Here is a 275,704-nt window from a genome sequence, read left to right as displayed (position 1 = left end):
GGTGGTTAGATAAGGTCTAATGTAGAATGAAAGCTGATGCCTAACAGATTACTTTACATCCATGCATTTCTTTAAAAATAGTTTTTGATTACCTTCATGATCCTTGGCCAGGCACTGGGGTCAAACAGGGAACAAAACTCATCTCAGTCCCTTAGCCTCATGAAGCTTACCATCTAGCGGGAACAACAGAAATCAGCCAGAGAATCACAGACATGTGAAGGCATGCGACTAAAATGAGTGATAAGAGGGAGAGGAACATGTGGCATGAGAGCCTAGCAAAGGTGGGGGTGGTCTAGTCGGGGAACACTGCCCTGAGAAAGTCACCCCCGGGCTGAGATCAGAGGAATAAGCCTGAGTTAACTCCTAGCATAATTGGAGGGAAAGACATCTGCTCCTCATTAAAGTAAAACTGACAGTGTTTTTGGTTTTTGTTTTTTTTTTTTTAACATAATTCATTGATTTAATAGTTTTTAAGACCAGAATTAAAAGATACTAGAAGAAGCAGTGTGAATGGGTGGTAACTCTTTTCTTCCCCTGAGCTATATTGAGGTATAATTGACCAATAAAAATGGTATCTATTTAAGGCATACAATGTGATGCCTTCATATACATACACATTGTGAAATGTTTACTAATTAACATGTCCATCATCTCACATGGTTGCTTCTTTATTTTTTTGGTGAGAACAGTTAAGATTTATTCTTCACAAATTTCAAGAGTACAATATAGTATTTTTAACTATAGTCATCCGGCTGTATATTAGATTTCCAGAATGTATTCATCCCACGTATCTGGAACTTTGAAATTTTACACGTTTACTTTCCAACAAATCAAAGGAGCCTGCTCAGGCCCCTTGCCAGATCCTACCTCCAGGCTCTCTATCCCACTGTTAGGATGTGGCTTTGATCTTGGAGCTAGTCAAGCAAAGAAAGGAGGGAATAGCACTCCAAGAAAAGGGAACAGCTTATGCAAAGATCTTCTGGCTTAGGCAAGAAGCAGTCTGTGCAGGGCTTGATCAACTGTGTCAAGAAATTCTGTCAAATCTGAAAACACAAAAAGCCATTCAGTCCATCTTAAGAAGAAGGGAGGAAGGTGGAAACGGGACTAACATTTCCAGGTTTGCATTTTGGAAAGATTATTCTATCTACAATATGGAAAACAGATGGAAGGGGTAAAATGATGGAAAGTTTGATTGTGTCCATAACCTTTGCCTCAGAAATTATTGCTAAAATGAATGGCCTCTGTCACATTATATGGAAGAAGGATACAATCATCACTCCTCAGTTTATACATTCAGGTGACATTTACTGTGCACCAACGCTGTACTGATTTGGTACTGGGGCCATATCAGTGACACAACAGATAAAGTCTTCTGCCCTCCTGGAGTCTACAAAATAGACAAAATATAAAAGTAAATAACACAGCTTGTTAAAAGCTGTGAAGTGCCACGAGAAAAGAAAAAATCGAGCAGGATAAGGATGATGTGGAGTGAAAAGAGAGGAAGACGGCATGGAGTTTTAAACAAGATAATCAGGATCGTTTTCTTTGACAAGGTGTGTTTCAGCAAAGACTTGAGAGACGTGAAAGCATCCGCTTTGCAGATGTCTGGGTGAAGAGCCTTCCTGGCCAGGACGAACGGGGTATCATACCCAGTGTGTTGGTGGAGTACCTGGGAGGCCGGTGTGCCCGGAGCAGTGTAAAGGTGGGGTAGGAAAGGAGAGAGGAGAGCAGAGAAGTAACAGGGTCCAAAGCCTTGAAGGGCCTTCAAGGACACTGCCAGTATGCTGAGCGGAGCAGGGAGTCACCGTAAAGTTTTGAGTAGAGGCGTCTCGTGATATGACTTCTTTGAGGATCACCCTGCTGCTGGGTTAAGGATGGATGATGGCAAGGCAAGAGTGGAAGCAGGGAGACCAGCTAGGAGGTTTCTGCAGTAAACCACATGAGAGATGATGGTGGTTCAGACCATCATCATCGGATTTCTGAATGGCAGCAATGGCAGCCAGGAGACAATAGCAGACGAAGATTTTCAAAATCCTAGGAAAAATTATTATTTCAATACTAAAATACGAATACTCAACCAAACTATCAATTGTGACATATAGGAAGAATAATGACATTTTTTGACATGGAAGAAGGCACCAAAAATGACCTCCCAGGCACCACTTCACTAAAGAAAGATACTAAAGAATGTGCTACACCAAAATGAGAATGTAAACCAAGAGGAAGACATGGGACTGTTAATTCTAAATGAGACAGAACTCTTACAATTTGACTGAACAAAGAACACAACAGTGTCATGGACTTTTTTTTTTTTTATTTATAATCTTTTTCTAGCTCAACAGATAAACTTCAGAAGTATTTATAATTTTTCACAAAAAAGACATGTCCATTTGTATATTATTTGAATAATATTACTGAACATTATTACTTGAAAATTATCTCCAGGGCAACAAATTAGTAAATAAGACAACAAGTCAAATCTGCAGATTTTAGAAGGAATATGATATATTTCATAGGACATAGCAGTAAATTCTGCCTGAGTGTCTATAAGATTCTTTGTACATTAATACTTCCAAAAATAGTTTTAAACAAATAACATGATAAGCAAATACATTTTTACACAAATCTTAAGACTGGATAGGAGATTTTGTTTTTTATTTATAAATATTTAAATTATTTTTTATTGAAGTATATATAGTCAGTTACAATGTGTCAATCTCTGGTGTACAGCATAATGTCAAAAAACTGATATTTTTGTAGACTTTTTCCAATTATCATTTTATCAGGGTGAGTTTTATGATGCAGAGTATCTGTTTTAGGCAACTGTAAAGAATGAAGGAACATTTTTCCCTTTTGATTTTTCTCAGATTTTTTTTTCACCAACTGTCAGGAAGGCCTGAAATTTTTAAGGCTAAGAATTGGAATTAGCACTGAGAGAAAAAAATTAGCAGACCTGTGAAGCTCAAAGCTTACATTATGAAATTAAAGGGCAGAAAGTGATTACTGAAAATGGAACTACAAGGTATGTAATATTTTGAATCTACAGGATCCAGGAAAACAGGAAATCCATGATAAAACAAGAAAAAAAATCCCCAGGATTTGGGTGAAAAGAAACCTCCATAAGGGCAGGTATGTTGCAGTTTTAGAAAATCACCAGCCAGCTGAGAACAAGAGGATGGAGGTCCCTGGGAAGAAATAAATATATTACCTGATATGTTGGATATAGTAGGAGGGGATTTACAGGGTGTAAGAAGAAATTTGTGGTAGGTATATAGAACTCTAAGAACTAGAAAAGGGAGTTTTTATTGATTCCAGAGAAAACTAAAAGTTACAAAAGATAAATGTAAATTATTTGAACTACATAGCGCAGCTATGAATATTATGCATAGTGAATACAAATTTAACAAAAAATTATGATCTAATGTTTTGAAAAATATAGGAGTGAAGTGGGGATAGGAGGCAGGGGCATAAGAAATCTAAATGTCCATGTTCCACTACAAGGATGTCAACACATAATATCTAAAACTGAAAAATATCAAGAAATATCAGTAGAGTGTGTTATTTAAAAATAAGTTGGCAAACAAAGAAGAGACAGCTAAAAGAGTTACTTTCAGAGAGCAAGAATCAAAAATGGGTGGTCGGGCTTGGGCAGGGGACCAACGGAACTTTAATGAGCACCATTATCTCTGTCATTGCAATCCATCAGCTCTCAGGGTCCAAGTTGGTGCAAGAAACTTAAAGGGTATACAGGGCAGGTCTGTGGTTCACCAGCGCAACAAAGATGGTTAAGACTGGGGAGAAGATTAGAGAAGTTAGTGGAGCCAGTGGGCAGGTACTTGATGGCTTTACTTCTCTTCCTTCTCCAGGAAACTTCAGGGAAATAGGCAAGTTCAAAACAAGGCAGGATAAGGGACAGACAATACTACTTTAGAGTGTAACCAAGTATTCAGGGCTCTGGGCTAATCTTGGTTTTGCTAGTGACCTACCTCCTTGACTTTACACAGTTCTTGGCTGGAAACCCGAATCAATAGATTTTTTTTTTCATCCTCCCCGATATTGACCTAGAGTTTCTGACTTTGGCTTAGCAATTCATCTTGTTTCTCCAATTTTTCTGTGTTTCTCTTCTTGCTTAACAACCTCACTCTTAACATTAATGTTCCTAAGTTTGGCCTGGAAATCTGATCTGATTCTCTGCATTCTTGATTTTCTTCCCGTTCACTGCATCTGTTACTTCCTTCATGCTAATCTATTTCTCAGGCCAACCTAGTAACCTAACCTTGCTCTCTCTCTGGTTGCCCCATTTGATTGAGAATTTGGTCTAGTACTCACGACGCTATTCCTGATTAATGCTGCCATATGCTCCAAACTTTTCTCCTGACAGTGGTGTTACTGGGCCAATGTCAGTCATCTACTTCTTACAAGTAGTGGCGGCCAACCCATGTTTATGCTGCTAAACCAGAGGACTGGCCAAGTTAAAGCAGATCCTGACAACACAGAAATTAAAATGTGCTCCTAGAATGAACAAATCACAAGAGAGACCCTTAGACCCAGACAGATCCAGACTCTTTGGGTCCCTCCACTCCAACCCCACAGTCAAGAGAAAGACTTTCAGAGAAGGAAAGAAGTCCAAAAAAAGAGCTGGGCAGGTCATATGGGGACATCAGCTGTCAGAGGAATTCCCTGGGTTTACTTTAGGGTTACAAGGCTTAACTCTCAGGGCTCCCACAGTATCTATAAACCTGACTTCATGTTGGAATTTTAAAAAAACAAAGGGTACTTAGGCTTCTGGAGAGTTCACAGTCTCTCTAATTATCAGCACCACCTCACAGTGGATGAAACAGTTCTTGCCTGATTGATTTTAGCAGATTAATATTGGCACACTCATATTTGACTTTAGGGATTTTTTCTTGACTTTCTTTTGCTCTGTTTTGTTCAAAAGCTTCCAAGCAAATTAATTAAGCTAAGACCAGGAAAAGAAGAGACGAGAAGGAAGAACAGAAGCAATTTAATGATATACTGGTTCTGGGGGAAGGAAGTACACATAATTACTTGTTCCTTCTTAGAGGGTCCTTTTAATGGATGGTAACGCTCATACCTTCTTGGAAAAAACAATAAGGAAGGGACAACAAAGTAGTGAAGACAATACTTGAAACTTACTGAGTGCATACCAACTGCTAGGTCTTTCAATACATTCATTCAATTCATTCTTATAGCAACCCCATGAGATGGGTAACATTTAATGAACGAAGAAAGTGAGATGCTAAGCCATTAAGTAACTTGTCCAAGGTCATTTAGCCACCAGATGAAGAGATGGGATGCAAAACAAAGACCGTATGATGCCAGAGACCATGGTCCTAACTTCAAAGACATATGCCCTTCCCAGCAACATTGGAAATAAAAGGAAGTGATCATTCAAACTGTTGGGGGAACCATTAGGATTTAGATCATGTTCAGATCCAATGAGAAATGATCTCCCTTCCTTTATCATTCAGTCAGGAACTCAGAATATCTCCCAGGAAATCAGGTAAGAATTTCAATTCAATTCAACTAGTATTTTCTTGAGTGCCTACTAATACCAGACTCAACACTAGGGTTTGAGATAAATAACAGTGAGTTGAGAAAGGCATAATGTCTGTCTTCAAGAAAGCTACAGACATTTTAGAAGTAAAGAGTTTAATAACTATTATAAATAAGGAAGGGGAGGAAAAGCCTGTGGGAGGGGAAAGCAAGGGCATTTTATGGTACAGAACATAGAAGTTCTTGCTTAGGAAATGAAGGTTGAGTTAAAATGTAAATGATAGTATGAGTTAGCTAAGTAATGGCTTCAATCTGATGTCACAAGTTCACCTGATGAACTAGAATCAGAAGAGTGACAAGCTCTTGTCAGCAGAGATGGTACACACTACTGTGTCTCCTCTGACAGTAGCAGAAAGGGAAGGAAGTTACCACAGTTATGGGTGAGAAGAAAACAGTTGAATTTTAACAAATGTCAAACATGTACATACGGGTTGGCATGACAGCGTCCTGAGAGCCCCAGACACCAGGAGAGTCTGTAGCCTTCATCCACTATGAAAAGAGGTCATAGTTCAACTCTTTTCATAGTCCTTGATTGAGAACTCATGAAAAAGACTAAGAGCAGGGCAGGAGGAGTGAGACTGATCTGCTAAATCACAGGTATGCAGGGCATGCCTAAGACTTAGAACAGAGCAGAAAGTCTGAGAGAAACCATCTGTGCTCTGGACCCTGCATTGGGTATAAGATAGCAGCTGTCTGCCACTGGGGAGGAAGAGGAGACCTGGGAGAGGTTCCCTCTGAGGCTTATGCAAGCAGGAGCTGCTTAAGTCAAGGGCAGAGATGGAAAGCCAAGTGAAATCTTTTCCACCTCCCCACCTCCCCACCTCCCCATCTCCCACCACCCCACCTCCCCTACACACACACACGCTTCAAGCCTTGTACGAAGCACTAGGCAACAGCAGTCTGATGCTACGAGAAATGAAGGAGCATTGAGCAAGACTCCATTCTGAAGACACAAGCATACAAGTCTCCCTAAATCTAAGGAAGGAGCAACAGAACTGAGAAAAACCCCCTGCATTCTGGGCATTGCCAAATATGAAGCAATAGGAGTCTAATTCTGAAGAAAAAGGAAAGAGCTTTGAGAGAGGACTATCTTTTAGCGAAGATGCCCAGATCTGCTAAATTCTGAGGCCAGAGAAGGAGAACTGAGATATATATTTAGCATTCCAGGCCTTACAGTCAGTATCAGACAGCAACAGTCCACAACCGGAAAAATGTGAAGCCTGAGATGCTTGAACACAATTAAAGCAACCACAAAACCCAGACCCAATTCAATTACAGACTAGTTTAATTTAACCCTGTAACTAATGATATTACAGAAGAAGAGGAAAGCCTTTTTCAGAGAGTAAATGTCATTTACCTTACAATCTAAAATAATTTTACTCAGAATGTCTTGAATTCAATGAAAAATTAGGAGTCCTACTCAAAGTATAAGAAAAGATGACTCATTGTGAGATTATAAAATGGAACAAATCCAGAGATGGCCCAGATTGGGACTTTAAAGTAATTATGATAAAAAGTTTTTTTTAAATCTAATGAAAAAGTGAACAACTTACATTAGCAGATGGGGAATTTTAATAAAGAGATTAATATTATGCAAAAGAGTCAAATGGAAAATCTAGACATGAAAAGACATGATATTGGAGATAGAGAATACTTTCAATAAGTTCATCAACAAAATGGACACATCAGAGAAAAGAATCATTGAACAAATCAGGAAGGATGTATTGGTGAATTTTATGAAAGATTTAAAAAAGAAATGAAGATTGTACAAAAATTTCAAAAATAGAGGAGGGAACACTTAGAATTTAATTTTATGAGCCTAGTATTAGCCTGATGCTAAAACCGGACAGAAAAAAAAAAAGCAAAAAAGAAATAAATGAAAAATGCAGACCAGTATACGTTATGAACATAGATGTAAAATTCCTTAACAAAACATTAGTAAATTGAATCCAGCAATACATGAAGAGGATAAAACACCATGACAAATTGGATTTGGCACCAGAATGAAAAGTTTATTTAACATTTGAAAATTACTCAATATAACTTACCATATCAACAAATTAAAGAAGAAAAATCTTATTATTTCAGTAGAGGCAGAAAAGGCATTTCACATTATCTACGTTAAAAAAAAAGAACTTTCAGCGAGCTAATAACAGAAGAAAACATTTGAAACCTTATAAAATTCATCTACAAAAAATTACAGTTAATATTATATGTAACAGTGAAATAGTGAATGCTTTTGCTTTAAGATTGGAAACAAAACAAAATGCTCACTGTGATCACTTCTATTGAACTTTATACTGGAGATTCTTGCTTGTATAATAAGACAAAAGAAAAAATCATAGAAATTGGAAAAATAAAAATTGTCCTTATTTTCAGATGACATGATTGTGTATGTAAAAACTCCTAATGTATCCATTCTATAAACTCCTAATATATCTTCTAATACAATAAAAACTACTGCAATTAATAAGTGATTTTAATAATGTTGCATGATATAAAGTCAATTGCATTTCTATATAGTAGCAATGAACAATTAGAAAAAAATTGAAGTAGTACTATTTATAATAGCGTCAAGAAACGTAAAATCCTAGGGGTAAATTTAACAAAAGGTGGGTAAGACTTTCTCTTCAAGAAGTATAAAACAGGAGAGGTTTCAAGATTGTGGCATAGGAAGATCCTGAACTCACCTCCTCCACAGACGCAACAAATCTACAGCTACATGAGAAATAAGTCCCTCAGAAAGGGGCCTGAAAACTGGATGAACAGCTTCCACAACAAATGGTAAAAGGACAGCATCAAAATGAATAGGAGGGGAAGAGATACAGTCTCACCAAGGATAAACCACACTCTAGCCACAGTGCTACACACCCAGAAGGGACCACGAGAGATTTCATCTTTTCCCTAAGGAGCTAGGGATTTGAGCTCCACATCAAGCAGCCCAACCCTTAGATCCTGCATAGGAGAGACAAGCCCCCAAAACACCTGGCTTTGAAAAGCAATGAACAATTATGTGCAGGAAAATTATACAACTGCAGGGAACAAAAAACCCACTCTTAAAGGGCAGGCATAGAGTCGCTGGGCCTTAAGATTAGCACCAAAAACACCACATTGAAAAGTGCAAAGGAACTCACTTACTTATCTTGAAGTAACTTTCAGAGGCAGGAAACATTCGGGATGCTCCCCAAGGACTGAGACACGCGCAGGAACCAGTTTTGCCATCTCAGGCTACTTTGCTAAACCTGGCATTGGCTGGGCACCATTTTGGAATTCTCCCTCAATCTGTTAGTGCCAGAGGGCACACACCACAGAGAGCCCTGTCCACTCCTGCACCTTGGCTGGACTACATAGATGGCCCCATCTACCAGTGTTCTGCAGCAGCCACAGCCAGACTGGGAGCCAACCCACCCAAGAGCACACTGCATCAGCACACATGGCCCCACCGCTACAGGAGGACACACACAGCTCATATAGGGGACATCCTCTGAGCACCTCATTCTGGTGGCCAAGTAAGATTGCACTTCTGAGACCTACAGGACATCTTCTAAAATAATGCCACTCCTCAGTACTAGGAGAAGTAGATAATTTACCAATAGCATATAAACAAATGCAGAGAATTTGGCAAAAGGAGGAGACAAAGGAATATACTCCAATAGAAAAAACAAGATAAAACATCAGAAAAATAGTTAAATAAAACAGAGATAAATCTATCCATAAAGATGCTCAATGAACTCAAGAGTTGAAAGGATGAACACAGTGAAAATGTCAACAAACAGAAAATATAAGAAAGCATCAAACAGAAGATATAACTGAACTAAAAAATACACCAGAGGGGGTCACAGCAGACCGGATTGGGTAGAAGAATGAATCAATGACCTGGAAGACAAAACAGTGGAACTCACCCCAACAGAGCAGCAAAATTAAAAAAAGAATTTTTCACATTATAAGAGTTGCAGAAGAAGAAGACAAGAAAGAAAGGGCCAGAAAAATTATTTGAAGAAATAGCAGCTAAAAAACTTTCCAAAACTGGGTAAGCAGACATTTAGGTCCAGGAAGCCCAGAGAGTTCCAAATAAGGTGAATTCAAAAAGACACATTATAATTAAAAAGAGTCCAAGTTAAAGATAGACTATCCTAAAAGCAACAAGTTAAAAACAACTTGTTACCTACAAGGGAAACCCCATAAGGCTAGTTTTTCACTTTCAGTATAGTATTCAGTAAGCTATAAGAGATATTCAACGGTTTGTTATAAAATAGGCTTTGTGTTAGATGATTTTGCCTAACTGTAAGCTAAGTGTTCTGAGTATGTTTAAGGTAGGTGAGGCTCAGCTGTCATGTTCAATAGGTTAGGTGTATCAGCTGAATTTTTTACTTACAATGTTTTTAACTTATGATGGGTTTATTGGGACATAACCCCATCATTAGTTGAGGAAGATCTGTACTCAACTTTAAAACTCTTTTTAAGAAAAAAAAAAAAAAAGCTACACTAACCAAGGCAGTGTGTTATTTGCAAAAGGATAGAGAATGGAACAGAATAGATTCCTAAAATAGACCCCCACATGAACAATCTAGTGATTTTAGTAAGTCTATAAAAACAGTTTCACTGGGAATGGAAAATCTCTTCAACAAATGGTTCTGGAATAACTGGATATCCATATGGTAAAAAAATAAACTTGGACCCTCCTTGTCATACCATGCACAAAAATTAAAGTGAGAACGGTCACAGAACAAATGTAAACGCTACAACCATATAGCTCCTAGAAGAAAATATAGGAGAATATCTTCATGACCTTCATAGGAAAAGAGTGCTTAAAGAGGACACAACAAGAACGAATTACCAAGGGAAATTTTAATAAACTGGGTATCATCAAATTTAAAACCTTCTGCTCATCGAACAATGCATCAACAAAATGCAAAGGCAAGCCATGGACTGAGAAAAAAAATTCACATACATCTAAAATGGAATTATATCTAGGATATATAAAAAACACAACTTAATAATACAAAAAACCAACCCAACAAAAAATGGGAAAGACAAATACTTCAACAAAAAAAGACATACAAGCAGAATATAAGCACATGAAAAAGTCCTCAACATCATTAGTCATTAGGGAAATGCAAAATAAAACCACAATGAGATTATGGTCCTCATGTAAGAATGGCTAAAATAAAAATAATTTATATCAAATGTTGGAGAGGGTGAGGAGAAACTGGGACTCTGCTACGTTGCGGTTGGAAATACAGAATGATGCAACCTCTTCAGACAACTCTTTGGCAGTTTCTCAAAAGGTTAAACATGAATCTACTATTTACATAGCAATTCTACTCCCGGATATTTGACCAAGAAAAAGTGAAAACATATGCCCACAAACACCCTTGCTTATAGTAGTTCTATCCCGAAAGGTCATACAATGCATGTGGTGTAGTCAAAGGAAAGTGGGGAAAGGACAACTGTGAAAAAGAAGGTGTGAAAATAATACCTGTTCCTTCAAAACAAGTGCTTTGTCAGGAAGATCAATTTTGGGAACAAGCATATATCTAAGTCAAAGATCTGGACATTTATTCCTTTAATCTACTTCAGGCATTTTATTTCTGAGAAAGTCTTCACAATCCTTTCAGGGTTTGTGTACCCTAGTTTGAAGAGTAGGATAAAAGGTGAAAAGGCTTAGAATCAAGTTTAAATTTGAAATAGTAATAAAATCTTGCATTTGCATAGGAGGTTTTAATTTATAAAATGTGTTTATTTTCATTCTCTCAATTCACTTCTTCAACAATCATGTGAGATAAGTAAGACAGAAGTACAGAAAAAAAAAACCTTACAATGTGGAAATATATTGTCTTTAAAAACGTTTTAGCAATGATATTTGAAAGATTCATTCTTTTATTTCTTCTCCTCTGTTTTCAGACACTATTATCCAGTGAACTTTGCCTAAATAGGCTTTGAAAAGAATATGCATAGTGACATTTCACTACTTCCACACTGAGGCTTCATTTAAGCCTGAACTAAATACACACATAAAAATAACCATCCACAAGTAAAGCTAACAGAAGGAAAAAAATATTGTACACCCAACCTACCACAAGATTAATGTCATCAAATTCGCTTAATTCATAACGTTCCTAACTTCTTATTGTAAACATTAAAACTATGTCTAGACATGGCTCACAGCAAAAGAGAATGTGACAATGAGTGTATGTATGTTTATGTATAACTGAAAAAATGTGCTCTACACTGGAATTTGACACAACATTGTAAAATGACTATAACTCAATAAAAAAAAAAGTTTTAAAAATAAAATAAAATAAAATAAAAGCTAAAAAAAACCTATGTCTAGAAACAAAAATTTATCCAATAAGTAAATTTGAGGATGAATATCTACACAGTAAATCTGATTTTATTCAATGAAGGTCCCTTTCTGACATGCATTCTTATTGATACTTGTATCTTGATTTGGTTGATAACACCTTAATTTTATGAAGTCATCCATAATACTTCCACAAGGAGTTTTTTAAGAGTATGATAGATATCTACACTCACATTTTAAGTCCCTAAAAGAAATTAAATGATTCAGGAATGATGTACTTCAATCTACTCTGGTGTTGAGAAATACTAGTTAGAACTGGTAAGTGTTGTGGACATTGATATCATTATATGTAGTCACACATTAAAACATACTCTATAAAATAAACCAAACTTGTGCTAGACTGGCATTGATTTTATTCTTATGATATTGTGTAAAACAATATGACTAAGAGATAATCACGTGCAATCTTCAGCACCACGGCCAGCATCTGCTTTGCCTAAGAGCTTCTGCATAGGCTAGTAATGAATATCACAGGTAACATTTAATTCCAGAGGTTAAGGAATCCTTAAGTTAACCAATCAACCATCCATTTAATCTCTGCATTTCCTCTACTGCCATCCAGCCTCTGGATTGGATGACCAGCATCACCCTATGTTATAGTAATATATACAGTTCACTTAGCTAATGCCACTAACACAAATGAAAAACCAAGGGTAAAGTGGTCCTATTATAGGTCAGGGAAAAAAGTTTACCCTAAATATATAACTTTATTTTAGTGTTCAGCATATGTCAGTTCAGCTGATTTACTAACTTTACTTATTGCAGCAACCCTCCGTGGAGTGTAAGGCCAATCGCTCTACGTTTCTAGGAACGGAAATGGGCCAAGAAGGGAGGGGAAAAAAGTGAGGAAGACACAGTCCTTTTTCTCGAAGAATTCATATTCCAGTGGGTGATATACACAAAGATACAGCAGGCTATAACACTGTAATAAATTCTATAATGTAGACAAAAGTGTTGGAGGAGATAGAAGAAGAAACAGTTCATTCTATTTTGGGAACACATCACTAATTCCCAGGAGAGTTGGCACTTAAAAATGAGTCAAAATTTTAAAGAGAGATAAGCAAAAGAAGAGAAATCCAGAGAAAGCAAACTACATGAGCTAAGTTATAGAACAGTGAAAATACACAGTGGCTTGATGTTTTAGAAGCAGTCTTACATGATTTAAAAAGAGAACATGTACGTGGTGGGTGGGCTGAGAAGATAACGAAGAGCCAGATTGGAAAAGTAAGTCCCCATGTATGCTAACGTATCGAAATCCAGTTCTGGTAGTTTAGTTTGCAGAGCTGGGGTAGAAATCTCTGTGGTAATTAACCAGTATCCTAAAGAGTAAACATTAAATGCATCATGAAAACAACATGTCAAATTTCTGCTGAACACATCAGAGATACTTCAGTTAGCTCAGTTAAAAGAAACTTTTTATTATTTTTAGGCAGCACTAATCCAACTTACATTTAGTCAAATGAGAAGTTTGGCCATATGGGGAGAACTCACAGTGAACAGATCCATGGAGTTCTAAGATTACTTAATGGGAACAGCAAAGAGCTATATTAGGTAGGGTGTACTTATTGTAATTTAACTAGAATGGGACAGTCTCATGCCCACCAAAATAGATGCCCCTACTCAGGTGTCTTGGTGCCTAAAATTACATAATTAATCCCTTTGGTTTACCCCTCATTGATGTCTTAGAGTTATAAGACTATAAGAGACATATTCTTAATCATGACAGAAGACTCCTGGAAAAGCATGAAGACAATGGAGTATGCACTGAAAGTTAAGAAGAAAGGAGATTATAGTAGAAGAATACAAGAGACAAACTTCACAAGTAGGCCGAGTGTCAGCCCTGAAAATACATTTGGTGTAAAAAAATACATTAAGCATCAAACTTCAATAATGTCAATAAACATTTACTAAGAAGCTACTGTGTGTCAGAACACTGGAATAAAATACATTAATAAAGCATGCATCTTTTCTTTGAAGAGTTTACTCTCAAATTGGGAAAAAGTGATGATAAAAAGATAATTTCGATATGGTGTGGGATGCGCTCTGATTAAGATAAAAACCGGATTCTGTGGATATTTACTCTAACCTTAACAGGAAACTTGAGGAACGCCTCATGGAGGGGGCAATAATAAAGCTGGTTCTTAAAGAGTGGTTCTTAGAAAGAATACAAGTGGGAAGGATAGTCTAGGAGTAGAAAACAGCACAAAAAAATGTACACCTGTGTAATAGCATCCTTCATATAGAAGACAATATATAGGGTGGCTTTTTTTCTACATTATAAATTCCTAGATAGGTATACATAAAATGCATGGGATCCTGAAACATGGAGAAATCCAGGGTGCTGCTTGTTTGCCAATAATAAATGCTTTGTTATGGAGATCCTTACATTTTGGTCTTCAAACTTTTGCTGGACATCACTGCTACTAAGTCAAACTGAACATCACACTTATTTACTTATTTATTTAAATATGTATTAAGCTAGTTAGTATGGCAAAAGCCAGAAAAAGCAGTAATTGGAGAACTCAAATTACTCTATTTATTTTAGATATCAAGAATCAATACCAGAATGTCAGTATCTATATAGGGAAGTGTATGCTATTATAAGTCCAACTTTACAAAAGATTGATAATTCTATTAACTCAGTGGTTCACTCCTCAAGTAGTTGTATCTTTATTAGAGAGGTTTCTTGGTTAAATGCAAGGCCTGAGTTTAAGGCACAAATGATTTCTAAAAGTGGGAATCAGACATAAAGAGTCAAGTGCATTGATCCCAGTGAAGAGAGAAAAGAGTATTTGTGAAACAGTGAATTCAGCATAATTTAGTACGCATTTACTGAACACCTCTGATATGTTAGGCACCGTGAAAAGAGCTAGAAAAGCAGTAAAAATAAAATAGTCAGAGGCCTTGAAAAACATATAGTCTGGCTATGGAGGCAGTCACAGAAATGGTATGACCTGTAACAAGCTACAAAGTCCACAAAAAAAAAAAAAAGCAATTAATTTTATTTGAGAAGTTGGAGGATCAGGGAGTTTTCATAGTGATGACATTAAAACTGAGTCTAAAATGAGTTCATCAGGTGAACAGATGTAGAAGGAAGAAGTAAGTTCACGAAAGTTTAAAGTACATTTTTATTTGAAAATGGCAAGTCATGTGGGATGGCTAAAAGTATCCCATACAAGGTTGTGCATGATATGCTGAGTTTGGACTTTATTCTGTAAGTAAAGGAAATTCATGAATAGCTCTTAAACGAGGGTGTAATAATCAAGTCTGTGTTGTAGAAAGATTTGCCAGCAAACAGAAGATTAGTTAGAAGTGAAACAAACTGTAACTTAGAAGTCAGTTGTAATTGTTGAAACTGGTTCTGTTTCACTAATAGACATTTCTTCTTTTGCCCCCAGGACGTTGCACCTGCAACGTTACTCCAGTTGTTCTGGCAGCCCTTTGATGAGTTCAGAGTAATCAGCATTTTCCCAAACAGAGAAAACTCATTTTCCACTAGATCATTAAACCAGTAACGGTGGGGACCAGGCTGATCTCATTCACCATTGAATTCCTAGTACCCGGCACATAAAAAATTCTCAGTAAATGCTTGTTGATTAAATGAACGAATTCAGAGATGTTCAACAGAGGGAACAGTCATGATTCAGTGATCAATTACACATGAGGGATATAAAAGTGGAAGGAATCAAAAGTGATCCCAAAGTTTCTAATTTGGTCAACAAGGTGAAAAATGATTCCATGAACTGAGACTAGGAATTCAGATGGGAGAGAAGGTTTAGTGAAAAAAATAATGTGTTTTTCTTGGGGAATGATGAGAACTTAACTAGGAATGGAGCAGAAAGAAAGTGAGAACAAAGAGAAATTTGGAGATAAATCAAAGGAAGAGCTGGTAATAACTAGTGGCTGCACATTAAAAAATATTATTTCAAAAGATCCATGATTTAGGAATCAGGAAGGACTGAAGTAACTTGAAGTTCTAAGGAGTAGCCTGGGTAGGCAATTGTAACTTGAAGTTTTCACCTAATACTCACCAAGAAGAGTTTGTGCTTCTTCAGGAAAGGAGTCTAAGAGACAATGTCTAATAGACCTGGAAGGGACAGGCAGAACTTACAGAAAAAAAAGAATCAAATTCCAAACGGAACAAAACTGGCCTCTGTAACTAGGACATCTAATTGTAAAGGGCCTCTCCATATTTCAGCTAGAACTGTGAGATTTTTCACCCTGGAGTGTGAAGCTACGTTGACAATAAGATGGTTTCCTCTGAAATGTTCTCTAAAATTTCTTTTTAGAGAGAAAGACAATTTGACATCAGAGACTATTTCATCCCATGTATGGTGGCAACGGAAAGAACCAGCTGCAAAAAAAATGTAAAAGACTTCCTGGCACCAAACATCAGCACTTAAAGCCAGAGGAGTTAACTCCAGAGTCTCATATGACATAATTTTACCTATTGCCCTGCTGTATCGGTCAGATAAATACACAGAACAAAATTCTTTACTTGAAATTCTACATAATAACTGTCTTTCGGTGCTGAACACGGTTCAGCCCTTTGGAAGGCTTTGGGAAGAAATTCTAAGTAGTACTATTTTCATTTTCAGATATTGTTATAGTCACTTGGAATGTTCGTGTCTCCTAAAAATTCATATGTTGAAGCCCCAACCCCCAGTATGTCTGTGCTGGAGAGGGAGCCTCTAGGAAAATGATTAAGGTTAAGAGAGGGCGTAGGGTGGGGCCCTGTTCTGATGAGATTGGAGTCCTTAGAAGAACAGAAACCAGAAAGCTCTTTCTTTCTCTGTTCCAGTTGCATGTACCTGGGAAAGGCCACATGAGGATGGAGTGAGAAGGTGGCTATTTACAAGCCAGGTAGAGAGTCCTTACTAGGAACCAAACTTGCATGACCTTGATCTGGGACTTTTAGCCTGCAGAACTGTGAGAAAATGAATTTCTGTTGCTTGAGTCACCCAGCCTGTGGTATTGTAGCATGGAAATCCAGGCAAATGAATACAGCTTGTAAGTAATAAAATTAGCAAATGTGCTCAAAGTCCTCTAACTCCAAATTCCAAGTTTTCCTACAGTGCCAAGTATTTTAAAATCTAGTAATCTGGTTACATAAGAAAAAATGCACATGAAATAAAGAAGAAAAGACAACAAAGACAAAATGTTCATTGAAATATAATCAAATGTAAGGAAGGGGTATTACTGGAGAGTTCATAAAGGATTTAAGGATTGGTACAACTTCGGCTAGATAGTATGGAGACAGTTGAGTGGAAATGGTGGAGAAAATACATAAGAAGGAGCAGAAATGAGCCTGGAAGACAGGCAGAAGGGTCTTAGACTCCATGGGAGAACTGGGCTCTGGAGCATGAGTGAGGTTAAGGCTAGTTGTGGGCTTGGGAGAATAGCAGAGCCTGGGGCAGGCCCAGCAGAAGTGAGACAGGCAGGGGGCAGGGTAAAGCCATTCAAGGAACAACACAGCAATTAACATCAGGATGGCTGAGGATTCAACCCCCAGAAGGCCTTAAGGCTCAAGGTTTGACTTCTAGTAGACCTTGAGCTTCATTATATGCTTATTGTAATGTATTAGCATGGCAAATAACATGCCCACAGGCACCATGACAGTCCCAAGGCTATCCACAAAAGGTCAAAGAGTGGAAATGGCCAACTTCCTGGGAATTCCAGCCCCTTCCCCAGGCTAGTTAGACTGGTCCTTCCACTTATTAGCATATGAAGCTACAAAACCCATAAAAACTGACAACACTGCCCCTCACAGCTGCCCCCTCTCACCCTCTTAGGAGACACCCGCACTCTGTCTATGGAGTGTGTACCTAATTTTACTCTAATCTGAGCACCCAACCCCCACACCTTGTGGCCTTTCTCTTGTCTTTTGATGTACCTCTAAATAAATCTGCCTTTACTCAACTGTGGCTTGCTCTTGAATTCTTTCCTGCACAAAGCCAAGGACCTACACCTGGTGGGGCACATCCCAGGGGCTCAACCGAAGCCTGGGACACGGCCCTCCTATGCCTCACATCTGTTTTTCCTGCATCAGAAGTACATTACAATTGAAACCATCTCCACCCCTGAGGCAATAATGGAGACTGGGTTATGCTTGCCAAGATAGAGTACCTTGTACCACCGAAGCTGGGAGCTAGGCTGCCATCTAACCACCCCTATCAAGGTATTCCTTTGTGACAGGAGTTTTGCAAGAGGACACCTCACTAAAAAGAAGTGTCTAATAATGTTAGGTATGGTCCAGGGTCAGAAAGCTCTTTAGAAGCAAAAAGATCTACACAGAGGCCAGGAGTTTATGATAGAGACAGGTGCCAAAATGTATTAGAATGTGTCCAGGATTTGTTTTAATCAGGTATGGTGAGGCCAACAGATCAGGAATGACTGCCATGGAAAAGATAGTTTATTACCACAGTTCCCAAGAGGACAGGCACTCCACAGCTTGCAGGGCACATGAGGAAGTACTTGGATAGGTCAGGAGGCAGAGGAGAGAAGAGGAAATTATGGGGCAGAGACTTTATTAGGGTTTTTGAGAGGAGAAGTGAGTGAGGCAAGGTAAGTTACAGGATCAGATAGTTTGAATAATTCCGATGGCCTCTAGGCTATAGAGGTGGACCCCGGTTGTCTGGTACCTAGCCCTGGGGGCAGGGAGACTATTGGCTTGGTACATGAGGATTTGTAAGGGAGGTGATTGGAGGTATGGGCTGTGATTTGTTGGTTTGCTTATCAAATGTGTTCTCAAAGGCAAGTTGTTTGCCATCTCTAGGAACTAGTCAACTCTGGAAGGGGCAGTCCTCCCCTGGGTCTCCAAGGCTCCCAAGATGTCAAATATAGGAAATAAAAAATAGGTTAATATTCAAAACATTATCCAAAATGTGTAGAATAAAAGAATGAATGAAAGAATAGATCAGGAGGTGATGTGAACCTGATATCTGGTTATTGGAACACTTGATTTAGCCACTTGGATTAAGATATGTAGAGAGATTATAGAAGATAGGTAGATAGACAGACAGATAGGTTTTTTTTCTTTTGTTTTAGAGGGGCCACAACATAATCAAGCTGAATTTGAGGACAGCCCATTTGTTGCTAGATAAAATAGAAATAGATCCAAATAACTGCTTTTTGAAGTCATTAAGGCCTAAGAATACCATGTCTTTGTGGGTTGAAACAATTAATGTACCTCCAAATTTACAGTTATTATATATTCAGGTATCAGCTTACTTAACTTTCAGTCCCTGGCCCAGTAACTTTTAATCCTGAACATATATTTAAGACAGACATGATTCTAAACCACATTTGATTAACAGGCTCTGTTTTAAATGAGCTTCTTTGTATAAGTAATGCCACTTTGTGCTTGATTTGTTCAAAAGCTATTTAAAGTCCCTTGAGCCCCAAATGTATTATTATGTCTTAATGCCAATCTCATTTATAGAAATACACATAAATGAGCAGAAATATTTCAGCTTATTTTTCTCTTTCCTGTTTGCTCCCACAAAGGGAGCTAATTGTGCTTCTTTAAAGCAAAGTGACAATTTTTGATACAGGTTTATTTAATCTTTTTAAAATTACTGAGAACAATCAAACAAGAGCATTAACGAGAAACATATGTGAGGTTCCAAATATTCTGAAAATGAATGCAACGTAACGTTCCAATCAACATGGGGTCAGGTTTCCTGGCCTGTTACTGCACATGTGAAATCAGAGAGCGTGAGAGAGTGAGCGTAGGTGTGTGACGATTCATGACTCTGTTTTCTGTGTGTGTTGTGAAAGCCCTGCTTCTGCTGCAGCTCCGGGAGCCTAGAGAAGCAATCTTTTACATGGAGCAAGACACACTCCAGGATATTAACACTCTACCATTTCCAAGAGCCTCTGTTCACACCAGCTCCAGAGTAAACACCATGAAAGAAGGAGCCTCAAGCTGCTAAAAAGCACACAAAGCAACAAGGAGAAACAGTTCCAAATCCCATAAAAATGGAAAATGTTTCAAGAACAACTGCTCATTTGTTCAGAGAGTGCCCACAGAGCAGGAGGGTAAATAAAACTCAGTACCTGTTAGATTTATAGGCAAATAACCATTATCTACTACATGCAGATGAGTGAAGGATAATTTTATGCAAACCACAATAAGTAAATTCAAACAGTATGAACCATGCTCGCACAGCAAGAGCAGGAAGTTCGAGGAGGAAAAAAATAAGGAAATGGCATTTTCTGTGTGGTGTATCACCAACCTGGGAAATCCATTATAGAGTCAAAAACTGGAACAGGGTTTTATAAAGGCATTGGCTTGAAATAGACCTATGCATCCCTTGGGACTTGTGTGGTGACTTCATACGTTAAGCAAAACATTGCTCCTCAAGATCTAATTACTAATTGGCCCTACGTAGAGGTTTATGGAGAATTAGTATATTGGGAGTTTTTACATAAGAGAATATACTATAGAAATTCCGTGGGAGCTTTCATGGTGCATTCAATTTTTGAATGAATCAGTTTCAATCAAGTATCACCTGGAGCCAAATACCCTAACCAAAGGAGCTTGGGATTTTACCTGTGCCTCAGAATGTACAGTTTTCTAAACAAAGTGGTGCTTTTATAAGATTTTTACAAAAGTAGGACTTTGGCCAAGTTTAAAAATCTCTCTGAATTTTGTGGATTTTAAATTTGAAAATGAAATCAAGGTTTTTCAGGTGCAGATTTTATTTATTTTTTTAATCAAATGTAGTTTCATAGGTGAAGGTGGAAAATAAAAAGGCGGCTTTTAAAGAATTACATAAAATGCCAGTAAATATACTCATTAAAAGAAGAGCATCAATTTACTTTTAAACAAACCATATTTCAATGAGGCATGGGTCAAAGAATCTGACATTTATAGATTTGAAAAGTATGTGAGCAGAAAAACAGAGGAATGTTCTTAGAGCAAGATGAGTGTAGGTTTTTGTGAAACTAATTTTGTTTAAATGGTTTTGCTGAATTAAAAGCTCCACTGACTTCCTAGGGAGGACAGTATGGAGGTTCCTTAAAAAACTAAAAATAGACTTACCATGTGATCCAGCAATCCCACTCGGGGGCATATACCTGGAGGAAAAAATTTCAAAAAGACACATGCACCCCAGTGTTCATAACAACGCTATTTACAATAGCCAAGACATGGTAAGAACTCAAATGTCCAACAACAGATGACTGGATAAAGAAGATGTGGTACATATATACAATGGAACACTACTCAGCCATAAAAAAGAATAAAGTAATGCCATTTGCAGTAACATGGGCAGACCTGAAGATCATCATTCTAAGTGAAATAAACCAGAAAGAGAAAGAAAAATGCCACATGATACCATTGTATGTGGAATCTGAAAAATAATAAAAATTTAAAAATAAGGACAGAAATGAACTACTTATTACTTATAACTTAAATAATTGATTTCTTGAATATGTATAAGCACATTTGACTGTCCTTTATGATTGAATTACCATATTCTGCTGATTCTTTTTTTGTGGTTGGCTTTATTCCTTTGATAATTATGTAAGTTTAAAAAGCTAAAGCTCTAATCTATTCTTAGAAACAATGATCAGTACACATACATAAATTTTAAAATGTGCAGTATATTGTATACATGTATTTACATGCAACATAATGTATATGTGCATTCAAACTGTAATAATTATACCTAATAAAACTGAAAAAGGGGGAAAAAACCTCCAGTGACTTCACATTATGGGGTAGAAGCATAGCACATTAAATGAGCTTGCAGAAGCTTTGAAGTCAGAAATTTAAGTTGGTTTAAATCCAGGCTCTGGATTGGAGGCAATGAAGGAAGAGGGAGGATAGGAAGAAGAGAAGGAGAGGATAGGAGGAAGGAAAGAGCATGCATTAAGCAGTTTCTCTGTAACAGGTACTAATCAAGGTGCTTTCATGTACCTTTATCTTCTGCTGCTAGCTAGTTGTGTCATCTTGGCAAATAGCCAACATCCTTGGACCTTATCTATATAAAAGAACAACTGTTGTGAGATTCTAGGAAGAGGGCAGTGGCAGCATAGTCTTTTGGAGTTCTCTCAAATCACTGCATTAAAAAGACTGCACCTAGATAGCAAAAACAAAAATTCAACAAAACTGGGTAACAAGACACTCCACAACCTCAAAATACAAGCAGGTAGAGACAAACTACCAAAAGCCACACAGCTTGTGTGTTGTTGAGGCATCTGATGATCCTAAGAACAGAAGAACCAAAAAAACACCCAAAAGATACTGCCTGAAGAGTACAACATGCCAATATGAGGAGAGTGGCTGAAACTGACAAAGATATTGTTCACTCCAGCAGCGTGTGAGCATAAGGCACCTGCTGTAAGCTCTGGAAAGGTTAAGCAGTCTACTATCTAGGAACCCTCACACTTGACACATCAGGGCACAGGTCTCCATACGGAGGAGAATCTACTGGCACTGGAGGCGTAATTTAGCAAGAAAGACACACACACACACACACAAAGATACAGATGAAAATGGGGAAGGTGAAGAGAGCCAGAAAATTTCAGAAAGCAAGGTACTATATTATTTAACACTGTATGCAACCAGAAAAGGGAGGTCTGTGACATTAGAGAAGCTACTACTTTCTAAACATCCAGGAAAAGTAATTTTATAAAAAATGAACAACTGAAAATGTACTAAGGTCAAATCCCATATAATTACAATGAAATCAGACTAGAAAGACATGAAAGATAGGGGGGAAAAAAGATCAAAACTGTAAATTATTATTTCAAAAGAGTACAATCTACATTAATTACATAAAACATGGAATAATAACACAAATCAAAAGCAGAAAAGTCAGACATAACCAGATACAATTCAAAACAGAATTAGAAATTTAACATCTTTAAAAAATGTAACCTATACTAGAATACATGAGTAAATAACTGCAACAAGTGAAGAATTAAAAATAGAAAATCAAAAGAGAAAAAATTAAATTATAATGAGATGAAGAGAGATAAAAAGAATTTAAGAGAAAATGACAAACATCCAAAATAAGTAAAGAAGATGCAATATGTGTATTAGGACTCCCTGCAGATGGACACCCAAGGAAGAGAACAAAACAAATTTTAAAAATTGTAATTCAATAAATGTTTCTGATATTTTTTAAAAGGATGTGAAACTACATATTGAAAGAGCATATCATATAACTGACTCTATTCATGCAGAAAAACTAACATCAAAACAGAAAAAAATATTTGTCCTTTTAGGCAAAAACCATGTGTGACTTACAAAGGACAGAAAATTACATTAACAAACTTTAAATCAGCAACACTTTATGCCAGAAAGTAACATATTTAAAGATACTTAAGGAAAGGAAATATGAGCCAAGGATTTTATATTCAGTAATACTGAGCTTCAAGTATACAAAGCACAGACAACTGTTATCAATAAGCAAGATCTCAAGGAATATTGTCCCATAAGCACTTCTTAAAGAATATAGTAGAGAATGAGCTTCAGACAACCAAAATGACTACAAGACATTGAATAAAGACTGGTGGACAACCTAGTAGAAATGGACAAGTTCCTAGAAATGTACAATCTCCCAAGATTGAATAAGGAAGAAATAGAAAATCTAAATAGACCAACTACCAGTAATGAAATTGAATCAGTAATTTAAAAATAAAAACTCCCAGCAAACAAAAGTACAGGAGCAGATGTCTTCACAGGTGAATTCTTTCGACATTAAAAGAAGAGTTAACACCTATCCTTCTCAAACTATTCCAAAAAAATTGCAGAGGAAGGAATGCTTCTCAACTCATTCTACGAAGCCAGTATCACTGTGATATCAAAATCAGACAAAGACACCCCCCAAAAGAAAATTACAGACCAAAATCCCTGATGAATATAGATGAAAAATCCTCAGTAAATATTAGTAAGCCAAATTCAACAATACATTAAAAAGATCATACACCATGATAAAGTGGGATTTATCCCAGGGATGTAAGGATGGTTTAATATCCACAAATTATTCAAAGTGATTCACGTCATTAACAAACTGAAGAAGAAAAATTACATGATCATCTCAATAGAAGCAGAAAAAGTTTTGACAAAATTCAACATTCATTAATGATAAAAACCCTCTACAAAGTGGATATAGAGGGAACATATCTCAACAATTAATGAAGGCCATATACCACAAGCCCACAGTTAACATTATATTCAAGAGTGAAAGCTGAAAATATTTCCTCTAAGATCAGGAGCAGGATAAAAATGCCCACTCTTGCCATTTTTATCCAATGTAATATTGGAAGTCCTAGCCATAGCAATCACAAAAATAAATAAATAAATAAAATTCAAATTGGAAAGGAATCTGTTACTATTTGCAGATGACAAGATGCTATATATAGAAAACCCTGAGATACCACCGGAAAACAATTAGAACTAACAGATGAATTCATTAAAGTTGCAGGAAACAAAATTACTATGCAGAAATGTGTTGCAGCTCTATACACTAACAACAAACTATCAGAGAAAAACAATCCCATTTACAATTGCATAAAAAAAGAATAAAATACTTAGGAATAAATCCAACTAAGGAGGCAAAAGACCTGTACTCAGAAAAACCATAAGATATTGATGAAAGAAATTGAAAACAAAACAAAGAAAAAGGAAGGATATACTGTGCTCATGGATTGGAAGAATTAATATTGTTGAAATGACCACACTTCCCAAAGCAATCTACACTCTTGGACATCAATCTTAGCAATATATTTTTAGCTATGTCTCCTCAGGCATGGGAAACAAAAGCAACAATTTTTAAATGGGACTATGTGAAACTAAAAAGCTTTTGCACAGAAAAAAAAAACTATTAACAAAATGAAAAGGCCAAAAGGAGAAGATATTTGCAAATGATATATCTGATAAGGGGTTAATATTCAGAATATACAAAGTACTCACACAACTCAACATCAAAAAACCCAAACAACTTGATTGAAAAATGGGCAAAGGACCTGAATAGACGTTTTCCAAAGAAGAAATACAAATGGCCAAGAGGTACATGAAAAGATGCTCAACACCATTAATCAACAGTGAAATGCAAATTAAAACCACAATGAGATATCACCTCACACTCAACAGAATGGCTATTAACAAAAAAGACTACAAATAACAAGTGTTTGCAAGGATGTGGAGGAAAGGGAGCCCTAAAACACTATTGATGGGAATGTAAATTGGTGCAGCCACTATGGGAAACAGCATGGAGGTTCCTCAAAAAATTATAAGTGGAACTAGCACAAGATCTAGAAATTGCACCTCTGGGTATTTTTCCAGAGAAAACAAAAATAACAATTCAAAAAGACATATGCACACCTGTGCTCACTGAAACATTATTCATAATAGCCAAGGTATGGAAGCCACCTAAGTGTCCATTGATAGATGAATGGATAAAGAAGATCTCATATATACACATATATATGAGTGTTTACATATGTATTTGTGTATATATTTAATAGAATATTATTCAGCCATTAAAAAGAATGAAATCTTGCCATTTGTAACAACATGGATGGACCTAAAGTGTATTATGCTTAGTAAAAAAGAGAAAGACAAATAGCATATGATTTCACTTATATATGAAGTCTAAAAACAAAGGCAAATGAACAAACATAATAGAATAGGCTCATAGATACAGAGAATAAACAGGTGGTTACCAGAGGGGAGGGAAGTTGGGGGATGAGTGAAATAGGGGAGGGAGACTAAGAGGTACAAGCTTCCAGTAATAAAAACGAGTCACAACAAAGAAATGTACAGCATGGGGAATGCAGTCAATTATATTGTAACATCTTTGAATGGTGACACTTGGGTTTCTAGATATATCTTGGTGATCATTTTGTAATGTACAGAAATGATGAATCGCTATGTTATACATCTGAAACTAACATAGTAATGTAGGTCAATTATACCTTAATTAAAAAAAATATGTAGTCACTGGGAGGAGATGCTTTAAAATGCTAAAGATGGTTAAATCTAGGGGGTGGGGATTATGGGTGATTGTTAATTTTTACTTTATGCTCTATGTATTTCTAGTTGCCTGCAATGAACATTTATTGCCTGTAAAATACTTAAAATAAAAAAAAAACACCTCAATGAAAAAAAAAGACAGACAGCATTGAACATCAGTGGTTACTAACATCAAAAAGAAGTCAACACCAGCTTCTGTGTTCCCTGAGTAAATAATACAACCCTATTTATTTTTTTGCCAAAGGAATAAAAATGAGTCTGATCAAGCTTCTGGATTCAGCTGCCACAGTAGCACAAAATACATATTTCCTTGAGAAAGATAATAAACTCCATTGTAAGTATGCAATCAGCAAATCTAGAATGTGGAAAATCTACTGGTAAAATACTGCTGGATCTTCAATATATATAATGTAAGAAAAAAAGAAAGAGGAGAAATGTATAAATTAAAAGAAACTTAAAAGACATTAAGTTTTTTTAAATGGGCAAAATTAGACATAGAGTCTAGGGACCACATATGGGTTTGAACATGAAAACAAGGATGTGATTAGTATTGAAGTCAGGATAGTAATTACTTTTGGAGGCAAGCAAGGACCTGACATTGGGACAAACACGCAGAGGAACTCCTGGGGTAGATGGAAAAGTTCTGTCCTCATCCAGTTACAAGGATGTTTGCCTTTTAATAATTCATTAAGCTTTGGATCTGACTTGTGTGATTTTCTTCTATATTTGTTTTACTTTATAATGAAAAGGTAAAAATAAGAGGAAAATTTTACAAAAATAATCTGGGCTCTGCTAACTTGTACAAACTATTTCTATTTCCTCATCTGTAAAACACAAATAATTTTTCCTGTTATAATTTTGCTTTTCTTAGTGCCTAGCCCACAGTATTACCTCAATAAATATTTCTCCCACTCCCTTCTAAACCACTATACACAGTTTTTTAATACAATAAAACAGATTTATCCTTGGGCCAACAGAAACCACTAAAATAGAAACAAAGTAAATATATACTGAGGTAGAAGTAAATAAAGGATTATCACCCAATCTCCCTTTTGTCCATTACTCTCTCGGTGAAGAAGGATATTGTTTAAGAGAATAAAAAATGCAAAAGCCCCAGTTTCTGTATCGTCTTTACCCTAATGGCCAACATGTAAAAAGTTAAATCCAGAACCTACTACTTTATGACATTTTCATTTTATCTGGTGATTTCCCTTCTTGTCTACAGATATTCTTTCAAAACTTATTTACTGAACACTGCCTGTAGCCTGTTTTGTTTTTCCTTCGCTCTGAGTAAATTGACCAGCAAAATGAAAGAGTAGAGTATGTGTTCCTGTAGTTTACATTTGACTTTCCAGTGCAGGCTTTTCATATTTGTTCAATTTTAATGATATTGTAAACTCAAACGTACTGGCAACAGAATGACCTTGGACTTAATCCTAGCCCAACATTCTCAAGGTCAAAAAACAAAAGGTATTCTGGGAGCCATGAAAACATTTTAATAAGGTAAAAATAAAACCAATCTTGTTAAAAATGTTTAGGCCGTTAATGCTCCCTTAGTTCGGATGGAGGAATTTTCACCAGCGTGCCCACATGGTTATGGTAGAGATTATTTGGTAGAATTCAGTCAAGAGACCATTTAAAGAGAAGTACACAACACCATGTCTGGCGGAGGACAAGGGCTGGCAAGTGGACAACCAGCATTCTGTTTACTTTTTTTTTTTTTACTTCCCTTTGTTTTCTTTTCATGATGGCATACTAGCATCTTTTATTTACAGCAACGTTGACATCCTCTCAACTGACTCATTTGGAAAGAAAAAGAAGCTCATATGCCAGTGAGTGGGAAAGGCAGGAAGAGGACTGATTTGAGATAAATACTTTACAATTTGTCAAGCTTGTAGTAGCAGCATCTTATTTTTTAATCTCTCCTTCTTAAAAAAAGAAAAAAGCAGCAATGTAGACAGGTATTGAAGTGTGAGCTGAAGGAAAATGAATTTCAAGTTCTTTTTGTCACTAACACTCACAGGAAAGATTCTGACCTTATTTCAACCATTTCTCAGGGTCTTTGATATATCTTTACTTCCCCTCCTGATATGTTAATGATTACATTGAAGAGACATGGGTTTGGCAGAAATTTTCCCAAATCATAAAAAATTATTTTTCCAATATGCTGTTATTTCCATGACACATGTGCTGTCTACACACAAGAAGAAAGAAGAAGGAAGGAGGAGAAGGAAAAGGAAAGGAAAGAAAAGAAAAAACAATTTAAGGTTTTAAAGTCAAATAACACATGATTTAATTACAGCCCCATACTTCAAAGGCTGGTATTATGTCATTCACTGGAACATCATATGTTTCAACTCTGGAAGCACAAATTCATTCCTCATCCAACAACAACGTTATTATTGCTAACTGGCAGTTGCTAGGAACTGATCTGGAATGAATTGGCAGTTCTGGTTCTGTTCTGAGTGACCCAGAGGGTATGTCACAAACACTTACGTTATGGCAATACATTTGTTAAGAGGTGAAGAGGAGAGAGTGCTCCCTGGTGACCAATGAGCTTTCAACTCATTCCAGCAGAGGTGCGCAGCAGAGTTTGTCATGCTCTGAACATTTTTTAATTCTGCTACTAAGGCTTCAGAGGAGACATCTGATTGTTAGTATAGTTATTGCCTGAATTTATCCACCCGGACTACCAGTTTAGCTCTGAATTGTGCCTGGAACACGTAACATGCACTAAACAAATGTGTATTGAACGAGAGATTAGATTCACTTACTATCTCTAACAGAAATGAAACTTCTACCACAGTGAGGGATTATGGAACTGAGCAATAAATGGAAAAGAGATGATGTGGCATCTTCTTGATAAGAACAAAATCAGTAGGTAAGAGCAGTTTAAAATAATCCAGGAAAACCAAACGAAACAAAACTTGGATGTAGATGTGTGGGCAATGTGACTGAGACATCAGTTACTTGTTCTCTGATCGCCTATTCATAGACTTGAACTCCTTCGAGGTAAGCTCTGTATCTTCATCTTAGAGCCTCAGCTCTTGGATGAGTACACTGTGCAGAAGAGGATTAGGTGTCTGAATCCACAGTCATCTCAATTTCTACAGAGATACATCATAGCTCTATCACAGAATATGTTACTTTGAATTTTATTTAATCACTTGGTGTGTATTTAGATACAATTCTTCAAGTCAGGAACAATGTTTATTCATCTTTGCATACTCAAATCTAAGGCAATGCCTGCTTATAAATTGTGGTTAAGTTAACAAATACATCTGATCTGGCTGGATATACTCAGATCCTCTTCCTCCCTCACCAAGTCGTGTGCATCTCTCTAAAAGCACACACACAAAAGCAGAAAACTTTCCATTGAACATGTATGCATATAACCACATGCAAACTCACAAACATGGGCGTTTTTTGTGTGCATGAATGTGTGTGTAAGTGTGTGACTAAATATGTCTTCTATTTATACTGGATAATATTCATTTTTTATGTCTTTAAGGATCATCAGGTTGACATGTATTAAGTAGCTGACACAACTATTTTCTCAACTATGGTTCAGGGTGTAAGAGAACCTGGGGAAGAAAAAAGCACAGAGGTTCATTGTTTTCTTAGCAGGCCATATGCCTTCCTGTTACGATCCTTGGAGCAACCCAGTGATGTCATAGTTGTTGTCTTATGTCATACTAGCTGAAAACAGATGCTACCACCATCAAGAAGAGGATGTATTTTAAAGGATCCTCTTAACTGAAATCTCTTTTGCATTAAGATGTGCAACGTGGTCTCAAATTAATTTGAAAAGTGAGAAGATGACTGCATTAATAGCCAGTGGATATGGATTCTTTAGACCACAGTGGCCATTTGATGATATCCCAAAGGCAGTCACAAGGTAAGAAAGGATTTTTCTATGAACTCTCGAAGCAGATCAGCATTGAAATTTAAAAGCAGCATATTTGGAGATCAAAAAATGTTAATTCTTACATCTCTATTCTATGATGCTATAAAATATAGAACATTAATATTGCTAAAATAATAAATTTCAACATTTAATTTTCCCATATGAAAATTCTTTCATGGCTCCTGATGTGTGCAGAAAATATCCAAATACCATACACTTATACCAAGCTTACAATTTTGCCCATCTTGAATTTTCCAAATTTGTTTTTCACTGCTCTCCCACTCAAACCTAATTCCCTAACCATCTCAAATACTTGCAGTTACCTAAATATCCAAATATCTAAATACCATAATGTTTCATACGTTTCTGTTTTTGTATATACTATTGTCTTTCCCTAGGATGTTTCTGTTATGTTTTCTGCTAAGCAATGTTTTATTCATCTTTTGTGAGTCCTACTCTGAGCCTGTATCCACCATGAGTAGATTTCTCCCTCCTTTGTGCCAACATTCTACTTTGTTTCATGCTATCATTATGACATGCATTCATATGTTCAAGTTATTTGTTTACATACCTGGTGACTACTTTACATGATCCTTGAAGGTTGTAATTGTATCTGATATAGCAGGAGTTATCATTTATTAGTTATCACTATGTGTCAAGAACTGTGAGTTGGAAATGTAATGGAAATTCCATGATTTTACATCTTTTGAATCACTCTTTTAAATAAATCACGTCCATAAAGTACAGTGAATGCAGTAGGAGAACAGAGAAAGCACTTTACTAAGTCTGAAGCTTAGGAATAGCTTCCAGGAGGAACAGTTTTGCAAAAGGAGCAAATTGTGGTATCAACAGGAAGGCTTCCCCAAGCAATGCAGCCTGACTCCTGATGAACATAGGTGTAAAAATTCTTAACAAAATACTAGCCAACCTAATTCAAAAACACACTAAAAGGACCATATAACCATGATCAAGTGAGATTTATCCCTAAGATGCAAGGATGATTCAACACATGCAAATCAATAAATATCATATGTCACACTGATAGAAATATGACAATTATATGATCATTTGAATAGATGCAGAAAAAGCATTTGACAAAATTCAACATCCTTTCATGACAAAAACTCTCAGCAAACTAGGAACAGAAGGAAATTATCTTACCATACTCAAGACCATCTATGAAAAGCCTACTACCAACATAATACTCAACAGTGAAAAACTGGAAGTTTTTACTCTAAGATTAGGAACAAGGCAAGGATGTCCACTCTTGCCATTTTATTTAACACAGTATTGGAAGTACTAATCAAATTATTTATAGGCAAGAAAAAAGACATCCGGTGGGAAAGGAAGAAGTAAAATTATTTCTGTTTGCAGATGACATGATTGTATATGTAAAAAACCCCTGAAGATCCCACAAAAATCTGTTAGAATAAGTAACTCAATAAAGTTTCAAGATATAAAATCAACATACAAAACATTGATAAATGAGAATGAAGAAAACAAAACAAATGGGAAAATATCTCATGTTCATAGATTAGAAGACTAAATATTGCCAGTATTTCCATACTATCTAAAGTTATTAGAGATTCAATACAATCCTATCAAAATTCCAGTTCTATTTATTTTGCAGAAATAGAAAAAAAATCCTATAATTTATATGAAACAAAATAGGCCTCAAATAGCCAAAACAATCTTGAGAAAGAACGACATACCTGGAAACATTTTACTTCCTGATACAGAGACCAATGGGACAGAATAGACCCCAGAAATAAATCTACACAGATTTTTTTTAGTAGAGTGAGAAAGTCACTTTCTATTCTCAGTTTTCTGATAGCGTTTTTAATCATGAATTTTGTCAAATTAATTTTCTCAATTTTCTGTTGAGATGATTGTATGGTTATTCATCTTTATACTGTTAGTATGGTAAATTATACTATTGGATTTTCATGTATTAAACTAATCTTGCATTTCTGAGGTAAACCTTCTTTTGTCACAATATAGTATATATTTTTATACATTGCTGATTTAATTTGCTAGTATTTTGTTAAAGATTGTTGCATATATGCTCACTAAGGATATTTGTCTGTGCCTTCTATTTTGTAATGTCTCTGTCTGACTTTGATACCAGGATAATGTTGACCCTTTTTAACGAGTTGGTAAATATTTCTTCATTCTCTATTTTCTGCATGAGTATGTAATTTGACCTTATTTTTTAGGTAAAATTTGTCAGCGAAGCTGTGCCTGGAATGTTTTTTCTGTGAAACATTGTAATTAGGTTTTTGATTTCTTTCAAAGATACAGAGGTTTAAGATGTTGTATTTCTTCTTGTCTCAGTTGTAGTGATGTGTATCTTCCCAGGTATTTGTCCATTTTAAGTAATTATATGTATCTGTATAAAGTTGTTCACAATATTTCCCTGTTATTTTTACATATACCTATAAAATCTGAGTGATGTCCTCTTTAATTTTAGATAGAAATAATTTCTCTGTATCTTTACTTATCTAACTGTTGCTATCTCTCTAATCAGTGGTCAGTCTAGTGATTACAAAAAATGAACAAAATATTTGAACAAAGACGTTGCCCAAAATGGTATACAAATGGTAAATAAGCACATGAAAAGATACTTATACCATTAATCATCATAGAAATACAATTTAAATCAAATGAGATATCCTTGCACACCTGTTAGAAAGACTAGAGTAAACAAACAGATTAAAAACTTGATAACACCAAGTGCTGGTGAGGATGTGGCTCCATCTGAAGTCACACATGTTGGTGGGAACGCAAAATAGCACAGCCACTTTGGAAAACAGTTTTGCAGCTTCATAGAGTTATTCATATATTTGCCATGTAACTGAGCAATTCTATTCTTAAGTGTTGCTCTGAGGAGAAAAGAAAACTTTAGTTGACGCAAAACCTACGTGTAAATGTTTATAGGGGCTCCATTCACAGTTCCCAAATGCTAGAAACAACGCAAATGTGGTGAGTGAATAAACTGTGGCATATTCATACAGTGGAATATTACCTAACAGAAAAATAGGAATAAACCAATGAAACACAATATGGATGGCCCCCAAATACATTATGCTGAAAGAATTAAACCAGACTTGAAAGGCTATATCATGTATGCTTACATGTAGATGATGTTCTGGAAAAAGCAAAATTATAGGAACAGAAAACAGATCAGTATTTACCAGAGCCTGATGTTGGGGAAATAGATTGACTTCAAAGGAACAGAAGGGAATTTCAGGGGATGATGGAATTGCTCTTTATTTTGATTGTCTAGTGGTTACATAACTCATGTGCTTGTCAAAACTCACAGAACTGCACACCAAGAAGAATGAATTTTATTGTATGTAAATTATACCACAATTTTAAAAATTATGTAATCTTCTGCAAATCACTTTCACTCAATATAATGTTTCAAATACTCATCCATGTTGTCTGTATAGTTCTAGTTCATTAACACTCTCTGCTGCATAATATTGTATTGTGTGAATATTTCAAACATATTTACCCATTCTCCTGCAAAAATATTCTGGAATTGTTTTCCATTTTTCTTTTTCTATTATGCACATTACTGCTCCGATACTTCTGGAACAAACCTCATTGTGCACACATGGTAGAATTTTGTGAGCTATATAACTAGGAGTAGGACTGCAAACATTTAGGGGATATCCTTGTTCAATTTACAAAATAATGCAAGACATTTTATTCCCAAGTGGTAGTCCCAATGTACACTCACATCCAAAATGTTTACTAAATCATTTCCAAGGTTTCACATTTTCATCAGCACTTGGTATTGTCAGACTTCTTAAATTTTCCGCTCTGGTCGATGTAAAACTGAATCTTTATATGGTCTTAATTGGCAGCCCCCTGGTTACTACCGAGGTGGATCATCTTTTCATATTTTGTTTTGTTTCTGCCTATTCCTAATTCCTCTTTTTCTTCTTTGTCCATTTTCCCATTGGGTTGTTTGCCTTCTCTTTTTTGATTCCTAATGGATCTTGAAGTAATCGATTTAATCCTTTGTTAGTTCTCACGTGACTTACCTTTTTCACTTTCTTTGTCTTGTCTTGGTTGATAATCAGAAGTTATAAATTTTAACAACGAATTTATCAATATCTTATTTTTTGTGGTTTCTGTATCCTGTTTAAAATTGAAGGACATAAAATTTAAAAACTGAAGGTCATAAAGATAATTTATATTTGTTTCTCAATGTTTATAAAGTTTGTTTTTTCACACTTGTTTATTCAATGTGGAATTAGCATTTGCTTATAGCAATCCGATTTCATTTGTTACATATGCATAACCAATTGCCTCAAAAACATTTACTGAAAATACATCTTTCCCATTATGATCTGAAAATTCACTTATGTCATATTTCAAGTTTATGTATGTGCATGAGTTGGCTCTCTTTTTGTTCCATTTGGGTTCTCTCCTTTTGTCAATACTATTACCTTGTAATTATTATTGTTATGATATATCTTGATATCCAATTGGGTGTTCTCCATTTTTTGAGGCCATCTTTTTATCTAGTACTGCATGTGAGATCTGTTGACCTGAAGCAAATAGACTGCCACATATTTCTCCAGCAAAGATGGGTTTATTCAGCAGAGCATTGCATTTGGGGGTCTGCAATCATGGAGAACCATGTGCAAATGCCCTGCAGGACAATGCTTTTATACAGAGGAAAAGGAAGTTGGGAAGTCTACAGTAAACAAAGAGTTCATGACTATTGATTGGATGAGCCCTTTCCAGGAAAGGCTTCCTGTTGAGATCTGTTATCATCACAGGGCAGAAGAGCTCCCCATTCTGGTCTCTCAACTTTATTTAATTGAGATTTCTAATTATTAATTTTTTTTTTACAGATTAACAGTTTAGATTCACATTCATTTCTGGTAAGAATACTTAACAAATGATCTTATGTGCTTCCTATCCCATAAACTATCAGGTACTACCACTACTAATGATGCTAAATTTACTTGTTTGTTTAAAATACTGATATGTTTATATCCCCATGGTAAAGTAACATTTTTTCATTTTAGAATTATCAAGAAATCTGTGGGATTAAACTTTGCCACATTTTATTTTATAATAAATCGATGAGGTGTCCCTGAATCCATTATTTCTTGGGGCTTGCAAAATAGTAACTGTCTATAATTATTTTTCTCCATTACTAGCAGTCATTTTCTGTAAAGAAGAGCTTTCCCTCATTAAGAGGAGGTAAATTATAGTTTAGTCTCAAAAGACCTGGATTAAATGCTTAATTATTTCCTTTAATTACCAATTTTCAGAGTAAAAATTTGATGTGGTCATTGGCATCAATGAAAGTGAGGTTTTGTTTTTCTGTTTTTCTATCGGTTATTGAGTATCATTGTGGACTCCTGGATTTTTACTAATGTGTTAAATCAATCACAGTAATTATTCTTTTTGTTGTAAATTGTCTCAAAATTGACCAGTGTCTTTTGGACACAATCCCATTCATCTTTGAGTATTTCAATACTTCAGGAAGAAAATGCCCAGGCTTATCTCGTACTTTTCCTGCTACAGATTGACAGCTTCTCTAGTTCAGCCCGTTTCACTTTACCTCCTTACTGATCTAAGTTACAGCTTTTCCTTTCTGGCCTCTATACATTTCCTCCAGATTTTCATTGTTATTGTTTCAAGCTCAGGTATGCATTTTTTTTTCAACTCCAAATATTTACTCAGTGCCATTTCTGAGCCAGATGCTGTTCTAAGGATACAGAGGTAAATAAAGCAAAATCTCTGATCTCAAGGAGTTTACATTGCAAGAATGCTTATTATATTAGCTGTGCATTTTAATAGATATTGTGATTGGCAATTTTAGGTGTTGTGAGGGTTTTAAGGTAATCTAGCTATGAATAATAATTTGTAAAATTTTGTATCAGTTTTGAGAATTTGGGAAAAACAGAAAATAGGGAGTCCAGTTAGGAAAGAATTGCAGTATCCCAAGTATGAAGTGGTTAGACTAGTAGGTAGAAATGAGAATGGAGAAAAAAGCTGGATTGCAGGAATATCTTGAAGGAAGAAATGATAGACTTTTGTAATAATTTAATAATAGGGAATGATACAAAGGAAGACGTCAAAGTTAGTTCCATATATTCTTCTCCAGAAGACTAGAAGAATGACTACAACACTGACAGAAATAGTGTAGCTGGTGTGAATGGGTGGGCAGATAAAAATAATATGTCTTAGTGGATGTGGACTGTGTCTATATTTAATATTCCATGCAGTGCACTGCTTTAATTTATTGCATTTGAAAAAGGCAGTGGAACAACTATGTAGACATGGCCCAAAGTGACTGAAAACATAGAACAAGAAGAGAGTAAGTGATAAGATTACAGATGAGAAGAGGGAGTGGAGATGCCTTCTTTGTGTCCCTAGAATCTGGTTTGATGTTTGTACAAAGCTGGCCCTCAATTAATATTTATTGAATTAATCAATAAGTCATTTGTGTAGGTGTGATAGCTGAGTCCATGGGAACAGATCTCAAAGCAGAGGCCATTACTTGCTAAGGTTCAAAATGAATATCACTTATATGTGGAATCTAAAAAAATAATACAAATGAATGTATATACGAAACAGAAACAGACTCACAGATACAGAAAACAAACTGGTTACCAAAAGGAAAGAGGGAAGGGGGGAGGGACAAATTAGGGGTATGAAATTGACAGTTACAAACTACTACATATAAAATACATAAGCAATAAGGATATATTGTATAGCACAGGAAATTATACCCATTACCTTGTAATAACCTATAATGGAATACAATCCACAAGAATACTGAATCACTGTACACCTGAAACTAACACAATATTGCAAATCAACTATAATTAAAACAAACTACCCGTCTTCCCTATGGCCTGTATTGCCACACTTGCCTGCCTTGGAAGAAACAATTCCAAACATACCCTTATTTAGGAATAATTAGTGGAGGAGCTGTATTCAGGAGCTCTTTTTGTGTGGAAAAATAAATAAATAAAGGTGCATTCTAGATTTAGGATACCAAAGTGGAAGTGACAGATTTACCACCAGGTCAAAGTCCGTATTAATAGTATTCTTTTTGTACAAGGGTCAGACTATCTGTACAAGTTCGAGCTTCTGAGAGCAGTCAGTGCAGCTCCTCTTCCACAATGACCCCAAATACAAACCTCACTTTACAGGTTATTAGCTAAGGGCTGGAATGCAATGCTCTAGAGCCTTCATTCTCTAATTAAAAGGTTAACTGATTTCCCTTGCCTCTCTTCAAGCTGAAGACCTAACATTTCAATCCGGGATGACGCTTTCAATTCCCATCCTCAAGGGGGCGGTGACACGGAGCCACTCTTTAACCACGCCCGCTTAAATCTGCGGCAAAAGCCTTCACGTTCTGCCTGCTGCAGGGTGCGTCAGATTAGTCCCGAGGGCCAGCACCGCATACTGAGCCTGCGCGTGCTGGCGCGGCGCGGCAGACGCATGCGCCTTGAGGCGGAGCTGATAGAGGCAGCTCTGGGCGGGTCTGGGCAAGCTCCAGTTTGAGGCCTCGGAGCTGTGGGAGGAGCCGGTGGCCTCACCGTGGTAACCGCAGCGCCGCAGCTGCCCCGCCTTGCAGGCCTCAGGACTGTCATCGCCTTTGGGTGTGGGGTACTTTGGCCACCGTCGCCGGAAATAGCCCCGCCGGCCTCAGACACCCTCATCCTCCCCACGCCGCCGCCGCCGCCGCCATGCAGGGGGAGGACGCCAGATACCTCAAAAGGTGACGACTCCCCAAGGCTCGGTCCCACCCTCCTTTACCTGGACCCTGAAGATATTCTTAAGAGGTTCTTGGGTTGGCCGTGAGGTGTCACTGGGCAAAGCGAGAAGCTTAGAAGGGGGGTGGGAGACAGGGGCGAAGTCACGGAAAGGGAGGGGAAAGCTAAATTGAAAAGAGGAAGGGGCCCTTAGGGGGTGCGAATTTCTGCAGCCTCTTACCTGACTCGACGGGTCCTGACAGCTTTGAAGATGGTTTCCTTGCTATGTTGCATTGTTCAGGGGCGAGGGGCGAAGGGCGGGGTAAACCGCGTCTTCCTCCCCCTTCCCCGCCCCCATACCCCGACTCTCCATTTTCCCCCAAATGATAAATTCCGTGGGAGCCTGGAAATGAATTCTTCTAGCGCCTCTCTTGTCTGTCTCCAGTTTGGGGTTCACTGCTGTGGGGTTTTGAAATGATGAATGGGAAAGAAGCGGTGGCTTTTAATTCATGGGAGGCTGGATTGAGATGTTGCTTTCCAGGCTATTTCTGCTTTCCTCATCCACTTCACCCATTTGAATGCCATGTATACGGTATAATTTTTGTGGGAGGTTCATAATTATCAAGAGATTTGTTCAAGAGCTTAACATGGAGCAGGCTATCATTTCTTTAGTTTGAACATATTTACAGTATCAATTACTCCTTAAAAAAATGTAATCTGTTGGGTTTATTTATTTGACTCTGGTCAAAGATAAGATCACCCCGATAAAAAGGATACCTTTCACTGGACCAAGAGTTAGCAGTGACCCAATAGAAAAAAAAAAAAAAGGACTCTCCATTTTTAGCTAAGCCCCTGTTACTGATTGGGTAAATACCCTAGAATGTCACCTGTATTCTTTTGGACACAGTTTCCTTATATGGGGCAAATACTAGTTTATGAGAGGTATGAGGACCAAATATGAAAATACTTCTAAAAGATAAAACATCCATGTAAAGTGGTGGCATTATTTCAAGTCATAATATACTTTTACTGAATATGTTTATCCTGGCCTCACAGGGCCCTGATCATCGCAGAAAGATCTTCTGACCTTTAATAGACTCTTAAAAGGGATTGAAACAATTGTAAAATCAATCACGCAGCCAACCAGCTGTACGCACTGTCTTTGCAGGACTGAGGCGTATATTTCTTTCCTTCCCATTTTTGTATAAATGTATCTGAAATTATTAAATAACCAGGCTTTATCAGTAAAGTTTTAGAAAAAAATCTAATCATGACAAGTATGTAGTCAGTATTTATTTCCTCTCTGAATTTTGCTTACATCAACCTTTTAAAATATCTCGATTCAAAATTCTGTGGAAGAAAACAAATTCTTTCTCCTTCAACTTTAAATTCAAGATTGTTCTAGAGCAAAGAACCACTATTACACCAATGGCTTATATTCATGTCATATGGTTGTGACAGAAGATAGTTTTCCTTAGATTCTTGTACCCAGTGGTCCCTTAGGTATACTATGACTTGTAATTCTCAACCTACTGCTTACTTTCAAAGCTATACTATGCAGAGTTCAAAAAAACAAAATCAAATGAGTCACTGTAATGTTTGAAGTAAAATAAGGTCAGAATCCGGAAAGGTTGAAATATACACTTCTCAATTCTAATTTTGACAATGTAGCTAATAGGAAGTTTGCATTGCCTGCTTTCAGATTAGAAATATGCATCTGACACATAATCATGCAGGCCAGATGGCCTATGGTGTCTGACAGAACCTTCTGTTTTCATGGTTAGTTCTTTGATAATGATTACATATATTCTTTTTGTAATATTTCTACTTTTATTATTTTGTTTTTAACAGAGCGGTATGTTTTCAATCTGATTGATTCACTCTAATTTTAATTAGTTAATTTCAGTCATTTAATTGGAGTTATCACTGAGGAATCTCTAATCTCTATGTTTACATAGGTTAATAGATTATAGAACAAAAAAAATCGGTTTCATTTTTTGTTCTGCTACCAGTTAATGTTTTGATTCAGTAGGGCTTAATACATCCTTACCAAATACCTAGTGCATGCCTAGCATTGTTCTGGTCACTGGGGAAATGATTAAATAGACAGTTCATATCCTTAATCAGATAACGCACACAAATACATAGACAGTTAATAGCCAGAGATTTTTTTCTTTTTTGGCCTCTTGAAACTCTCTGATGGCTTTCCATTGCTCTTAGAGCACCTACCATTTTAGCTTCATCTCTCCCTGTTCCCCTCCTGCCCCCAACAATTCCATACTTCAGCCTTACAGAAGTAACTTTTTTTTTCTGTTTGTTTATTTATTTTTTTAAATTGAAGCATAGTCAGTTACAATGTGTCCATTTCTGGTGTACAGCACAGTGTCCCAGTCATACATATACATACATTTATTTGTTTTCATATTCTTTTTCATTAAAGGTTATTACAAGATATTGAGTATAGTTCCCTGTGCTATACAGAAAAAAAAATTTTAATCTATTTTTATATACAGTGGCCAACATTTGTGAGCCTCAGACTCCCAAATTTATCCCTTCCTACCACCTTTTCCCCTGGTAACCATAATATTGCAGAAATAACTTCTTTTAGACCCCTGTGTGTTTCAGTGTTAGATTCCAAATGCCCTTCCCATTGTCTGGAACTTGCCTTGTTCTTTACTTAGCTAACTCTTCATCTTTCCTATTTTAGCATTAATGTCACTGTTTCTAGGTCTTTCCTGAGCTGCCCTTTCCCACCCCCCAGTCCATCATCCAGGTCGGATATATCTGCTAGCTTCCCATGATACGTAATACCTTGTCTTTCCCAACTCTTACTACTTTATTATTATTTGTCTTTCCTGCTACCCTATAAGCTTCGAAAGGGTAAAGTATAGTGTACTTACTTCCCGTTGTATCTTCAGCACCCAGAGCAGTACCTGGAACATACGAATTCACTGAATAGTGATTAAACGAATTGAGAATAAGGCTAGAAAGAAAAATGGGCCAAATCATATAGGACTTGATGAGCTGTAATATAGAGCTGAGACTTATAAGAGCAATGAGGAGCCACTGAAGGATTTTAAGAGTGAATGACATTCATTCATTCAATGGTTATTTGAAATGCTACCCTGTAAAAGTCACTCAGCCAAATGATTAAAAGTATTAGATGAAAACTTTCCCCAGCCTCTGTGGTGATTATGATGTAGCAAGGAATACAGACTTTAAATAGTATATTACCAAAAGTACTTACTGTATTTATGATACATGCTGTAAGTTGATGATAAGTGAAATAAGTATATGGCCTTTGTGTAAAGCTTTGTTCACACAGTAAAATATTTTTAATCTTCATGTTATAGCGTTCATCAGTACTTCATTCCTTTTATAAGCTGAGTAATTCATTCCATGGATATAGCATATCTTGTTTGCCCATTCACCTTTGATGGACACTTAGGTTGTTTCCATCTATTGGCTATTGTGAATAAAGCTGCTGTGAACATTCCTGTACTAGTTTTTGTTCGAACACCTGTTTTCTCTTGTTTAGTATATACCTAGTTGTTGCTGGGTCAAATGCTAATTCTGCGTTTTACTCATTGAGGAACCACCAAACTATTTTCTACACTAGATGCACCATTTTACATTTCTACTAGCAGTGTATGAAAATTCCAATTTTTCTACATCCTCACCAACTCTTACTGTTTTCTGTTTTTTTTTTTAAGTGTAGACATTTTAATGGATGTGAAGTGGTATCTTATTATAGTTTTTATTTACATTACCCTAGTTACTAGTGACATTTCATATGCCACTTGGCCTTTGTCTGTCTTCTTTAGATGTTCCAGATACTAGATGCTTAGCAAATAAATAATTTGCAAATATTTTGTCCCATTCTGTGTGTGTTTTTGCTCTCTTCAAGGTATCCTTTCATATGTAAAAGTTTTAAATTTATGTTTTTCTTTTGTTGTATTTGCTTTTGATGGCATTATTTAAGAAACCATTGCCAAATTCAAGGTCATGAAGACTCCCCCCCTGTTTTCTAAGAGTTTTACATGTTTAGCTATAAAATTTGTCTTTGATCCATTTTGAGTTAATTGTGTGGAATGAAGAAAGGATTCAATTTCATTCTTTTGCATGTGGATATCCAGTTGTTTTAGCACCATTTGTTAAAGAGATGTTCTTTCCCCCAATGAGAGGTCTTGCCACCCTTGTTGAAAATCAGTTGACTGTAGTAGATGTAGGGGTTTGTTCCTGGACTCAATTCTATTCTATTGACATATATGTCTATCTTTATGCTAATATCTCACTGTTTTGATTACTGTAGCTTTGTAGTACATTTCAAAATTGGGAAGCGTGAGTCTTCAAATTTTGTTCTTCTTTTTCAAGATTGTTTTGGCTATTCATGATCCCTTGTGTTTCTATGTGAATTTTAGGATTGCTTTTCCATTTCTGCAAAAAAGGCTTTGGGATTTTGATAGGGATTGTATTGAATCTGTAGATCACTTTAGGGAATATTGCTATCTTAACAATATTAATTGTCCAATGTGTGAAAATGTGATGTCTTTCCATTTATTTAGTCTTTATTAATTTCTTTCAATAATATTTCATAGATTTCAGTGTGTAAGTGTTGTACCTCCTTGCTTAAATTTATTCCTTACTGTTCTTTTTGATTGTAAATGGAATGGTTTTCTTAATTTTCTTTTTGGAATTTTCATTGTTAGTATATTAGAAATACAACTGATTTTCTGTGTGTTACTTACATATTCTGCAACTTTGCTGAATTTGATGGCTCCAGTAGTTTTCAACATATGATATCATGTCATCTGCAGATTTAGTTTTGCTTCTTCCTTTCCAGTCTGGATGCCTTCTGTTTCTTTTCCATACCTCATTGCTCTGGCTTGAACTTCCAGTACTGTATTGAATAGCAGTGGTGAAAGCTGGCATCCTCTTCTTGTTCCTAATCTTAAGGGGAGATCTTTCCTTCTTTTACTAGTGAGTGTATTAGCAGTAGATTTTAATATATGTCCTTTATCATATTGAGGAAATTTTCTTCTGTTCCTAATTTGTTGAATGCTTTTATCATGAAAGGGTGTTGGGTTTTATCAAATGCTTTTGCTGCATCATTGAAGTAATCATGTACATTTTTTTCTTCATGGTATTAATGTGTTGTATTACATTAATTGTGTTTCATATGTTTAATCTCCCTTGTATTCCCAGGATATACCCTACTTGGTCATGGTATATTATCTTCTTTAATATGCTGCTGGATACTTTTGCTAGTATTTTAAGAATTTTTACATCTCTTCACAAAGGATATTCATAAAAGATATTCTATTTTTATGAGGTTTTTGTCTCGCTTTGGTATCTGGATAATGCTGGCCTCGTAGAATGAATTAGAAGGTGTTCCCTCCTTTTTTAATTTTTGGAAGAGTTTGAGAAGGATTGTTGCTAATTTTTCTTTAAATATTTGGTAGAATTCACCACTGAAACTGTGTGGCCCCTGGACTTTTCTTTGTTGGGAAATTTTTGATCACTGATTCAATCTCTCTACTCAGTATAGGTGCACTTGTAATTTCTTTTTCTTTTGAGTCAGTTTTGATAATTTGTGTATTTCTAGGAGTTTGTCCATTTCATATAGGTTATCCTTCATTGGCTTATAGTAGTTCATAGTATTCTTTTTATCTCTATAATGTCAGATATAATAGTAGTAATGTCCCACTTTAATTTCCTATTCTAGTAATTTGAGTTTTCTCTCTGGGTATCTATTTCCTTCTTCAGGTTAGTGGAGTTTTCAGCCATTATTTCTTCAGATAAGTTTTCTGCCTCTTTTTCCTTCTCTTCTCCTTCTAGGACCCCTATATTGCAAATGTTTGTTGGCTTAATGTTGGCTCATAAGCCCTTTAAGCTATCTTCACTCTGTTTTTATTATTTTTGCTTCTCTGATTGTGTGAGTGCCATTGCCCTGTCTTTGAGTTCATTGATCCTTTCCTCTGCTTCATCGAGTCTACTGTTAAACCCCTCTGTTGTGTTTTTAAGTTCAATTATTGTATTCTTCAGCTCTGTGATTTCTTTTAGATACTTTTATATTTTCTATCACTGTTGAAGTTCTAGCTTTTTTCATCCTTTCTTCCCCTGAGCTTGGCAAGCATCTTTATGACCATTATTTTTAACTCTTTATCAGGTAAATCATTTATCTCCATTTCATTGAGGTTTTATCTTGTTCTTTCTTGGAACACATTCCTCTGTTTCATTTTCCTTGAATTGATTTCTACCTGTTAAATAAACTAGCCACCTCTCCCAGCCTGGAAGGAGTGGCCTTGTTTAGGAGATGAACTTTTTCATTCAGCCATGCTCTGGCTCTATCTTGGTTGTCTTCAAACCTCTGTGATTGTTCAAGAAGCCTACTTTATTTTTAGTAGTTACTAGTAGCTGAGGATGTGCCCAGACCTGTTAGTGTCCTAAAGGGGAAGCTCTCAGTCAGCACTTGGATTCAGGCTGATTGGAAGCCATACACTGCTTTTAAAGTTTGCAAAAATACTTCTTTCAGGTGAAGACTGGGAGGTGGGTGTTTCTGTCTCCTCCTTCTGCCCTGAGTCCTAGCATGATAGCCAATTAAGGACTGTTTATTTTTTTTTCTTCCACTAATGTCCCTTTGAACTCATGAACACAAGCCCCAGTGGCCACCAGACCCAGGCGATCAAGGGGTGTCCCCTGGGTGGCAGCCACAAAAATTGAGACACCATATAAATGTACAAGTTCCCCTCTAGAAGATACTGGTGCCCTGAAATGTGACAGTGGGAGAGCGCAAAGATAGCATCTGCCCTTTCAGGTGTCTGGAGAGGATTATAGACAGCCTTCAGATGTGTATTTTTTTAGAAGCCTGCCTCAAGTTCACAGATATGAAGATAAGCTAACAGATCTTTTCACAGAAAGATTGATTGCCGCAGTCTGTTGCCTCTAATGTGTCCTGAGGATAGTAGCCATTTAAGAACTCTTCCTCTGTTTAACCCCAATGGCTGCCAGAATCAGGTGATCTGTCCCCTGGGCAGCAGCTGCAATAAGCAGGACACCAGATGAGGGTACAAACTGTTTTCTGGGAGACACAGGGGAGCTGGAGAGCACGAAGATGGTCCCTGCCGGCCTCCATCTTGAGTATTTCAGTAGGCTCATGTGTTAAATTAGATGCCTGCCTCTCAGGCCAGTCCTTTAAGCACAGTTGGTCTGGGCGCTTTCCTGTCAGCTGCTCCTGCAGCAGGCTCCACAGCGGGCGAGTCTGCATACACAAGACCTCTAAGAACTGGTTCTGTGTTTTGCTTACAGGTCTCATGGATGCAGGCCCTGTTGGCTTTGAGAGCTGAATGTTTTGGGGGCTCTTCTCTCAGGTGCAGGTCTTAAAAGTTGGGATGCTAGATGTTGGGTTCAGATCTTTTACTTTTCAGGTAGAAACTCGGGTTTGTGAGTTTTCTCCTGATTGTGGGTCACCACACCGGAAGTGGGGTTTATGGCAAGACTATCTCTCAGCCTTTCTTATTTGCTTCCACGTAGGTTTTCCTGTTCGCTCATTGTGTAGGCATTGCTCAATTTCAGAGGAAACTGTTCCCTAGGTAGCTGTAGATGGTACTAATTTTTTCAAACAATACCTGTTTAATGAAACATTAAGGGCTAAATTTTGTTTCTCTAGAAAATCAGTGATAAATATGTAGTATAATGCTAGTCAGCAGTTGTTACCTATTTTAGGGTTCATAATGTATCATCAACCACAAGAATTCTGAAAACATCAGGATGTACTTTACAGGTTAGTAATTAAGAACACTCTGCCTGAAGGTGAAAATTAACATGTGGGTAAAGAAGGTGTATCTTATAAATGAGTCTGTGAAGCATGACTTCATACTGAGATTAAAAGAAAAACTCTTTCTAATTCAATTTAGCACATTTTTGGTTCCAGTTTTCTTATGCGTGTTAAAAAGAAAAAAAAAAAGAGGTGAAACAGTCCTGTTATTGAGAAGGCTCCATTAGCAGAAGAAATTTCCAAACAGTTGAAAGATATCAGTTTAATATCAGTGTCATAAGATGCTACAAATAGTAAATCAGTTAATCCCAATAATGGGTTAAGTTTTTTCTCATCTAATTCATGGATTCCAAGTAGAGCATTTGGAAGTTCATTCTCTCGATTGTTAAATGTCTGATATCACTATGAATGCCATGTTAAATTCAGTTTGGAAGGTCAGTACTTAAGATAAAATTACTCATTTTGTGATGATAATACAAGTACAGATTTTGATGAGGCACATTGCTATTGTAAAAGCAATTTTCTCTACATATCTGTCAACAGCAGATATGTACTTGTCACAGGTTGCACGTAGACACAATTCATAATTGCTTCCAAATAAGCTGGAATATTTTACCAACCAAAATAGAATTTGAAAGCATAGTTGTCAATTTTTAAATATCTGTATCATACATAAATATGGAGTAACTGAATTGCAAAATGTTTTGAGCCTTTAAAGAACTACTTTGTAAATCAACCAAGTATCCTACAGTGGTTTTGAATGTTTTGTAAATGAATCCTGTAAGTCTTGTTCAACATAAGTTAGAAATAAAGAATCAAGGTGTTCAACAAATGGAGTATCTAGAATGTGAATGTATGAAGTTTTAACGGCAAAATATTCTTAGTCATTATATAGTAATTTTTGAAAGTATGTTACACATCATATATATAATATGAACTTAGTTTGTAATGTATATATTTTATATATTCAGTTGCAGTGCCAAGGGGAACAGGGAAGGGGATTACCCATCCCAGAATCTCCATCAGCCCCCACGTTGATGTAAACAATTAATACTTGTGCCAATCTTATGTAAATTGCTATTCAAATGTAATTTTAACTCTATCAGATTGCTACCCTCAAGCCTCTACTTTAAAGAAATTCTAGAGTTGACACTCTCTGGTTGTGTATTATTTATATACAAGTAGAAAAATATCTGGATGTGTATGTGCTAAAATGGTGACAGTTGGTTTCTTCTAGGTATTTTTTTTTCAGTTTTTCTCTGTGCTAATTTCTGTATTCTGTTTTTCCTACAATAAATTGCTTTAGTGGTAGAGAAATTTTTAAAAAATAATTAACTTACTCCTTTAAAACACACATACACAAAATAAGCAAACAAAAACTAAAAAGGAATGGTGAGGTTCTTTGCACTATCTGATTTCTTTGGAGAAAGGCAAGATACCAGACCAGAAGATAGCAGTTATGCTTTTCCCTCATTCTTTAATATGTGGAAGACCCACGTTGAAAGTGTTGGTATGAGGCTACTCTCGGGATCTGCACTTTTATTTCATCCTTATGATTCTCTTCAATTGGATACAGTTACCTCCTTCTTCATAAAAAGTTCAGTACTGGGATTGCTCTCCATCTCATCAGGAAGCAAGTAACTAGTTTTCTTTTTAATTAAGATAGTTTCTTTAGTGCTGTATTACATTTTTTTTTCTTTAACTCTTCTTACTTTTGATTCCTGTGGTTTCTCTAGCTTTTGACTGCTAGCCTGAATTTATATCCATTTATCTTAACTTTTAAAAGCTGTACCATTCTCTTTAAAATGTGTGTATGTATCTAATTTCCTAACTGCCTGTTTTTTACTGGCCTACCTGGTTTCTGCTTTTATTCTTTGTGAGTTTTGTTCTGTGTGTCTGTCAGTGTAGTTGCTGACCTTCCTGGACTCTAGCAGAGTAGGTATACTTGATTTCCTACTCTATCTCTACACTTGACTTTTAATCACCGTCCTAATACATATTGCAGATCCTTACTCTTCTTTTCAGTAGGAAATCTTGCTTATTTCCATTGCTTAATCTCTTTTAATACAAACACATCTAACAGCTTCTAAATCGGCCAAGAACAAGTAGTGATTAATTCATCATTGCGACAGCATGGATGAACCCGGAAGCTATTATGCTTAGTGAAATAAGTCAGACAAAGAAAGACAAATACTGTATGTTTTCACTTCTATTTAAACTACTAATAAATTTTCTATTTAAACTACTAATGAGACTGTAATTTGAGATATGTTACTATAGAACATAACTTGTAAATGCATTTTGTTATGCAATTTGAGTGTGATTTAAAGAATGATTTAGGTCCTAGTGCTTCAGTTTATACAATTAGGTAAGATGGTGCATAATCGATATAATATTGCAGTTTAGATAATTTCTTCATGTCATTCTGTGATTTAGTTAATGGGCTAATTATTGGGCAGGTTGATTTTTGTTTTAAATGTAAATGTGGGGGCAACTGCCTTTGGTTTTGGATTGCTGACTTTTGATTGAGGTTGTTTTCTCTAAAACCATCTTAATTGTGGTTTTATTCACTTGCTCTTATGTTTGATTCTTTGGGTAATTGTATTTTTTCTCAGAGCTATTCATAAAGGTGCTTTTTGCAAGACCAAGAATATATGTATAGTACAGAGTTTACAGAGTTGGAGAAAAATTGGTATTTCTCAGCCCAAGTCAAGAGAAAATCTGATTTAAATGCATTTGTTAATCGAGCTCACATGTTTTTGGAACTAGAAACTAGATAAACTAGATAAAAACCATGAATGTTTTATGAGTTTCTAATGTAGCTATGCCTGTTTTCATTTTGTATTAATAGGAAAGTTAAAGGAGGAAATATTGATGTACATCCATCAGAGAAAGCACTCATTGTTCATTATGAAGTGGAAGCTACCATTCTTGGAGAAATGGGGGATCCCATGTTGGGAGAACGAAAGGAATGCCAAAAAATGTGAGTTTACTTCATTTGTGCACACTTGAAAGTATTGAACCTGATACAAACTTTATAGAAATCTGATATTACTTAGATCTGCGTAGGTGATAAATGATTATACCACTCTTCTAGGGGTACTTTATCTTAGTGAAGCAGAGATTGTATTAAACTATAAATAGGGAGTATATTCCAGAGAAAATCATGTTTATGTGAGCAAATTGGGACCTAATGAAAAATGCCTATTTTTATTTATCCCATTTAGTAAATGGATTTAATAGAATAGAAATTTGTGAAATCAATTATAAAAGATACGTTTATGTGGAACTTTTCAGCTTGATTTAAGAAATTTGTATTTTAGGGAATCCTATGTTATTTATTCCCTGAAATTGCAGAAAATACAACTTCTAAAATTTACAAGTGGGTCATGTACCATTAATTCATCCCTTAAAAATCTAGCCCTCTGGAAGATGTTAGTAATAGGACGAGCATTTTCTGACTTAATGAATTGAGCTTAGATCTCCCAATATTCTACAAACTCTCCTTCCTGCCTCTGAAATACCTTCGGGAGCCCCTTAGGAACTGGCCTTTTTCATTCGTCTGCATTTGTGCTTGTGATGATCTTACCTTCCTTCCATCATTTTCTGGAAGTAGGGAAGGTCTGAGATCACCTAGTATTCTTCCCTACATATAAAGTTTTGATTTGGGAACTGAAAAGAAACTAATTTTAGTGTGTTTTGGTGGTATTAAGTATATTCAGGATGCTAAGAGTGCATGTGATATATTTAGCACACTGAAAAGCACTGTGTTTTAAATATATAGTAAGGATTCTCAACTGGTTATGATTCCCCTCCACCCCAGGCGACATTTGGCAATGCCTGGAGACATTTTTGGTTGTCATAAGTGGAGGGTGCTATTGGTATCTGGTGGATAGAGGTTGGGGTGCTGCTAAACAGCCTACAATGCACAAGATAGCTACTTACAAACAAAAAAAATTATTTGGCCCAAAATTTTAATAGTGCTGCAATTAAGAAACTTCAGGGTATAGCACTCTGAAAAGAGAAACTGCCTACTGTCTTGTTAAAATCTCTAATCTTCTTATTTAGGTTAGAAGGAAACAATTACACAGATAATTCATTAAAAATAAGTGAGTTCTTGGGTAATCCACTAGATTGAAGAAAAATACACATGTATACACACTTACTCATACTGTAGATTTTAATTCACATGCTCACAACTTTCTGTGTTCTCTCATACTTTCTTCCATTTGTGTGTTTGCAATTGCTGCCTAAATTTTGTGCATTTTGAGAATATGTGAAAATCTCTTGAGATTTTGTTAATCTGAATTACAAAGAAAAGTAGCAGATTAGGAAGGAATCTTTGCTTTTAGAACCACCGACATCCACATTTCATGAAAGAAAGTTAGTTTTAGTTCTTAATGTAGTCAGTAGTCTTACTCAGCTAGAATTAAGTGAGAATGTTGTTATTGTTTGAAAATCTTCAGGATTTCTAGACAAGGGATGCATTCACTAGAGAGTCAGCCACCTGGAAAGAGTTACTATCGACTGGCCAGAGTAAGTAGGTTTAAACATCAGTAAGGAAAAAACTTAGGTAACTCAATCTTGTGATATTCAACCCTGGCTATTCAGGATTTGGAGCAGAATCATATTGTGAGGCCAAAAGAGTATGGTTTTTTGATAGCTCTAGAGAATTTGTAAATGGCGGTAGCTGGAGGTGAGAGTTTTGAGGGAGACACTCATATAGATTGAGATAGGTATGAAGTGAAACTTTCCATTAAATTGGGGTAGTCAGTACTATGGCTTAGATCAGAAGACATGTATTTTATTCTCTCTTATTAGGTAAAGGAATGGATAAACCTGCCTTAAACAGAATTCCAGTTTTCTAATGATCTTGTTATGAAAAACTGATGGTTATGGTACAAAATTAATAAAGGCATTTTTGTGTGTGTGAATTTTTGATGTTCTTAAGAGGCATGGGCTCTTAATGAAGAGTCTATTTTTTGATTATGGAAATAATCAGTAAACATACAGCTGGCATTTTCTAAAATTTCTAGCCCTACCTGTTTTTTCTTTGTCTCTTTTAATAAGGGAAGGATTTAGGAAGATGATGAATCATATTGCATATATATATATATATATATATAAAATATATAAAATAAATCTAAAAAAGATTTTAGATCTTAATAAATCCACTTTATTAAATTGAGATACTGCTACACACTAATATGAGAACAGGTAAAATTCAAAACACTGATAACACAAAAAGCTAGTGAGGATATAGAGCAACAGGAACTCATTCATTGCTGGTGGGAATATAAAATAGTACAGCCATTTTGGAAGGCATTTTGGCAGTTTTTTACAAAGCTAAACGTAGGCTTCCTGTATGATCCAACAGTTGTGCTCCTGGATATTAATCCAAATGAGTTGGAAACTTAGGTCCACATGGAAACCTGAATGTTTATAGCGGCTCTATTTGTAACTGTCAACAATTGGAAGCAACCAAGACGTCCTTCAGTAGGCAAGTGGGTAAACAAACTTTGTTGGATCCATATAGTCAAGTATTATTTAGCACTAAAATAATCAGCTATCAAGCTATGAAAAGACGTGGTGGAACCTAAATGCATATTGCTAAATGAAAGAAGCCAGACTGGAAAAGCTACATACTGTATGATTTCAACTGTGTAACATTCTAGAAAAGGCAGAACTAAAGTAAAAAGAGATTAGAGATTGTCTGGGGTTCAAAGGATGAGGGAAGGGAGAATAAGTAGGTGGAGCACAGGGCATTTTTAGGGCAGTAAAACTATTTCGTATGGTACTTTAATGGTGGATACATGAAATTATGCATTTGTCAAAGCCCAGAGAGCTATAGGATACAAAGCATGAACCCTAATGTAAAGGTAGACTTTAGTTCGTAATAGCATATCAATATTGATTCATCAATTATAACAAAAGTTACCACACTACTGCAAGATGGTGATGATAGAAGAAACTCTATTGGAAGGGTAGCTGGGGCATATATGGGAACTCTATACTTTCTGCACAATTTTCCTGTAAACCTAAACTGCTCTAAAAAAGACTAGTAAGAATTTTTTTTTTAATGTATGTCTATAGATTCTACTGTGCCTCTTCTCAGTCAGATTTATGAAAACTCAAGATTTCCCAGTTCGTTGTTAAAATTAAACATGGAGAGGTCTTTTGAGAGTTTTTCTGTGAATGGCCTTTCCTTTATATCTCTGCTTTCTGATGTGGAGCTAAAATTATACTAAAATATTCAACAATTTAAAAAGATGTAAAAGGTAGAAACTTAAGCAAACAAATAGATTAAATAAAAATTAAAATAAAGAGACAGAGTATAGCTAGGGTTCTTATTGCAGATATCAGAAGCCACTGTAGCAAATTCAAGCATGAAAGGAATTTATTAAAGGCAATTAGATAGTTTATAGAATCTCAAGAGAACCAGATTTGGGGATGATATGTAGCTGGGAAGAATACAGAAATCACTCTACTGGACTTCTTTCAGGAGAGATCATCTGTGTCTGAATAGTGATTTCACAGATGCTGAGCACAGGACATTTTTCTGAAGTCTCTGTCCCTGTTACTTTGGCGTCTCTCCAAAAATTGGCCATCTTCACAAAGAAGTAATTCAATATACTGGCTACTTTCTTATGTTTCTCTTTTGAATCTAAGCCTTCCATGAGTGCATCTGCTTGCAACAGATCTTTTGCCCTTGTTTAAGTCTTCGCTCTAATTTTATGTCCTTATAGCTTTTCTTGGCGCCATGAGTCCATATAAATTGGCGATTGTTTCCAGACTTTGAACAACTTTTCCTTACTGATCTTCCAATAAATGTCCTGGACTACATTGGAAAGGAGAGAGAAACTGTCTTTTTTTTTTTTTTTTAATGTACTAACATATGTAACAATATTCATTTGTTCCTCAGAATTTCTCATATAGGTCTTAAAATGCATCCTACTTTTTTTTCTGTCTTCCATATAATTTCCACCAGAACAACTGAGACTGAAAATATTAATGTTGTTCTTGTTCCTAACTGAAAAAATAAAATGACTGTGAGTATGGTCAAAAAAATGATTAATTCTGGTAGTATGAATTTTCACATCTAATAATAAAGACTTTATATATGTGACATCAGAAAGACTTTTAAAATAAGCTCTGTGAATGCGCTGTCCTACATAGAAGAGTCAGATGTAGATATTACATTCCTTTTGTTATCTTGTTTGTCCAGATCAAATAAAGTCATTGCTTTTTAAGCTTTAAGCATTTTCACTTTTAAGCTTGATTATATCTAATATTTTGTTATATTATTTTGTATATTTTATATATAAATACTTTTGTATTTTATAGGCTTTTGGTCAATGTCTGGTACATTTAAATGTTTTCTCAATTATTTATTTAAAATAAGTGTTGTTTCAGTTATCACTTACTTTAATAATACCTGAGTTGGAAAATTCTGATATGCCTGCAGCATTCGTCTTAAGAGTCTCAATGCCAACACAGATATAACTTCCCTGGCACGGAAGGTGGTTGAAGAATGTAAACTTATTCATCCCTCAAAGCTCAGTGAGGTAGAGCAGCTGTTGTACTACCTCCAGAACCGCCGTGACTCGTTGTCAGGAAGAGGTAAGTAAAAGAATTCCTGATTTTTTAATGCAAAACCAAAGTTGTTTGACTGTAGTTGTACTTTTCATATTTGAATAGCGAGTTTTTTTGCCAGTGCTGTGAATAAGTAAGTGAACTAGTTTCCTACATGTCAGGTTTTATGTTAGATGCCTCCAAAATGATCTGTTGATGGTTCTGTTTTATACTGTGTGTATAATGTGTGCATACACATATGCTGAAATAAAGAGTAAAAAAAAGTCTGTCATACTGATTTTAGAATAATAAAAGGAGAATTTGGGGCAGAAAGCTTGATTTTCTCTACTCCAACGGCTAGATTTATATTTTCTAAATTTCTTATTGACATTTAATTTATAATTTGAATGGATAACCTAAGTATTTAAATGTTAAAATATGTCATATGTGTAAGTCTTATGAGTCTTTCTTAGGAAAATTACCTTTTCATTCTTCCATGTTTCTATTATTATCATTTTTTTGTCTTTAATTCCTACATAAAAGAATCAAGCCATTAAAATATAAACAATTGATTATTTATAGAAGATGTTTCGAATAATACAAACCCAAACAGAGCAAAATAAAAGTACAAACATTTAAATGGAAAGTTATCTCAGATTTTTCAATTGTTAGTTATTCCATTCCATAGTATTTATTAAGTTTATGTATCTTTGTCTTATTAGCGGTGAGTTCTAAAATATGGTGCCCTTGAAATAACTTACAAATACTTAAATTTTGATTGTATTTAGGAGAAATAAATGAAAGAGAAAATTTATTGGGCTTTTTTCAAATTAATCAATCTTCTCTCCATCCACAGAAAATAAAATGCCTTGTGCCTAATATATACTTTTATTAATTAGCCCTGAATACAGTATCTAACACACATTATATAATCAATATGTATTTGTTGAATGAATTGAATAGCTGCTGTCAGTTTATTTAAAAGCAAAAATGAGCACTTTGAACTTGTTTCCAACTACATCGCTGAGACTCAGTGTATACCGGTTAATTACTAACAATAAGTCCTGTAAGGAAAACATTATGAAGAATTTTTATTAAATATTTTATGATAGACTATTCCTGTTATGATGTATTTAAATGATGAGTGATAATATCTTGAATAAGTTAAATAAGTTCAAAATGAGAAAGGTAAATCCTTTTTACTCTTTTAAAATGTATGTGTACTTATTGTAGATTGTATAATGTAGTGAAAATTGATCTTTCCTAATGCTAAATTAATAAATTCCAAAGGCATTTATAATAAAATGTCTTTAAACTAATGAAAACTCTTTCACTGAATTTTCAGGGTAAATCAGTCTACTCACCCCTTCCCCAGAAATTAGAGGCATATGAAGAAATTTTCATGTTCATAGTCAATATTCATGAGGACTATTTCATGGCTAAATTAGTTCAAATCATATGTTTCCCTCTATGTATAGACATTAAACATATATGAAATGCTATACTGTAGTGTGTGTGTGTGTGTGTGTGTGTGTATATATATATACACACACACTTAATTTTTAAAAATATTTCATTTTTCATTCTTTATTACATGATACTCACTATTTCAAAGCCAGAAACCTTGCCCTAAGAGTGATTAAGATAAAACAATAATAGTTACTTGGTTATATGATTCTTTACCTTAAGTGATTTTTATCTTGCTTGATTTAAACCACTGTCATAATAAATTTATCTGTTTGAAGCAAAATCTAGCTGTTGTAAAGGTAGATTTATCTAGAATGGCTACTGTCCTCAGAACAATCAGGGCTAATTCCTATTATACGGAGAACATTTGATAATTATTGAATCAAAATTTTGATACTATTTGAACTTATTTTAATGTACTTTAGTTGCTTAGGTTTTTGGCTGAGATCAGATTAGTGAAATATTTTTGATAATTTGTTTTAGAAAATGAAATTTTCCTATGAATCAAATAATTCAGTATAACAAATGACAAAACTGTTCAAAACCTTTGAATACCTCTAATTCATTTGGAAATAAGTGCGGATTAAATTAACACAAATATTAATTTGCCTTTTAATTTATGATTCTAATTTTGTTTAAAAAATCAGTTAGCAGCTATCTTTTATTTTGGCTTTTTAACTCTTTTCCTTTTCCTTTGTTAATTTTTCTTTTAGATTTTATATTACCTGATACATTAGTTTTTCATTGCTGTATTGATTTTCCTATTCTCATCTTAAATGTGAATTAGAAAAATAAAGAAAATTAAAATAGACTATTTTGCTTCTTGTTGGCAAATCTGGCTATTTATATATCCAAAATGTTAACCAAAGAGGAAGTTAAAATTCCTACCAAATATAACTTGGGGATTATTTGTAGATTTTATTCATTTATACTCTCCTTGTTAGCCTAACAAGAACAAAAGCATTATAGATGAGCATTTTTTAAACATTAGAAAAAAAGATTATTTTATAAACTACTCAGTTTTAGGATCCCCAACTTAGCTGGAATTAAACTCAGCTGCTGAAAATAAAAATTATTCAGGAACCCTAAAAACTTGGTTCTTCTCATTAAAAGAAAAAAATCTTTTTACAGAAAAAAAAGAAAAGTCAAGCAAGCCTAAAGATCCACCTCCTTTCGAAGGAATGGAGGTAAGACTATTTTTATCTTATAGAGAACTGACTGTAAGCCATTGCTTTTTACCATCAATAATTCATATAGTCACATTACACGGATGTGGAGTTTTAAAAAATGGCTGAACTTAAATTACCTGAGAAGGTTAGAAAATCAGTATTTAATAAAGGCAAAAATTATTAGGTGTGTTTTTTAGATAGTTTGTTTTGATAAATAAGTTGTGAAATGTTTTAATGTTCTTATTGCAGTATGTTTTAAAATATTATTTATTATAGTAGATACATTTTGCATTATATTTGAGATACTTTATATTGATAGGCCAATTTTAGAGTCTGTATACATCCCATTTTATCATAATGATTTAAAACTGTTTTCATATTGGAGTCCTGTCACCTAAAGGTCTAAGTTCCCCCTCTACAAAAAGATGGATACTGTGGGTCCTTTAAAAATTATTATCAAGGGCAGTATGTTGATCAAAAAATATCATTCCTTTGACATTGACTTTTTTGAGCATTATTGTTCTTTTGGAGTACTTCCTTCTTCTTTTGTTTCAGATTGATGAAGTTGCTAACATTAATGACATGGATGAATACATTGAGTTATTATATGAAGATATTCCTGACAAAGTTCGGGGTTCTGCTTTGATCCTACAGCTTGCTCGAAATCCTGATAACCTGGAAGAACTACTACTGAATGGTGACTTACATCTTTAAATATTTAAAATACAAAAATTTTTGTGAAATATGATTTTTAAATTTATTGTAGTAAAGGAATAAGCTAAAATTATTATTATTATTATTATTATTTTTGAGTAAAGATAGTTTATTTAGAGATACATACTGCGTAGAGTATAAGGCAAGAGAAAGGCAAGAGTTGTGGGAATTGGTTGCTCAGGTTAAAGTAAAAGTGGGTACACACTCCATAGGCAGAGTGCGGGCCATCTCCAAAGAGGAGGGAGCAAAAAAAGGCCTAAAATTATTTATGTTAAACTTAGGAATGCACTTATTTTCCAGATCTTTATTACCTTTCTTCTGACTCAGATTTCTTGACATGAGGATATAATATTTAAATATTCTCTGAAGAAATCACAAATAATTTAAACATGGAAAATAAAGTATTAATAGTACTATATAGTTCTTCCTTATATCCTGGAAGAGTTTTTATTCTTTCCATTAGGAAATCTTTTCAGACTTTTGATGTCTGCACCATGTATGTATATGCTTTTATAAAATTGAAGTTCCAGTATTAGTTTTCTTTTAGTAGCACAACAAAAAATAATAATCTTTTAAATTTCATTTAGATTGAATTTGATGTCAGGTATTTGCTTTTTTTCATTGGAAGTGCTGATAATAAAGAAAAAAGAGATATAATGCTCTTAAAACCTTTTTTCTCAGTAAAACAGAATTATTTTAAAGGTTTATTTTCTGATTGTATCTTTGCCAAAAATAGAATATGGAAGATATCATTATTACCTGATTTCCATTATATGAGAAAGAATACCTTTTTGTCTATGGTGAAACTCCTTTCATGAAGGCTGCATAGTGCACACCAATAGTTTGTAGTTTGGAAAATACATCCAGAGATCTGTCCAGAGAGTCCTAGGATATTACCAATATTCCAGTTAGGATATTTGTACATTTTAAGTATTTTTTAAATTATACAATTCATATATTAATATATTTTTTAAAGAAGTAAAATATTATAGATAAAACCCTCTTTGGCCATTACTCTATAATCTGTTGTGACTTTGAAGTACATTCTTCCAGATGTTTTCCATACTTCTACACATATATGTAGGATTTTTTTCCTGTATTAAAATATAGAGTATTATCTTACGCGTTTTTGTATTAACTATATCGTACTTCTTACTTGGTAATTTTTTCTCTTTGTGATAATGTTTTGAGAGTACATGTATATAGATACATATAATGTAGTTAATTTTAAACTACATTTGATTATTGTATTTTATAAAGTTATATATATTCTTTAGCTGTTCCTCTGTTAATGGTCATTACATTGTTTCCACATTTTTCAGTAGGGAACTTAAGTGAACATCTTTGTTCATATCTTCTATATACAAGCAAGGGGTTTTTTAGGTTATGTGCATAGAAACAAAGGTCATACAGAAATACAGGTCATAATGTCTTAGGGATATTGTTGAATTGCCCTCCAAAATGGTTGTGCCATTGGATCTCCATACCAATGGAATATGAAAATTGTAAAACCTAAACATTTTTGCCATTGTGTTGTTGGTAATGAACAGTATCTCCTTAAGTCACATTTGCCTGATTTCTAAAGAATATGATCTTTTTTCTCATGTCATTAGACTTTTGGAATTCCTACCCTGTGAAGTTTGTATTCATATATGTATGTATATATATATTTATATATGAATATGACTTTTCTTTTATATTTATAAAAGTTGGTACATAAAATTTAAAATATATATATGTATTATATAGAGAGTCATCCCTTGGTATACACAGGGGATTTGTTCTAGGACTTGTCAAGGATACCACAATCTGCAGATGCTCAAGTCCCATAATTGGTCCTCCATACCGTTGGGTTCTACGTGAGCAGTTGCAACCAACCACAGATTGTGTTCAATTGACCCCTGAACAACATGGGTGTGAACTACCCAGGTCCACTTACACACACATAAGTGGATCCAGGCAATTAAAACCTGTGTTCAAGTATAACCAGACCTGTGCAGTTCAAACCCTCATTGTTCAAGAGTCAACTATATATCCTTTTTCTTTTATGTACTTAGAAAGTTTCTCTCAATCTGCCTTCTTTTTTTTTTTTTTTTGCGTGATATCTTTTTCCATTCTTTTACTTTCATCCTGTTTGTGTCTTTGAATCTGAAGTGTTTCTGTTGTAGAAAGCATATAGTTTAATCATGTTTTTTTTTTATACATTCAAACAATCTGCCTTTTGATTGGAGTATTCTATTTACCATGAACATATTTGCTCTTAAAGTAGGATTGTCATTTAACATTTTATATTTGTTTTCTGTATGTCTTTTTTATCTTTTTTGTTCTTCTATTCCTCCAGCACTGCCTTATTTTATGTTAAATATTTTCTGGTGTACCATTTTACTTCTCTGTTGTTCATTTACTGTGTTTCCCTGAATTATTTTCTTAGTGATTACCCTGGGATTACAGATACCATCTTAAATTTTTAAAATCTAATTTAAATTAATACCAACTTAATTTTAATAGTATACAAAAGCTTTGCTTCAGTGTACCTCTATTCCCACCCCACTCTTTGGTACTATTACAGTCACACAAATTACATCTGTATACATTATCAGCCTGTCAGCACAGTAATAAAATTATTGATGTATGCATTTTCTTAATCAGATAGAAGATGATAGTACAATCAAAAATATGTTTATAATGTCTTTTATATTTATACATATAGTTAACTTTATCAGTGCTTTTTACTTCACTGTATGGATTTAAGTTACTCTCTAGTGTTCTTTGATTTCAGCCTAATGGAATCCTTTTAATATTGCTTGCAGGAAAGGTTTACTAGCAACAAATTCTTGAAGTTTTTGTTTACCTAGGAATTACTTGATTTTTTTCTTCTGTTTGAAGGATAGTTTTGCTAGATATAGAATTCTTGGTTGATGCTTTTTCTTTTAGCAGTTTGAATATGTCATCCCGCTGGCTTCATGTCTGGTTTCTGATGTGAAATCATCTGTGAAACCTACTGAGTTTCCTATGTACATGTTGAGGTGCTTTTCTGTTGCTACTTAGAACATTTTCTTTGCCTTTGGCTTTTGCTGGTTTGGCTATGATGTGTTTAGGTGTTGATATCTTTGAGTTTATCTTGCTTGGAGTTTGTGGAGCTTCTTGGGTTTGCAGATTACTGTTTTGCACCTAGTTTAGGAAGTTTTGGCCATAATTTTGTTAAATATTTATTTAGCTCCTTCCACTATCCTTTTAGGACTCCTATGTTAGTAAGCTTATTGGTGTTACTTAGATCTTTGAAGTTCTATTTTTCATTCTTTTTTCTTTCTGTTCCTCGTACTGGATAATCTTAACCTGCCTTTACATTTGTTGATTTTTTTTTTCTAATTGACACCTGCTGTTAAGACCTTCTCATGAATTTTTCATTTCAGATATTGTACTCTGCAACTTCAGAATTTCTGTTTGGTTCTTTTTTTTTTTTTAATAGTAGTTATATTTACCAACTCACATATATCGGGGGATTTCCAAACCTAATTCAGATTGTTTGTCAATGTGGTTTTCCACAAATTCTCTTCTTTCCTTTTTCTTTTTTTAATGGAAGTACTGGGGATTGAACCCAGGACCTTGTGCATGCTAAGCATGTGCTCTACCACTGAGCTATACTCACTCACCCTATTTGATTCATTTTTTATAACCTGTATCTCCTTATTGATACTCTTTGATGAGACATCATTCTCATACCTTTTCATACTTTAATTGTTTAGACATGATTTCCTTTATTTTTAAACATATTTATAATAACTGAGTTAAAATCTTTGTCTCATAAGTCAAACATGTGAGCTTCCTCATGGACAGTTTCTAATGACTGCTGTATTTCCTGAGCATGGAGTATATGGTCCTGTTTCTTTGTGTGTCTTATATTTGTTGTTGTTGTTGAAATGATATTGTGACAACTCTGGAAATCAGATACCCACTACCTCCCAGGCTTGTTATTTTTATTGTTTGTTTAGTGAGTTTCCTCGATTAATTCTGTAAGGTCTGTATTTTTTGTCCATACAGTCACTGAAACCTTTGCTTAGTTAGTTTAATGGTAGCTAATGATTTAATAGAGATTTCTTTAAATACCTTGCACTCAGTGTCCCAGCCTTTGCTGAGGGGCTGTGTGTGTGTGTGTGTGTGTGTGTGTGTGTGTGTGTGTGTGTGTGTATTGGTGAGGGGCATGTCTTCAGTGCTCCAGCATGTAGTTCATAAGCCTTAGCCTCCAATTCCTGCTTGAACATTGCATCAGAGTTGGCCAGAGATGAGAGATTAGGTCCTTCTCAGGTCTTTCCCTAGTATGTACACGTTCTTGCACATGTGCCTGGCCTTCTAGAGTACCAGGAAAATGTTAAAGCTTTTCAAAGAACCTGTAAACATCTCATTTCCCAGTTTTTCCTCTTCAAGTGTTTTGGTTAGCCTCTTGTTAACTCCAGTTGGCAAGGCTGCTGCACGCAGCCACTAGGAGTTTTCAACAAATACCCTGAGTGTAAGGCTGTTTGTAAGAGCAAGCTCTACGTCAGGTCAGATAAAGACAAACCCTGGGAATGGAGCTTTTCGGCAAGCATTTTGTTAGATCAAATAGTGATAGTTCACTTAGAGTGGGTATTTTGGGGAGCACCACACTGTTCTACCTTCTTTAGTTGCTGCTAGGCTAGTATTTTTCACAAAATTTTCTCACAGATGTTATTTTTCACAGATACACAGTTGTAATGCTATTGGTTTTCAAAGCTTCCACAAAGTTGCACAGAAGAGATGGAATTAGGGCAAGTTGAAATGCCACAGAGCTCACTGTTCTTATGAAGATTCAGACATATTTCTTAAATAAACACTTCTTGAGTTGTTGCACAACTAGTTAATTTCCAGAGTTCTGAAAAAGTTGATTTTGAGAATTTTTACCAGTGTTCTCATTTGCTTATGGAGGAGTGAATTTTTGGAGATCCTTACTCTGCTCTCCCAGAAGTGCTTGGCCGTAGAATACATTTTTGTTGAAAGTGGGAGGTAAAGATGTAGTTTTATTTTTTTCCATATAGTATAGCCAGTTACTCCAAACTGGTTAATGAATACTCCTTCTTTTCCCAAAGACTTGAAATGCCTTTTCTACTATATGCTTGACATTCTTCTATTCAATAGGCACTTCTTGAAAGCTAATTCTGTGCCAGGTACTGTTCTGATATATTCATGGATGTTTTGATGCTCTCTTTTCTTTTCCACTGATCTATTTGATAATTTCTATAATAGAATCATAATTTGTTGTTAAGTTTTGTTTGGTACTTTGACTAGAGTTTTAGAATATGTAGGAGAAATGTTCCAGTTTGTTGGTTTTTTAAAAATTGGTGTTGTAGGTCTTGTACATTTTCTTATATATTATTTTGAGATAACTTTATCATATTTGCTAAAAAAATCATAATGGAATTTTAATTATGATTGCATTCAACTTACAAATTAATTTTGGGTTACATTTTGACCTTTTGTAAACTTTGTCATTTATTTTGGTTTATTTCTTCATAACCTGTGTGTATATACTTGCAGCTGTATTCTTATTGAGGCATTTGTCTATTCTTTACTAAAGGAGAAAAATGCTAATAAATTCATGACATTATAGTACATCATTTTCAAAAGTATATTCTAAGAAACACTATTTCATTTAGTCTATAGTGATGAAATGCCTTTGGTAATACTGGATTAAACAAAGAAAAACCAGATCATTTATTAAGTAGGACTTTGTAGAGCCTTTGCATGTTACCTATTTACTTGACTTCAGAATAATTTTGTTCAAGGCATTAAGTTATACCAGTGCTCTGTACTGTGAATATGAACAATATTGGGAAATGCTAGTGTAGGGTGTTTTTCAGTTTGTTTAAAAAAGTCCTCATTACATGGATTAATAATATAGTGAATTCTTCTTGTTTCATAATCTGAATGGCCAGAAAGCGCAAACAACACTTTCATTACCGTAGTAAATATAATAATGTAGTCCACAAAGTGAAATAGATCCTAGATGTCTGTTATAGAAAGTTGAATTGTGATCTCTGTGTATACACAGATAATTTCAATTTTTAAGTATTTTAAGACTTAGTAAGCCATGTAACAACACTAATTTGAAACCAGTCTCATTACTTTATGTTTACTTAATGTATGGTAATTCTTGTTAATCAATTCATTAATTTTTCCTTTTCAGGATAAAGATCTAGCAGAGATGTTTTTTAATCTACCCTGAAGCTAATTTTGTGAATGATTTTTTTGCTGTATTTATGTCTATTGGTATCAATTTAACATGACATTAAAATGTTAGACTGACTTTTCTGTGTAGAATTGTTGTTTGGTTTTTAATTTTCTTTAGTGGAGTTAGTATTAGCCTGCCATAAACTGCTCATTATTGTTTTAGATTTATTCTAATTTTTTTTCCTTATTTACAAACATATTAAATCAGATGTTTAGGAAGAAATTGGTACTATAGTAGCAAGTGGAAATGCAAATTAAGAAATAAATGGTTCTTTTTATTATTTTATTGTCACCCATAGTAGACTTATTATGTTACTTTATTTAAATTATATTTTATTTTTCTGTTTACAGTAGTAGGCTTAAAGATACATGTTGTGAGTTTTAGTATTTCAGTTTTAAAAATAGCTTTCTGTGTTGAAAAGAAGCATCCTACTTTTTTGTCCCAGTTCTAACTTAGCTTTGTTATTTATTAATAAGCAGACATTTAAAACCAATTACCCTTTATATCAGAGGCAAGGTAAGTGATCATTTTTGTATGTCCCCTTTTTCTTTAGAAACGGCCCTTGGTGCATTAGCAAGAGTCCTGCGAGAAGACTGGAAGCAAAGTGTTGAGTTAGCTACAAACATAATTTACATCTTTTTTTGCTTTTCCAGGTAAGTATAAAAATTAGGAAATAAAAGTAGTAATCTATCTCTCTTTCTCTGTCTGTGTCATTGATTTAGATAGTTAATCACTAGTTTTCTCAGCCTTCCGATGTTTCTGTTTTCTGCCTCTAAATTCTATTTCCCATTCTCTGTCCTCTTTGTTGTTCTGTCTTTTATTCAGTCTAAACTCGCCCATGCATGTATACATACAGTAGGATGATATAATGGTTTATAGTTTAAAGAGTTTTGAGCTCTGAAAATAGACTCTCTGACTTTGAATATGAGTCCTGCTATTTATTAACTGCTTGATCTTGGTTAGATTACTTAACTTTTTTGTGCTCAGTTTCCTCATCTATAATCGTAGATGGTAAATAGTTCAGATAGTTATTAGAATAAAGCTTGATCCAGAGTAAGTGCCAGGTAATGTTACTATTTTATGTACAGTTGACCCTTGAACAGTGTAGGTTTGAACTGCACAGGTCCACTTAAATGTGGATTTTTTTCACTAAATATGTACTGTGGTACTACAAGATCCCCTACTAGTTGAATTGGTGGATGTGGAACTGTGGGTATGGAGGCCCCACTATAAGTTATACATAAATTCTTGACTGCATGGAGGGTTGGCACCTCTGTCCCCTGCATTGTTCAAGGGTCAACTGTATAATACATGTTTGCAAATCTATATGTGTATCTATATATTATTTATATACATATTCTTTAGAAAGATGCTTATTGAGACACTGTGAAAAGTTTCTGACTGATTTATAGAGAACTTTTTGTCTTTATTCCAAAAATGTGCCAGCATTAGCGAAGAAATATTTAAAGAATAAATACTTGAATGAATGAATTGTCTAGGAAACGTAATACAAAACCTGATTATTAATAATTCACTAGTTTATTTTCTGGTATCAGTTTTATTCAGTAATAGTACTTTTGTATTATTTTGTTCGATAGTAGTGTGAAAGTTTATTCTGAGTATCTGAATAGTTAAAATGGTAGTTAATTACAAAAATGTGTTTTGTTTAATTTCCAAGTTAAGACTAATGCCATTTTAGGTAAACGTATGTTAAAATATGTTTAAAATAATATCACAATTTCAAATCTTCCTAGTATACTGTAGGCATATGTATTTATTGAAATAGATATATCAAATCTATTTTAGATTGTTTTGTACCACTGTTTATCCAAAACAAATTTCCTGAACCCACAAAATGTATTCCTTTAAATGCATACTAAAAACTCTTCTTTAAAGCTTTTCTCAGTTTCATGGACTTATCACTCACTATAAAATTGGAGCTCTGTGTATGAATATCATTGATCATGAATTAAAAAGACATGAACTTTGGCAAGAAGAACTTTCTAAGAAGAAGAAAGCTGATATCCTTTTACAGTGGCATTTCACCCCACTGTTGTTGCCTGTTGGCCTGAGCTTTGGATGGAGAGGATTTTGTTTTGTTTGCCGTTCACAGTACTTGAAAAATTCAAGAGTGTTTTGAAGGTTAAGATGAAGTTGGAAACGTCAGAATGTATAAGGCTTGACATACACTTTTTATCTTTCTTATAACTTTGATCAGTTAATAGAGTAGAGGGAATAGATACCTGTGGACCTGAATTGGTGAGTCTTCAAGTGGCTGCACTATTATGTCCCTTAAGATCCTTTAGTTAGCTTACATCTGGCTCACCCCTGTTGTTTATCTAGTTCTCTGTGTAAAAAGGCGGCTTTGATTGGAATGAGTGTGAATTTGGTGAAAGACAGAGTTTTCAATTCTATTTTTCTTAATTAAGTGCAAAAATACTTTTCTTAATACATGCAAATTTGAAAAGTCTGCACAATGATAGAACCCATGAAAGGACCATTAAAAATAATCTATTTTATCCTGTCTTTCAATACAAGAATCTTTTTTGCAGCCTCCCTTACAAATGGGTTATTTAGTCTCTTCTTTAACATGTCACTGCTTATTGACTTAGCTCATTCTGTGGTTTCACATTGTATTTATTAAAATAGTTTTATTTTGGCTTAGTATACTGAAGTTCACGTCCCAGTAACTTGTAACACTTGGTTCTAATCTTGCATATTGAGGCAATATACAATTAAGGATACTGTCTTCAATAGCACATTTCTTATATTTGAAGATATGTATCATATTTCCTCTACAAGTTTAATTCTTCTAAATGGAAGGCCCTGACTCATTTATATCTGTCTTTATATAACATGTTTTGCAGATCAACAAGCCATATTGGTAACTTTCTTTTGAACCCAATATTTATTGATCTTTTAAAAAGGTAAAAATATTATTTCTTTTGTGCCCAGTATCATATCTGTCACCTCCCCTTCATGGAATGCTCAAGATCCTGGTTTGAACTTTCTTAATTAGGATCTTTCCAGGTTTAGAAGTTTTCTGTGTGTGTTATAAGCTTCTGACATCTAGATTAGTATTGACTTAAACCACGTGGGCAAGTCAATAGTCCTGGAGGCTTTATGTCTTTTCTGGAGTCCCAAGTTTCCTGAATATACCTAAAATTCATTTAAACTGGAGGGGTACAGAGAAAACCACAAGTGGGACTCTGAACAATCGTGAACTTATACTTTGTGATTGTTAGGTGACAGGAACTGATATGGTAGGATATATCATATTCCTGTAATATCAGACACCATTAAATGTAAGATACACCATTATTTATTAACAACTAAGAAAGGAAACTTAATTCTGATTAAACTGATGCGTCATGAATTATAAGACATCCAAATTCTGGAGATGTTAAGATGTGCGAAAAATGTTTCTTAGAATCAGTGGATTACGGTAATTGAAGGAGTATAAAAATGACCTATCAGAATTTTGGCCATTTTTTCCTGAAATATTACTTTTTATTAAGTTTCCTTGTGTCTTCACATTTTTTTAATATGGTAGTAGTGAGGATTGAACCCAGGACCAAGGACCTCCCGTGTGCAAAGCATGCACTCTACCACTGAGCTATACCCACCCCCCAGGTTTCCTTGTGTTTTGGTGCAAGTAGCATTCAACAAGGAGGATATTCTTAAATGCTTTGGGATCCTAAAATCATACTGAAGTAATTGTTTATTTCTGCTGGTGTCCAGGGGGCTATTTGGGGCCATAAGATACAATTTTTCAACTTTGTTTACCTCTAACTTTGGGATATTTTTCTTTCTGTGTGTAGTCTAAAGATGATGCTAAAAAGCTTTAGATCTAATCCATGTCCTTTGAATGTTCTGGACACATGTCTGAAGCGGAATTCAGTATTCTTATTAAGGAAATCACTCTCTGAGGCCTTGATTTATAAAGGCCTCTTGGTTTATGAACCCATTTTATAATCTGGTGAAAGTTAGAGACTTGCACACATACATAAAATATTTTACATATATTTTCTGAGAATTCAAGTATTGGATGAAGACCATCCAAGGTGTTTATCCAAGGTCTCAAGCACGTCATCCAACCCTTGGTTAAGAAGTCTTGTTATAACATGATTATTATGCAGAGAAGAATATGTTAAACTACTGGTAAGAGAAAATAACTGGGGAACATTGCACATAAAATTTAATAGTACTGTTCTTGATAGTATATTTCCTTAGGTTTTCTTTTATTCAATGACTATGGATCATCCTTAACTTGTTTACTTGATGAAGACCCTGAAAACCAAACTTTGAGAAAAGATTATGAAAAAACCTTTAAAAAATACCAGGGGCTTGTGGTAAAACAGGAACAGCTCTTACGAGGTATGAATTCCTAAACAGAAAAGCAACAAAGTGGTTACTCTACATTTATTTTGTTCTATATTTTTGTCAGATGAATAAAGCTAATACCAGAATAATTGAAAGTTCTATGAATTTTACTGTGCTACAAAATCTTCTGTCTTTACCATTGGTAATGTTTTAAATTTTGCTCCACTATTTTTCCACCAAAAGGCCCCATTCTGCTCTTGATTGTATAAATTACATTCTTGACATTTTTTTACTCAGACAGGATTTTTTAATCCAATGTGTGACCTTTTCAATAATAAGAATCTTGTCTCTCAAACTTTACTATATTTATCTTATAGAGTGATAATTTTGTTCGCTTTCCTGGGAAATTGACGTAAAATTTTCAAAATATTTCTCTTCAATAAAAAATAATCTCTTCTTTCTGAGGTTTGTTGAGAGATTTAACAGTTCAATAGTATGGTTTCTCAGCCACTGATAAGATGCATAGTCTCATGTTATTAGTAAGAATGATATGAGGATTTTAAGTGTGCGCTTAATTCTCGATTTATAGTTGACTATTGATTTTTCCCTAGCTTTACTGAGATATAATTGACATATAACATTGTACAGGTTTAAGCTATACAGTGTGATGGTTTGATACAAGTATGTATTGCAAAATGTTTGCCTCAATAAGATTAGTTAACACATCCTTCACCTCACTTAATTACATTTTGTTGTTTTGGTGAGAACATTTAAGATGTGTCATAGCACCATTCAGGTATACAAGATAGTATTTTTAACTGTAGTCATCATGCTGTACATTAGATCCCCAGAACTTACTCATCTTACAATTGAAAGTTTGTGCTCTTTGACCACAGTCTCCCCATTTCCCCCACAACCCAGCTTTCAGTGACCATTAATCTACTCCCTGTTTCTGTGAGTTCAGTGTTTTTAGATTCTACATTTAAGTGATAACATATAGCATTAGTCTTTCTTTGTCTTACTTATTTCACTTCACGTAATCCCCGCAAGATCCATCTGTGTTGTCACAAATGACAGAATAGCCATCTATTTTTATGAACAAATAGTACTCTATTATATATATGTATGTTTATTTTGAGTTCTCAGTTCTGCTCCATTGGTCTATATGTCTATTTTTATGCTGGTACCATACTGTTTTGATTACTTACAGGTTTGTAATATAATTTAAAACCAGGACGTATGATCCCTTCAGCTTTATACTTTTTCAAGATTGCTTTGGCTATTTGTGGGTTTTTGTAGTTCCATACAAATTTTAAGATTTTTTTTTCTCTTTCTGTGAAAAGTATCATTGCAGTTTTTATAGAGGATGCATTGAATCTATAGATATCTTCAGATAATATGGACATGTAAACAGTTAACTCTTGTGATCCATGAACACAGCATACATTTCCATTTTTTGTGTCCTCTTCGATTTGTTTTATCAACCTCATAATTTTCAGTGTATACATCTTTCTCTTCCTTAGGTAAATTTAATTCCTAAGTATCTTATTGCTTTTGATGTTATTGTAAATAACATTGTTTTCTTTATTTCTTTTCAGATAGTTAGCTGTTAGTTTATAGAAGTGCAACAGGTTTTTGTTAATTCATTTTTTATCTTGAGATTTTAGTGAATTTATTTTAACAATTTTTAGGTGGAGTCTTAAGAATGTTCTATATATAAGATCATATCTTCAGCAAACAGTTTTACATCCTCCTTTCCAATTAGTATACCTTTTATTTATTTTTCTTCCCTAAATGCTCTGACTAGTTTTTCCAGTATTACATTGAATAAAATGACAAGGGTAGGCATCCTTGCCTCGTTGTTGTTCTTAGAGTAAAAGCTTTCTGTTTTTCACTGTGAAGTATGATGTTGACAGTGGGCTTGTCATGTGGCTTTTTATTATGTTAGGATAATTACCTTCTATTCCTAGTTTGTTGAGAGTTTTATCATGTGGAATTTTCTCAAATGTCTTTTCTGTATCTATTGAGATGATCATGTTTTTACCTTTCATTTTGTTAATGTGATGTAACATACTTATTGATTTGTTTATATTGAACCATCCTTGCATCCTAGGGATAAATACCACTTGATCATGGTGTGTGATCCTTTTAATGTAGTGGTGCATTCAGTTTACTAGTATTTTGTTGAGAATATTTGCATTTGTGTTCATCAGGGATATTGGTCTGTAGTTGTCCTTTCTTGTAATGACCTTATCTGGCTTTGTTTCAGGGTAATGATGGCCTTGTAAAATGAGTTTGAAGGTGTCCCTTCCTCTTCAGTTTTTTGGAAGAGGTTGAGAAGGGTTGGTGGTAATTCTTCTTTAAATGTTTGGTAGGATTACCCCAAGATGCCATCTGGTCCTGGGCTTTTCTTTGTTGCGAAGTTTTGATTACTGATTCAATCTTCTTACTCATTGGTCTGTTCAGATTTTCTGTTCTTTCATGATTCAGTCCTGCTAGGTTGTATGTTTCTAGAAATATATCCACTTTTTCTAGGTTATCCCATTTGGTTGGCAAATAATTGTTCATGTTAGTCTCCTAAGAACCTTTGTTTTCTGTCATATTAGGTATAATGTTTCCACTTTCATCTCTAATTTTATTTATTTCAGTCCTCTTTTTTTTCTTGGTAAGTTTAGCTAAAAACTTATCAGTTTTATTTTTGAAAAAAAAAAAACAATTCAGTTTCATTGAGCTTTTCTCTTTTTCTGTTCTCAGTTTCATTTATTTCTGCTCTGATCTTTGTTTCCTTCCTTCTACTATTTTGGGCTTCGTTTATTCTTTTCTGGTTCCTTGGGATGTTAACTTAGGTTGTTTATTTGAGATCTTTTTTTTAATTCAGGTATAACTGACTTGCAATATTATATCAGATTCAGGTATATAAGATAATTATTCAATGTTTTTATACATTACAAAATGATCACCATGATAAGTCTAGTTAACGTCTATCACCACACAAAGTTACTATAATATTATGACTGTATTCCTTATACTGTATATTATATCCTCCCGAATTATTTATTTTATAATTGGAAGATTATAATTCTTAATCTCCCTCATCTATTTTACTCAGCCACCCACCTCCCTTCCCTCTGACAGGCACCACTTTGTCCTCTGTATTTATGAGTGTGTGTCTGTTTTGTTAGGGTTGTTCATTTGTTTTGTTTTTTATGTTCAACTTACAAGTGAAATTATATACTATTTGTCTTTCTCTGACTTATTTCTCTTAAATACCCTCTAGGTCCATCCATGTTATTGCAGATGTTAAAGTTTTATTTTTTATGGCTGAGTAATATTCCATTGTATATAGGTATATTTGTATATATACACCTATACTATGTGTGTGTGTATGCGTGTATGCACACACACACACACACACACATACATATATACACACACCACATTTCTTTATTCATTCATCCATCAATGGACACTCAAGTTGTTTCCATAACTTGGCTATTGTAAATAATGCTGCAGTGGACATAGTGATGCATATGTCTTTTCAAATTAGTGTTTTTCTTTTCTTTGGAAAAATACCCCAAAGTGGAATTACTGAATGGTATGATAGTTCTATTTTTAGTTTTTGAGGAAACCCCATACTATTTTCCATAGTGGCTGCACCAGTTTACATTCTCACCAACAGAGCATGAGGGTTCCTTTTTTCCCTCATCTTTGCCAACACTTGTTTGTTGTCTTTTCTCTAATAGTCATCCTGACATGTGTGAGGTGATCTATCTTTGTGGTTTTGATTTGCATTTGCCTCATAATTAATTATGTTGAGCATTCTTCATGTGTCTTTTGACCATCTGTACATCTTCTTTGTAAAATTTCTATTCAGATTCTCTGCCTATTTTAAAATTAAGTTCTTTAAGTTTATGATGTTGAGTTGTGTGAGTTCTTTGTGTATTTTGTATATTAACCCTTTATCAGATATATCATTTGCAAATATCTTTTTCTGTTCAGTAAGCTGTCTTCATTTGCTGATCATTTTCTTTGCTATACAAAAGCTTTTTAATTTGATGTACCCCCACTTGTTTATTTTTGCTTTTGTATCCCTTGCCTGAGGAGACATATTCAGAAAATTATTGTTAAGGTTGATGTCAAAAGAACACACTGCCTATGTTTTCTTCAGGAGTTTTATGGATTTAGGTCTTATACTTAAGTCTTTGATCGATTATGAGTCTGTTTTTGTATAAGGTGCAAAAAAATAGTCCAGTTTGATTCTTTTGCATGTAGCTGTCTGCTTTTCTCAGCATCATTTACTGAAGAGGCTGCCTTTTAGCCATTTTATATTCTTGCCTCCACTGTCAAAGATTAATTGGCCATACAAATGTAGGTTTATTCTTAGGCTCTCTGTTCTGTTCAGTTGATCCATGTGTCTGTTTTTGTGTCATGCCACACTGTTTTGATCACTGTAGCTTTGTAGTATAGTTTGATGCCAGAAAGTGTGATACCTCCAGCTTTGTTCTTTGTCAGGATTGTTTTGGATATTCAAGGTCTTTTGTGTTTCCATGTGCATATACATTTAAAGTTATATTTTCTTGTTGGAGTGATCCCTTTACCATTATGTAATATCACTTTTTGTCTCTACTTATAGTCTTTGGTTTAAAGTCTGTTTGTCTGATATAAGTATTATTATTTCATTTTTCTTTTTACTTCCATTTGCCTGCAATACCTTTTTCCATCCTCTCATTTTCAGTCAGTTTGTGTCTTTAGATATGAAGTGATTCTCTTGTAGATAGGGTATATAAAGATCTTGTTTTTGTAACCATTCCATCAGTCTCTGTCTTTTGTTTGGAGCTTTTAGTCCTTTTATACTTAAAGTAATTATTGATAAGTGAATACTTTTTGTCGCTTTGTTAATTGTTTTGGGGTTGTTTTTGTAATCCTTTTATGTTCCTTTCTTTTTCTTTTTCTCTCTTCCCTTGTGATTTGATAACTATCTTTAATGTTATGTTTGGATTCCGTGTGTGTGTGTGTATCACAAATTTTTGGTTGGTTCATATATAACATATATATGTTTTCTCCTGTGTGTGTGTGTGTCATTTGATATTTTTGACATAGTTTACATCTTTTTGTTTGCATATCCTTTAATTAGTTATTGTGGAAGTTAGGTCAAATTCTGAGGTTTTCAGTGGACAGAAATTTTGAGGGAACATTATTCAACCCACTACATCTATCTTAGTTGCAAGAAGAAGTCTACTATATGTTTTTCAACACAACTTTAAAGCCTTTTATTAGTGCCTTGCATGTAATGTCAGCATGATGCAGTAGCGTAAATATGCAAGCTGAGGATTCTGGTGGGCTTTCCTGCTGTGTGGCTAGGTCATGTTATTTAACTTCTCTGAATCTGGAGTTCCCCATCTGTAAAATTTTTATACTGTTTCTTTCCTCATAAAATTGTCTTAAAATTAAAATGGGTTACTGCTTATATATCAACTAGTATAGTGCCTGGCATATAGTAGGTACTTAATTAGTGTGAATTGCCTTTTCATTTCAAATATTTATTAAGTAGAAGTTTATATATATACATATATATAAATACATTTATTTTCAAAAAGGTTTAGAGGTGTTTTGTAAGAATACATGAAATGAAATACTAAAATAATTAGTAAAATCAAGGCCATAGGAGAGCAGAAAGACTATTTTGGCCATAATAGCCTATGTAATTCTGACAGAAACCTTTCAGGTTTAACTCTGAAACTTCCTATCAGTCAAGGCAAAATGGAAAACATTATCTGTGACAAAATTCTGTGAAAAGGGAACAATTAAGTGAATTGCCTATGAGAACCTAAGCATTTTTATTACAGGAATCTAAGAGAAATTTTCTTTAGAATTAGTGGATAGTCACCTTAACTTTGGCTAGTGTAACAATTATATTATTGAATTTCATATGGCCATTTTCTATAGTGACTATCAGAAAATTAGTTTGACTATGAAAAATTGGTTTTAGTATCTTTAAACTCAACTCTAGCTATACTAAACATTTTGGATTATAGCTCTTTTTAACACAGCAACCCCTAATTGTTGAAATTTTATTTTATTTTCTACATGTATAAAATCACTTCTCCCTGTTTGTTTTATTACTTGCTAACATATACCTTTAATTGCCATTTGATTACTGTTAAGCTCTAAGCTCCAAGAAGGTAGGAATCATTATCTGATTTTGGTTACTGTGTTTTTCTCAGCATCATAAGAGTATTATTTTATTATGTGTTTTAATTCATAAAATGTACATATCACTCAATAATAATGTTTTCTAATGAATAAATTAACTAGCTAAAATTTTCAAGATAATATGCTATCTTCTTAGAACTTACATCTTACTTTAGTGAGTAAATGTGATTTACTAATTTGTTGATTCAATATGCCAATTATTTAACTCTCATCTATTTTACTTTTCTAGTTGCTCTTTATTTGCTTCTGAATCTTGCTGAGGATACACGTACAGAACTGAAGATGAGGAACAAGAACATAGTTCACATGCTGGTGAAGGCTCTTGATCGGGACAATTTTGAGCTGCTTATTCTAGTTGTATCATTCTTGAAGAAACTCAGCATTTTTATGGAGAATAAAAATGACATGGTAACTTATATTGAAACAGCCCATATTCAACATTTTCAAGTTAGAATATTTTGATAAAAAGTGGGGGGAAAAAAGTAAACCCTACTGAAACAATTCTGAATGAAAATTTTACAATAGAAGTAACTCAACTTGAATGGCTTTATTAAGAAATATATTTCATATTAATTAATAGTATTTTCCTAATGTATAAAATGAATCTTTCCATATTACACATCATAAATAGAAGGTAATTTAAACTTAAGATTGTGCTTCCAAGTCATCTGGCCTTATTATTTTTCCCCTGAGCTATTTTTCTTCTGCATTTCTGATATTAGTTTAGCCCAATCTCTTTCTCACCTGCCATTCCAGTTGGTAGCTGCAACTTGCTTAAGTATCTCTTGAAGCTCCCCCTTCTTTCTGTTCCCAGTGCCAATTTATTATTCGTGCTCTCTTTAGTTATACTCATGTCATTTCTTGTTTGAATTATTACAGTAGGTTCCTATTTGCCGTCTTACATTGTGTTGATGCAGTTATCTTTGAGAAATAGTACAAGTTGATCATATATTTTTTCTCCATCTGAAAAAATGACATAGAAATATGTGAAGGTGGAATAAAAGTTATCTGCTTTCTTCCATGTCATTAAAAAGTATTCATAAGCACAATAGTATATTAAATAGATTATACATTAACTATACCTTATTTTCAAATACATAAGTTGTTTATAGTTTTAGCTATTATAAATAAGACTTCAGTGGACACATTTCTATATGCATCTTTGTCTATATTTCTGTTTATTTTCTTAGGAAAAGTTTCTAGAAATGGAGTTATTAGATCATTGGCCTTAACTGTGTTGAAAATTGTTTTAAAACTATATGCTAATACAAGTCATTATGTGACTATATTATTGATATAGGTGGATTCTTCAGATAGTCTAACTGTATAGTATTTCTATCTGTTTTTATTTTTTTAAATCTAATGAGCTGGGAAATAGCTTATGCTTATTGAATGACATGACATGCTCTTTGAAAACCTGAGACTGATTAATCATATTTAATAAGTGCCTTGAATTCTGATACTTGAAATATATGAAATTTTATTTTACACACATAGTATCTGTCATTTTCATCATTACTATATAATTATTAGTGATCACTGTGTGTCTGATACTGTTTTAAAATTGAATTTATTTAGAGAGATTAATCAAAAACATGTTTTTTTGTTTTCATTGAGCTTGTATTCAAGAAGAATGTGATGTGGTGACATATATTCTTCTGAGTATAGTTACATTGTGGCTAAGTAGTTGCTTCCCCTTGCTGTAAATTGAAATATATTCTTCCATTTATATGTTTAAAATAAGTTCACCTTTAATAGGTTTGTAAAATTCAAATTGATTTGCCATCAGCATGTGTCTACTCTGCATTGATTAGATTCATATTAGATAGCAATCTTATGTGTCTCTGTCAAAAATGATCTCAAGAATATAATTAATAATTTTCTGATAAAATCTTAGATTTGGAAGATACAATATAAATTATCTCATCAAACCTCATTTTTTGTTGAGGAGGAAAACCAGGTTCAGAAAAGGTAATTCATCCAAGGTCATAAGAATGATTTGATTGGCCAGATTTTTAGTGTAGATGGCATGCCTTTCAACTTTCATTGTGAAGAAAATTCATTTAAGGGCATTATATAGAATCAGGATTATTAGAGCTTGACTAGACCTTATATCCATGTCCACATTTTGTAAATTAAGTCCTAATTTTGCAGATGAAGTAGCAGAGGATTAGAGAGGTTGAATAATTTGCTCAAGGAAACATCTCCAGGTATTTGTCTTCTTCCTCTTTCTGCCTCCAAGGAAGTTTTTTTAAATTTTTATTTTATGTTTTTTAGAAAAAACATTTTTAGCAAGATTAAGTATAAGCAATTATTAAATGTTGGCTTTCAGAAACACTGAAAAAGAATTACTTAAAGGCTGAAATAAATTTACTGACAGGTTGTTTGATAAACTGTCACTTTACATAGAACTTTAAATAAAAGTGCTAATTAACTATACATTCGATTTATAGACATAAAATTGAGAGGGTATTACATGTTGAGACAATTACTAAATTTAACTTTTGAGATTGGGCTTTTATCAACTAGAAAGGAACATGATTAAAAGACTGTGTCTAGTGTTTAACCATCTTATTGGGCTACATGGCACATATTTTACATTCCAGGCACTACAATGGAAATACAAAGTAATTTTTTAAAAGCCCTCTCCAAGTTGCTTTATTAAGGTTGTTATAACAACCAGTGTGTACTATGGCTTTTTTGAAAGAAAAATATTACTTAATATAATTAGTAACAGATGAAGCCTGTGGCAATTTTATTTAAAAGGGATGGAGGAGCGGAATGACTGATCTATTTGTGAGGTTGTATTATTTATTTAAATAAAGTGTTCATGTTACTGTTGATATGAACTAATACTGACCTTGCTTTTTAGAGTTATATATTTTAAAGGAAATTTAGGTTGCTTTAAAAAATTTTTTTTAATTAATGATTTAAATTGAGTTTTCAAACTGTATAAATACAATGTAATTAAAATATAAAAAGTCATATTAGAATATGAATTTAAGAACAACAGAGAAGATATATATTCCTTAAGTTGCTTATTTTCTTACTGAGTTTTAAAAGTTGTTTTTATATTTTGAATATTACCTTTTATCAGTTATATGTTTTGTAAGTATTTACTCCTTTTTTGTGGCTTGTGTTTTCATTTTCCTATGAAGAGCAGAGGTTTTAATTGTTACAAATTCCAGTATATAAAAAAAAAAACCTCTTTGATGGATTGTATTTTGGTGGTGTATATAAGAAATCTTTGTTTAACTCAAGATCACAAAGATCTCTCCCTATTTTCTTTGAGAAGTTTTATAGGGTTTGTGTTGTGTTTTTGTTTTAGTCTGGGATCCATCTGTTTTCAGTTAATTTTGCATATGGTACAAGGTATGGGTCAACATTCATGTTTTGAATATGGATGTCCAATTGTTCTAGCACCATTTGTTGAAAATACTGTCCCTTCTCCACTGAATTGGTTTTGCGCCATATTGAAATTGCTTTTGTACCATTGTTGAAAATCATCTGCCTATATATGTGCGATTTTATTTTTGGACTCTCTTCTATTTCGTTGATCTATGTTCCTGTCCTTTGGCTGATATATCTTTGTCTTGATTACTGTAACTTCATAATAAGTCTTGAAATCAGGTAGTGTAAGGCCTCAAATGTTGTTATTTTTTCGGTATTATTCTAGCTATTTCAAATTCTTTATCTTTTCGTATACGTTTAAAATCAACTAGTCTATTTATTTAAAAAAAAATCCTGGAATCTTGATTGGGATTGCATTGACTCTATTGGCAAGATTCAATACATTAGTCATATTGGAGTCTCCAGTCCATCACCATGGTATAACTCCATTTCTTTAGAGCTTTCTTTTTTTTTCTTTAGATCTTTCTTGATTTCTTTCATCATTTTGTAGTTTTTATGCCTAAGTGTTTTACCATTATAATGGTAGTTTTTAAAAAAGAAAGTATGTTTCCTGTTGTTGATTGATAGTGTATAGATAAACAGTTGAATTTGTATATTGACCTAGTGTCCTGTGACCTTGCTAAATTCATTTGTTTACTTGTGGCTTCTTGTAGATTCTTGGGAATTTCTAAGTAAACAATTATGTCATCATTAAGTAGAAAATTTTATTTCTCCATTCTTATCTGAATTTTTTTAATTTCTTTTCTTTTGATTTTTCTTTTTGTCTCATTGTACTGGTTAAGTCCTCTAGTATGATATTAAAAAAGGAATGCTTGACTTGACATCCCTGCCTTATTACTGGTTTTAGGAGGGAAACAATGTCTTACTGTTGATATAATGTTATCTAGGTTTTTTGTAGATACTTTATCAGTTTTAGTAAGTTCTGTTCTTGTTCTAGTTTGCTGAGACTTTCTATCATGAATGGATGTTGGATTTTGTCAGATGCCTTTTCTGCATCGAGATAATCACATGGTGTTTCTTGTTAGACTGTTGATATAGTAAATTGTATTGATTGACTTTCAAATGTTGAGCCATTTTTGCATTCAGTGGATAAACACCACTTAGTCAGGATATGTTGCCTTTTTATATATTGCCAGATTTGATTAGCTAATAGATCATTGAAGATTTTGTGTTTATTTTTATGAGAGACTACTAGTTTATAGTTTTCTTATAACGTCTTGGTCTGGTTTTGCTATTAGGGTAACTCTGACCTCATAGAATGAGTCCCCTTCATTCCCTTTTCATTTTGTTTGTTTGTTTGTTTTTGCAAGGGTTTGTGAAAATTGGTATTATTTGTACTTAAATATTTAATAGCATTTACCAGTGAAGTCATCTGGGCATGAAGGTTTCTTTCTTTGAATTTCTTTAACACATATAAGACTATTCAGGTTATCTGTTTCTGTTTGAGTGGTAGCTTTGTAGTTTGTGTCTTTCAAGGGATTTTTCTGTTTCATCAGTGTTGTCAAAGGTATAGGCATAAATTTTTTTATATTTTTTCCTTCTTATATCTTCAAAGTCTGAAGGTCTGAAGTGATTTTTCCTGTTTCATTATTGATATTGGTAATTTGTTTTTTCTCACTCTTTTTTAAGTAGGATAGTGGTTTATCAGTATTACTGATATTTTCAGAGAACCAGCTTTTGGTTTCATGTTTGATTACTGGAAGATATTTTCACTGACTATAGAATTCTGGGTCGACATGCTTTACAAATATCACTGCATTGTTTTCTGGCTTGCGTAGTTGTTGATAAATAGTGTGATGCCATTCTTTTGTCCTCTATTTGTAATGAGTCTTCTATTTTCTGCTTGCCTCCAAGATTCTATCTTTGCTTTTCAGCAGCTTGACTATGTTTGAGCATGTGTGTTGTATTCCACTTGGGGTTCTCTGAGCTTATATCTGGGGTTTGATGTCCTTCATTGTTCTTGGGAAATCCTTAGCCATTATCTCTTCAAGTGTTGCTTCTGTCTCTTTCTGCCTCTCTTCTGCTGGACTCCATTTACACATGTTAGTTCATTTGATACTGGCTCATGGCTCTTAGAAGCTATATTGCTGTGTTTTGTTCTTTTCATTTTTCTTTTTTTTGGGGGGGGTGGGTTAGTGATGTGGGACAGCTTGGAAAATTTCTGTTGATCTACCACTGGGTTTACTTATTTTGTTATTGGCTATATCGAATCTATTCATGAGCTCATTGAAGGTTTCTGTTATCTCTGTATTATGTATGTTGTTTGTGTATGTGTTTTAATATTTCCATTTAATTCTTTTGGTATCATTTTTCACTGTGAGATTCTCTGTTCATTCATGTTTTTCATCTTTTCCAGTAGAACCTTTAACATATTAATCATAGTTATTTTAAATTCTCTGTCTGATAATTTTACAAGTCATATCTGAGTCTAGTTCTGTTGATTGCCTTATCTAGTCTCATTGGGTTATTTTCTTGCTCTTTCATGTGTCTTAATTTTTTATTGAAAGCCAGATACTATGTGTAAATTAGGAGGGAGTGAAATAGGTACAATTTATATCTGGAAATGGATAGACCTTTTTTTCCTAGGCATTTAATGTGGATGTGGGAGATTGTCATTTTTGTCAGGAGTTTAGCTGTATTTAGTTACCAACCAGGCACCATTAGCTTCAAATTTGTCTAGCATTGCTTTGTGTTTTGTGGAGTATTGATTGTCAGAGGGTTTTTTTCAACTTTCAAATGTGCCACCTTCTACTTCAGGCTTTCCAAGTGTGCCTATGCTCCAAAGAGGATCTCTCTCCTAATTTTAACTCCGCTAGCAATATACTGCTGTTATCTGGCATTTGGCTTTTGCTAATCTGGTGGCAGAGGCAACGAGGGGGAGCTGCTTTTTTCATTGTTCTACTTTAGCCTTAGGCCAGTCTTAGACTAGTCCTGTTTATATGGTTTTCAGCAGTGAGACTTTGTAAGTCATCCTGTCAGCTCCTCTCCTCCGTATTGTTTTGTTTCCTTTCCCTAGCTGCTGTGAGTCTTCACCTGTGCTTCCCAAGTGACAGGATTTGCTGTACTTCCCCAAGAAGCTTAAGTCTTTTGTTTTTTGAAGGAAAAAGGAGAAAAGGGCCTGGACAGGGTTTTATGCCTTCTCTCCAGTAGTAGCTGCGCCCCTCCGCTAGGCCCATGCCACTGAGGCGAAGTTTTCTTTCAACTCGTCCCCTATCCCCAGTTTTTCTTATGACCTTCTGATAAGGTCCTTGGAAAAGAGCTTTCAAGTGGTTGCAAACTCCCTGAGCATCTCTAGCTTCAAAGTTCTGTAGTCTCAGGCTACTTCACATTTGGCTTTTAGCAAATTGTTTAAAGGTTTTTGTGCAATCTTCCCATCTACTATGGCAGCTCTGTTTCTCCCCAGTGCTCATGACCCTTCTCTCCTTTGGGGTGCCAGTTTTCCTTATCTTTCAGGCCAGTTGATTTCCCTGCAACCTCAGCTCTCTGGTGGTTTTTATTTTAAGTTATGATTTTGTATTTTGTATTTTTCTTGCAGTTAGGATTGGAACCATGTCCTTTCCAGCGTTTTACATTCTAAGAGGAAGTTTGAGGTTCTGCTTACTTTTTTTAATCACTAATACCTCTACCTGAGTAATTCCATGACATTTTAATTAATATCACTAGTTCTGTTCTTGCCCCCTTCCAATACATTTGTAGACAGAATGACAATTTTTAAAGAGTATCTGGAATGCTATGTTTTCCATGTCACCTCAGGGCCTTTGTACATGCTATTTTTTTTCCATCTTCCACCTCTTCAGTTAACTTCAGGTTATTTCTGTTTATCCAGATTGTTTTTCCTCAGAGAAGCCTTCCTTGACAACTTCTCATACTGAGATTATATCATGTTTACTCTTTATATTCTTTCATGGTATTCTATTTATTTCTCACATATACTAGTTATACAGTTACAATTAATGTAACTGTACAATTGGTATTTTTGTTTGTTTCTTTCTTATTTCACTCTGTCTAAAATATAAGCTCCATGAAGACAGGAACCATTTCTTTTTTGTTAACTGGAACATACCCAGGGCTTAAGTAAAGAAGTATTTGTTAAATGGATAAATAAATAAAGCTGGAAAAGAAGTTATTCACTGTAATCAAAGAAGCTAGTGATAGAATTATTGTTTGGTATGAATGTGACAAATATTTGTCACTGGCCTCTGTGGAAATTGTTGTGGGAAGTTAATAAGTGATTGCACCAGCCTGCTTGGAAGACTAAATTAGGAGAAAGGGAGAACCAAAGTTAAAGAGAGTCTTTGGACATATTCTTAAATGAAGAGCTCTAGGATATGACTGCAGTTTGGCCATGGAGTATAGGTACAGGTCTAAAGTAATAATTATTGTTGGTTTGTCAGTTTAGCATTTTTAAAAAAATTTATGTTTACTCCTTGACATGGAATAAAAGGAAAAAAATATGAGGCCTCAATTATTACTGTGATTTTTATGAGGTCAGTGAAAAATGGCAATAAAGATATGGGAAGGGTGGCATAAATAAAGGCTTTAGACTTACAATGAAAGAAAAAGTAGAGCAAGGTTATTCATAAATTTTTTGGTAATCAGAAAAATATGTAGTTACATAGAATTTTTCTTCTTCTTTGGCCATTGTTTTGTAACAAAGACATGATACATTTTTATAACCAAGTTTTGCTGATAGTTACCTTAAAAATGTGAATACAGGGCTTACAATACCATATAGGTTCTGTCCTCTGACTTCCTACTCTAAACAAGCTCTCTTGAAGCAATTTTATAATCTAGAATAGGGATCAACAAACTTTTTCTGTAGATGATCAAAACAGTCAATATTTTAGGTTTGGTGGTTCCTATTGGGTTCCTATTCCTTGTGGTCTCTGTTGCTGCTACTCAATCTGCTGTTGTGTAGCATGATTGCTGCCACAGACTGTCTCTAAACAAAGGAACATGGCTGTGTTCCAATTTTTATTTATTAAGACTGAAATTCGAATTTCAGATACTTCTTGTGTCATGAAATATTTTTCACTTTTTTTCAGCTATTTAAAAATGTAAAAGTGAAAAACCAACTTTTAGTTCTTGACTTGTATGGAAACAGATGACAGCCCAGATTAGACCCACTCGCCATAGTTGCTGACACCTTCCTGGAGTTTAAACTATTACTTATAGCCTAGATTTACTCCTGATTATTTTTTAAGATTTCCAAATATCCACTGAGTATCATCTCAAATTAAACATGGCAAAAATTAAAATAACTTTTTGCCCTCCTGGAAAAGGCTACACCTGTTTTTCAATTTAACGATCTCAGTTAATGGCACCTACATCCATCTTATCGACTGTGCGGAAAAGGGTCCTGAGATTGCTCTCCTTAGGTAGGCCTTCTTTCAGGATTGGCCCTTGGCTGGTGTCTGGGAGCTTGGAGATTTCAAGAGTGTTCTCACTGTTCCCTAACTGATAAGTGTGCTTTACTGTTTACACAAGCAGTGTGGTTTATGCCAAACACCTGCTTTCCTTCTCAGAGTTTGGAATTTTAGTTTATGCTAGGCAGAGGTTTCATGTGATCAGTCCCCAGTAAAAACCTTAGGCACTGAGCCTCGGTCTCAGTTCAGTGCTGAAGCCTGTGTGACTCTATGAGGAGAGGGTTCTAGGAAGCTTACTTCTGGTTTCCTTTGGACTTTGCCTTCACGTGCCTTTTCCCTTTTCTGATTTTCCTTTACATCCTCTTGTTATAATAAATCATCTTCATGAATACGAATATATGCTGAGTTCTGTGAGTCCTCCTGGCAAATCACTGGGCCTGGGGTAGTCTTGGGGATCCCTGACACACTGACCAAGCCAAAAGCCTGAAGGTCACCTTCAGAGCTTCCTTTTTACTTCTCATTCGAATGCTTTGACCATATCTTCTAAACACCTCTCAAATTACTCTTTCCTCTTTAATCTCTTTGTCCCTTTTTGATTCAGACCTTAATCATATCTTAACTATCTACTGAAATATATGCTTATGTGCCTGCCTTCAGTGTCTACCTATTCCAGTCTGTTCTGTACAGTGCCCCTTAGTCATGTTTGTGTACGTATGTATGTGTGTGTTTGTATGTGTTGATAAGTTTATCTTTATGCTATTAGTCTGACCACATCACCTTCTGGACTTAAAATCATTCAAGGCACTCTACTGCCTAAGGAATAATGTAAACTTAGCAGATTCTTAAAAACTTTTTGTGATCGGTTCAGTGTTTGTCTGTACAGGTTCCTGCCACTCCCCAACATATACTTTATACTATGGCCGTAGCAAAGTACTTGCAGTGCCTTAAATAAGCTCTTTTATGCCTAAGTGCCTATCCACAGTTTTTTTCTTCTACTTGGATTACCATTGTCTTTACCAGAGAGCAAATTATTACACATTGTTTAAAACTTTGTTCTTAGTTTAGTTTTTCTGACCTTCTAGGTAGCTTAGTAGTTCCTTCCATGTTTTTTTCCAGAGCACTTTGTGTATTCCACTTTTATCACATTCTGTTTTAATTATTTGTTGTATTTGTCTGCTCTGTGTTTAGACTGGAATCCTTGAAGGCCAAGATGAAATCTTGTTTAATCTCACATAGGGCCTGGCACTTAGTAGGTGAAGTCAATAATATGCTTTTAAGAACCCAGTATAATTTGTCTTCCACTTGATGGTATGAAGTGAGAAAAGGAAGGGATAAAGTGGAAATATATATTTTCTCCTCAAAAGTTTGGTTTCAAATAAGTTTACAGATTAAAATGAGAGTAATTAACACATAATTACTTATAAAATCAATACACAGGAGGGGAAAAACAATGGAAAAATAATTCTTTGTGATCTTTTTTGTCTTACTGTGCATCAGAGCCTCACTGCATTTGTATTATTGTTTTACATAGGTGGAAATGGATATTGTTGAAAAGCTAGTAAAAATGATACCTTGTGAGCATGAAGATCTGCTGAATATCACCCTCCGACTCTTACTCAACCTGTCCTTTGACACAGGACTGAGGAATAAGATGGTACAAGTTGGACTGCTTCCCAAACTCACTGCACTCTTAGGTATGCTTTTTAAAAATTAATGATAGCGTTGCTTGGAATTTCCAACATCATGGAAAATTTAGCTGCGTTTGAAAGTCTGCTGGAAAAAAAAAACATTCTGTATATGTTGTTTGATTGTGTGCTTAATAATAAAAATAAGCAGAATGAATGAAAAATGACACGTGCCAGGATTTCCATGGTGCTACAGAATGAAATGGAATACAAATTTTCAGCTGTTTGACTTTGTTGACCCATGTGAAAGTGAATCCAAAGTGAAAATACAAATTTACTACCATGGGAGCAAGAAGGAAAAATTACTTTTTCTTCAGTACTTTCTTAAAAGGCATATATCATTTAAGTTCTTATATTCTTCCATGCCTTTAAAATACTCCTTACCCATATACAAATTTGTGGAGCCTTTTTATCATAAACTAAAAAAATATTTTTATATAGTGTCAGTCAGGAAACGTATTGGAGGATTCAGTTTATACATTATTTTCTATTAGTTATTAGCAAGATATACATATAGCAAGGATAGATCCAAGAGTTAACTCTTCCATGCTCAGACATAATGATTCTCATATATACTGCTTCTTAGCAGAGTATTAAAAAAACCCTTTTTGACCTGTTAAATGGCTGTATAACCATAAGTACCTGCTACTCCCCAATATATATGTTATATACTATGTCCATACTGAACCTCTTACAGTTCCCTAAACAAACTCTTTTATGCCTTAGTGCCTATCCACCTGCTCTTTACCTCCACTTGGAATGCCATTGCTCTTCTTAACCAGGAAGCAAATTTTTACTCATCTTTTAATACCCTATTCCTTTGTTTCAGCACTGCAGTTTCGTTCTTTTTTTGTAGTTTTCTTCATATATTCAAATATTTTTAAGCGGTGGAATAGTTGGAATGATTTAAAATTAAGTTTATTCTTAGTTATCTATATTTATGAATCCAATCTCTCATTGACATGGTCATTATTTTTTTATAATGCTAGTAGTAAATTTTGTTGAATGTTTGCTTTGCCCGTTATTTTGCTGTGTGCTTTATTTACATTATCTTGTGAAATCCCCATCCGAGATCTTTATCCAAGATTACACAGCTGGTTAAAAAGCAAAAGCTCAAATTCAAACTCAGGTATATATGCTGCCTAAGTTGGAGTTATTAACTACTATAATAAACTACCATGTCTAATTATATTAAGTCGACTATGATTAGATAAATAGGCAGCACTATAATTTAAAAATCCAGTTCTCCAAGTCCCCTTAAAAATTTTTTTTAAGGAAATTTATTTCTTAACTCTTCTTCTCAGAATAGAAAAACCTTTCATCTGTTAGTCCAAGAACATTTGGTCCATTGTCCAGTCCACAAATATTGCACAGGACTTATATTATACATTTTAGAAAAAACTCTATTGAGGAGCACTTTCAAAAATTGCTTTTGGGGAACCAAAGCAATACAAATATTTAGTGAGGAAACAGGAAACCCTTAAAATAAAATTGGTGGGCCTTTAATTTATGCGACCCTTTGTTTATCATAAATCTAACAGAATTGGATATCAAATATTAGGTCAGATTCTTCATGTGTGAATATTAATAAATTGAAGTCCTTTTCCTGAAGTAATTCATAGTTTATTTGGTTTGTGCAGTATCAAATCATTTACTTTTATGAAGCAAGTGATTAAAAAAGATTTAGAGGAATTTATTCACAGGATACCCATTTCATACTTGTTAACAAATAGTAAATTTTGGCATATAAGATATAATATGCAATATAAGGTTATTTTTCATCTCTCCTGGAGCTCATTTCTTGAGTCAGACTGTCCTATTAGAGTTGTTACTTTTTTAACTTCTAAACATGTCATGTTGGGCAAGTTACCCAAACTCTGCTTTGGTTTCCTCATCTCTAAAATGAAGTTAATAATTATAACCAACTTAAGTTCTTTTGAGGATTAAATGAGGTATTGCATGCAAATTGTTTAGAACAGTACCTGACACATAGTATTTTTTAATAAACATTAGCTATAATTATTTTTCCTATTAACATCATCATCATTATCATTATTTAATGTAAAGTGGACATTCTGTAAGAACCTTTCTCTGAGCACAAAAATACCCATCTTATAGATATTAAATTATGGCTGCCAAACAAGGTAGCTTACTTATTTTTACTTCCCTGTGATGTGCATGCAGTTTAATTCAATTTAAGTCAGTAAAATGCTGATAATATACTATGGCAGAACATAATGCTAAACACTATGGAGAAATATTTTTCAATCCATAGATATATTGGAATTCAAAAGAGAGAATGTTCCCATATTGGTACTTCATAGACAGAGTACCAGATGAGATGGACATTGACAGATTCGTCATTTTAGCAAGGTGATATTTCAAAGGAAAGAACAGAGGCTGTAGAAACTATTTCAGATCCAGATTACCTAAGGCATAGATGGTGCTTGGCCAGTTTGAGGAACAATAACTAAGAAAATAGTAAGAGATAATTTTGAAAAAATGGGTTCATGCTCTTATGTGGTATTATGAAGTTTAAGGCCATGCTAAGAGTTACACTTAAATAGTTGGTGGTAGGAATCATTGCAGGTTTTTGAGCTGGTTAGGTCATAATAGAGTTCTGCTCTAGGAAAATTAATCTGACATCATCCTATTGGATGCACTAAAACTAGAATCTAAAGATGAAATCCTGTTGTAGCAAGACAAGAAGTAAAGAAAACTTCATTTAGGGAAGGTGGTACGTCAGCATGAGGCAAAAGAAAGGGCAAAAGAGATGATAGATCACATGTAGACTCAACATGACATGGCTACTGTTTGGATAATGGAATATGATACAGAGAAAGAATTCATTAAACTCAGTAACTATTAGAATGTTAATGCCAGGAAGAAAAATAGCGAAGTGTAAAGGAAGTAGTTTGAGGGAGTCAGTGATGGACTTAGTTTGAGATATGTTGGAGACCTCTTAGACAGAGATGTTCAGTAAAAAGACGGAAACTAAGTCTAGAGCTCAGGAGAGGTAGTGGTTAAAAAAAAAAAAAAAGCTTGTCTAATAGGTGAATAAAACTGAAAAAAGATGCCATTAAACAAAATATAACAGAGAAAATTGCTAATTTTTCAACAATACATAAAAAACACATCAAGTTTAGGCTGTTAGAGAAGCAGTGATTCTTGGAATTGTCACACAGTAGAGAAATGAGGAAGCTTTGTGTAGGAAGAGCAACTGAAAATTTTTTACTTTTCACTCATTCTTTCAAAGTGTCACTTTGTTATTTTCTTTGAAATATTACGAAGTCCTAGGGCATCAGATTTTACTACACTAGGGAGAGTAAAAATCTAGTATTACTCTAACTTTACATTACATAAGTAGAAATGGATGATCTTAAAAATTTCCACCTCTGTTCGTGGCTGATCTATAAAAACTGATTCAAAGCAAAATAATTCTGTTGAGATGTTTTAGCTTGCTTTAGTAACTTCTTACCTTATCTATGGTAAGTAAAACATTATGGCTAAATAACATTCCTCATTAAAATATCCACAGAAATTTTCTTTGAGAATAAAATTTTTTAAATATGAAAAGGCATTGTGATTTGAACAATTATTAAAAGCAAAGAGGAAGTTAGTTATAGCTTTTGCCATGTGAGGAATCAACATTCATTTATAAACTCATGAAAACTTTTCATCTATCTGAAGACTACTGAGTAGGCTCTAAAATCATTCCTGTTCAGGTAAAGATTCAGTATGACATACTTTCCCCTACTCCCTTTTGTTACCCACATGTCACTGAATCTGAACTTAAATAGTTCCTGATTTTTCAAATGTTCATGTTTTTTGCCTGATAACTTTCTTTAGTTCCTCCTCTTCATCCCACTTACAAGCCATGGAAACAACAGCAATCATGGATAGTAAATAGAATATCTTCTGGTATTCCAGGATCAAGGAAAGGGAGAAAATGTACATATTGAAGAGAAATGAAATGTACCAGAGAACAGTGCCTTCCAACTTGTATAAAATACTTCAGAATCTCTACAGGTGTTCAGAATACCTACAAGTTACATCTGTTTACTTATTTTACATTCTTTTTATTTAATTATTTTAATGGCACTGTTATTTTCTATTCTTTTTAATTTAAATTATGGAGTAAATAAGCTTCTATGGGCTCTTTTATAAGGTGAGCCTATGAAGAAAGACTTCCAAATTCCAAATAACCAATTCAATATGAACTTTTGGAACATGACCTTTTTGTGAACTTTATAATTGTTTCTATTTTATTGTGTCCCCAAAATGGCATCACTTCCCAGAAAAACCTATCTATTAAATGTATTAGTTGGGAAGACAAGCCTGTGATTATTAATAAACAACCCTAAGATCTCAGAAGCTTAAAATACAACGAAGTTTTATCTTTTGCTCATATTTGTATCTCTAATAGGTGAATAGAAAGTTCTGGTCCATGTTAGCATCAGTCAAGGACCCAGGCTAATAGAACCTCCAGGTGACTGTGGCACCAGGGAAGGGAGAACAGAGAAAATGAAGAATTGCAAGCTTCTCTTAAAGGCTTCCTCTCTGAAATGACAAATATCATTTTTGTTTACATTTCCATTGATAAAGCAAATTACATAGCCATGTACATCTTTAACAGGGTAGGCAAATGCTTACTTGGAGATTAGTAGTGGACCATTGGTGAGCAAGCAGCCTAATGATCCTGAAAGGTATTTTTCAATTTTTCTGAGTTTTAAGTGGGTTTCAAGGATTACCAGAATCTCTTAAAAAGTACATGCTGAGACAGTAAGCAGATATTACCCTATGTAGTATACCCCACAACTGTGGTAGCACAGAGCACATAGATTAAAAGCCAGAATTCTGGAGTCAGACTGTATGAATATTGGCTTCATCAGTTACTATGTGATATTGCACAAATTACTTAACCATGCGTCAGTTTTCTCATCTCCAGTATGTAGATAATAATGGTACAGATTATTAGGGAAGGGTTAAATGAGATAATGCAGTAAATATTTGTAAATACACATTATATGTGAAATTATTATAAAACTACATAGAACACAAACAACTGATACACAGAAATGGGTGTTTTTTGATAAGTTTTCCAGGCTTACACTATTAAGGGTATTTAATCTTTTTGTATTTAAAAATTAATTACATGTTTCTTTTCTTAAATATTTTCTTTAATTTACTTTTTAACACATAAATATGATTTAATTTTTTATTGAGAAGCAGTAGTGGTTAAAACCATAGGCTTTGGAGTCAAGAGTGCCCGTGTTCAAGTGCTATGTAATATTAGCTATGATTGTTTTTGTTACCATTGGTTCAAATTTGTAATTCTAAAGATAACTTATTATACAGGGCTGTAAGTAATACTGTGCTCAAGTATTTCCCCTTGCTAAATGACCCCAGGATGCCATGTATTTTTAATTTTTATGTACAGTTTTTCTGTTTTCCCCTCTTGTTCTTGGTGGTCACTTCTCATTTCTTCTGCACCAGCAGCAATTCTATGGCAGCAGTTTTCCTTTCCTTTAATGATATATTTCTAATCTCTTGTGGTCTTGGAAACCAACACCTGAACTTATTTGAAGTGTATATTTTGTTAAAAATAAATTCCAAATTAATGCTGGAAGGGTTCTCTTCCTAGTAACATTTATTGCATGGACCTTGTAACATTTCTTTTGACTGTAAACCTATTTTGCTCAATTGTGCTCTCTGCTTCGTTCAAAGAAATTGTGTTTAGTGTATATACCAAATGATTTCCTGATAAGCAGTTAATAGAATGACCATTTTTACATTTGCTAATAATGTATATGTTATTTGTGTGAAAAATTAAATCATTAACTCCTAAAACTATAAACTGAACTTCTCAATTGAGTAATTCAATATATATTTAATATCTCTGATCTTTGGCCATTACGATTATATAGAAGTTGGCATTATAAAAAGCATAGACTTGAAAGGGATAGGAAATAATTCATCTAGAGCAGTGCCTTTCAGACATCTTTTACAGCAGTCTATAGTAAGGTAAATTTTACATTGCAACCCAGTACTCACATGTGTGTGTGATGTATTTATATGTGTAAGTGTATATATGTGTGTATATCTATGGGTGTGTATTAACATGCATTATATTTTGTGATATACATTTTGTTTAATATATGTAATTTTTAAAATGTTCATGAAGCAGTATTTACCATTTCTATGTGCAATGCACTATATTTTCTATTTTTTTATTCTTCAATTTTACTTTAACTGACCTAGAGGAAGTGATTAGACTTCTTTCCCTTCAAATCTTCAGAAATATCAGTCTCTGCTAGATTTTTAATGTGTTGAACAGTAGATAATCTAAATTTTTCTAGATTACTCTTTGACTAGTATTTGGAATGATTCTCTGAAATTGAACATTTTTTTGAAAGGGAAAAAAAAACCTGTAAATCGAATATTTAAAGAATTTGCGGTACATTTTCTTCACTGTAGTTACAGAGAAGTAAGTAAAGAGCATACAGTATAGAATATGAGTGGTCACTTTGCTTTTTCCATTAGAAATTAAATTCATTGTTTAGTATATATTCAAGTTAACAAATGACTGTCTGAATTAAAAATTACCGATTTATACATGTAGAAATTACTTAATTTTTGAAAGATGCAAACGATGCAAAAGCATTTTTGTGGAGCTATATATCTGGTAGAACTTTTCAGAAGTGATTTTTTAAGAGATGCTGTTTCAACTGGAAATGCTATCAGATTTTAAGTGGGTTTTCTTTATTATTGTTTAGGGACCCCATAACCGAAAAATCTTTTTATACTTAATAATAGATTATTTTAACTAGAGTATAATGAATCATGAATCTTTCAGGCTCTAATAAAGCTGTCCTATGTGAACATTTAATCCCCTTCTCTTGTATCCTGAAACATTTAACTAGTATATTGCGACCCCTGCTGTTGTGAGAATTGCCAAATAACTGGGAAAAAAAATGCATACTTGAGGAGTCGTGTTATAACTCAGCTCTTTTGCCATGTGAAGCTCTGAATAGAACCAAAAATTATAGTTCAATAGAACCAAAAATTATATTAATATTGTTATATGAATATTTCATTTAGGAATTTTGAATTTAGCTTTTCCTTTGACATCAGGGACATATAAAGGGATTAATAAGGAATTTTAGAAATCATTATTTAAAATTTTTTCTCGACTTATCCTGAAATTGATTTGTTTGAATAGTTTTGATCTTTTCCGAGGCATAGAAAAAGAAGGCATTATCTCCCAAAATATTTCAAAAAATTTTATTTGGGTCCTTGGAAAACGTTATATCTAAAGATTATAAAAACTTATATCTAAATTCCTTTGTTTTTATTTTCTTAAATACCACCAAAATTATTAATTTCTTATTTCATTTTTTGATATATTATTTTCCTAAGATATCATAAGGATCCTAAGTTTATCTCTGCTTGGTCCAGTATCAGTTTATAATCTTTTCAGTTCTATTAATCCCTGTATTTAACACATACTCTATGTTTAGTAACTTTATGTTACCATCTGGGATGCTTGTCACAACCCATGGTTTCAGCAAATTATATGTAAATTGAATTGGACCTACGAAGTTTGGCTTTACTTATGTAATTGTTAGACAGTTCATTCAGGTTTTTTATGATACTGAGTTAACTTCTTTTAAAGCGTTTAAAGATTTTTGGCTCATCTAGGAATCACATCATTAAAAAAATATATATTCCCTTGTCATAACTCCTTAAACCATTTGACATTGATAAGTCTCGAGAGTGCTTCCTTATGTCAGAATATCCCGGGTTGGGAGATGGCAAGGAAATTCCTTTTCTTAGTGTATTCTTCAGTTCCCTAGAAAATGCACTGATAGTGTTTCAAAAGTAATTTGAAAAACTGAATTTTCTTAGCTTTCTGTCAGATGCACCAGGCAAATAATGTTTTTGCACCTCTCAGTTGCCTTGGCTTAGATGTTTCATAAGCTGAGTATTGTTTGTTGTGCTTAGGAATGATGTTAGCACAGAAACAATGATAAATATACAGCCAAAATGTGTTCTTTGGAAGATCCTAGTTCATTGTGACATCAGTTCATACATAAAGCTCAAACATCACAAGACAATGTACTACAGAATGCATAATTTTTAATAATTAAAATTAAAAAATATTTTTTAATTTAAAAACTGCCGTATTTCACCGGTGAACTCTTTGGGACTATTTTGAGTTTATTTAACACTTTTTTTTCCCCTTTGTGAATGACATTGATACGTATTTTAAATTGAGTAAGGTTCTGAGTTTTCATGTCAGCTTTTCAGTTTTTAACTTGATTTTCAAAGGAATTTAAGCTCAAGGGAATGAACCTTAAGAAAATATAAAAGTCATCCTATAAACATGAATTTTTGCATTTGTTAAAATAAAAATAGCATAGGTATAGCCAACCTAATAGTTAGGCAGATTAGGTAGCTACCTGTCAATTACAGGCAGTCACCACCTTCCTCACTTTATCTGCTGCTTTGTGAGTTCCCTGTTTATTAGGAGATTGTAGGAATTTGATGGCTAACGTGTCAGTTTTCAAACTTTTGGTCTCAGGACCTTTTTATATTCTTAATAATCGAGGACCCCGGAGAACTTATGTTTATGGGGGGTTATACTTATGGCTATTTATAATATTCAAGAGTAAAACTGAGAAAATTTTGCATATTTATTTATTTTAAAATAACAAACCTATTACATGGTAACATAAATATTTTTATGAAAAATAACTTTTCCAAAACAAAACAAAAATTAGTGAGAAGAGTGGACATAATTTTACTTTTGCAAATCTCTACAATCAGATAATAATAGACAACAGCTGGCTCTCATACAGCCTTCAGTCTTTTGTGAAATCATATGTCATGTAGCCTCTTATGAAATAATGAGAGAAAAAATGAAAATAATAAATTAGTATGTTGTAAAAATGGTGTGACTTTGCAGATCCCCTTTATGGGACCTCAGACCACACTCTGAAAACCAGTGAATTATAGCATTCTTTTAAAGCTTTTAAGTCCTATTAGGAACAATACATCAGGAGTCTCAGATTAACAGGTTAAATCTAGCTAGGAGACATGTTTGGTTTTACCAAAATATATTTTCTTAATTTTATATTTGGATTTCTAGAAAGACCCAAACACTCCCATTCCTCTAGAGTAATCTTTATTTTCTTTTATGCTTAGACATTTAGTTATATTTCTTGCCTTGCTCTTTTGACATTTGAGTGTTCAACCACTCACATCTTAGTAAGAATTATTATTACTACCAGTTTCTTTGGTGCTTTGTGAAGGGGGAGAGGAGATTTATGACATGGCATGGGAAGACAGAGATGGGAGACCCTGAGCATAAAGGAACAGCAGCATATAGAAAATTCTGGATAATTAATCAATACTAGGCCTTTAATGCTGCCCAGCAATCATACTACACTTTCTTTGTCTGGTCATTTTCCCACTCTTTCAGGTGAGGATTTCATCCCTCTACCTTCTCCTAAATTCAACACCTTACCCTCATCCTCAGCTCATTCCTTGTTTTGCTTTCTATTTCACTGACAAAGTAGAAGCAATCCAAAGAGAACTTTGGTGGGTTTCTGTTGCCACACTTACCCTCCTGCTTGCATCTGTCTATGCGTTGCTTCTCTCCAATTATTATGCACTTGCCCCTACTCTTATCGTAGGTCATGCTCCCACCCCACCCCATTCTCTCTCTCCAGTTCAGGATTCTTGCTCCAGCAGTTCTTCTCTCTGTCTCACATCATTAATTTTCCCCCGCTATTAGATCCTTGCTATCAACATACAAATATGCTGTTTGTTATATCATCCATCTTAATAAAAATTCTTGACTCTTCACTCTTTTACCTTTCAGCTGTCATCTCACTTCTTTTCTTCCCACTATTGCAGAATGCCTCTTAAGAGTTGTCTTCATTTCTTGTCTCTCATTTCTCTTCCTTTTCATATACATTCGTATTCTTTCCTTTCTGCTTTTTGCTCTTGTGCGCTCTCTCCCCCCTCTCCCCCCACCTATCTCTCCCTCTCTTTCTCTCCCTGACTTTCACATGCCCCTACACACACACACACCCCATCACACTACTCTGGTCAAGTTCTAGTGACCTCCATATTGTTAAACCCAGTGGTTAGTTCCCAGCATTTGACATAGTTTTTGTCTCCTTTAACTTTTTTCATTGATTTTTCAGGACACAGTACTCTTTTGGTTTTCCTCCTAGGTACATACTCCTTCTCAGTCTCTTTTTCTGCTTCCACCTCATCTCCCTAATCTCTATGCATTAGAATATCCCCAGGGCTTAGTCCTTAGATTTTTTTTCTCTATACGTAACTTCCTTGGTGACTTCATCCATTCCATTTAAATACTGTACCTATACTGATGACTCCTCAATATAAATAGATAATTTCAGCTTCTTCTCTGGTTTCCTTATTCCAGGCATTATCTCATGGATGTGCTATTAGTATCTGAGATTTAACGTGTTCAGAATTAAGCTCCTAATTCTCCTCCCTCCCTAGACCCATGGTTTTCATTCCTTAAGATCTACATAAATGGCAACTTCCTCTTTCTTAGTTAACTGAGCAAAACCGGGAGAAGTTATCTTTGACACTGATCCTTTCCTCCGACCCTACATCCAATCTGTCAGGTCAGTCATCTTTGTCTTCAAACTATAGCTGCTACCACCCTGATCCCAGCCATCTCTTCCCTGTCACATCCTAACTGGTCTTTGTGCTTTCACGCTTGCCTCACAGTATCTTCTTGATGAAGCACACAGATCCTATTAAAATTTAAGTTAAATTATGTCATTTCTCGGCTCAAAACTTTCTAATGATTTCTCATCTCAGAGGAAAAACCCCCTTATAATGGCCTACAAGGATTTATAGGTTCTCTCCTGGCTTCTTTCTTCTGTAACTACATCTTCTAGTGTTCTCTCTCTTGTTCTTTCTGCTAAAGGCACATTGGCCTCCTTGCTAGTTCTTGAACTCAATAGACACATTCCTGCCTCAGGACTTTTGCACTTCCTATTCCTTCTTGTCTAGAATGTCCTTTCCTACTTTTTTGTATGGTTCATTTCCTCACCTGTTTTGGGCTTTGCTTCCAGGCTATCCTATTTAAAATTTCAGTCCCTGGTTTCTGTTGTTCTCTGTCTATTTTTTCTTTATTTTTCTCCAAGGGCACTTAATCACCATGCAATATATCTTCCAAATTATCTTGTTTATTATCTTCACCACCCACAATCACCACCAGGCCCCAGGCTTCAAAGACTGTAAGTTCCATAAAAATGTAGAGTGGTATCAGTTTCATTCAGATCTATATTCCCAGTGCCTACAGCAATGCCTGGCATATTGTTCTCAATAACTATTTGGTGGATGGTTGGATAGATTAATATATGAAAGGAACATGTGAAAGGAATGAACATCAAAAGAGCTGGGCTTGAGTCTTCTTGCTTCCCTTCACTCTTTATTAGCTGAGTGACATTAGGCAAGTCAGTTGATCTTCACTGAACCTTTTGTCCCTTTTAGAGAATACGAGGATAGAACCCATCTCAGGATTATTGTGCAAATCAGATGAGAATTAATATATACTTATTTCTTAATTAGAAAACTTTATACAAATTTTAGTTATGATAAGGAGGAAGAAAAGGAAGAGGAAGTCTTGAGGAGCTAATAGTGGCTAAATGAAAAAGATCAGGAACACAGAAAAAAGTCTTGCTTCATAGTTTTGACTATTTTTAGGCCTGGTTATAGGAGGTTCATTTTAAACATTGAAACAGTAATGTAATTTCATTTGTATTATATGATATAGATTTCTTTAGTGAATTATATAATTCAGGGCAAGAGTCTTCTAATACAGTGATGCTCAAAGTGTAGTCCACAGACCAGTACACATTCGTAAACAGCTTGTTTTTGGTTTGTAATGAGTAAATCCAGAAATTGAGAATAAGCATTTAGACACTTGCAGCAAGTTAATCAAATAATAAAATCTGCTGAACATAGTAATAAAAATTTTGCACCACTATTTTGTATATCTTTTGTTTAATTTCATTTTTATTATACTTTACGAAAGTATTGGTCTTTGATACGTTGCGAGGAAAAGTAAAAACCTGGCCCTCCATCACATACAGTTTGAGAAGCACTATTCAGATAAACAAGATGACAGATTTGGTCCTAGGTTAGCATACAGTTCTTTTAAAGTATTTAAACGTTCATATGTTAAACTCAACATCACAAATGACCATGCTTTGGGATACTTCCCTAGTTCATTTATGAGCAGAGATGAGAATGTTTCCCCCCCAAATTAAGGAATTAGTGATGTTACATAGAGATATTGCTAAGCTTTTCAATATTTATAGTAATTGTAATAACTAAAGATCAAACTCCTCAAATATACAAGTGCTTAACTTATATTAGTCACTTTATCATATAATTTATGCATCTAAATGTGCAAGTTAACTAAAAAAGTTAACCGACTCAGAAATCTTTCTTAAAGTTGCCCTTTAATCCCCAGAGCCACGCTGGTCAGTGATATATGTATGGCACTGAATATTACTAGTATCAAAGTTTGATCTATAATTTAAACCTTGATTCAAATTCCTATCTCTAAATTTTGATTATTCTAAATTTGAGGGTTGTGAATCTATACTAATTTGCATGACTTGTTTGTGCTGAAACTAATTTTATTGGTTATGGCAGAAAAATTAGGATTCCTAGATTCAATAGCACGTTGTCATGTCTGTTTCACAATTCCGCATGAATCATTTCAAAATGGATCCAAATGTTAGTCCGTATTCTCTTCAGTGGAATATAAATTAGAGTTCCCAAGGTGTTCCAAATGGATATAAATGTTTCTACGTTCTGTGAGTTTTGAGAGTAAAATTGGCACCTGATCCATCTTGACCTAGATTACATTAGGTAATCTGGGTTTCAGGGCATTTTCCAAGGCTGTAGAAAGATTTTATCAGCATGGAGGGAGTCAGACCAGGTCAAGAGTTAAGTGATAAATATTTGATTTCTTCCAGTTGAGACAAGTCTGATTTCCCTTATTTTTGGAGATCACCAGAGCAGATACTGTTGGACTTTAAACTTTGATCATTAAAAACTAAGGATTATTTTCTTTGACCATCTGTCACATGTCCTTAAAAGAAAACTGAAAAAGTTAATTTCTGAACACCTTTGAAATTCCTCTACAATGTTAAATTTATTTTTCTCATTATATAGTAATATGACTTAATTTACAACTTTAAAAGTATCTAAAATGAAAGAAATAAAGCTTGTCTTTATTTTCTAAAGAGAATAATATTTTGTAAATGACCTTTTCTGACTTATTAAAAATTAGAAATGGTCGGACCATTTTCCAATTAGGAGGTATTTTCCATTTAAAAAAACTAAGTTGCCTTTATGATGGTTTCTTTAAGACACTTGAAGTAGATTTTTTTAAAATAACTTCATTTGGCCTATTTATTACAAAACTGTTATGGAATTTCACACGTCTATTTCAGTACGCAGCCCCTCAAAGACTACTGCACTGTTTCTCGATTTTAATAGGCCTCATTTATCCTATAAATAAACCTACATTTTCTTACCTGATCAAGTGAGCAAACAATAGGGGTCAGATGTGGCAAACACTTTAACAGAAAGCACATGTCTAGCCGTCAGGGTGAGGTAGAGTCATATCAAGATTGCTTGAAGTTATTAATGGCAGTAAAATTTATGCTTCCTCCTGTTTTCCCAATTAAATCAAGAAGCCTTTTTTCTTAGGATTCTTCTATCACCAGCTGGTTCCAATACTCTGTGTGTGAATATTGCCTGAGGTATCTCCGTTTCTAGATGGTAAAAGTTGACCAAAGCACATTAAGTCAATGATATGGACCTGTAGGCTAGAAAACAGCCGTTGTTAAGGGTTTTATTTTGGTCCTTATCATTTGTACCACAAGTATGCATATTTTGTAGGGTATATTATAAATAAGTTCTTGTTGGCATGCTCTGGATATAATAAAAGAATACTGTAGTCAAGGTAATAAACTAATTGAAACATTGAAAATATTTGAAAAATAAGCTATGTGGCAAAATGTACAGTTGTACATACCAAAAAATAGTGAAAATGTATCAAAAGTGCTGGATTTTAGATTACTTATTTAATGAATACCTCTTAACGTGACAGAGCTGTTGAGCTTAATGGTAGATTTACAATTTCAGTTTCTTACAGTTTTTAAATAATTGTACACAAAAGTCCAATTATCCACAAACCATTGTATTGCAAAACTATTGTTACACTTGTTTACATACTGATCATTGTAACCTATAAATTCTGTCATTTTCCCCTCTTTCAGTTCCTGGTTACAAAACTCTTGGCTTTTATATATTCATTTCAAATCTCTGTTAGACTTAACTGAACAAATCTGTCCTAAAACAGAAGACTATCTAGTGTAGTTGCAATCTTGAAAATTGGTCTCTCCAAATTCAAGTTTTAACTAAGGCCGTCTGTCTGATCATACTGGGTATGTGTCTGCAGTGGGTGCTCTAGTAAGTTAAACATAAAATGATATGGAAATATGTGCAAAAGCTCATCTAATATACTTGCATTGTATTTTTAACATATGTCAATATAGTCAATATGTGTGTTCAGTGATTGTTGAAATTATCTTTTAATTGGTAGTTTTGCCTTTAGCATTTTCTATATTGATAGAGCTTTAAGGACTCCAACTCTGTAGTAAATTTTAAGACACTGATTTTTGAAGTGTGTTGTATTCACATGGACTTTCTAGGGGTAATTTATCACCCTAATGCTGCTCTATTCTAATACAGGGGTGCTTATATTCCCACTTCTCTTATCTTTTCATGGACCCCTTTGTGACTTCAAAGGGAGTTTTTTACTTTGAACGAAGACATGCAGTGCAGAAGGGAATGAGAATCTGGCTAATAATGTGGCCCATAACTTGTGTTCTCACTCTGTTTTTACAAAGTGTTGGGCTGGGTCTACTGCAGAAGCGGAAATTTGGCTTTGAGTTCTGGTGTTCAGAACTCATATTTCTGCTTGATTGAACTTTGAATGGAAAATCCCAAGTGTCTTACAAAATTAGTAGCTAAATGGTGTTTTTACTAATCACTTCAGAAATGAAAAAAACTGAAGACATTTTAAAATTCAAAACCCATCAGCATGCTTTTGCCCTTTAATTGGCAGAAAATCGATCGTGAGAGCAGCCCAGAGAGCTGACTTTTTTTCTCCTTCAGCTGCTCCAGCTGAACTACAGCTGCAAATTTCTTTAAAAAGGAAAAAAAAATCTTGAATCTACTTTATAAGTGCAGTAATTCCCACAAAATCAGTTGTTGGAGTTAATGACCAGTTTGTTACGGCATTAACTGCCCTCAGCTGGGAATGACCAATTTTGGGGTGAATGGCTGCACAACTGCTAAGATAATTCAGTAACACTTCCAAATAATGATCCAGCTAATTAACGGTGAATTCCTGTGGAAATCCTATCAAAGTACTTATGACCTCTGCATTTAATAGCCAGTGAGTTCATCATGATTCATGTTTATTACCATAAATACCAAAGGAATCATAATGACTAGACCATTTTTTTTCCACCCGGGCCTTATTACTTGAACAGATCTGACTAATCCACCTCTAGTCATTAAGGACCTAGTTCTCAAAATATTCAGTCTTTTCACTGCTCTGCTCAAAATTCATAGAGCCTTTGGTGCTATGCCAGCATACCGACGATTGGCAGCCTGTTTTAACTTGGGTTGCCGTTAGGGAATAATTGATGTCTATAAGTCTTAAAGGAGCCCTTTTGAAATGTCTGCCATTTGTAGGATGTGGAGGAATCAGCTGGCTAGCTGGAGTTTATGGTTCTTAATTATGAATTCTTATGGGAAACTTATACCACCCAGCCCCAACTCTTCTAGGGTATGCAAGATTTTTTTTTGAGATTTAGTTTTTGAGAACTCAGATATCTTTTCTTCCAATGAATGAAGAAGATTATTAGCTTATAATAAAAAATAAGCTCTTAATTTTACTTGAACCATTTAATCTCTCTTAATGGCTGTTTATTGCTGTGTGATCTTTAAATTAGCCTTTAAGTAATAGTAAATGTTGGCTGCCAGGAAGCCTCTACTTTCTGTGCAGCTGTGTTTAAAAAGATGAATTCAGGTTATTTCCAGACATCTTCTCCCTCCAGGTATTCACTTTTCTTCTGCAGTACTTTGTCTTTTTGCTGTGGCTGTCAGGTATCTGCTGAATGCCATGAAGTTAAGGCTGCATTTTTACCAAGCAATTAATTACTTATATAATCCTTTATGATTCATTGAATAAGATACCTGTGGTTTATGTACTATAATCTTCATTTATATATTGCAGCTCTTTAGTGGAGAATGGAAATACATGATTTGTAACAATAAGATGTTAATTAGGATCACCAAGGTACCGTATGGTAACAAGACCACTTATAAAATGTTTATACCTTTTTTTCTTAATAAAAGGAAAAATATCAGTTTAGATCTGTTTTCATTCCATAAATAAATACAAAATGAGAAGAAAATCAATTTTATAGGTATTTTTAAATCAGTTGATTGAATTCTAGGGAACCTTTACCCAGATAAAATCTAGAAGCCATATCAGCAACTGGGTTATATAGAGCTCTGAGTACAGAGTTATAGTCCCTTAGACCTATCATCACCTCCTTTCATGCTTTCCTCAAGGGAAAAAACAATACTTCTGGTGTAGTACTAGTCATATTCCAATTTCTTTTGTTGTGCTTCAGCCCTAGCAAGTGAGGAAATGCCTGTATGTTTTATTTGCCTGGGACATGCTACTTAAAGATACATGACGTGTGTAGCTAACTGTGAGGTTTGTCTTCTATGTTCTCAGGCTTCTCTGAGTCCTTTCATTTTCTTGTAGCTCATCACCTCCATAACCATTCCCCACTCTAAGAGTGAAATTAAGTTCTGTTACAGACAGGGAAGCATGAAGGAAGCAAGAGAGGTTCACAATGTATTTGTGGTAGTGGTGGTGGAGGAACACTTACCAGTGACAATCATCTATGCTTTGATTACTTTCTTTCCTCAAGCTTCATTCTGATTAAGGGATTTATAACCCTATGAGAACAAGAGAATGATGCAGGTTCTTACCAGGTACAGTCACTGAGTGGAGCCTTGAGGTATGTATGAGGTGACTCTCCTAAGCCCATACTTGGGGTATAGCAGGGCTTTATAGGAAAGTAACTAAGCTGGAGGACAAGTGGCTCGGCCACAGGCTCAGAACAGACCTGTGAACCCTGTCTAACTTATCTCGGAGAAGTCTTGGCTGCCTCGTAAACCTGCTTACCTCTAACTACAGTCAAACCTTGAGGATAGAAGAGCACAAAGACAACATGTATGTTAAGGGAACAGTGATAATATTGTTCTGTTGGTAAAACAGAAAAATGTTTTTGTCAACATAATGATAGTAAGAAATGATGTTTATTGAATCCAGTTATTGCGTGTCGGACTCAGTACTAATGGCTTTACCGGGATTCTCTCACCTAGTCCTCACTGTAACAACTCTGAGATAGTCACAGTTGCTATCCCGATTTCATAGGTGAAGAAACCGAAGCATAGAGAGTTTCACTAACACGCAGGTCATTTATGCTCGTAAGTGGCAGGCCACAAACTGAACCCAAGCAGTCTGCCTCCAGAGCCTGAGCTTTTAACCACAATGTTATACTGCCTCTATTTACCACTCTACTCAAACTTTTAAGCTTCTAGCACTTTTTTTTCCTCATAATATTGAACACCACTTGATAGCAGTTCTTGTGCAATTTAGTGAGAGTGAGATCGATTGGGGGCAAACTGCTTGGGGGATAGTGCATTTTGTCCCTCTCAGGATCTTCCTTCATCCCTTGGAACCTACTGCATCTGGGCACAGGTCCTCTGATAAATAACTAATTGTTTTTCTGCATTTCATCTCCTCTCTTCCCTTCTCCTACCATCGTCCCACCTTTTTCTCCAAGATCGTTTAGAGTCCCTTCTAAGTGCATTTCCTTCCTGTACTGTGCCACTAAGGAATGATGGTAACAATTTATGTTTATTTGGCATTATTTCACCATTTCTGCTGCCTCCTGGAAGGCTTAGTAGAGGATACATGCACTTAGGCTTTGTAGTCAGACTTAGATTTGAATCTCAGATTCACAGCTATGTTTCCTTTCAGAGAATTCATAACCTTAATGAATGTCATTGCTTCATCTCCAAATCAAAGATAATACCTACCGCTTCAGTTGTTATAAGAGTTAAATGAGAAAATATATACTTAACATATGACAGGAACAATATCACTTTTTGCTTAATCTTTTCTCTTTTCCGTTCTCTCAGAGAATTGTGGTTACAAAAATATTGGCTATTCACCAATCTTGTAGGAAAGCCCTGTATTCCTAGAGCTTCTGTTTCCTTCAGTCCTTTAGTATTTAGCACATTTTGGGGCACGATAATCATTTTAGGTAAAGATTGTAGGGGACTGGGGACACATTCAGAGATTTTTTTAACAGAAGATCATAGATAAAGAAGAATTAGGAAGGTATGGGAGAACTGCAAGGAGCTCTCACCTTTGGCCATGAGTAGGACTTTTCTTGCATGTTTATTCATCTACTTTTTAGAAATTATTACAATTTTAGGATTCTTCTACAGTCTTTCTGTTTTATCACATACCCCTTATCTGGAGTTACCCTTTGGAAGTGATAGATATATAGATGTATAATTAGCTCTAGAGCACCTTCCTTGTTATTTTTTTATGGAGTACAGATCTCTTACAAGCAAATCTTTCTTTCCTCTCACCTTACATGAATTGCTGTACCACTTTAGAACATTACATTTTAGAATCTTTTCATTGACACCAGCAGTAGACACAGACTCTCCTCAAACATAGAGTAGCATATTAATTAATATTCCTAGTTCCACGTTGAATTTTAACATGTTTGATGATTTATTTTGATATTAAAAATCCTTTGTATTGATTATTGACTTGTTTCTTTTACCATTGACTTAGTAAGTTGTGTGACTTGGAATCCTACTTTTCAGTGAATTTACTACATAGAGGAAAATATCTTCAAATAATATTTTGTAAAAACTAAGTAGGACTAGAACCTACCCACAGCTGAACCACATATAGAAAGAAACTGGAATATCAGGGGAAAAGAGTCTTGTCTCCAGAATATGAGTTTGCTATGGGACTTTACTTGAAGAAATTTTTAAACATCTCAGTACCTGGAAAAACCTAAACACTGTGAAGTATAAACTGATCAAACCCTAAGGGATACTTTCCTTCTGGGGAATAAAATTGGATTTTTCATTTTTAACTTACATGTCATGAAAGCCTATGCGAAGGTCTGTTTTCCTAGCAAGTGTGTTTTATATTAGAATAATATAAATGAATGCCTTCAGTAGTGTAACAATGTGATTTATTAAAATCTACAAGTCTTTTCTATTTAGATTGCTCTGATCCCAAGAACAGAACATTGCGGTTGGGAACACCCAGTTAGTCTCTACTTCTCTTGTTTTTGAAGTAATTTCACAATTTTTACAGTACATTTTCCTCCAAATAAAACCCTCACCTCAAAATACTTAGTATTTCCTACAGAATCCTGTGTTTCCTATAGCTAACTTGTGTGTCTGACTTAACTAGTCTTCATCGTATGACTGTTGAATTTTACTTTCTCCTGTATTATACCTTAACTTTTTATCTAAGTCTGTAGTCATTATCTTTAGAGCTTATCTAATTCCACTTCTCTTTTCTCCATAGATTGTGTAGTGAAGTTTTTGAGATAATAGAAGAGACTGACATTTGCTCAAAATGCTTTGACCTGGACATTTTATTCTGCAAATTGTTTATAAAGTATAATGCTATAGAGAAGAAGGCATAAAATATCAGATAAAATAAGTATTTATTATTTCACATATAAAATACAGTTCCTGCATATGTTATTGTACAAGTGGTTGAGTTAGTGAATTCATAGATATTTTTAGTTAAAATGAAAATGTTTACTAATATGTATTCATCTGACAAACATATGCTAGGTTTTATTGTTTTTTTTTAATCCCAATGATTCTTTTTTACACTGATACTGAAAGCCATAGGAAATAGGCTTTAGCCGATTTTAGAAGATGCAAAAGTCTTTATTTTAAAAAATTCTGTTTTAAAAATGTGTTTTAGTCTATCATATGTCAGTGTATGTCAGTCTTTTATATCTGATCATAATATCTTACTTGAAAGACTGTTTCACCTTAGATAGAAAATTATTTGAGATATATTATAATATACCTCTGGTGTATATAACTTGACCTCTGGTGAAGATGTGGAGATCAGAGAGGCCTGTGTTTAAATACCTGCTCAACTGCTTACAAGGCTGTGTAGCAAGTATTTATTTTTCTCTAAGTGTTGGGTTCCTCATCTGAAACATAGGGATGAAAACATTTATTTGACAGATTGCTTTGAAGATGCACATTGTTCTTCCTTACCACATGAGATATTGTTATCTAACATATCAGCTGCAGGAAAACAAGAGGCTAGAGAAAGCGTCACTATATTTTTTCCGTTTACTTGCAAAAGACCCCTGGAAACTTTCACTTAAAACACTTCTGTGTCAAATATGAAGATCTTGTAGAACCAGTAATTTCTGTCCTTGACTAAATGTGCTTGCTTTTTTAGTTTTAGCCTCTGATTTTTAAAAATATAACATTGGTTTTTTTCCAGCTTTCTTGAGATCTAATTGACATATAGCAGAATATAAGTTTAAGGTATAATGATTTGATATATGTGTATATTATAAAATATATAAGGTTAGTTAACTATAAGGTTACCACTCTAAGGTTAGTTACCACATCTATCACCTCACATAATTACTTTGCTTTTTTTTCTGGTGGTGGGAACTTTTAAGATTACTCTGTTAGCAATTTTCAAATATACAATACAGTATTGTTAACTATTGTCACCATGTTTTTTAAATACTAAAAACTGAATCAATCAGCAGATATTTATTGAGAAACTTCCATGTGCTATACTAAGCCTGTGAGAATACCAAAGTTTGTCCTCTAAGAATTTCTAGCCACCTTTTAAAGATGTGCCTAATATCTGAAAAAAATTAGGTAAGAACATAAAATAGTTTTTTGAAAAAACTCTTAAGTATTTAGAAATTTTTTTACTATGGTAGACACAAGGATAAAGGTGCTGAATTTATCCTCTGTGTTAAAATATATTTAAAATTTTCTTGATATATTATTTATCAGCTACATTTACTTATATGCTAGATTTTTTTTTTTTAAACTTCAGATATCTCCAAGGACTTCTCATAGCCCAAAATTTTCAAAAAGAAATTTTTTGGCTAAACAACTTTTCTCACTCTTTCTAGTCTAGCCACTGACTTTGAGATCATAAATAGGTCCTTGAAATATGGTCTGTCAGAAAGCTTGTAGGAGGAGTACAAGAATCTAAGATATATCTACAGATCTAAGATACATTATTCACTTTTCTTTTTTCTGTTTCAAGGTGTATAAAACTAGAGTAATCTTACCTTAGAAGTTCTGAGACAATCCTTAGACTACGCTTAGTTTATACCCTTTAGCATTTTGTAGTCACATATTTTTTGTAATGTTGCAAATACTATTCTAATTCTTCTATCATTTATGTTATTTTTCTAGTGTCTGATTCATAGGAATTAAAAATACTTCTTTGTTTACAATTTCTAATACATTGTTACTATGTTTACTGCTTCTAAAACATTACTGTCAGTAAAATGTATTAATCATATATTTTGATAAAACAGTAAGGATAGGGAGGCCAATGGTTAAATCTACTTTATGGTGGGCTGGTGGTTAATTTTTTTCCAAAAAAACACCTTGCAAAATACATATATTCCTGGAAATTAGTGATTTTTCACAGATAGTGTGCTCCAAACTTTGGAACTGAAATGAGGAGCTCAAAATAATTTCTAAATTTAGGGTTATATAAGAAATTTTTTGATTTAGGAGTTTAAAAGTTTTAATGCAGTAATTTAGTGTGTTGTACAAAAAAATTAATTTGCTTATGGTCATCCCATGCAAGGCATGCATAATATAAAATCTCACCATATCCATGATTTCTTATTTCTAGGCAATGAAAACTACAAACAAATAGCAATGTGTGTTCTTTACCACATAAGTATGGATGACCGCTTTAAATCAATGTTTGCATATACTGACTGTATACCACAGGTAAGTGGCTTAAGTGTTTTTTTAAAAAGGCATTCAAAAAGTATGTTTTTCATTTTCTTCTCTTGATTTGCCAGATAGCTTTTTCCTTTAAAAAATCCATCTTGAAAAGTAATATAAATTTGTTATACAAAATCTGGAAAGTACAGAACAGTATAAAAATGAAGATAACGTTCTGTTATCCCAAACCCAGAGATAACCATTTAACATTTTGGTACATTTTCTTCTACATAATTAAAAAATAATGTATTGAGATTATATGCCATATGTAGTTATATATTGCTTTATTTACTTAATAGATTATGAACTACTCTCCCATGTCATTGAACATTCTTCAGAAATTATTTCTAATAGTCATATAATATTGTATTGCATAAATGTACCATAATTTAAACATTAAATTATGTTTAGTTTTTTCTAGTTTATCACATAAAAACTGTTACAAGTAAACATATGTAAGCAAATGAAATAATGTGAAGTATATATCACAGTATGTAAAAGCTTATCCACATCTCTGACTTTCTCTTTAGTTTAAATTCCTGAAAGTAGAATTACTAGATCCAAAGGTATGAACGTTTGTGTATTTGACACAATCTGGCCAAATTACCTTCTAAGAAGACATGAGATATTTCCAACTAACATTTCACTGTTAACAACACTGGATACTATAGTGGAGTGTCTCTATTTCTTTTTATTTGCATTTCTATGAATATTGGTGAGGTTGAACATTTTTTTCATATATTTGTTATCCCTATTATGTTATAAATCATTCATATGTCCCTTGCTAATTTTTACATTGGCATGTCAATATTTTAGGATTACTAAATAAGATCTGTATATATAAATAAATATTTTAACTCTTTGTCATATTACAGACATTTCCCAACTCTGTCATTTGCCCTTTAATTTTGTTTGTGGCAGATGGTTCTAAATGCTTTGCATTCTCAGATGGGAAAATACATCATCAAAATTCTTTTATTTTTATAGCACTATTCTCGAGAAAAATTTTTGTTATAACTCAGTTGCTTGATATATTTCATATGTTAGGTCTGTTTGTCTTGAAGGAGTTTAGTGATTTTTTTTTCATGGACTATGTTATCAGGGTAAAGATTCTATACAGATACGATTTAACTTTTAGGGAATTTATATTCATAGAATCACTAATGTGCCATTAATCTTTATTATTTACAGAGCTCTACTCATTTGAATACTATATGATGATTGGAATACTAGTTGGGCTGATTTTTAATATTAGATTATTTTTTATAAAATGGCTTTCTAAATTACAAAAAGCAAAATTGTAGGATGTATAATATACAATAAAAATGACACTTTGAAAGACACTTTAGAAGAATATGAATAGTAAGTCATTAATTAAATCTTTTAAGATGACTAGGCAATTCCTTATTAGCCTAATGTAAGTTATTAAGTATATATTATTTGACAAATAATGAATATGTAGTAAAAAATAGACCATACTTTTTCTTTCTGTTAATTCTTTTGACCGTCCTTCTAGTCATCCCAAATTAACAAGGCAGTTCTAAAAATTGAATTTGCTATTCTAGAATTTTAACACTTTCCATGTAATTAAAAAACTTGCTTGTTTATAGAAAATAGATGTCATTCAAAGAATATACAGTATATTTTATCTTAACAAGACAAGGCTTCTTATAGAGATAACGCATGTCAGACTATAGTCCATGTAAAGTGTAATCAAACTCTTTGTCAAACAAGTTTTCAGTAAAAGAGTAGCCATGTCAAAGGGGGATTACAGGTGATTTACTACAGTCTCACTCCATATGTTCCAAAGATTTTTGCTTTGCGGTTGCAAAGGATGTTCCTTTTCCAATCTCGTTTAGGATTGTAGGAACTTCATTGCCTACAGGATGTGAATTGGTAAGCAGGGATAAAAGAATTGCTGAGATTGACTGTTTTTATCCAGATTAGGTTTAAAGAGAATAACATTAAAGAGAAATAAATGTAAACTAAAAAGGGAAGAAAAACTTATTTTGTTGAATCCTAAATTAGGAGTTACCCTTCTCTTTTGGAATGTATAGTCTCAAATATAAAATATTAAACGTTATTTTAAATAAATAATCAGAAACAAGAGCCTACTTAGGTTACTTTTGAGACATTGTTATTATTGCAGTTGAAGATTTTGTCTGTAGATTTTTCAAGGACAATATTCATGCTTGTTTTCTTGCCAGATAATTTTCTAACTTCAAACATTTCTGCAAGGGGGTTTTCAGAACATTTATGGTCTGTATTTCATGAACAAAATTTTCCAAAACTCAGTGGTCGATGTTTTTGGTTTTTTGTTTATTGTATTTCCTTTTTAAAAGCTCAGCCCTGGTAACAAAAGTGAGGATGTATTAACAAATTATGATGTAAACATCCTGAAAGTTTTTAGTATGAGGCCTTATTTAAGAAACCAAGTGATACTCTAGAATATATTTGTTCCTAAAGTGCTATCCACCTATAACTTCTAGTTTATAAGGCTCGATTTTGACATATTTAAGGAAAAGTTGACATGATTTAATTGACACCCAGTGCCAATTATAAAGTATACTGTAAGAAGTACATTGTAAAATAAAAGAAACATGGGGGGGAAAAAACCCTGGGATTAAATTGAAATTTTCAAGCTTTCTGCAGGAATTAAAAAGATACTTCTTTCAGAAGTAATGGCTACTTGAAGTGATTACTAGCAAAGCTTCAAATTCATTTGTGACGGCAGCTGGTTAACCTACTTATTAAATAAAGCCATATTTGAGGTTTTGAATATATTAGAGTTAATGTAATACTCTGTTCACTTTGAAATTATGCATATTAATTTTTGTTTAATAAGATTGTCAAGTGTTGCAGATGAATTTTTCAAATGAGAAGCCTAAAATAACTTTGAAAGTAGAAAAACAGTGGTTCAGTTGTCATTCATGCTTATTTCAGTGATCAAAAAGAATGTGAGGTATGGTCATATTCTTTGACTGCATGAGATATATGTATATATGTAGAGGAGCTTTATAAACTGTAAAACACTGTACAAAAATAAGGTGCCATTAGTAAAATATCAGATCTTTTTCATTATTTTGGAACCACTCAGAGTCCAATTTAAATACTCCTTTCCTTATATGTGTTTTATATGATAAACCTATGCTTCCAAAAATTTCTTCATCAGAATTTTATTAGTCCAAATAAACAATGTCTTAACATTGTGCTCATGGAATAGCATTTCATAAATTAAATTAACCTAATGAGGTTGTATGTGGTGCATGATTATGATTTCTTGGGGGAAAAACATGATTCTATTGATTTCTCAGTCTTAATGAGCTGGACTTCCGTGGAAACAGATTGTGACATGCTCTAATGTAAACCTATAATTAGATTAGTGTTTGCTTTTGTAAATTATTTAACATTCAGAGTAGGTGATTATAAATTAAACATGCCTCATAATCTCTCCCAATGTTATGTTGCTTTGCTTCTCCTTTACTTTATTGCCTCTAATTATCCAATATATTCTAATTTTTTTCCTCTGTTAAGCCACTATTGTGTAAAATTTGGGGGCCAAAGCAAGTCTTTATATATGATCTTAATGGCCTCAGTGGGTGAATTGTTTTAGGTAAGCATACTTGGGGATAACCAGGAGTTAATGGTTGTATTCTAATAATAGTTAAAAGTACACATTAACAGTTCATTGTTATTTAGACCTCTAAGATGCATGTTTTGTTTAAATAGGTGCAAATGCCATCCAGATGCTTATAAAAGTATTTATTGGTAATAGAATGGCCAATCAAAGTACATGTTTAGGTAATGATGTCATGGTGTTATTTAATATTTTACCCTAGAACAGTGTGCAAGAATCTTCATAGTAATCCACATGTTTTCCACCACAGTTGTCCTATTTGGCCCCTCTTTGATCTACATGCTTCTTTTTAGCTGAATGCTGGTAAACGTCCTTTCTGACAGCCCCCTTTGCTCCTGCCTGCCATTATCTGCTGAAGTTCAGAAACCAGAGCATCACTTCAAACAGCAGAGTTAGGGAGTAGCCAGTCAGAAGAGATTCCTGAGGCATGCAGAGTTCTGCCATAATCATTCAAAGATGTTTGGGTAGGGGGGTGGGGGTGGTAGAGGTGTATGTGAATACAGAGAGCTGTGGGGGTTGGCCTCTGGTCACTGGTAAATAAGTGAAGTCAGGTGCCAGAGAGTCTAGACACAGTGATTTCAGTCCTGGGTCTTTGGTATCTGATACTCAATATGGGACTTGTCTGATTGAACACTATTGCCTCTTCACTGCACAGACTGAAGTCCTTTTAGTGCCTTCCTGTTAAATTAGTAAAAGATGACAATGGACATAGTTAAAACAGAGCAAATCTAGTTTTAATATTTCCTAGTTGTCAGTAATTACACTTACTTTTGAAGTGCTATGAGTAGCAATCAAATTAAAGACATAATGTTGCATGGGGAGTTTTAACTAAAGTATTATTTTAAAATGTAAATGCTTTAATTAAAATTGAATTGTTTCTCTTTCTTATTATGAAAAGCTAATTCTATATCATGATATATTTCATTCTCATTTGGTCCTGATTTCTCATGATTTTCAGTTGTGGGGATTGGATAAGATTTCAAACCATGCACTATTTTTTAAAAAGCTAGCTCCTGATTATTATACCACGGGACTTAACATGGAAATTACAAAAGCAAAGCAAAGCAAAACCTCAGCTTCTAACAAATCACCTGTAATACCATTTTTAAGGGCAAATTTCATAGTACGAGGTTAATTTCAAATAAATAGCAACAGATATTTTGCCTTACTAAGCATTGCTTTGATATAACAAATAGATTTTTGTTATTATAAAAAAGCTTATATCAATATAGCTTTATATTAAAAAGTAGAAGTTTGGAAGAATCTATAGTAGGTGTTTAATTAGAGTATGAAAAACGTACTATTATGTATTTACATTAAAGGATTATCACCTACATTTTTATTAATTTGTAGTTTAATTTTAATTGACAGTTAATATATAGATAGGTAGCACAATCTGTTAAATGTATATCCAATAAATTAAGATTATTTCATCTTTGCCATAGTCTAGCCAGTTATTAAATCCCAGTTTGACTCTCTTTCCTGCATATATCTCTGATGCATCCTTATTATCTATATCCCCACTGCCCTACCTAATCCAGGCAGCCAACATCTTACCTGGACTTTTCCTCTAGCCCTTTGGATGGTTTTGCCACATTTTCTTACCCTATTTCCAACCATACTTGACTTGTTCCAGTTCTTGAAAAGAATGACGTTTCTCCCGCCATGTAACCTCTGCACAAGCTATTTTCTTTGCTCAGAATGTTCTACTTCCATACAGTATTTTAAATTCCTTAAATGCAAAGGTTTTATCTAATATTTATCCTATATTCTCCACTGTCCTTGGATATTTACATTTATTGCTGATCATCTAATAATCCATTAAGCATTTATTTATTCTGTTATTCAATAAAGTCTACCATTTCTATGTTGAAAATGTAATTATATTATTTCCAACATACAAACTAAGATAACACATTGTAATAAAATATTGCTTCTGTTTTTTGTGTGTTTTGGGGGGTTTTTTTGAGTAAAATTTGTCCTGTGCTTCTTGCTAGTTAATGAAGATGCTCTTTGAATGTTCAGATGAACGAATAGACTTGGAACTCATTTCTTTCTGCATTAATCTTGCTGCTAATAAAAGGAATGTACAGCTTATCTGTGAAGGTTAGTGCCTTTGAGCTTAATAGATAACCTAGGAATTAATAATTAAAGTAAATACGTAAATCCTATTTTCAGATAGTTTTTTAAATTATAGGTATAATCCTTAAATATAATCCTTAAAAACACTCAGAAAATTCTTACATCATGAGTAAAACATACTTACCCTTCAGTAATAGTTTACAAACCATTTAATCAGTTACCCCAAATTGAAATTTCATTTTTAAAAACATTTTCTATATAAAACAAAACTTTTTATTTGCAAAGCAATCTGTTACAGTGTAAGATGTTACAATACAAATGTATTAGGTATTCATTTTTCTAATACCTACATAAAATGACTTGTGGATTAGGATATTTTAGAGTCTGCTCAATAGCTTTTTCTTATTTGAAAAGTATGCATGTTCATTATAAAAAGTACAAATGAGCAAATAGGAAAAAAAATTAAAATTTTACCCTCACTATCCAAAGATAATCAGATAAAACTTTGATACATTGCTTTTGCATATAGTTAATTTAAAAATATATGGTGACTTTTTTTTAAGCTTTTTTTAAGTTAATAATATCTGACTATCATTTTCATGTGACTGAATGCTTTTATAAAATACAATTGCTAATCGCTGCAAAATAATCCATTAAGGGATTTCCCATAGTTTAATCTGCTAGTTTGGATAGTGTATTGCCGCTCCTTTTCTGTTACAAGCAATGCTGCAGCAATTTTCCTTTCTCTGAATCCTCACATCTCCATTTTATATTCTTAGAATAAATTCCTAGGTGTACAGTTTTTCTTGGTCAAAAGGTATTTACATTTTTAAAATTTGTGGTACATATTTTCATACACAAAAGAATACATACTGTGTGTTTCCATTTATGTGAAATTCTAGAAGAAGCAAAGCTAATCTGTGTTTAAAAAGCAAAAATAAGGAAAAGAGGAAGAGGAGGAAGAGGAAAAGGAGGAGAAAAGAAGAGTAATTGTATTTGGGGGATAAGTTTGACTGGGAAGGGGCACAAGGGAACTTTCTGGACTAAATGGAAATATTCTGTATCTTACTCTGGATATGAATTCATAGGGACGTACATTTATTAAAATTAACCAATTTTGTACCCAAGATTTATGCATTTTCTGTGTGTAAACTGGGGTTTTCTTTGAGAACTATAAATTAAAAATCATTAAATTTAAATGACCCTTAATTTTATTAGGGGAGTTTTATTTTTGTTACTAGGAAATGGGCTGAAAATGCTCATGAAGAGGGCTCTGAAGTTCAAGGACCCATTGCTGATGAAAATGATTAGAAACATTTCCCAGCATGATGGACCAACTAAAAATTTATTTATTGTAAGTACAGTTTTTGGCTTTCTGTCTATAAAAATAGCCTGAGAATCGAAGCTTTAAAGTGCTACACTTGGAATTAGAACTCTTACTGAGCTCTTATCAAATATTAACTCATGACCCAAATTGGTCCTTCTGTTATCAACTACCTTGTAAGTTTAGCTTCCAGAAATCTCAACCTAAGTTTTAATATTCTTTTTCTGTTATTATTCCTATCTCCAACCTTTCTATCCTCACTCTAGTTTTCTTGCCTTAAACCAGTTCACCATAGTCTCCCTTAACATAGTCTCCTCAAGGTTATTAAAACAAGAGAATCACATTTGATACTTATTTTTCCTATGGGTTAAATTATTTAGATTGATTCTTCTGCAAAAATCATATTTTAAATTTTAAATAAAATTGTTTTATTCAGGATTATGTTGGGGACCTTGCAGCTCAGATCTCTAATGATGAAGAGGAGGAGTTTGTGATCGAATGTCTAGGAACTCTAGCAAATTTGACCATTCCAGACTTAGACTGGGAATTGGTTCTTAAGGAGTACAAGCTGGTTCCGTACCTCAAGGATAAACTAAAGCCAGGTCTGTGCTAAATATTTCACTTATGCGTAATCATTAAGTTATTTCTTTACGTTGTAGGGAAGGCTGCTAGAGCAGTGTTTTGCCATGATTATAGTAGGTAACACATTTTCTTCCCACGCCTCTAGTTCTAGACCTACTTCTCCTTTCTGTCTCTCAGAAAGGCAGTCACTAGTTCTCCTTTTATACGTATATACTCTTTTCTCTAACAATCTGTTTTCTTAATATTAGTTTCCCTTTCCTATTCTGCCTTCTTCTTTTTTTTTTCCTGCCTTCTTTAGATTACCAGACACCATCCCCCTCTACACATGAGTGCGCACGCACACGTAAAGTTCTTTGAAGTATTCAAATGACTCTTCTGTTTTCCTTGTTTACTTTGTCATTCATTTGTATTTCCAGACTTATTTCCACTTTTCTGCCGCCCCTTTCACCATAAACTGTCATCAGGGAACATGGAATTTTGGGAAAAGGACAAATTTATAAGTGTGTTAAGGATTCATAAGAACTGATTTAATAGCTTTCAGTATCTTTTCTGTGGCTTGGTTTTGGCAATATAAAAAGGTTTGTATCAGGGCACTTCAATTAAAGCTTTCTATGATTTGACTTTACTAGGTGCTGCAGAAGATGACCTTGTTTTAGAAGTGGTTATAATGATTGGAACTGTATCTATGGATGACTCTTGTGCTGCATTGCTAGCCAAATCTGGGATAATCCCTGCACTCATTGAGTTGCTAAATGGTAAATTACAGTTTGTTTGTCTTAATTTATTTTTATGCTAATATAGAAACAGCTTATGAGTTTAGATTTTTATATATGGAGTCTACAATCATGAAATATTATTTATCTTATTGTTTTAGTCATAACAACTTAAATTGTATATAGTTAAGAAAAACGAATTAAATATACCTTTCCCTGGGATTAGGTAGAGTAAAATCAAATAGCTTTAGGCTGCAAAGTTAAGAATGTTACTGTAAAGTGATTCAGGGCCAGTTTTACACATACTACCCTCCTCTTATGAGCCTTTAACAACTAATATTCTATCATTTCTTCTTTCTTTTGAACTTTCTGTTGGTTAAGTGTACCTCCTATCTTGTGCAAACTCTTTTTTAAATATCGTGATTTCTAATCAGAAAAGTTTTATTTGGAAGCTAATTCTAAGCATATTCCCACCTGGATCCATACGTAGTATTGTCCTCCAGACTTTCTACAGTGAATAAAGTGTTCTCTTTCTGCTCTTCCAACCCATGTGGCAACTGAATACTTGAAATGTGGCTGTTGGGAACGAGAACCTGAATTTTAAATTAAATTTAACTAGCCACAGTAGTTTGTGGCTACAGCATTGAACAGTGGAGGCATAGATAGTCTTCCCCTTACCTTTGCATTGCTCTTAAGGGGGCAGGGTCCATTGCTGTCCACACTGCATACAAAATTTGTCTGAATCTAAATGCGTTCTATTTGGGCCACGTTCTCTAGGACCTTGTGTTAGTCTGCCCAGGCTGTCATAACAAAATACCACAGACTGGGTGGCTTAAAAACAGAAATATATTTTCTCATAGTTCTGGAAGCTAGGAAGTCTAAGGTCAAGGTGCAGGCAGTTTGATTCTGGTGAGGTCTTTCTTCCTGGCTTGCAGAAGGCCACTTAATGTGTCCTCACATCCTCACATGACAGAGGAGTAGGGTAGGAACTAGCACCCAGAAGTGCTCTAGTGTCCCTTCTTACAAGGTTCATAATCTTATGGGTTCAGAATTCTACCCTTGTTAACTTCATTTAACCCTATCTCCAAATGCAGTGACATTTGGGGTTGGGGCTTCAACATACGAATTTTGGAAGAATGTAATTCAGTTTATAGCAGATATACATTAAAAGTAGCTAGTATAGATGTTAAGTATATTAATATGTGAAACCTAAAAAGACACTAAGTTTTTTCCCATACCAGGTATAATATATATGCATTTTGTATTATTTTTAATAGCCTTTTTTGAAGTATACATAAAGAAAAACACACAAATTGTAAGTATTTATAGTACAGTGAATTTTCAAAGTGAGCACCCTTGTGTCGTTCTCACTCATATAAGGAAATAGAATATTCCTGGTACCTAGAAGTCCTTCTGCTACCTCCCAGTCATCTCCACCTTCTCCAAAGTGGTTTCTGTTCTTTCTTTTATCACCATAGATTAACTTTGCTTGGTTTTCATCTTTTTGTAAATAGATTCTTGTTTCTTTTGCCCTATATTATAAATGTGAGATTCATCTATGTTGTGTACAGAAGTGTGTTTTTTATTGCTGTGTAAATATACCACTGTTTTTCCTTTCTGCTATTGATTGATAGTAGGGTGGTTGTTTTTATTTGTTTTTTAAGGGAGAAGGGCTATTATAAATAATGCTCCTATGAACATTCTTAAACCTTTCATTTACTGAACATATTTACTCATTTCTATTAGACACATACGTAGGAGCAGAATTGCTGGGTCACAGAGTATGCATGTATGTGGCTTTAGAAATAATTCCAATCTGTTTTCCAAAGTAGTTGTGGCAGTTTTTAGTCCTACCAGCAATGTGCAAAAGTTCCAGCTGTTCTGCATCACCAGCATATCTGGACATCCAGTCTGTTCAACTGTAGCCTGGTGGTATCTCATTTGTGGTTTTAACTTGCCTCTCCCTAATAATTAAATTAAATACCTGTTTGTGTGTATTGGCCTTTAGGTATGGCTAATAACATGAAGTGCCTATTTGAAGCCTTTGTCCATTTTTCTCTCCTGAATCTTTAAAAGTTTAATTTGTAAATTCTTTAACATAATGCATTTTAAAGATAATTATCATCTAAAGATAATTCCTCCATGTTTGAAGTATTTCTACAAATAGTATATATGTATTTGCTTTGGTAACTAGGAGTTTGCAAGTTAGAATAATTAAGACTAGGTAGTTAGTAGGTGAACATAAAGACAATGTAGTTGGCAGAATGAGAATGAGGATTATGTGGTGAGCTAGAGAAAGTTGAAACCAAATGACCTGTGTCCTTGAATTGCTGTCCCACATTGTTTATGACTGAGAGAGCTGAAATAAAGCAAGCTGACAGCCAGCCCAGTATTTTACTGTATTCTGTTGTTCTCTGATATGTGGTTATCACAGACAGAGGCTGTATACTACTCTTCTTAAGAAATATATGAATTTTCAAGATTAAAACCCTTGGGGTTAAGTGAGGAACAATATATACTGAGAGAGTAATGAATAAAATTTTAGCCCAGGTAGTATAAGAGAGTGATACTTTGGCAAGTTAGTGAAGGAATTTATTTGGAACAAATGGACTTTGAGGGGCCCACAATTTATTCTACCCAACTAGTTGGATGTTCTGTTAACCCTTAAATCTCTTACCAGATAGCACTGAACTGTTGCCAAGAGTTGATAGCAAACTATTAGTAGATAAAATTTCATAGCCAGTACCTAAAAATTCAATTTCTGTAAGTATTTGCTTTTGCCATTACAAATTTTAATCAGTGGTCATCAGCTATTCTGTTAAAGTATTCTTTGTATGATAATAAACGTTTCTTAATTAGCTCGTATGATTACATAACATTCATTTCTTCTAGTATAATTAATTAGTTTGAAACTAAAATTACCTTATTATTACATGCCAATAAGTAAATTTTAATTTTGTTAACATTATTCAACAAAGGAAAAACCTGTTTATAACAGTCTAATTTCTACCAAAACCTTAGAATTTAGAAGATGTGATTTTCTTTTAAAGAACTGTTTTTCTCATGTGAGGTCAACATTATAGAAACAAAAAAGTACCAGATTTATCTCACAAATTAGAATTATTTGAACAATTTTTATGAGGGACCAAAAAATAAATAAATAAATAAATAAAAAGAACCACAGTGGTGGTAAGTATTGCCATTTTATGTTAGGGACTTAGAAGTTAATCAGTTCTTTATACTTGGTGGCAAAATACAGTGGAAATTACAGAAAAGCACTGTTACTATTCTCTTAAACCAGTTTTGTTTCTCAGTTCTTCAAATAGAACCTTTTGAGATGAACAATCTCAAATATTCTGGTTTAAACTCAGAGGTGATGTAATTTCTCTTTTCAAACTATTATTTTTTATTTTGCATTTCAATGTAATTTAACCTATTAAGTTTCACCATAACCAAATTTACTTAAAACTTCTGAAAATATATTATGAAAGTTATTCACCGATCATCATCATGTAATTTATGAAAAACACCGAAGACATAAGTGATATATGCCACTCAGATGTTATAAAGAATTTAAACTAATTGTTCTTTACCTGTCTCCTCGTCCCTTTTAGGTTCTTCATTCTCTATTATTCTTCTCAGTGTTTTTTGATTTGGTATATAAGAAGAGTATCCTTTTATTTGAAGTTTTCTATTCCCTTTCAGCTCAACAAGAAGATGACGAATTTGTGTGTCAGATAATTTATGTCTTCTACCAAATGGTTTTCCACCAAGCCACAAGAGATGTCATAATCAAGGAAACACGTATCCTTTCAATGTTTACCGTAGATAATGACATTTCACATATTCAGAAAATATGCATCTTTAGGTATTTTTTCTTGCAAATGTTCAAATATTGTAGAAAATACCAAGCTCTGAAATAAATTTAGAGGGCAAGCTATTTTTCACAGAATCTGTTTACCCCAAATCAGTATACAGGTAGAACATTTTGCTTATCAGGCTATGATTCCTAAGAAACTTAACAAATATATCATAACTTCCTTCTCCATTAACATAACTTAAATATCAGAAGTTCCTAAGACTATCTGTAGTCCTTTTTTAATCTTACCTTATCTATCCACTGTACATGGGAAGACATGTCTACTGTTCCCATGACACCAGCTACCAGCTATATGCTAAGTATATGGCATCTTCAAAACCTCCTTCTTGAGCCCCAGGCATTCCTTGCTAACTGCCACATGGATGTCTTCCACCTGCCTAAAGGGACGTAGTATGGCGTAGCCTAAAAAGTCTTATAATTCAGTAGCCTAATTTTAAATTATCTTTTACCACTTACCACCTGCAGGACGTTGGATAAGTTACATAACCTCCTTGAGCATACACTCTTGCATCTATAAAATGGCCATAAATTTATTAAAATAAAAAGACCTTCTACATTATAAGATTGCTATCAGTACTAATGCTGTCAGTCTTAATAGATTTAAGGCATCTATAATCTCTCTCAACATGCAAAGATACTCAGAAAGTGGTATTTTATCATTATTGTATCCAAAAGGATACTTAATGTTGCCAGCATCTACCCTTGAAAAAGTCTACCTTCTGTACTGGTGGTGCATAGTAACAGTATCATTCACCCAGTCCTCTAGCTGGAAATTTTGTGTCTGCTATCTCTTTTACTATATGTAATTAATTACCACTTATTCTGCAAACATTTATCAATTCTGACAGATACTTTTTAAAGTGCTGAATGTATAAAAAAAAATCTGTCCCTGTATTCAGGGAGTTTATAGTCTAATTAGAAAGCTACACAAGTAAATCAATATAAAATTAAAATCCAGTGTGATAAATGTCATGATGGTATGTGCGCAGAAGATATGTATGACCAAGTCTGAAGATGTCATGAAAGGCTGGCAGTGGACGTGGCGTCTAAGCTGAATCTTTGTTTTTTAGTTGTGGTTATCTGCTTATTTGTATATCAAAAAAATTTTTTTGCTTTTGAACACTGCATAAAGTCATTCATTACCCATGTGAAAAATCTAAATTCTTTTCCTTCTCGTATATAGCTCTTCATAACCTGTGACCTTAACCTATCTTTCCAAAGTTCCCCTTTAACCCTACAATACACAGTTTCTCTTAGCAGACCAAGCTTCTCATTTATCAGACACTACCCTCCTTGTCATATTTACTGCCTCTTTGTATGCCTTGCCAACCTCAAATGCATTGTTCTCCCTTTTTTTCCCTTACAGTCTCCAAGCCATCAAAGATAAGTTTATAAGCCTTTGTCTCAGTTAAGCCTTTCTAATCTTGTGCCTACCCTTTACCAGTGGAAGTAATGTCTTTATTTTCACCTCTAATAAAGTACTTAAATTATGTATCCATTTGCCTGTCTTTACCAAAAAACTTTGAGCTCCTCTAGCTCAAGGACTGGCTTTGTTTTCCTCATCTTTATCTATACCCAGAACTTAACACAGTACCTGACATGCGGTTAGATCTAGTTTAGTCAATAAATTCATGTACGTATATGGTTAATGTTCTTTAAAATTAATACCTTGGGAGACTTTTTCTTTTTCACGATAATGGATCATTGCTCAAAACATTTTGAACCTCCTTTGGTGTTACATTCAAAGCCTATAACACATGCTTTAAGTATTATCTTTGGAGGAAGTTTTCCTTGCTTTTGAGGACAAGTTTAATTTCTGGAACCATATAAAGTTTCCAGGAGTCAAGTCTGATAAATAGCAAGTCTAATTGAGAAATGTTCATTTTTATATGGGCTGTCAAATACTCTTTAACTTTAACAGCTATTCTAGAGAACTCTTTTTTATCATAAAGTAATAAATATTTTTAAAATGTGGCTTATAAACGGACTCTGCCAGGAAGATAAATTCCAAATACACTTTTGAGCAGTGTTAACATCATTGGAATAAATTAACTTTTCTCAGCTGTGCTCCATGGAATATATTCCTTTAGTATTAATAGTTGCTTAATGAAAAAAGGTTCTATGATAAATGAGTTTTGGAAACAGTAAGTTAAACAGGTTTTCTTGCTACAGAGTCTTCTTGGAGCCTTTAATATGCTTTTCTAGGTTGAGAATCTCTAAAAGAATATTTTATAGAGAGAAGATTTATATAACTACAGAAGATACTGTAAGAAACATATATTAGAAAACATTAAAGTGACAGTATAGTTTTTCATAGGTAACTTCTTTGAAAGACAACCCCTTGCTTATGTGTCATCTCATTGTGTTTTTTCCTGAAGACTAAGGAAGAATTAAGTGTTTAAAGTACTTACCAAGTGCCTGGCACATAGTCTCTGTTCTGGTCTGTCTGTTTAGAGTACTCTCAGTACTTTATTGTCAGAGCTCACACTGTTAAGACTACTTCTACTTGATTTTTCTTCTTTATGTAACTTCCTTTTCATTTTCTCCCAAGTTCCATTTTTGCTAAGCCATTGAATCTAAAGCCGATACTTTTTAAATAGTTATTTTGAAGAATATAACATGTTGATAATGGTGAGAATGGGAGATAAAAGATATGCTGAATTAAAATTTTTACAAAAGCATCAAAGAATACTATGTAGATCTGATGCTTTCATCCATGTCTTAAGATTGGATAAGATTGCTAAAGTACTTTTGCCCGATGTTTTGGTGTTCAGAAATCAGGGTTTTTTGTTGATATCAGTAACATTTAAATATGCCTTATATTTTGTCACATAATTTAAAATTATTATTAAAATATTTCACCATAATTTTAAGTATTTTATTGTGATTTTCTTTATGAAACCAGTATATTGAAATATTTTAAGTAAGATTTATTAGGTAGGAAATCATTCTTTTTTCCCATTATTTCTTAAGTTAGAAAATTTGGTCGACATTACTTGATACAATTTTTAGAGAATGAAAGAAACTTGACTTTTGAAATGGCTGGTGTAGACTTATTTTAGGTAAATGTGATTTTATAGTAAGATGTTTTAAATATTAAAAATGGCTCTCAGCACAACTCAGGAATTGAGAACCTTAGCTATTATAATAATTAATTTTCGTATAATCTGAACCATTGCAGCATGGGAAATAAAAACAACCCAAATTTGACTAGGTCCTTTTAGATTCCCTCTGAGAATTTCTAAGATTTTCCTAAGAATTTTATTTTCAACTTATCCTTACGAAAACTGTGGGTAGTATGTAGAGCTGGTCTTATTTACTTATTAAATAAAAATTTATTGAGCACTCAGAGCTGGGGATACCATGGAGAACAAAATAGACCAAATCCCAACCCTAATGGAATTTATATTTCAGTGGAGAAAAGAGGCAATGAACACCATATCCCTTACAGACTTTTCTGAAAATGAGTTTAAGAATACACACGGATACATTATTCTGTATATTTTTTCTGCATTTTTAAATACAACCCTTTATTTCTGAAAAAAATATAGTAAGTAGCACTGATAAATAGAAGATCTGGATTAGCTTCTGGTTTGCTACTTGCTATGAAACTTGATAAACTTTTTTTTCAGAATTATAATCAGTGCTACAAATATGTCATTTGCTTTTACTCATGTGCTAGAGTTTCTTGGTAGATACTTGCGGCCTCTGTTTCAAATAGTTTTAACCAAGACCAACTATAAGTATTGGAGATTATAACTTTCTCTTTCTTTACTGCCTCTTTTAAATTCATTGAGAGTTTTTTTTTAATTGATTTGAGTTTCCTTTATTCTTTATTTATTCTTCCCTTCCCCCCACTTGTTATTTATACATTCCATTTCGTTTCTTTTGTGTTAGACTTAAATTTCAACATGCATTCTCACCAAGTTCTGAGTATTTCTCTTCTCCTACTTGTAATTCTGTCTCTTCATCATCCATGTTATTTGTTGCTATCTAGTGTGATAATTTCACCTCATTTTTATAACATAAAATTTTGATAATGTCTTAAAATTACTGTTTTAATTATTTCCTTTTAAAAACTAGTGCTTATTTAGGATTTATAGTATGTTCATACATTTCCTCATTTACTAATTTTTCTTGAATTCCATTCTTGTATTTCTCTGCATTGGTTTTCTTCCATAATTGATTACATTCTTTTATATTGCTTAGTGGACATCTATGAATAATAAAATATATCTGTATCTGAAAATAACTAGTTTGTCCTCTTGAATAATAATTTGCAGAATATGGAATTCTAGATTACCAGTTATTTCCCTCAGCAATTTGAAGGTATTTTTCCATCTTGAATTGCTGCCAGTGGAAGTCCATAGTCTAAAAGTCTGATGACAATTTACTTTTCTTTCCCTTGTAAGTGACTCGATTATTTTGCTAGGAAAAGGATGTTTCTGGGTTTGTTTGTTTTTTTAAGTCAAGCAGTTTTATTAGAATTTGACTAGTATTCATCATCTTTGTTGATTTTTCCAAGTATGCTCTTTTGGTATATAGTTTTATCTTTCTAATTTTAGGGAAGTTTTCTTGAATTATAATTTTTAGTATTTGTTCTATTTGGTTGTTTTGGTTGACTTCTTTAGAATTTCTAGGATTGTATCTTCTTTGCCTATCTTTAATATCTGTCATTTTCTAATCTTTTTATCTCTTTTATTTTTTAATTTTACTGATTTTCCTCTTTTTACCTTCTGTTTAGCCTAGAGTTTTATCTGTAGTTTTTATTTATTCTTACATTACTATAAATTTATTTTTTGTATATCTGAAGTTATTTTTACTTTTATTTGTGGTTATTTCCTGAATTATTTCTCTGAGTTTTCTAATTCTGATTCATATTGTTCTTTCATATATATCTGTTGTTTTCTTACGTTTTTGTCTCTTTTTGAAATATTAGGTTGCATACTTTCATCTTTCATGTGAAAATGTCTTGTTTTCTCTTATAACCATATATGAGATTTGACTGTGATTCTTTTCTGTTGCTGTGTGAAATTTTTTACGTGTGAATCTTTGCGTGATATTAATTTTTCTGAACTTCTAGGAGGGCCAGATCACTCAGGAAAGCTTTCATAGCTACACAACTCTAGAGCTCCCTCTTCAGTTATTTTGATAGTTTTCATGTTTACAAAAATACAGCCTTGTACATTCTGAGATTTACTGGCTCTGTTTTCCTTGCCCATTTTTGTCTAATCTTTTTACTTTCTTATCCCTGTTATCCGTGTTTTTTTTAATGAAATGTTACATGTTCTTTGTCATCTTACATTAATGATTTTATTTTAAAATTTGAAATTGCATTTCAGGGTAACATTTGAATTTAGTGAAATGCGGGATTCCCTTGTATGATTGAATAGCCTCAATCTCAAACAGTTTGTATCTTTAACCACTTTTTATTTAGAGGCTCCAGCATATCTCATAGATCTGATGCATGATAAAAATAATGAAATCCGAAAAGTCTGTGATAATACATTAGACATTATAGCGGTAAGTAATTTTTCTTCCTATACAAAGTATAGTCTTTATTTGGAGGGGAAAAAGACATTGTATACCTGTTTAGAACTTTGCATTCAGTATAAAAAATATTTGTATTTTGGTAAAGCTCAGAAAATACAGTGATGTTAAATTCACTTTTTAAACATTCTTAATACTTTTGGCTTTCAACTTTTAAGTATAGGCTTCTTACTCAGACAGGTTTTATACATAATCATATCGCAGGTGCAAGGGCCAAGTCCAGGCAGAAGACTATGGTGGGCAGCAAGATTTCTGAAGAAAATATTTAATATAAAATATGAATATATTTGTTACAAGATAAAATTATCATTCTCAGTTACTTCTAATTTCTGGGTTCAAGTCTCTCATCTTAAGCAGGAGTTATCCCCACCCCTGTGTCTTCTGTCCTGTTGTCTTTCTTTCTAGGATCAACATTTTGAAAAAAATGTCTACATATTACTTCCTTCATTTCTTCACTTCCCCATCCTTTCTACCTATATCAGTTCTGGCTTCTGCCTCCATTACTACATTGAAATAGTGCTTATTAAAGTCACCCTGATCTTCATTTTTCTAAATCCAGTGAGCATTTTTCGTCTCCATTTTACTTTGTTGATCCTGCACTCTTTCCTGGATCATGCAGGAACTTGTAAATCATGGTCAGAAGTAAAATGTAAAATCACAAAGAAAATTATTGTAAATTATTAAATTCATAAAGAAACTTGTTAACATGAGGGCTTCCAAGAAGAAGAATCAGCAAAATGAAACGTGATATATATGGTTTCCTGAGATGCTGTCTGATCATGTGAGTTAGAAAAAAAAAATTGACCAAGTCATTTGGCGGTTCACCTAATCTCCATATAGCTCTCTACACTGGACTTAACAAAGTAAATATTCGATATGGTGCCAAGTAATTTTGGGTTGTTTCATTCCATGCTTTGAAAAACTTCAGTCTAAAATGATATTTAGAAATATTAGACTTATTAAGCTGAGAATATTTCACGGTATTCACCTGTGAAATATTTGTGTGATCTGGAAGCCTTGTGCTGTGCCACTCAGCTGAGTCACACTCATAGCTCAGTTTCTTAGAAGAGAGGAAGGAGTCCAGCAAAGAGCACCAGGCTCTAGAAACTTCCCATGTTCTGCTGGAAGAATGTTTCTTTACCTTTTGCTATTATACACCTCTGAGATTCAAGGCCCTCGTTCAATTCTAGCTTGATAGTAGGGAGCTGCACCACCAGGAGCAACTTCTTCCCAAAACATTTTTCTCCTCTTCTCAGTGAGTAAGGGTTCTGGTCTTAGACTCAACTTTTGACCTCTATGAAGTGGCAACTTGGTCCGATAAGAGTATTGCATTTAGAATACAGCTGATTCTTATTCTCTCACTTGCTGAGGACTCTCAGGCACTTTATTTACCTTTTTGAGGATTTAGTTTACAATGACACTTCTGAGAATTAAAGAGTTACTGTAAAGGTTAGAGAAAATATATATGAAGCATCTTCCACATGATGGTCACTAAATATATTTTGTTCAAACTAAACCAAAATTCACACCTAGTTAAGAAATGTATATATAGATTAAGTATCTAGACTGATATTTCCTTTCCTCAGTACAGTTAATTATTTATGTTATTTTTTTGTTAGATCTAAAAATTTTTAATTTTTAAAATGATAGGGGAAGATAATCTGTTCACTGTTTGGATTTTAACTATGGAAATTTATTTGGAGCATGTATTTTTGCCAGACATGTATCTATTTTTAGTTTTCTTAAGATTGTCCTGCAAAATGGCAGATTTGGCATTTTAAGGCTTCATGTCAGAGCAGTTAACTAAGTAGGGCAATTTACTGAAAGGTCTCCATTAGGACAGTGAGAATAGGAAGCTACCTTTGCTAGAGCAGAAGTGCCTCATGTGTTAAGTGACCCATATTCTGAATCTGTGGTGACTTACTTGAATTTATCAGCTAACCAAAGTTGTATTCTACCTTGCTGCACCTCCTTACTGGGGAGAAATTTGAGAAGTGGGCCATTTTAATGCACCAGTGAAAAGACAGCTTCTCAGCTTCACTTGCAATATAGCTGCCAGTCTTTGGTTCTTTGAGCTCAGACTAAATTACTGATCATGACTCAGGGTGCTCTCTACTTGTCCCAAATCTTTTTCAAGAGTAAAATGAGGAAATTGACTTAATTTGAAACAGGAGAAACTTTGATTAGACATAGCAAACATGATGAAACACTAGAAATAGGCTGTCAAGGGAGAATTTGAAGTCTGTCCAGTTAGCAGTAGTAATAGCTAAATAACCAACTTTTAAAAATAGTTTGTTAGAAACCTGCCTGGAATGGAAGTTGATGATCTCTTAAAATTCTTTTTACCTCTAGATTTTGATTTCTGAGTATTCTCACCGTGGCTATGTTCTATAATAATAAAAAAAAAACCCCAAAAATTATGGGAAGAGTGGATTATTTGTAGCTTAAGGCAATTTATCTTTAAGACAATAAACATCTTTCTCTCAAGACAAGGAACAGGAAAAAAATACTAAGATAATTAGATGCCTTGCAAGCCTTAGGGAAATATGCCTTCTGCAGTAAAGTATTTGTCTCCCAAATTATGGAAATATTACATCAGCGATAGGATGTTTAATGTATTTGGTCCCAAGCCCTCAGTTGGTGAATTGAAACAGGTGTTCATAGTATGCTTTGTACCACAGAGGGTTACATGTTTGGTGATGCGGTCTCTGTGGCCTCATCAGCAAGTTGTCATCTGTCTGACTGGGCCTTACAGGGAGCTTTGGGATGCAGGGAATTGGGGTAGCTGCAGAGAGGAATGGGGAGGCAAGGAGAAGGAGCTTATTAGCTTCTCAATCTTCCAAGGGAATTATGCAGCAGTTGAACATTGCCTTTTCTCTTCCAAGCCTTGGGCATCATCAAGGGAAGATCAGAACTCTCTACACATAGACAGCTTATAAAAACCCAGTTAGATTCTTATCCTTCAGTCCCTCTTTAACTTTGTATGAAGTATCTGAGAACCTCATAAGTTCTTCCCCAACTAGTAAACAGTTTTATCCCCTGAATGACTGGGTTGTCAGATACTTGATTCATGTTTATTAAGCATATGCTGTGTTCCAGACACTAAGATAGACACTGGGAATAAAAAAACAAAAACACAAAGTTGTTAAAATATAAAAGTTTATAATCTAGACACCAGGATACTGTCATCTAGACATGCAGTGGCCTTCCAGGATCAGTACTATGACATGGTCCTATCAGAAGGTGTCCTGTACTAACATCACTTTATATCTACAGGTGTTTGTGGAACAGGGAGCATACCTAGGTTCTCTGTTAAAAGGTCTGTTATCATTCTAGCAAGCCACAGACCTGCATGTGATTTGGTACTAACACAGGTTTGTGTCACTGGGATTTTAAACGGCAGCCTTTTCTCTTTTAGTAACTCTAATTTTGATCATTCACAAATTGTGTGTATTATAATCTGGAATTATTTTAAACTTGGAAAACAAGGTGCTATCTTTATTCTAGGATAGGCACAATTATATTTAATAAGACTTGTGTATTGAAATGAGATAAACTAATACAGATTTATAGACATCGGTTGTTTTGGTCCCCACAAAAATTACCAGGGAAAGCCTCTGTCAGACAGAAAAGCTGGGTGTATTAAAAACTTGCCAGCAAGGGAGAACACTTAAAAAAAAAGTCTCATAACATCTTAAAAAGGAAGTTATAGAGAAAGTTTCATAAGGTTAGGATGGTTTGGATTAGGGTTAGCATTAGAACTCAGGTTTTTTCAGGGCAGGCTTTGAAAAGCATGGAATGGGTAGGAATTGGTAAAATGGGTAGACAGTAGTCACTTTTAATTGGCTTGCTGGTCAGGTATGGGTACAGAGCAAGGATTTTCAAGTGAGTTGTTGACAGAAACTTCTAAAAAGTTCTTTCCAGAGCCGGTGGGGTTGGTTCTCGCTTGTTTTACAGTCTCAGTAAATTTTCATTTCTCAGATTCATAAGTTAGATGTTTATTTCTCAATTCCATACAGTCCAATTGGATTTAATGAGATAAGTTTGGTTGGCCCTCTTTTGGAGTTCATTTTTATATTGCATAAACCTGAAGGGCAGAAATTTAGGGTATTTTTGTCTCTTGTTAGAATTTATGTATGTGTGTGTGTGTGTGTGTGTGTGTGTGTGTGTGTATTCCCTGTCAGTATTATGTCTGTTACTTTATTGGTTTTTTCAGTGGTCAATAGTTGGATTAAAAAAACCCAAGCATAGCGTGCAAGAAAAATCATGATTTCTTGCTTAAGTAAATGTCATTCAGTTACATCTTTTACATTGTGATCTAACTGGACAGGATATTTGAAATGATACTGCCCAGAGGAGCCTCCTCAGTGCTTTAAACAGAGGTTGAAGAGATACTTGTACTTTGAGGTCTGGTTAGAATATGCCATAGTTAAGATTAAAGGGACAATACTGTTGAGAAATAGGTGGTATGAGCATAAAAGTCAACAACTCTTTGTGTATGTGTGTTTAGTTTGTGTGTATATCTATATATACATGTCATTGGGAGAAGTATTTTCTCAGGTATAAAAGGCATCTTTCTAGCAGCTACTACCTTAACCCTAATGAGCAACTAAATTACTCTAGATCTGCTTTAATTTAGTATGAAGAATTGTATTAAATAAACCACATTATATTCTCAATTAGGGGGCTGCCACATTAAAGGAGAAAGGGAAATCTGTTTTCCATCAGTTATGTTAGAACAAAAAGCAGATCTGTGTAGCTCTATGTTATCCTATAGTGTGTTAATCAGATACAAGGTGTGACGGAAGCCAGTGACAAAGAGTTTTCCTGATAGTGAACAGGTTCTGATAATAGGCTGGTTAAGGCTTCATAATGTTTCAATGGTTAAGTAGTAAACAAAAATGATACAGGACTTCAAAAAGGATGGCACATTCCATATAAAATCAAACCATTAGGTCTTTTATGACACTTTAGAATTTATGAAAACTAGTGCTTAAGATCATAGTGTCAGGAGCTGAGAAGAGAAGAAAATAAAAAACAAAGCATGTATACCTTTACATACAAGACAAACCAAGGATATCAGGATGCACTCCGTGTAAAAAGAAACATTTCAAGAATGAATTTAAAAAACAACCGTATTCCTAGAGTGTTTCCATAAAAGCTTGATAAATTTTGCTGGCATTTCTTGGCTGTGGTTGAACTGTGGCACTCCTGAATTCCCATACTTATTTCCTGAAATAAGGGGCTTGTGATAAAAGAGAGTAGAGATTTGGGGGAGAGGAGTTAGAAGGAATTGGTTTTAACTGATACATGTTGAATTTATTACATTTTTGACTGGATATTTATTTAGAGTTGCTATGTAATTTTTTAAAGATGAACTCCTTTATTGCCATAATTTTTTATTTTGGGGGGATAGTTATTTCAACAGCTTAATGGAGTAATGGTGTCAATCTTAGATTTCTATTTAAAGAATGCTAGAACTTGAGTAAGTCTTAGATTTGTTTCATTTTAGAATTGAAGAACCTGAGACCAAAAGATAGTGAAATACCTTTAGAAATTTGCATACTTCTGCATAACTAGAAGAAGAATCCAGGTCTCTTTAACTCTAATCCAATGTTTCTTTGTATTATAACATGCCACATTATTAGTATGTATGAATTCAGACTCTGAGACACAAAGAAACTATGACTTTTGACAGGACTATTAAACGGTACTCATTGAGGATAGATACAGAAGATAGCTGAAGCTAGGGATTCCAGAAGGCTGGTCCATTGGAGTGCGGTGAAGCTTTTACTGGTTTTCACTAACGTGAAACAGAAATGGAAAAGAAAAGTGTGTGTGTGTGAGTGTGTGAGAGAGAGAGAGACAGAGACAGAGACCAGGACAGAGAGGAGAGAGAAAGAGAAAATATTTTAGTGTTGGGAAGGTATATCTTTATTTTGAGGTTATTTTTCATACATCTTTAGTCTTAAAATGGCCTTTCTTTTCTAAAACAATAGTAGTAGGTGGCAGTTGATTTACATTTAATATCAGTCCCCCAAATTTGCTTTGAACCTTTCCTAAAATCTAAAATTTGGGGGACCACTGTCCTAACCTGTTAATTTGCTACACTTGCTAAGTAGATTCTCAACAGCCATGAGCTAAAATATTTCATTTTTAAGAAGTCTGGTACATAATAATCAATGTTTCAGGAGCACAAAGATCAAAAGTACAGCATCATAGAGCAAAACGATACTATCTCTTTTGATTCTAACGAATTTACTATTAAGGAAAAAGAAAGGAAAGTATTTAAACAAATACTGCCTTCCTCATAACATTCTTTATTCCAAGGTGCTGTTTTGGTAAACGTTCAAATATCTCCATTATCACAAACTAGAGCAAACATTTATGGCACAAGTACAGTATCTTAAGGATTTTCATACTTAGCCTCTGTATTTTAAAAATACATATTTTAAAACATCTTCCAAAGTTAAGTGGTAATATTAGAATTAAGAAAGTCACTGAATACTGGTAGGATTATATACCAGTAATTGTGGTTCTATCTAAGGTAAAGGTATTGTGGGTATTTTTTTTTTATGACTTTCAACTTTCAGTAAGGAAATAGTTTTATAATCATAAAACTCCAGATATTTTCAGAAAGTCATCTTATAACTGCTTGAGACTTTAAAGCCTTGATACTGTTTGGTCAAGGTTTTTTGCCGCTCTCTTTGCTATGGTCTAAAATAAAAAGGCACCCATACTTGTTAAATCTCAAGGCCACCTTTTTGTGAAAATGCTGCTTGTCGTTGTAGTGGATCCCTGTAGTAGGAATCTGTAATCATTTTTGGATCTTTTGTAGAGCATAATTTTCTATATCCTAATTGATTACTCAGCTTGGTATAGAATAACATACTCTGTTTCATATTTCCTGAGGGAGAAACTTTTTTGTTTTTGTTTTTTTCTGAAAAGCTGAGAAGACAACCATAGTGTTTTCACTGTGATCCTGTAAACAATAATGTACGTGTTACTCATTATGTTAAGTCATAGAAAAGAAAGCCTGTGATTTTGTAGTACAAAGATACTTCAAAACCAGAATAAAACTATTTTTAATAAAGAAAACAACAGTACAGTCTGTGTCATTGCCACTGTACTTTTTAGCCTTATTGTTAAGAGATGCCCTGGTTCTATGCATTTTCTCTGTCATAAGCTGATTTAAAAGAAAAGAAGGTGATAACTTAGTGTAAGGCTAGTCTTGTCACAGCTGGTGCTAGGTCTTTGCTAACTGACTACACTGGAAAATCAGCTTTCCCAAGACACTCATAAGTCAAGCTTTAGTGTCAACAGTTAGTCATGGGTGCTGATAAGTACTTTTGGTTTGTGTCTTTGGACTTCTGGCAAATGGAGTGTGGGTAGTCTCTTAAAAAAAAAAAAATCAGGCTTGTACATGTAGGTTCATTAATAAGAACATTTCATTAAGTTTGAAGAGTGATAAAAAGGCTTAAGTTAGAAAGGCTATTTGTGAAGAAATATTGCACATTTCTACATTTATTAGATGTATTTTTATTATTAAATTAGAAGAGTGAGAGCTTATGAGACAGGTAGAGATGATAACTCAAAGAATAAAGTGTGAATTTTTTTCTTTGTGCAGAGCATTACTTACTAGGCCAAATACATTTTTATGGATATGTGGCTTGGGGATTTACTTTTTAAAATTATACCTACCTCTGTAACATTTAACAGATATTAATAAGAGGCAAGTGTTACTCTTAGTGAAATAGCAAACCCCATATTTATATGCTTTGGGCATTTGACAGTTTCAACTTCTGTTCTTACACTAGAAATCCTATGCTTGAGCTTAAATTGTAATGGAACAGTCAAATCATATGTTTTTCTATCTTTCTTGAAACTTCTTCATTCAGATAATCAAATTTAAAATTTTTCTACGAAAATTGAAAGTTAGTTTTATACCTCTTGCCAAGTGGAACAGGCTACTTTTCATGAAAGAAATGATATCATTCAAATTAGTTCCAATTTTTAATGTAGATCTAATAAGATTTCTGGTATTATAAGGCATATTCTAGGAGTCTTGGTGACCTGTAACTGACTTAGCTTTTAGGAAAAAAAGCCAATTAGTATGAAGGATTTTTTGCCCAAAATACCATTTTGCTTTTTGTTTATGCATTAATTTTTTACCTTAACAGATAATTAATGCATCCTTTCCTTATTCTGTAAGAATATGGGATCATTCTTCTTAAATTATCTGGTCACCTCTAATATGACAAATTTTTTTTGCAGGTAACTTTGAGCACATGTATGCCACCAGAAAATATACTTGAGAAGTCATATGAGTTAAAGAAATTCAAAGTTACATTTAGCCTTTGGGCTAAATTATTTTGAAGCTAATCAAAATGCCAATATTGTATAATTAGCACCACTAAGTATTTTATTTAGTTTTGGAAACTCAGAGTGTACCACTTAAATCTGTAGCCAGTGAACTACTTGTAACAACTACTCTGCTATTATTTTTTCAACTTCCTCTTTCCCCATCACCATCCTATGTGCAGCCAGGTCAGAGAGAACATGACTGAGAATACAATATGTGAATATACTTACAAGACGAAGAGCTACCTTCCTCCCATATCATTGCTTGGTCAGCAATTCATCCCATTCATAGAATCTTAGAACTGAAAGTTGATATTAGAGGTCATTTCATATATTCTCATTCACTGAAGAATCCATTCTGAGGTGATCCTGCCAAATGTTCATTTGTGCTGTGTTTAATTGCATTTTCCACATTGCTGGCCTTAGGTCTGCAATGCTGTAATAGCCACAACCAGCTGTGTACACTTAATCGAATTACTTCAGTGTTCTGGGCATCATTTGCTCATTTATAAAATGGCAATAATTACAGTACCTAACTCAGAGAGCTGTTACTTCAGTTAACACTGTTGGCTAACATTGTTTTTAATACAGATTTTCTAAATGCTTTTTGTGTATTATCTCACTTCATCAGAACAATATATTTGATCGGTAATTGGATGTTTGCATAAATTATCATATCTATTAATCACTGTAACCATACCCAGAAGATATAGCATTTGGATTTAAGATTTGTTGTTCATGGCTAAATTGTCAATTTCAAATACTGCAGGTTAATGCTGTAGATGTAATGGAATAAAAAATCTTCAGTGATTTAAAAATTGATATTATAACAGTTGAATTAATAAATGTTTATTGTTTTCAGTAAAATGCAGTTTAATGTTTATGATAGGCCTTTTATACAATTTAATTTTAAGTAATTACATTAGGAGACAAATTGATAACTAATAGGAGTGTTAATAGATAACCATTAGAAAGAATGAAAGCTTAATAATTTGGTGGCAAAATTGCCATTAGCAGTACCATAGCCAAAAAATATCTTCTACCTCCACCAATCTCAGTTGAAAAGGAGCATCTATACAGTTTTAGAGATGTACAGTGTAGAACATAGTCTAACTGCAGATGCTGCTAAAAGATATACTAGTAATGAGAAATTCAAAATTTAACAAGAAAAATTTTTAAATAATAGTAATTATATTTATTATAAAATTTTAGACTTATTCTTACATCCCAGAAATTCTTTCTGTACTGACAGTTTTTGACTTGAGCCTTAGCTTTGGGTGAAAATTGCTTAACATTTAACTAAAATGTATGTTTAGCCCACCTCATAGTCATCATGACCATCTTAACTATTGGTGGACAGTACTATGGTCTGGCACCTTTCCAACTTTTTAAAAAAATAACTCAACAAAAGTGTTAAAGATATGACAGAGGAATTTAAAACTAAGAACCCTGGAATTAGGATGACAAGGAATGGCTGGAGCCTTTTTTTTTCCATCTACACCATCAGTGGCACTATCCATTAGCTGTTAAGTGAATACACTAGTGAGAAGTTAACAACCTGTGGAGAAAGTAGGGCGCTAGACAGGTGCAGCCATAGCTTATAATAACTTGCCTACTTGTCCTTCAGAAACATCTGCCAATGATGTTCTCTGTGAACAGAGGTTGCAGAATACAGTGAAGAAGCCACAGTCTTGCCCCTCAGGAGTTCATGGTCAAAGCAGGAGATATTTAAAGAAATAATTACGACCAAATAAGATATTATTATTTTGTGGTTGAAACAAAATTGAAATAAATTCTGCTGTTTGTTTTTTGTAGTAAACCATTTCATTTGTTAGGTGAAATATTTTAATAGTGCTCTTTTTTTTCTACTGAAAAATGTTATCTAAACCAAAAGGTATAGCGAAAGATGTAATTTTAATGCTTAACCACGGGTCATTAGTGCCACAGTAATTATAGCCACAAAACTCTTTGGAAATTGAAGTCAGCTTGCTTACCTAAATTCTAGTAATACGTAGATAAAGGATTTGTGAAGTTTGAACTTTTCCAGGTTTTGCCATTGCCGTTAGCAATTGGTAATCCAAACAGAGATGTCTTTAATATATGGATTTAATTGATGTTTATTGGTTATTGTGTACAGTAATTCTGAGCAGGTATTTTTAATGTTTCCCCTTATCCAAACAAAGCTTCCCCTGCAAATTCTCTCCTTGTAAGAGAAAAGTATTGCTATCTGAGTGCCAAGGGAATTCTTTCATAAGCTTACGTTAAAATAATTGACTGTTTTCAATAGGAATATGATGAAGAATGGGCTAAGAAAATTCAGAGTGAGAAGTTTCGCTGGCATAACTCTCAGTGGCTGGAGATGGTAGAGAGTCGTCAGATGGATGAGAGTGAGCAGTACTTGTATGGTGATGACCGAATCGAGCCATACATCCATGAAGGAGATATTCTTGAGAGACCTGACCTTTTCTACAGCTCTGGTAAGATGATAATTAAAGCAAAAATAATTTATGTGTGTGCTATAAATAGAGATTTTGGTCTGCCAATCTTGTTTTCCCAAGCTTTGTAAGCACTTCCTTTTGTATATAAATGGTTTTCTGCTAATGATTTCAGACATAACATTAATACACACCAAGCATATCTATTAACTCACCATTAGTTTTTCCAGGTTAGTCTTTGTTATGACCTCCATACAAAAGGCTATAACGAGGAAAATTAATTGCTCTTAGTTTATAACTTTCTAGAATGTATAACTTAAAATGACATCTTCAAGATTTCTGACTTCTGTTTGAAAGTGTTATATTTTTCTCTATTCTGCATTTATTTAAATGTACAATTTATTAATTCATAGATTGTTTTCCAATATATTTCATTTTAACAGTCATATTTTGCCATGGTTTTGCTTTAGTTTTGAACTAGTAACCCCTATTTGGTGACTCTAGTTGGTTGCGAGGATTTAGACACTGTTTAGCAAAATAGTTTTTTCATTCTAAATTCTGCTAGTATTTTCAAGGTAAAATTTAATTTTTACATAAATCTTACATATATTGTAACCTTGTTGATTCTACCACCCTTCCTTTTTCCAGGGATTTTTGGCACTAAGAATGGTAAATTTTTGCATATTCTGCCTTTTAATCTGTTGTACTATTGCTAATATTAATTACTTCATTGAATTTGTTTGGTTGACAAGAAGAAGGAAAGGATTTTTAATTAAGATTTGTAGCAGGTTGGAAATAAAAAAGCATTTAAAGTAATTACAGCTTTAAATTTAAAATCAATTAATGGCTCACTTTTTTTCCTGCTGTGTATTCATTCATGTGTTTTCATAATTGTGTATTTACATGTTGCCTGTAATACTGCATTATTTGTATATTTGATATAGATACTTGAACTGTGGAAAATTGATGCTTTACTTTGAAAATTAAATAGATTTCTTCCTAACTGAACTTTACAGTAGTTACGAAATACTGCTTTGTGTTTCAAACCAGATAGAGTAGATCATTAATTTCAATCAACCAGCATTTCTTAGTTCAGTAATGGCAAGCAGCTGTTCCTTACATGTTCAGATATTCATGATGTAAAATATATATGATATGAATTTTTTTGATAATAGAAATCAGAATTTCTTGGAATGATGTTTCTTGCTTTGAAGATTGATAGCTATTTTTCAGTGTGAATGAATAACCAGTTTCCAAGATCAAGTAAAACTTTTAACCATTTCAGTATTTGACTTTTTTGTTTTAATACAATTAGAATTTCAGAACAGATTTCTAAAAACTTACACCACATTTCCAAAATTAATTCATTTAAATTAACCTCTTAAAATGAAAATCATTAGCATTTTTCTGGGAGATATTATATAATTAGAATGTACAACTTACACTTTTGTGAGAAATCTGAATCATAAACATTTTTATATATCAAAATTTAGAAACAGCCACAGCTGATGGAAAAATAAATATATTTAAGCATTTGAAGGGCGAAATGTTATCATTAGGTATCCTCATGTTTATTGTTTTTTTAATGCCCATAGCCTGATGATATGGTAGATACTTGACAGCAGAGATTAAATGGCTCTAAGTTTAAAGATACAGTTCTCATATCAAGCCATCTGTATTTTTTTAGTTGATTATTTTACCTATTTCATTTTTCAGGAATAGTTCATCAACTAAATGAATAAATGTGGTATTCCTGATATGTATCATGGAGATCTAGATAATGTCAGTCTCTTGTCTTTTATTGTGTGCAATTATATCTTCAGAAACATCAGATAAATTTGTGATACTGCAGATTTGTTTGTATGCTTGAGCCATTTTATTGAAATCTCTGGATCTCCGTGAAACTTCAGGCTGCTTCTGGTAAAAGCACCTTTAGTAGCTTTTCAAACACAGAGGTTAAGCTAAATGACCAGTGATTCCCTGGTCTTAACTTTTATTTAAAAATGAAAATAGCATTAGCTACTTCCTCATCATTAGTATTGCCCTCTATATTTTCTAACTCTTAAATATGTCAAAATGTATCTGTTTCTTTCTTGCTATTATTCTTAAAAAAGATCTTTGTTTTGTTATGTGAAATAGGAAGCTAACGTCTCCTTATAGTTATGGTAGTTTTTTTTCTTAGAGTCTAAAATTATTGTAACTGTAGTCCCTGATTTCCTTTTCTGTCATGAAAATGATGCTGTTTGCTTTAGAACTTTTACCCACAGAGGAAGAGTGTTACAATTTATAAAGCTGTGTTGCTACTACACATTTCTAAATGACTTACTGCTTTTTTGTTGTTCTTCATTATTAGTTGTGGTGAATTTTATTATTAGCGTTTAATGTGTGAATATATTATAGAATATGATGCTTAATTTAAAATGGTTTATTTCTGTCTCAGGATCATTGTAAAACCATAATATTCATTTACCTGTGTGTTTATGCTTTGTATCTTATTGGGTTTAGCGAGATAAGTTGTGATTTCTCTATATTAGTCATTTCTTTTTCTCATTTTCTCCACTGTGGATACCTATTTTCTCTTACACAGTCATGATTTCACTTTTAGCTAGTTCACCAAGGAGTCCAGTTTACATTTGACTTTAAAAAATAAAATTTATTTAGGTAAAAATATATAGGAAGATACTGAGTTTTTTGTATTTTTTTACTTTTGTATAAGCCAGTTTTTTTAACTGAGTTTCAGAAATCAGAAGGTTGATAAATTACCTATGCTAGTAGTAAATTTGCTTTGATTTCATTTTTGTTCCAATATATACCCCATCTTAGTCATAATCATATTTATCATCATTACTTGGAGCACCTCAAAAAGGTGTATTATATAACTGTGGTCTGAAAGGTTTCATATAATTTAATAACCTAAATGTGTATAATGCTCTACAGCTTACAAGTGCTCTGGCATGTCATCTCTGTCTTCTGTTTTTCTCTGGTCATTTAAATGTTACATGAAATTTTATGGTTCCTTGTTGTGTCTTCAAAACAACAGGTTACAGTAGGAGCTTGAGACGGACACTCCTAGACTTACCTGGAATTTGTAACCAGAAACACATGATTCCTTTTTAGTATTTCTATAAAAGAATTAACTTTGGATGCAGAAATGCTGAGAAGCATAGATAGTTCCAAAGAAGTTGAAGTGCTTCAGTTGAGGATTGAACTTAAAATATAATTTAACTTTTATACCTCTTTCTAGTGAAGAATGATTGCTCATATAACAGAGTTACCTAAATATTGTCAAGCCAGTAAAGGACAGTGTAGGAGCTATAGTTTACTGAATGAACTGCAGTGTCCTAAGATTATTAAAAATAAGTTCAGAAGTATAAATTTACTCTTTTTTTACTCTCATAATATCAGGTTTATTGTATAACTAAACCAGTTTTATCCTGGATTTGTAAAATTTATGGCTGAATCTTTAAACTCAGATTTTTTTTTAGTTTCATCTCTATTTAATGAGATCCCTGTTTGTAGTTCCCTGTATTCCATTCATCCTTTTGCTATTCATTTTTCCCTTTGAAGACAATGAGAGTTCCAAATTAAGATGGAGATACTGAGAATTTGACAACAGTTTTTTTTTTTTTTTAATTTACTTCTTCCTCATCTGGTTCACTTCACTAGGTCATGTTTCATGTAATGTAAACTTTTAAAGTATAATTCAGGTATCTTTTTATTTGGTTGCATTTATATCTGAGTGTTAATATTTCTGAGTGTTATAATCTTTTATGCTACTATCATGCTGAATATCTTTGTAATTATCTTCAAAGTGTGGTGTACATTTTATTTTGTAATTTTACTTAGCTTTGTTCCTCTAAAAATGGCATATTTCTTAAACCCCAATCCTCAATTATTTGGTTTTACTTTAACAGGAGAACTTACTGATTTTTGTGGTCTTAACCTTGTTAATTTTAGCTAAACTTTCACAGTCTTAGATCCATAGAAAGTTAATTATTTTAGCTGCTTAATTCTCAGCCAATGGTGTCTTAGCATTCCCATAATTGCACTTTTTGTAACTTCTCTGTGTATAGCTGGTCTTTTGAGGTATAGGATTTGTAACTCTTAGAGGACATAGAAACTGGACTAAATATTAGATACTTTTAAGCTACCTCTTAAGTATTTTAAATTTACTAAAGTAATGAGCAAATACCAAACATATTATTAACAAGATTCAACAATTAAATAATAATACAAGTCTTTAGTATATGATATGTAACAAATGGATGTATATGTAACAAATTAGTAGTACAAGAGTCTTACGGAAATACAGATTATTTTTACGTATTCATTTGCCAGCTGTATGAATTTTACCATCTACGTGATTTTTAGTACCCTTAACTCCTCAAACAGATTTTGTCGTTTAATTCCCACCTGCCTGTCAAGTCTCAGGTCACACCTCTGCATCCCTCCCTCCCCAAGTAGGATTTTCTAATCCCTACAGAACGCAATAAATCCTTTATTTTTCAGCCTCCAACACTCATTTGTACATGTATTCCTTCCTGTTGCATATCATTTATTAATGATATGTATTATTTAATTGCATCTTAAGTGTTTATCTTATATTTTACTTAACCTAAAAGTCCTGAAAACAGAAATTTGTATTGTAATTTTTTGTGTTTTCCACAGGACCTAGCAAGAGTTATTGCATATGGTAGGTATAAAATGATCATCTGGTCACTGAATAATTTGCTTACTATGTGCCAAATTTATAAACAATGTCGTGGGTATGACCTAGCCAACATTTGTCTAGAGGTCACCTAACAACCCAGAATACTTTCAGAAAAGGAAACTTTAAAATGCCTCAGAGCTTTTCAAATAGAAAGGATAGAAGCCATATACTAAAATATATTGGTTCTAGACATAGGACAGCTCTTGAAGCCATCACTTTGATCTTTTTCCTCAGATTCTTCTTATTCTTAACTTATTCATAATTCTATCGAAAATAAGTTATCTGAATTCAATGATTGGAACAAATGATAAAGTAGTATCACTCTAAAATAAGCAAGAAGTAATAATAAAGACTTATATTTAGGAAAAGAAGCACTTTATAAGCAAAGTATTCAAAAAGCATAGTAGTGCAACCATTTAGCATAGGTAGTCAAATATATCTAATTACCTAGGGCATTACTGTAGTTCATACTTACAATGAAGATTGAGTCATCAAGAAGTATTTAAATTATGTTCAGTATACTTTTTTAAAACGTGGGGAATGTAAAATACATTTACAAGGATTTATAACTTAAGTTTGTGTGTTTGTATGTGTGTGTGTGTGTGTTTTAAAGTTTGGCACTTAAAAATTCATATAAAAATTCATTTATTTGAAATATCTAATTCCCTAATCATGATACACAAATGAAGCTGTCTGGGTATAAAATGTGGAACATACCAAGTGTTGCTCTTTACTAATATCATGCTATTTAATGTCTCAGAACTCTCTTTCCTTACTCATTCTATTTCTGTTTCTTTAGCCTGGAATAGAATTCTACTGTCTTTCCCTACCTCGCCTCCCACTTATCTTTTTGTATCTTCTCCACAAGACTATAACCCCCTTGAAGGTGGAGATTGTTTTATTCATCTCTGTAATAAAATAGTACTACCACAGAGTAGATGCTAAATAAATGTCCAAATGTTGTGCTGCATTGTTGTGGAAGAACACTTAAGCATGTATGGTCTTCTGTTCATACTCCCAAAGAGAACAGCATGTCATACTGACATTTTTCTTTCCAGATTAAATATACAGGTTATTTTCTATCACGTTGCTTGATAGAATAGTTTGCCTTTTATTCCCTACAAAGATGTTGTGCTACTTTTCTTTCTTTTTAGATGGATTAGTTGCCTCTGAAGGAGCCATGAGTCCAGATTTCTTCAATGATTATCACCTTCAAAATGGAGATGTAGTCGGGCAGCATTCATTTCCTGGCAGGTAAACAGTCTTCCAAGAAAAATCTAATATATGGTGTTTCCTTTGTTTTTGAAATACTAAAATTCTCTTCAATCCCTGTTTCTCTTTTTCCACTAAAGAATTTTTTTTAAATCCTGAATATTTTCAAGAATATGCTTATTTGATTCTAAATTAACTTATGAAGTCACATTTTCTATGTAAAAAAATGAAGATCACTGTTCTAAAAATAATATGCTTCCTCACTTTGGAAAATGCAGGCTGTCTATTGAAATAGACAGTATTTTTGCCAAATTAATGGCTCAGGTTGTATCCTAAGTCTTTTCCAAAGCCAATAAAATATAATATAAAATAACAACGCAATAATGTATTTTAACAATTACTGACATCACTTTCGAAAGTTGATGCTTTGATTAAAGACTTTTTCCTCCCTGCATGGCATTCAAGTAAAATACTTAAGAAAAAAAATTGACATGCCAGCATTATTGTGCAATTATAATAAAGTTCCCCCCAGCAGATATCCTGCTTCATTACTGATGTCATAGATTTTGTAATCTTGCCAGAAAGTGTAAACAATACCTTCCCCTTCATATCATTCCTAGAGGTGTAATATTGTAATTCAGAATGACTGTTGAAATTTCACATTAAAATGATCTAATGAATAGGTGTGGTGCTTTTGCCCTTAAGACTATTTTTTCTTTAAATTATTGATTTAATTTTCTCTTCTAAAATTAAACTTTTTATTAACATAAACTTTTCTGTTTGGAAGATATGTTTATGTATTTTTTTAACTGAAAGAATACAGTTGTAACCAATGTGCTATAACTCTGAATCATCACTTGTAATAAGCCATTTTAATCCAGTAGTAATAATTATTGTAACCATTATGATTATCTAGTGTGTATAATTTATTTTGTAAATATTTATCATATTTATTCTAATCTGCATAGCAACTTTTTAAAGCAAGTATTATTATAGACATTTTACAAACAAATAAATCAAGGCTTTAATAATTTAAGTAACCAGTTCACACGCATAGGATGGTTGAGAAGAAAGTCTGAACTATATCTATATATATATCTATAGGTCTCCAAAGCTTATGGTGTTTACATTATAACATACTGCCTAATTCGGAAGGACACATAGGATACTGTAGTAACTTTTAAGTGTTTTGCTTTTTTTTACCACAACCCACTTTAAGAAATACCTTTCATATTGCAACCCAGTGCACACATACATATTTGTTTATATACACGTATATACCTATACATATGTGTAAAACAAAAAATGTTTTAAATGGTAATTATTCTATCAGTAGTAGTAGTAGTAGTAGTATGCTCTGTTTTATTCTATTTTGTTTTATTTTTGAAATACAGATTGCAACCCACTGTATTGATTTCACAACTTACTGGTGGTTGTGACCCAAAGCTTAAAAGTATAGTAGAAAAATATAGGAGTATTTCATGAAATGCAATAACCTTATATGCAATTCAGCAGTCTTTAGTGAACTTCAAATAAATAATAGCACTTTAGAAATGATTTCATTGGTGTACTGGATTGTTTTGGTAAAAAGCTCCTTGCCTTACGAAGTAAAAATTAAACATGGTTAAATACCAGAAAGCATATGGCATTTGATTACTTCTTATATCTCTGTCTGTATTGGCTATAATTATTTAAATAGAGGCTGTTTAATTATTATAACTACTCCATCATGTGACAATTCACTGTACAAATGTTTTCTAAAACATAATTGGAAAAGGAAGAAATGATTTGGTTATATAATCCCAATATTTATACTGAAGATTTTTGCTGATAGCATTTATTAGATTAATTTTTCTGCCATTCATGTTTCACTGTGAACAAAACATTGTTATTGTATTTCCTGCAGAAACTGCTGCTTTAAAGAAATCAGACTGATACTAACCATGCATTACTTATTTGAGATAGACTTGTTTATTATATATATAGTTACATGATCTTTAAGAACCTGAACATTTTCATTAAAACTGAATATACAAAAGAATGAACTTATGAGTTCAACTCAGCAAAATCTTTAATTTCTGATTTTTTTAAAAAGATCCTTTTATAAAGCAATAGAGATGTTTTGAGAGATGGGCATACTCAGTGACTAAGTTATGTACTGTGTTCAAAGATTTCAGGATTTCATTTCTCAGTTCTGTTAATAAGTTTTTTAAAAATGACTTTGGGAAAATTCTCTTACCTTTGACCTTCAGTTCCTTTTCAACAGTAAAAATATTTAAGTAGCTTCTTTCACATCATAAAAGACATATCACAGTAATGTTGGCTTAAAGGATTAGTTAATAAAACTTACTGTAGACTATATGTTTTTTCAAATCAAAAGTGATACACTTATTTATTATAATCATTTTGAATTGGGATTTCTTTTCCCTTTAAAAAGAACTTCCCCTGAGAAAATAGTCTTTCATCTCTTGTCTTTTGTAATTTTTCAGACCTTAAATCATGTAACAGTATCGTTTTCTCTTTGTTTCCAGAAGAAATAATTTACAATGAATTTCGTCAGTTTTTTTGTAGGTAACAGATCAAATAAAAAGACACTCTAAATTTTATTAGCAGATACAAAGAAAACTTACAGTATATCCAAAAAATCATAATTGTTCCTTGCTACATTCTGTTTTATTGACCTTCTCTAGAATCATTTATTCTTCCTTTTATTCAGTCATTTTTGGTTGTTTGGGATTGTCTTTTATTAGGATTTTTATGTTCTTCTTTGATAGAAGCAAACCATGGATCTTAACTCTGGCTTATTTTTTTAATTCTTCAAAGATTTAACCATTTTAAGCTGCTGTGTGATTGTTTACATATTTTGGCATGATAATTTTGATGGATAATGTCCCAGATGTGACATTTTAAACTAATGGCTACCCTTAAGCTTCTGATATTCAGTGGGTAAATTTAAAACCTATTATATCAGATAACATTGACTTAGAATAATACTTTTGACATTTTCACTGTAATTGATTTTAAGCAAAATGGAATGTTTTTTGAAAAGTGTAAACAAAAGGTGTGGAACTTATTCTTCACTGTGAAGATAAGAATAAACAGACTTAATGAACAACATGAAGAATTTGGGTTAACTATGAAAGAATAATGTCTGGATTGAATCTTGGATATTGGAAAAGCTGATTCCTTAAAATCAGGAAATGTTACCTATTTTGAGGGGTTTTTTTTCTTTAAATTAGGTAAATTGTCCAAATGATTCACAAATTCTTTCCCTGTTCTTCATTATATGTCTTTGATAAACAAGCAGTGTCAACGTAATTGGAGCAATAATTCTAAAAAATAATGTATAAAATGTGAGTTTTTATAATTACTATTGTTTTGAATAATTTGAGAATGTGAAACAGTATGACAGTGCCAAGTGGCATGCTCTTCAGCCGTACTTACGGCTTTTCAGGCTTTGTGGGTTTTTAACATGTCAGTTTCAGGGGATTCAGGTAAAGTAGATGGTCCCAAGTTTCTGTAAGGTAAAGAATAAATTTCTAATTTGTATGATAAGGGGTTTTTATTTTTTGTTTAACTTGTTCAAAGAAAAAGTCTTCAGTTTCTTCCTGAAATGACAATGTTTAGTAATAGGACAAATCTGTTAAAATGGGGAAACTAAGTCAGATTTAGAGATTGTTCAAACAGTTCAAATTGTATTTCTTATTAAAATCCAGGTCGAGGAGTCCTTCTTAGTATGAGTATCTGCACTTTTGTGATATAGCAAGGCAGTTTAATTGGAAACAGTAAAAACTGCTAAACTCATCCATCCTATCCTACAAGGGAGATTGGATGTTTGATGAAATACATACTGGCATTTGGACAGCGAATCCTGGGTTTTAAACACGTGTCACTCTCAGTTTGAACGTCTTGGCGCCGGAATTTCCCAACATTTAGAGTTAATGCAAAATACATTAGGGCTCCAAGGCATTAGCTATAGAGTTGCCATTCCCAGAGGGTCAGATGTAAATCTTCCCTTCCCCAGATCTGAACTGGTGTTAGAAAGTAAAGTGGAACTTGCTATTGAGGCTAATTAAAAATAATAGGAGTAAAACTAGCTTTTTTTCCCCTTATATACAAGGTATCCATACCATATTTTTGGACTGTTTTTTTTTTTTATTATAACTCTTACTTTTCAAGACTAACAAGAACCTCATGTTGAGTATTTTTAAACTGCTTCCAGCTTTTACAAATCAGTTTTTGTTACAGTAAAAATGGTCCATTTTTCTTTTATAGGAATCCAATTTTCATAAACTGGAAAAAAATTTCGGAGACTGCTTAAGTTTCCTTGGGGCTTTGAAAAATATTTTTCAGAGGGCCTGGAGTTCTTTGTGGTTGGCACAGTGATGTCATTTACTGACCATTTCACTGGTGTCAAAGATGAATGAGATGTGTGCATTATCGGAGCCAGCTGATTCTACACTTTCATTTTCTGTGTGTGTGCTCTTTTATTTAGCATGCCCCTTTTTTTTCTTCCTGAGTATTTGGTCATTGATTTTTCTGTTCATAACATGTATTACAGATTTCACATATATACCGTTTATTCTGTTCTCTAATTTATTTTTTCAACTATTAAATCACAGTTGAAATGCTAGTTGCACTTTTTAAATTATACTGAATAGAACTAACAAATTATTTTCTTAATATGAAGGAAATAATCTTTTATTTAGATTTTTAATGTATATTTTTTCATATACATTACATGCGAAACAGTAGACTTACTTCTTTTAGGTGTAAGGCTGCCTTAATTATACTCAGCTATTTAGTTAACTTAGTTTTTTTCACTTGAGAATAGCAACCTCAAAATTACACATTCCCTGTCTAAAAGACATGAAGTGTTTACTGACCTACACATTATTCCTTGAACTATATATTAGGATATTTTTTCAAAGCAGTTATTCAAAAGATAAATCCAATTATTATCTATGTTACATCCCTTAATTTTGTGATCAAGAAATTCTTTTATTTTGAGAGGAAAAGTAAATATGCCTATAAAATCCCTTCTTTGGTAAGTTCTGTATCAATTTTTAATTGATAAACAAAACTTCCATTTGTTCTAATAGTTTGTTTTAGTGACCCTCGTTACTGTGGCAGTAATGCAGAAATTACACAGAAGGGTCAAAAGAAAGTGAAAAGAACCTCCTAGAAACATTTCCTTTGACAGATATTGAGACCAGCCATTTGTTCCACAGCATTGTAAGAACTATGTGAATTGTCAAGTACTTAAGTCTTTTAAAGATAATCATCAAAAAACACTGCTTTATTTAATGTGTAGCTTTTTTGTTACTAGCTTCCTATTACTTTTTCTCAGAGGAGAACATGCTTCATGAAGCCTTTAAAAACAACTCCTGACTTTAGTAATTTTTCCAGACATGGTGATTACAAAATAAAGCAGCCAGATTCCATTTTCACCTGTCAATTGCCGAAGATTTTTCAATGCTAATACCCACACAAGGGAGCAAAGAGGTACTCTGGTATACCCCTTGTGGGAATTTAAATGGATAAAACCTTTGTGAAATGTATTTGGTAACAGAGAACAGGAGCTTTAAATCATAGCCTTCCTTAACTCTGTAACTTCATTTCTAAGAATTTATCCTTATGAAGTAATCATAAAGATACTTTATCCAGAGACAAAGACTAGGTGAATGATTGTGTGTCCAAAAAAAAAAAAAAAAAAAGATACACTGAGCGCAGTGAGATACACTTATCTAATTGTGGAGTAAATGTTATTTTCAGCACCTACTTTGGTGCCACATGATGTTGTCCACATATTATATTATACCAGTACTCTGATTTAAGTAAATATGAAAATCAAAATAGGTAAAAGTAGATACTCACTTCACATAAAATTCTTATTTTTTAAGAATTGACCACAGAGACCTTTTAATTTGCTTCTTCCTTATTGAAAATAATTTTAATAAAAATATTATTCACCTATGATGTTTTGATAGCATAAAATTGAGTATACTGCTGCCACATCTGTAATTCTAGTGATGAAGGGAGATAGTTGAAATATTTAGTCTTTCCATTTATATTTTTTGCATGTATTAAAACATGACAACAGATTCATTGATTAACGTTAATATGTAAACATATTTTCATTTTAAGACAAGCCTTTTATTAAGCAATGTATAATGTTTTTTAAAAACTTACTGAACGCTTTGTATATGCAAGGCGCTGTTACACATTTTATTAACTCTTTGTTCATCATGTGCACATTTGCATAGTTCCCTAATACTTGTTCTTAGCTGTATCCAGGTTGGAATATTTGCAAGAGTTGCTTCTTAATTTAAATGGAATTTGGGGTTAAAACATACGCAGTAGAACCTCTTTATAGAAACAATGATGTTGGGTAACAAGACAATATCCTGTTTACTTCTAAAAGTTACTCTGTTTCAAGGTCTATGATTTGATCTCAGAATATCCAGAGCTGTGCAAATTTGCATTATAATTATTTTCTGTTATCCAAGTGACATTGTTTTTAATATATATAAACATGTATTTCAAGCTCAGTAACAATTGCTATACCTAGGTGTAACCAATAGATGTAATTTTAAGTTCTTCCCACCTTCATCAGTATTAACCAATCAGTAATACATGGTAAAATTGAATAAAGCCATTCGCTAGAAATAATACTATATGACAGGTAAAATTCTAAGGTAAAGAAGTGGTTAAATTTGTGGGATGGTAGAAACAGAGGAACAAGAGTGGAAGTAGCTGTGTAACACAGGTCTGATAAGAAAGTCAAACCAAAACAAATAATGGTTTTACACTATGAGATTCTTACTCTAAGAAAATCCTTACATTAAATCATACTTTTTCTTTCTAAATACTCCTGTAGCAATTCTGCTAGTTATTTTTTTTATTTCAGAAGATAGAATGTCTTAGGAGCCTTCAAAGAATAAAATGTTTAAGGTTTTTTTTTTTTTTGTCTAAATCTTAGTATACAAAGACTAATAACTTGTATATAGCTACCACTTATATCGTCATGTATCTCATTTGATCACCAACAGTGTGTGAGGTGTATAGGGCAAAGAGTAGTATTGTCCTTATTTTTGCAAATGTGGATATTAAGGCTCAGAGATTTTTAAGAGACTCACTCAAAACCAGATAGGTAGTAAATAGTGAAGCATTTAAGCTTGGTAAGAGCCAGCACTTTTAGTATTACACCATTACTGCCTCCACGTGGCAAATAAATATATTAGTCTAACAGTGAACTGCACTTGAGAAAGTTTGAGAGTATATCTTATCAAAATTCAGGGTAAGATATGTAGGTTTTGTTGTGTAATGCAACATATTGTTTACTTAGTTTGTTTTAATACACTTGGTATGATTTACTGCAAATTGGTGTTTAAATTGCTTGGAGACAAGTTGCTAAAAATTTATTAATGCATTAAGTAATTAGTTCACTGCCATTAAATTCTCTTAAGTAGTTCGTTAAATTCTCTTAAGTAGTTCGTTAAGTTCTCTACAAATTAATTCAGTTGTATAAAAAATTAGGATGAAATGAGTGGGATAATCTCAGTCTATAAGCGTTATTGTCTCATGCAAATCATTTGTTTAGCTAATTAACCAATGTAAATGTTTATATACATGATGATGTTGTTTTATGCCTACAAATGAGTCTTCAAGATTAGTTTTAGTTGTCTTATTTGTTTAGACTGTTTAATAAGAGGAAACTTCTTTCTAGCCTTGAAAAGGCAAAGCTTACTCCTAAATTCAGTTCCACTGCTTAGGCACTAATGATTTGCATTTCCCAAGGAGAATTGAATTAAGTTTTATTAGTAAATTGGGCCTATAACTTTTAAGGCCAGATTTTATTAGATTATCACACATCAGCATTAGCAAATTGTAAACTTTACTGAAATATAGAAATATAAGCCAAAAATCAAGGCTTAGAATCCTGAAAACCTGGGAAGATGTTTTATTCTAGAGAAAGTATACTCCTGACTTGAAAAAAATATCTTAAGTGATTTACTTTCCTTTGGAAATAAGCAAGAGAAGTGACAGAGAGCAACAGAACTGCTCTCATCAAACCCGTGTTAATTTCAGTCTAGTGATCTGAGCTAAGTTTTTGGAGGCATGCATGTTAGTTATATGTAAAGTTCAAAGATGCTCCCAAAGGAAGCCAAATTTGTTGTCATTTTATTAGGACTTTCATTTAGGAGAAGAAATTGAGCATAACTGAGTCTATAAATTAAAAAAGTATTCTGAATATGACTGGGTCCTATAAAAACATTAACACATCAAATACGGTATAGCTTTGTACTAGAAGAAATGACATGGGAGTTAATCCAGTCATGGCTAGGAAGTTAATTACATCACCACCATTTAAGAGTGATTATCTAATGTTAAGGTTTATACATTTTTATACATCTTAATTGCATTTTGTTGGCTGTACACACACATAAAAATTAGTTATAAATTTAAAAAGAAAAATAGAAATTCTTAAGCAAAAATGGCTATTTTATGACATAATTGGCCTATGAAATGCTCTTATTTTCAAAAAATTAAGTGGTTTTTTTTTAAAGGAATACAATGTAGATTACCATCAGAAAGACTTGCTTATCTGTATTCTAATAAGAGTAACAAAATTATAAGCAATTTGGTTGATAAGCACCACCCCCCCCCCAAAAATAAGAGAGGAAAATAGCGCATGTCATCTTTTATTTCCTTTAAGTCTGGATTCAGTGACACTGAGCTTACTCCTAAACTCAGGGATAGGTTGATTTACTCTAGCCCATCTTTGTTTTGATTGATTTAACAATGTGATTTAAGTATTTATGAACAATTGTTTAAAAATCCTTGTATTAGAAATGTTAAACAAATGTTTTTTCTTAAGTATTTTTTAAAAAAAGGATGAAACCTAGAGCCTGTAGATTTTTAAGTGTAATATTAATTAATTCCCATATTCTCCATATTACCCATAGTCCTTCCAGATGTGCTATTATAAATAGCTCACTCCTCAGATATGAGCCATATGGGCTCTGTAAACTGATTTGCACTAATTTTGAATAGAAATTGTACAGATTACAGATGAATTATTAAAGTAAATGTATATTGCCAAATAAATCTAAGAGCAAAATATTAAACTGCAGTAAACGAGAAAGGAATGTGCAAATGAAGACCTGCCTACTTTAATAAGTTTAGTGGTTACCTTCTCAGTTTCAACCAAAAGAGAAGTTTCTTTTCTTTCTCTTTTTTTTGTTATTGTGTTTTTCTTTTTTTTAAAAAAAAAAAAAGTTCTATAAAACTGCTTACAGAAGTATCTAAGACAAAAACAAGGAAATATAATGTTCTAAACTCAGCCAGTCCAAACCACTTGAGCTGCTATGACAGCTCATAAAACTGAGAGTAGTTTTTAACTGGGCTCTGTTTTGCATTGCCAAAGTGAATTTTCCTTGCAGGAAGTAGCCAGAGGGTTTATTTAGTTTCCAGTCCAAGGCTTTGATCTTTTTGTACTGTCACATCTCGGGTTACAGAGCCCTTTTTCACTGCAGTAAATCTGCAACCGTTAATGAGAATAAAATTTCCTCCTCCTCACTGATCACATGTTGTTAAATGCCAGAACACAGCCAACTGCATATTTGCAAAATTTCAGCTACGATGTATGAAAACATTGCAATCAGTTTAATCTTGTTGTCTTTGTAATTCATTTTATTGGGCTTTCTTCCTTTTTAAGTGACCTATTTTATCAAGTAAGTAAGTGGTTGCAAGACCAAACCTGGGAGAAAGATTTAAAATGTCAATAAGCTGAGAGGAGGAAGGTGTGCATGTATGGGGGAGGCAGAGTGAGGGAGTGAGTGCACATGCATTTATACTACCATTAACATTCAGATTGGCTTTACTTTAATTTGGCTTTTGAAAGACCAAACCTTCCTTTCTCCTCAAATAAACTAAGCTGGCTTGTTATTTCTTTGATTATGTTGTATGTTCAGTTTCCACATAAATTTGCACCTAATGAGTTTGTTTAATAAGTCAGAACATTATTTAACTTTTGATTCAGAGAAGATGTCATAGTATTTAAAGATATTTAAAGGATTTCAAAAGACTTGAACTCTACATTATAAGAGCTATTCTTAAAGTAAAAATAACATCATTGTAAGTATCTACTGACCCATCTTACCAAATGGGGCCTTACACCTACTGGAAATGCTATAAATATCTGTTAAATAAATCAATGGAAATTCAAAATCACATTTAAGCAAACTGATTTTTATACAATATTAAATATATAATTTTCATACTGAAGTACATTTAATGTTTTCTTTTCAACACTTAAAATTTATTTTACTCAGTAACCTTTTTAATTGAGAAACACTTGGATGAGCTATAGGGATAGAGATCAGTAAGAAATAATCCCTTTCCCGTCGAGAAGCTTAAAGTTTAGGGTTAAAATACAATTTTTTAGGATGACTTAAAGTGTCCTACTACTCCTTATTTCACTTTCTTTTTTTTTTTTTTTTTTTTTGAAAAATTTTAAAGGAAATACTATAATCAGGCTTAGAAAAAAGAATTAAGGAATTAATCCTATGTACAGGGTCAGTTTTTAGACATCAGGGGTCTTCTATACATTCCTGCTCACTTTTATGTTATTCTCCCACCTTGATTAAACAAGTATATGTGTGCGCATACGTGTATCCCAATGAAATAAACCTCTTAAATATTTCTGAATTGTCCTTAATCTTTAGAGGACACAAAATTAACTATTAGAAGAGAATTCTATGATATCTTAAATAATAGACCCTTTTTTTTTTTTAAGAGTATTGCTATTTGGAGTGTTGTCATTTGTTAACTTCCATTACAAAAGATACCTTTAACATGTTCTTATAGAAAAAAAAATCAGATGATCTGATGACAATACTATATGTCAATTGTGTAAAGTTAGAAAAATAAAATTAGAAATAATTTTAAAAGATACCATGATGAATTTTCTTAAATAAAAAAGTAAATAGATTTATAGATTCATATTTTTGCTTTTTAACCTGAGCAGTACAGTATTTGGCAAAGAATCACATTATTATTGAAATACAAGCTCCTGAGTGTAAAGGCTGTTTAATGAGACATCACACTTTAATGGTCTGGTAATTCACTAGAACTTAGTTACTTCATTATAACAATAAGCACTCTGGAGGGATTAGTTCAGACAACAGCTTCTTGTAGCTTTGTAATAGAGATAATGCCTCTCTGGAAACACATCATGTCCTACAAAACATAATTTGAATAATTGTAAAATTTAAAGAGACACTGTGTCAAAGAGTTTGATGTAAATGTTGATTTCTGATGCCTTCCATCTCATGGGCAAAAGTTTACTGAGTAGAAACCTTTCGTTTTATGTAAGTAGGTAGGTAAGTAGATCAGTAGATTTCCCAAGGGAACAAGTGACAAAACATTTTAGTCTCTGAACTTCTTTTAACACTGCTATCATAGCTGTTAATAAATTCTCAGAACTTTTAATTGAAAGAGTTTTAGATTACAAAGGATTTGTTAAAATGCATTAGCTTTTCTCATTAAAAAAAAAAAAAAGACAATAAACCTCCATTGATGGTTATGGAAATGGAAAGGAAATCTGGAGTTAAGGGATTAATCATGGACTATAATCCTGTATATTTTACCTTTAGTAATTCTAGGCCAACATGTAGTCTGTAACCCAAATCGCTTGGTAATCTCGTAAGTGCTTAGTGTCTCTGCCAACTGAATAGAACTCAGACCTACTTCAAAGAGACAAGTGTGGCACTCTGTAATAGAATCTATTTTCTAAATGATACTTTGTATTTGAGAAGAATTATTAATATTTTTTCTAAACTTTATACTTTTATCATTAATTATTGGTGAATATAAAATCTATGTTGGTTTTTATGTAAAAGTTACATATTTCTATGGTTTCATTTCAGACTAGAGAGGCACAATCAGCAAATGCTTTCTTATGCCCATAATCAAAGTTAAAGTTTTTTTTTTAATTTTTTAAATAATAAAGAGGAGCATAATTAATTTCCTCAGTATCATCTCTTTTGTGGGCATAAGTCAGCATTCTATGTCAAATAATATACTTTTATATATTTCTAGGACTATTTTCTTTGTTTAGCTTTATCTGAAGTTGATACATCCCACTTTTTCAGAAATTCTTTCCATTTCAGGTTTTTCCAGCCAAAAACAAAGCACCTTCATAATGGCCTGTCAGAAATTAAAAGGCAAAGCAGTCTTAAAAAGGAATCCAGATTTGTGTGGACAGTATCAAGTGGCTAATTTAGAGCCCCTCAAATGTGAAATGATGGGAGGAGGCTTCTGTGAACATAGTTAGGCAAGTAAATTTTTAAATGGCAACTGTAACTTAAATTGATACAGGAAACCCCACAAAGCTGTATTTACATGGGTACTTGCTCAAACATCATGCTGAGGTGCCATTTGAGGTGGTGAACAAGCAGTAATTCTTAAAAATCTCAAAAAGGTTTTTTTAAAAATTCCTGGGTTTTAATGAGTTATTATTTATTGAGTTGCTAAAATTCAACTCATTCTTTGTATACACTAAGAAGAAAACAATGACACTATCCTACAGTTGCATCTTGCCTTTTTATTCTAAAGTCTGAGGGAGGGAGGGACTATTTGCCATCAGCAAGTGGGCACCTTGGTCATTTTAAATAGATCAATTTGTAGTCTTCCCTTGTCCTGCATACTTGAAATGACTAATATAGATATACCTGTGTGCTAGTTGGAAATACTGCTTAAGACCCAGTGCTGCTTGTAATCTCAGAAGTGTATGGTGCATTCCCATCTCCCCGAAGAATTCTTCTTATAATTGCCCAACTTTGCTTATATGTTCCTGATTGTGGGGTTGGCCCAACCCCAAGACAGGGAACATCACAGAATGAAAATAACCCCGCCCTAAACACTTCCATGACCTTTGCCCTTTTCAAAGAGAAGCCAACGCTGTAGCAGTAAACCTAAGTGCAAGAATGTGTGCAATGTGGGAAGTGATGATTTGTGGGAAATAACTAAAAACCTTACCCTGATTTAGTACTTTCAAAATAAACTTCCTGAATATAAAATAAGATGAAAAAGCATGCAAAGAGATTTTCCCAGTATTTTTCGTCCCTAAAGGTGTTGTATCATTTGCATCAGTCATGACATAGAATCTGAAGGGTTTTGATTGAATAATTTTATTTATACAAGCAGTCCAGTCTCACTATGGTAAAGGAAGATATGATTGACCATGGCATTATTTTAGTGCAACAACAATTAGTTGCCTATGTGTAGGCATAAATCTCTATGAATTATGTAAGAACCCTGTAAAGGCAAACAGAAAGCATGTGTAAGAAGCATGCCAAGTATGATAGAGTATCTCTTAACAGTCTAGATTATATGGCAGGAACCAGAATTTCGAAAGTATTTTTAGAGAAGCCTCTATCATTTTCATATGTCATAACAATAACACCACCAAATATATACTGTAAGAGTCTTTGTACTGTTTTTATAAGAATCTTGGAAATATAATAATCTCAGGGCAGAGAGATGTTAAAAGGGATAGCCATTATTCTTATTTAAAAAAAAAGAAATCATGACAAAGAATGTTACAGATATAGACTGAAACAAGTTATATCAATAGAGACGTAAATCATATCCAGATATTCTGGTTTTGAGGTCATTGCACCCCACTAACTTTAATAAAATGCAGGAGTTGTTGATAAGTTCATACTTAAGTTAGTTTTGCTGAATTTTTAAATATAATTGCCAGTCCTTAAGGGAGAAAAATGCCCTGTACATCAGTGATTAAAAAAAAAAGTATGATGTTTCCTTATGTCATTTTGAAAATTACTTTAATTTAAAATATGATAATAAGGCACAAGTCAAACATAATTGTTAGAATCATATATATCTACATTCCAGTCTATGCTGAATTTGCTTGGTGTGAATGCAGTATGTGCCCAAAGGGTGCATAGCCCCATTCTGTGAAGGTAATAATAGAAATAGTTCATTTTGTTGTCAGAAGACTACAGTCTGGTTGATCAGGATGGCTTCAGTCAATTCATATCGTGATAATCTAAAATTAGCCTTAGACCTAAGTAGTAAATGAATTTACCTTCTTTTTTTTTTTAAAAAAAAAGACCCATAATATAACAAATATATTCTCAAGGACCAAGAGAGTTTATAAAATTTAAGAGTAGAGATTTATTTTAGTACCTGTTCTAGTGCTAAGTGCAGTGTGTATATTACATAGCACACTGAGATCCGGAATGCTTTAGATGGCACTAAATAACTATGGAATATTTAGCTGACCTGTATTGATTACTGAAATTACTGAATTAGTGGCTGAAACTATTTATATAACACTGCCCAATATAGATTTTTTAAATGTCATAATAATTAAGGAAATGCCTTTTTGTTGTATATTTGATATTATAAATTTATTTAGAATCAAATTTCCAAACTTTCATGCTATCAACTGCTAATTAAAATTTTTTTTTAACTTTCATACTTAGCTGTTTAAAAACATGCACCTTTAATTGTTTAAATATAGTTTTTATTATCCATAGTTGGGCTTTCAATTTTAGAAAAGTATTAGTTTGATTTAGCTACAAAAAAAAAAAAAAAAGAGCTTTTGTCAATCACTACTTGATTTTTATCAGCCAAAGGTAATTTTCAGATGATTTAGCCTAAAAATTTTTGAGGCAAATAAATGAATAAGTAGACCATGGCATAAATTAGAAACTTTATATTAAGCTTCTTATATTTGTTGGGATTTTTGAAGGGTTTTTTAAAATAACATTTATCCACCTCTTATGTAAGGTAATAAAAGAAAGTTAAAAGTTTCAAAACTATGTAGAAATATTCCCAAACGGTATTATTTATTTAAGGACTTTAGAGACAAGGTTTTAACAGAAGCCTGACATTAATTTTTAATTTACGAGAGACTGATATGTCAGCAGGGGTAGTTTGCATATTAGAGAGCGATGTTACCTCTTTGATTATACTCACATGTCAGATTTCTCTGTTTTATAAAGAAAGATGGGGAGTCGGTGTAGCCCATTTTGATTAGAACTCATGATAATTTTAGATTCTATTCCATCTCTTGAGCGTGTTCATTTTGACAGGGCATTGTCATTTAAAGATTCTGGTTAGTGTTTAAATTTCAGTAACTGAAGGTCATTATTCATATTTTAAACAGGACGAAAAAGTTTTTAATACTAGCATTAACTTTTGAATTATGCTCGAGCTCTTAGACTTTACAACATGTTTAGTTTCTTTTCACTTCTTATTAGTATTTTTCAGTACTTAATAGTCTCCTGCTCCCACTTCCAACAAGAACTCTCCTCTCTGTTCAACATCAGAAACGTTTTCCTCTTTGGCATGTGCTTTTAGTTCCCCAAGCAGTATAAGCAAATTGGAAAGTTCAGCTGTCATTCTTGGAAGGTCATAGATCACACTAGCAGCCTGAGTAATCCAAGAGGTTTTAAGTATCATAGCATTTAGTTTAAAGTGAAATTTGCTCTGACAGAGCTGGCAGACCAATAGGAAAAAGAAATATTTGTGCTTGGAGAAGTGCATATGTAGAGACCAAGAGTATAACTGATGGCTGGAAGTGATTTCAGTCTAAAAAAAACAAATCATTAAGAGAGTGCATAGGGGTAAAATACACAGTTCATATTTTAAAGAGTCTCAAAATGAACCAGCAACTAAGGTTAGCATTACATAGTAATTAGCTGTGGTGTTCGGGCTTTAACTCACTCAGTACCAGACAATATGGTTAAACTATCACTGTGAAAACATCACTACTTAAATTATATTCTCTAGTTTAAGCCTACAGCAGTAATTTTTGTACCTTAAAAAGCCAAAGTATTATGACAGATTATATAAATGTTGAACCAGTAACAGACAAACAATTATTTAAAGGAGGTGCTAATGACTCAGTTTATTGACCTAGGGGTTACTTTAGCAGCTCAGTAAGTTCCCTTAACATTTGGTAGTGTGAAATGAGGCACTGCTTGATATTATAAAATTGCTAATTTCAAGAAGTCCTTGTACTTAATTGAAGAAATTGCGAGTTAAAGATGACTAGATGGCATACTTTCATTAAAGATTGCTATAAAAAATTTGAGACCATTATAGGTTTGAGTAAATATTCACTTCGGCTTCATAATCACATCTGACAGCTTCTGTTAGGCACCTATTTGAGTAGTTTTTTCTGTTAATTGCTACAAATAAGGGAAAAAAGTATCTTCTAATGGCTCCAGTTATTTCCTTCAAGTCATTGTTCTGTTCAGTAAAGCCAATTTTGAGTCACAGCTATACAAGGTCTATAAAGGCTTTCCTTAGATGTGCAGTGCCGATAATAAGAATAAAGTGGGAGGGACTTCCAGCAAGATGGTAGAGTGAGCTGACTTGGAGGGGCCTCCTCCTACATAGATACAGAAAAGGTGGACAAAATATAAGAAAAAGTTATAATTCGTGGCCACATTCACAAAAATTCACCAAAGTCACACACAGGTGCGCACACACACACACAAACACACACACACACACTCAGGAATCACCATAAGAATATTGAACTAGGTACGGTTATACAGCATAGGAAAGCGGAACTGAATTCCCTTTATAAAGCCTGGAACTTCAAAGGGCTGTCTTTTTCTCATCAGTTAAAAAGAGGACTAGATGATTTTAATTCACCAGCCCAGAGAAGTGGCCAAAGCTTGTCTTCTTCCCCAAGACACTAGACTGGGACAGTAGTCACCCGTGAGAAAGGAGTTATCAGCTTGCTCCACGCACATGCGTGGGTTCAGAATTTATACCATACGTCTAATTCAGGGAACCCCAAGTCAGGAAATTATCACTTAAAATGTTTCAGGACAGTTTTGATATATTAGGCCCAAGGGCCTTGATATATTATAAACAAATACAGAACCTCTCTGTAGACGTATTTCCAAACTCAAGGGCCAACAGATAAGCAAAAAACAAACCTAAAGTTGAATACAATAAAAAATTAGGAAGCTCGTGAAGAAAGGGGCTGTCGTGAAGAATTGTCAGATGCAACAGTGAGAGCGTTAGGATGCACAAGAACTAGAGTTAATAGAAGAATCTCAATGAGACTGTAAAAAAAAATTTTTAAAGGAATAGAAAACTTAATGCAATGATGATATAATATGAAAAAGTACCAACTATAACATCTCACGTAAAAATATAATCATTAAAATAGGCTATGGAGATGGGTTAGATAACAAATTAAGATGTCTAGTAAGGGAATTGTAAATTAAATGATATTAGAAGAGCATCAGTGAAGTGGAATTTCTTTCCATTTGGAATAAATCAGTGACTGTTTTACACATACTTCCTCCATCATTAGTACAAATTAGTTTTTATCTGAGGCATCTCAGTATAGTAACTAAATTGAAAGGATTTGTCCCCAAGGTGGTATTTTTCCCCTTAGAACTCACAGATGTCTTTTTCAAAAAAAATTTTTTTTAACAAGTTCCAGATGAATACTTTAAATACAGCCTCCCACTACTCATATCATTTGCCCTTAATTTTGAGGAAAATATTAATTTGATTTCACTAAAAATGACTCTTTAAGATTCTTTAGCCTTTTAGTTTTATCATAATAAAAGAAAAAATGATAGTCATGCATATAAAAGATTAAGAGTGGAAAAAAACTAAATGGAAAATGACAGCTAAGCTTGATATATATTGGTGAAACGCAGTAAGACTGCTTAACTGTGTCCATTTTCTCAATAGTACAAAGGCTCAAGTCCAAAGCAATAAGTAACACCTTTGAGCAACCTAAAGTGTATACGTATTACATATACATTTATAGAAACAAGATGCTATTGACAAGTTCAGTGAAAACTTTAGACGTTTTCCTATAATAGAAGTACTTGAGCATGCATGTGCATTAATTATATTTTTCAGTGTCCAAGACAGCCTCTTCTATCATTTTCATAGGCCTCCACATTCACAAACCTTTTTTTCTGCATATGAATGATAGAGATTCCTGTTTAACTCTAGATTATTTTACATCTATAAGGTGAAAACATCGATTATGTGAAAAAAAAAAAGCAATGGAAACCACATTGTAGCAATGTTAAATGCGCTGAGAAATTTAAATTTGGTAAAGCTTGCTTTGTAGGACGTGATAGTACGTGAGACAAGCTCTCCATCTAGTGGTTGATCTGTAAATTGCAAACATTTAGGTCTGGATTTAATAATGTCACTATACAAATGTTAGGTACATAATTTTATAGGTATTGTCTCATTTAATTCACACTTCTCTTAGTACTATATATATGAATTTCAAGAAAAAGCGTCCTCCTTTGCCAGAATAGTTCAGTTCTTCCTATTCAGTGCTGAAGCAAACTACTTACACAGTCTGATTTCACCTACGCGGAAGACGACTACCGCTTAGTTATTTGATGAAACATAGTCCCATATCAAAGGGGCAAAAATTATTTGATTCCAAGTAACTATAACCTCTCAAATTTTTAGCCAATTTTGAAATTCTTTCTCTTCATTCTCAGTTCTCAGATAGAAAAGATATAACTTTAAAGATCCATTTCAAAAGAGAAAAGATAGCATTTTTTGTGATGAAGTGTAGCACATTTGATCGCTGTTAATTCTGCCAGTGCCTCTCCAGGCGCTCCTTCCTTCACGTGTGGACAGCCGTAACATTCCCTTAAATGTTCTCCGTGCTTTGGCCTCTCAACCCTATGTTACCCCAGTTATGTTCCTAAGACACAGAAGTAAGTTGTTCCTTTTCTTAAAAATCATTGAAAACACTCCAAAAGTATTTGGTTCTTAGTGTGGAACATGATGAACTTTCAGAGTCTAGTCCTAACCTCCCTTTCTAGCTTTATCTCCTCCTGCTGCTGCCTACATCATAAACCGAAGACTTCAGCCACAACGGGTCATTCTTCAGCTCTTCCTCTCTTTTGCTCAGGCTGCCACACTATCAGTAATTCTTCCTCTTCACATGTGAAATCCTACTTGTCCTTTGAGATTGGCCCGTTCACGCAGTCTTTTCGAACGCCCACTCCATGTCGGGTGCAGTGCTGGATGCCAGGGATATGGCAGTGAGTAAGACAGTTCTTAACATTCATGGTGCTTACATCCTAATAGGAAATAAAGACAGAAAATAAAAATTGATGACAGGAAGTAACAGGTGCGTTAAAATCAAGATATTTTCTATGGTGACTTTCTAGCCCCTGAGTTTCTTCTGTAACAATTTATACATACCTCTAGTATACTCTCACATTATATTAAATATTTGGTCCTAGTCTATTCTGTAGTAATTTATAAATATACTAGGATTATACAACATACTATTATCAGAATTTTGTTCCATGTTAGTTGCCTCCAGTGCATTGTCAGGGACCATGTCCTGCTTATTATTGCCTTCCCAGCACCACATCTCTTTTTTAACATTGACCCTCAACGGTGTATTTAACACATTATAGGAACTCGTACTATTTGAATGGATGGATGGACAAAGGATCACTATTGCATAGACTTAAATTTCCCATGACAAATCATACATAAACTGAAATTATTATGATGCTCAATATATAATCTACTTAGAAAGGAAGATAAACATACTGATTTTTATTCTATGATCGGTATGTTGGAGTAATTGATAAAAAGAATGAACTGTTCTAGAAGACTATTACCAAGTCATTTCATATAGTTTTATAATATGCTGGAGCTGCTTCCTTCCCAAAAAGTTAGTTCATGTTAAGTCCTTCCACTTGACAATCCCAAAAGAATTCCAGCCTTCCATATTATCTTATGGACAACAAAGATAGGTAGCTAGTAAGAACCATTGTTCTCTATAACTATGTTGTTATAAAGGATTTTGTCTTAGGGAAAACAGAATCTGCAAAGAAAGACCCAAACTAAAAAGATGAAGTTAAACATGGTAGTTATAAGTTATAAATTCCATGTGTGTCTGTGTGTGTCTCCACACACAATTATACAGTCAATATAAGCCATTTTGTGGTAATGACTCCTTAAAAATTTTGATAAAGATCAATACAGTTTTAGCCCACAATAGCAGAGAGTCAGAAATAGGATCTTGTTATGTTCTGTACTGGTTTCAGACCACATCATAAGTACCGCGTTATTTTCAGCTTATTTTAAGATAGCAAAAAAATGAGGTATTTCAGAGAGGACATGATTTTAGAGACCATGTCATGAAGATTGATTAAATGACAGCTGTGAAGTAGTCATATTAAAGAAGAATTAGACTTCTTTTGTGGTTCAAGGAGGTAATTCTAGGACTAATAGAACCAAATTTCAGATCAGTGTAATAAAGAACTTTATAACAGTTTAATGTGTCTGTAGAAGGAATGAACTGCCTTGACTACGTAGTGAGCACTTCATTTCTGGGGGTGTTCCAACAGGAATTTTTGTAGAGCCTTCACGGATGTTGTGACTGCATCAGATTATTTCTGAAAATGTGTCCAAGTCAAAGATTCTGTGAGCCTATGAAAAGAGAACTTGGCTTGAATGTATCCCTTTTTTTTTTCTCTCTAGCATCCACTAATGTATTCATTATTTGCTTTGCATTCATTTTGCTGACTTGGAAATGTCAAAGAAGAAAAAGACTTGTGTTGCTTTCATCTAATTTTAATACAATAATGATACTTTTCACTTATGCAGCACTTTTCAGCCAAGGATTTCAAAGTGCTTTACAAATACGCACTAATTAAGCCTCACACACAGCCAGAGGTAGGTAATTTTCTTCCCTTTCTATAGGAATGTCAACTCTGGCGCAGAAGTTTAATAAGAGCCTCGGAGTGCCTAGGAGTCCGTGCTGGCTGCTGTCCCCTTGTGATATGCTGCATGTGAAGCATCACTTGTCATGTCTGATTTCTGTTTCCTCCCTCTCGAATCACCTCAAGTTTAGAATTCAAGTGAATGCTGTTGAAAATCTGTTTGAAGCCTTGTAAATTTTACAGAAACTTTAGTCTTATACTTGCTGAGTGCTAATTAGATTCCTAAATGTTTCTTTAAAAAGAAAATCTAGAAGTGGTTTATATTTGCTGTTGATTTTAAATATATTTTACTTATGAAGAATCTTTCATTTTTTTCTAGGTGCCCCAAAATCATTGTTCTTGGGATATAAAAGTTAATAGCAGATGGGGGCCTAACCTTTCCTACTTGTCTCTTCACAACAAACAGTAACCATTTTCTTTGGACTAGAATTATATATTTTCAAGAAGTAATACTGCATTCTGGTGTTTTTCTAATTCAGAGGTCCAAAATAAGATTTCTAGACATTGAGAATAAAGGTTAAATGATAACTACAAAATTAGTCTTGTAAAGAAAAAGTGGTCTAGAAGTGGCATATTCTAATCTAAAGTGACACACAGCTTTTTTATATTGTTTAGGAGTACCAGGAAGAGAGTGCACATACAGAGACACATGTTCAGTGTTGGATTAAATTCCAATATAAATAGCCAAATATGTGAACTCTCATCTGAAGCAGAATGGTCACACAGGGCAAGAGCAGGTGCAGCACACCACAGCTTACTTTCTCAGGGTCCGTAATGAGGGCATGCAAGTGGCTTTACTACCGTTTAAGTCAAGCCTTGGTGCATCAGGAAAGGACAATTTTTGCTGACACTTCCCTGTTATGTTCATGTTTCTGTCCCCTTCCAGAAGAACTTATATAATGTATCTGCTTCTACTGGGAAGACTTGTATCAGGCTCTCTTGATTTTGACCAGATTCAGCATTAACAAGGTTACATCCTTATCCCAAGGGAGGAAGTAGAGTAAATGTCCACATGTCCCAAAAGAATATTGATCTCCAGGTTTTAGCATCCTGAAAAGCCAATTTCCCTACTATATTAAAACCAAATGAGAGTTAAAGGAATCAAACTATTCTATTTCAGAGTGAATTTTATTTAAAAGATATTAACTGTGAATATAGTTGATCTTTCATAATACAAAAGGACCAAGGAATTACGTCAAAGTGCCATCCAATAACGTTTCAGATATTCTTTAAACAGCAAGTTCATCTGTGATACATGATGGATAATTCCAGGAAAACTTACTTTTAGGAGTTGGTTTCATTTTCCTATTTGAAAACTTTTCCTGAATAATATCTATAGAAGTTAAAAAAGAATGTGTCTTGTACCTTGTAATGCACATAGATGTCTGTGGGTGAACCGTTGAGTGCATAAATAGAAGTTTATTACAGTAAGCTTGCAGGCTCAGAAACTCAAATATATCAGTGTTCAAGGTTTGGTCTTACATTCACTGACTTGGGGATGCATATTCTTAACAAAAAAATGTGACATATTAATAAAACAGAATATTTATTTGTCAATTTACAGTGAAAGTATAACCATCAGGCAAATCACAGACAATGTCTAAGTTTATTCTTTACCCTGTTGGCAAGCCACATGAGAGAACAGTGATCAGAAGTTTGCTTATTGGTCATAGAAATAAAAAAAACAGGGTTTTGCCATTTGAACCTATAATGACTTCAGTCTCAGACCCTTTGTTAAGGCCCTTCCTCAATGAGGACAAGCCTGCCAAAAAGGTCAGATAGTCGTGTTGGTGTTACAGGTCACCCCAAGGAATTGCTTGGGTTGGTTCTACCAACAAAGCCTCTGAGGAGCTCCTTGTTCTGTGCCAGCATGGCTAACAGACTCCTTTCTGAGTGCCGACATCTTTGAGATAGAATTACAGTCGTATTGTTCCTCTGTGAGATGTTCTGCTTTGAAGGTGCTTGTGCGTATTTCTTCACTAATCAACCATGTGCCTCTTGTTTCCAAGTTCTTGAGGGAGATCTCACCACAGCCCTGAGACTGAGAAACAGAGACAAAGTTAACTACAGTTTAACCTAAAACTGCTGCTATTCAGCCTCTGAAGAGATGCTAAGAAGTGTCAGGAGTGGCTGAAGGCAGTTAATAAGTAGCAAGATGAAAAAGGAAGGAGTTGAAATCCACAAGCTGTATAATCAACCTTTATATAATTGAGAATTGTTTAGATACATGAGTATTCGTTAGCCTTAGTGCTTCAAGAAAAAAGTTTTCAATGGTCAACTTTTCCTCTAATTTTAAACTGATACAGATGTGTCTTAGTTAATAGACTCCATTAATTTCTGAAACATCTTTAAAGCTACCTCTAGAGTAGTATTTCCCTTCATCAGAAAATATCATCTTTCTTTCCATGGGATCAAGGTAGGGAAGGCATGCTTATATTTGCCATTTCAAAATAAAATTCAGACTTAAAAATTTCAAACAATTTTCAGAAATTACGGACACAGTTTTGACATAGAAGGAGCCCAAAAAGTTGGATTTGTCCAGGATCACTCACTACAAATGCTGACCGAAAACATGTATTTCAGAAATTCCATTCCCCTAAGAGGTAGATTCACATGAACTATATGTGCCCTATATATATTAATGGTTCTTTACTTTTAGTATTTAATCCTATCCCAGCATACACACACACACACACACACACACAAGTTATTTAAAACCTTAACATTTTAAGTTCTTTCTAAAGTGTTTTAATCTCATGTTGAGTTGTGAGAAGTTAATGCCTATATGAATATATTTTTAGTCATATTGAGATTTTGCTAATAAGAGGAAAAGTTTATTTCTAGCATAATCTCAGACAATCTTGAATCATTTAAATATTTTTTTTCAAAGCTTGCATTTCTGGATTATAAATAATTTCTTTTGATTGGAAATAAGCTCACTGGCATTCACCGCATGAGTTATGCATGAGCATGTTACAGCTGCCATATTTGCCTGGCAAAATAAATATCTTGTCATTTTGCTAAGTGTTTGATAATTCTCTGATTCTTAAAACACTTTTTCTTCTAAATTTATTAATAGATGAAAGAATAATTTTAAAGGAATTAATCCAAGTTTATCAATGTTTCAATCTATAACTCTGAAGGTTATCTCTGGGCTTCTATTATTTCCATAGAATAAATTGAACCAAAATTTATCATGAGTTTGCTGTCACTCAAAACATGTACTATATAGTAATTTTTTCCACTGAGGAGTCAGAAGACTGTGCAGATCAAGTCTGGCTAACAAAATTGCAACTTTTGTAAAATTCTTTGTCTTGTTCTTTTAGTCATAAGCTTATAGTATGATTTGGCTCTGAGTGAGAGATTACTGCTGAAACTCAGTTGCATGTCCTTACCAATAGTGGATTAATCCTATGAAAAAGAGATTTTATTACAACTAGCAAAACTCACTTTACTACAGTTTTAATTTTATCATTCCTTAGCAATGTGTTACTGCTGATTGCTAGCATGTAAAATCTTTTCATACTCTGGCATAAAAGCTATATTAGAATGTAATGTATTAAAACTTTTCTGATCTCTCTTTCTCTTTGTTTTGAATGGTAACCTGATGACAGAGGTTTTCAACATTTTTAACACAAATTGTTAGAAGTAAATATTTATTGTACACATTTTATGGCTGTATTTAAGAAGAAGAAAGGTTAATGGTAGCCAGCCACATAAGTCTGTTTTGCTGCTAGAAAGAGAATCTTGGAGGTATAAAATTCCAGGCCTCTTACTTGACCTGCATTTTGGGTGTATGATGAAAAATAGAACTGATTATTCCTTTTTCTCTTTTTAGTCTTGGAATGGATGGCTTTGGCCAGTCAGTCGGCATTCTTGGACGCCCTGCCACAGCTTATGGCTTCCGCCCTGATGAACCTTACTACTATGGCTATGGATCTCGATAGAGTCGCCCCCTTCCACATGGACGCTCAGCTGAGAGGAAATCTGTGTGGGTTGGGTTAACTTTGAACCTTGGCCTAATAATGCATGCTGATACTGTTGCAGGTCTGTGTTTCTTTTTATTTTTCCATGTTGTTAGCTGCAGATTAACTCCAACCTCTTCCGTCCTATGTGAAGTACAGTTGATGCTTGACAATGTTCACTGATCAAACCCCATCTTGATGCTGAGTAACTTTCCCCAGGAGACTCAAAAGTGAATGCTAAAAAGCAACTAGACTGGAAAACAAACACTGCATTATGTACATTAATTGACTAATTTAATTTCTATTAAAAAGAAGCATAAAGTACAAATGAATTAACAGAAGTCATGTGTTTCTATTTAATGTTTCATTAGGAGTTACATGTTTATAGAGAGTACATACGAATTTTATTTTTTCCTGCCCTTTTTCCTCCTTGTAAATGCTAGAATATTTCACATGATGTGTGTTACCTTTAAAATTTATGAAAAGAATATCACCTTTTTATTTCATGCCATGTGCCTGAAAGATTGCTTCCCAAGGTTATTAACTATGATTTTTCAATTAACAATGGAATATGTACTGTAAGTTACATCATATATGGGTAGAGTTTCTTCAGCAATTAATTCAAATTAATTTTGCTTTCTGATTTAATACAGGAAACCTAGGACATCTACTGGTATACATGAAACTAGATTACTATTGGATTTTTAGATTTTATTATTCATGAAATCTAAAGTATGGAAAAGCCATTACAAGTCTTATTGTTGAAGAAACAAAATATTTTGCTCACTTAGATACCCATTCCCCATTTGTTCACTTGTTTTTTTAAGATCTAGGTAGTAAGAAATGGAAAGACATAATTAATAATGAGCTTCGAAAGTAACTCATTGATGTTATAATATGGAAAATTCACTTGAAAAACAAAGCAAATAAAATAATCTACAGATATTTTCTTGAGCACCTGGTACGGAAGGAATTATATGAGGCTTCGAAAGGAATACATAGAGCAAAGACAAGAATTTAAAATCTCGTTGGTCTATATACTATTTATTGGGCTTGATTTATATTTTAAGCAGAGGGTGGTAGAGCTGGAAAAGGCCTTTGAAAGAATTCATTCTGCCTACTTATTTGGGACACCAATCGCATAAAAATTTAAAATATGATCAACAGATATTTTCTTAACTACTTGTTATGTGTAAGAAAGTATATGACCTCCTTAAAGAGTAAGTGAATCTAAGATATGATTTGTATCTTTGAACTCACAACCTAATTGGTCTTTCTGAAAACATTTGTCTTAGTTTCTGTTTTAACTGTAGACTGTTAAAACTGGAAAGGGCCTTACAAACAACCCTGTCAAACTCTTCCAGTTGAAAAAAACCACACCAGGAGAAAGGAAATGGCTTGCCCAAGTTCATGTATTTGGTCTGTGACATAACCTGTTTTCTGATTACTGGATTGGATCAATCCAGTAATCTCAGTACTAAATACCTTGCCTTATTATTTGTCATATGTAGAGAGTATAAATGTTACTTTGAAGCGACATTAATAGATAAAGCAAATACTCTGTAACAGAACTTCCCACGCACTATTATAAACTGATTCTAGGAAGAGCACCCCCAACAATTCATAGCATCTCCAGGCTGTTCTCACGGAGGCGTGCCTGCACATGCTCAGTCTCTCTGTATATTTCTTTCATTATTTTAGGACTTCACAGATTGAGAAATTGTGATCTTTCCACTCAGGCATGGACTGGTTTACCTTTGCATTATTTATGATAGAAAGTTTTACTAAAGGAATAAGGAAGAATATCTAAAATTCTTATATACTTCAGAGAACAAAAGGTTTTGCCCTTGGGTACTTTTAGAAATACCATTTATATGTAAGTCAGATATCCCGGCCTTACCAGGTTTTGACTACAAGTTAAAGTCACATTTGACTTTAATGACTAAATTGCTATGGCTTTAAGCCATGGTTTATGGCTGGAAATTATTTCCTCTCAAGAGTTTTTGTTTTGCTTTGTTTTTCAGTCTTTCTGAGAGTTTCCTAAGGTGCTTTCTCACATAGGGCCAAGAATAGGTTTCTCTGTTCTGTTTCCTCCTCTCATCCCCACACTGCTTCATCTTCATGAGATCACATGCCCCCTGCGTGGGAGAGCCACCATTGCGTTCAGTCAGTACATGGGGAAGAAAACACCGCTCACCCCTTTCTTACCCCTTCCACACCCCTGTTGCTTAGTTCTGCACAGCCCAGTAGAACTGAAGCCAAATGTTTTATTATGACTTTACGGGGACATCTGAAGTGGAAAATGAGGTAGATCACACAGAATCGCTTGCTACTATTACTAGTCAGAGCTTGTTCAGAGCTTACAGTCACTACGCTCTCATTTGGCCTTACATGACATCAGGAATACACCAAGATCTTTAGGACTCAAAGACTAAGCCAAATTGTCAGAAGGTCTCAAAGAAAAGAGAACGATGATTCTTCCTACTTTCAGTCATTGTTTGTTATGACAGGATTAATTTTTACTAGCTGCCTGGTGTTCAGGATTTTAAAGACCTTGTATATTTTATGTCATGAGACAGAGAATAAGAGAGAAATATAAATTGATCTTCCTTCTTTTTGCCAAGCGGTACTGGGAAGGTTTTTTTTTCCCCCAAATCCAGCCAATTTGTCCTGGTTATTGGCAAATCTTCCCAAATTCTGTCATTGAGGATACATTGACATTTTCAGTGAGGTGAGTTGTGTTCTTCTGTGTCTTTGTTGCTAGCTTACTGAGTATTTGGAAAAATACTTGAATCTCCTTAGATATCTAAAACCCCGCATGTACATTCTAGCCAGGTACCTGAAAGTCTACCAAGTTGAAGGGATAGCATTAATCTTCAGTGTATGTTTTCTTTGAAGTACAGCAGAACCTCCCTCCTGTTTGGGAGAAGACTTTCATGAGCTACAGAGGCATTCAAGAATAGAATTAATGATACAAAAAAAAATCAGTGATGTGAAGAAAAATGTGACAAGCTCTCTGAGAAGGCAAAGGAAAATAGCATGCATTAAATAATAAATAAGAAAATAATACAGAAAATAAAAATTAGAGCACCAACATTTGGCTGGTTGGTTTTCAGTGAAAGTGTTCTTTTATAAAGGTACAGGAACAAGGGTTCCCTTTTCTCCACATCCTCGCCAACGTTTGTTATTTGTGTTCTAATGGCCATTCTGACAGGTGTGTATGGTATTTCATTGTGGTTTTGATCTGCATTTCCCTGATGATTGGCAATGTTGAGCATCTTTTCATGTGCCTGTTGGTCATCTGTATTTTCTCTTTGGAAAAATGTCTATTCAGTTGTTCTGACCATTTTTCAATCAGGTTTTTTTTTGGTGGGGGGTTGATGTTGAGTCGAATGAGCCATTTATGTATGTTGGATATTAGTCCCTAATCGGTCATATCATTTGCAAATATTTTCACCCATTCAGTAGGTTGTCTTTTCATTTTGTCAGTGGTTCCCTTTGCTATACAAAAGCTTTTAAGTTTTACTAGGTTCTGTTCATTAATTTTTTACTTTTATTTCCATTATTGTAGGAGACGGATCCAAAAAGATATAGCTACAATTTATGTCAAAGAGTGTTCAGCCTGTGTTTTCCTCTAGGAGTTTCATAGTATCTGAACTTACATTTGGGTCTTTAATCCGCTCAAAATGTTCTAATTTCATTCTTTTACATGTAGCTATCTAGTTTTCACAGCATTACTCATTGAAGAGACTTCCTTTCTCCATGTTATATTCTTGCCTCCTTTGTAATAGATTAATTGACCATGAATGTGTGGTTTTATTTCTGGGCTCTTTCTCTCATGTTCCACTGATCTATGTATTTGTTTTGTGCCGATACCATACTGTTTTGATTACTGTAACTTTGTAGTATAGTCTGAAGTCAGGGAGCATGATTCCTCCAGCTCTATTCTTCTTTCTCAAGATTGTTTTGGCTATTTGGGATATTTATGTTTCCTTACAAATTTTCAGATTATTTGTTCTAGTTCTGTAAGAAATATCATTGGTATTTTGAAAGGGATTGCAGTGAATCTGTAAATTGCCTTGGGTAGTATGGGTAGTATGGCTGTCATCAGAAAGACCGCAAATAACAAGTGTTAGTGAGGATGTGCAGAAAAGGGAACCATTGTATACTGTTGGCGGGAATGTAAACTGGTGCACCCACTATGGAAAACAGTGTGAAGGTTTCTCAAAAAATGAAAAATAGTGGAGGAGGGTAACAGCTCAGTGGTAGAGTGGGTGCTTAGCATGCATGAGGTCCTGGATTCAATCCCCAGTACTTCCATTAAAAAAAACTAAACTAAACTAAAAATAGAATTACTGTATGACCCAGCAGTTCCACTCCTGGGTATATATCTGAAAAAAACAAAAACACTAACTTGAAAAGATACAAGCATTCCATTGTTCATAGCAGCATTATTTACAATTGCCAAGATATTAAAACAACCTAAATGTCCATCAGTAGATGAATGGTTAAAGAAGATGTGGTATAAAAATATATATATATATATATATATATATGTGTGTGTATATATATATACATATATTCCTTTGTGTACACACACACACACACACTCACACTCACAAAGGAGTACTCCTAAGCCATAAAAAAGAATGAAATTTTGCCATTTTCAGCAGCACAGATGGACTTAGAGGGCATTGTGCTAAGTGAAATAAGTCAGAGAAAAATAAATATTGTATGATACAACAAACTAGTGAATATAACAAAAAGAAACAGACTCACAGATATAGAGAACAAATTAGTGGTTGCCAGTGGGGAGGGGTGGGGAGGTGCAATATAGGGGTAAGGCAGTGGGAGGTACAAAGTATCGGGTGTAAGACAGGCTCAAGGATGTATTGTACACACATCCTGGGGAATGCAGACAATATTTTATAATAACAGTAAAATGGAAAGTAACCTATAACAATTGTATAGAAGATTGTTTAACTTCTAAAAATAAAAAGTACAATGACAATAACCAAGATACAGAAATATAAGCAGTTAAGGAACATAAACTATAAAATGAAAAGTTCTAGAAGAAAAGCATAAAGGATGAGGCAGTACTTTCTAAAATAACAAAAGATGAATATATCTTAAAATGAGTCTTAGTCTGTTCAAACCACTGAAACAATACCACAGACTTGATGGCTTATAAACAATTCTTTCTCACAGGAAGTCCCAGATCATGGTGCTGGCTGATTTGGTGTAGTGGCTAGTAAGGCCCCACTTCCTGGTTCATAGATCATTCTTTCTTTCTGTGTCTTCACATGGTGGAAGAGGACAGGGGATCTCTTCGGAGCCTCTTTCATAAAAGCACTAATCCCATTCATGAGAGCTCCACTCTCGACCTCTGCACCTCCCCAAAACTATACCTCCTAATATCAACCCACCTTGAGGGTTAGGTTTCAACATATGAATTGTGCAGGGACACACATTCAGACCATAGCAATGAGGAAGACACCAAATACGAAGGCAGGAAACACACACACGCACACACACGCACACACACGCACCAGCGTGAAACTGAAACATATCAAAGAAAAAAGAAACAGCCAGAGACAAAGAAAGCTTATAAAGGTACTGTAATTAGACTGACAACAGATCTCAACAATTTTGGGCACAAACAGCCAGTAGAATATCTTCGATGAGTGGAGAGAAAATAACTGATGACCCACAACTGTATATTCTATTAAACTCATTCAAGGATAAAAGGAGATAGAGTAATATATTAATACAAGAAAAAATAAACTTTAAGGCAAAAGCATTATTAGAGGGGGTCTATCAGAAATAAAACGATGCTCACTCAGACTCCGTCGGATAACTTCACTAGTTCGGTGGCTCCCTAACAGCTTACCCGAGAATCACCTGGAGGGCTTACTGAACTACATTTCTGGGCCGGGTCCCAGTATTTCTGATTCAGTAGCTCTCGGATGAGGCCCCCAGTTTTGCATTTCTAACAAGTCCCCAGGTGCTGCTGCTGCTTCTGAGCCAAGGACCACACTTTGAGAACCACTACATTAGTTCATAGTGTGGGTACTATTTTGTATACCAGCGTGCATTCAGTAGAATCACCTGAGGAGCTTTTTAGAAAATGTGGGTGCCCAAACTGCAACTCAAACCAATTAAATAATCATCTCCGGGACTGGAGCCCATGAATCATTAACGGTTTAAAATTTCCCCCTGGTGATTTTAATGTGCCTAGGATTGCAAATCACTAATTTACAGGAAACTAATTGGAAGGCATATCCTCAGTGTCTGAAACCAGTAAACATGCAAGGACTCCCCCAGTAAGTCATGTTTAGAATGGCTGCATGCTTGTCCATTCACTTAATTTATAGGTTATGTCCAAATTATATGGAGAGTAGGGATGTTGTGAGCAGGACATTCCTGTGCTGGTAGACACTATGTCTGTATCACTTAATGCAGCACAGGTGGCAGGGCTGATGTTTCTGGTATTCTTACAATTACTGTATGTAGTTCAGGCACCAGGACACAGGGGTTCTGCCTGTGTACCAGCCTGAATACTTACACACACACAATAACCAACACACAAAACCAGCGGTCCTAATGGTCATCACAAATGGGGGTTGAGTTGCACAACCAGTCATAAACATTGCCATTGTCCCTAACGCAATTACTGCTGGGGTGTAACAGTGTGGCCAAAATTGTTATGCAGGGGCAAACATAACTTTCTTCCGTGATGTCTTAGTGTCTTCTTTTTCTTAGCTGGTTCAGCTTCAGCCAGTGTGAGTCATCTAGTCCCTCAGTTACCTCTGCCTGCTTCTGCCTCCACCGCTACTTCCATTTTTTTTAGGCAAGACTTTCTCTTTGAATGATCAGGCCTCTAGTCCTACAAGGTCAGTGGTTGCTGCTATGGAAGAGATTTGCTATAGCCTAAATAGCCATCACCCCTGCTGGGCAAGTTAATTTTCTCACTAGAAGGACAACGTCTAACAATACCTCATCTTCGGCTGGGGACAGTATAGACTGAGTCCCGTTAGCTAGAGGGGGAGAAAACAACAACTGATTGCAACGAGGGACCTCAGACGTGTTTCTGAAAATTAATTTTTCTCTTCTATGTCTGGTTGGGTTTCATTTCTTGATGCCGTGTGGAACTGTCTCCGAGTGTCTCCCAGAGGTTATAGTACCCTCTTTATATTCCTTGTTTAGTTCCCTAATCTATTGGTTTTACTTCTTCACCCATTTAGATTCAATTCCAGTCCCGGGTGTTTTCTCAACTATCTTTTTTTTAATAGGCCACTCTGTTATTCCAGTTACAGTCAACTATAAGGAAAACAGAAATAAAAATTCCATTGAATTATCATGTTACTTGTTTATTGTTGGATAGATTTTTGTGGTTAAAAAAATAAAAGAGGTCTCTGGTCAAGACCAACAGTCTCAGGGGTTACTCATCTTTCACACAACTCTTCCAACTGTCTGCATTTTAGCAAGTCATTGTGGCAAAAGCAAATGTGACTCAGAGCCCTGAATACAAACGTAGGGCAGTAAGTCAAGACTGTTGTTACTTCCATCAGAAGCCCTAAAGAATCCATCTACCATGTTGCCTGGGAAACAGTACCCTAGGAACACAATCCTTAGACCTATCTGTAATATCTGGTGAGCTGGGACATCAGAGTATATTTGATTGGCTTTCACTAATTTAGAGCCCAATTTTTACATGTCAGTTGCTTTTAAGGGCAGTACCAACTCTCAGAATGTTGTCTGAACCCACCTTCCTAACACGTCCATGAAAAGAATCAGTGATGGTTCTTTTGACAGAATTCCTACTGTCCCAGTTTTCCTTTTTATTAGGTGTACGGTTCAGGTTAGAGCGTCTATTTCATTGTTCTATTTAGAAACCTCATCAACCGAGTAGCTAGCTACACGTAACACCAGTGCTTCTGATAGTTTCTTTTTCCACACTGGTTTCCATTAATTCACCAGTTTGTTTTCATCTGCTTGACTATACGGTCAGTCCATTAGCTATAGCCCACCAACCAGCTGGCTTCCTGTGCTGTCTGCATTGAGTCTGCTTGGAGCTAAGCATATTGTGCCAGTTGGCTTGGTCCTGCTTCAAGGGAATGGATGGAAGGAAGAAGCCTAGCATTTAACCTAATTCCAGGTTACGGTAGCCCTGCCATGCTTGACCCACAAGTAGTCTGTGTTTCTGTTGTTAATCCTGCCAGTGCTGTTTCATTTTAGCAGAGGCTCCTCTTTGATCTCAGCTGACACAGCCCTCCCTTAGAATAGGGGAGGACCAGTGTCTGTCCTGCCACCTGCTTGTGAGTGTAACAGTTTGGCCCTTTCCTTAAAGCACCATTGTTATTTTAATCAGGTCAGGATCTAGGCCATCAGTCTGGTTTGTTCAGTTTTAACTGATCTAAAGTACAATTAGAAGCTTTGCTACCATGTCTGTAGGCACCAGGCCTATGAGGCTTTTCAGCTCACACAGGTCCCACTAGATAGAAAGTGGTTGTTTTCCTAAGGATATAAATTTGTCTGCGTTCCCTGGAATTCCTTGCATCAGAATACCACTGGTGGCTGCTGCGCTTTTCCTGACCCCACAGAGATCATTCACAGATCTAAGATCCAAAGCCCACAGCAAGCAATGCCACTAAAGAAAATTCAGGGACAGATGGAGTCAGCTATTTTTAATTGGTCTTATATCATTCAGAGTTTGATCAGAAAAACAAAACCGCTCTGAGTGATACAGCATATGGAATTTATTATAGGGGTTAGACTTTATATAATTGTGGGAACCAGTGGAGAAGTCTAGGAAAAACTTTCTTCTGTGTCTTGTGTGGGGCTTGGAGTTGCTATAGATCAGTTGAACTAGGCAGGTGGGAATGGAATAGAGAACATGGCCAGGGAGCAAAAGCTGGGACCTAACTAAGGAACATTCCCTGACCCCCTGAGTGAAAGGAAGTAGCAAATGTGCCTGCACAATTTCAGATTTGCCATAAACCAACGACTGCCATGTGTCTCCCCTTGCTCCCTTTTTGAATGGGAGTGTGCTTAGTGGTGATCTTGTCCCTGGCTCAGATGGTCCCAGCCGAGGTCCCTGAAAACAAGCAGGATCAACTGCTAGAGGTGAATAAGCTTTCAGAGGATTCCAGCCCCCCACCATCAACACACCCCTCCTACAGAGGACACCACGTGAGCCAAAATGAGCTGCCCTGCCAAGGCCTGCCCCAGCCCTTACAGATCTGTGAACAGAATAAGTGTTGTTTGAAGCTACTAAATCGGTGATGATTTGTTATGCAGCAATTGATTACTGATATAAATTGCACCAGAGAGATCTATACAAGCCTGTACAAATGTTTCAAATTACAAATACTGTGCCTTCCTTAAAACTTTCAGTTTCTCTTCACATCAGCACCACCAGTATTTTCCACAGATACAAAGACTCTGGGTTCACGAGAATGATTACCCAACTGAGGAGCAATCACGCACAGCAGCATACCACCCTGTAGTGTGAATCATTTAATCCATTTCTCAGCAAAGTTATCATCAGTTCCTACAAATCATCATCACTCAAGGCCACTTAGAAATATTTTGATTACCAGAGGCCCAACACACAGGGTATAAAGTATAAAGAAATCCTTTTATTTGATCATGACTGCTCAGTAGAGAAACCCTGCAGCTAATTAACGTGTGAGGAGAAAAGCTTAGCATGTACTTTACTGTCTCTACATCTTTTCTCTTCCAGGCTCCATCTTGCTAGCTTGGTAGTTTGGGGAACTGAGGTATGTGATTCTGGAAGCTGGAGGTTGGTTAACTGCTACTTAAAAGCAGCATAAATGCCTCTTATGAGTTGCCTCTTTTTCCTCCTTCCCTGCAATTTACCAGTGTCAAAAGTCGGCTGTGTCAGCAGCAGCGGGCTGGGCAGGGCCTGACTGTGAAACTGAGCCCAGCAGAGCACCGACGTTCCGGTTTGCAGCAGGCGGGACAGGGAGCCACTGGCTGCAGCCCAGGCTCCAGGAGCGCCAGTGAGGGAAGCCTTGAGCCTTTTCAGTTAGCTTGCCTTTCAGAGCTCATTCCTGGGCTGAGGGAATCCGTTTTAACTCAGCGACCGTGGAAAGGAGGCCTGCGGTTTTGGAAGAGGGCTCGGGCTCTGCAAACTGTACTGTTGCGACACGGGCGTCTTTCCTGTCCGCGAGGCTGGGCACACTACAGTGTCACTGGGCTGAAGAACTCATGCCTGATAGACTCTACTTACTCCATACTGTGGGGAAAAGAAGTAAATAAAAAAGGTAGTAAAAGCTGGGAAAAGAAGCAGTGAAAGAATCCAGGGGATCAGTGAAGAGTTGCTGTGAGAAAAGGGGGAAATTCTTTTCAAGAAGCTTTGGTACCAATAGTGAGGGCGAAAGCTCACACGAGGAGTTCTGAACGCCCTGGGGTCTGTTCGTTCACTTGTTAAAATGTTCCCTGACCACAGGAAACTCTTTGCAGAATCTCTTTATCCCGCAAGCACTCAGTGCTTCTCCCTTGACTCAGAACTTGGACTGGGGTGGGTGTTTGCAGGGAGGAGGGAAGGAACTCAGGAGCCATGGCAGCCCTGAGCTGCTTTGAGAAGGACTCATGGAGTGGTACGCAGAGGAAGTTTTTTTCTTTTTTTTAAAGAAACACAGCAAATAGGTTTTAACTTGCGTTGAGCTAGAAGCACAGCTTTGGGGAGAACTGAGAAACGAACAGAGGCTCACACGTCACTCTTTGTTGCCTTAAGTAGGTAAGTTAACTTAACGGCCATGTACACCTCATCAGGAAACGTGCACAGGCCTTCATCTCTCCTGTCGAAGCTTTGCAGCTGCTATGACACGGTCCCGACGCCCCAAGACTGTTACCACATAGTGAGGAACTATGAGCACCGTTTTATCAGATGTAAGACTGACTATAAGAGCTTCCAGTCTAAGTTTGCATTTCAGTTTCTTATTCCTTTATTATATTTAAAATTACAAAAGTAATCTATGCCCACTGTATCACATAAAACAAACAACGTGAAGCTGTATCATGAAGAGAAAAAGTAATCCCCTCCCTCCCCAACACTGTGACTGTTCACAGACTGGTGTAGATCGTTCCACGCTTCCACGCATTCGTTCCTCAATAAATGTCTGTTGACAACTTACAGTGAGGGTTAGATCAATGAACAAAAGAAAGATTCTCTTCCTTATAGCAGGGGAGAAAGAAGCCATTAAAATACAAATTTTTTTTTAAAAGAATGAGGTCTCTCAGGTAAATAGGAGACATGTTTGGGGCACTGCATCCCTTGAGGCCATGGAAAGATGGTGCGAGAGTGAAAGGAATGAGAACTCTGATTACAGAAGCCAACCTTGGGGTCGATCTGGACCAGTCACAGAACAGCAGTAACAGAATGTAACGCTGATTGAAAGTTTCACGTGGTAGCCCTTTACCTAATCTAACCCTCACAAAACGCATGCGGTAGCTACTCCTTTAATTCCTAAGTTGCAGCTGAGAACACGGACGCTGAGTAAAGTCAATTTGCCCAAGAGCACTCCGGACGGTGAGCAGCAAAACTGAGGCTCACACGGAGGTCTGCTGACTTTTTTGGAGCCTGCCCTGTTGGAAGAAAATATGCAGTTGTTACCCCAAAAGGTAAAGACCCCAGTTCTCGTCATACCCAAAAGACATGTTTACAGTCAGGAGATGGTGCGTTGTGTAGCTAAAGATTTTAAAAGATTTATTTAAAATAAGGAAAAGTACACCTCCATGAACGGGAGGCAGGCTGATCCAAGGGAGGAAGTGCGGTGGGTTTTGTCTCCCCTTCTCTTACACCCTTGCTTAGAGGTGGTCTTTTGGTTGATTGACGGCTCTTGCCCCTAGAATGCCGAGTCATGTTTGGCCCCTTTTGTGCACGTCCTTACCCATAGTGTACACAGAAAAACCCATGGAGTGTGGGTGGGGGGCTAAATCGCAATGTTGCAATGTTAATTATAATACAACGGGCACTGGGTCCTGTCCGGTTAAGTCCTTTCTGCTACCTTGCAGTCACGTCTGCTGGGTTCTAACCGGTTTCTTGCTGGCGTTTATTTAGAAGAAGTAAAGTCCCTTTATGCTGGAGGCGGTCACCACGCCATCTTCCAGACCATCCTCCCTCTCCTCCACCTATCTGCCCGGTGCCCCTACTTACTACCTAACACAATGAGGTTGAAATAGTCTTAGGGAGGGCAAAGCAGGGAAATAGCTAGAAGTGATCTAGTCAGAAAGTGGTGCTGTGGTTTTGAAAACAATACACAGTTAAGACTGTAGGGTATGACCTGAGGAACGCTCGGATGTCTCCCAGGCATGACTCGGAAGGGTGGCCACGGGTGGCTGTGCTTGCTAGATTCTAGTGTCTGGTCCTCAGCTTTGCTGGACTGGAACTGAGAAATTGGACACCAGCTATGATCAAGGTCTAGGAGAAAAAAATAAACTCAAAAAAGACTAATGCACATAAAAGCAAGAAATAATGTATTAATTTACAATGCAAAGTAGAAACAGAAAGTATGAATACCTAGTTAGGGTACATGGACGCTGGACGTATGTTTCCAAGGGGAGGATACAGCTCAAGTGGTAGAGTACATGCTTAGCATGCACAAGGTCCTAAGTTCAATCCCCAGGACCTCCACTAAAAAATAAAAATAAAGAAACCTAATTACTCCCCCCACCAAAAAAGACCAAAATCTAAATTTTATATATATATATATATATTTTTTTTTTTTTGGAGAAAAGCAACATGAAAGAAAACATTACATAAACCTCTTTTTGTCCAACCTTGATTAAAAAGGAATCATGGTGGTGGTGTGCTCAAGCCCACTCACAGGAGTCGTTCATACAAACTGATGAGAGCTGACTGAAGTGTTTAGGCATTTTGAAAGCCAGTTGTTAAACACAGCCATTACTAAAAATTAAGTTATATAATTAAATAGATTATAATTTAAAAGGTGAGAAAAACTAAGAACTCATTATTTAAAATTTATTTTACTCTTTTATTATTATCTAAGCTCAGAGGTTATTTATATCTATTATATCTCTATGATGGAAATCCTATATAATGGTAGACCACATCTCTTCCCAACTCTGAATTCAGTGATGTCACTTTGGTTCCCTGAAGTTGGCCATGGTGGGAGTATTCACACTATAGAAATTGGCAAATGCTACAAATCGGGGCTTGTTTAGTGTTTTGTTGATTGTCTAGACTTAACAAAGTGATGAAGAAATGTTAATAACAATTCAAATTAAACTTAAAAGTGCGTCTTGACTGTAGCTGTTACATTGTGATAGCATAAAAAATGGAGGAAATAGTCTTCTAGTACTCAAAACTATTATCAGATTCAGCATAGAAGTTAACTCACATCGATGAAGCAGTGACATTCCAACATACATCTTTGTTGTTTCAATTTCATCTTAACTGTTAATATAAATTGACATAGTACCCAACATTCATATCAGAACGACACTCATTCATCAATTGCACCCCGAGGTAATTCTCAGTTGGCTACTAGAATCTGCAATAAAGAATATTATATATTTCATTATTATATTTGTAAATTATATGCTACATATCCTTCATATACCTTTTTCAATGAAATTACAGCAACCTTTTATTTTTTATCTTGTTTTTCAATTGAAGTGTAGTTGACTTACAATATTGTGTTAGTTTCAGATGTCCAACAAAGTGATTCATCTATACACGTATTTCATATACTTTATATCAATAAACTTCATAAACTGTTAAACATTTACCAGCACATCATTGAATAATGGACAAAGAATCTCACACAGAGAGGAAGTATTCTCTAGAGTTCATTTGCTAAGATACTGTGTTGTGTTGTAGTTGTTTCTCTGTGTTGAATACAGGTGAAGCATATAAGATATTGGGATATTTACAACCTGCTGAGACCCTGATGCGCAGATTTTTATGTCCTATCTAGACGTCTCCAGTGACTCTTCTGACTTGTCCAGCCATCAACCAATCTGATAGCTCCACTTGGATGTTTGACCGTTCTGCAAATTTGCTATGGTCTCACCATGAACCCAATTGCTGGAGCCAAACCCAAGGCAGCAACCTTGATTCCTTACTTTCTTTTAGCAAGTACCATTAACTCTATATCTTAGTGAGCCTGGGCTGCCAAAATACCTTAGACTCAACAGAATGACAGACATGTGTATCTTCACTGCCCTAGTGAGAGCTGTCTTCCTGGTCTGCAGGTGACCACCTTCTCACCTGTCTTCACGTGGCAAGGACAGAGAGAGAATAAGCTCCCTGGTGTCTCTTACAAAGGCACTAATCCATCACGAGGAGCTCACTCTCATGACCTCATCAACCCTAATTATTTCCCAAAGGCCCATCTCCAAAGGTGGTCAGGGCTTCACATGAATTAGTGTTTCAGGTTTCAACATCTGAATTTGGTGGTGGTGGTTGTGGGGGAACAATTCAGTCCATAGCCCTCTATCCTAAAATATATTTCTGGACACCTCACCTCTCTTCTTTCTCCCCTAGCCCAAGGCACTTCGTCCTCTGTGTACAAACTATTGCTAACGTCTCCTAACTTGTCTCCTTGTTGCTCTTCTCTCTTCTTAGGAGTCTCCACATGAAAGCCAGTGTGAGCTTTTAAAACCGTAGACTAGATTGTTACTCTCTTGCTTAAAATCCTCAGTGGCTTCCAGATGCTTTCCCACAACCCTGAAGCCCCAGCCTCTCTCAGCAGCCTCTTCATGACCACTCTCCCTTCACTTACTGCACTCCAGCCACCCTGGCCCTCTTCCTGTTCCTTAAACAATCTAAGCTAGTCCCTGCCTTGGGACCTTTCCAGTTGCTGTTCCTGTGCCAGGAATAGTTTACCCACAGAGCTGCACATAACTGACTCCTTCTCGTCACTCTGTGTTCAGATCAAATATCACCTTTTCAAAGAGGCCCTCTTTGGAGGTCCATCTAAAACAACTCCCTTTCCTCTCCTGTCTTCCCTCTACCCCATTGTTCTCTATCACATTAGGGTGGCAATGTTGCATAGTGGGTTAAGAACATGAAATCTGTAGGCCAACTACTCTATGCCATTGCCAGCTGTGTGACTTCGGTCAACTTACCTAACCTCTCTGTGCATCAGTTTCTTCATGTGTAAAGTGAGACTGATGTATGGTGTCAGTGAATTAACACATGAATTATCAAACACATAGTAAGTATTCAACATATCTTAGCTACTGTTATTATCATTACATGACCTTGTTTTATTTTTTCAGAGAATTTACCATTATACGAACTTACCTTTATTCGTTTGTATACTTATTGTCTCTCTCTCCCCTTATCATCACTCCCAACTCCCACCTCCCTTCCAAGATGTGAGGTTTGTGAGGGCAGGAAATTTACCGTGTTTTGTTTGCTAATGTTTCAGCAGTCTCTAGGGCAGAGGCTGGCACACAGTGAGCACTTAGAAAGTATTTGCTGACCAACTAAATGAACAAGGAGCAAATGTCAGAAAAGCCTCAGAGTAACCAGGGAAGTGTAGAGTCATTTAGCTCATATCCAGCTTCACACACAGTAGTTTGAAACTTATATGTTGGTGACGGGGCAGAGCACTTCGCAAAATAAAAACAACATTCCTAGCACTAAGCTACTAGCATCTCCTCAATCACCTAAAAAAAAAAAAAAAAAAAAAAAAAAAAGCTCTATTTAGGCCTCTCGAAGAACACACTTTTCTGCAATGATTTTATCTCCTTCCTTCTTTTCTTGGTGGTCAGAGCAATGCATGGCTCAGAAAAGGTGTGTGTCAAATATCTGTGGGATGAACACAGTCTGTAACATGAGGTTTTAAATTCTATCACATTTGTATAGCGTGTACAGTTAACTATGAGGTTGTAGAAGCATTAAACAGCAGCGCTGACTAAGTTCACATGGACGGTAACAGAATATTCTAAAGGGTTTCAATCGTGTAGTTTAAAAACTATCACTTAACAGAATATTCTAAAGGGTTTGAGTCGTGTAGTTTAAAAACTATCACTTACATTTTATTCTCACTACCCCCAATAAGTAGAAACTATTAATATTAATAAGTACTATTAATATTAATAATCCTAATCGGACTCTTTTCTTAACTAAGTGCAACTTCAGACTCCCTGACCAATAAGACTTCAGCTGGAATCACCTCGACCTCCGCGAGCTTCAGCGGCAGCTCAGTACGACTTGGGCCGACGCAGCGCAGCCAATCCGGGATGCGGGGTGAGCGACGTCACTCTCCTGAAAGCCCTCCCAATTTCCTTACTACTCTTATTTTTTTCTGCCACGCCTCTTTTCTATTTGTCAGAGGCGGCCGGCGGCCATTTTAGATTCGGGCGGAAATCGAGTTAAGAAGGTCCCTTGAAAAGCCTAAAAATTAAAATCAAGACAGATTTGCGCGTTCAACGCAAAGCCAAAGAGAGACGACATCTTCACAGACCAACTGTACTGCTGGGGGCTGTGAGTGAAGCGCGGGTCGGCACCGGAGCCCACACTCAAGATGGCACCGGCCTGAGAGCCACCGGTGCGGCCGCTCTATCTCGGTTCCGGGTTGGTGCGCCTCAGTGGTGGCGTTGGAGGGCTGAAGGCTGGCATTCTGTCCGGCTTCCGGACCCGTCTCTATGGTGTCGGAGGGACCAGACCTCGGAAGATTGTGGGCGTAGTGGCCAGAGCGTCACGGGGGAGGCGAGGGTGGTTGGTGTCAACAGGGGGCGAAGAGGGGACCGAAGTGAAGACCCTCGGCCGCCTCCCCCGCCGCCCTCCCGCAGGTAACAGGGAGCTCCGCGCTGCGTCCTCCGTCAGTGCGGGCCTGGGCCGCGGGGGAGGGGGCCGGGCCGGGAGCGAGGCGGAGGGCGCGCGCGCCCGGCTCGCGGGTCCGCGCTTGGGGCGAGCTCGGCGCGGCGCCGCTGCCGGTTGAACCCTGCTCCCCGCCTCCGCGCAGCCTGCCCCTGCTCTTTGCTGGGTGCCCGGCGAACCTGGGCTTCGCGGGCGGCCCCAGCCTCGCGGCGTCGGCGGCGGGGCAATTGGAGGAAGTCGCGGAGCCGGGCCTCGCGGGCAGGTGTGGAAAATGAGGGGCTAGCGAAGCGGGAGCGCCGTCCCCGCCCCTCAGCGACCCCAAGGAGTCGCGATTGCCCCCCCCCCCCGCCCGCGGTCCCGGGGCGCCGTCCTCGCCGCGGGTAGGGCGAGTGTGCGCGGCGGGGCGGGACCGTCCCGGGCGCGGCGGGGCCGAGCCGCGGGGGCCTTGGGTCGCGCCCGCCCTGCTATGCTGCCTCCGTTCTTGACCCAAGACCAGTGCCAGGCCCCCGAGGCCCAGCTGGCTCCTGTCTTTGGGTAGTGCTTTTTGTTGAGAATAAAGATGAAACATTTCTCGGAAAATCCTATGTGGGAAACCATGTGGCTACTCAGTTGAGTGCTGAATTTTCGAATCCCTGTTATTACTGTTTTTAAGGACCCTTGTGCGTACCCATGTAACATTCCTTGTCAGCTGAAATCATACTTAGTTCTTTTGGCCCTTAAGGGCTTCGTTACGTATTGCTGGGTTGAGTTCAGTACAGGGAAATATATACGTGAAACAGATCAAAGCAAAGGGCCGAAGTAGTGTGACCACGAGATAAAATACCACTCGATACAGAGTGTCCTTTGATTTTGCTTATCGTTGGAACTTCCTGGCCAAGGGAGCCAGGATCAGGATCATTTCGGTTAATTTCTCTGAAAGGAACAGAGGGAGAGAGAATTCCCCAGGCGACACTGATTTCTTAGTTTAGTGATGAGCTGCCCAGTGACCTAGACAAGGGCTTTTGTAATCCCACAGGTGGCCCGGAAACTTGATGTGCTGCCTGAGGAAGCAAAAGGATGGAGGAAGACAGGTGAACACCATTTAGAAAAGAAGACCGTGATGCATACTCAAGTCAGAAACTCCCCAACATTTTATTGTAGAGAGTGAAAATGGCTAATTCTGCAAAATAATCCATGTGAATATCACAATGTTAGAATATCCTTCTCTGCCTTTTTGTGACTTTTTAATTTCAAAGTTAAAAGATTTTGTGTCTTCCCCTTCACCTCTTGAAACAAAAAAGCATTTTGGAAATCCATGTGTCATTGTTTATTAGTCTTCGTGAAGTTCCCTTTAGCTGAGTTACTATTTTTAAAGCACTGTCTCTATCCACAGTTTCTGTGTCTCTTAGGATAGAGTTGTGTAAAGAATTAAGAATAACTGCTTTTAAGACATCCTCAAATTGCAGTCAACAGTTCATCCTTTTATTTCCCCCTAATGAACTTTGCACTGGACATAGGATAAAACCCAGCTACTCTGTAAGCATCGCTCTGATGGTATCAGTAGATTTCTGTCAACATTAGTCATGCTTTTAAACCAGTTTAACCCCCCAAAATGTCATCCTTTCGAATTCTCACAAGAAAGTGACTCATTCCTTTTAATTTTTAAGTGGTATTTCTTGGGGTCTTAGACCAAATATGCACTGCTAAGAAAAACTCCCAGTTTTAACATCTTCCTAAAGCTTTTATAAAGTTAATGATCTTGTAGTGGAATTCATAATTTAAAAAAAATTATTTATTTAGTTTGCGGGGTTTGGTTTTGTTTGAGGGGTGGGGGTAGGAATTAGGTTTATTTATTTAGTTATTTTAATGGAAGTACTAGGGATTGAACCCAGGACCTTGATGCCTGCTAGGCATGTCCTCTCTCACTGAGCTACACCCTCCCTGCTCATAATGTTAAGTGAAAGGTTAAAAGGTGCTGTAAGGCCTAGTATTCCCCCAAGGAAGGATTTTGCTGTTTAGAAATGACTAAGTGAAGTCCATTGCTGTACCTCTGCTTACTGGCATGCATTTAGCTGGAGCACTGCCCCTGAATTCTCGTGACCATTTTATCTCCTTTGGAGACTAATATAAAAACTAAATAGCAGCATGCTTTTCTGCCAGGATTTTCATTTTCTCATAGTTCCTTACGTGTGGGTTTTGGAAGGCTGTACTTTGTGGCTAGGGCGCACTTTCCCCAGTAGCACGTCTCTAACTCATTCCCCTAGTCTGACAGGTTTTCCAGACACGAGTGGTTAAAAAGAACTCCTGCTTGTGAAATGGCACTTGTTTTTGAAGAACATAGACCCATTCAAGGCTACCTCATGTGTACCTCAGGCTACCCCTGATGGGAAGGGTGGCAGTGAGGCAGAGAGGACATGAATTTGAAGCTGGCTTTCCTGAAGTCTCGAGATGGGGTAGGGATGTGCCCCTGTGAATCTAAGTTACTCTCCCAGTGTTTGCTTTTCTTTCTGCTGCCGGCCAGCTTCCTCTGTGCTTGCCAAGTTCCTGCTCTCACATGGCTTTGGCTTGCTGTAGCCCTAACTCTACCACATGGCATCTTTTTACCTTCAGCTGTGCTGCTAATAGACAGAAGTACCTCTTGTTCATTCAGATTCCTGGGGCAGACAGTGATCATCCAGCTAGACTCTTCATGCAGGCCGTGGGTCCTACAGATGGCTAATATGTCTGTTGACTGCCCTTCGGCCCAGGGTAGGAACCTGACCTATTAACTGTGCCCAAGAAGAGGGGAGCAAGATCCTAGTACTAAACACGACCTTCCCTACTGGGGTGGGGGGTTGGGGGGCAAGTCACAGGCTGGGAAGGCACCACACCATCTCTAGAATAGCGGAATTAACAGTAGTTGCTTTTCTCCATGATCCCACATAAATGTTAATTTTATTTGTGGCCCCAGTAGAAAGGGGAGTGTTACCTACATGGTTGACCCTTGAACGACATGGGTTTGAATCACACGAGTCTATTTACATGCAGATTTTTTCCAATAAATTCCCACTGCAGGACTTCACGATCTGCAGGTGGTTGGATACCCTTGGCTGGTTGAATCCACCAAGTTGACCTGCAGGTGGGGAAGGTCAACTGAGAAGCTAGACAGCTTTGGACTGTGAGGGTGTCAGTGTCCTTAATCCCTGTGTTTTTCAGGGGTCACATGTGGTTGAGATACTTGACGTTTTTAATACTGTTTTTGGGGTTTCCTTTACTTCTCTGTCATTCTGAAGAAAGATAAATTGCTAGGTAGGCAGGAACTCAGTGGATCTGTTACAGAACCAGCTTAGTTCTTATCCTCAGATTTGAAAAAAACTTCAGTTTTACATAGCTGTAGCCCTTATATGCTGTGCTCCTTATGTGATGTATGTGGGTCTGTAGGCACTTAAAATTCTGTTTTGGGTCTGTGTTTTGAGCAACATTATATACTCTGATAACTTCGCAAGTGTTGCGTAGAACTTCACCAAAGTAGGGGAAAAACCCAGGTGGAGGTTCTTTATATAATGATTATTGAGTTTATGTCTACACTAAGGATGCAGATTTTAAACTGAAAATTTTAAAGGCCTACATAGAATTTTTGGCTGTGTTAATTTAGAGCTAGCAACTTGCCACCCTGCCAGAGTTAGAAAAAACTCTTTTATCTTTTATTTTTAAAATTACAGTAAAGCCAGAACTGGAAACTGACTGCCCCAGGCTTTTCAGACATACGTTGCTTGTCCTGTACAGGTTTGAAAACACTTGAGCCAGCGTTGAAAAACACGGAAATTTCCACATAAATATTCAGACTCTTGGCTCTTTGTGATAAATGGCATGATCTGGCAGCTTCGAGATGGCAGTCTTGGTTGGAATGTTGTGGTGGCGGGTCCCCTTCAGAGTGCACGCCAGGTCGCAGGAGGTGCCTGCGCACACAGTAGGCCCTTTGCTACCCTACCGGTACCACTGGTGTGCTGAGCATTGCCTGTTGTGACCATGAGAGTTTGTATCCCTGTTGTAAAGGGATATGTTCTTAATTGTAGAAGATCTGGGAGGTGCAGGCAAATGTGTGTCTGAATGCGCATGAGTCACGCACGATCTGACCCCCACAACAAGCCTCTGTTAATACTTCAGCATATTTTTTCAAGTCTGTGTGTGTGTGTGTATAGCTACTGATACATGGATTTCTTTTTAAAACACCTTTATTAAGGTATAATTGACATGTAATAAACCTACAATATTTGAAGTACAGTTTTATAAGTTTTGGTATTTGTAGTCACCCATCAACATAATCATAATCAAGATGCTGAATATATCCTTTGCCTCCAAAGTTTCCTTATACCCCTTTGTAACCCTTTCCTCTCCCCTGGTCCCTCTAACTGCCCCCACCCCGGGAAACCACTGATCTATTTCCTGTCATAGAGTAGTCTGCATTTTCTTGAATGTCGTGTGTGTGTGGGTTGTTTTTTTAGCATTTGAGGTTATACAGTTTTGCACTTTCCCCTTTTTAGCATAACTTGGAAGAGCAGTGGGATTGCACTTTTTCTTATATTTATTGTCATTTGTATTCAGTGAGTTGTCTGTTTCCTTTCCCATTATTCCGCTGGTGTTTTAGTGTTTTGATTTTTTTTAAATTGGGTGGGGTGGTTGTATGAGCTGTTTGTTAACATGCTTTTCATCATTGCTAGAAATGTTCTCCAGTTTATAGTGTTTTTCTTATAATTTTAAGTTACTTTAGAGATACAGAAGCTTACTTTTGAATGATCAAGTTTTGCAACAGTTTCCTCTGTGAGGCAGGCTATGCGAGTGGCTTAGGGAGCAAGAGAGCTCTTCTGTGTCTGACTCCCTTTCCACTGGGAAAGGGGTGGGGGGGCGGGGGTTGGGGCCAACAGTCACTGTGTGTCTATTTGGTCACGTGCATTTTTCCTAGAGCTGTTGTCAGTTGACAAGCATTGCGGGAAACTTGCTGAGCATTTACTGTTTTTAGTGTCAAACGGCCTAGTTATCGAGGATTGTAGGAACTCGTAGGTGTCGGTGTCTGTGTCGGGGCAGTTGGCTGTCTGGCTCCTGTCGCAGATGGAGATACAATGTGTGGAAATCTCTTCTGTTTTCTTTCAAGGCTGCTGGGATTTGAGGAGGAGCTGCAGCAGCACCGCCTCGAGGCATAAGGGATGGGATCAGAGAACAGCGCTTTGAAGAGCTATGCACTGAAAGATCCACCCTTCACCTTGCCCTCCGGGCTTGCTGTGTACCCCGCGGTGCTGCAGGATGGCAAATTCGCTTCGGTTTTTGTGTATAAGAGAGAAAACGAAGATAAAGTTAATAAAGCTGCCAAGGTACTGTAACAGGCAACTACAGTTAGTACTTTTTACTTTTTTGTTTTCTATTAAAAATACATGAAATTAATAAAGTTCGAAGGCAGTAGGCCATAGGAATTGTATTTTTATTCATGTCCTTTAAAAATAGAGGAGTCCTTACTTCATGGGAATACCTCCAGCCTACATGAAGGGGACATGAAGTAGCACAGATCAGCCGGCAGCTTCACGCCACTCGGCGGGCTAGCTGTCATCGTGTTTTATTTTTTAGTGAGAAGGTTTGGGAGGTGATTTTACACGGCTCACAGAAGATGGAGGGAGCTAACCTAGCTTAGCAAAACTGCCGTAAGTATTGCCAGCATTTTGGTTAGCGTATGGATGATGGACCTGGGAATTAAGCATTTTAAGAACTGTTTTTCCTTTTCCTGAGGCATTGTGATGCTCCCAGAAAGAACGTGAAACTGGAACGTTGGACTGGAGGCCCCAGGAAGACCGTGACCTGGGCTCCAGCTCTTGCTGAGAGGGGCTTAGAGGGTTGGCTTCCGGAGGCTTCGGCTGCCTCCTTCGGAAGGAGGTCCTCCCGGCCTCACTCCCTCTAAGCCTTGCTCCTGGGCAAGGGCGCCGGCGCGTGCGTGTGCAGGTGCGCGTGCTGGCCAGCCCGCTGTCCAGGGACCCTGTCCTCTCGGTAGGAAGAATGATCCTACCTTGGGTACAGTTCAGTAAAACAACCTTAAGTGACTTTTCAAATTGGACAGAGCAGAAGCATTCGCTGATATTTCCTTGGGTAGTCAGCCATTCAGATTATCTTCGGGAAGGTTGCGAAAAGGCAAGTGTAGCTGCATGAATGAACTCTTCAGTGTTTACTGTGGCAGGCACACTCCTCAGGCTGGTTTGATATTTCTGTTTTGTTAGAGTTATCTGTGTTGCCTTGAGTCGCTTTGTACTATCAACAGGTGTGAAACACTGATGTCTCTTTCATGGGTCTGTTTAAATGATTTGTACCTTTTTCATAATTATAAAGGGCTATATTCTAATCTATAATATTAGTCATACAATTTCGGCATTTTATGTGTCACACCAGTTCATTATTTGATGTCTTTGAAGAGGCATGAAGTTAACAGTTATAAGGTGGTTCCTAAGGAAAATGTTCCTCTCAGGATGCACTTCTGTGAATGAATTGTGGTAAAGAGTATGCTGGCTGTTGTACGGCTGAGTAGTTTGGCTTTTGGGTGAGATCACGTGTTTGTCTCTTTTCCATCCCATCTAGGAATTTGTAATAATTTTTTGTTATGATTTTGCAAAAGATAACATGCCTTGCCTCCCTGTCTTATTCTTGGGTGCAGTTAGCATCTGACACACTTCCTGTTATTTTCATCTAGTAAGGCTGCACATTTTTTAAATAAAGTGACTATTATTGTGAAGTACCAGAGATTAATAATTGTTCTTAGTATTTTTTTTGAAAAGACCACAAGATTTTTAAAAATTAGATTAATCTTTATGGTGTATATGCCAAGAAAGCTGAACAGCCCAGCTCATGAGGGTTTTAAAGAGGAAAAACAAACATCAACACTTGATGTTTGAGGACTTCTGTGCTGCAGGAATTGCAGAACTTGAGAGGGGAGATTTTTTTCTTCTTATTACGTGTACATGCCTGTCTGAGCCACGACTGAGTCTTTTCCGGTAGTTTATGCTTGTCTCTTATGTTCTTCAGGACATCCTGTGGCTTTGAGTACCTGAGCCGTGAGTCTGAGAAATTTGAAATGGCAACAAAATGATAGAGAGTTTAGATTCAGGTCACAGTGCTTGAGAAATGTGTGGCATTGCATCACATTTTAAGAACTTGACTTCCTAGACACCTGAAATATTAAAACAATATAGTGAGCTTGCCTCACTTTCTCTGGAGCTCAGGTCCCTAACCCCACCCTTGATAGTTCTAATGACCATGTCAAGCTTACACACAGTGCTTTCCTTGCCGGATACTGCTGGGTGGTGAACATACTCTTCCTCCGCTCTTGTAAATAAAAATGACACTCACAACACACTGACTCTGACAGAAGGTGAAATGCAGGTACAACCTTTGGCCACAAAGCAACATCAGAAATACTTCAAAAGTGTATCTTACCTTCTCGTTTTATCTTGAAGTCATTAGCTATAAGAATATGATTTTTCTGACCGGTGATTATGACCCATTTCTAACCCTTAGCCTCATTAAGGAATGACAGATCCTAAGTCAGAACTTGATTACTGTGGTTTGCTGGAATCTGAGTGCTTGGTTTGGACATAACACAAAGTACAAGCTCAGAGAGTGGCTCCCGAGTGTCTTTATACCGAGTGGCCATGTTGGGGGGGGTAGGCGTATAGACGCAGAGCACGCGCGCTCTGTTTGGTGCCTTGGCAGACGGGACGCTCTTTTCCATGATGGGTTCAGGCTGCTTCGTGGAAGGGCGGTCAGCATATTTGAGGACCCACGGTGCGTGGGCACGAGAAGGAAGCAGAAGAGCTGAGTGCTGTGCTTGAAAGGCGCGCCTTCTGTGTGGGGTCGGCTGTACTGCGCTTCCTTAGAGTGACGTTTTCTCTGTTCCCCTCCCTCTCGGCCCTTTTCTGTGCTATTTACAACCCTTATTCCAGCAAATCAACTTCCCTGCATTGTCAGCTTTTTAAAAAATGATTTCCTTCATCTCATGATCAAAATCTGGTTCTCTTACAAGGCTCCTAACATTATTTATTCAGAAGAACTTCGGAAGTGTCCCCGCTCCCTCAGGTGTGATAGGGTCACCAGGTGGGCCTGGCCCCTTACCAGCTCCATCACAGTTTTCAGGCTTCACGTTCTCGCCCTTTCTTCTCTAAATATCCGTCAGATCCTCTTTTCTGGGCTCCAGATCTATCTCCACCTGCCTGTTGACTACCTCCACCTGGATGTTCCACCAGCACCTCAAATGCAGGCTTTGCAACATGGAACCCTTTATCCGTTTCCCATTCTGCATTTTGTTTCTAGTTTGTGATCTAACCTCCAGGCAGTGGGCATGTAAGGATAGACTATATTTCTATCTTTGTCCCAGATCTGCATCTTGGATACAAGGAAGAATATTTCTCCCTGAAAATTCTTGCTCTCTAGGTTAGATGTCTTGTTATTTTGTTGTGTTTCCCTAACAGTGAAATTAAGGCTTTCTCCCTGTCTAAAAAGCTGCAAGTAGTTAAGAACTACTACTGTGGTTGTTTTCAAAGTGAAATTGCAAACCAGAGGTAGACTGGTAATGAAAAGTGAAGCCCCGTAAGGATTGAATTAATTCTCTGGATAGCTGAGTCATAACTGGCTCCTAAAAATTAGAAATAGTTTCTATTCATGACAGGAATCTCACACTTAAGATCTCTGTGTGAGCATAGGTAAGTGCACATACTGGCAAATGATCCAGTACTACTCATGTTCGGTAATAAAAGTTCTTAGTCAGAATGCTGTTTCCAAGACCAGCACCTAGTACAGTGGATGGTGTCAAGTCGCTTTGGGACAGATGCTTTCACGGCGCTGACTGAACAACAGTCAGCTTCCTCCACCAGAACCATGGGCGTTGATCGCTTTAACTGATGTGCATTGAGAAAATGTCTTAGTTACACTTAGCATCTTGTTGTTCCCTCTGTTCTTTGGAGCAGCAGAAGTTTGAATCAAGAAATATTTCTATTTGATTCTTAACTGCTAACCTTTCCTACAAATCTGTGCATAATTTAAGCATAACGTTGTGTGTGCCAAAGGGGAGTGACAGATCAGGTTCTCGCTGAGTTAACTGCCTTGTTCAGAATCACGCAGGGAGTTACTCCTTCCTTTCTTCCTTCGTTAAACAAACAAAAAGTCACTTTAGACCAAGCTTTTCTTGCTGTGGATTACGTTAATACTTCTAGTGTTCCATTTCAGTGTATCTCGATTGGGGGGCTGTATGATTGTGCTAAGGATTTCAGTATCCATAACTAGCTTTTAGTGGTCCACTTGTGGTTAGTATTGTACCTCAGTCACGTAAAATGCAGAAGCCTTGGACTCCTGCAGGTGTCTCCAACCCCCTGCCCTGCTGTTGTTTTGTTACATATGTATCAGCTGCGTGCACCCAGGCACACCGACACATCACACACATTGAAAGCACCAGGCAGTGTTACAGTATTGACTTCACATAGTCATATATATTTAAAATAAGAGGTAAAAGTGTAGCCTTTAACTTTATTCTGATATTTACTATTTCCCATGCTCTTCCTTTAATCTTGAAGAGCCAAGTTTCCCTTTGGCATCTTTTCCTCTTCAGCCTGAAAAACGTGCTTCAGCATTTTTGTAGAGCAGGTCTTCTAGCTGAAACTCTTCTGTTTTCCATGATCAAAAATGCCTTTATTTTGCCATCTTTCCTGAAGGATATTTTTTTTTAGATAGAGAATGCAGGGTTGATCATTTTTTTTCTTTCAGTACTTTAAACATAGTTCCCCTTTGTCTTTTGGTCTCTATTTTCTTAATGAGAAGTTAGTATCATTCAGTTTGTTATTTCTTTCCCCCAATGTGTTATTTTTTTTTTCTAGCTTCCAAGATTTTTAAAAATTTATCTTTAATTTTCAGCAGTTTGATGATAATGTGTTTTGACATAGTTTTCTTTGGTTTTTTCTTTTTGGTTTTCATTGAACTTCTTAAATCTGTAAACTTAAGTAATTTGGCCAAATTTGGGAAATTTTCAGCCGTTATATTCTTTATGCCCCAATTCTTCTTTCTTTTCTGGAACTCCAGTTATGTCATGAGACCTCTTGTTATTGTAACACAGGTTTCTGAAGCTCTGATTTTTTAAAAAAAAATAACGTTTTCCTTTCTATTCTTTAGATTCGTTAACATCTTCACATTCACTTATCGCCATCGTTCTGTTACTGAGTCCATCCATTGAATTTTTAATTTGTAATTTTTTATTTTTAATTTCTAAAATTTCCGTTTAGTTCTTTTATGTAACATTCATTTCTCTTCTGAGAACTTGCATCTTTCCCCTTATTTCATTACTGTTTCCTTTACCTGAGGGGAGAATGGTTATAATACCTGCTTCGAATCCTCTCTGGTAGGAAGTTCTCATATCTGGTGTTTCTGGTCCATCTTAGGGTTGATGTCTGCTGGTTGTCTTTTCACACTTTCGTGTCTGCTGGGTGATGTTGCCTCCTGGGCATCTCGAATGCCATGCAGGGTAGACTCTTGGTTCTGATACCATCCTCTGGGGAATGTTGGTGGTTTCTGTTTAGCAGGCAGTCAGTCCCCTTAGGTTCACGCTTCATGTTTTTTAGCCACTCTTCTCCTGCCCTTCTGTGCACAGCAGTTCATTTCTCAAACCTGTGCTTTGCTGGTTTGAGTCTGTCCTGTGCATGCTTGGTCCAGGGGTCCATCTGGGACCTGGGTGGGTGTACAGATAACTAGGGCATCTCCTTCTCCAGCTCTCTCCCCTCTGGGAGAGCCTCCTCGTCCTCCGGCCTGCCTTTCTGTGATTCTCCTGGCCAGAAGGATGGCACAGTGTCTGTCGGAGTTCTAGCCACCTTTGCTGCACTTCCCTGCAACTGGAACCTGCCTCCAGTGCACAGCTGTGAGAAGGGCAGTCCCTGACCAGGAAGCTCACCCCCATGAGCGGCCCCCCTCCATGATCTACATGTTTTTGTTTCCTTTTCAGAGTCTCAGATAGTTGGTTTGGGCACTTGGTTCAGAGTTTATAGCAGTAATCATTGGGAGAGCTGGGCTCTCGGGGGCCTTACACTGTCATAATGGAATTGCAGGTCTCTGTAAGTTACCTAAATGTTGGTAAAGTGAATACTGTCACAACAGTCCTGGGTTTCCCTTTGCCTTAATTCAAATTTGGGGGGTAGGAGGGGGAAGTAGGAAGCTGGAAAGGACCTTGCATGTAAGTAAACATCCTCTGACTTGACTGAAATGTGTATGAAACTGTAATTAATCTGGTTTTGAATCATTAACTTCGTCAACTCCTCTGTTTGTATTTTATTTTATTTTACTTAAATTATAGTTGATTTACAGTGTTGTGTTAATTTCTGGTAAACAGCATAGTGATTCATATATATATATATATATATAAAATATATATTCCTTTTCATATTCTTTTTCATTATAGCCCATTACAAAGTATTGAATATAGTTCCCTGTGCTGTACAGGAGGACCTTGTTGTTTATTTATTTAATATATAGTAGTTAATATCTGCAAATCCCCAGCTTCCAGTTTATCCCTCCCCACCCTCTTTACCCCCTGGTAACCATAAGTTTGTTTTCTGTCTGTAAGTCTGTCTCTGGTAAATAAGTTCATTTGTGTCCTTTTTTTTTTTTTTTTTTTTTTAAGATTCCACATATAAGTGATATCATATGGTATTTTTTTCTTTCTCTTTCTCTGTATTTTTAAAGCACTTGAAGACACTTCGTCACCCTTGCTTGCTAAGATTTTTATCTTGCACTGTGGAAGCAGATGGCATTCATCTTGTCACCGAGCGAGTGCAGCCTCTGGAAGTGGCTTTGGAGACACTGTCTTCTGCAGAGGTCTGTGCTGGGATCTATGACATATTGCTGGCTCTTATCTTCCTCCACGACAGAGTAAGTAACCTGGACGCAGTCTGCCTCACAGGCTTTCCTGTCGCCCCGGCCGGAGGGCGGAGGGGACGATGTGTGTGGTTGTACTTGTGGCTTACGATATCTGTAGAAATCAGAAGTTACCATTCTTATCAGAAAGCTCCCCAAGGGAAAAGAGCACATGGGAAGGCATAAGAGATGCTGCAGACAGGTGGTTTGTGGAATGGACAACGAGTTCTTTGTCCCTGGGCAGTTATTTGTACAACTTGATTTCTATTTACTGTTGTCTCTCTCTAGTTTTGGTCAAGTCTTTACCTGAAAACAACCATGGCTGGTGTTTGTTATTAAGACAAAATAAAGGTTTAATAACCTCAGTGCTGCTGTGGACCAGAGTTCCTATTTGTTTTCAGTAGGTTTTTTTTTTTTTTCCTATTTTAGATTATTAAATTACCATTTCTTAGAAAGAGGCAGTTTTACACACCCCTTCCCATCAAGTAGGTGGTACCAGAGAGAGACAGCCCCCTAACACTGTGGCGGTGTTTGTGCTGAGGGGAGAAAGTGGGAGTTCCTACGTTTACTTCTGGTCTGTTTCTTAACAGTATTATTGAGCTACTGTTTCTTAATCGAATTTACATTCTCAAGTATTAAGGCCTTTGGCAGCCCCCCCAAGATTAAAAAAAAAACACCAGTCACAGGTTAGAAACCCTTACATTTGACTCATTTTAATGCTTTTTTTTTTTTGAAATGTTCTGTTAATGGGAGACAGACTCTCTGCATATCACTTTGGAATTGTCACCTCTTAAAAGTATGTCTGAGATTCACATACAAAAAGGTGTTAATGCTCCCCGTGGAGGAGTATTTTCCTTGTTGGGGAAGTGCATGAATGTGGTGAAAAGCTTGAACAGCATGAGAGTGCAGGCGGGGAAAGGCCCGTCCGCCTGCCCTCCGTGAGCCCAGGCCCTGCTCCTCCCCGCAGACTGCCACAGGGGTTGGCGTGTCGCCCAGAGGTGGTGTTTGTGCGTAAACAGCAGGCACCTCTGTGCTCACGCTCCTTTGCTTTTTCTCAAATGGAAACACACCACACATACTATTCTAAGCTTCCCTTTGAAAAATATATATCTTGGAGTGTTTTCTATAAAAATGTGTGCATATCTGGTCTGGCGGGTAGAGTGTTTAAAATGCACGTGAGCTACTGGGATGACTGATTTCTGGTTTGGAAAAAAACCGAACTTCAACCCCGTTCTCGTTCTCTTCTTCCCTTTCATTTATTTGACTGTACTTTTTTTTTTTATAGTTTCAAATTTGGCTCGTCTGTGGTCTGTGGGATATTTCTGGTGGTCCTTTTCCTTCCATTTTCCTCTCCTTCAGGCAGAATTTTTGTAATGGCTACTGACAAGCTTTCAGGTGAAGTGGATCTGGGTTCGTGATAGAATGTAGGTGAGAAAGAATTTAGAGAAGGTAACAGTAACCTCGGAGTGAAGATAGACTTTATCTTGAAAGGCACTGGAAGCAGATGATGTAGGTTACACAGACTTGTAGATTCATGTTTAAGGGCCCTTGCACCTCCTGACTCCTGTGGAGATGGGTTTGTGTAATATCCGTGCAGCGGCCTTAATGTCTTTATTGACCTGCCTCACCCGGCAGGGGGAGAGAACAGAAGCCTTTCCATTGCATTTTCCTTCTTTCTAACCTTGTAATGCTTAAGCAGGCTCATTCAGTTGGCCATTTCCTTAAAGTCGTAGTTCTGTTTATTATGCCACAAGTAGGCAGACTTGCTGTAATTTTTTTTTTTTTTTTTTTTTTTTTTTTTTGGTGACTAGTACTCAATTCTTAGAACTCTTACTTAAACTGGAGTGGCAGGCTTCTTCCTGTTCTTTCTCTCCAGGGACGCCTCACACACAACAACGTCTGTCTGTCGTCCGTGTTTGTGAGTGAGGACGGGCACTGGAAGCTGGGAGGCATGGAGACGGTCTGTCAGGTTCCTCAGGCCACACCAGAGGTAAGCTGGGCCGCAGGCCTCCTTGTCCTTCAGGATTTGAAAGCGTCCTGGTGTGCGCTTCGTGCCCAGGGCCTTCCCTTCAGGCTTAGATTTGGAGGCGTGACTTTTTTGTCAACACTCATGTTCGTAGAATTGTAGGATTTTATTCTCCGGAGGGGCACTAGGGATCATTGATTCTTTTCTCCTCATTTTATAGCTGAGGATCATGAGTTGGAGAGAGGTGAAGTGGCTTGGTCAGATTTTTAATTAAGTGCCCCTCCTCGGGGCTCCTGTAATACCCTGTACTCAGTTCTACCCCTGCGTGTTTCGTGCTGAAAGCACTGCTGTGTGTCTGTCTTCCCTGCTAGTGGTTGGACGCCCCTAGGTTCGCATATTTGTCTTCACACATCCACCTAGAACAGTGCCTGGTGTGTACTGGGGACCCGAGTCATTCCAGTTCCCTGAGGTCACGCATTACATCTAAGAGCTGGCATCCGGGGCTGTGCGTCTGGACGCCTCCTGGTGGGCCATGGTGCTGCTGCCCGGGGAGCTTGCTGTAATTCTGTCTGACAGAGCTCAGCCAGCCTTCCTGTTCTCTGTCTTGGTTCTTGTTTTCACCATTTTGCATGTTGCCACTAGACTGACTTTTTAGAAAAGCAAAACCACTCCCATCATAATGTCCCAACTGCTGGGCGGCTCGCTGACTTAACTGGCTCGGCCTCATGTCCGCTGTTCCCTGCTGTGCGGCCTCTGCCCGGGGGCCTCGTGGGATGTGCGCCTTCAGGGGCTCTGGCTCAGTTCAGATGCTGCTCCGCCCCGAGGTCAGAGACGTTCCTCTGATCATTTCTGCGCCTGTCGATCGCTTTCTCCTCAGAACTCGTGTGATCAGTGTAGCAGGACGTAGTTCTTCCTGTGGGACGTCTCCCAGGTTTTTAACCGCAGCGTGCAAGGCCCTTCGCAGCCTCCCCCAAGCCCACCTGCAGCTCCAGTTACCACTCAGTTACTGGGCCGCACGCTGGTGCAGCCTCTCCACGCAGCCCCGCTGTGTTCTCGCGTGTGCCGCTCCTCCGCCCTCGTCTGTCTTTGTGCGCGGTCCTCCCCTGGGCCCTCTGCAGGGTGCAGCTGAGGCTGCCGTCCAGCTGAAGCCTGAATCTGGCCGAGTCTCCTCTCCACGAAGCCCTCCCCTGGGCCTTCCCTTCCCAACAAGATCAGCTGTCCTCCTGGGCCTCCACTCAGCACGTGTTACTGAAGTTCCCAGGTTACGTTCTGGGTTCTGAGCACCTGGATGGGGGCAGGGATTTTTTGCATTCATTTTGTTTTCCTACTGCCCTAAATGGCTTTTGGGACATACAAGCTCTTGAAAAATTATCTTCGAATCAGTGGATGCATGTCCTTGTTCTGTGGATGCTGGCTTTGTCTCTGTAGTTTGTAAGGTCCTCCTGTGTCTCTTGTGGCAGCAGGCCTGTGACCGACCTGAGTCAGCGAGCAGATGAATGATGGGTTTGTTCTACTCCAGAGCAGCCTTTTACTTCTTAATATCTACGCAGGATGAGAGGGAAGTGTTTCTGATTTCCTTATAAGGAAATTAGATAGAGAGATGCCTCTAAACACCAGAGGGTGCGTGTGAAACCAGCCGAAGGGGAGAGGAGAGGAAACTGGTGCTTGTTTCCCACTAAGCCTTGTGCTGGGGCAGGTGCCATAGTTACGTTTTTCAGTTACGAGGATTTTAAGTGCGTGTATTTAGTGGGTGGTATTGGTTTGAAGGTTTCGGTGCTGCTGTGGCCGTTGCTCTTTGCTTTTGTAACTTGATGTGAGAACCTGGTTCACCAAACATAATGTGTGAGTTACTTTCCTTAATTTATTTCTCTGTCTAGTTCCTGAGGAGTATTCGGTCAGTCAGAGACCCGGCATCCATCCCTCCTGAAGAGTCGGTAAGATGATAACCCTTCAGATGCAGCGAAGGCTTCTCTGTGTAACGGAGTATGAAGCTGAGAAAACCTTCCCCCTGCCCACCTCTCTGCTGCGTCACAGATGCCCCACACTTCCTCTGGCCTTGAAGGCTTCTGACATTAATCTTACCTCCACAGCAGGGAGCCTTTTCCTTGGCACTCAGCTTCCATTTTTGTCACACAGATACTGTGATGTCGCTCAAAGATCAGAGGTCCCTCCACGTGAGCGGGGCTAGGGCTTCATGGCCACTTCAGGGCAGGTCTCTGTACCTTACTGGCAGGTGTGATGGTGGAGGAAGCCCCAGCCCCTCCCCGGGGTCACCCGCACCGGTCGTCTGCCTGTCTGCAGTTAGTTGGGGTTCCAGGTTGTGAGGAAGAGTGCTTATTATTCATAGTATGGTGCAGGTGGAGAAAGGTTATGCTTCGCAGTAAATCCAAAAGCAGTTGCTTTCTCCAAATTTGTTCTTGTAACCACTGTAGAAAACACTGGTCCCCAAAGACGTATTTAGTGTGTTTCACAGGAAACCCAAGCCCAACTCGAAACTTAAGTAGAAACCTAAGACTCGAAATAAATCAGGTTTACTCAGATCAGTACTGTGTATACATTAGTGTTTTTTAAGCTGATGATTTGTGAGTTTTGAATCAATTTAGGAGTCCTGACCAGCATTTTAAGGGAGGGGGAAAAAAAGGAATAAAATAGAAAGTAACATTGAGGGGGAGGGTATAGCTCAGGGGTAGAGCATGTGTTTCGCATGCATGAGGTCCTAGGTTCAATCCCCAGTGCCTCCATTAAAAATAAATAAGTAAACCTAATTACCCCTTCCTCCCAAAAAAAGTTTAAAAAAAAAAGTAATATTGGACATTTTGGGTAGTAAGGCTGAGTATTTTATGCCACAGACATAAATTCTGACCCTGTTTTCTTTTTGTTCTTTTGATATTATTATCTTTGATAAGTTTTATTTACTAATAGTTTTAAGAGTCTGTAAATGAGTATATGGTGCTGCGTAGTTTTGAGTATGGTAAATGCAAAAATGGGAGAAAGGAAAGCCTGAGAAACGGCTTGTAAGGCAGGTCCCCTGGTTTTAATGGTCTTCACTGCTTTCAGTCTCCAGAGTTCACCACTCTGCCGGAGTCACAAGGACACGCCCGAGATGCCTATTCTTTTGGGACATTGGTGGAAAGTTTGCTCACAATCTTAAGTGAACAGGGTGAGTTGGAGTCACACTGCTCATCCACAGAGTAAGTGGGGAGACGGTCCACAGCCTGTCCTGTGCGGATGCAGAGGCCTGCAGTCTTTGATCTTAGTAAGGAACCTGTTCGCTCACCCAGGAACCTGTTTAGGGCAGATCTTAGTAGCAGTGAAGGGAGAAGCTTTGGGTCTCTTTACTTTGCATAATAGTTAATAGAATTTCCAGTAGGAAGCACTTTGAGCTCTGCTATCAGCCTCATGTTATTAGCGAATTAATTGGCGTTGATATTTATGGTCAAAAGACACTGTTCCTTACCAGCCAGTCAGTAAGTGGATGCTGGTATTGATTTACATGTAGTGATCTGCAGAACAGAGTAAGAGTCAAAGTTTTTAATTAATTTCTAAATCAAGCTTAACATTTCTTTATCTCCATTCCTTCTTTTGATTTTTTTTTTTCCTGATTTTCACTTACTCGTTACCTTTTCCCGCTGCCCCGTGAAGCCCGGGCGGCGGAGCGCACTGCTCCCTCCCGAGCTCTCCCCGCTGCCGGCCCCGCTGCACCCGTTCAGGGTGCGGGCTCCGCGCCGCGCTGAGCCCCTCGCCGGCCTGCGTCTCGCGTTGCCGCAGCTGCGTGCGGCTCCAGCGCGGTTTCCTGTGTCTGGGTCGCGCGCTGTTCTGAATTTATAAGCATCATTCAGCTGTGGGCACACACTGAGTCTTCCCAGCCTAAATACCTGAGAATTAAGCCCTCAGGCCGCCCTTGCGGGCGATGAACTCACTCCTGTGTCTGGAATGTGGTGATTATGTACCATCCTTGGGAGAAGTGAATACAGCCCTTCCCGTAGCTTCCTGTGTCCTGTGGGTGAGGACGCTTGGGTGCACAGGCCCTCGGACGTCCTCCTCCAGGCCTGAGCGGAGTGGGACTGACAGTCAGGGGGCAAGAGGGCCCCTGGGGGGGGACGACAGCGAGGGGGCTGGACGCGTCGGCAGGGCCGTCTTCTACACCTGCCGCGGAGCTGGGCTTAGGGCGCGCAACAGCCAGGGCTTTGTCTGTTTGGGCTTTTTCAGGTTGGTCTTTGCTCCCGTCAGTCTCCAGCTGTAGAGGCCCTGAAAGGAGGCGAAGGCCTGGGCACTAACTGTAGCTCTGGATTTCAGTTTCAGCGGATGTCCTCTCCAGCTTTCAGCAGACCTTGCACTCCACCTTGCTGAGTCCCACCCCCCAGTGCCGGCCCGCGCTCTGCACCCTCCTGTCCCACGACTTCTTCAGGTGAGGGCGCCTGCCTCCCGCTGGCCCTTAGGTCCTTAGAGCTCCCCCAGGGGAAGGGGCTGGGCTGTGTCCAGTGATTGAGAAACTTAACAGACACGGCCTCTCCTTTCTGCTCCCTCTGGATTATTGATAATGAGTTTGTTATTGCTGAATATTTACTTGGTGGGGGAGGCATGGGAAAGCGCTCATTTCTCTTCGGGTAGAAGACTGTTTTCTTTGTTTAGTAAAGCGTGATGGAGGAGCAAAGATGTCGATTTAGAAGGAGGGGCACAAAATAACTGTTAATCCTGTGGCTGGATTCAGAGATGGTTTTGAACCTCTCTTCAGGTTAGTTTTGGTCAGTGTCCTTCATTTCAAATTTCCATGATTGCGGGATTTACGCACGGGTCAATTCCACGTTCGCGACTTCTATTAGCAAAATAAATCTTAGGTCAGTTTTGAAACTGAAAATCCTTATGTGTTTGCAGTCGGAAAGCCTGAGAAAGACCAGACCGAAGGGAAAGCTAATATTACCCCTGAAGGTGGGGGGAACTGCCTCCAGGAGAGGATGGAGGTGCACTATTAAGCAGGGCAGAGGGATTGGTTTCCTTGTAGTTAGAAGGGTTTTTTGTTCCGGAGAAACTGTTCAAACCTTTCCCATTACGAGCCTTTTCACCAAGGTATTTTCTTGTCCTTTTGGGGGATTCATGGTAAGGTCTTGTTTACGTTGATACAGAATCTCTGCAAAAAAGAACCCTTTACAGTAAGTAGATTCTCTCATCTCTGTGTGTGGTAAGAGTTCCTTGGTAGGAATTGTGTGTTAAGCAGATAGGGGCGAGGGAAGCCGGAAACAGGCCCCCCCCCCCCCGGCAAACTGCCGTGGCTCCACGAGAGGGGAAGCCCAGCCAGAGTCCGCGGGAGGTGCCGGGGCTGAGGCAGCCGAGCTGGTCCGACCAGACTTCAGTTAAGACATTCGTGCTTTCTCTCCGCTGCTGAGCCGGAGGGAACAGGGGTGAGGAGGAGTGAGACCCCGGGGCCAGCAGCGCAGGGGCGCGGGCTGCGGGCCGGAGCGTCCTCCTCGGGGGCAGCGCCCCCACGTGGTGGGACGGGAGCGCGTCCCGGGAGCCCAGCCGGCCTCGGGACCCCGGGGGCCCTGCGGAGCTGGCCGTGCCCCTCACCCTTCTGCCCGCCTGGCGGAGAAGATGACCAGACACCTTACGACAGGAGGAGTGAGACGATCCCTGTGACTTGTACCAGAAATCCCTCTTCCCCCAGCCTCTTTCATAGTTTCTGCTTCACCAGAGGAGGCCTGAGAATCAGCAGCTATTTTGTGATGGTGATACCATTTCTCCCCGGGTATTTCGTGTAACCACATCTGCTACAACAGAAAATGTGGATGATTGTGACGATTACGAAAACCACGGAGTTTGTTGGTGTTTGTGTACGCACATGTGCGCACGCTTAACTGTGTATCCTCTTTACAGATCTCTTTGATGTTCTTAAAATAATGAACTCCCTTCGGGCTTGTTCCGCAGTATTTGTTTCCTAAGCTACTTGGGTATAAAGCATCTTCTGAGTGGCACCGGAGGATGTTTCCTTGTTGAATATTATTACAGTGTGGACGTCGGTTATGGCTTTGGTATTTAATGTGACTTCTCTAATCTGTTGTCCTGCTTTTTATTTATTTATTTATTTTTGGCATTTAGGAATGATTTTCTAGAAGTTGTGAATTTCTTGAAAAGTTTAACACTGAAGAGTGAAGAGGAAAAAACTGAATTCTTCAAGTAAGTTCAGAGTTCAGACCTGAAAATTCAGTCACTTGGATTAAGTCCATGTAACCACTCTAGGTGTCCCAGCGAGGACGAGTCAGGCCTGTGGTTTCCTGAATGAAGTATAGTGACATTTCCTACATGGCAGGCTGTCTGCCAGTCCCTGGGATGGATAGTGACAGAGAACACAGAGGACTGGGGAGGAGGTGGGTAGAGAGAAGGTGTTCTGGGCGGAGGGGCAGCACGAACAGGGCACAGAGGTGGGACGCGGCATGTCTTGTTCGTGGAATGATGAGCACTCAGCTCCTGTTGGAGGGCACGTCCCAGGCAGGGTCAGGGGAGGCGTGGGCACCCTTGTTGTGGCAGTGAGGCTGTTGACACTGGTGGTGAGCAGTGGACTTCAGGCCTTGAAGCCATCCAAGGAGTGAAAGCAGGCTGTGGAATGGTGATGTCCCCCCTTGGGCGGATCACCGTGTTGATGGCCGAGGATGCTGGTTTATTTCACAGAAGACTGGGGGTGGCTGGTAGACCGTGGCAGTCAGGCAGTAGGTGTGAGGCCTCAGCGAGGGCAGTGACGGTGCAGTGCAGGAGACACGGACAGAAGTATTAGAACATAAACTTGGCAAGCCTTCGTGACTGTGACCAAAAGAGAGAATCCTGGAGGGGAGGACCTGTGTGCAGGGAAGATGAAGAATTTGGTGTTGGGTGTGTTGGTTTGAAGTGGCTGTGGGCCTTGAGGCAGAGATGTATGTAAAACTCAGGAGAGAAGTTGTAAGTTGATGAGCTTAATGATGGTGAATATTTGGGTTCATCAGTCCACAGTTGGTAACATTTTCCCAGAGTGGGTGGCATGAAAAGAACAGGGGCCCAAATGTAACCTGGGGCACCCAGCCTTTAGGGGAGCATTGGGGAGGGAGTGGGGATGCATGGGACAGAAGCAGTGGTTAGAGGAGGTCCAGAGAGCCGGGGAGGCTGGTACTCCAGGGGAGCAGAGTCTCAGGAAGATGGGAGGCATGGACAGTCCCTGCTCACTCAGCAGGCGGGAGCGCGCTGGTAGCCTTGTCTTAGCAAGAGCGGTTTCAGCAGAGAGTCACACTGCAGTGAACTGAGATGTGGGAGAAAGGTGAGCAAGTGGACTTTGTTAGGTAAAACCTCATGAAAAGTTTCAAGAAGAGAGGACATAGAATTGCTGAAGAAGGAAGTGGAGTCAAGGAAGGATGTTTTTAAGGATGGGAGAGACGTGAGCATGTTCACGGGCTGAGGGAACGGAGCTGGCGGGGGAGTGGGGAGGGGCCGAGGCTGCCGTCGTGCTGGGGCACCGGGGTGCGTGGCCCTGGGGGAGAAGGCTCGGTGTTAGGGGTCCTACACCTGGATTGGAGGTTGTGTGTGTGCTGACTACTGGCCTCGCCTCACACCTTCTACATTTTTTCTTAAATACTTGGGGGCTGACCCGTCTGCGTTCCCCAGCCCCGGGGCAGGGTCCTCAGTGGTGGGAGCGGGGAAGGCCACGCGAGTCCTGGCGGGGTGGGCGAGCCGACGCGCTGTCACAGCGTTTCCCGGGCTCTCCCCCTCTGCCCTCAGGCTCCTGCTGGACAGAGTCGGCTGCCTGTCAGAGGAGCTGATAGCTTCGCGGCTGGTGCCTCTCCTGCTGAACCAGCTGGTCTTCGCAGAGCCAGTAGCCGTTAAGAGTTTCCTTCCTTATCTCCTTGGTCCCAAAAAAGGTGAATTTTTTTCAAAGTGTTACTGGTTATTAAGGAGTTTGGGCATTAATTAGTTCATATTTGAGCAGTGTGAGATCACTGCGTGATGATCTGAACCACCTGGGGAGCTTTTTAAACGTTGGCCTGTGTGCTCGATCCACCGGTTCTGGGTCAGAGCCAGGACGGGGTGCGTGTGTATTTTCAGGGGTCCCCAGGTGATTCTGAGGCAGGCCTCTCGTTAATACCTGCCGTAACTGCTAGGAGAGGGGACTGCCCAGCTCCAGCTCCGGCTGTGGCACGTGACACCGCCTGACTTTGCGGATAAAATTGCAACAGCAGCATCAGTTGAATCTACTCTATGAAGTCCCTCACTGATTAGACATAAATGTATAAGAAGCTATTGATTCAGGATTCATTAAAAACATGTTTTCTTTGTAGTACATTAAGTGTTAGTGTTTCAGAAACACGTCCACAAGGTGGAGTGTGATGAGGTAACTGAGCCTTGAGTCACTTGGGGCCAACAGGGGCACTTCTCTCTGGTTTGGGACAGGAGGACTCAGAACAGGGCTCAGAGTGTGTATGACGTTCTGGGCTCAGCGTGCGCGTTATGCTTGGCGCTCCTTCCGGTGACATGACGGTTTGTTTCTCCATCTGATCTGGGGGAAGAGCATGTGCGGGGGGAGACCGCTTGCCTGCTCTCACCGGCCCTGTTCCAGTCGCGCGTGGTCCCCGTGCTGCTGCGGCTGTTTGAGGTGCACGAGGAGCACGTGCGGATGGTGCTGCTGTCCCACCTGGAGGCCTACGTGGAGCACTTCACTCAGGAGCAGCTGAAGAAGGTCATCCTGCCCCAGGTCAGCGGGTCAGGCCCGGGTTGGGGCCCGGGGCGGGGCCGGCGCTGTGACTAGGGGGGCCTGAGGCCTCCAGGGATCCGAAGGGCTGGAGTGAAAATTGCGTTTCCGGTCCAGACGCAGAGGCAAGTCAGCTAAACAAATGTATTTGGTCCTAACCTGTGTACAACCTGAAAAACGCTGATTCTGTTTGCTAATTCTTTGGGGAAAACTAACAAGACTCACTCATGAGCTTTGTGAACACGAACTGCGAGTGTCAGTTAAATCACTATAAATAACTAAATTCTCACCGAGAGGAGCGTGAGAGGAGCCCTGGCGGTGGTTTCAGCCTGCTGCTCAGCCCCAGGGAGCCTTGAGGCTTGGCCCTCCCAGGGCTCCAGGTTTTATTGGTTTCCTGTGGCTGTTGTAACAAACTGCCACAAGCTGCGTGGCTTAAAACAATAGAAATCTGTTCTCTCTTGGTTCCAAGGTAGGAAGTCCCAGCTCGGGTCAGCAGGGCTCCCTGTGAAGGCTCCAGTGGAGAATCTTCCCTCACCTCCTTCTTAGCTTCTGGGAGCTCCCGGCAGTCCTTGGGGCTTCTCGGCTTGTAGCTGTGTCACCCCAACTTCTGCTTCTCTTGTCACGTGGCATTTTTATAAGGACATAAGTCATTGGGTTTGGGGTCACCCTAATCCAGTATGACCTCATTTTAAGGTCACATTTTGGGTGGACATGAATTCAGGGGAGACACTATTCAACTCAGTACAAGGTTTGAGATTTTGTCAATCATATGGTGTTTTTCAAATAATTTGTTTTCCTGTGAGATTTACTGATTTAATAATTGAAAGGCCTGGTTTTACGCCGGCTCTTGTGCCTTGGTACTGGGGCCATAGAGGGATGTAACACACGCCCTGCTTTCAAGGAGCTAGTAGTTGGGAAATAACAGGCTTGACTGGGCTCAGCTTGGGGGCTGTCTTCCACGTGAGTCAGCTGAGGCAGCCGTCACTGGGCGCCCCATAAAGGCTGACGTTCAAAACAGCACCTTGGCACCTTGGCGGGGGGCTGACTGAAAGGCTGGGTTGGGACTCTGGGACAGCTGGGCCTCTGTCTCTGTGAAGTCTCAGGATATCTTGGGGCCTCTGTCTCCTGACGTGACATGGCCACACTTCTCTGGCAGGGTGGGTGGACTTCCTCCACCGCCGCCCAGCTCCCACGGCATAGGTTGGGAACTGACATCACTTCTACCATGTTCTCTCAGTTAAAGTGAGTCAAAGAAGTCAGCCCCCGTTCCCGGTGGGGTGGGTCTAGAGTCGAGCTAGCACAGCTTAGCGCTGCGCTTCACATCTGGGGCAGCAGTTCTCACCCTGTATGTGGTTGGTTGTGTCTGAAAATTCAGAAGAGGAACGAAGTACTCCTAACTCTGCAGGAGAGGAGCCATCACAGGTCTCAGAATCGGTGCTGAGCTGAGGTCACATGATCAGTTCACGTTCAGCATGTGAAAGGCCATGAACACTCTCACTGGAGCCCCTTCCTCGGAGGGGAATGACTTGGCTCGTCTCCTGTGTTCACTTTGGTGAGAGTGTGGAAGGTGGACTGTGCAGCAGGGGGGATCAGCTCAGACACTGTTAGAATGGTCCTGCTAAGAGATGACAAAGACGGGGAAACGCGGTGGCAGGGGTTATGGGAGAGGGACGAATGGGGAGGTTAGAGGGGTGGGGCTGGGTTTCTCAGTGGATGGGTGAGGTCTGAGGATGACTCTTGGATTTTTGGCTTGGATGGTTTGCTATTTTATGATTACTGTATTCATCTCATAGCATTCCAACCATATGCAAAAAACCAAAAACAAACGTTTTAGTTTACTTGTACAGTTTTGTTAGCATTGGGACTGGTAATTATTTTATTGGGTCCTTTTGGAAGCCTTCATCTTAGACAAATGAGGAGACAGGACCAGAAAAACGAAGCGATTTATTGGTCAAGTCACAGTAAGAATTCCTGGTGGAGTACAGACCAGAACCTGGGGTTCCTGATACCCGGGGTGTCTGGCTGCCTCCACCAGGCAGGCCAGTCGTCCTGGCCTTGAGTCTGGCTGGGGCAGATGCTCTGCCTCCTTATGTACATGTGCCAGCTCAGAGTAAAACCTCTCCTAATGTCTCCATGTGAGCGTCTTAGGGTTCTTCTGGTTGCAGGTAACAGAAACGCACTTAAATGAGCTAAAGCAAAAAAAAAAAAAAAAAAAAAAAAAAAACTTCAATGAAAGGATGTCAGTCTGCCGTGCATGGAAATCAAGTGCAGCTGGGACTCAGCCGTGTGGTCTTCTTTCTTTTCCTTTCTCTACATCTGCTCCACTTTCAACTCTTGAAGATCAGCTTTCATTATTTGGTGTACACATGGCCATACATGGTTGTCCCATAGCCTCCAGGCTTCTTGTCCTCATTTTAAGCAAACCACAGAGATAACCAGTTTCTCTGAATTCCGGTTTTTATTATCCTCTCCAGGAAGAGAGATCATAATTGGCTTAGTTTGGGGCAGGTGTCATATGCATCAGATATAAAGAAAGTTTTCAAGGTCCTGTTTTTGTGGGTGGGGTGTGCAAGGCTGAGAAGAGGCAAGGGACTGGGACCAGCTGGGTGTTTCTAAGTGTGCCCTGCATAACATGGCCAGTCTCTGAACTGTTTGCTGTGGTTCTGCAATGAGGTGAGTACAGATATGGAAAACTAATATTTAAAACCTTTTTTTAAAAATTGAGGTACATAATCAACATACAACATTACATTAGTCTTAGGTGTACAACAGAATAAGTCAGTATTTATTTATATTGCAAATGATCACCACAATAAGCCTAGTTAACATCTATTAACCATACAGAATTACAATTCTTTTTTCTTTTTTATGAGAACTTTTAAGGATTACTCTCTCAGCAACCCTGAAATGTGCAGTACAGTGCTGTTCACGACAGTCATCCTACTGTACATCTCCGACTTATTTTATAGTGGGAAGTTTGTACCTTGTGACCGCCTTCACCCCTTTTGTCCCCTCCCTCGTCCTCACTTCAACCTCTGGCAAGCACCAGCCTGTTCCTTGTGTCTATGAGCTTGTTTTGGTCTGTTCCTCCCCTCCCTCCAAGTATGAGTGGGATCATACAGTGCTTGTCTTTCTATGTCTGACTGATTTTACTTAGCATAGCATAATGCCCTCAACGTCCATCCATGTTGCAAATGGCAAGATTTTCTTCTTTTTTGTGGCTGAATAATTTTCTTGTGTTTGTGTGCACACATTGTGTGTGTGCAAAGTTTTTATCCATTCATCCATCGATAGACACTTAAAGTTGCTTCCATATCATGGCTATTGTAAATAATGTTGCAGTGAACAGGGGGGTGCAGGTATCTTTTTGAGTTACTGTTTCTTTCCCTTAGATGAATGCTTAGAAGTGGAATCACTCACTGGGTGGTGTGGTAGTTCTAACTTTTTGAGGAACCTCCATACTGCTTTCCATAGTGGCTGCACCAATATAAATTCCCACCAGTAGTGCACAGGGTTCCCTTTTCTCACATCCTCTTCAGCACTTGTTCTCTCGTCTTTTTGATGAAGGCTGTTCTAACAGGTGTGGTGGTATCTCATTATGGTTTTGACTTGCGTTTCCCTGATGTTTAAATGATGTTGAGCATCTTTTCTTGTACCTGGTGGCCATCTTCATGTCTTCAACCCATTTTTCAATTGAATTGTTTTTGCTATTGTCTGAGTTCTTTTATATATTTTGGATATTAACCCCTTATCAGATATACAGTTTGCAAATATTTTCTCCTGTTCAGTAGGTTGCCATTTCATTCTGCTGATGGTTTCCTTTACTATGTAGAAACTTTTAAGTTTGATGCAGTCTCATTGTTTGTATTTGATTTTGTAACCTTTGCTTTTGGTGTCAGATCCAAAAGCTCATCACCACGACTGGGTTAAGGAACTTACTGCTTTTTCATTTTTTCCCCCTAGTTTTATGGTTTCAGGTCTTACATTTAAGTTTTTAATCCATTTTGAGTTATTTTTTGTGTATGGTGTAAGATAGTGGTCCAGTTTCATTCTTTTGCATGTGGCTGTCCAGTTTTCACAGCACCATTTATTGAATAGACTGTCCTTTCCCCCATTATATTATTTGGCTCCTTTATTGTAAATTAACTGACCATATATGGATAGATTTATTTCTGGGCTCTCAATTTTGTCCCATTAACCTACGTTTCTGTTTAATGGCAATAATATACTGTTTTGATTACTGTAGCTTTGTAATAGTTTGAAATCAGGGAGCATAGTTCCTCCAGCTTTGTTCTTTCTCAAGATTGCTTTGGCTATTCGGGGTCTTTTGTGGTTTCATACAAATTTTAGGGTTGTTCTATTTCTGTGAAAAATGCCACTGGAATTTTGATAGGGATTGAATTGGGTCTGTTGATCGTTTTGGGTAGTATGGGCAGTTTATTAACAATATTAATTCTTCCAGTCCATGAGTACAGAATACCTTTCCATTTATTTGTGTCTTTTCAGTTTCTTTCATCAATGTCCTGTAATTTTCAGTGTATAGGTCTTTCACTTCCTTGGTTAAATCCTAGGTATTCTTTGATGCAGATGTAAATGGGATTGTTTTCTTAGTTTCTCTTTTTTATAGTCCATTATTAGTGTACAGAAATTCTACAGACTTCTGTATATTGATTTTTATATCCTGTGACTACTGAATTCATTTGTTGGTTCTGAAAGTTTTTTGTTGGAGTCTTTAGGGCTTTCTATATATAGTCATCTGCAAATAGTGGTCATTTTACTTACTTTCTGATTTGAGTGTCTTTACTTTTCTTGCGTAACTGCTGTGGCTGGGACTTCCACTATTGTGCTGAATAACAGTGGCAAGAGTGGGCATCCCCGTCTTGTTCCTGATCTCGAGAGGCTTTCAGCTTTTCGGGATGTCAGCTGTGGGCTTGTCGTATGTGGTCTTGATATGTTGAGGTGTGTTTCCTCTATACCTTCCTTGGTTGTTGAGAGTTTTTATCATGAATGGATGTTGAATTTTGTCAGATGTTTTTACTGCATTTATTGAGAAGATCATATGATTTTTATTCTTCATTTTGTTAATGTGGTGTATTACATGGATTTTGTGGGTGTTCAACTGTGCCCACATCACTGGAATAAATCCCACTTGATCACGGTGTGTGAACCTTTTGATGTATTGAATTCTGTTTTGTAATTTTGTTGAGAATTTCTGCATCTATGTTCACCAGGGACATTGACCTGTAATTTTCTTTTCTTGTGGTGTCCCTGTCTGGTTTTGGTATCAAGGTAATTAATACTGGCCTTTTAATATGAGTTTCCTTCTCTTCTATTTTTTAGAAGAATTTGAGGATTAGTTCTAATTCTTTTAATGAATGTTTGGTAGAATTCACCAGTGAAGCCTTCTGTTCCTGGACTTTTGTTTGTTGGTAGGTTTTTGGTTACTGATTCCATCTCCTTACTAATGATCCATATGTTCAGATTTCCTGTTTGAGTATTAGTATTGGTCAGCAGTATGTTTCTAGGAGTCTCTCCACTTCTGCTTTGTCAAATTTGTTGGCATAAATATAACTGTTCATAGTAACCTCTCGTGATCCTTTGTGTGGCAACAGTTTTAACGTGTCCTCTTTCATTTCTTGAACCCAGGACCTTGTGCATGCAAAGCATGAGCTGTACTGCTGAGCTATCCCCGCCCCCTCTTTCATTTCTGATTTTGAGTCCTCTCTCCTCTTGAGTCTCCTAAAGGTTTGTCAATTTTATCTTTTGGAAAAAAAAAAACTTAGCTTCATTTTTTTCTTTTGTCTTTTTAGTCTCTATTTCATTTATTTCTACTCTGATATTTATTTCCTTCCTTCTACCAGCTTTGAGTTTCCTTTGCTCTCTTTCTAGTTCGTGAGGTGTAGAGTCATTTGTTTACTTGGGATTTTTCTTGTTTCTTCAGGTAGGAATTTCTCTCTTATGAATTTCCCTTTTAGAACTGCTTTTGCTCCATCCCATGTGTTTTATTTCCATTTTTATTTGTCTCAAGGTGTTTTTGATTTATCCTCTGATTTCTTCTTTGACCCAGTACAATACTGTTTAATCTTCACATATTTTAATTTTTCAGTTTTCTTCTTGTAATTGATTTCTTGTTTCACACCATTGAATGGGTCAGAAAACATGCTTGATATGATTTAGTCTTAAATTTATTAAGACTTGTTTTATGACTTAACATGTGATCTCTCCTGGACAATGTTCCATGTGCACTTGAGAAGAATGTGTATTCTGTTGCTTTTGGATTGAATATTCTTTGTAAATCTATTAAGTTCATGTAATGTGTTATTTAAGGCCAGTGTTTTCTTAACTGATTTCCTGTCTGGATGATCTACCCATTGGTGTAAGTGGGGTATTAAAGTCCCCTACTATTACTATGTTGCTCTATTTCTCCTTTAGGGTCTGTTAATATTTGCATTATGTATTTAGGTTCTCCTATGTTTGGTGCATCAATATTTGTAAGTGTTATATCCTCATGTTATCATGTAATGCCCTTGTCTCTTACTACCATCTTTGTTTCAAAGTCTGTTTTGTCTGATACAAGTATAGTGACCCCAGCCTGCTTTTGGTTTTCATTTGTATGGAACATCTTTTTTCTGTTCCTTTGTTTTGTCTGTGTCCTTACACCTGAAGTGGGTCGCTTGTGGCCTCATTTAGATGAGTCTTGAGCTTGGTTAGTACTTGGATGGAAGGCCACCTGGGAATACTGGGTGTGGGAGGCTTAGAAGTGCTGAGCTCTTGGGAGGACTCTGGCCTTGGGTTGGAGGAAGGAGCCAACAGCCATCGTGCACAAATCTAAAACCTTTTATAGCAACTTAACAGAATAATCTATGTTATCTCCAATGTATTTGTCTATTTAATTTCATTTTGGGGGGTATTTTTTTTTTAACATATCAGGCTGTGATGGATTGGGAGGGGAAAATATTGCCCCTCGACCACAGATAGTTTGAGAACTACTGACCTAGATAGAACACATATCTAAGAAACGGCGCTCATCTGAGCAAGCAGTCTGAGTGAAGCCCGCCTGCTGTTTACAGGGGAGAAAAAGGCAGACAATGTGGTTATCTGCGCTTATGACCCAATTCACTCCTAGGTGTTACTGGGCCTGCGCGATACCAGCGATTCCATTGTGGCAATTACTCTTCACAGCCTAGCAGTGCTGGTCTCCCTGCTTGGACCAGAGGTGGTCGTGGGAGGAGAAAGAACCAAGATCTTCAAACGCACTGCCCCAAGTTTCACTAAAACCATCGACCTTTCCCCAGAAGGTAAGAATGACTAAAAGGCCTACCTTTTAAGTGTTGTTGTTTTAATGTATTAGATTTTTAACATTATACAAGTAATGCAGATGGACTGTATTCAAATGACACAGAGAATTAAAAGGAAACAGCTAGTAGTTTCCTGCTCCCAGCTTCTTCTGGGGGGGGGGTCTAAGGTAAACAGTTTAATGGTTTAGTGGGAATCCTTTCATGCCTTTTTTTAAGCCCACAAAAAGACACACAGATGTATGTTTACACACACAGATAAAGGATTCAAAAACCAAAAAGTGATGAGAAAATGCTGTGCACAGTTCTACTTGACTTTTTTGTGTAGCAGCTTATCAGAGACCTGTCTCCAGGTCAGTACGTGGCTGCCTAATATTTCATTGAATATAATTCAGCAATTTCCTTGTTGATGGCTCTTTCATCCATTTCAGGATTTCTTACTGAGTCAAAGAATATATTTTAAATTTTAATAGAGACTGTCAGTTTCCAGAAAGGTTGTGGCAGCTCTCAGTAACACTAGATGTTTAAGTTCTTTGGGTTTTGCTGGCCTGTTTGGTGAAAAGCTACTGATTTTTAGGTACTTCCTTGATTCCTTGAATCAAGAAAATCCTTACTTCTCGTGTGTTCCCACTGGATGTTACATGGGAAATAGCATTAATTTCTGGTCTTTATAGGCTATTAAAGTCAAGAGTAAGAATTTTGTGGGGTATTTTGTAAGAAAAATTAGGACTTGAGCAGGGGAGACAGTGGAAGAAATAAGCAAGAGTGTGGGGCAGTTGTGGCACAGGCCGGGGTGAGGAGGCGGGATGTGGCCTGTGACAACGTGGCTCAGTGCCCCCACCCGCACTTTTCTAAGGCAGAGGAAGTATTAAGCCAAAAATTTCGTTAGAATCCTTCTGACTAATACCTACTCTTTAGTATAAACTTTCTGATAAACTATTAATGATAACATTTTCTTAAAATATTTTTCTTTTCCCAGTTGGAAGGTAAATGCCCATGACACAAAGCTTACCATTTTAACCATTTTTAAGTGTATGGTTTTGTGCCATTAAGTACATTCATTTTATTCTGAAAAGGAGGTGAGTAGAATCAATTATGGTGTTAAATCACCACCAAAGTGTTTTTAAAGGCTGTTAAAACCATTAGGATACCTAGTTATAAAAGTTCTCTGCCTCCTCCCTGCTCCCCTAATGCTGGAAGCCCTTCTATCCTGTCACCACCACGTAGGATAGGCAGTCCGTTCTGTAATAGATGTTTCTTCAAATATCTGAAGATGCCCTCTCCCTGCAACTTACCTTTTCCCTCTGTTAACTATACCCCTTTCCCTTAACTGTTGCTCACCTAATGTGATAGAAAAAGAAGCAATTTACTATCCCTTTCATTTTTTTGAGTTTTAATCTATCTTCAGATTCCCCTACGCACGTCGTCTGCAGCCAGCGCGGTCAGACCTCGCCGGTCCTGGAGAACCCCTCCTCCAGCGTATTCCCCAAGTGTCTCTTTTCTGGCAGCATGCCCCTGGACAGCAGGCAGCACACACAGCGAGATTATTACAACTCTCTCTTACAGACAGGTAGGTTACTCAATTTACAGAGCTTTTCCTCTGCTTGGGGGAATGTTCTCCTGAGTAATAAGCTCTGAAACTTAAGGTCACTTTGGGGAACACTGAAGCTTCTCTCTTTCACAATTACGTAGTCAGCTGGGGCCCACCTCTTCCCTGGACTAGAGGGTATTTACCTGTCTTTTCTTCATAACTGATACATGAACAGGTTGACATTGCTTGAATTTTTTGCACCAGATACTTTACTTTGGGACTTTAGGTGCCTTAGTGTAGCATTTTCCACACTGTATTAAAGAATGGTAATTCTGGAAGATGTTAAAAGGTGTACCATGAAAAAAAGAGCTGTATGGTTAAGTAAGTTTGGGGAACTTAGCAGAGTCAGAACACACTGCACAAGACTCAGTGACTTGGACTACACTTAAGAAAATCTGTTTAGAATGAGGATATGTTGGGTTAGGCAAACTTACTTGAGCATACGATGCTTTTTCAGGATGTATGTAATTCACATCTCGAGGGTAACGCTGCCTGGCTTAGAACATTTCTGTGTTTGTTTATAGACAGTTATGCCAACAAAACAGTATGTTTGAATATTTAGTAAAGGATTATGTGCTCCAGTTGTTGCTTGCTATGCTTCCATTGAATTACAATTTAAATATCTGTTTAACTTACATCACACCTTTGTTATGTTTTGCTGGGATCTCTCATTTTTTGTATCATGGATATTTCCAAGGAGTCTTTAGTGTCAGCTTGCTCCTAAATATGTTGCTTGCTCTTAACCAACTTCTTATGAGAATGATTCTTGTACTTATTCCCCTACAGGCAATCAATTTTCTCAGCCGATTAAATTTCCCATTAATGGAATCTCGGATTTGAAAATTACCTCAGGAGACAGTGAGAAGTTCCCATCAAGTTCTAAAAAGTCTGAGGACTGGCCTGACTGGAGCGACCCCGAGGAGCCCGAGAACAAAGCCGCCAGCCTCCAGGTCTGTCCCACAGAGCCCTGTGCCGCTGCCACGCCCCCACGCACCAACGTGAGCGTGGACGAGGAGGAGACTTGGGATGACTTTGAGCCCAGCGGCTTAGACACTGAAATAACTCTGGAAGGTGGAACCACGGCTACAAGACCTGTTACCTCAGGGGAGCACAAGGCCATTCCGACTTCGCTTCCACTCACTGAAGAGGCCAAGCCTTTGAAGTCAAGCCCACCGCAAAAGACCGGTCTTGCACAAAGCAGGGATGACCCACACCAAACCAGGCCAACAAAAGTGTCGTCAGAAGACAGGCGCCCTAAGGTTCCATCAGAACTTGGCTTAGGAGAGGAGTTTACCATTCAGGTAAAGAAGAAGCCAGTAAGAGACCCTGAGCTGGACTGGTTTGCTGACATGACCCCAGACATTAAGCCTTCCACTGCTGTTCTTGTCCTACCTGGGCTGAGGACAGAAGCGATGGAAGCGATGGTTCCCACCAGGGAGCATGTCTCCTCAGTGTTGCAGTTTTCCTCAAAATTTGCTGCAGCAGAAATGACTGAGGTAAGGATCACTGCACTGTGCCGTGCACGTTTAAGGACCTCCCGTGTAGCTGCCAGGCGCACTGTCCCATTTATAACAGGTGACGTGCTGTTCTCCTAGTGAGAGAAAAGACTGATGTACACAACTAGGTACAATGGTCAAGCGTAAAATGAATAAACTCAGGTCCTGTAAACGGCATCTTTCCTTTCTTGGAAAAATGCAGCAGTGCTTGGCCTAAGTGTTTAACGGGCCACTTACTGCAATAACCTTTTTATTTGGAAAGGGGGATTAAACCAAGAATGTGGTGTCATCAGACTGATCTTAATGATTATGTAGTCACTGGACAGTTATTTTCCAGTGTACTGCTAGAACCAGGGTAATCCTTTCAGCTTCCTGTTACAGTAATTTTTACACGAGGAGATGTCTTTTAGACAAGTTTTGGGCCCCTTTAAAATTCCTGACCTTTCTAGTCTGAACATGAGTTGTTTGAGCAGGTTGCCCTTGGTTTGCTTTATCTTGTTGCAGGGAGAGTCTGCGGGCTGGGGAGAAGATGGGGAGCTGAACTGGGAAGATACTAACTGGTGACAACAGGTGTGAGTTCATCTCTAGGAAAAAGGATTCCTTAAAAAAAAAAAAATCAAACTAATACCTCAAAAGCAGGCTCTGCAGACAAGAAAACCCCAAAGCATCCTGTTTTTCTCATACCAGGAGCTCTTTTTCCAGTCTGTGCCAATGGAAGCGTGAGACGTGGCGTGCTGGCGGGAAGCCCTGGGCGGCGAGGAGGTTCCCAGCCTTCCTCAGAGGACGAGCCTGGGCGTCCAACTGAGGCCAGTTTCTGTGAAGAGCAAGTGGCTGTGGAAAGGTTGAATTTACTGCTTTTTTTCCAGAACAATTCCAGACGTAAAGAAAATAAATAGAAAAATCCAAGCTGATTAGCTTAATTTTGTGCCATTTCTTTGTCAGAAGAGTAAGCTCTGTTATGAAACCTACTGAAGATATTTTAGCTGTAGAGTATAGAAATGATTTTAAATTGCTGAGGTTCCCTTAGGCAGCTTATTTATTTGTTTACAGATGTGCTATCTGAATGAGTGGCCCTGTGGGGACCGGGGCAGTTACTGACTGTTCCACCTGTGTTACCTTGTACCAAAGTTCTTAATGAGAAATATCCCCCACAATCCTGTTCTCTTAATGTCCAATAAAGACTATTTTCATTAGATTCAACTTTACAAAAGTTGTTTTATGTGTTAGAAAATATACAGACATAATTACATCAATATTTTCACTTAAAGAATCTATTGCAGGATGACAAAAAATGATATCCAACTCTATCTACTGTTAATATGGTCCAGTCCACTCAAGTGTCACCTTAAACCACACGGCGTTTTAGCTCGTCGATCCTTTCGTGGAGCGCCTCCATTTCTGTTAGAAGCCAGTCTGGAGGAACGGACTGCTGGAGTAATGACTCAATTGCCCCCAAGGCCCCTGCCGCCGCCTGCACTGCTGCCCTGTACTTTTCCTCCACGGGGAGCTCGTGACGGGCTCTCTTTGCGTAAGGCTGGCAAATGAGAACAACGTGGTGAGTGATGCCATGGTACCATTCCAAAATGATTAAAGACCTTTCCACGTTTTACATGAAAATTTTATGGTTCACAAGGGCTGAAGGGCACCCCCCCCCCACCCCCCGCAATCATCTGGAGAGAAGTGAAGGCATTTTTGCTCTGTCACAGGGGTTTGGGGCACTACCATCAGTGCTCAAGGTCCGAGACTAAGAAGTGCTGCCTTGTCTGGTAGCTTCCAGTGGGTATTGTTTAGACATGTAATCTGTCCTTACAAAAAGCCCAAGTATGAATTTTCTGAACGTTTCCTATTTCCTTTTTAACACTAAGTTTGTAATAATGCTTTTGAGCCAGTTAAGTAAATTGTCAGGCTTTCTAACATCATTGTACCACGAGGGGGAGGAAGGGGTGGGGCCAAGACAGTTTTTATAATCCTTATCTTCCTAAGGAAGGTCATAATATATACGGCTTACATAACACTAATGATATATTTAACTTTATAGATTTCAGGCATAAAAGTTACATGTCTTGAAAACAAGTTACTGGTTTTTGTAAGAGTTGTAACTAAAATTTACCAGAACGTTATTCCCCTTAGAGATTACCATTCCACACATACTATTAGTGCTCAAAACAATTTTGAATATCCTTAGCAGTGTCAGATTTTCCCTCTTAATAGGTAGACGTGGTTTCTAGACAACGCCAGAAATTCTTCGGCTGGTTTGATGAATGAGGCAAGGGAGCAAACTAAACATTTTGGAAAAAAGGTTAATTGGTTTTCTTCTGTGGTTCAGAAACTTGCATTTGTAGCATCACTGGTACAAACACGTAACTTTTCCAAAGGTTACTACAAATAACTGAAAGTTAGAGTCTATTTAGTATGAAGTTTAAAACTTTTTTTGTAGTCCCATCTGTTCTATGTATTGATAACCTTTTAGGAAGAAGACATGTGACTTTTAAAAGAACACTCGCTATAAAAAAGAATTTTACGTGTCTAGATCTATTTGATTATTTTGATATTCAATATGAGGCCGAGAACCACACTAGTTTTACTTTTATCAGTAGGTAGAAGGGCAGAATGTCTTATTTAAAGCCTGACCCACACTGACAAGCAGTCCGTACCTGTAAAGATGACCACTTTGCTTCTTCCACAGTAACTTTAGCAAAGGGCTCCCAGAAAATACCTTTCTCCTGTTTGATACGTTCCACTCGGGCATCTGCAGTTTCATCTACAAACCCCGTCTGCCAGAGAGCATGAAAAACCAAGTGAAAAATCAACACGTTACCATTTTGGTCCTAGTACAGAACACCGTGATGTTCAAGAAGTGAAAGGGCCAAAGCTTGCATGCTGAAGAGCCAAGTGTTAAGCTGTTCTGGCTTAGCCTGTGAACCAGGCAAATTCTGGAAGTTGGACTCACCTGTAAATGTATCCTCTTAGTGTAATTTGGGTAAAATTACTCTACGGTGTTCTCTTTCCTTACAGAAAAGTGGTAGTGTCATCTTTCCAGAAAAAAATGAGTCTGCTGGCCTTTACTGAATCGGGGGGAACTGGCAAAAGCAACATGGACACAAACGCACTTAGGTCCAGCTTACATGTAACCTGTGCGTATATGTAGGTAGTAAATTAGAAGACTAACCCAGTTCAAAATGAGATTATTATTTACAAAAATTAAATTCACTTTCTCCTGGCGTTGTAAATTTGTGGTTTAACTGTCCTGTTGGTGCTTCAGTGAACCCTTAACTTACATCCTAACACTGTCCCCACAAATACGGGAGCCCTATGATTCAACAGTTTGGTCAGTATTTGGAAAAGTAGGTCTGGTGTCCCGTCGGGGCAGAAAAGCCATGACTACATTAAAATAGTAAACATGAGCCTCTCGGGCCTATGATTCCACATGTGAATCTAATTAAGATCAGTAACAGGTAGGGGACCCCCGTTAGTCATCTCACTGCCCTAATGATCCCAAATTACAGGCAGAGTTACTGCAAGTGCCCTATTTCTGACTTGTAATGTGGTCCCACCTGTGTAACGTGTCACCACTGTGCTAGTAAGCACTGTGGAAAGTTTAAGCTAAAAAGGTATTTAACTTGGTTATAATTTCAAAAAAGGTAACATGATAACAAAATATGTGACACTACTATTTTGATTCTATATAAATACAGTACCTTCTCCAGAAAGGATACAACTTTGTTCTTTGTTTCTTCAGAACTGAGACACAGTGGAACTATCTCTTCCTGATTTGTTCCCTATTAGAAGATTGATAAACAAAACCAGTGTTAATATATTTCAACAGCTTGCAAAAACAAGTACATGGGCTTGAAGAATGACCTTAGTTAAAATACTCAACGCCAGAGGATCCTCAGACTGTAAGCTCATAGTTCTTTCAGGGCCTTAGAAGAACACGACACCCTGCACAAGTGCAGGGGTGAACTACGTCCGCCCAGTCATCCTGGCGTCTCAGGGCCCCCTTAGGACCAAAGGCATAGCTTGCATGACAGTGGGTAAGAGGAAGAAGCAATTACCAGACTAGTAATATCTCCTCCAGCACAAAACTTTGACTAAGATACAAAAATAGTTTGATAAGTGTTTTTGGAATGTTTTGGAAAATTTGAAATACTAAAATATTTTAGAGGTCACTGTGATTGATCGGCCTTCTAATTACCTCTGCAAACTGAGTGAATGCCTCCAAGGTATGTTGTTCTAGTAACCAGTTCCTGTCAGACAGCAGTGAGGCAAAAATAGAAGACAGGCTGGGCAGAATTTTGTCCTAAAAAGAGAACCAAACCTTAATAAGTAGAAGAAAACTAAAGCAGAGTACATTCATTATTGTGACATTGTCAAGTGTCCATAATTCTGTCCCAGTGAACACGTCATAAAACCTGTCTGGTCACGTCACTCCTTTGTTCAGGTCCTTCTGAAGGCAGCTTCCCACTCCCTCAGAGCATGCCCGCCAAGCCCCACGAGCTCTGCGTTGGCTGCCCTCGGTGTGCCAGGCGCTCCCCGCAGGACCCTCACTCACTCTCCCCTGCTCGGGAGCCGCCTGCCCCTCAGCTTCAGCAAGGTGACATGTGAGGACAACCTGAGGACTCCACTGACTGAGTCCAACTTAAGACTCTACCCGCACATACACATTCTTTCTCCCCTTGCCTGCTTCACTTCTCTCCGTAGCACTCACCACCATTTCACGTGCGACCCGTGTCAGCACTTGACTGCAGCTCCCGGCAGGCTGAGGGCGGGCGTTAGCTTAGTTCACTACTGAGCCCCAGAGATGAAAGCAGTGCCGGACACACAGCAAGAACTCAATTTACTAAGTCAACCCGTCTCATGGCTTTAAAGTGCCTCTTACATTTCTTCAGACCTTAACTTCATTCCTGGGAATATGTAAGGTAATTCCTGCTAATAAAACATTTGTTCCCTGAGTTCCAGGCCCATCAGGGTCCGTGGCTGTGCACTAATGAAGCAACATTAGGAATACATTTATTTTATGCTAAAATGAAGATAGCTCAAATGCAAGTATCTGAATACTTTTGTCCAAAGAATTGAAAAGAAGCTATCAAGTCTACAGTGTCTCATGAAACAAACGTACATGATGAAAACATACAGTATGGTATTATTTCCTGGTAAGTAAGAAAACCCTTTAGAAACTAACTGGTTAAATTTTTGGTTTCAAAGATTTTAATCAACATGTACTGAGATAATGTCCATCCATCATGTTTTTGTTGCAGTTACATAAAAAGTTCTCATCAGTGAACTCTACAGTATCTCCCGTGGAGGTGGGGCAGAGTCAACTGTCTAGAATTGTTTTAACCACAGTAATAAGGCAAAACTCAATTTAGGAGGAGGACTTCCTTTTGCTGTGAAGTATGTCTTAAAATTCAGCAGAAGTGTATTAGCAGGGTTCTTTTTATAAATAAATATCCATTTGTTGACTATATATACTTTGCAACATTTTAAAAAATATTGTCTTAAAAAACAAACAGGTTCACTCTGATGGATATAAAACCAAGAGAATAATTTTGATAAACTACCCAATTTCCTCACTGTACGTTGCTCCCTAGAAGACATGAATATGACTTCCTTCCTCAGGAACTCTGTGTGCTAGAGCCCACCTGGAACGACTCTCACACTGCAGCAAACGCTATGAATTACTTGTATGTCAACATACATTTTTCTGAAAGAAAATGAGTTCTATTTTGACAGTCACCCTCTCTTCACAAAATACATTTTATATTCCCCCCTCAATTTTCATTGTCAAAAATCCACAGAATTCCAGAAACTAAAGCCTAAAAATCCCTTAGTAATTCTTAAAAGATTTTGTTAGCATGGGGAACAACATTAAGAGGGTATTACCTGCATAGCCTGAGGTATAAAAAGTTTTCCTACAGAGGATACAAAATCAAGCACTGCCAAACGCACGTGGTCGGGAGGCTCTAGTTTAAGTAGTGAGGTCTGCAAAGTGACCACCTAAAGGGGGCAAAGACCAAAGAACAGTTATAAATGAAAACAAATGTTCTGTAGAGACATGCCTGAGACTTGACGGATACATGGAAGGGGAAATCAAACCAAACCCAGAACAGATGAACACTCCACAGGGCCTAAACTTCACAGGTAGAATCTGAATAAAATAAAGTGAGTCCATTTTTACAGCATTTGTCCTGCCAACCACTGCATAAAAAAAAAAAAAAAAAAAAAAAATCCACATGTTCCTGAAAAACTATGTACCAGTACTCTCCTTTCAAGTCTTTAAACATTATTTTATATTTTAAATTCTAGAGAAAAAAGTTCATTACTTAAAGCATGGGTTGGCCTTTTCTACAAAGCGCCAGATGGTAAATATTTTAGGCTTTGCAGGCAACATGTTCCCATGTTCCTTGTTGCATATTCCTTTTTTTTCCCTTAAACTTTGAAAAGTAAAAATCATCCTTTACTCTTGTGCTGAAAGCAGGAAGGCAGCATCTAGCCAGGAGGCCACAGTGTTACCAACCTCTAGTTTAAAAGAACACTAAGATTGTCTTTTTTTCCCCCCACATTATTTGATTAACTTTCTTTTTCTGGGTGGGGATAATTAGGTTTATTTATTTATTTAATGAAAGTACTGGGGATTGAACCCAGGACCTCGTGCATGCTAAGAACGCACTCTACCACTGAGCTATACCCTCCCTGCTGAAATAGTTTGCTATAAAGGAAGCAATGTCTAAATGAACAATTTACTTATATTGAAATTTTAGAATGTTAGTTATTTGGTTTTTTTTTAAAAGGTAGGCACAATTACATCAAAACTATCAGTATTTAATTTTTCAGAAAAGAATATTAGAATCTTCAGGATCAACGTTAATTTGAGTCAATTATTTTACTGTATTCTCATTCTCTTTAGTAATCCATGACACATGTATAATTTAAAATACGCCTAATTAGTAAATACTGATTGATGGTAAATTCCTGATGTACACAACCACTCATCAGACCTACTAAAAGTGAAGCATCGCTCACTTCACTGTCTACATGCTGTGACAGGGCACTACTTCTTCCATGCCCTTGCTCCCTGGGAGGGGTTAGCTTTACCTCATGACAGTCTGTGTCCTGTGTGACTGGAAGCTAAAGCCAACTCCTGAATTGGGGGATCAAGTCTGTTCAGTATGGACTCATTCCAAGGCCTCAAACCACTTCAGATAAGATGAAGGTCTTTCCCCTCTTCCCTCTCTCTCAATCGCTTAGAGCCTCCGAAAGCGAGGCACACCTGAGGCAACACCACAGGGATCCCCTAGTGGCCGGTTCTGCCCGGCCCTGCCACACACCCTGAGGCCAGAGAGAAAACTCAGCAGTGCTCTTCAGTCATCTTCTTCAAAGAAACAATGAGGATTGTCCTTAAGCCCACACTGGTTTTATACCACACTTTCACAGCTACTGACATGCCTCTGAAAATGCTACCACTGTAAGGTTCACATGTGTACTAGGACTCCTAACCTCGGGGATTTTTCTTGAGTGTTAATAGCAACAATGAAAAAGTTTTGACTATTTAGTATCAGGAGACAGAGAAGAAACAGATAAAGGCTGAATTACCAGCCCAGTGTACTAACAATACCCTACTAGAAGAAAGACAGAAGAAATGAGGAGATATCCTTGGACAAGCACATCTGTCACATTTGTATGTTCAGTTCAACAAGAAAGGGTAATAAGCATACTGAGCAACAAATCATTAGAAAGGACTTCCCAGAAAGTTATTTTAAGTGATACTAGTTTAACAACTTCCTCAGCAAAGTACCAACTTGCTCACTATTTCTTACCTGACTTATCAGCTGAAGATCTAGAGTTTGAATGAAAAATCCCAATAGTGGAAGCAAAAGGCTGAGTGTCTGTTGAACGTAAGGTTGACCTGTTACCTTAAATAAAAAGCACAAAATAATTTTGGTAGCAATGTTCAATTATATGAGAATAGCATTTATTATATTTATACCAGGCAATGTACTAAGCACTTTATATTTATTACCTCATTTCTTCTAATTCTATGAGGTAGATATTATTTCCCTCACTTTACAAATAAGAAAAAAGGGCCGAGAAGTTAAATGATTTACTCTAGATCACACGGCTAAGAAAAAGCAAAGTCACGATTCAAATCCGGATATAACTTGGATGGGGATCTAATTACTTCCGTCTGCTACTGAAAAGCCTGCGTATTCCTTAGTCTTCTTAAATTTCCATTTCTCCTCTCCATAACTGTTGTTTCTATCATGATACTGTAAGCTCTATCACCAGCAGACAGGCCCTCAGTGATCATTTACTGAATGACTTATGAGGTCAGGGGAAAGCACTTGTTGACGTCAAAATGCTGCAGTAGGGAAATCCGACCATACATAAACTTTAATGATAAAACTTCACCTGCAAAGCCATTTCTATGATTTCTCAAGTGTGAATGTTGCCTCGGCTTCCGTTGGCTGGGACAACCAGGCGTCACACGTTTATTTCTATTTAAATGTCATATTTCGATATTAACTAAATATGATTTTTAAATCACAATAATCTGTGGACCACATTCTACCTCTACCCTGATCATCACGTGGCTCTTTGGCTTTGCTGGGGAGAGGAATACAAATTAGCCTCCCCCATTCAGTTGCCCCAGATCACTCTCCACTGCCCAAAAGACGTTATAAAGGACCATGGAATCGACAGAAACAGGCTACACTAACCAAAGAGAGAAGAAAACGGGGAAACGGGGTCCAACTGGTCTTGATAATAGCCAGCTGGACTGTCACGGCTGCTTTACCAGGCTCTAGTTCTACTAATCTGATTCTACCACACTCTTAAAAAAGAACTGGCTGAAAGAGCACAGATAGGTATTTTAAGTTCTAATCACAAGTACGACCAGCACCGAAAGAAATCACATACTTCTTATTCGACAGGGACACTTCAGTACTTATTCTTTTTCCAATATTTTATTTCTTCTTCAGGGAAACGATCTGTTGCTTTCCTTACCAGTTTAATGTTTAAAAGAGCCCAAAGCTGACTCCCAACTTCCATAACTGCAGTTTGTTGTCCACTATCCAAAGCTTCCCCAGCAGAACTACACACAGTAAGCAAAGCAGAGAGCACCGTGTTCTAAAGGGGGAGAGACAGGGAGAGGACCGAGTTCGGATACCAGTCTATAGATGCTGGAGCCAATTACCTGGAGGTTATGAGTTACTTATAACTCTTCATAAAACCCATACAGAATTATATTTCTAAGACCCAAAGCCATCTTTTCAGCTATTTCCTTAGTACATGTATATTTTTGCTAAAACCAGTTTTCCTTACACACAGAAACATTAGCTTCATTTTTCTAAATAAACATTCATTTTCCCTTTTAAAAGTTTGAAAATTTAATGAAATGGAAACAGCATCATGTTTTAATAAATAGGCTTGTAGCAAATGGTCAGTATGGTCAGGCTAATTTTATAATATTCATCAACTAAAACTTTTTTTTTTTACATTATGCTTAGCAATCTTTTAAAGTTATGTTATTATTGCTATTGTTTTATAATTAATCTTTAAAATTTCTCAGCAACTCTGCATTCAATAAGCAAATATTTTATTTAAGAAGTACACTATCTAGAGTTTGAAACTAAAAACAATCTTTCTTGGATTCACTCTCTGTATCATGTCTCTGGCCAGGAATGGGGTTGGCTGGGGTGTAGTTCGAGTAAAGGGAGGCCACATGAGAATGTAATGATCAGTAACTTTGTCTTTAATCTGTTATACTTCAACAAACACATTTAAATTTATGTAATTACCATACTGCTTTTAATTTATGATTTACCTATTTTCTTTTACAAATAAACAGGTTAAATGACCTGCTGAACTGAAGTCTTGGTTACAGAGTGAAGATATATTAAATTTTAGAAAATAGGTGCTTTTATCTGATACAAAAGACTTTGTCTTTACTACAGAAATTCGTGCACAATAAGGCAAAATCTGAACAATCTCACCTACTCCTACCTAGGCATTTAACAGCTTTTCCAAAATACACATTAAAAATTTAATTTCTTTTTGATATATGTAAATGTTTTAAATTATCTTGATGATTAAGGTCAAGGTCCATTATGTAACAGAGTATCAGAACATTTATACTCAGTATAGAAACAGAAGCCCTGAGAAAACTCTGAACTTTAATTTAAAATTGCAAATAGGCCCCTAGCCCCTTGAATGCCCTGTCCCCATCCTCACTTGATTTTTTCCTACTTATAACACACTGATACGTATATACATATATATATGTGTGTATGTGTGTGTATATATATATATATATATATATATAAAACTTCTCTGTCCACAGCTAAGCTAGAATGTAAGTCCATGAGAATAGGAATTTTTGTTTGTTTAGTTCCCTGATATATCCCCGATGCCTCAGACAGAAGTTGGCACGTTCGAGCACTCAAATTATGCTAAATGAATGAATGGATAAAAGAATGAGCAAATAAATACTCAACTACGTGTACTATATTCAGTCAGTTTTTAAAAACTTTTTTTTTAACTGATATGGAATAAAAAGAAATTCATCTTATTTTAGTAAGGAACATTCTAAACAGAAAGGTACATAAAGGCTCAGAACAGGTTTGCATAAAATAAAGGCTGTACAGTAAATAGAAGAATCGTTTCTGCCTAACCTGGAGATATGTCAGCAAAAATACTACCAATAAAGTATTTTGTGTGTTTCATGATGTTCCAATGTGTCTTGGGTTACAGACACCCTCCCCCAAATATAATTTACATCCATCAAGATAATAATAGTATGTTTCTCATAGACTCTTTTACAATGTAGAGATCTGAAACTCTTGCTAGATTCTAACCTAAGGGTACGACTGTGTCTATCTGTTTAACAACACAGCCCCAGAAACTTAAACAGTGCTTAATAAACAGCTACTGAATGAATCAAAGCCATCAAAGTTTTCTTACCAGAGACTCCAGCTCCCCCACAGTGCGACTGCTGCCTAGCCACTCCCTGCACTGCGCGGTGCACACCCTGCTGACCTCGCGGGCAGTCTGTCGCCTAAGATCAGCAGGTAATGCCTGAAAGGAAATGTACTGCCACAGAAGCAGATTTCCTGGTTCTTTCGGGGAAAATTTCTGGATAAACTCCACCTGAAATGAATTGTTACAGAAACAAGAGCAACATAAGACAGTCTAATGAATGGATACACCAAAGCTAAGTATTAGCTTCTATGTTCAGTATTTTGAAAAAGTTTTTAACGGAACAGCAATATCACAAGGTACCAGACCAAGGTAGCTTAAACAAACACGCACTATTATTTTTGTTGTTGTTGCACTGATCTCCAAAATGAAAAACAGGTTAATGGAGCATGATACAAATGCATTAAGAAATGTTAAACAATGTACTTCACTATTAGTGATGTCAGCTATTTCACGTGGTCCTACCCAAGAAGCCTATTATTTTCCTAAGAATTTGTGTACTCACCACCTTGTTCAGTTAAGTCAAAAGTAATATTTCAAAATATGCCAAGACTCATTCAGCCAACCTTTGTGGCTTACTACCCAGCTGACTATGGTTAAGAACTTAAAGAAGCAAAGGTCACAGGATCAGTTTTCCACTGGCCCAGCCAGCTCTGCTTTTAGACAACATATAAAACTCATTCACAAATGTTCAGAACAGTACAGTTAGCAAATCCATTCTATCACTGAAGTAATTCAAAGTGCCTCCAGGTTAACAGAAAAACAGTACTGTTTAAAAAAAAAAAAAAAAAGGCTCCAACAGATTAGACAAAAATGGAAAACAAAAGTTCTAAAAAATCAGTTAAAATGTGAAATTAGTTTCTGGTGAAAAAACAGCAAAAACAGTGGTGCACTTAGTTACTAATTTAGGTATAATCCACTAGGAAGTACAGTAATGTAATTTTTTTTTTTTAATCTGGAAATAAGTTTATTTCTCTTGAGTGAATACCCAAGAGTTTATTTCTGGGTTGTATGGTAAGGTAAAGGTGTATTTTACTTCATAAGAAGTTGCCAAGTTGTTTTCCATATTATCTCTTTGCCTTCCCACCAGCAATGTGTGAGAGTTTCAGTTGCTCAGCATCTTTGCCAGCAGTCTTGAAAAAAAATTTTCAGATGTTCCAATTGGCATGTAGTGATACCTTATTGTGGGTTTTTTTTTAACTTTTTTTATTGAGTTATAGTCATTTTACAATTTGTGTCAAATTCCAGTGTAGAGCACAATTTTTCAGTTACACATGAACATATATATATTCATTGTCACATTTTTTTTTGCTGTGAGCTACCATAAGATCTTGTATATATTTCCCTGTGCTATACAGTATGATCTGTTTATCTATTCTAGTAATGTAATTTTTTAAAGTAGAATAATTCAGTTTACAATATCCAAAATCTACTTGTTGAATGAAAATTTTCCCTGTATCAGAAACAAACACAGACTCATAGACATAGAATACAAACTTGTGGTTGCCAGTGGGGAGAGGGGTGGGAAAGGACAGACTGGGAGTACGAAATTTGTAGATACTGACAGGTATATATAGAACAGACAAACAAGATTATACTGCATAGCACAGGGAAATATATACAAGATCTTGTGGTAGCTCAGGGTGAAAAAGAATGTGACAATGAATATATGTATGTTCATGTATGACTGAAAAATTGTGCTCTACACTGGAAATTGACACAACATTGTAAACTGACTATAACTCAATAAAATTAAATTTAAAAAAAGGAAGCAAACAAAACCCCCCACTATATTAAATTTCACAGAGAAACTCTTCTACATTATATATTTCACTTATATTTGAATTTTATTTTGTTTGCAGAAAATATTTAGCTGTCAAAACAAGGAAGAAATCATGTGGCTATCTTTTGGGACAGCAGATAAAGCCAGAAAAATGGATCCCTTGATGAGCTATGTGTCTATTATAATAAGCAGCTTTATTCAGGAAATCAAACTGCATTAGGAAAGCCAAGAGAATTGTGCCAACTGATCAACATCAGTTCAAACAAGACCTTTCCTTCTAACCAAGTCCAGTGAGCCAGTGGGTCCCCTTGCCAAAACAGAACTATAACTCATAATGCCCTGGATAACACAAAAGGGTAGGTGTTGGCAAAATCTGTTACATACAAAGGCTAATTGATTGACTTACTATTCTGAGTTTGAAAACCTTGGCCACGGCACAATTTTCAAGATTTAAAACTGCTAGTCCTGACAGTTCACAAAAAGTGAAGCATAAGGGGATAATGTGCAGATCATTATGACTTCCCTCCTTAACATCAAGAAGAGAGAAACAGACACCACTGGGCTTAAAATGCACATAAATGTAGTCATCTTTACTTGGAAGTGGCAGCACAACCACCAGTGAGCCTAAGTCAGGCGTATTAGGTCCTTCCCCTCAGGCAACCTCCTTGTACTTTTCCCTGTTTCTATAAAATAGGAATACTTTGAACAGTTACACACCAAGAGAAATGACAGGACATTCCATCATTATTCTCCAATATTGAAATAGTAGATACATTTTAATCTCCCTATATACTTGCATTTCCCCCCCGAATTATTATGTATCACAGATACCTTTTTTTTTTTAAGTAAAACATGTCTTAAAAGAAAAATAAACTGAGCATGCCAGAAGAACTCTGGTTAGATGCTTACTTGATGTGTGTGTGTGTGTGTGTATTTTTTTTTCTTTATCTCCTCAAGGCTCACAACTGCCATCTGAGTAAGTACTAGTACTTCAATTTTAGGATTAACTAACTCTCCCAAGGACTCTCAGAACAGGGATTCAAATTTAAGTTTGCCCCTTAGTTTTAAGTTTTAGTAGAGTAACTTGACCATAGCGGGAAAAGTCAGTATTTGATAACTGAAGGCAAAAATTAAAAGCCCTCACTTATCCGTGATGTACACATCCGGCAGCCTCAATTATTTGGAAAAATTCAGAAAACTGAGAATGTAAGAGACCTCTCAACATAAACCAGAGTTTGTCTATAACAAAGCTTCTAGTTCATTTAGGCTAATTCATTCTGAATTGTATTAACCTAAAAGTTAAAATTTCACAACCCTGGGGAAAGGATTTTATCCCTATTTTATAAGTGAGAAAATTAAGGTTAAAAGGACCCTTCCTTTTCCAAATCTTACTTCTTTAGGAAGGGCATCCCAGTTAATAGGGCTTCTAGGAAGAACAATGTGCCAGGAACCAGGGGCAAGACTTTTGACAGGGGAGTAAAAGGTAGTAAAATTCTAAGAGATGTGGAGCAGACAAGCCCTCAGGAGTTTTGGAGGGAAGAACAGCAACCCTAACACGCTCTGCAGAAGGCTGGCTGCCAGCCGGGCCTGGGGTGCTCTGGCCTTGGGGACAGCGCAAGGAAGACGGCTGGCAGGTTGGTGTGGTTCCTCTGGGGCCTGGCCAACCTCTCTCGAGCAGGAGAGCAGGCATGGACTTGCGGTAAATACTCTCATCAGAAATGACTCCCAGCATTTACTAAGCACCCACCTAAGCCCGGCGCCATGCTGTGTGTTTTGTATATATTATCTCTAAGTCCTTAAAATTTTTTTCAAAATGGCTACAAAGATCTGCTGCTTTGTAGGCAGGGAAACTGAGGTTGGAAAGTATGACCTGCCCAAGGTCACAGTCAGCCAGAACTCACACCAAGGCCTGTAACACCATTCAGTTGTCCAGTGGTTCCCCAGCTTATATCCATGTCAGAATCATGTAGGAATTTAATAATACTCATAAAAACAAAGTACTGAGCCTCGTTTCATAGCTACCACTCCAAACTCACTCCATTCACAGGTTAAGGTCCAGGACACTGTATTTTTAAAAAGCTCCTACAGGAACCTCAGAGTGACCAGTCCAAAGGACTAGGCCAGGCCACGCAGGTCCCTGTGACCGGAGGATGTCCCCCGTCCTGGCAGAGCTCGTTGTCCTCACCACAGCAAACTACCGAGGTTCATCATCCTTTCTGTTTTCCTAAGTTTAATTTACTTACTGTACAAAAAAAGTTTTAAAGAAGGTATCACTAAGGGCATAAGTGATATTCTAGTTCTTCAAAATAAGTTAAAAGGGGCTGGGGATATAGAACCACTTCATTTCAAGTACCTTAAATGTATGAGAAACATGAGAAAGAAGACAGAGTTAGAACGGTCATCTGTAACTCTCAGCAAAGACAATGACAAGGACTCTCTCCTCGACCAAACTTAAGTCTGGCCCTCGTCTCAGCCAGCCTTGAACCTTGGACTTGTGTTCATCCTTTGTGGGCCTGTATTACCCAGTTTTAGCAAGAATCCTGTTAAGTCAATTCAGAAAGAACCCCTCACCCTTAGTATCTGATCACTCTGGTCTGTGTTCACCATGAACCTGTTAAGCCAGAATCACCCCCTTACTCCTGATGTTTCTTCTTAGTAATTTTTATCCACGGGCCCACCCTGCTCCTTGACCACAGATTCCCACTAGTTTATGCTGTATCAGAGTTGCGCCCAGCTCTACACTGCAGTCTTTTTCCCCTACTGCAACAGCTCCTGAATAAGATCTGTTTTGACCACTTTAACTACTAAATAGCTCTGGTTTTTCTTTAACAATAACATCTAAACCCATCTAAAAGCAATAAGCAAAGCAATCAATACAGTAAAAATTTATGTTCAGATCATGTCGACATTTAAATGTGTGTGTGTGGGGGGGGGGGTCAAAAGCCTTCAAAAGAGTCTGAATTCAATTCTCAGCAGCTGCTCAAAGACAGTGACAAAGATGACATCCTTACCTGATGAGGTGGGGCCATGAAGAAGAAGAGACGCTTCAGCAGTATTGCTAGGTTGGTGAGCTGGTAACATTCTCCAGGGCAAGACTTTATCTGGGAAGAGACCAGAGAGAGAGGAGAGACTGGTAACTTTTATATGCCAAAATATTAACAGCAGCCCTCTCTGGGGGATAAGATTATAGGTAATTTTAATTTTTAATTTGGGGTTTTCTATATTTAATGTTTTTCTCTTCCATGAACCTAGATTACTTTCATAATGAGAAAACAATTTTGACATTACATTTGAAAACAATACTTTGGAATTTCTATTTCTTATCACCACTTTGATTATAACTTTGTATGTTAATCCCTCTACTCAAAGACAATTTATGGAATCTTTTTAGACCTAACCACAAAAGTACAGATATTTACAAAAGTAAATATCTCTATTAGATGGATGCTTCACCAAAAGAGTTTATAAATTCTCACCATAATGTACTAGGAGAGCTTTTATTTAAAGGAGATGTAACACACGTAATATAAAAATCACTCTGTTTTGTACAAGACGTGTTAAGGATTTAGGGAAGTGGGTTAAGTGCTCCAGACCATTAGCCATGGAGACGTAGATGTCAGCTGTCTGGTTATGAAACATCTCACCAGATTTAGTCTACAACATCCTTAAAAGGTAAACAAGAAATATATGACACAATAACTCTACTAAAAAACAAAAGACACATGGACCCACATAAGCTCTTTATCAAAGGCCAGGACCAAAAACAAAACAAACAGGTCATGACCATCTTATATGTAATATATCAAACATCTAGGAATTTAAAAGTAAAAAAAGATCAGCATTGAAAAGATTAACATGAGCTGTCACTAAATCATATTTTCTCTTTGTATCCATTTACACATTACTTTTTTCCCCAAGAGGCACTGATCACCTTATCACATGTATCCCTCTCAAATCATCTTGACTGAAAGAGATACAACAAAACCAAGCGTCAGCTTGTCTAAGTCATATAGAGAGAGTGGGGGAGGGCAGGTAGGAGGGAGGGAGAGTAAGAACTCCTGGTCATCAACCTTTTTAAAACTTAGTTTCTACTTTGCATTCAATTCTAAATTTATCCTCAATCAACCCAGTCTTTCTTTCCCAGAACAATTAGTACAACTCCATAAAATTCTGAAAATGAGACAATTTCCCCAGTATTACACTGTTTCTAGTGTATCTTTCTCAATAGCATCAGTATTAATGCAAAGCAAAGAAACTGTCAAAATAATTTAGCTACCACATTATCTTTCCTTTTGATATTCACATTTTTTAAGATTAACATATCCCCAGGAACTGCATGGAAAGTGGGTGTTTTGACCTTTAATTGTACTCACCAGATGAGCCACTATGGTGACATGGTGGGCACAGAGTTCAGCAGTCCCATATCTGTAACATAAACAGAAGGCAATCTTCAGACTATTATTCAGAAAAGCAAGGAGATGAACTTCTATAAGGCACTAAATATTCTAAATTACAGTTATTTCCATGGCTAAAGAGTATCACAATATACAAAACTACCTTAGCAATAGGCTCCACTGACTCAAACCAAAGAAAAGAAAGAGGGAAGCTGGTTTCTAATGTAGTTCTGTGATATGAAATCAAACCATTTTCAGGGGCTCTTAAAGAATTTTCAAGACAGAATTTTTCTATAAACTTATAAGTATAAAGTCACTTACTGCCAATCACTACTATAAATCAACCCAAAACCCAAAAAAAGTAAGGATGATGTACCGAGCAAGGAAGCACCATGCATCCATAGCTAACAGAGAGGTGATCATATTAGCACTAAGCACAGCATCCAACAGAGCAGTATCCTAGAAAAACAGAAAGTTCATGAGACATTATTAATATTACATTTCTCAAAATAAAACAAAACACCATCACAGTCCAAACAACAACAGATCCTCAGTGGGAAAGCTCTACGTTCTGGTATCTGAAAGAACCCATGTTGCCACGCCCTTGACATTTATTGAGCACCTACTACATGTTAACCATTATGCTGGGCTATGGAGATTCTATGTGGTACCTCAACCACTAGGTTCCACGAGATTCTCTAAGTAGGAAGAAATCATAATACAACATGTATGACGTATATGCCTATACTTCAGTTTCACTTTAAACCAAATACAATATTTCATATATGCTGAATATTACCATGGTATTATCTTAAATGACACTGATTCTTACATAAATTCTAAGAATTCTTTCTCTAGAATTTTCTCAACATCTTTTCTAATCCAATTCCACTTAAAAAAAAAAAACACACGTTAAGCCTAGACTCCAGAGAATTAGTACTACATACTCCTGTCCACTTCTCTTTTTCTTTATGAAACTGAATTCAGTAAAACCCTATTTTCCCTCTTCTCACAAAGTCTTTCCATACCTTCCCACCCAAAATGTTTTCTCAAATATTTTAGCTAAATATGACATCTGAAAAACTATAGGACTCTAGGACCACCATGTCCTAGGATCCAACTGAATTCAAGAGTAAAATGTGCAAGCTGAGAGAATGACGTTCAAAATAAATACACATGTACTACTCTCTCACTTTCTTCTATGTATGAATCACAGCTGCAATGAAAAGAAGGCAAAGTGTAACCTCAGTTTAGCCCAGCAAGTAACAAACGTACCAGTTCAGGAAACAGTGAGGGATGAAAGGAAGTGATAAATGCACACAGATGAACACAAACGTGCTGATACAAGGTGACAGCAGCTTCAGCTTGCCCTTTACTCCTTACTCCTTGTAAACAGACAGGTAGAGAGAGTTCACCAGAACACTGCTCAAAACTGGAGAAAATGCCTTTGAGTAGAGACACCCTGCGGGGAAATGGAGAACACTGAACTCAACATCATTAACACTCTACTATTAGCAGGTGTAATAATATGACATATGGAGGGATGTTTTGGCAAAGCAAATGTCTCAGGAGGTATATATCAACACCAGTTTCCAGTATGTGTGAATATGTATCTGTAAAAATAAAATACAGTCACTGTTAGAGAAATCCCTTAAAGGAAGATTTTCCTATACATTTAAAAAATCATTTAGCAAGTGTTTATCATAGTACAGACCAATACACAGTCAAAATGCATCAAGGAACTTGAAATTTAAGTAGCTAAACTAGGTATCATATATAAAAAATTAGTATCGTTCAGACAGGGAAGGGTCATTTTAAGATGAAAATGGTTTAAGAATTCTTTACAGAGGATTTAAATAACAAATTAAAAATGGGCACAATATGAATAGGTAAAAAAGACAAAGCCTGGGTAAAAGGTAGCTGTGAATCACCAGTCTGACAGCAGCAAGGTGCACGTGTAGAAAATGAGTGAAAGGATAAGGAGCAGAAGCAGATGACGACAGCAGAGTGGGGTGGGTTTTAAATGGAAAGCTGAGGAGTTGGGACATTATGCTTTACTTATTGAGTAGAACTTACTGAGTAGGAGGGCTGGGGTTTAGGGTGAGCAGCCTGGTACTGGTACACAGAATGCCACTAAAAGAAAAGATAAAATGCTAGAGCACAGCAATAATCCAGGGAGTAAGAAACCAGAGCCTGGTGTTGGCAAGGAGGACGAACACAAGTTCAATTTCCCAGGAGGTACCTCGTAGTAGCTAAGCATTCTACTTATCAGAGCTCCTCTTTAAATGTTACTAACTACATGTACTCTACTACAATCAACGTTTATAACAGACTATTAGGCAATACCTTCTACAAAAGTGAACAAAATTAAAATATTTTTAGCACCTGTTATATAGATGTTATGTGTATTTTTATTAAGTAGCAATGTATATGAGGTCTACACAGTCACTTAATTAGAATATGTGACATAACAAAAAACTTAATTTCAAGGTCACTGTAAACAACAGGACATTCTAAACCATCATAATATAATTGCATATAAACACCACCACATTTGCTACCTGGTTGTAGCTCCTGAGACCTGGCTGTCTGCGCACCACAGGGCCTGCACAGCCTCGGGCTGCGAGGGCAGCTTGTCCATGATGACAACCAGCAGTAGACAGTGTGGAAACTGCAGTTCACACGGCAGCTCTTAAGGTGGTAAAAACACATTATGTTACAACAAATTGGTAAAAACATACGCTACACTTTTTCAGCAGAAATCTGATCGTGATATGTAGAAAAATTAGAGGCATAATTTGTTTTAAATCAGAAATATGTTCTGAGAAAAGAAAGTAAGAGAAACTTTAAGTAAAATTTTTAAAACTTAGAAAAGGAGGACTATATAAGGGAAAGCAACCCCATCTCTAACACGTCATGGTTAGTAAGAAATGATTTAACATTAAGACTGTTTCGAAGCCTACCTAATCTACTGTCCAAAACCACCTGCACAAAAGGTTGGAATGTGAGAAGCTGACTGATGAGCGGATCCAGTGTAACCAGGAAAGCACCTGCTATTTCCTCCTGTTGTGCTTTTGAAATCCTGGCAGCATAGAGGCTTGGTGGAAACTTACTAGAAAGGAAGGGAAAAAAATTCATTCATTAATAGCTATTTTCTAATTTCAGACAGAGGTTAAGTACTGCAAACTGATGTTCTTCCAGCAGTGAAAACATAAAACAGTAAGTAGCATACATTTTAATAAAACAAAATTCAAAGTACTGAATTGATACCATAATTGAAGAATCTCTGAACTACATGGCTATAATTTACAAAATTAAAAGTTTATAATCTTAGAAAAAAATGTATTTTTTGATGCATTTTAATGTTTTTGACAACGAGATCCTTAAAAAACACGATAAAGATGAATATTAAACTAGTAAAAACATATGTAAAAAGATATTTCTGATAAATTCTGGGGTAATTACTTCTATTGAAAGTTGTTGTAAAATAAGAATGCTGAATTTACTATGAATTAATACTCAGTTTCTCAGAAGAGTTTTGTAAGAACAAACTGTATATTAACACTGAAGGAAGATGCAAAGATCTTTATGGAAAATGTCTCAGTAACTGGGGTTTAAACTCAACTTCAATCAAAACCTCTGTAAAATCGGATATGTATTCAATATTTTTTGCCATGTTATTTTTAATTGTGGCAAATTTGACAGTACATGAGAAAACCTGTCTAGCAGAGAATGACAGCATTTAAAAGGATGCACTTAAGATTAACAGTTGAGGCCTCTGCAGTGTGATGGAAAAAGCACCAGTCTGTCAATTATTAGTCATGTGACTTTGGTTCACTCATTTGACCTCCCTAAGTCTCAGTTTCTTGTAACACTGAATCAGAGTTGTGAGGATTAAATTCTAAGTGAAATTATAAAGTGAAAGATGCATATAAATACAATACAGGTAATGAAACTCCACTGATTTTGAAGTACAGCTACCGAGCATCAAAGCAAGTATGTGTCTTTCACACAAATGATACACTTTTAAATTAATTTACTTGACAAATGTTTATTAAGTGCCTATGTACGCCACGTACCTTTCCAGGAGTATGTGACATAGCAGTAAAAATACACAATCAGAAAATACACAATCACTGCCTTTAAAGGCACACATTCTACTGCAGGGGGGAGCTAACGAGTGAGTGAGTAAATCAACAATATAGCAGATGTTAGTAAGTACTATGGAGGAAAAATAAAACAAGGCAAGGTGGACAGGAAATTACTGACTTTCTATTTGAAATTCTATGGAACTCTGAATGTGAGTTATTTGAGAGTTTGTGCAGAGAAGTCACATGATCTAATTTATGTTTTATCGCTCACTCTGGCTACTGCACAAAGAACAGACCAGAGCAAGGCAAGGGTGGAAGCAGAGACAGCAGGTAAGATGTTCTTTTGCAAAAATGCAGGCAAGCAAATAGTGGATGGGACTGAATGACAGACGTTCAGGGGGTGAGAAGTGGTTAGAATCTGCACATTTTACTGCATATACGTATTTATACTGAAGGCAATACTGACAGACTGACAGAATTTGCTGATGAACTAGATGAGGGGTATGAGAGCAAGAGAAATATCAAAGTCGACACATCAAAGTTGACAGCGAGGTTTCTTGGCCGAATCAATCTGAATAATCAAGATGCCACTTAAACTGAAATAAGGAAGCTACAAGAGGAGGATGGGGGTGTGTGTGTGTGTGTGTGTGTGTGTGTGTGTGTGTGTGTGTGTGTGTGTGTGTGTCGGGGGGCAGGGATGAAATGATTGTTAATGAGTTTGGCTGGGTCAATTTAAGTGCAGATGTCCTGTCTGACAGTTAGACATTAAACAGGAGAGACATAAATTTAAAGTCTTGAGACTAAATGACCACTGGGAAGAGAGGAGAGGCTGTAGGACTGAGCACCACAGCACACCCAACTTCAAGTAGCTGGAGAGAAGAGGAGGAACCTGCGAGGAGACTAAGAAGGAGCAGCCCAGAGATTCAAAAAGAACCAAGAGGGAGAGGTGTCCAGGAAACCAACAGAAGAGTCCAAACGAAAAGATTAAGTGCTGCTGACAGGCTACATAGATGAAGCCTAAAGCTGGCCACCAGATGTAGCGACAGGGAGGTCACTGATGACCTTGACAACAGCTGTTTTGGTGAAGTGCTGAAATGGAAAGCCTGACTGGAGTAGCTTCGAAAAAGAAAGCAGAGACAACTCTTTCTAGGAGCCTTGTCTTGTTGCAAACAGGTGCAGAGAAATGGGAAGGCATCTGGAGAAGAATTAAGGTCGAGAGATTTTGTTTTATATTGTTCTTAAGGTGGGAAAAGTAACAGCATGTTGACAGACTCATGAGAATGGCCCAGAAGGGACGGACGATTGATGATAAAAAGAGGGAAAAGGAACAATTGCTAGAGTAACTTCCCTCAGCATGAGAGAGAGGATGAGATCCAATGCAGAAACAGAGGCTGGCCTCGGACAGGCACACAGACGGTTCACTTGCAGGAATAAGAAAGTGACAGGGCCTAGACACAGGGGAATAGCTGCTGTGTCAGGAGTGTGGACGCTCTCTTTCGATTGCTTCCATTTTCCTCAGTGACATACAAAGTGAGGACATTAACTGACAATGAGAAATGAGGAAGTCGTGTTGGAGACATAGGATGCTGAAGAAGGGGAGGTCTGAAAGTTGTGTAGGAGACTAAATGGATTAAGGAAATGTAAGAGAGCTGCTGGATGAATGAACCGACAAATTCCTTTAGTGTCAAACTGAGGGCTCTTCTGTAATAACTGTCAATGTTAGATGTCATTTAGCCTCTATCTAAATTATGATACCCTTTCTGTAACTTCACTTTTTTTCTGAGATGGAGTTCACTGCTACTTGACTTAAATCTCATAGAAGTAAAATTAAAATTAAGAAAGATTAAAAAAAAAAAAAGTATGCCAATACAGAATACAACCTTTTTTTTTTTACCTTCAGTATTTATCATCCTACCAATCATTCATCACTTGGTTATAAGGTACTAGTTAAGAATATAAAGATAAGTAAAACTCACATGGAATCTATTATTTAAAGCCTCCATCTCCACTAATTTTAAGCAAGCAGATAAAAATTTAGTGAAATATTAAGAGAAATTATTTATTTTACTTTAAAATTATACCCACTTAACATTTGCATGGTTCAAATGGCACTATTACATTTTAATGGTCATGCAGCATTCTTCTTACCTGTGTATCTGAAGATAAAGCTGGTGTAACGTACAGCAAGAATCAGAGAGGAAAGGAAGAAATTCCTAAAATAAAGCAACTCTATTCATTCTTTGTACACAACGTGCTTTTCTTATATATATATCCTCTCACCAGAAACATGCAAAATAAAATTAAATCCTAAATGTGCCACATAGGGAAAAAAAAAAGTTTCTTGCATAAGAATAAAAAGGAGGATGAGGCTAAGCACCTAAAATTCTTTACTGTTAAACCTATCAACACAAACGCAATGAGAAGTTATCATTTATTGAGTACCTACTAGGTGCTCAGTAGACATGTAGCAAGCAACTTTACACATATTACTTTATGTAATTTTAGTCCTCTCAGAGATCTTATGACATGTTACTGTCCCCAATTCATAGACTAGAAAGCTGAAGCTAAGGTATCAAGTAACTTGACTGCGTCACATCGCTAAGACCAGCAGGGCTGGGATCCAAGGACAGTCATGACTGCTCTATCCACTATGGTTAGACTATCTCTTAGAATGTAAAAGAAATAGTTTTAATTGTACTACAAGATATAGAAAAAAAGCTTATGATTATTTTTTTAAAATTTAAGTTCCCCTGAGAGGAAAGAATTTATTTAAAAATGATATAATTAGGCACAATTTTGCCCCCTACACCCCAAGCAAATATCAGATGGGTAACTACCCATCTGAGGGCCACTGGTGCCAGGACCCTCCCACCATGTACCTCTGCCACTGAAATACACACCCTGTGAGCTGCAGGGAACCCAGTGTCAGAGCAGCCAACCCACGGTTAAGTAGCCCAGAAGCACCAACTCAAGCAGCACACCAACCAGGATGGCAATGTGTCAGCAGTCAGTGTGCCTACCATGGAATTCTGACTAATTCGATCAGAGATCCTTATCTTTTCCTCAAAAAGGAGGAAGACAAGGTCAAAAACAAATTCAACATGGATGATGGTGTTTTTAATTACTAATATTTACTACTAACAATATTTCTTTCACTGGCTGCTATGAGTACTCTCTGCTCTTCTCTCTAAATAATCTGCCTTGACAAATTATCTATTCTATTCATATATCTTCAAATACCACTTTGCCACCCTGATGACTCCCAAATATGCAAGTCTTCTTAAAATTATTATACAGTTTGAACATTTAAACTTAACCTAATTTAGAAATATGGTAGAAATAATCTATAAACAGTATCTAAAGTCAAACTGAATTATCTTCTGAAAATTGATTTGTGCTTATAGAAATAATTTTATTTATACTTGAAGAAATAATTTTTTCAGGGAATTGAATAAAACTAATAACAATGATAGCAGCAACTTAGATGACAAAACAGATGCTCAATATTTAACAACTAACAATATTAAACTAAAAACTCTACAAAATAAAGTCTTGACAAAATAACTTCAAAAGATTGTTTGGCAGAAATCATAAAAACAAGATAATTTATAATGTATTGTAGATATGACATTCACGCATTATAAAATATTAGCTTTACCTTAGTATAGTGCAAAAGGGAGTTGGCAAAGAAACGACACAATTTGAGTGTTTTCTGAAATAATCTGTAGTCAGCATTATCCTGCTCCAAAAACAAGGAAATAAAAATGCATGATAAACAGGAAAATATGAAATTAGCTAAACTTATGAGACAATATTTTCTAAAAAGTTCTCATAATAAACAGTGCAAACATTTTCCAAGAAAATGTAATTCTTTGAATTGTTAGAAGCAACAGACACACACACCAAATGACAGAGATATTCCAAAAAACTAAACCCTACGTTACTGAAATCTTAATCTATAACAACAAAAGAAGTGATCATTCTTGATTGATCTGAAAGTGAAAGAAATTTAAATACCTTATTGTTCTTTGCTTTATGGGGATCAATATATGATCAAAAGAAAAAGGTCTTACAAACCAATAAAAGAAAGAGATATGAAAGAAAATAGGTAAAATACATAAGACAGTTCACAAAAGAGAAAATATAAATTGCCAATAAACTAATACTGGAAAAATCCAAATTACAATCTAATTATGTATCTTTTAAAGGGGGAAGGGAGAGGACTATTTGATTAGCAAAGATTTAGAAGACGGATAATATCCCAGAGTTGAGGAAGTGGAGTAATAAGCACTTTATTTTACCATTTGTGGAAGTATAAAATAATACACTCTTTGTATTATTATTAAAAGCTAATGTATTAAAAAAAACTCCTTGACCCAGGAGCAATCCCACTTCTGGAAATACATCGCATAGAAATACCAGCATAGGTATTCAATACAACCTTTTTGCTATAATAAAAATTGAAATGAACCCAGTATCCATCATCTGGAGATGGTTAAATAAGTTCAAGGTATATTCATAAATTATAATAGCACAGAGCAATTAAAAAGAATGAGGTAAGTATACCTTCAGGGGTACAGAAAGCCCTAAAATAGATTATTGATTAAAAAAAAATCAAGCTGCAAAACAATATATATAATTCTATTATTATTTTTAACTGTGTTATGTGTTAGTATTTCCTCCCTGATCCCACAAAAATAAATCAAAACTTCACCTGTGGTTCTCTCTGGCAGATGAAAATAGAATTTCACTGTTCATGTTAGACATTTGTGTAATGTGTGAGAGTTTTCTGAGTATGTGCTACATTTGTAAACTGATAAAACAGTGCATAATGCCAAGATATCTATGTGTATGTAGGGGGACTGTCGAGGACTGTGGAATTATCCTGCCTGGACTGAAATTCTTGCCTTATCACAACCCCTGCATGATCTTGGGGAGGTTACTAAACCTCTCTATGAGGTTGCAATGTAGCTTATATTAAGGTTACTGTGAAGTTTAAATAGAGTCTGACACTTAAGCAACTTACCTTAATAAATATGGTTGTTATATGTCACCCAAATGTGTAGTACACACTTATAATCCTAAGAGCTTTAAATCAGTACCCTAAAGTTAAGTCTAACAGATACATTATCATCTTTAATTTATAGAATAATTTCATATGAAATAACATATCTTAACTTTGTTAATTGTCTATGTTTAATTTCTTTTCAACAGTATAGCAAAACCTTAACTAAACCAATCAAAACAGAACTGAATGATACACTAATTGAACATGACCCTTCATTTTGATCTTTAATAAGAATATTTAGAAATAGTCGATTTTCCTCAGCAGAAATAGGTTAAATGAAAATTCACCTCTTTGATAATTATAAATATGAACTCTCTTATGCACTACTATGGAAGTTTCAAAGTACAAAGATTAAAAGTGAATCTACACTGACTTTATAACACACTCAATCTGAAATTTTATTCAGCTTAGCTGTCATATCGCAAGAAATCTTTCCTGACTTCACAACTGAGTTCCAACTTTACTCCCATGAGCCAACCCCCAATTCTCTAAAGATCACACCATTCTATTACTTGCTCATTTGTCTCCTGCCCTAAACTGTAAGTTGTTGACGGTAGGAAAATATGACTAACTTAGCACCCAGTACATTTTCTGGCCCAGAATAAGTACTCTGGAAATACTTGTTAAATGAATAAATGGTAATGTACAACTTATCATGTTCGCATACCTTAAACTTTCCTTTCTTAATCAAGAGGAATTATATAAGAATTCACTACTAAATAGAATACAAATTAAATCTAGAGCTCTGATTTTCACATTTTCAAAAAGCAAATATACAGCACCAATACTGTCCCATCTTAATTCAACTGTTTAGACCAGAAAGTTTGCATCTCAATACCAGCAAAAAGGAGTGGGGATACAAGGAAGGATGACCACCTTTAATGTGTCAAAATATTGAGTATCCACTCTTCCTTTCTTTAAATAAAACAAGAAAAATAGTGATAAAATCTAAATAAATGGGGAATAAACTTAAGTGCAGGCAACAGAGACAACAATACAAGTTTATTTTCTGAATATAACTTATAAGCATCATATGAACAAAGGTAGGAATTAAAGTGCAAATGAAATTTATATCTAGGAGCCTTACAAATAAATCTCCCTATCTTTATAGAAAAACTAAATTATCGGTGGCTAAAAAACTTGTTAAAAAGTCTAATATAATAGTCTCTTTTTGAAATCATGTTCAAGACTTAAGCGAGAATAAATATCAACTTTACAGACTGTTATGGGTTAACCCGTGTCCCCTAAAAGACATGCTGAAGCCCTAACCCCCAATGCCCCCAAATGCGACTGTAAACAGTCATTATAGATGTAATCAGTTAAGATGAGGTCATACTGGGGCAGGATGTGCCCTTAACCTGACTGGTGTCCTTACGATGAAGACGATGTGAAGAGACAGGGAGGGAATACCACGTGATGTTGGAGGCAGAGACTGAAGTTATACACCTGCCAGCCAAGGGACGCCAGGGACGGCAGAAACTAAGAGGAAGCATGCAGCAGACTCTCCCCTAGAGCCTCAAGAGAACATTGTCCTGCTGACACATTTCAGACTTCTATCCTCTAGAACTGTGAGAGAATAAATTTCTGTTGTTTTAAGCCACCTGATTTGAGGTAACTTGTTACAGCAGCCTCAGGAAACCAACACAGGGACTGATACATCACATTACCTATGAAATCTGGTGTTTTTATTTTGATGTTTTTGAAAGCAAGGTGAAAACTGCTTCAAGACTTTAAGTTTGATTCCTCAATAAATACCAGTAGTGAACAGCAGAGGGCGTTGCTGATCAAAACTTAGAGCTGAGAAATGGAGACACTACCCAGACCACCTACCTCAAAGCTCCATTTCAGGCAATGGACACTAAGTAGTGCCAGTCACAAATTTCCTCAAGTAAGGAAAAACATGAAAATTTGCTTGGACAGTTAGGAAAGTTTAGAACTTAAATTCTCTGATTTTCATACACAAGCAATTTCTAGACGCTGAACTCCTATACTTCAAGCACAAACAGCCGCCCTGGTCAGGCACCCTCAGGACTTCTCTCTTCCACTGCAGACTGCCCTGCTGCCTGGGCTTCCCTCACGCACTCCTTTCCAGGAACGTCCATCTGTCTCACTTTCCAAGTACTAACTGGGGGTTGGGGGTCTGTGGTGTCAAGATAAGTAAGACGGAAACTGGGAAAAGAGGAGGTTGGGGTTGAGGATAAAGATGTATAGGATAAAGGCGGAGAAGGGAACAACCTTCCTGCCATTGACAGAGGACACCCAACCAAATGTCTTCTCTTTTCGGCAAGGTGAGGGGAATCAGAAAGGATACAGGAAGCAAGCGGGGACAGAAAAGAAATGGAAAAAAGAAAGGATGTAAAGGAGATAGGCAAAGAGAAAAACAAGCAAGAAAGATAAGGCTAGCCCCTTCCTAAAGCTACTCCTGACTTCCCTCTTACCAACTTCAGAACTCCTTTTCAAACTTCCACCCTCCCTTAGGGTCTATCTTTCCAGATCATCCCTGCCCCATGAGTTGCGATCAGCGTTTAGAATTGGATGAGTCCTTACAAGTCCACCCCCACAGCTGCTGGGCAAGGAAGAGCACAGGTACAAAGGAATTCCCTGTATCAGTCTGCAGGTCACAACAGGAAGGGATGTTAACAGTTACCCTTTGAAGAAATATTTAATTCATTTTTCCCCACTAAGAATTTTACTTATAACTGTTAGGTCCAGAGTACTATTAATCCTATAATTTAGGACTATTATGAGTTAAATAAACTTTAAAGAGCTAGTCTGAGAACAGAAGGCACTGTGTATAACATTGTTACAGGAAAATAAACTATAATTTCCAATAAGCATATTATAAATCTTTAGAATACACTCTGTTTTATAAAAGGGATGCCAATTTATTAATACTCTAACTTTCTGAAATCAATATAAATGTAAGTATGTACACCAAGTTTAGAAGACTGATGACAGACACACACAACTGTATACTGCATCTCCACAGGTTGCAATGAATTGATGAAGAAAAGGTTGACTGTGGCTCTATCAAGATGACCTTAAATAAATAAAGGATTATGGAAATTAGATTGTTGTCCAAGGGTAGAAAAGAAAAAAAGGATTCTGAGAATGTCTTAACCAACCAGTTAGTGTGTAAAAAGGCAGGGACAGGTAGATTATAGCGGGAATGAGAGCAGAGAGGAGTCTACTACAATGCTCCAGGTGAAAAGTCATCATGGACTGTAAATAATCCCACAGATCGAAACAAAACAAATTAAAACCCTCTTAGGTAAACTGACGCACAGATTCAAACGACATTTAGTAACTGCCAAAGGAAAAAGAGCTACTGTTCACAGTGCTGCGGAGCATACTTCACCTGTGCATGTGGCTGTACCAACTGCTCAGCTAACTGTAAACAAGAATGGAAGGAGAAAAGAGTGTCTTCACACAAGCTAGTAATTATATCTTTATGTTTCAGCTGACTCTTTATAACCGACTGGTGCTTCAGGCTCTGCCTAAATGAATAAAAAGAAAAGAATACAATCACCACAAGTAACACATCAAGTAACTTAGGACCATAAAAGTACAACTTGAGAGATGTGAGAAATCAAAATGCATCATATACATTAGACATGGGATAATTAAGATGTGCTGACTTTACCTCCAAAGCTGTCATGCCAGTTTGAACAAATTGCTAATTTTAAACTTCTCCTTATAAGACATTAATTGAACTCTATTACATGTTGGGCACTCAACACAGAGGTGAGTGAAAAGACACAATCTCTGCCCTGTCTGCATGGAATTTCTGGTCTAGCACAAGAGAGAACACTAAATAATGTAAGAATAATGAATTATAGTTGTGATAAATGCTAAGATAAAAAGTCCAGAGCGCTACAGTCAAGAGAGATATTGTCAGGGTGAAGATACACAGAATGCTACCAGAAAGAGGGAACACTTAAACTGAGAACTGAAGGATAGGCAGGAGTCAGCGAGGTGCAGAGCACAGGAGAGAAGCATCCTGGGCAGACTGAAAAGCTGTGAAGAGGCTCTGGGACAGGAGAGTCTGGCATGCTTGAGGAACTAAGAGCAGGGAGAGAGCAGCGGAGATGAGCTGTGAAGAAGCCACGAGCCCGAGAGGACCAGGTTGTTACTCTTAGTTAAGTGGGATGGATTTTAAGCAGTAGGGTGACATGCTCTGATTCACATTTTTAGAAATTCAGTCTGAATGCTAGATAAAAAGTGAACTGGAAGGGAGCAAGAGTGGAAGATATTTGATGGTGACGGTGACGGTGATGTAGCTAATGCACTGACCATTCACCGTGTGCCTTGCAGTTCCAAGCATTTCACATGATAAACTCGAGTAATTCTCACTATAACCCCATCAAGCAGGTGCTACTGCTATAACTCCCGTAAACAAACTAAGACTCGGAGAAGTTAACCAAACCGCCTAAGGGTTCAGGAGGAGTAAGTGATTTCAGAATGGATTCAGGCACATGCACTATGGCTCTTTTAATCACTGCCCTATTACCTGTTGATAACTTAATGACCTGGTGGTTCAAGAAAAGCACCTAAGACCTGAAAGTATTACACTGGCCTTGAATGTTTCATGCATGTGTATAGAGGTTCTTACTCATTTTTACATCTCAACTCTATCTCCTCCCACCCCCAAGAATGTGATGAATGCTATGGGTGCTCTTCCTGGTACCCATAGTAACCTACAAACCCTTCCTAACACTCCAGTTAAAATTACTTTATAAATGAAATTAAACTTGAACAACTCAAAAGTATATAATGAAGGGATTATATTCAGCTCTAATTATAATTGTTAATTTATCTAAGCCTGGAAATAGGATACTTGACGGTCAGTTAAAACAACAGTAGCAGTAGGCAAGTGGTTAAGCCACATGGCCCATTATTTCAGAAGTACTAGATAACCAGGTAGAACTTTTTTTTAATTTTAGAGGCAGCAGGGTAAAAATCCAATTTAGTTTGGGAGCTACATGTACAAAATCTGGATTATTAGACAGCAGTGTCAGTAAACATTACACATACCCATACAAAATTCTTTAAATGAAATCTAAGAAAACTTAAGAATTAAGATTTTAGATATGGAAAATATATTACAAAAAGTAAAAACAAAACAAAAACTTACTTAATTATAAATTTCCAAGTATTGGCATGAAATGCATGGTCCATACTGGAAATAATAGAGCAGATATCCAACAATGAATGAATAACTACAAAGAAAGATAACAGAACTCTTAAGACATTCAAAAGCCATATGGAGTGAGTTTCTCCTATATTTAAAAATATCTACTGAATAATTTTGATATTTGTTAAAACAGATAATGCAGTTAAAAAAACTGTCAAAATAATTAGTGAAAGTAACTGTCACTTTTGATTTAGCGTTTTTATAAATTATGGAAAATTAAGTTTGACGTTTACACCTACTCTGTGATCTACATAAAACTAAAAATGCTCAGTGCAATAAAAGTTGTGCCCCTTATAACTGAAACATTACACAGATATTCTAATCCAAAATGAAAACATATACTGCTAAGAAAACCTAACAAGGAAGAATGAAAATGAATCTGCACAGTACCCATTAAGGCTTCCACTCTGCCTGTGGTAGATTATTTATAAAAATAAGCCCAATAAACCTCCTTTCTGTGTCCACCTTCTTGGGCAGTTCCCTTCCATACTGACCTTGGGCTTGGCCACATAGCCTGCTTTGTCCTATTGAGGACAAAAAAAAAAAAAAACACCACATGGCAAGCAGAGACTTAAAAAATGCTTGCCTACTGGGGCCTGCCCTCTCTTGCTGAGGCCCTGAGGCCATCAGCAGGTGACTGAGCCTGGGCTAACCTGCTGGAGGATGTGCTACACATGACCAGCTCACTACTTCTCCCTCTGCTGACAGCCAGATGTGAGTGAGGTCACTGACCACAAACCCACAAGAGAGCCAGTTACACCATGTGGTGCAGAGAAAGCTGCTCCAGTTGAGCCCGGCCTAAAATGCCAACTCAGAAGGCTGAATAAATCAAACAGTGGTTGCCTTAACATAACAGATCTTGGGGGAGACTTGCAGAGAGCAAAAAAGACCTGATAATACTGCACAAAGCCAACTTACTCTCTTTATGCTGAAGCTATGAATGCAATCTTTGCTCTTACACATTAAAGTGTTGCTTTCCAGACTTGGGGTCATGATCCATTGGTAAGTGATGAAGTTAATGAAGTAGCAATCAGCAATTCTTCAAAAACGAATGCAAACTTCACTTCCTACTATGAGTTATGGTTTTAAAACTCTATACTAACTAATACATATAAAATAGATAAACAACAAGATTATACTGTAGAGCACTGGGAACTATATTCAATATCTTGTATTAACTTATGGTGAAAAGAATATGAAAATGAATATATGTATGTTCACGTATGACTGAAGCATTATGCTGTACACCAGAAACTGACACAACATTGTAAACTGACTATAATTAAAAAAAAAATATATGTATATATATATACACACATTAAAAAAAAAACTGAAAGCTACTGCCTCAGAATTTGGACGACTTTAGAGGGTATAAAGTTGCATAACTTTTTTTGTTAATCATTGTGGAGAAACAACCTACTACAAACATTGACTAAATATACAAATCTATGTTAATATATCAAATATCAGTTTTACAAAACCTAAAATTTAAGCAATAAAAAGTTTACTGGGTAGGATTTACATTTTTAAAAATAATATATCATGAATCATTAGAAACGTTGGATCCAATAATTTAACTGGTCAATATACATGATATACTAAGAGTCAGTTTCCTTCACTCACCTACTACCATATTCAAAATATCATCATTCTCATCTACTAAAGGGTCCATGCAAACCATATCCAACAGTTCCATTAGCTGCTTTTGAAGAGAATAGGCCTCCTTGAAAAGAGCTTGCAGAAGGTCTGAGACTAGGTGTAAATGCCCAGAATAGACAGATTCACTATTCTAATCACAAATAAATAAAAACAAGAGAAAAAGCAAATCATAAAAAGCTCAAGAACCAAATTTATTTCTATCAGAGCTCATAAATTTACTGCTAACTGAATGGTATGTTCATTTATGAAACAAATGTTTAGCGAACATCCATTATACATAGTGCACTTCAAGAGATGTAGGCATGTATAAAGCACGATTTCTGACTTATAGGGTCTTACAAATATAGAACTGGAAGGGAGATAAGTAACACTGGATCTGGTGCATGACATCTTAGTACCCTATCACCAAACAGAAGCATTAGTTAACTAGCGATTTTCATTCATCCAACAAATAGCATTACCAAAACTGCTAGTGACCCACAAATCCTAGACCAGCTATTGTGCTTTAAAGCTGCCTCAGGACTAAATTATGGTCAGTGGCCCTTTATAGGCACCTAATCATTAAAGAATTCATCTGAGCCACCAATACCACTGAGAGAACTATTTCAGGATCCCGGTGACTACACACAAATCCATACCATTTCTTTCCTTATCAAGAGGAAACAGAATAAAACAACAACACAACTGCAAAAGCCACCTTTTCATGACTTTCTTATAAGTACTTATTTTGAAACAAATACTTAACCTACATGTTCTCTGTTCTATGAAAAAATTCTATTGCAATAATATAGGCTAACCTGTAAACTCATGAACAAACACTATAAACAAACTCAGCCTCTGTGCCCATGGATTCTAGGCCATTTAAAGTGTACTTAAATCCATTACTCACCTTACAATGCACAAATGTACTTTTGATTACACGCAGGACTGAGGAGGGAAGACTATGAATATTTTCTAGAATGACGGATTCCTGAGTGGCACAGACATGCTGAACACATCCTGTAAGAGCTCCTAATAGCTGTACCATTGTCTGGAAATAAGGGAAGAAGTTTCATTCAGAACATATTTTCTGTGTACCTAAAACGTGTCAGACAATATGCTGGATACTAGGGATATAGCAGTGAACAAAACAGACCCTCTGTTCCTCCTTACACAAAATGTCAGTCTATCAGAACTACAAGTATACAGACTGGCTAGCCATTTGGTTTAAAAAGAAAAAAAGAAGTTGGAATCCTAACCCACACATCAAAGGATATGGTGGTGTTCTACACATACGCTTGTAAATTATGGGGGGCATGCTATCTTGATTATCTGTCTTCTTATAGAAGTATAGATGCTTACTCAGAATGAAATTGTAAAAATTCAGAATTTATGTTTCTGTAATAACTTTAATTCTATATATTTAATTCCACCATTGGGCCATTATATAAAGAATCCACAGCTAATTGAGATCAGTATAAAAATTCTCACACTCTTTAAGCTCTCCTCCCCCCTCCCTTTTCTAACATTTGACATACTTGTAAAATATTTCTTAGAGTGGTCTGGATTTCTAAATTTTGGCTTGATAGTCCTCTGGCTTGACTGGTTAACTCATACATCATGTCATCAAATAATTTCACAGTCTGTGAAAACAAAGCTGGTTATAAATAGTAGTAACAAGTCACTAGAAAGGAAAAACATTTATCTTTAAAGAAAAAAATTAGATGATTTGATTTTGCATTATTAATAGCCACGGGATATTGTCTAGTATAAAAACTGCACCTAATAAAGTTAATACATGTTTTGTATATAATTTTTGGTATATTTCTACTATAGAATCTCTTAAAAAAATAAACCTTCAACAAAAATTGGTTTTCCATTTCTATGATTGGAATCTATTCAGTAACGTCCATAAAAGAACTACTAAAAGTTCACTTTTTGGTGCTGTAACAAAAATGCTACTCTTACACTTAAATAAATAAAAGATGATGATCTTATTAACCAATCAACATTCCTGTGGACATTTACACGGATATTTCCTGGCAGTGGTAATGAATTTGTGAATTACCTCTTCCCTTGTATTCTAACCCCTTTTTGATCAACTCAAAATACCATTCTTGGTTAGAGGTACACTATGTGACCTCAGAAGTAAGTGTTTTTGCCTATGAAAAGTTAGCCCCTCTAAGATCTTAACACTCTAAGCAGAAGCATTGCAAGAATAACCAGAGTCAACATACACCGTAATTAAAGAGGATAGTTTCCTATAGGCCTCTTAACGCTCAGCATCCTGGTTTTCATCTGCATAATAGCTGAACCTTTTTTTGGCAGCCAAGAACAAATTCTAAGAAACTTTTTAGATGGAGAAAAATCGAGTGAATATGAGTAAAAGAAGTTCTGATGACTACTTGCTTCAAAGCCCAACAAAGAAGTCCATTCCAGTAAGAGATGTTATCATTAAAAAATGTTTCATTTTGGCACCAAAATACATTTAGTTCTTGCAATTTAAAAAAAAGTATGACTGTGCTTTTCAGAGAAAAGGTATACCACATGTAACTAAAAAGTAATAATGTAGTGGTGAATTGGATGTTTTTTCTTCAGTTACTTAATTTTACCAATATTTCAGTCTTTTTTTATTCTAAGACTTCTTTAATAAATTTTGGCTCCATTCTTCCAGACAATCATGTGTAACAGTTATCAATAAACTCTGCAGAGAAGATACAAAAAGACAACTAATTTCATTACCCACCCCAAATTTTCAATGAACTGCTTTAAAATACAAGAGTATTTAAAATTAGCTACAAATAATATAAATTCAACTAGTAAAAGATCCATGCTCTCTGAAAATATATTTTTAATCACCTAATGATCACATTAACAACATCATATTCTCACATGAGATCAATTCTTAACTACTTTATTTGTATTTCAAATATGTGATACATTAAGGAAAAAAGGGCTTCGATTAAAAATAAACGGTAAAGCTGAGGCAAGATTTTAACAGCCTTTATAACATATAGACTGGCTGAGATAACAATAGTACTATACCTTCGGCAGTACTTGTGAAAAGAAAGTCTGTTCCAGTGTCAGGTGGTTCATATGAGGTAAAAACATTTCTACAATAATTTTCAGAATTTCTATAAAGCAAAACAATAACATTTTGTAGCAATATTAAGTCACATCAGCCAACAAAGATCACTACCTCTTCCCAAATGTGGGAATATGTAAGTACTACCAACCTAAAGCTTTGTACAGTTTCAAAATGCCATAGTCTATCCAGAGAAACTATTAAGAATTAAATAAAATAACAGCTCCCCCCCAAAAAAACTCCAAACAACCTGTATGTCCAGCAACTAAGGATCAGTCAACGGATGTGGGTACATCTACTGAAAGGATCTGCTATCATTAAATGATTGTTAGAGATTGTATAAAACCATGATTAACTGTTCACAATACTTTAAGGTAAAATGAAAAAGGTTACAAACAGTATAATTTCAATCTTAATATATATAAACATGTATATACAAAGAATAATAGACAGGCTGGCAGGGATATACAGAATCAAGATGAGAATGTTCTATGACAAAATCTTAACTATTTCAGATTAATGATTGTTTTATTATCATTTCTGTTTTTCTGCATGTTACAAATTTTCTACGACAAATTTGTGTAACTCTTATACTCAGGATAAAAAATAATTGTTACTTAAAAAAATTAGGCCCCACAGGCAGCACAGAGGTTCAAGATTATAAACAAATAGTCCATAACCAAGTGAAATGTAAATAGAAAAAAACTCAAAATATAAGTAAACGATGTAGGCTAGTCTTCATTCTCTACCTCTTCTCCTAACTAAGTCATGTCAAATAAGATGAATGAAAATAGAGGAAGGTGAGAAAGTCCACTTTACCAAACAATGCATCTGTTATGTCTCAACAATCTGCTTTTGTAACTTAGACAGTATTTTCTAACTGACACTAAATATATTAAGAGGCTGAAAGTTATTAAGTAGACTGCAAATTTTGTTTTATATAGGTCTAACCAGTTTAACAACTAACATTTAAAATTTACAGTGGGCTTATACACATGTTATCAAACAGAAGACTTCTGGTATCTATCCAAAACGGAATTTAAAACTTTAAGAACTTTAACTTGAAGTGATTTGGTCATTTTAAGTAACAGAAGATTACAAAGGCTGTAAAATTCCAACAGGAAGAATAAACTTATAAGTGGAATACAAAACTGTAATTGAGATATGCGGGACTCAGGCCTTAATGTCATCAAAGTAATCATACAATCAAGATAATCTTACTTACGAATATGCTCAATCCAACCGTCAGAATTCTGATACATAGAGTAAAAAAAAAAAAATTAAGGAAGATACTCCTATTACAATAATAGGATAGTCACTGCTGATAACAGGTTTTAAAAGGCCCCTTCTTGAAACGTTTAAGCAACGATCAGTAAGGGTTGAAATGAGACTCAAATTACTGGCTTAATTTTGCTTTTAAAAATTTAAATGTTTATTAGGTAGATGAACAATATAATGAAACTAAGGAAATACTTTCAAAACTGCTCAAGGATAAACTTATCTTTTCAAACTATATGTAGTTGTGACATATTTCTAATAGATAAGAAATAGTCTTATAGTAATCTATGGATCTCCAGTTTCTGAAATAATCTTCCTTCTCAGCACTCCTGTAGTACTTTATTTGCACCTGTCTTAAGTCACTGATCACTTCCCATCTTCCTTTCAGATTACTTGCACACTTGTCTTACCACCTTCTCAGACTGAAACTCTTCTGCACGTAGCTTACAAATATGCGATAATTATCGTATGTTCACTACAAAAGTTAACAGTAATCACATTATAAACTATACACCTTTATACCATCAAGAATAATTCTTAGAAATGCTTCACTATAAAAATAATATAAGAATTATAAAATAATGTATCCATAAGAAAAATGAACATACCATAACCTCATCTCAGTAACACAAGAAATGACTCTTCTGAAATCACTTTGCGTACACCTATTTTATGTAAAGCAATCAAAATGAAGCATAGTCATTAATTCATTTTAGTTCAGTAGGGTAGAATGTGCCTCATGGAAAAATTTCAGTAAAGCCTCTTCCAAAATTAAACATAAGTTATGATTATAACTTTAACAAGACTGGAAAACAACATGTAAAATGCAAAACATGAAAATAATTACATTAGGGTGATGGGATTGTGGATTTATTGAAAACTTCTTTCATTTGTTGAAGTGTTAAACATAAAACCAAAAGCTGAAAAAAAATTATCTAATGAGACTTCTAGGCAGTCTTAAAACATGACAATATTTTTCAGCCTTTTACTGAATGCGTACTATGTGCTAGGCACTATTCCAGGTGCTGGAGACAATGCAGTGAAAACGAAATTCCTGCCTTGATAAACTTTAGGGTATTGTGAGGGGGGAAAGTAAACAAGATAATTTCTATTAATAGGAACACTGCTCTTTTGAAAACTGAACAGGGCAATGTGATAAGTATTAGAGACTGGGTTTGGGGGAACCAGCTAAGATTGAGGGCTCTGAAAAGGGCCCCCTAAGGAAGTGACATATGAGATGAGATGTGAATAATGAGACATGCAAAAGGCTAGCAGAGTAACAAACTAAGCTGAAGGATCAGCAAGCAGGAAGATCTTGAGGTAGGTGAGCTTCTTGTATGGAAAGACATAGTTAGGCAGGACAGAAGGACGACGCTGAGAACATGAGTCTTGAAGGAAAAGGTTAGCCTGTATTCCTAATTTCTTAAGACGCCACCGGAGGGTGGTTTAAAAAGGAAATGACATGGCATCTTTCACCCTGAACTTTTTTTGTAGAATGGATTATAGAAAGATGAGTAGAAGCAAGGGAACCGTTAATTAACAGCCCAGGTGAGAGGTTATGGGGGTTTGAAATAGTGTGGTAGTAACAGGGATGGAGTTGGATTCAAGATAGTTTGAAGTCAGAAACAACAGAACTTGCTGATTGGATATGAGAGAAAGGACTGAAGGTTTTGGCTTGTGAAATCATTTAGATGAAAAAAACTGGGGAAGAACAGGTTGGCATTCTCCTGAATTTCGAGATGCAAAACCAGGTAGGAATGTTGACTTTCAATTACTGAAATCCCCCTGTAGGCTTGAGGGTTAAAAGAGGAACGGTGTTCCTTATCTTTGTTCTGCCAAAGCCTAACACCTGCCAGGTACCTATTATGTACCTAGGAAATGTTTTTGAAGAGGAGAATGGCTGTTTCCCACGTCAAAATCCTCAAGGACAGCAATTCTGTATCTGCACTGTGACTAAGAAAGGGCTTTGGTACCTAAGTGTCATTTTGCCAACCCCCAGGTGAATGATTTCAAGGCAACAGTAATGGTTACATGTGGCTTCAGCTGTAAATTATTTGTGCAGTGTCCGGACTTTCTCAAGTGAAAGTCATTTTTTCTTTTCAGTGATTTTATGTTGAAAGTGTGCTCAAAAATGTAAAAAAGGAAAAAATTACCTTTTAACATGAAAGGCTAGGACTCCAAGCACATATACAACCAAAAAGGGATTTGACTAATAAGAAATTGTCTGCACCTGGACACCGGAGGCATTAACTACCTCAAACCCAGCAAACAGCCAATTACCAAAGGAAGCAACGCCTTCTCACCAGCTATGAACAAAATGCGATCCGAAAACAGATGCAGAACATTTTTATATACTGAATTTTTTTTTTTTTTACCAACTTAGCACCATGGAAGAACTACGTATTTGACTCTCACAATCGTGAGGAAGGTAATCCTATTTACCACCCATTTTAGTGATTAAGAGCTCAGAATATCCAGCTCTCTACTTCATCCAGAGTCGGCTCACAAGTCTGAGCAGCACAAGTCTGAGTCCCTGCCCGAATTCCCGTTCCCCCCATGCAAAAATATTCGCATTTAACTGCACTTCACGGGTACAGAACAACTCAAAGGCCCAGAGGAACGGGAGAAAACGCCACATTCACCGCCAAAACCACAGCGCATAACACCTCTACGAGCACTTCCAACACCAACGCCAGGCACGCCTTGGGTCTCGGCACCCACGGCTCTCTCGCTCTCCCCTCATTCCCTCGCTTATCAACGGACAGGAGAGGGTTGAAGACGCAGGAATACAACAGGGCCCGGAGGCGGGGGGGTGTGATGAGACTCAGAAGAAAGGTTGAGGCCCGCCCCCACACACCTCTCTAGGTGGAAGCGACAATGAAGGATATAAGGAGACGAGGCAGGACAGACGGCAGCTCCCGGCGGCATAGCTCCTTCGGCCAGCTACTTATTTCTTCCAGGGGAACCGCGCTCACCGGGACCGCGCGTTCCTGAGACATGCTTTCACCCAGGAGCAGAGCTTCCAAACACTCCCGCCACGGCCAAGACCGGAAACTCCCACAGTCCCGGCAGGCCTTGCGAGCTCCCCGCCCGCACCAAAACCATAGAGAGGAAGCTGGCCGCTTTCCTCAGTGAGCCGGGCCCCTACGCGGCTAGGCAGGAAGCCGGGCTTGTCTGGCCCGCGGAGGACTCGACTCGCTGGTGCGCGCTTTCGGTCTGGAAGGTCTGGCTGGCTGAGGACGCGCCGTCACCTGGGGACCTGCTGAGCGGTGAGCATCTCCAGGTCTGGATCGTTGTCAGCTTCTCCTTGAGACGCTCTGGGGAGGTGAGGGCCGGAAGTCCCCAGATTTGCTACCCTCAGTCCGATGAGATTACATATCTGAGGTCGGGTTTGATCTGGGATCTGCATCCGGAAATGACTCCAAGCCCCGCGTTACGGTAGGGTAGAAACAGGTGCGTTCCTTCCCACTCAGCTGTGTTGACCCTACTTTGTACATCACGTGTGATGGGGATAAAGACCCCACCTGCCAGAGTTGCTGTGCAAATTGAAGCAGGTGGTCTAAATTAAGTATTTAGCACCGTGGATACAAAGAATCTCGGTAAAGTTGATTGCATTTTCTAGGGGCCTCTCCAAACGGTTCAGTGCCTCTATGTTGTGTCAAACTAATCTTTACTTGTTACTCCAAAGTTACCCGATTCCCGTACACTTAGGGCTGCTGGTCTCCACTAAATGTTGTAGCAAGGTCCCCTGAATGAATTTACACACTCCAGAGCAGAACGGTGCCTGTTTTTAAAGGGATACTCATTTACCAAAATCCAATCTTGAAGTCACGTTACTTGAAACAATAACAGACTGAAGTGAAGGGATTCTGGCAGTTTAGGCGGTAAATATGTTTGGGCAGAGTCGCAACAGATGAAAGACACTGAGTAGCGAGGCTTGTCATCTCCTGCCTGATAATAACTTGATGTTATTTCTCATTGTTGCTGCTGTTGTTTTGTTTGCTTGTTTTTGAAAGTTCGTTCCCTTCTCCAACTTTTGAACCCTAAAGGGTGCCTGTATTTCCAAGTATCTTTATCTCCCTCTCCCTCCACAGCTTTTATAGAGAAGGCAGCTGTTGGTGGTAGGAGGATGAGGACTGTTTAATATTACATTTTAGTGAAATGTGTCGTTTTGCTTTTTAATAACCATTTTCTGTTTTTTTCTTCAGAGCTACACTGAAAGAAGAGCAAAGGCCTCTAAAAAGTCATTCGGAAACATCTTGAAGTATTTGTAACTGTGTATATGCAGCTAAAGAGAAATTGACCTCCAACAAAACTCACTGAATAATCGAGGCAGGTTTATGTGTGCATCATCAATTCTATCCAGAAGTTGAAGAATCTTCCTTTGAGTTTAAGGATTGTGTGCATTTAATAAGAGAATGACTTTTCAATTTAATTTCACTATAGAAGATCATCTGGAAAATGAATTAACACCCCATGGAGGTGGAGCTTTGGCTCTGGATTCCTCAAAAGAGTCTTCGGTCTCAGAAAGAGAAAAAGGTAAACATAGGGACAAAAAATGTTCTACAGAACAGTTTGACTTGCCTCAGGATCATTTGTGGGAACATAAGTCAGAGGGAAATGCAGCTCTGTCTCAAGACACAGACATCTCACTCAATACAGCTAACAGTTCAAGTAACTTGGAGCCACGTGAAAACTCTCAGCTCTGCTTGAGAGTTGCCAAAGAGCATGCTATACCTAAGGATTTAAAGAAAGTGTTAGAAAGTAAAGTCATAGAAACATTACCAGGTCTCCAGCATGTTAACATATCAGTGGTGAAAACCAACTTGTTGAAAGTGAACTTCCCTGGAGAAAACATCATTTCGAAAAGCTTTTCTTCTCACTCTGATCTGATTACAGGTGTTTATGAAGGAGGCTTAAAAATCTGGGAATGTACCTTTGATCTCCTGGCATATTTTACAAAGGCCAAAGTGAAATTTGCTGGGAAAAAAGTATTGGATCTTGGTTGTGGATCTGGGTTGCTGGGTATATTTGCATTCAAGGGAGGAGCCAAAGAAATTCATTTTCAGGATTATAACAGTATGGTAATTGATGAAGTAACATTACCTAATGTAGTGGCCAACGCCACTTGGGAAGATGAAGAAAATGATGTAAACGAACCAGATGTGAAAAGATGCAGGAAATCAGAAGCAACACAAGAACTATGTAAATGCCAGTTCTTTTCTGGGGAGTGGTCTGAGTTTTGTAAGCTTGTACTAAGCAGTGAAAAAATCTTTGAAAAATACGATCTCATTCTCACCTCAGAAACCATTTATAATCCAGATTATTATGGTCCTTTGCACAAAACATTCCTTAGACTGTTAGATAAAAATGGACGGGTGCTTCTGGCGAGCAAAGCACATTATTTTGGTGTGGGTGGAGGTATTCATCTCTTTCAGAAGTTTGTAGAAGAAAAGAATGTATTTGAGACTAGAACACTCGAAATAATTGATGAAGGGCTAAAGAGATTCCTAATTGAAATGACTTTTAAGTACCCCAGTTAATGTCTAATGAATGTCCTAAGTGAAATAAACAATAACCAAAACCTTGTTTTGAATGTTTGATTTCTGCTTTGTTACTATTTTTTTCTGAAATTATGATATTTGTGTAGTTTTGTTTATCCAAGTAAGGGAACAGCTGTATTAGCAACATTGTGCTTGAGATTGGGAAAATCATGACCCTGGGCATTTGAAAAGAACTCCTAGAAAATCATTTTATGAGAAAGTTTTCTGTTCACCACCTTTGACATATAAATTTGTTCCCAGGAGTATCTGCCGTGTTTTTATCTCAAGTTTGAATTTCTTCCCAGATTTTGTTAGTTTCTGTTCACATGAAGTGCCTGGTCCATCACCATGCTGTCAGTTCTAAAGGCATACATATGCTTCCCTAAATGGTACCAAGCCCAAATACTGGATTGAAGGCCTTAGGTAGCTAGGGAGAAGTTTTTGTTTTGTTTTATTTTTATATTCATTTATCTTGTATGATAATAATTAGAATGCTGAGCAGTTGAATTCACACTGAGATGGAGAAAATAAAGGGCAGTCATTATAGAAAGTATAGAAGTGAAAAAAAACTTACAGTTCTTGTAGCCAAGTAAGTAGGAGGCCCGAGGGTCTTGGTAGGAGGAAAAAGAATAGGAAATGGAGAATTCCAGATTCTGGAAAGTATAGACTCTTCACTATTTAAACAGGGAAGAGAAGGGGAGAAAAAGTATTTTGATTCTAGTGCAGAAATGTTCACACTTAACATAAAATTGGGATCTGCCTTCTTACCTATAACTATTGTGCAACTGGCAATATTTTTTCTTTTTTGGAGGAACCTGAAATAATTGTATGACTTGGATTCCATGAAATGTGATATTTACTGGACATTTGTTAACTAGGCACTTTGTATAGTATTTTGCTTAATATTTAAAACCTAATAAGGTGTGTATCATCCCCATTTTAATAATGATCATAAATAGCTCACAGTTTTCAGCATTTACTATATGCAGGACAAAAGACATTTACATATACTAACATTTAATAGTCATAAAAGCCCTGAATTAGGTTATAATTACTATCTCCTTTTCATAGGTAAAGAAATCAAGACTCAAGAAAGTCAGTAATTTGATCCCAATCATATTCTTCACGTTCAGAACCAGAATCTGAACTGAAATCTTCTAAAAAGCTGTACTCTTTTCACCACCCCAGTGATCTTACAATGCCTGTTTTTCATCACAAATATTTGTTAGCACCTTTATTATTCTGAAATGAAAGTCCTAGTTAAAGAAATTTATTTACACACATCATTAAAAATTATATGAATTATACATAATCCCTAATGTGTATATATATATATCATATACATATATGATATATATAAAGCTATAATATGAAGAAAGTCATTTATAATCAGATACTTTGTATTCCATCAGGTAAAAGCACAAGTGTAGTACTGAGAAGACATGTAGTAGTCAGATGCTTGTACCTAGGATATTATTACTGCAAATGTCATAGCTACATTTCCAGACCCACCTACTAGATAAGGTAGAATGGCCCAGACAGCAGGTTTGACTAACTGAGCAGGTACAAAGCATTGAATAGAGTCCCATGACAATAGTCAGTATTAATGATTTTGAAAAAAAAAATAGGTATCTCTCAATTCTCCAAGATGAATTAGACATCCAAAAAAGTGTTATCCAGGAGGCCTATCCAGGAGCAGAAGAGACAGGTCCTGACCAGGAGCTCAGGGCACAATTTCAGCCCAGAGGGAGGGAATCAAAACAAGCCCAGTCCTGGGACCTAGATAATCCTGGGCATTAAAGATGATTCTGGAGGTAGCAGACAGCCCATCAGGGACACAGCTACCCAAGATAGCTGGCAGCAAAAGAGACTTGTAATAAAATCATGGATAAAAATCCAGGAGAAAGATACACAGTACACTTTCTCATGTAAATAGTTTAATCATTTGAAGAAGCATATATGTCAAGACAATGAGCTTTGGAGTCCAATACTTGGGTTAAAATCCAGTTTCCCCATCTGGAAAACAGGGTTTATAAGAGTATCTCCCTAAAAGAGTTCTTAACAAAAATAATATTGAGTAACTATCATGGTTCCTTCCACATGGTTCCTATGTATACATGGAAATTAATATGTCCATGAATTCTCTTATTATTTTGGGCATCCTGTTTTATCAAACAGGAAGCCTTATTTACTTTTGTTAAAAATTGGGTTTGTGACTTTACAGTTTACAAATCCCAGTTCAGAACTTGGAGAAAAATTAGATTTCAGATCTTTCATTGCCTAGCGCCAACCCCTATTCTCTCCCTCTACACACCCTCCTCTCCCACGGGAAAAGTGCACATTCAAAATCACCATCATAATTTGGGTGCAGCCCAGCGGAGAAGGTTCTCTGTACCATAAAGGAATTCTTTAGTGTAGCCCAGGGATGTAGCTTCGAGTCAACGAGGATGGTTGGGGGAAGCCACATTATATTTATCACCACTAGATAGCCTCTCACAATTCCGTTTGCTGTTTCCTTAAGGAATTAAAAGTGAACTCAGATAACCCTTAAAAGTAGATGCATCATCTATACAGGAAGTTTGTCAAAGGGAAGTGATTTTTCAGGAGAAGGATTCATACTCTATTTGAAAGAAACCATAAAAATTACAATAATAACAAAACAGCTTGGTAACCCAAGTATTTCTAAAGACAGTGGGGCATTTTAACCTTCACAGAATGGAATAGGTGGCCAATAGTTACGACCATTAAAAATGTAACAAAGGGGATGCTGTAGTTACATTTTCCCACGGTGTATAGACTAACGGGATGGAAAGAAGTTGCTGTGAAGTCTTGCCTCTGGCAATATGTATCTGAAGCCTTTGCCACAGAATCAGATATACACAGTCTCATGGAACTCCAAGTGCCTCAGCCATGCTGCTGCTGGGCTGTGTGGTGCCTTTGCACAAAGAAAAAGACACTGTCCTCCAGGCAGATTCAGCCCCATGTTAGAGAACACAACAGGGCAGGTAGAACGGGGCCATTTTCAGCTCCATTTGTCCCCTCAGCTCTTCCTAGTAGCCCTGTGCCTTCGTCCTACAAACTTGCCCAACTCCTGACTCATATGATATTGCAAATTGGGCAATAAACTGATGAACCGCACGAGAACCAGGTGACCCCCCCCACAGAACACAGAAAGTGGGGGCTGTCAGAGACCCTTCGTTTTTTCTCAAGGTGATGTACAGCCTCTGTCAGGGGCAAGCAGCAGGGTGAGGTGGAATAAGGTCTTAGTGATCTCACGTGCAGCAGGTGTACACAAAGGCAACAGCTGAACTGAGGGATGAGTCACAGAGATGAGTATTCCCTGTGACCTTCCTCTTCACTCTGGACACTGCATCGATGGTTATCAACACGCGTGCTGAGGGTAGATGGCTACCAAGACCTGCCCCTAATCCCAGTCTTAGAGGTTCTTTATCTGTCCCAGCTGAACCGCAGCAGCACAATCCTGTAAGCCTCCTGACACACCCAGTTAGCCATATGGCATGTGTGTAGTAGCTCCAGCAATTTCCCCAGCCTACTCTGAAATCTCCAACGGGTCCTCACCAGTGAGGTTCAACTCCTGGTCCCAATATGATGAACAACAATCATTCAACCAACCCAGCCATCTTTCAGATCTGCGCCTACTGGGAAGTCAATGCCTCAGCATGCGCTGGCCACAGACCCACCCATTCTGAGAAAATGATTTAGTCAAAGAAACAAATGGAAACATTTATTATCCTCATTCTGTTCAGGGAAATCTGAGGTAGGAAAGGTCAAGGCTTGACCACATTCTTTACGTATGTCTAAAATGTCCTAGAACTCAAAACTCTTCTGGATCTCTGCTCTTCCAGGCTGAATTATTTCTGGTGAATCTCTATACACTTGATTCTGAACTTGTTCTAAATAGCATGAAAAAGAGTGTTTGGGGTGGTGGGGGGCATTTTTTTTAGAGGAGACTTTGTGTGAAAAGGTAGAATAAAGCCTAGAAACTCAAAACGCACCAGTGGGTCACTGGCACGCCACATTCTCATTAACCAGTTTCTATGCCAGCTTTTTTATTACCATCGCTTTCTAACCCTCTGCGATTAAAGAATCTTCAGAGGGAGCTATGTTTTCGGTGATTTGCTTTTCTTCCCTGAACTTTCCACAAATTAAACTCTGTTTCCTGTTTGCTTGGCTGTTTTCAAGCTTCTCCAAGATTTTTACAGTAAGAACCCCAAAGGTTCTCTCTTCTAAAGAAGATACCTCAGAGAAACATTTTCTAGGAAGAGCAGCACGCATTTCTAACGCTCTGAAATTTTAGTACCTTTAACAAGAAATGTGTTCAAGCTTTTGTCTGAAACACTAAAGATTTTAATCTTTAATGTATTTTAAATAGTTCTCATTTTCCCAGAGTAGGAAAAAGATCTTATTCCGTAACCTTCCCCCCAAATACTTCAGAAACTCTTCTGTCCTGTCTCCTATAGTCCTGCCATTTGGCATAAAGAGAAATAATCTTAGAGTCAAAATCATTAGACATTTTTATATCTCTGGTAATTTTAGTTTCCTAAATTCTATTATTATCATACAAACATTTTACCCAATTCCTTAAAAAATAAAAGACACAGCCAAATGTCAGAGTCTGAATGCAAATTACTCTACCCATAATTGGTCTAAAGAGGCATCTTGGCTAAATTCATTCCTAAGTATTTTATTCTTTCTGATGCAACTGTAAATGGGATTGTTTTCTTAATTTCTCTTCCCAATAGTTCATTGCTTAAAAAAAAAAAACAAGACAAATAAACAAAACAAAACTCAGAGGTGCAGAGGACAGATGGGTGGTTGCCAGAGGGGAAGGGGGTTGGCGGGTGGGTGAAATGGGCAAAGCAGATTAAGAGGTACAAACTTCCAGTTACAAAGTAAATAAGTTGTGGGGAGGTAATGTACAGCATGGGGACTATAGCTAATAATACTGCATTTCAAATTTGAAAGTTGCTAAGAAAGCAAATCTTATATGTTCTCATTGCAAGAAAAACTTTTTGTAACTGTGTGGTGACAGATGGTAACTGGACTTATTGTGGTGATCATTTCACAATGTATACTAGTATCGAGTCACACCTGAAACTAATATAATGTATGTCAATTATACTTCAATTAAAAAAGACATCTTGGCACAGCAAAGGAAACCATAAGTAAAACAAAATGACAACCTACAGAATGGAAGAAAATTTTTGCAAATGATGAAACTGACAAAGGCTTGATCTCCAGAATATATAAGCAGCTCACATGATTTAATAAGAAAAAAACAAACAACCCAATCCAAAAATGGGCAGAAGACCTAAACAAGCAATTCTCCAAGGAAGACATACAAATGATCAATAGGCACATGAAAAAATGCTCAATATCACTAATTATCAGAGAAATGCAAATCAAAACTACAGTGAGATATCACCTCACACCAGTCAGAATGGCCATCATTCAAAAGTCCACAAGTGAGAAATGCTGGAGAGGCTGTGGAAAAAAGGGAACCCTCCTACACTGCTGGTGGGAGTGCAGTTTGGTGCAGTCACTGTGGAAAACAGTATGGAGATTTCTCAAAAGACTAGGAATAGACTTACAATATGACCCAGTAATCTCACTCCTGGGCATATATCCAGAAGGAACCCTACTTCAAAAAGACACCTGCACCCCAATGTTCATAGCAGCACTATTTACAATAGCCAAGACATGGAAACAGCCTAAATGTCCATCAACAGATGACTGGATAGAGAAGAAGTGGTATATTTATACAATGAAATACTATTCAGCCATAAAAATGACAACATAACGCCATTTGCAGCAACATGCATGTACCTGGAGAATGTCATTCTAAGTGAAATAAGCCAGAAAGAGAAAGAAAAATACCATATGAGATCGCTCATATGTGGAATCTAAAAAAAAAAAAAAAAAAAAAAGAACATAAATACAAAACAGAAACAGACTCATAGACATAGAATACAAACTTGTGGTTGCCAAGGGGTTGGGGGGTTGGAAGGGACAGTCTGGGATTTCAAAATCTGTAGATACTGACAGGCATATGCAGAATAGATAAACAAGATTATACTGTATAGCACAGGGAAATATATACAAGATCTTGTGGTAGCTCACAGTGGGAAAAAATGTGACAATGAATATATGTATGTTCATGTATAATTAAAAAATTGTGCTCTATACTGGAATTTGACACAACATTGTAAAATGGCTATAACTCAATAAAAAATGTAAAAAAAAAGACATCTGGATGGGCCCGCTGTTTAGTCATATAATAAATAAACATGCACGTAAAGTTTTTACCTCTCAGGAGTCTTACAGTAAAAGGAAGAATTGAGCTCCTCCTAGGAGCCACTTCCAGGCGCCATTCCCTTCAGGTTTAATTTTCTCCAATCCTTGCAAATCAAACAGAATTCTGCTCTACTTTTAAGTCCAAATGCATTCTCATTCCAACAAGAATTCATCAAGTACTTACCGTATGTCGAAAAGATAATTTCCATCTTTAATAATTTCTGTTAAACACAGGTAATACTTATAAGAAAAGTTTGTTTTGTGCTGTTTGGTAACTGAACACACTTCTGGTTGCACCCCATTTCCCCTGAATCTTTATGGAAGCGGTGTGATGAGTAGACAAGCCCTAAGTATACTTGACTTCTGTGTGCCCCCTTTACTGTCGCTTGGGCACTTCCTTTCTTAATCAAGAGACTTGGTCAGATTTAAGTTAGAAAGGGTGAGAGATTAACTACAGGAACCAGAGCAATACATAAAGGATAGGACTTGGGCCTCAGAAGAAGGGAGATGTATTAAAGCGAAACAAAATAAACATACAAACAAACAAATCCAGGAAGGTAGGAGGGAAAGGAAAGAAATGAGGAATGAGACATATATGGAACATTATGAATTAAAATTTAGAGCACCAGAAAGAACTTTGGGAAAGGTAAGATGGCGACACCCAAGGAAAATGACCAATCAGAGAGTCAAGAGATATCCTGGAATTTGCACAATAGTTGAACTTCTAATCTGGTGACCAGAGTTGGGATTGCTGATGACTCACAGCGGAGACAACAATGAAGGAATAGAGGTATGTGACTAAGGTAAGAGGCCAGGGAGAAGCACTGATAACAGCCCAAGTGACCTTGCTGTAGCTTCATCCCGGTTGGAGATTTGGTCTATGGGGCAACACTGTTGAGCTTTAAAACTAGAATGACCATACATCCCAGTTTACCTGAGGCAGCCCCAGGTTTACTTGTTGTCACAGTGTCCTATCTGGTTTAACATTCTAGCATTCCAAAGACTGTGCCGATTTGGATGATACTTACAAGGTCAGCCATGTATACCAATCCTGGAGCATTATCCTTCACCTTATCATTTGGTGGACTAAATCACAATCGGGAAAAAAAATCAATCAATAAATATTAACTTCCAAGCTCAGTCTTTTAGGAAACCCACACGCAAGATTCACTCTTCCTATCGTATGTCAGACACTGAACTTGACCGTGGGATATAAAAATGAAATGGTATATTCTGTGTTTTTAGGGAGCTTCCAATCTAAGGTGGAAATAATAACACAACTAGTGAATCTTCCATGCAAATGTCACACATACTGTGTGGGTTTCTGATAGGGTTGTCCTCCTAAGCTACAGAAAGACTGTATGCCTGTAATGGGATGTATAAGGGTGGATATTTCCCAGTGTCCATCAGCTGATGGTGACTTGGTAACTTTTCAGACAGAAACAGAATTTGGAAGATTGGTCACAGGGAAATCTTGCTTTTCTTTTTTTTTTTTACTCTTAACTTCAAGAACTGAGACAGTCTTGAGGGGACAAATAGCCTCTGTCAAGTGGAGGCAAGATATGTGGGACCACAGGCTAACGATGAGTAACCCAGATCTCATAAGGGGAATGTTGGGTGAATACCACCCCTCTTCTTAATTAGAGTCTCCTCATTGCCAATCGTAAAAGCTAGAGAGTTTATTTTATTAGAGGAAATTACTAGTTTCCTTACATAAATAAACAAACAATTAAAATGCAACAGAATCGCAATAATGGCAGTCAACGCTGAGCCACTGCTAACAAAGAGGAGAAATTCCTTTGGGCCAGTGAAGGAGGACTTCTCAGAAGAGATAACATTTGATTTCAGACTCAAATGTAAGTAAATTTTTATCAGATTGCTAGAGGAGTGGGGCTGGGAGGGCAGAGAGCTGGGTGCTAACGGGCAGAAGGGCTAGACTGCGAAAAAGCACCGAACCCTGTGAGTATGTTAATTCATTAACTCACTGGATGCTTACAGAACACCTACTATCTGGCAAGCACATTTCTAGGTGCTGGGGTCGGAGGAGATTCTGCATTTCTAACAAGCTCAGGTGCTGCTGCTTCTTGACCCTGGGAGCCACCATAAGAAGCAAAGCTCCAAATCATGGAGCTATATGACCTCAGTCAAATGTGGAGCTGGCTCATGGCGACTGGTTAAAACTTCCAAATTCAGTGTGTTTCCTGTTAAAATTTGCCATCAATTAAATTTCTTCAAAACTTCATTTTACCAATCTAAATCACACATTCTATGGACACTTCAAAAACTTAGCATTCTTTTAAAATAATCTAATACAGTTTAGTACTTTAGTTTTAAATTGCATTCTTGAGGAAAAATATTTTAAAGAGTGAGTTCAGTCTTTGGAAAACCTACACCCAAAATTCAAGGAAAATGCCGCCCTTTCTGTTAAGCCAATAACAGAGCTCCGAGCACAAACCCTTGGATTTCAGTTATCACACATAACGATCAGTCCGTGACGTGTGTCCATTTCTCGTAAGGAAGTGCCTGTGGCGTATTTGAGGTGAATCTTACGCTCAGGCTGTGTTCTTATTTTAGCGTGGCTGACTATGTGGGTTGGTATGTCTATACAATTCTCAGGAAAAGCAATAAAAACTTTATAGGCCTGAATATTTCTTGTGGGCATTTTCACACTAGAGTGTTGGGACTTTCTGTTGCTTCTTAATCACAAAGGACATCTCAGAGCCAGCAGCGCAGAGCACAGTTATGCATCCAAGGAAGCAGCAGGCAGCAGGGCATGGTGGACAGGTCACTGGAATAGAAGCCAGATTGACCGGAGTCCTAGACCTGACGCTTGCCCTTAGTACCTGTGAGCCTGCCCTTCATCAAATTTCTAAGGTCTCTCTAATTGTTTTCTCGTCAATAAAATGCTAATTTGTCCAATGCTAACCTATTCAACCCATACCACCAGGTGATAGATTTCATAGCACACGAATTTCACTACTTCTCATCTCTTCCCTCATTCAAATCTTTAATAGCTTCCCATTTTCAAAGACTGTGGTCTCCAAAGTGGGTGTATAAGATTATACCCTCATTATAATGAAGAAAGGAAGAAAATATAAGACAGTGCATTTCTATCAGTCTTTTTCATACTAAAACATGAGAAAGAAATTAATTCTTGATTTATCTCTCATGTCATAAGGCACACTAGGAGTTCTGCATAATCTCTTAAAACTCTGCCAACGTAACTGTCTCTGTCTTCCATTACCCCAGGACCATAAGGGCCGTGTATATGAGGAAAACAGTGTCTTCATAAAGTGGTGAAATTGGGGTCACTGAAGAAGATTTTCCAGGGGAAATTCTGAGAAGGATTGACATTGGTAGCACTGATTATTCTGAGGGTGGTCTGCACCTAACACACTTCTGGACCGAGAAAATGGTCATTGTTTTATTACATCAGTCCTTTACCCAAAAGTTTTCAGAAACTTTATTATCTCAAGAGTAAAGTTCAAACCTCTTAGTCCTCATTCAAACCTCTCCTTAATTTAGCCAAAACTATCTCCACCCTGTCTCTAGGACACGGCTATAACTATTCCTTCTAAAGCAATCTTTCATTATCAAAGGTTACTTACCCCATTATGACTACCTGGGCTTCCTTCTCTCACTCTCTCTTTTATTAAATATTATTTTTTCTTTCAGTTTTATTGAGATGTAACTGACATACAGCACAGTCAGCACTGTAAGTTTAGGCATACAGCATAATGACTTGACTTTCATACAGTACAGAATGATGACTGCAAGTTTAGTTAACATCCATCATCTCATGTAAATACAAAAAAAAAAAAAGGGGAAAAAAAAGAAACATGTTTTTTTGTGCTTGTGGTGAGAACTCTTAGGGTTTGCTTTCTTAGCAACTTTTAAATATCCCACATGGCAGTGTTAACTGTAGTCATCATACTGTACATTACATCCCTAGTAATTCTTTATCTTATCTTCCAAGTATAAACTGGAAGTTTGTACCTTTTGATCACCTCGATCCAATTTTCCCATCCCCTATCCCCTCCCTGCCTCTAATAACCACAAATCTGATCTCTTTTTCTATGAGAGTTTTTTTTTTTAAGATTCCTCATATGGGTGAGATCATACAGTATTTGTCTCTCTATGCCTGACTTATTTCACTTAGCATAATGCCTTCATGGTTTATCTACATTGTCTCAAATAGCAGGATTTTCTTTCTCTTTTAATGGCTGCATAGTATTCCTGTGTGTGAGTGTGTGTGTGTGTGTGTGTGTGTGTGTGTGTGTACCACATTTTATTTATCCATCCATCCATCTATGAACACTTAGTTTGTTTCTCCCCTTGAGGTCCCTTTGAAAATACAATTATAATTACATTAGAACATTAATACTTTCATGTAGATTATTTTACTGAATCACTTTTTTTTCCTGTAGAGGTGAGGCCCAGGGGCCATGATACCTCTGGTACCCATGGAAGGAGATGACAAAAAAAAAAATGGGAAAGAGGGACTCTGAAGATTAATTTTGTTTTCATGACATTTTTATGCAGTAGTTGCTCTGAGAAAGGGAACCCATTTATAAATGAAAAACTTTTATTTTCAGTTCATATTTACTATTAGCTATCACCATGGATTATAAATCCACTGGTAAGTTTACTGAGTGTACAGCAATTCTCCAGAGGCTAGTCAACCCTTGGTAAGTTTATGGATTTGACAATTTCAGGAACAGAGGGTGAAAAGGTAAAATACAGCAAGCCAAGAGGTTGGGGGAAACAACTGACACTCTTTGTCTTACCATATTAGTCACTGATGACTATTGTCTGATTGCCATGGAAAGTGACTTCTTAAAACAAATCTTGTTTGAGATTGTCTTTCCATTGTCTAGAGTAGTCAGTTAGTGACTTTCTTGTTATTGACAGAGTTTTGGAAACAGTTAATCCTAAGGACCCCAGTGAACCTTGGGACTTTCCAAATGGGGCTTCAAGCTTTTTGTCCTGAACAGGAAGCAACTTTGCAAGATATTAATTGCAACTAATGAGACACCAAAACTTTTCCACCAGAAACATGTTAATGTCAATGATCCTTTTTGAAATTCTAAGCAAATGATTGCCTCCAATTTTCTTGGGATTCTTCTTGTGCTTACTTTCAATGTTCCACTGGCATCAAAGTCAGAACAAAAATTTAAAGCTTCCTAAATCCAGTGCTGCTTTCTTTCTGTTGCCAGTGTCCTCTTCTTGGCAAATCACAAGTCATCCATCCATCCACCCATCCATCCATCCATCTATCCATCATCTATCCAGTCATTCAGTCAATAAGAATTGAGAATACACTTAAGAGTACAGCTGTATGCTAAGTGGTATAGATGTATACAAAGAAGAATAAAATACTGTCCCTGGTCTCAAACTGTTTACATTTCCCATGGGAAGATAAGCCAAGCTAAGCTGCCATGTCTCTGTTCCCTTTTACAGGAAAATGTCTCCAAAGCATTGTCTTTACTTGCATGTTACATTGACTCATGCTTCATTATTCCCTCAACCGTTCTACACAAAGGGCTTTTCACTCTGTATTTCCGAAGCCAGTGGCCACTCTTCTGTCCTTACGTTACTCAACTGCCCAACAGTTTATGACTGCCTTGTTAAAGCCCTCTCTTCTCCTGCCTTCTACGTTGCTGCTCCTTCCTGGTTCTCCTCCCCACCCTACTGGCTGCTGAGTCTCAATCTCCTTGGCCCATTCCTATTCCTCTGATAACCACCTACATGCATCCCAGGGTTCTGGGACTTCGTTGCATCTTTATCTTCATCTACTCCAAGTAAGCATCTCATTTGCTCTCATGGCTTTAAATGCCATGCATATGCCAACCACTCTCAGGTTACTTCCTTTGTCCCTTACCTTTGTGCTGAACTCCACTCATAGGTAACCACCTGCTGGAAAGCTCTACTTGCATGTCTAATAGGACTCTCAAGATGAATTTGGCAAAACAAAGCTTGTGATTCCTGTTCTCCTTCCAAGCTTCCTAATCTAAATTCATAGCACACATTTATTCAATTCTTCAGGCACAAACCTAGGAATTATTATTAATTTCTCCCTTTTCCTTGCTCCCATTAATGATTTATAAACAGACTGTATTTCTACCTCCACAACAGACCTTATTAAATATGTGCCACTTTTATTTATTTCCACTGCTACAATCCTAATCCAACCCTCGTCTGGGCTACTGAAATAGCCCCTAATTTATTTTACTCCTGCTCTTTCATGATTAATTCTCCTCCATTATCTTTTAAAAATATAAATCAAGCCTCCCACCCTACCTTAAAACCTCTCCTGGTTTTCAGATGCTTTTGGTATAAAATCTAGTTTCCTTTTCATGAGCTATAAGGGACTGTGTCATCTGACCCTGTTTATAAGTGCAGCCTCCGCGTACACCACTCTTTCCTTCCTAGTTCACGACACTATAGGCCCATGGGCCTTCTCTTTGTTCCTTGAACAGACCAAGCTTGCTCCCGCCTCAGAGCACCTGCACCTACTATTCACGTCTGTCCCACATCTTTGCACACCTAGCTTCCTAGCATCCTTCAGGTCTCAGTTCAAATGTGGTCCCATTTTTAGAGAAGTCTATTCTAAACATCCAAAGCTAAGTAGCTTTCCTTTCCTCACCTTGTCATGATCCAAAACCTTGTTTTCTTTTCTTCACAATAGATGTCATCATCTGAAATCACCTCGTTCAACTATATGTTTACTTATTTACTGTTTTCCTCTCCCTCTCTGGAGTATCAGTTCCGTGAGACCCGGGGCTTCATCTGACCTACCCACTGCTGTGTACTCAGTGCTTAGAAAGGAGCCCTCCACTTAAAAGGCTCGCAATCGATATTAGCGGCATGCTTCAGGAGCTCCCTGCTGCATTTAGGGTACAGTCCACTTCACAGGGCTTACAAGCTGGTCCTTGCTTCCTTATGTTGCCTTACCTTTCACTACCCAGTTCTCCGAAGTCTCCTTGACTTTGACCACGTACTATCACTGTTCACCACTTCAGGACTTTTGCACATGTTGTTCTCTTTCCTTGGATGCTCTTCCCGCTCTGTATCCATCTTTGCCTGGCTTATTTCGACTGACTTTTTCGCTCTTGGACTTCATTTCTTCTGTGGTGATGGTTGAGAATCTTGCCAAACTGCTTCCTACTCAGAGTCCTCATTTAGAAAGTTCAGAGGTCTTCTTTTCTTCTTGGAATTGGATGTTCCTATAAATGTCAATAACAAGAAAAATGTTGGTAGTTTCATTGAGACAATGGTGTGACAAATTTTAATGAAGGCTAGTTTTAAATAGTCTGTTACCATAGCAATCAGAAAACAGTTTAGTGACTAATATGGTAATAAAAGTTTTGAAGGCTAGGTTAAGCAAGGTGTTTCCTATGCAAACTGATGGCTTTTCATTCCTTACTCCTCTGTCCTTGGGCCCCTTAGCTCTTCGCAGCATGTTTTCTAAGGAGTGATTTTTTCGGGAATTGGTCTTTAAGTACCAAGTCTCGTGGGCATATTATTAAGTCAAAGTCAGACATATGATATTTAATCTGGACAATATCCTTGAACTTAAGAATGGGAATTTGTCATTTGTAAAAGACATTTCATTAGGGCGGACAACTGAGGAGGGAAAAACAAGCAAACATCTACTGTATATACAAATTCACTCTGATTTTACAAGTATCTTTTTCATCTTCCAGACTGGATCGTTTCTCCTGCTCTATGTACTACCACTTCTATCACAGGACTTACTGCATCATACTTATTTTTCTACTTCTCAGTTAGCAAATAAAATTTCAAACATGTCTGTAATCTACTTAAAGGCAATAATCTTATTCTGACTTGGAGTTTACTAAATAGTTGTTAAATTTGTTGAATGGAAAGGTTATTGAATGAAAATTAAAAGTAAACATTTACAAGTAACAAATGCTGGACAGGCTGTGGAGGAAAGGGAACCCTCCTACACTGTTGGTGGACATGTAGTCTGGTGCAGCCACTCTGGAGAACAGTATGGAGATTCCTTAAAAAATAAAAACAGACTTACCATATGATCCAGCAATCTCACTCCTGGGCCTATATCCAGAGGGAACTCTAATTTGAAAATATACGTGCACCCCAGTGTTCATAGCATTACTATATACAATAGCCAAGACATGGAAGCAACCTAAATGTCCATCAACAGATGACTCAATCAAGAAGTTGTGGTATATTTATACGATGGAATACTACTCAGCCATTAAAAATAATAAAATAATGCCATTTGCAGCAACATGGATGGACTTAGAGATCATCATTCTAAGTGAAGTAAGCCAGAAAGAGAAAGACAAATAACATCATTCATATGTGGAATCTAAAAAAAAAAAAACAGGACACCAGTGAACTCATCTATAAAACAGAAACAGACTCATAGACATAGTAAACAATCTTATAGTTACTGGGGGAAAGGGGGTAGGAAGGGATAAATTTGGGAGTTTGAGATTTGCAAATGTTAGCAACTATATATAAAAGTAGATTTACAAAGTTTTTTCTGTATAGCATAGGAAACTATATTCAATATCTTGCAATAACCTTTTTAAAGTATATTTTTATTGAAGTATAGTCAGTTTACAATGTTGTAACAATTTCTGGTGTACCGCACAATGCTTCAGTCATATAGGAACATATATATATTCATTGTAATAACCTTTAATGAAAAAGAATATGAAAACAAATATATGTATGTATATGAATGACCGGAACATTGTGCTGTACACCAGAAATTGATATGTTGTAACTGACTGTACTTCAATTAAAAATTTTTAAAATAAAATAAAACAAATGAAGCTGCTATAATCATCCACTGTATCAGCATATACAAAGAGATTTATACTAAGGAACTGTCTCACATGATTATGGGGCCCGGCAAGTCTGAAATTTGTAGAGCAGACCAGTGGACTGGAAACTCAGGAAGGATTTTCTGCTGCAGTCTTGAGGCAGAATTTCTTCTTCTCTGGGAAGCCACAGTTTTTGCTCTTAAGACCCTCCACTGACCGGACGAGGTTCATCCACATTTTGAAGGCAATCTCCTTTACTTAAAATCAGCTGATCTTGTATAACTATAGTCTAATATCAAAACTAGGATACTGACATTGGTATAATACACAGAGATTACTCAGATTTCACCAGTTTTATATGCTTGTATATGTGTATGCATGTGAGTAGTTCTGTGTAATTTTGTCACATGTGTAGATTCATGTAACTACCACCTCAATCAAGGTGCAGAACTCTCCAGGCACAAGGCTCGCTTTTGCTACCCTTTTACAGTTACATCCCTCACTTTTCCCACTTCCTATTCCAAATCATAGGCAACCACTCTCTGTTCTCTAGTTCTATAATTTTGTTATTTTAAAATGTTATGCAAATGAAATCACATAACATGTACCATTTTGATAATTTTTTTACTCATCATTAATCCCTTTAAGATCATCCATATTGCTGTATATATTAATCAAATTGTAGTTCATACCTATAATTCATTTCTTTTTTAAAAAAATTGAAGTATAGTTGATTTACATATTATATTAGTTTCAGGTGTGCACCAGGTGATTTAATATTTTTATAGCTTATACTCCATTTAAAGTTATTATAAAATATTGGCTATATTGTCTATGCTGTACAATATATCCTTGTAGCTTATTTATTTTATACATAGTAGTTTGTCTCTCTTATTCCTATGTTTACCTTCCCCTCCCCTCTTCCCATTTCCCATTGGCAACCACTAGTTTGCTCTCTAAGTCTGTGAGTCTGCTTCTCTTTTGTTATATCCATTTGTTTTATTTTTTAGATTCCACATATAAGTAATAACATGTAGCACTTGCCTTTCTCTGTCTGACTTATTTCACTAAGTGCAATGCCCTCCAGGTCCATTCATGTTGCTGCAAATGGCAAAATTTCATCCTTTTTCTCATAGCTGAATAATATTCCATTGTATGTGGATATACCACATATGTTTAACCATTTACCCACTAAAGGACACATTTGGATGGCTTCCAGTTTTTTAATGAATAAAGCTTCTGTAAACATTAAATTGCAGGTTTTATATAAACAGACATTTTTTCATTCTTCTGGAATAAATGCTCAAGAGTTCAATTGCTGGGTTGTACAGTAAGAACATGTTTATTTTAAGAAACTGCCCAACTATTTTCCAGAGTGTTGGCACCATTTTACAATCCCATCAGCTTTCAGTTACACTTCTCTCTTAAGCTCTAGACTTTTTCTTCCAATTGTTTGTTGGGTGAACTGACCTAAATGTCTCACAGCTTGCTAAAACATGAGCTTATTATCTTCCCCCTACACACCAGTAGCCCTCCTTTATTTTCTGTCTTGACTAACATAACCACTTACTACCCAAACCAGACATTGAGAGCCACCTTAGAGTCCTCTCTCTCACCTAGTCCTATGTTAAATCCATTACTTGGATAGACCCATTGTATCTCCTATCTCTCAAACAGAAGAGAAGAGAGATGATCATCACCATCCACCAAAAATTATGACTATCTACGTATTCATATAATGATGTCCCAGCTTGAGATATTTTTTTTTTTTGTCAAGTTCAGAGCAGGTATTATAGAGTTGGCAGGTGTATTAATTCTTAAGGCACAGAGAAGTGAAATAGACTAGCTGGTCACATGGAAGCATGTCTCAATTTCCAGGTAAACTCAAATCTCTCTATGGAGTGGCAGATTGGAAAACATAGACTTAGTCTTGGCAGAGCTCTAGCCACATGTCAGTAGAAACTGTGAACTAATCCTACTGTATTTATGAAACAACTTATTTTAGCAGTGTGGACACTGTCAATCATACGGCAGAGTCTGTTAGCTTGGATCCACTATCAGTTGTAATAATTTGTAAAATAGTCCCTAAAAGTCACCTTGGAGTTAGTTAATAATAATTGTGCCTTGATGACTTAGTTACTAAATATCTTCATTTAAGATTTCTGAAGGAAACTTCCCAGTTGTTTGTGAGATGAACCAGAGCACACTTGTTTCTGGTCAACACTCTGGACATTCAACAGAATTTAAGTTGAAGTTAAGCTAGTAACACTTGTTACTAACTATACTTATCCAGGTGGGTCAACCACATGACTCCAGACCCCAAGCTAGGTCTTCCTTGTCCAAGGAACAAATTACACTTGGATAAAATTCTCAGAGACATGACTTAATACTCATCAAATTGGTATTCTGAAATAAAGGCCCTGTCAGTGCTGGGAAGTACAATAAGGGACATGTACAATGCAGAGTCAGGCGCCAATCCATCCAAAAGAGACCCTCTGTCTCTCTTCTTTTCCAGTTGTGGGGCCACTTCCACTTCTGGTGGAAAAGCCATTGGCTCTTGCTTTTCGCATAAATGTCTATTAAGAAGCTGCTTATATTGAAATGAATCACTAATATCATGTCCCTTGGGGCTATGGAGTGTGGCCGCTCGGCATAATTATAGGCAAGGAAGCCAACCCAGCTTTGCAACAATAGGGAATATGTTCAGGAAATTCCCCATTTAAGCTCATTTCCAACCAGCTTTGTTCAACTAGTGCTGTGGGACACTGGC

At 36.5% G+C, this 275,704-nt stretch overlaps 4 protein-coding genes across 14 annotated transcripts; 3 read left to right on the top strand and 1 right to left on the bottom strand.

Annotated features, from left to right (window-relative positions):
- Window positions 1-37,334: 37,334 nt before the first annotated feature.
- Window positions 37,335-165,330, top strand: KIFAP3 (kinesin associated protein 3). Of its 2 annotated transcripts, XM_010953853.3 has the most exons (21): window positions 37,335-37,600; window positions 48,203-48,334; window positions 52,817-52,971; window positions 55,522-55,577; window positions 56,115-56,256; window positions 63,071-63,170; window positions 64,414-64,538; window positions 66,796-66,894; window positions 73,283-73,461; window positions 83,362-83,524; window positions 105,654-105,754; window positions 111,386-111,494; window positions 112,712-112,824; window positions 113,231-113,396; window positions 114,006-114,131; window positions 117,795-117,893; window positions 123,407-123,492; window positions 134,168-134,357; window positions 140,181-140,280; window positions 160,918-160,986; window positions 164,872-165,330. In XM_010953853.3, exons 1-20 carry the CDS (start codon window positions 37,569-37,571, stop codon window positions 160,961-160,963), a joined length of 2,319 nt encoding a protein of 772 aa, XP_010952155.1. In that variant the 5' UTR covers window positions 37,335-37,568; the 3' UTR covers window positions 160,964-160,986; window positions 164,872-165,330. The 2 variants fall into 2 exon arrangements, with proteins under 2 accessions (XP_010952155.1, XP_010952153.1); XM_010953851.3 differs by lacking the exon at window positions 160,918-160,986 and having other exon boundaries at window positions 37,336-37,600.
- Window positions 165,331-181,584: 16,254 nt separating this feature from the next.
- SCYL3 (SCY1 like pseudokinase 3) lies at window positions 181,585-215,952 on the top strand. Of its 2 annotated transcripts, XM_074349782.1 has the most exons (15): window positions 181,585-181,792; window positions 186,931-187,147; window positions 193,530-193,715; window positions 195,577-195,690; window positions 197,544-197,600; window positions 198,724-198,826; window positions 199,963-200,074; window positions 201,760-201,837; window positions 203,404-203,543; window positions 204,177-204,373; window positions 211,497-211,668; window positions 213,074-213,235; window positions 214,043-214,752; window positions 215,257-215,322; window positions 215,440-215,952. In XM_074349782.1, exons 2-14 carry the CDS (start codon window positions 186,983-186,985, stop codon window positions 215,314-215,316), a joined length of 2,256 nt encoding a protein of 751 aa, XP_074205883.1. In that variant the 5' UTR covers window positions 181,585-181,792; window positions 186,931-186,982; the 3' UTR covers window positions 215,317-215,322; window positions 215,440-215,952. The 2 variants fall into 2 exon arrangements, with proteins under 2 accessions (XP_074205883.1, XP_074205884.1); XM_074349783.1 differs by having other exon boundaries at window positions 181,587-181,792; window positions 204,189-204,373; window positions 215,257-215,952.
- On the bottom strand, window positions 215,948-255,366 carry FIRRM (FIGNL1 interacting regulator of recombination and mitosis). 6 transcript variants are annotated; one of them, XM_045515877.2, is made up of 25 exons: window positions 255,146-255,344; window positions 252,205-252,244; window positions 250,940-251,028; window positions 249,433-249,537; window positions 248,805-248,945; window positions 247,880-248,045; window positions 246,197-246,281; window positions 244,421-244,559; window positions 239,653-239,733; window positions 238,143-238,207; window positions 234,867-235,015; window positions 234,465-234,594; window positions 233,980-234,036; window positions 233,179-233,365; window positions 232,280-232,362; window positions 231,883-231,934; window positions 230,521-230,610; window positions 225,712-225,897; window positions 223,756-223,878; window positions 222,570-222,665; window positions 220,636-220,749; window positions 218,948-219,052; window positions 218,451-218,531; window positions 217,407-217,526; window positions 215,948-216,286 (listed from the first exon to the last, which is right to left on the bottom strand). In XM_045515877.2, the coding sequence occupies exons 1-25, from the start codon at window positions 255,254-255,256 to the stop codon at window positions 216,098-216,100; spliced, it is 2,784 nt and encodes a 927-aa protein (XP_045371833.2). In that variant the 5' UTR covers window positions 255,257-255,344; the 3' UTR covers window positions 215,948-216,097. The 6 variants fall into 6 exon arrangements, with proteins under 6 accessions (XP_045371833.2, XP_010952150.3, XP_010952149.3 ...); XM_010953848.3 differs by lacking the exon at window positions 223,756-223,878 and having other exon boundaries at window positions 255,146-255,347; XM_010953847.3 differs by lacking the exon at window positions 233,980-234,036.
- Window positions 255,367-255,384: 18 nt separating this feature from the next.
- On the top strand, window positions 255,385-258,063 carry METTL18 (methyltransferase 18, RPL3 N3(tau)-histidine). 4 transcript variants are annotated; one of them, XM_010953844.3, is made up of 2 exons: window positions 255,385-255,526; window positions 256,466-258,063. In XM_010953844.3, the coding sequence occupies exon 2, from the start codon at window positions 256,676-256,678 to the stop codon at window positions 257,798-257,800; it is 1,125 nt and encodes a 374-aa protein (XP_010952146.2). In that variant the 5' UTR covers window positions 255,385-255,526; window positions 256,466-256,675; the 3' UTR covers window positions 257,801-258,063. The 4 variants fall into 4 exon arrangements, with proteins under 4 accessions (XP_010952146.2, XP_045371836.2, XP_010952147.2 ...); XM_045515880.2 differs by having other exon boundaries at window positions 255,415-255,540; XM_010953845.3 differs by having other exon boundaries at window positions 255,451-255,582.
- Window positions 258,064-275,704: the final 17,641 nt, after the last annotated feature.

Source organism: Camelus bactrianus, chromosome 21, assembly GCF_048773025.1.
Source record: "Camelus bactrianus isolate YW-2024 breed Bactrian camel chromosome 21, ASM4877302v1, whole genome shotgun sequence".
Classification (NCBI taxonomy): Eukaryota; Metazoa; Chordata; class Mammalia; order Artiodactyla; family Camelidae; genus Camelus; species Camelus bactrianus.
This window is presented reverse-complemented; position numbering and strand designations above follow the sequence as displayed.

Excerpts from the sequence above, each read along its gene's own strand:
- SCYL3 (XM_074349782.1), top strand. The coding sequence starts at position 186,983 with ATGGGATCAGAGAACAGCGCTTTGAAGAGCTATGCACTGAAAGATCCA. Across the intron at positions 193,716-195,576 it reads TTATCTTCCTCCACGACAGA|GGACGCCTCACACACAACAA; the intron begins GTAAGTAACCTG and ends CTTTCTCTCCAG. Across the intron at positions 200,075-201,759 it reads CTGTCCCACGACTTCTTCAG|GAATGATTTTCTAGAAGTTG; the intron begins GTGAGGGCGCCT and ends TTTGGCATTTAG.
- FIRRM (XM_045515877.2), bottom strand. The coding sequence starts at position 255,256 with ATGTCTCAGGAACGCGCGGTCCCGGTGAGCGCGGTTCCCCTGGAAGAA. Across the intron at positions 238,208-239,652 it reads CCCTTTTGCACTATACTAAG|GAATTTCTTCCTTTCCTCTC; the intron begins GTAAAGCTAATA and ends GCTTTATTTTAG. Across the intron at positions 220,750-222,569 it reads ATCTTCAGCTGATAAGTCAG|GTGGTCACTTTGCAGACCTC; the intron begins GTAAGAAATAGT and ends TGCCCCCTTTAG.
- METTL18 (XM_010953844.3), top strand. The coding sequence starts at position 256,676 with ATGACTTTTCAATTTAATTTCACTATAGAAGATCATCTGGAAAATGAA.
- KIFAP3 (XM_010953851.3), top strand. The coding sequence starts at position 37,569 with ATGCAGGGGGAGGACGCCAGATACCTCAAAAG. Across the intron at positions 114,132-117,794 it reads ACTCATTGAGTTGCTAAATG|CTCAACAAGAAGATGACGAA; the intron begins GTAAATTACAGT and ends ATTCCCTTTCAG. Across the intron at positions 117,894-123,406 it reads TGTCATAATCAAGGAAACAC|AGGCTCCAGCATATCTCATA; the intron begins GTATCCTTTCAA and ends CTTTTTATTTAG.